Source organism: Zootoca vivipara, chromosome 2 (genome assembly GCF_963506605.1).
Source record: "Zootoca vivipara chromosome 2, rZooViv1.1, whole genome shotgun sequence".
NCBI classification, from domain to species: domain Eukaryota; kingdom Metazoa; phylum Chordata; class Lepidosauria; order Squamata; family Lacertidae; genus Zootoca; species Zootoca vivipara.
In genome coordinates, this window is record NC_083277.1 from 38882810 (window position 1) to 39171167 (window position 288358).

The following is a 288358-nucleotide window of genomic DNA, read 5'->3' on the forward strand; positions in this document are numbered from 1 at the left end:
AGAAAAAGGACCTTGAACCCCTTTTCTCAAGTACTGGTTGGCATTGCACCTGATGCCATGCTCCACCAACTCCTATTACCATGCTTCCTCTACCCAGATATTTTTTGGACAGGGAATGGTTTGTAATTTTTGATGCGGTAGACAATAACAGTCTCCATTAAAATAATGACAGCTTTTAAAAGAATAGGGCCCTCTGAAAAATTCAGTGAATGAAGCAGGGTGAATGCACAACAAAAGCCTCATCTGTCCCTGCTCCACACCCCTGGACTGCTTATCCAGGACTTTCCCTGGCTGCGGGTGGATTTTTCATTATCAGAGTCACCCTATAACAGGGGTCCCCAAACTTACCCGGCTTTGGGCCGGATGCCCGCCGCGCCGATTGCGTGGTGGGCCGGAGGGTGGGGGAGCGTGCGGCTGTGCATGCGCATGCACAAACGCTATTTCTGGCATACTCCCGACCTGGAAAGCGCCGGAAATAGCTTGTGCGAGTGTGCAGAAGCCTCCTCCGACCCGGAAGTACACCAGAAATGATGCTTGCGCATGCGCACAAGCGATTTCCGTTGCTTTTCGGAGCGGACAGGTGGACAAGGCTGTATAGTAGCACAATCCTTGAAGCATTTAATATTATAACTTTGCATTATGGGCTGGAGTTAAACTTCACCCCTTGGACTTTCCTTTGCTCTGCTTTTCAGTTTCACTTGTGTTTTCTACCTGACTAGCCATAAAGAAGCCTGTTTCTCTGCCTGCTACAAGAAGTAAGAGTTTGTTTCTTCTGCAGTTCTGATGATGTGTAGAGCAGGATTTGGTGCTTATTGCTACAAGATGAAACGAGGAGATCTTGGGGGGGGGGATCTACCCTTTAATATTTTAAAGCACTCACTATGTCATAGTAGCTATTTTTTCCTTCCTTTTCTTGAGAACTTTATGGCATACTAGAGGAACAGAAACACTGCAGAGCACATGATAGCTAGCCACCCAGGCTGCAAATCAGGAGAAATGCAGATCAGTCTCTCCCCCGACACTGTAGCATTAGCTGCCTTGAATTTCTTCTGAAAAGTAGGCAAATAAAAAAAATAAAAAAATAGTGCCTCATGCCGGTAAGCCAAGCATGGCACAAAATTTTGTAAAATGATACAAAATCACTCACTGACAAACAAACAAACACCTCTATTTGCCCAGCTATTTTCCCTGGGGGGAACCTGCTGTTCACCACTGAATCGGACCAAATGATTGTTTTCCATGGATTGCTGTTTGGTCCAATTCAGCAGCAAAGAGTGTGTTTTCTCAGGGAAACCTGCAGGGCAGATACAAAACCTCTCAGAGCCATGACTAGAAAGCATGGGGCAAGCAGAAAACCTCTCAGACCTATGCTTTCCAGGCATGGATGCACAAGCCCTCAGTTTGCAAAACACAGTATTTTAGGGCGAAGGTTAATGGTTTTACCCAACTCACTTTGGTGGGTGGTATTAGCTGTGGGCAAGGCCACATCAATACCTGCTGTGCACCTATTTGTGAAAAGTAGCCGAGACCCATCTGTTTCAGCTAACATTTTTTCCTTTTGAATTATGTGGATGTTTTGCAGGGAGGGAGCCACACCAAATTATGCCTCCTCTGAATATCCATTTGTGAAAGGAAAGGAATGGCGCTAGCTTTAGGTGGCATTCTCTGTGAAACACAAGTCTGAAACACCTGCTATAGTGCTAAGCTGTACGCCATCTTCACTTCTGTGCAACAAGGACAAACATCTAGGGCATACAGCAATGCCCCCCCTCATCCCATCCTCAAGAGAAATGGTGCAATAGGAGGAAATAAGTTTCAATAAAAGGGGATTTCAAAGGCACATATTTAAGGTTGTTTGTCTAGTAAACTTTTTTAAAAAAAATTCCTTCAGTAGCAACTAAGTTTTTATTTTGGTATGAGCTTTCGTGTGCATGCACACTTCTTCAGATACCACACGAAAGCTCATACCAAAATAAAAAACTTAGTTGGTCTTTAAGGTGCTACTGAAGGAATTTTTTTATTTTGCTTCAACTCGGACCAACACGGCTACCTACCTGTAACTAGAACTTTTTTAAAAAAATATTGCCGGGGGCCCACACATCACAATCTTTGTGTTCTCTAGTAGAGAGATGGGAACTATCTCATCACAAGGCAGATACAGTGGAACCTCGGTTTATGAACACCTCGGTTTACGAATTTTCGGTTTACGAACGCCGCGGACCCATCTGGAATGGATTAATTCACTTTCCATTATTTTCAATGGGAAAGTTCGCTTCAGTTTATGAACAGACTTCCAGAACCAATTACACCCATGCTTCGGGTTAAGTACGCTTCAGGTTGAGTACTCCGCGGACCCGTCTGGAACGGATTAATCCACTTTCCATTACTTTCAATGGGAAAGTTCGCTTCAGTTTATGAACGCTTCAGTTTAAGTACTTTGCGGACCGTCTGGAACAGATTAATCCACTTTCCATTACTTTCAATGGGAAAGTTCGCTTCAGTTTATGAACGCTTCAGTTCATGAACAGACTTCCGGAACCAATTGTGTTCATAAACCGAGGTACCACTGTACACAAAAGTCCCACAGAGAATTTCAGGGCCAAATCTCAGTGCCTTTTCTGTACATGGCAGGTTTCTGCAGATAAAACCCACCTGGCCCACTTGTGACATACGGTATTTCCAGGATCTTACTAGCTTTCATGTTCCTGCGGATCTCAGATGATCTCACATGTTCATGCTTCACGGATAAATTGCAAGGCAGCATACGACTAGCAGGACTGTGATCAAAGCATGATAGGGCTGAGGGGGGTCCTTTCTTAAAAATCACTATCTGTCTTCAGTCCATGATATTATCACTGTTGTCTCACATCCATCCTGAGAAACAAAGGAAGGTAGGAGTCCCATTATCCTTCATCTGCAATGTCTTATATACAAAGAACAGCACAAAACCTCTCACTGCCTCTGGCAAGAAAGGAAAGATTTCCCTCTCAACCAAACAACACAAGCTCTTTGCCTGTAAGTATCAAACACCCAGTTTATTAAAGAAAGCAATTCTTTCCACAATGACATTAGGTTGCAAAGAAAAATAACAGGGAAATCAATAGCTGGAACACCAAAATCATACAGTATAAATAACAATATGCAACACTTAAAGAATGTGTTAACTCGGCCTTATATCACCCATGAACAATCTTTCTCTCCATCCCAGAACAATTAGGCTCCGCCTCCCATTAGCTACCCTGCCCACTACCCTTCAAACATGGAAATGAAGTGAAGTGAGTAAAGACTATCGCTTTTTTAAGGGAGGGGGTTAGAATTGAAAGTCACCACCCCAAGCTGCTAACTCAGACTCTGTTCTGCCTCGCTCCCTGGAATTTGGAGTGGAGTCAGTACAAGATGGTAGGTAGTACTGGGTCTTCCATGACACTGTATTTGGTGCCGAGTCCATATTGGGCACAGAGACAGCAATTCCACAAAGGCACGAGCACTGTAGCAGACATGTTTAAGTAGGGTTTAAGGTTCCTCCCAGGTGGCGCTGTGGGTTAAACCACAGAGTCTAGGGCTTGCTGATCAGAAGTCGGTGGTTCGAATCCCTGCAACGGGGTGAGCTCCCATTGCTCAGTCCCAGCTCCTGCCCACCTAGCAGTTCGAAAGGACGTCAAAGTGCAAGTAGATAAATAGCGGGAAGGTAAATGGCGTTTCCGTGTGCTGCTCTGGTTCGCCAGAAGCAGCTTTGTCATGCTGGCCACATGACCTGGAAGCTGTCTGCGGACAAACGCCAGCTCCCTCGGCCTATAGAGCGAGATGAGCGCCGCAACCCCAGAGTCGGACACAACTGGACCTGATGGTCAGGGGCCCCTTTACCTTTACCTAAGGTTCCTCCTAGTAAACGTTCCATTAAGTTGACCACCAGAGGCCTCACACTTTGCTCTTTTTGACTGGATATTCCTCCCCACATTAAGAATCAATTGGCTGGGCAGGGGGTGTGGGTTGGGCCCATGTTTTTAAGGGCTGTTGTGCAGAGACTGGCCAATGGTGCCTTCTGCAATTCTCGCCAAAGTGTGAACATAGGGAGCTGTCTTATACTGAGTCAGATCATTGGTCCACCTACCTCAGTATTGTCTACACTGACTGGCAGCAGTTTTCTACGGGGCCGAGACAAGGAACCCTCCTAGCCCCACCTGGGGATTGAACATGGGACCTTCTGCATGTGAAGCAGATTCTCTATCACTGAGCTATGGGCCCTTGCAGGGAAGAGTTGTGGTTTGCTTGGGAAGTAGTGCAAACTGGAGCTGCCCCGCTCCCCTTGGCAATGACAGCAAGGCATGGCATTTTCTTTCTACATAGACTATTGCGAAAAGAGGGTTAGCTTGGACCTGCAGACTTTTCTCCATCTTGTAGCAATTGGGTCAGGGTTGGGTTGTTTTTTTAAATAAAAATCTTTGTGGGGGATAACGAAGATTTATTACTAAGTCAAAACCTTTGGCGCTATGTTGCAAAGAAATGATTAAAGCCCCTCTCCAAAAGCTCTTTGGAGGGCAGGCACACATCCTGCCACAGAGCAAGCGAGAGAAAAGTGTGGCAATTTGGTGGCAGCTTAATGATTAATGCAGCCGGGGAAGAGAGCAGATTTAAATCCGTTTTATGCAATGTTCTCTGATCTAATTGACAAAGATTGAATCCACATAAGATTATTCAGACTTTTCAGCAGACGAGGGGTGATAAATGGCCTCGCTGGTTCTGCACCAAATGCGAGAGTCAAAGAGGACGAGTGCCATCATTCAGCCCATGACGCAGAGCAAGGCGGGTGGGCGGAGAGGGTGTGGGATGAGTTCTGCACACTGCTCTGATGCACCAGGAGGGCAGCCATACCCAGGAAGAGCCAACGTGTAGAAGCAGATCTCTTAATTAACTTCAAAGACCCACATGAGGCTTAAGGTCACAGCAGCTGTGGAACTTCTGACAAAACCAAGTTTTTCTTCTTTGTAGATTGCAGGCTCTCGTAGGACAGCCAGCTGACTCCCCCGCCCCCCCGCCTGAAACAAACAATTTTTTTTTTCATTCAACAGATTCACACATGCTTCTCTTTAGAACCACAGCTGCAAGGCTCATCCATCAGCTCCTGTCACCACATCTCCATGCTGGGAAGGAAAGTTGCATCTGTTGGATTGCTGCCTGCTGCTCGCCTGTTAAAGGCACACGGATCCTTTCAGCAGTGGTGGGTGGCGCCCATTGGATCAGGGATGGGATGGGAGATCGACGGTAGGAAGAGCCGGTGGCAGGCAGAGTCCACTCATTGTTCATATTGAAACATTGGTTCAAAGTTCATACTGAAATATTTGCTAGCCAGTTCTCTCCTGCCCATTCTGTTGGCCAACCAAGTTCCTACAGAATCATGCAAGCAGGACGTGAGCAGAACAGCACTCTCCCCTCCTGCTGTTTTGGGGCTTCTTAACTTGAAATGGCATCAGAATTACCCATTTAAAAAAGCAGGAGAATGCGGAAGATAACAGACCTGCAATTGCTCCACAGAAACAGCAGCATGCATGTCAATGTACAAGAAGCGTATCACATTCAGTTTAAATGGTTGTAGTTCACCCAATCGGCCTTGACGTGTCCCCACAGCTCTATGTTGATTCTAAGTAGGTGCAACCAGTCTCAAGAGGCTTGCACTCTTGTATGGAAAGTTTGCCTACAGACAGAGAAGTCACAGGGGCATATATGACCCGGTTTTAATAATATGAAACACGCTTTTAGGGTATTGCATGACCCGATTCAGATTGTGGGGAGCAATTCCAAATGGCTACTCAACTCTCGTTTCCCCAAGCCCACTCAGAACAGTAAGGATAGCCCAGATGTTGGCAAATGGCAGCTCCCAGCTCTCCTGACCATTTGGCCATGCTGGCTGTGGCAGGCTGAAGCTGTCCACACCATCTCGAGAGCCCCAGATGGACCATCTCTTTGCCCAAGTCACCAGATCCAGGCCTGCAGCACAGCCATCCTCTTTATCAGCACAGTTAGTTAACAGAGGTGATGCATTATGTACAAAGACAAAGACAAGGGTAACGTGGTAGAGACAAAAATGCAGCTTTATTGAAGCAAAACTGTCCATTTGGACGGAACTGATTGTCTCTTCAAGTACAAATGCTCCAAAGCTAGGCAGACTGACCATGGCTTACAAGTCTCTCTCTCTCTCTCTCTCTCTCTCTCTCTCTCTCTCTCTCTCTCTCTCTCTCTCTCTCTCTCTCTCTCTCTCTCTCTCTCTCTCTCTCCATATCTAGGCAATATCTCTACCACTCCAAACATGTTCTTCCCCTCCAAAACCCAGGTCATCACTGAATAAGGTTTCCTACCTTCCCACTTCTAGAGTGCATTCAAGTTCTTTGGGATTTCAAAGTGCTTTGCACCAAAATAAAAATGGATATGCTGGAGGATTGGCTTGGCCCATGCAACCAAGGCAGCTTTTTGGGGGTTGGGGGTGGGAAGCAATTATCAATATGCAAACCAGTCTATGGCAAATGGTGCATTCAGTCTTAATATAATCCAATCTTAATGTAAGGCAAGTCTTCCTGGGTGTAGGATTTGTACAGAGCAGGGCACCCCTAATCAATGAACACTGTTCTCTGTCCAAACTCTTCCTGAACCAAAACCAGCTGATGAGAACACTTTTAAGGGCACCAGCTCTTTCCAAATCCACCACCCCTTCGCTCAGAATGGCACCTTGGCCCAGCTGAGGCACAACTTGCAAAAACACAACTGGGGGAGCCTCATATCCCCCAAGGCAGGGGAGGCTCCAAGTTTCAGCGTTTAGCCCTTTCATTTTCTCTGTACAAGAGTTTGGAGGTTTAAAAATGCTTTTGAATGTGTGGAGTGTGAATCAGAGGTAGGAGAATAAAGGAAGGAGCTGAGGAAAGTGCCAAGCAGAGATGGACCACTTGGGAGGAGAAATCCCCTCTTCCAATTAAAGGACACAGACATGGACACACACACACACACACACACACACACACACACACACACACTGTTACATTCTTGTCCTAGGCCATGCATGAAAACCTGTGATCCTTCAGATATTATTGGACTACAGTTCCCATTATTCCTGACTATTGGCTATGCTGGTTTAGGCTGATGGGAGTCCAACATCAACTGGAGGGACACAGGTTGCCCATGCCTATTCTATGGGGGGGGGGGGGAACAGTCAAGACATTACCCTAATAAGGCAATAAATAAATACTGTATTTTCCTGCATATAAGACTACTTTTTAACCCAGGAAAATCTTCTCAAAAGTCGGGGGTCGTCTTATACGCTGGGTCGTATTTCTTATACGGCGAGTATATCCCAAACTCTATATTTTAACTGGAAAAGTTGGGGGGGGTCGTCTTATACGCCCAGTCGTCTTATAGCTGGACTATACAGTATATGTAGTGAGGCTGGCATGAAGGGGAAGTGCCTTTTGTAAAAGTGTTTCCCTTAGGGAAAGTACTCCTCTTCTGTTTGAATGATTTCCCGGGAGGACTGGAAACAAAGGAGAAAGCAGTTGCCCTCTCAGGGTCAGCAAAAGAAGCACAGCTCCCACTCCAAGTACATTTCATGACTTCACCGTTTAGTAAAATCCAATTGGTTATATGGCATTGTGACCTCACAGGGGTCAATATGTGATCCCCATTTGGCTGGGAAAGCAGGAAAACCATGGCACTGAAGCAGCAAAAGAGAGGGCGGAACAAAAGAGTTATGAAGAACTATAAGCAACATTTTTAAAAGCATGGTTGAGGGTTTGGAAGAGAAGGGGCATTTTTATTTCCCACTTCCAAAAGTCCAGCTTTTGCTCTGAACATTCCAGACACCTCTAATTTACAGGGCACAGGGATTGCATTTATTCTGGAGCTGCAATTAGCAGCCCACAGCTCAGCAGCTAAATACAGAAGGCTGCCTGCCCCACCTCAGAGTTACATCCCTACATCCTCTCCTTTGTTTCAGGCTTGGAGAGTGGCTAGCTCTGAGGTGGAGGCCACTGCTAAAAATATACACTTCTTTCCCTCCTAAGAATAATGATTGGTAAAGAGGGTGCAGGCTTTCCTAGAGAGAAGATGGCAACCACCTTCCCAGGGACATTATCTCCCTCCTCTGGAAATCGCATGAGAGGACGATGGTTAACTGCAAGGGCAATCTCCCAGAAGGAGGAAACTGACTAGTCCTCCAAGGCATGTTCTACATTCTCCGCATGCCAGGAGAGGTCTATGGGGTGGGCAGGATCCCTTCTATGGAGCCAGACCTAGTGGGAAAGGCCTGGTTCACACAACATGAGAAACCAAAGGCCTGCTCTTGGTTACAACTCATAGTGAGACACAGGGCAGTATCAAGCAGGTCGGGCGCCCTGGTGCCCGACGCGCGGAGATCGCTCCTGCGCCCCTGCCCTAGTGGGCGGGCGTCACGCAGCTTCGCCGCACAGCGCCCTGGCGCCCCATGCCACCAGGACTACCCCTAGAGCCGGGCCTGGTGAGACATCACTTAGCTACAAGCTCTGGTCCAGACAGCACCTTGGCACAATGCAGGAGCAAAAATGGCTGAGGGTGGGAGAACAAAGCGGTGGCAAGCTCCTCTCTGGGAACCCAGATGCCCATATGGTCCCCCATAAGCCATATTTTGGCTTACTGGGTTGTGCGAACCAGATCAAAAAGCTCAATTATAATTCAAGGTAAGTTGCAGAGTACAGTTTCCCTCAGATTGGTAAAACAAAACATTGCTAGCCTTCTAATCCCAAGAGTGTTCCCAACTCTGTCTCCATCTCCACCCCTTTTTCACAGATTAAAGAACCTGGTTCTGGAGCTTAAATTGGTTAGGCCCATGGTGAGCTAGGCCAAGGGTAGCCTATCTTGTGCTTGTCAGATGCTTTGGACTACAACTCCCATCATCCTTGGCTGTTGGCTATGCTGGTCGGGGCTGATGGGAGTTGTCGTCCACAATATATAGAAGGTATCATGTTGGCTACTCCTGAGTTATGCACATAAAGAGAGAAAGCCGCAGCAATTCATTCATGCAATGACTGCATGTTGACTTGTATTTTTTTAAGGATTGAAGAAAGGCCTTCATTTCTGCTTTGGTTCAGGCCTTCATATGTGTGCATACCCCGCCCTACTCCAATGGACAATCTATTAAGCAGCACTGCCCCAGTGCAATGTCTAGTCATATGAATGGAATTTGCTTGGGAGTATAACTTGGTGGGCTTTGTGTGCAGAAAGTGCTCAGTCATATCCAACACTGGTTGAGAGAGAAAGAGCGAGGAGGGGGGCATGAAATAAGGCTTTGTCTCACAGAAAAATTCTAGTTCACACTAAGACATTGTTCACAATAAGACACTTTTGGCTCACGACCCCTGCTTCTTCAATCTACGAGGAGAGAGAGAGAGGCTTTGGGGGAATATTAAGCAACACATAAAATGCATATCATGTTTTATTGCTTCTCTGATTGTTCCAGGCTGATTCTCCAATCTCCTTACAAAAAAAAGGCCACAATTCCTGTGATCTCCTGGAAACAATTCTCTTTGGCTGAGAAAGGATAATCAAACAACAGCAGATTCCTTTAACTGAAATAAGGGAATGGAAGAGACAGGAACAGTGGCTGCAGTTTTGACAAACTGGAATCCCAATGGATTGACCATCAAAACAAGAGGGGAAGGGTTATCTCCTATCTTATGTTCACTGGCTGGCAGCAGAAATCAGAAAAGGCAAAGGGAGGCCCGGGTGCTTGGTCACCAACTCATCGGGTGCGCAAGTAAGTCGGGATGGAGTAGTTGAAGAGCAAGTAGTCCATTTTGTATAAATTAAATAACCTCCTTTGGTAAAAGGGGCTGATGTTCTGGAAGAACTTAGCCGTCATGTCATCGTTGGTCCTGGTGGTCTTGGAGGAGGAGGGGAACTTGACGCCTGCGTCAGCCCCAACCAGCCGCAGGATGTAATTGGAGTCCTTGGCCAATGTCTCGTACTTGCCTACCACGTCGTAGTGGATGATACAGGGGTGGCAGAGGGAGTGCACTCGCTCCCAGTGCTCATTGAAAGGCTCTTCGCGCTGAGTCTGCGGATCCAGCAAATAGTACACAAACTCCTCGAAGCGCACATCATGGCCGTGCTCCAGGGCCTCATCGCTGGGGTCCTGGCGATGCCGCCGGATTATCTTGGTCCCGTAGCGCTTGTGGAACGCCGTGTTATAGCTGCGGGTGAACTTGTTGCGGTAGGCAGAGACCAGCCGTTCCAGAGGCTCCCGCACAAAGATGAACTTGAGGTAGTTGCGCAGGCGGTAGTTGATTTCGGGGATGCTGTACTCTGAGAGGGTGTGCAGGTTGGAAGCCACATGCGCCTCGTTGGCTGGGATTTCCAGCGGGTCCTGGTACTTGCCCTGCCCGGTCAAGACCATCATGACCCGTTTCCAGTTAGTGCAAGCCACCTTGGGGACGTAGCAGTACAGCAGCCCGTGAACATCGTCAACCACCAGGTGGCGCAAGTCGTCAGGAGTGAGGAGGCGTCGCTTGCGCGTGTAACGGTTGCACACCTTGTTCAGCAGGTCCCGCCTGCGCTGGTGCGTCGCCTGCAGGGAGGACTGCTCAAACTGAGGAGACAGAAGGGGGTGGGGGGGTGTGGAAAGAGTCACTGCACACTTGGCTGGTAAAGTGCATTTGGCCAGATCCCAACCTTTTCTCCGCTCAGGGCCACAAACACCTACATGTCAAGCAGATAAAGAATTTGGAGGCCTTTCTAAGGCAGTTGTCAGAAGATCACCTGCTACTGGGACAACTTCCCTTCAAAAAAACACTGCACCTACCTCTTCACTGACTGGAACAGAGCTGGCAAAAGAGTAAGAGGAGGAAGGAGGGACAGTTTATTCCTGCATTGCAGGGCACTGGACTAGATGATCCTCAGGGTTTCTCCCAGGGGTGGGGTTCAACTATGGTGGCATTGTGGTCTAAACCACTGAGCCTCTTGGGATTGCTGATCTGAAGGTTGCCGATTCGAATCCCTGTGGCAGAGTGAGCTCCTGTTGCTCTGTCCCAACTTCTACCAACCTAGCAGTGTTCCACTGCCCTAGAAGCAGTTTAGTCGTGCTGGCCACATGACCCGGAAAGCTGTCTGTGGACAAACGCCAGCTCCTTCGGCCTGAAACGAGATGAGCACCGCAACCCCAGAGTCACCTTTGACTCGACTTAACCGTCCGGGGGGTCCTTTACCTCAACTATGTTGCTGTGATGAAAAAAGGCATTCACATTAGGCATATTTATACCCCAGAGAAGTCTGCAGCCACCAAGAAGGTGTAGCACCCTCACCTAACTGCAATTCCCTTTATTTTTTAAAGTCTGCATATTCTAACTCATTCTTATAAATCCTCACAGTTGTGCTGTTTTATCTATACACACTGTAATGTTTTTATTGTTATAGATATTTTTACTGTGTGTGTGTGTCTAAATACGTTTATAGAAACACACACTCAAACGCATGCGCGTGTACACACACACACACACATATGCTTTTTTTACATTTTTTACAGGTGGGGCATACATCCATTTTTTAAAAACAACAACAACACAACAACCCTGATATAGCTTTGTATTGTAGATGTGCCCACATGATACGAGGCTCCTTACGACCCCTTCAGAGCTTCAGGGGGGTGGGTCATTTGTGTGTATTCTCTCCCTGTACATCTGCTAATTTGTTTAGGTGATAAGTAAATGGCACAAGATTTAAAATGCCAGCCGGGTGCATTTGGAAAGGGGTGATCTAACCTGGCTGTGTGCACAAAGAATTGGAGGAGGAGGAGGAGGAGGAGGAGGAGGAGGAGGAGGAGGAGGAGGAGGAGGAGGAGGAGGAGGAGGAGGAAGGTGCTGTTAAAGCGTGTCAAGTCATCACTGTTTTGGGCACAGTCTGAAGGCAAAGGAAAAGGGAGCATCAAAGCATCCTTCATGAAAGGCCTGGCTGAGTGCTCTTGGCAGGGCAAAGTTAACTCTGGGACAGGATGACGTGAGCGGAGACTGCCTTGGGCTATTCAAACATCCCAGCCTCCCTGCTCCTTATTGCGGTTCTTTCCTGTGCAAGCCATCTGTTAGGAAGGGGCCAGGTCAGGCCACTCCAAGGTCATGGTGCTGCCCCAGGGCTTGCTACTCTCAACAAGTTCAAGAACTGGATTCTTGACTTGGAGGGCATGCATGTGTGTTCCTCTTGCTTTCTTCTACACTTATCCCCACCAGTGTCTCTCCCCCCCCCACACTTTTTTAAAAGGAAACACAAGGCAACACCAATTTATGGAAGGAGTCCCCCCCTGCTTCTCTCCTTCCTATTTCGTTAAAGATAGAAAGCTCTCGTTTCGGCACGTGAACTGAAGCTGTGGGTTCAGTTGCATTTATTCCTTCGGTTGCTCCTTCCAACGTCACACAAGTTTGTTGGAGAAGTGCGACGGAGGGGTGGGAAATGCAGAAGGAGGGGGGGACAGAGGCCTGGATTTGGAAATGGGAAAGATGTGGTGTGGGGTGAAATTTTAGGCAAGAGACACTCAGGATGGTTGAATAACGGACTCTGAAATCTTGGCTTGTTAAAGGAAATGTTGGTCCAATAGGGGGAAAGACACCAGGGGAGGGGAAGGAGAGTGCTTAAAAGTATAATGTTAAGATTTTGAATAGAGAAATGATTGCATATAATAATTGAATTTTCTGGAGGGAGGAAGAAGAATGGCTGGGGAAGGAAATTTTAGATTTGTATCAAATATATTTTTATGTTCAGATAGGTGTCTGGGCAGAGAGCCACCTTTCTTCCTCTCTTTGCTCAGAAGCACCTGGTGGCGGGGGGGGGGGGCTCTGAGGGGGGAGGAAGGGGTGGAGGGAAACCCAGACACAAAAATGGATCTCCTTTGGAAGGCCGCACCTCACGGGTGCCTCTTGTGGCAGGAGGGGACCCGTGTGTGTGGGGGGGTGGCACGAAGAAGGAAAAGGTCAAAGTGAATATTTTAAGGAAAAGATTTTGAATTAAGAACAGAAAATCCGCCATAATCATAGCAAGAAATTAAGAATACCAGGAAGAAGAGAATCGAGGAAGTCACGAGTACAATGTTATGATAATAAGAATTGGAGAATTTTTTAAATCCTTTGTTTGTTTGTATGTCTGTGTTGAAGGAGCAGCTGGGAGAAATCCAAACCTCAGTACTTCTCCACCCCTGGCCTCCTGGTGGCAGGGGGGGCGGGGGAGGGGGGAGGACAAACTCAGCCTTAAAATGGACCGCCTTCGACTCTCAATGCCTATGGGTCCTACTGGTGGCAGAAGTGGACTTGTGGGGGGAGGGAGAACAGAGGGACGGAGTATACATATTATGTTATGTTTTGTTTTGTTTATATTAAAATCAATAAAAATTATTATTAAAAAAAAAGTTCTGATGCCGTGCCAAAGGCCTGCTTCTGAAGATCCCCGTACGCGAAATATTCTCTGGGGGAGGGGGGAATCAGCTACACCATCCCACAGAGGGCTTAAGGCTCTGTTGGTGTGGTAAATCTTGGACATTTGTGCAGGGTGCATTCTGCATTTTGTTACACAATTAAGCAGATTCTTTGTCTTGCGCCCAGAAAAGCATTCCTAGCTTTCAGCACGGAGCTTCTACTAAAAAACATACGGCTCTGAAACCGCAATCTGGCCTACACAACAAGAAACCTTTTCAAGTACCGGTAAGGCTCCCACTACGTAGCAACAGCGTTTTCTTCCTAGGAGGGGCCGTGCAATGTGTAGGTAGACCTTTTGCTTCCTTCACTTTTGTCTTCTGAGGGTTCCTGACAGCTGTCAGGCACTGTTAGATCACAGCCCAGGAGCCTGCTTACTCAACCTAGCCTGCCTCAATCTCTCACTCACCCATTGTCAGCTGCCAGGCCAAATAAGACTTGTTCACTCTCTTCAAAAGGAAGAGGGCTAACATAAAAAAACCCCAACCCACAGACAGAGAGATGGGTGAAGCAGGCACATCACACCTTATTGTTTTGGCCATCCAGCAAAATTGGATCTGATTGTGGTCCCTTCCTAGGTGGGGAGTAAGACCAATGCTCAGACACAGTGACTTGAAAAGAAAGACAGCAGACTCACAGGGAATAAGACTACCAGTGGCTACTAGTGATTGATTATTCCCAATCCCAGTTTCTGGGAGAGGACTATTTATAGTGCTGCTCCTGGTCCTGCTAGAGGGCTTCCCAAGAGACCTCCCTGGCTAGCCTCTGCAGGAATCAGGATGCTGAACTAGAGAGAGGCCTTTGTCCTGGTTCAGCAGGGCTCCTATGTTCATAAGCTGACCCAGGATTTGAACTCACATCTCCCAGAGCTGGGGCACATTTAAGATAGGAAGCCATAGTTATTGACTACCTCAGGAGCCATTGACTCACCCCGTTTCACAAGGGCCCAGACGGCTTTTGTGTAACACAAGGGTTAGACGTTATAGAATGCTGTGCGCTTGCAATAGTTCCTCTTTAAAAACACAGTTGAGACATTAAGGCAGAAACGTTATAACACTGAAAAGCAGCCGTTCCATTTCCTATATGGGTTCGCTGGGGAGTCATCACCGCTGCTGTGGGAGCAGTTATCTGGCTTTCATTTTCTCCCGTTTCCATTAAATTAATTGACAAAAGGAAGGCAAGAGGAGGTGGTTACGAGGAGAAAATAAAATGTATTCTGGCAAGCTCCATTTCCAACAGCCACACACAGGGAGTATCGTGTGGTATCTGAACTGCGGAGAGTTTCCTACCTTCCTTGTTGCTAGGTCGCCCGTGCCAGGCATCAGTCCCCTAGCATAAATCACATTGCTAAATGTGTGGCCAAGCAGTCAGGGGCATCGGATAAGGTGGCAAAACCTTTACCTGGACTGCACCATTTCAAATTGCTGGTGGGGGTCGATGTCCATGAATGATCCTCCAAACATACAAAAAAAATCACCCCAAATAGGTAATTGCCTCATCAGCGGGAAAGGTTAAGGATTATTGCTACCAGCAATTAGGTTTTTAAAAAAGAAAAGTGTAGGGAATTGTTAAATCATGCATGCCTCCCCCTGCAACCTAAAATGGTACAATCCAGACATAGGATTGCTTAAGTCATCCACTGTTTGTAGGGTATAAACCTATGGGGATAAAGCTCATGCTAGACCAAATCTTTGAGCAACAGCAGGGACAGCTGTGGACCTTTGGGGAAAGCCATTGTGCAGCAGTAGAGCACATGCTTTTAACATGCGAAAGTTGGCAGGTTAGATCCCCAGGAGTGACAGCTGAGTCTAACCCCTAAGAGAGAAATAACTCCACCCAATTTTCTAGCTCTAGATATATTTGCCAGAAGCCTCCCAGAATACTTGCAGCTCAAGAGCCTGAGCTATGCAGCAGAAGCATTTGATGCCACTGATTCTAACTTCTGCAAACTATCTGGAGAGAGAAAAAGTCAACAGGGTCACAGAGGAGACTTGGGAAGACTTGCTCCTGATTTGCTTTGGGAAGACTTGCTCCTGATTTGCTTGCTGGGTGCTTTGAAAGCAAGGTGGCCAGGGCATGAGAGCGACTTAATGCCCTTTCCAGATACACAAAACCACCAAACTGGTAATTTACCTCCTCTGCCCACCACCTTTCTTTGATTATCAACCAAGGCAGAATAAAATGGGTCAAAAATTTGTGGCCTGGGTGCAAAGTTATCCTATAAAAAAAGAAGAAGAAATGCACATCTCCCTCTGCAGACAGTAACACTGAAGTTGCATCATAGCAGCCCTTGTGTGTTGCCTGGACTTTGACACACAATCAGCACTCCCCAACTCTTGCCAGTTCCCTCCACGCCCTTCCACTTTCCCTTTTCACGTTCACTCACCTGATCACCGTGGTAAAGAGCCTGAAGTGGACTTCGACCAGACTTTCCATGCCAACCGGACTTCAGAATCCTGTCCTCTGCAGCTGGAAAGGAAAGGGGGAAGTTTCAAAAAGTGCCACTAGCAGCTCTGTTTCATGAATGAATGAATGAATGAATGAATACACACACACACACACACACACACACACACACACACACACACACACACGTGTCAGCCTTTGCCAACCTGATGACCTCCAGCATCTGCTGGCAGGGACTGTAGTCCAAACAGCTGGACGGTACCAGATTGGTTGTAGTATCTGACTGAGATGCTTGGGTGGTAGGCATCAAAGAGAAGATTCTGCCTGGAAAATGGTTTTCACATGTGCTCTGTTATGCCTGGGTTGAGATGAACACCTAAGCCTGGCAAAAAAAACTTCCCAAGGGAGTTGGAAAGCACAGTCGGTCTGATATACAGGTCATCTCGCTTGCTCCTCTTCTCACTGTTTCCTCCCACTAAAAATTATTAGAATAAGATTCGAGAAGAATAAGATTAGAGAAGAATAACACTATTCTGTTTGACCAAACTGTGGGAGGCAGTGGAAGACAGGAGTGCCTGGCGTGCTATGGTCCATGGGGTCACGAAGAGTCGAAGAGTCAGACACAACTAAACGACTAAACAACAACAACAACACTCTTCTGTTAGAGACACCTTCAAAGTATCCATGTGGAATGCTCTCCCATCAGATGTCAGGGAAATAAAGAATTACACAACTTTTAGAAAACATTCAGGGAAGTTTTTAATGTCTGACATTTTTTATTATTTTTTATATTTTGCTGGAAGCCACCCAGAGTGGCTGGGGAAACCCAGCCAGATGGGCGGGGTATAAACAATAAAATTATTATTATTATTATTATTATTATTATTATTAAGGGTTGAAGCTATCAACACACTGAAACATTAAATGGTAAATAAAACAAGAAAGCAGTAGTAGCAAAAATACTAGTAGAAAGCAAAATAAAATATGACAAATGGGCACATGCTGTTTGTGCTGTGGCACCAGTTCTCTGAAATTCTCTTCCCTTAGAAGTGAAGGAATCCCCAACATTGTGATGTTCTCAGCCTTTATTACAAACTTTTCTTTTCTCCCAGTCCTTCCCAAATTAGCCTATTTTTATCTCTGTTGTTTTTTATTCTTGTTGGCTTTTATGTCTTAATTCTGCTTCTATGATTTGTATTTTACGTTTAGGGTGTTGTTCCACCAGCGCAAAGATATCCACTTGTGCAGCAGGACTTTGCCCCCTCTGTCTCCTCCCCACCTCCCTTGTCCCCTCCACACACCTGCTACAGAGGGTTGGGAGAACCCCTAGAACAGTCCAGGGGACTGTTCCATTTTGCAAGCAGAAATCCTTGCACTGATGACTGAATGTTCACATAGCGCTATATCACAATTGTTGTTCTCGTTTAGTCGTGTCCGACTCTTCGTGACCCCATGGACCAAAGCACACCACATACAACCCTATATTTCTGTGCTCCGCTTTTTATCCTGGTTTGTTGTTTAATTCTACTGCATTTCTTATTTTTGCATTTCATTGTCCAAGACAGGGAAACCAAAATTCTGTGGTTTGCCTTCTTTAGTACTTCTCATTTACAGTACCTAAACCCTTCACCCGTCACTTGCTAAATAATTAGAGCCCTGTGGGCACAAGGATAGACCACTTCCCGCTGGGCCAGACTCCCCAGGCAATTACCCAAGAAGTGGTGGCTGTCAGTAATAGTCGCTGGCTTGCTCAACCCAGTGAACCCTCAGCCTGCAGCAAGGGGAAGCCATTGTGGTGCTGGGATGAGGCCTGATCAAACGCATGCCAAGCTGCCACACTCTGCTGAGCTGCTCATGTGTGAGGTTCTGAGTCTGCATCACTGCCAGTGGCTTACCAATTAAAACGCAGAAACCTGTCAAGGCAGATTTTAAACATTCATTCATGGCAATGACTAAGAACCCTATTGAGGCAGGGGGCCAGGATTCTGGAAAAAAAGTAAGAAGGGCATGCTCATTAGTTTTGCTCCCCATAATAAGAACTTGAAGGTATTTGTTATTGTAGTAGGCTCAATGTAAGAACACAGGAAGAACTTGCCAGATCAGCCCAGTGGCCCATCTAGTCCAGTGTCCTGTTCTCACAGTGGCCAACCTGCCAGAAGTTTGCAAGCAGGACCTGAGTGCAATAGCAGTCTCCCCACTTGTGATTTTCAGCAACTGGTATTCAGAAGCGTCACTGCCTCTGTCTGTGGAAGCAAAGCATGCCCTTCATTATGATAGCATAATCCTTCATGAATTTGCCCCAAAGCCATCCACGGCTTATAGGACGATGACAAACCCTAGGCCTATGCTCTGTATTCTCATTACTGCTGGGATAACAACAAATCAGCACAGAACAGAACTGATTGGCCAAAACATCTCTTTGCAGCACTGCTGGTCCTGCGGTAGGTGCCACAGTAGGTGGGTTTCGAGGCGGCATGTTCGAAATAGCAAATCTAGATCCTTTGTGGTAGAAACATGAATATGAAGAATCAGGATGAGCATGCTAGGGGGAAGGGGAACAAGCTTTTGAACTCCAGGCTGTAAGTCATAAGTAACAGACCACTAATCTAAATGCCATTGCCCCTGGCTTGAGAAAGCAAGTATATGCATGTTCTTATACTGCTTTGTGTCAGGGACCCAGGGCTTCCTGATCAGAAGGTCGGCGGTTCGAATCCTTGTGACGGGGTGAGCTCCCGTTGCTTGGTCCCAGCTCCTGCCAACCTAGCAGTTCGAAAGCACGTCAAAATGCAAGTAGATAAATAGGAACCGCTACAGCGGGAAGGTAAACGGCGTTTCCATGTGCTGCTCTGGTTTGCCAGAAGCGGCTTTGTCATGCTGGCCACATGACCTGGAAGCTGTACGCCGGCTCCCTCGGCCAATAATGCGAGATGAGCGCGCAACCCCAGAGTCGGTCACGACTGGACCTAATGGTCAGGGGTCCCTTTACCTTTATACTGCTTTGTACTTGGGAAATCAAGTCAACATGCTAAGGGAAGTGGGGGGGGAGAGAAAGTAAGGTTGGTCACATTCCTACACAGTGAATAACCTGATAGCTTGCAGTGGTTGTGGAAATCAGCAGGGGAGGGGGGAGAATTTAATCATCCATAAAAATATCACCAGCCCTACCACATGCTTGTCACATGACAGAAGGGGAAGTTACTCAGTTTGGGCAAATGCAGTGCCTATATGCAAGGCTGGCAGTTGCTAAAGGGCAAGTGATCTGTGAGCTGATGCAAAAAGTCAGGAGAAAGCAGCAGGTTACTGAAGAAGTGCGATGTTGCAAGTAACCACAACCCATGCCCACAAAGGTACCGTTAACGGGGGTGATAGGAAGAGCTTGTCATGCGAGCTTTGCTAGATATGGGGAACCAAGTGCCATTCTGCATTTCAGTCTTCTCTCTGCCCTGTCCTAGATTGGAAATGTTCAAACCTAATCCAAACTGACTGGATTTTGGTACTGTTAGAACAAGTTCTCTTGCCTGGGAAGAGACATAACTCAAAGCACAAAGGGAATTTCCAATGTCGATCTCAGCTCCAAGACAATGCATGGAAAACACCCAGCCACAAAACGTGCACCAAACCACATACAAAAAAGGGGGGGGAGGGGAAGAACTGGCATTGAATTGGACTCAGCCCTGGATTGACAACACCTAACATGTTAGAACAGGCATCCCCAAACTTCGGCCCTCCAGATGTTTTGGACTACAATTCCCATCTTCCCCAACCACTAGTCCTGTTAGCTAGGGATCATGGGAGTTGTAGGCCAAAATATATGGAGGGCCGCAGTTTGGGGGTGCCTGTGTTAGAAACTTGCTAACTAACTAGCTTTCATACAGATACCTCCTGGCAAATGAGAACTGTAGATATGTGTAACTCAAAAACTAGTTTTAAAACTGCCTATACACCTCCCGTGGTGTTAAGACAACTTTGTGTTTTAGGCTTACCTTCACTAAGTAGTGGTAGCAATCTGCTCTGTGTGGTCAAGGGGAAATGCCCCCTTTCTGCTGTGTGGGCTTGATCAAGGGATTTCTCAATAGAAGGCAACAGGAGGCTAGCAGTGCTGTTCTCCTCAAGCCAAGATGATATTTACAATGTGTACAAGAGCATTTGTGTTGGGAAGAGAGGAGGGGAGCACTGGAGCATGCACAACAGATCCATGTACTGTATATTCCTGCGTATAAGACTATCAGCCCAGGAGACTCACTGCTTAATTTGTTCCCCTTGGAAGAGTTCTTGAGAACTCCAGAGTTTGCACACTATTTCGGCTGGCCTAATTGAAGACATGGTTCTAATATGGTTTTTGGAACCTCATTTTGGCATCTTTGCAACACCTGAAAACTAAAAAGCAACTGGGCGCAGTTAAGACTTTTTTTCTTCCTAAAACAACAGAGAGTCTTGTGATGCCTTAAACACTAACAGTTTTTCATTACGGCATAAGCTTTTGTGAACTTGGGGTCATTTTGTTAGATGCAAGGAGTGCAATCCTCCATTGTCAGATACACATTGCACATGGATATATAAATGACCCTTTGGCGCAGTTATTTATCAAGTTGTCAGAAGTCTCTAAATCTCTCCGCCAGGTGGCTAACCTTTGGCCCTGCAGAGGTTGTTGGGAGACCAGCTCGCATCAGCCAAAGCCAGCATAGGCAATGCTGAGGGCATGGAAACTGTCACTCAGCAGCATCCATAGGGCCACAGGTTAGCTCTGCTTACTCTGAGCTGATCATAAAGCGGAGATGAAAGCTTGCCTTATGAAAACACACTTAAAGAGTACACTTAAAGAAAGGGACAAGTAGCCTGAGGGCAGTTACATAATTCTTCATGCGGAGTGCAGCAGGGTGATATGTGGTGTAGGGCTTCCACTGTAAAGAGAATCTCAACAGCCAGTTTTGGGGAAACTAAACATGAAGAGTGGGAATGGGATAAATGTTCGTAGCCCGCAAAGTACAGGCAAAGTTAGGATTTGAGATCTTGTTTCGGAGAGTGTGCATATGAGCTATCAAGGGAACCACCAGTGCATTATATTTACTGATTGTGCTAGTAGCCATGGCAAGCCCCACTCAAGCATTGTAGTTTTGGACAATACAGTGACCTGAATAGGGAATTGCTTGGCTCTGTGACCCAGTTATCAAGCCACTCTATCACCTATCTATCTATCTTCACGTAAGTGCAGAATGCACCCATATATATGGCAGATAAGAGAAATGGAAGCAGCACAGTGGGCAGTACATGAGGCTCATTTGCTGTTCCTCACCACCACCTCTAGCGGAATAGCTGACAGCTATGATGCCCCTCTCCTCCCTCTGCATGCTGTTCTGGGGCTTCTCAGATTCCCAAGCTAATTTCAAGGAGGGACACGGGGGGGGGGGGGAGAGAGAGAGAATGGAGAGCTCCCTCACACAAGCAGAAGTCCTTTTGCAGGGCTTTGGCTGACAGGCTCACTAGGTGAATCCTGACCTTATCTTATCACAAAATCTATACTGAAATGTTTGTTCTGTCTCAATGTAAGCTTCTCTAGATGTATTGTAAAGGCTGTTTGATGTGGGTTTTAATGCCAAGAGCTCTACTGCAGAATTGTGAAATCTAATGAATAACTGCATCCTAATCTTCACATCAGTCTGGGAGGTGTGGATCAGGTCAGTTTACCTGGAAAGTCAAAAAGGGAGGGGATTGGTTGAGTAATAGGAATAGCTGTGCTCCGGGGGTAGGGCACCACAGGTCCAGGGTCAAATGCAGCTCTCCAAGCCTCTCTGTCTGGCTCTTGGGACCCTACCCAGGCCACATAACCCAACCATGCTCCTTACCACCCCTGCTTGGCACCCACCTACAGCGCTATTGGCTGGCTGCAATATGTCCCTGAACTCTGATCATGGCTTTTGCTTGTGTGGGTAGAGAATAAAAAGGAGTGCATGAGTTCCACACCCCTCTTGGAACTACTAGGCTGGGTTTCAACCAAGGACCAAAACGTTGCCTTTCAGGAGTCAGCAACCATAGATATGCAGGACCCATGCCTTAATCCATAATACTTCTGTTTGTTTATACTCAGCTATTCCCAATATTAAACTACTGCAGCCTATCTCAGTTAGAACTAGGGATGGGGGAACCTGTTAATTTTGGTTTCTCAGTTTTCCAACCTTAAGCTCAGTTTCCCACATTTCCACAGCAGCTTGCAATTAGTATTATTTTAAAAAGCCCTCATGAGTGCTAATTTCTTTTAATATACACCTTTCTGCAAAGTGGTTTTTCCCTAGTAAAATGCATTTTAATGTTATTTTCACTAATATATGCATCTTATGCACACTTTACCCTGGTGCCTGCATTCTGGTGCATGTTACTTGGCTGGAGAACTGCAATGCAAAATTCAAGGAAGCGCAAAATTTGAAGAATGGCTGCTTCGGTTCGTGCATTGTTTCAGGAACTCACCTTTAAATGTGAACTGAATCATATTTTCTATTCATAACAGGGAACAGTTTTAGCTGGAACTGAAGAACACCTTATAGTCAGAAATATTATTTTCTGAATGTTAGTGCGGTAGACAAAACAGGAGGCAGCCGTTGCAAAAATCAAATGTCCATTCCGCTCAGTGTAGCCTTTTCAATTTGCAGAATGTGGAAAAACCTAAAAACATGATTTAAGCATCACTTATAAAAATGGCCCCAAGGGAGCCACAAATGGATTGGCTACATCAGGGCAGCAGTCCAACTCTGAAGGAAGAATTCTCCCTTTGCCAATGCCATTGAAAGTAGCAGCAAAAGGAGGAGTGGAAGAGAAGATCCGCTACAGCCCTGCTTCTAAATATAAGCCACCACCTCCGAATGGTGGCCGATTCTGATGCACACCACCACACACACACAAATAGGAGAAAGTGTGCTGGGAAATTCGGCACAATTTCATTTCACTCTTAAGGTGAGAAGGCTGAATGTGGGAACTTCTGCATGCAGAGCATGTGATCTACCACTGACCTATAGTTGCTCCTGAAGGGTAAGATCTGATTCTTAGTCACCACTAGAAGTCAGGATTACAGCCATCAGCACAGCAGGATTCCCCATCACAGAAGCCTTTCCGATATTGCAATGTCTTGGAACGAAACCACCTGGCTTTACGATGCATCAGGTGCTATGTGTGACATCCTTCGTAGGCAAAGGCCCTTGAAAGGTTTAGCAGAGACACAACTGAGTAGCTCCAGGAGTGAGTGTGATATAGCCAAACATAGCCAGCCCCTGAAAGCCCCCCAATCCTGTTCTGTTTAAATCATTTTCTTCCAGATGTCAAACTCTGATCTAATAAAGGAGCTCTATGTAACAGAATATACTGGTGTGTATTTTTGGAAGAGTCTCCAAACCAGTTCAAAATTCAAACTCTTAGGGCAGAGGTGGACCTCCAGGTGTTGTTCAGGTCCTAATTCCCAGGTTATAAGGAACCACAAAGGTCATCTATAGTTCTGTCAGAGCAGGAAATCCACCGCTACAACATCCCTGATTAATTCTTTAAATTTCTAACTATGCTAACATGAGCATTACAAAATGAATCTAATGTGTGAAATGCCCCCGCCATCATCTCTGTAATCTGCAAAGTGGCCCTGGACAGAATATCCTCTGTTCCAAATACCCAACATGTATTAGAAAGTGCAGCAACATAATTAACTGATACTTAATAACACTGGTTGATCCAACTGCATTAAGGCCTTTCCATGTATGAAGAATGACTTCGTGGAGTTCACCACCACTGCCATCAATCTTGCCTGTAGGGCTGAGGAAAAGGAAAATACCACTCCAAATTGGAAGTAATATTCTACTAAACAGTGATGCTATTATTCTCCAGCAGTTTGTTGGCAATAATAGCTTTAAAGCCAGGGCCCTGTAATGACTTGCCAGCTGGTTCCCATCACTCTTTTTCAGAAACAGAAAGGAAATCAATCTGAAGCTAAGCCTGTTTGGTTTATTATACTAATTGAGTGGGCAGAGGATAAAGAGGGAATGTTCCTCGGAACCTTTTGAGAACATACAGCTTAGAGAACAGCCCTGCTGCTTTTGACGATCAGAAATCAGATATTTATCCAATGCTGACCTGGAAACGATCCCAATAGTGACCTTCGGCATTTCCATTTGAAATTATGGCAAGTGCATCCCTGCAGTTTCCAAAGTTGGCTTCCAAACTCTTTGCTTTTCCTGGATCAATTTGTACCCCTAGCCTAGAACCTAAAATCATTTCTGATATTTGGTGCCAAAAGGGCAAGATTTTAACACTCATGTATTTGTTCATTGTTTACCTTGTCTTTTTCTAAATCTAATAGCCCCATGAAGAGGAAAAGTGTCTACAAATCAAAGAATGGACCTTTTCTGAGGGCCGCACTATTTAGTAGGCAACAGTACCCAATTTAGTTTGTATTGACTCTCCCTCCATGTATATCTCTTAAAATTAGTCTCCAACTTTGTTAAAACTCCCCAGTTCCTGCTTTATTCTGGATCCTACTTAATAAGGAACCTGTGTGTTTCACCCAAGGATGGAGACAAATGGGGATTTTTTTTTTCATTTCAAAAATTGGGGTCTGTGTGAACTATTTTAAGCTTCTTGGAACCATCAACCCTTTAGGCAGCCCTAGATGCAACTTGAAACTTTCCTATAATCTAGTACAGCCCAATCTATGCAAGCCTGCTGCTCCCTCCCATATTCCATCATAAAACTGTGACTATATGCAGGCACCATAGCTTCAATGCCAGCCAGTTGTTTTCTACCCCACACCCTACTTTAACAACAAGCTCTGGAGAACTGAAAAGACTACACCCCCCCCCCCATTTTGTGACATTTTAGTTGGTCCTAATAAATATATTCCTTCACCATGGATTGACTGTACAGTGTGTGTGTGTGTGTGTGTGTGTGTGTGTGTGTGTGTGTGTGTTATGCACAACCCACAGTGAGGCAATGCATTTGTATACATATGACACACACCCCCTCAATACAATCATAATAAAAACCATTAACAATCCCTAAGACACCAACAAAATTAGTACATGGAAATTACACACAACCCTGGTTCACAACCTTCTAAGAATCAAAGTGTTCCTGTTCCTCTCTGGAAGCTTTGAACTGACTGAGCTGGGCAGGCCACATGTGTGTGAGGGAGTCCCACAAAGGTGCCTCTAGTCCACTTAACATTTACTGGATTTTAAACTGAATTGAAGGGAGATGAGTGTCTGTCTGTCTGGAACATACCTAGTTTCCACTGTACAAAGGCAAGAGTCAGTTTCTAACAGTGTCTTCACAGAGAAGGCAGAAGCAATTACAGGAACAGTATGAGACATGAGCTGTATTTTTAACCTGTTGTGTGTAAAGTACTTTTTCCATTCAAAGGCTTGTCCTTTCCATTCATTTTGTCCTACTTCCAGTTTACTACACAAGCAGCTAACAGATAGAAGCTATCAGTTGGATGAGCCTCAGCTCTTTACACGAAAAAGTACACCTGTCCATTGGGCTACTTGTGATCTTTGCTAAAACAAGCAATTAAAAAAAAATTACTAAGACAACCCGAGATTTGGGGGGGGGGGCTGTATACCAAGGCCTCTATTCATCAATTTATTTGCAAATTGCTTTACTTAACCTTTTCCTACTTGTAGTCAGAAAGTTATGTATGGCATTGAGGCTCCCAACATCTGGAATTCCTATTCAAACCCCTGACCTCTTCCTACACTCCCAAGATTTTGCCAGGCATCACCCAAATCTGTATTCACAGCCTCAAGAGCAAAAACCTAATTTTCTTAAAACAACAACAAACACCACATTTTCCAGAATGCTGCATTTTGCCCCCAAACCAATTTAGCATGTCAAGAACTGGAAAAGCACACACAGCGCCTTGCACATCTGGAACCTGATGCCAAAATGTGCCAGGTTTCCTCACAGATTCAGAGTAGGGCATTGGTTGGATTCCCATTTCTGCCCACTAACCCCCCAATTTCTGAGGTGGAAACTGCTGCCGTTCATCTTCGTTCTAAAGCAGGCATGTAAGAGGAGACAAAGGGGAAAAGGGCCAAGGGCACTGAACAATGTGGGTCTAACAAGCCTGAACCTGTGGTTTGGCAAAAGGATGTGAACAGGCCATAAAGCACTACTGTCTGGAACACAGCCACAAACACTCAAAGAGGGAAATGCTCATTTAAGCATCTAATCACGAGTGCTGAGTAATCCCGAGAACCGTCCATTGCTGTGGGCACCACAAAGACCTATTTGAACACAGTCTCTGTAATGAGAGAAATATTCACTACCTACAACCTTACTATTAATCAGAATGAGGCTGCGCTCCTGAAGGGTACCATTAATTGACTGGGAGACATTTAGAATGATATCCTCCGGATGAGGATTCAGGGACACGTTACGTGTTTGCTGTAGTTCCCTCTTGGCGTTAGACCTGCGTACTGATCGGACACGCACCAAATGACGAATCCAACTGGCTGGGAACCGAAGGGACAGCGCTCCAGATTTCAAGGCAGCAGACGGTGACATCATGCAGGCTGAAGCCAACAGGGTTTCCCAGTACAGCAATGATTAGGAACAGATCCCAAAATGCATAGCTCACAACCTTGGACGTAAACCACTAGCTGGGTCGCATGACAAACTGGGAATCCAGGGCACAACACAAGACGGCAGGAATGATTGCTCTCCCATTGAAATCAATTGTGAGATTTAAAGGTCCTTAGACACGAGTGAATCATGTCCTTGGAAAAGACACAGAAGCGGAATGTACTTGCATCTGTAGTCTGTAGAGTATGCTACTGCCCCGTCAGTTACTGAATTCAGCCACCCTTTCACTTCCTGTTGCATCTGCCCAAGATATAAAAAGAGGGGGAAATGAAAGAGCTGTCTTAAAGCCAGAAATTATAGCTTTGGGCAACAATTACAGCCACTGACCTTCCTGGAAGCAGCAATTCTAAAAAGTGATCCAGAAGATCTTTTTAAAAAAGGCAGTCTTTGTTGCTTTTGGGAAGAGTATTGATCTGAAGGGGGTAACTGCATTTAGATCCTGTTTACCTTTCCTCCTTGGTTAATGCTAACATTTTAAATGTTTGGCAATGACCACAAATGGGGGAAATGGGAAACGCACAAGAGCAGCATGCCTTTCTCTACTGGATTCCTGCAGATCCAAGAAACATCTGTCAAAACTGAAAGTGGTGGTTGTTGTCCTTTTTCCAGGCCATAATAAACATATATCGCCCACTGCTCTCCAGGACAGTCTAAAATTAAGAGTATTTTCACCTGTAATGCTAACATGCATACAACTTTTACACCACTCCCATTAATAGGGCCATATGTAATACTGTTAACAAAGAGCAGAGAAGGACCTAAAGTCTAGACTTCTTTTCCACACGGGGCATTTTCTTGTCACTTTGGTTGAAGAGTTGCTTCCCTAAACTATGGTGCTCCCAAACACCATCTTTTTTACTACAATAAAAGTAAGGTAGCTCAGAAAACCAATATTTTGGTCAACAGACCCATCTCCTTGCCCCCACCCCACCCAACTGTTGGCTCTGTAGGAGCTATACTAGGCCAACATGCCCTATGTGACACATGCCACAGAGAGTATGGGAAATGAAGTAGAAAGACAAAGCTTTTTTAAAAAAAGAGTATTAGCTTGAACATCTCTCTTTGTCTTAAAGGCTCTCTCAGGAGATGCAAGGAAGGAGGAGCCAGCCTTCACGACACTTTCTCACTGTCACCATTCCTTAGTCCACATATTATGCTATAAACTGACTCCATGGTTTTCTCATTTAAAGGTAAACTCCTCCAAAAATAAATATTGTTTAATGGCAGGGAAGCAATTTAGGCTACAATCCTAATGTTGTTTACTACTGAATTTGACAGGACTTACTTCTGAATAGACATGGGTAGATTGTGCTGTTAGACAGAATATGAAGGTGGGTGCATGCAAAATTCACGAAACAATTCTGTAAAACTGTCACACTCAAGTTGCCTATCCCTTTCCTAAAAGCAGTAGCGGGGAACTTCAGCCAAGGGCCTAAATAGGCCCAGAAAGGGTTATAATTTGGCCCACAAGGCTGTTTTTACACAAGCCACGGCCCCCATGCTTGATGTCACATATATGCAGAAAAGGCCCACTTCAGTGTTGTCTCTAGGTGGCAATCCACTAACCGTGGAGGGCCTCCTCCAATGATCATAAAGATCAACTGGGTCCGTACAGGCGAAATCTGTCCACCAACTTTGGCCGACACACTCTTCGTGCCTTTGGTTGTGTGCTACACTGCCCACCTGTGGAATGCAATGTGACAAGCTTTTTACTCTCAAATATACAATTGATGCACCCCTGTAAAACTGATGACTGGATCAGTTCTGTTCTCCACCCTTCGACCCCCTTCCCCAAACCAAGCTGTTCCAAGAAATCTTTTTCTGGATGGAGGAAATCTAGCCACTCCTGTGCCATCCAGGCCCTGACCTACATTGCCCTTGAATAGCACCTTTATTCCTAAGCACTAGGGTTCCCTTCCTCTAGATGCATCTCTGTCTCCTGACTAAGGTGGTTTCCTTTGCCAAGTGAGACCTGCATGCTTGTGGTCTGACAAAGCAGCACACAACAGGCAGGAGTCTGTTCCGAGCGGCTTGGACAACCTACCAAGCACGCATACAGACATAACATGTTGCCTGTGCAACGCAACAGGAGGCTGTTGACTGGCAAAGTCCTGTGTCTGGCACAGCTGCCTCAGGAGGTTTCTTGAGGGGAACTGGCAAAGGGTGGCAGTGGAGTAATAGGCCAGAATGACATTTTCTAGTGTCACTGAGGGGGAAAGCAGAGTCTTAAAACTAGGGTAAAGAAAACAAAAACACCTGAAACATCCCCAAGAGATTTGGGGATTTCAGGTTTCTGGCTGAAAGGACATGGAGCCAGCTCTCTCACACACACACCCAAGCTGATGTTCATTGGGCCTGGAAGCAGCACTGTGTGGCTCAAGCCCCCAGGAAACCATTTCCCACGGAACTGGGAACCTGGGATACTGTTCCTGAAGTGTTATAGGGCCTAATCGGACCTTCTTGCTGCCAGGGAAGTTTGGGAAGAAATGAAAGTGGGCAAGTAGGAGTGGCGATGAGGGGGTAGAAGAAAGGAAAGACCCAAGATCTAGTAATGTCCCCTAGCTGGGTGAGAAACTGCGGCAGGGAATGTTTGTGATCAGGGCAGTCATGTGACCTACACTATATGTAACAGTCCTGTGTTTGGTTGGCTGTCCAGCCCAAGTCTGGTTAAAGCTAAAGAACCATAAAAAGTGAGAGCAGGAGCTCCGAAGCTGCCGGTCAACTGCTAGCAGCACCTGGTCAGAAGACTGAACAAGCACACAAGTCCCCTGGTGACTGCCCCACCATAATGAGATGTGTTGTATTTCTACTTGAATTAGAGCAATCATTTCTAAATTTGCATATATATCAGGGACAGATTTTGCTAATATGGTGCCCTGAGCGATGACTAAATTTGGCACCCGCTCCTAAACATTTATTATTTCCACAATCATTCCTCCTCCTCCTCCTCCTCCTCCTCCTCCTCCTCCTCCTCCTCCTCCTCCTCCTCCTCCTCCTCCTCCTCCTCCTCCTTCGTGCCCCCTCGGCTCAGTACCCTGTGCAGGGGAATTGTCTGCATTGCCCTAAATCGGGTACTGCGTATCTCTCTCTCTCTCTCTCTCTCTCTCTCTCTCTCTCTCTCTCTCTCTCTCTCTCACACACACACACACACACACAGTCCCATTGTTATGCAATTGAAAGTTTATATGCTGTGAGCTGTCCCAAAAGCTGAATTTACACTGAAATAAATGCTCAAATAAATACGTGCATAAATATAAAATAAAAATAAAAATGTCAGAACGGCTGCCCCTCCATGCCTACCTGAGGCTGTCTCGCCATTCTGTCAAGATTTAATGTTTGGCCTTGAGGAATGCCAATGTTTGTGAAGCTGAGCTTGGCATTCAAAGTAGAGCAGCTCCATCAGTCATTCCACTGTTTGTCCTCAGCGTCAGAAGAAAAAGAAACCCTAGGAAGAATCACTCCCTTCAACTCCTCTATTCTTTCTTCCCCCTCAAATGTTCCCTTAAGTATGTTTTCCATGCACTCAGCTCTTTCAAATCAATTCCCCTTACCTGCCCTCAAACCCTTATCTACCCACCACAAAGGAGGGTTTTTACCAGAAGTTCTAGAAGGTTCCTCCCCACCCTCCATCTGCCCCCCACCCTCCCCACCACCACCTTTGAAGTGGCTACCACAACCAAAGTTCTATTGGAAGTTCATAAAGGTAGGTATGAGCCAATGACTCCAAGTGAGTAAATATAATGTGAATTTTAAGGAATTAGTGTGCCATCTTAAATGGGAAACAGCCCAATCACACAACAGAATATGATCTTTGGAGCTGTACAGGAAAGTGAAATGAGGACAGACTTATAACAGGAGCTGGGAGAAACTGAAGATTGCACCGGAGACTTATCGTGGACAAGCTCAAAAGCCACAACCGGCATTCTTATTTTAGTAATGCAAGTGGAAAATGTGATTAGCTGGAAATGTGGCAAGCCCTTCAGCTGGTTCTTCAAAGTAGCTGAGATGGCAAAGACTCTATTTTCCAGTATTCCTAGCTCAAATTGTTGGGAAATCATTATATTAGCACCAAAAGGGGGCATGCTGAGCTCTTCTTATTCGCCTTATGACAAGGAGGGAGAACCTGTGGGTGACCAAGGGTCTGGAAATCAAGTCTGATGAGGAATGGTTGAGGGAGTTAGGTATGTTTAGTAAGGAAAAGAGGAGACCGGGAGGATATAGGATAGCCATATTCCAATATCTAAAGGGTTGTAACATGGAAGATGGAGTAAGCTTGTTTTCTCCTGCTCCAGAGGGTAGGACACAATGCAAGGGCTTCAAGTTACCAAAAAGGAGATTCCACCTAAATCTCATGAAGTACTTTCTGATGGAAAGAGACATTTAACAGTGGAATGGACTCCCTCAGAAGTTGCTGGACTCTCCTGCTGTGGAGGTTTTTAAGCTGGATGGCCATCTGTCATGGATGCTTTAGCTGAAATTGCTTCATTATAGAGAGTTGGACCTTGGTCTCCCCTCCAACTCTACAATTCTATGATTCTATGAAGGGCCACAGGTTCCCAATTTCCCCACTGGCAGTTTCTCTCAGTGCCAGGGATACAGCAACATCCCTCATTGTGAAAAAAGTGTATTTTATTGTATTTTTCTCATGCAGCACTGTTTCCATTCCACTGCAGTTCATCTTCCACCCAACACTACATTATCTGTCTCACTGTCCAACGTGGCAAAATTTCGTAACTGATGTTATTATGTTGTCCTTACATTATTCCACCTTGTTCATTTCAAAGCAAGGGAAACATCATGCAAATTGGGGGTGGGGGGAGAGCACACAATTTAATCCAGTACCGTGTTTCTCATATTATAAGACATGTCTTATATTTATTTTTTCCTAAAAAAAACACACTATGGCTTATTTTCAAGGGATGTCTTATTTTTTTCCTCCTCCTCCTGCCGCGGCCGGCATTGCTGCTGTGCCTATCACTATGTCTTATTTTCGGGGTATGGCTTATATTCCTTGAATGCTTAAAATTCCTGCTATGGCTTATTTTATGGGTATGTCTTAAAATATGAGAAACAGGGTACATGTTGCTTTGTGGACTGAAAACAACAGTGGCAGCAAACACCAATTTTATTTGCTGGGTTGATTTCTGTTACGGAAACACAATGAGTAAGTGAACATGGCAATTTCTGCTCCCAACACAGCTCTCCAGCATCCCTAGACAAGAGCCCGAAATGGACAGAGCAGCCAAGCTTCAGCTGAGCGAACTATGGATATTGTGGCAGTCTGCATATTGGCTCAGGAGTAAAAACGGGGAGAACACTGACTGACTGTTTTGCAATTCGGAACAGGGACAGGCATGTTAAAGGACTGCTTTCCTGACTCAGAAGAAAAAAATTGCAGGGGGATGTGCAGCTGTAAAGTTTCACTTACCAGAGAAACCAGATATCTCCAGGAAATAATGAAGTGAAACAACTGTGGTTCTCTTTCTGCCTCTCCCCTCACCCTTTCCCTTGTTGAAGATTCATTCCCTGTGTTTGCAGTCATGGGATTATTGTCTTTCACATGACGGTGTATGTTTACATTCCACAGAGTGGGAAGTGACAGAGACAGGATGTTTGTGTTACTGTGTTCCGTGAAGTGGGACTATTGTCCTTTGTTCTTTCTCTTTGCTGTCTGATGCTAGAGAGAGAGAGGGAGCCATGTTGCAGTGCTCCGTGGGTGTTTATATGTGAATAAAGTAGATTAGCCAAATGCTGAGTTGCTGAGGTCTGTTATGCAACTGCGAGTTCCAGGGACAGGGCGCCACCACAGAGAAAGGCCTCTCCCATGCATGGCCACCAATGGCACCTCAGAACCTCTGGTTACACTTCATAGGAGGAAAAGTGCCGAGTTAGTGTCTGGCAAACATGATGCACTTGAGGAAGGTTGATAAACTGAGGCTGTTTCCTGACAAGATGGAGGTGTCACTGGTGAGAGTGGAGGAGGGGTTGCACTCCACCTCAAGAACCAGCACCACATTTCGTTTGGTGAGGATACTGACGGACCCAGTGCTGTGACAGGAGGTGCCAAGCCTCCAGGTTACAGAGCAGCCTCCACCATTTGAGATTGGTGCGCCTGCGCAAGGGTGCATCTTGGCCACAGTTATCCATGTGCTGGTAACCTCCGCCAGACAAGAGACCTTTCCTCAACTGTCTTTAGCTGGAGCTAAAGGCGAGTGGCAACTGTGGAGAGGGAGTGCTCTTCCAAGAGACAACCACAGGGCATCTACCCTTTCATCTGCCCAGCAGATTTAAAAACCCAGCTACGCCGTTTTAATTAGCACATTGTAGCGATGTGGTGTCTTGTTCCACTGCTATTTTTACCAGTGTTGTCATACAATGAATTTATTCCTTTATTGTTTTAATTTATTTGAGTGGGCTTTAATGGGAGTATTTCTCCCCTGAAGATGCCGATTACTAGTAATAAAACAAACAGGCAGAATTAATTCACCACAGAGCCCATTTACACATTCAGCTGTCAGTCATCCAGCCCTCAGTAATCAAGCAAGCGATGAGAAATCACAGGGGGGATTCAGCTAAATTTTACTCAGAACAGCCTCACTGAAATTGAAAAACCTAGCTTTTAACTTCAATGGGTCTGTGTAAAACTTAGTTGACTATTATCCCATATTAAGAAGCGCAAAGCAGCTGAGGGAAGAGACTCAAATGAAGTGAAAGATGTCACTATATCAAATCCTGGTTTCATTTGCCAACTGTAAACTAGCAAACTCCCAGCATTCCAACTGTTCTCAAGTCTTCTTCCACCAGAAGAGCTTCGTGACCTGAAACCTTCCAAGATCTTCCCGCCTTTGCACAACTGCCTTTTCAGAAGCAGCATGCAAAAAACGACAAGGTGAGCTCCAGCACAGCTTCAGACAAAACTCCTGCCAGGCCTGACTTGGAAATCACACTGACACCCTTCTCCCGCTTTTGAGACAAATGGCTTTTCGTAAAACAAAAAACCCAGAATCATGACCAATTGTCCCCCTTGCAAATTGTTTGCTGTTCGGGAGACATCACTTTCTCTTGCTTATTAGGAGTACTAATGCCTGTCTTGCATTAGTACTCCTCTGGGTATCCTTTTATGTGTGGTGCTAGCTTGAAGAGGGGCAAAATTCCCCAGCTCCAGCTGAGCCCTCTATAAAAAAAAAAAGTAGGCGAATAGAATCCTGCATCACGCCCTTTGTGGGTAATGCCATTCCACACCCTTCCCTTTCAGCCTGGCATTTACATTTTTCAGCTTTCAGCACACTCTAGGTGGTTCCAGCTCTCAGCAACGGCAGTGCCAGATGTGAAATGAGGGAAGAAATGGTGCAAAGGGTTTGCAGGACAGTTCCAGGAAAGAGATTCTGCAGAGCTGCTGCCAGTCTGTGTAGAGACTGTGTGGAGGCTGCCAGTTGAGCTAAACAGACTCTGGTTCAACTTGGTGTTACGATAACCTCCTATCTACCATTATTATTTTTAAAAATCCAATTTCTATACCACCCTTCATCAAAGGATCACAGGGTGGTTTACAACATAAAAACACATGCCATAGTAACAAACAAGAACTATACCTCCCACAGTTTAAGAGGCCATTGATTGTTTTATTAGCCAAAGGCCTGGGAGTAGAGGAATGTTTTCACCTGGTGCCTAAAAATATGCAATGAAGGTGCCAGGCAAGCTTCCCTGGAGAGAGCATTCCACAAGCAGGGAGCCACATCAGAAAAGGACACCCTCTGGACTTCTCACAGAGGAGGCACAGTAATGAGGTCCCTCTGTAAATAACCATCCATGTCAGACCAGATCCACTGCAAAGCAGTGCCACCTACCCCTAATTCAAACAGTCGCTCTAGAACAGGCATCCCCAACTTTGGCCCTCCAGATGTTTTGGACTACAATTCCCATCTTCCCCGACCACTGGTCCTGTTAGCTAGGGATCATGGGAGTTGTAGGCCAAAACATCTGGAGGGCCGCAGTTTGGGGATGCCTGCTCTAGAAGGAACCATGTCTCTCCCCCTCCCCCAATCATCCCTTAGCCCACTGTAAAGATGAATCTCAAGCCTATTGGATACTAGTTTCGAAACAGTTCTGTAGTTTGGCTGTCCATGGCACAAGCCATCCATATTGATTTGTGCCAACTCTACAGATTCAGAACAGCAGCAAGATAGAACTGCCTATTTTTGGAAGATAGAACAGAGCACAATCCGTCCATCCCTCCCTCCCTCTCTCTCTCACACACACACATAATGAACTGTATGAAGACAAAAGATAACAAAAGATAAGGAACTCTTCCTTTGTGCCTGTGTAGACAGAGGATTTTTTTTGTTTCATTGTTGTGTAAATACAAAATTCACTTCCAATTCAGGATTCACTACTGAAAGTGTAGACAGACTGATAAAGGGGCTGTGGAAGTCTTCTGAACAAACAACATGGAGTTTTGAGCTGCAGTAAAATTTAGTTTATATAGGTCTTTCTCAAAATCCATGTAAACAGTTTTTTTCTCTCTCTCCTCCCTCTTTCACACATGCACTCCCTCAACTGAGGAAACAGCAAAACTGCATTTGGGGGCAATTGGGAGTTCCTCCAGACATCTTGACCACTGAGCATTTAATCCTGATTTGCAAGCCCAAAGCTTGCATGGAGGCTATACTGTGCTTGCTCTTTATCAAGCATTTGTTCCAGTTTGATTGCACAGATGTTATAAGACTTCACATCAATTGACTGCCGTCCCACATTTTTTAGCACACCCCCTCGTCACTTTCCTTACCGCAGAAAAAGTTCAGAAGTTTTCGTTTTTCTCAAAGCAGATTTGTATTGACAGAGCACTTCAACATACTCTAACTGACTGCCAGTATGCCATTGAATCCCTCCTGGAAAATGGTGGCACAGTCTGGAGGCGACCATGGCACATGGCATATATAGTTTGCATGGAATAGCAAATTCCCCTTTCCCCATACAGTACAGACATTTCCAACATACTGTTGTCAGAGGGAAACAGCTCCATACACACTCCATTAAAGGCACAGTTTGCATGGATCCTTCCTTTCCCTCTCTTCACCCCACACCCCAAAATAAAACAGGCTGCGGCTCCTTCATATAAGAGAGCATGTGGACTGCTAGAAACTAATGAGAACTGCTTGCTCACCCACCTCATCCCCTGCCGATAAGGAAAGCAAGTTTCTGGCCAACACACATACACATACTTGGAAAGGTTTGATGAGTCACTGGTTCATATGCAGTCATCCAGCAAACAGCAGTAAAAAATTAGAACTCTCTTCCTACAATTCATTTAAAATGATTTCTTTTTGGGGTGGGGGGCAAAAAGAGAGCAGCAAGCCCAGTTGAAAGAGAGCAGAATGAGGAGGAAAAAGTAGCACCTAAAGGAAATTATTATACACAATAGGTTCCGGAAGTCTGTACTTAACCTGAAGCGAACTTTCTCATTGAAAGTAATGGAAAGTGGATTAATCCGTTCCAGACAGGTCCGCGGAGTACTTAAACTGAAAGTACTCAAACTGAAGCGTACTTAAACCGAGGTATGACTGTAACCACAATGGGTGCCAATGTGGTGCAGCCTCTGATGGAGGTGGAACAAAGCCATTGTGGCTAGTAGCCATTGATAAATAGCCTTATCTTCCATATTTTTTTCTAAATTCGTTTTAAAACCACCCAAATAGGTGGCCATCACTACTACCTCTGGTGGGAGCAAATTCCATAGTTTTGTGAAACTAGCTTCTTGTGAACTCTGGAGATGTAGGGCACAATAATCAGACATCTCTCTCTTTTCTTTTACTCTGTGGAGCAATGCCTATGGTCAATATAGGCACCCTCCCTACTCCAAAGAATATATGTATTTAAGAAAAAAGCCATTTAAAGTGGGGGTGGACAACACTGTCAGAATTCAAAATCCATATGGTTTTTGTATGAAAGATCCAGAAGCAAGAGACTGGGTTCCTGAAAATGAATTCTGCATTCCAATTTCATTTTCCCCCCATATGGATCACTCCAGAGAACTCCTTTCATAAAGCAAAAAAAAGTTTTCTGTCCCAGGGCCAATTCTGACGTACTGTTAGTTATTCCTGGCAGCATAATTTTTGGAGCCTGTAGTCAGCTATATGATGTGCTCCTACCAGGAGACGCATTCGCTGTTAACAAATTTAACAGGCATCGAGACAGAAGAAAAGTAAATGCCAGCAACCACAGCTAAGTCATCTCAAAGAGCTGGGTTCCAAATTTTTTAAAATGTGACTGCTAGGTTGAAAACTCTTCTTTTCCACTGCTCTCAGGGACAGGAAACAGACTGGATGAAGCTCATTAGAGCATCAAATAACTGTCCTTAGCTTTTAATTTCCTTGCCTCTGAATTTCAGTCTTGGCCACTTTCTAAAACTCACACTTTATTCTATTTTAAAATAAAATACAGCTATATGCAAATATTTGTGATTGAAGAAAAGCAATTAAACCAGTTCCAGATGTGTTAAAAGTAACATTTAGAAGGAAATAAAAACTTCAAGTCTGCCATTTCCAAATTTGTTTGCTTTGGGCAAGATGCAATAGCCCACGTCATCAGATAAAACTCCCATTACGTACAATGAATTGAGTGCTTTTCTTTTATACTTTTGACAGTAATCAATGCATATGCCATTTTACCTTTTCTTCAAATAAAGAGTCCATTTCCTTCTAAGCAAAAGGTAAATGAAAATCTTGCAGAAAAAAATTCCAAGTACCTGGAGTGCCAGTTTAGCTTGTGCCCGGCAAAAGACGCAGCACTGCCCACTTTTTGCTCTTTGTGGTATCTGCAGCTGTGCAAGGGTTCAAATTGGGGGTTTTTTTTGGGGGGGGGGGCAAAGTGTGAGACCCTGTGGCCATTAGCAACTTTGCACCTGAGCTTGACTACAGCTGAAACAGCAAAGGAACGTTCAGCTATTTTTCCCCCTGGTGTCCAGATGCCAGTAAGGAAATACTCCACATTTTGAGAATCATAAATGCATTTGTTTGGGGATTTGTGTTAGAGTTTCAGGATGTTCACAGACAGAAATTTATTGTGCAATTTGAGCTGCTCACACACACATCTTTTTTTGCAGCATCCACACAATGTTGTCGTCAACCCAATAGCCCATACTTTCTATTAAAAAAAATATCATTCGGATTTCTCCTTACCTTAGAATGCCACACTCCTAAGTGGGAGTCACTTAAGTGTTCTCCCAGCTGTTTCAAAACTGATCACGAATATGGGGTGCTTAATGTTGGCTGGGAGAATAAAAGACCCCTCAGAGACTGAATGGGACCCTGAGCAGGTGAACTGCCATCGCTAGTCTCAAGAAGGCTGGTTCGAGAGAACACATCATCTTATCTTTTATAGAAAGAAGCTGGAGCAACCATAGAAAACAGAAAATTTGAGCCCGGACTTGAAAATGTAAACCATATCACAAAAAGCTTCACAATAAATAAATGATAAATCCATCCTGTATTTTAAAAGCTTTGGTGTGCAAGCACACAAAATGGGTGAGCTTTCTGCCCAGAAATTATGCAGTGTTCACAGCTATTCATTTATACCCCAACTTGTTCACAGCACACCCGAGAGATTCTCTGAAGTTTTGAACATTTGCAATATCTAATCTCAGATCTATTTTAGAGTTCAGCAAAACAAACACACAGGAAAAGGGGGGAAATAAGAGTTCACTGCGATTGGTTTGCATGCGTCAAATCAGAAAGCCTCCTTTCAGCTAAGAGAATTTGTTTGGGGGTGGGACGCCTGGCTTTTCCGCTGAATAATGTTGTCATCGTTTTGCAGCCTGTTCCAGCCATGGCAGGCCAACACACCATAAGCCATATATTGTGACCTGCTCTGGATTGGACCTATTTGATTTTGCAGTTCTAGGCAGAATGCAAAACCAAAAGCTTAATTGAGCTAATGTTGGCTGGTGGTTGATGGGCTAATCCTTACTGGAGACCTACTAGTAGAGCACAGCTGGGGAAACTGTGGCCCTCCAGATGCCTTTGGACTCCAACCCCCATTAGCCCCACACATTCTTGGCCTAGTGGCCAGTGCTGATTGGGGTAGTAGTTCAGTAGAGGTTGGGCAGCCACCTGTTGGGACTGCTCCAGCTCTGGGGATATTCTGTTTGAAGTTGAGTGTTGGACTAGATAAGTCTACGAGACCCCCTTCCATCTAGCTCTATGATTTGACCCTTAGATGGCACCAACAACATGCTAGGTCAGCAAAGACCCTTGGTTGGCCTAATACTGGCATTGTCCAAATATGGATTCTGGAACATCTTATTATCGATACTAAGGAAAACTTGGCCATTCCGTACTTGGCTTCCATTTGCACTCCTGTGGTGTGGTTTTGCTGGAAAAGGATCCCTGAAAGATGGAATTAAGGGTTGGCAGCATAAAATGACTGGTGATGATTGTCACTGTGAACAGTGAAAAAAATGTGTATGCATCAGGATTAGTTGGGCTTTGATCACTTGCTCTGAACTTGACCTCTGGTTAATCCTAATTAAGCCAGACAGTTTCCTTACCTTAATCCGATTCAATTGGGTTAAAGAACAATGACATTAAAATCAGCTGGTATTACTCACTACAAAAAGTGTCTGTGACCTGAGGAAACCCAGCTGCCAGAATTTATTTTCTAATGGCTTGGAAATTCAGGGGAGGTAGACATCTCAGTAGGGGAGCTTTCCCTATTTTAATATAGAGGGGGAAAGGGAGGAGGAGGAGGAGGAGGAGAACTGCACCACTTCTGCCCACTTTGAATAAAGGCTTGCTGTGGCTGGCTACATATATACTGGTGAAGACCCAACAGAATCAGGCTCCCTTAATGAGCTCAAGTGCAGCTAAGGCTGAGTTGGATAGTTAACTTTGGAATGCATCCCCACATTCAAAAGAAAAGGTTCTAGACTTCATGGGCATTGAGATCAGTCAGAAGTAGTGATGGCAAAAGCGCCAAGATCAGAAATATGCAAATTATGGTGTTTTTCCATCCATTTTGTCTAACTACCTGATTCAACTTTCGTTTGAGCCAGAGTCTTGCCCCTGCTGCATTCAAGGAGTCCTCCATCTCCCACTCATTAACCCAGGCACCCCCAAACTTGGCCCTCCAGGTGTTTTGGGACTACAACTCCCATCATCCCTAGCTAACAGGACCAGTGGTCAGGGATGATGTGAATTGTAGTCCCAAAACATCTGGAGGGCCGAGTTTGGGGGTGCCTGCTTTAACCCATTATGATGGCTACTAACGTAAGCAATGAAGCAGCATGGGTCAAACTCACGGGAGGATCCCTCAAGCAACACAGTCAGGCTCAAACATTTCATAAGGCAATACAAGACATTGTGAGGTGTTTTCACCCTCCACATCTGGATTTGGACTTAAAAGACAAAGGGAAACTGTTGGCTTATGGAGAGCCAAGTTGTAAGCAAGCACAATCAATGACACTGCAGAACATCATTGATCATGTCTGTTAAGGCATCAGCCTTAGCTTCCCATTTCCTGGCTCAGAGCTTGATTCAACATGAGATAACCTTAAGTCTAATCATATACAGTATCACTGAATAATAGTACATGCAGGATATTATTATTATTACTTTATGGAGAGCACTCAAATGCATACAAGTCGCCACCTGCAGTATGAAGTAATTCAGCCTGAAAACAGGTTTACTACCTCACTGAGAATGAAGCATGTGTTGCTGTTGGTTAAAGGAGACTCCAGTTTCCAAGCCATCAGTACTAGTTACCTGGATGCCTGCACACCTGGCCTCCAAAAGGAAGTCCCAAAGCCAAGTCAGCACTTTTGCCAGTGTGCCTGCAAACCACTTTCACTGTTTCTCATTATGGGATACAAACATTCTAGCCAAATGGCCTGAAAGGGGAGATATATCAGAGTTGAAGGTTTAAACCTGTTATAAATCTTGTACTGAAAAATCCAGAGACATGTCAGAAAAGCCTGCCAGAATTCCAGAAGAAGAAGATGCAAGAAGCAGACCACCTGGACTCCACTCAGCCAAACCAAGACAAAGTCCACCTTTGTCCCCAGAGCAGCAAGGTGCCCTATCACCAGGTATGGATGCAAAAGGACTTCATTTTTATTTATGTTTTGCTTTCCTCATCCAGCACTTGACAGAGAACTAGGTGCATTGAACCAGCCCACAATAAGAAGCTATTTTGCATCTCTGGGTTTTTTTGAATGGTTGTATCAACATCTGTGATATTGAAAGATATCCTGCTTACCAAGCTACAGGGTGATCTCCAAAAACTGGCCTTCTGCATTAAATCCCCGAATAGCTGCTTGGCCATAGATGGAATCAGCAGCATATGGAAGAGAGTGGCACAGCATGTTCAACCCACAAATGGTTAAGTAAGTATGCTTCCTTTGTGACATGGCTTTTGGATGTGTTGGTGCCAAAAATACCAAGGCTGCCAGTGGAGGTATGGAGAGAAAGCAACAAACTTTGGTCTGGATACAACAGAGCAAAAGGTTTCCCACAAAGGCAACATCGGAGACCCACATGCGATTGTGCAGCAAGCTGTTTTCCCACAGACTCAGCACAGAAAGCTGGCCTCTGCCCAGAGGATCTAGTCTTGGACTATCTTGGATCTGAGAGCTTTCCACATTAATTCAAATTCTGCTCCATGTTTGTTCACTCTCTTATCCCAGCCTCAAACGCAGGTTGTGTCCAGGCCTTCAATCCTTTGATTCCTCCAGAGTAAAAAGTGACCCACCTGTCTCGCCTCTAAGAACTGCACAATTCATTCATGCTATTGCTCTCATACGTCACCAAATTAATTCAAGGAACTCCCAAGGTCACACGCACAAGTGGGAGAAACACATTTCCCCTGATGATGTATCGCTCGCAGCCTGGCGTTCCTCAGAGGTGCTGGGCAAGCCTGGTTGGCTTGTTTCTAGAGAGGCTGCCAGTTCCACATCTGGAACTGATGAATTCCAGCCCACGGTACAGCAACCAGATTATGGGAGTATGAAGATAGAGGCCTATCTTTTCCACATCTTCCCAGCGTATCTTCATTCCCTTTGGCTTGAGTGAATCACAAAGACTTCGCTGCATTTGAAGCGGAGATGAGACAGCTTGTTAAAATGACTAAGTGGTGTCGTGGTTCCTTCTTCTGCACAGGGAATCCCGGGAATTTGAATTGTGAGGAGGAGGAGGAGGAGGAGGAGGAGGAGGAGGAGGAGGAGGAGGAGGAGGAGGAGGAGAGTGATTGCTAACAAACTGCATTGCTGTTTGCTGTGCCTGCTAGTCTCTAGAATGGGATTTTATTTATGCTTTTTGTAGGTTTCTGTGAATAATACCAATAATTAAAAATTAAATAAGGAAAAATAACAGGAAGGGGGGTACTCAGCTGGGGACATGTAGAATATTCTCCTTGAGCTTCAGGGTGCAGACAGGGTGATCATGTGCCCTACTATGCAGAGGAGAGTCCGTTGTTTGGAGAGATGCTCTATCTTGAATGGATGTTCAGTCCGAACTCAGTTAAATAACCCTAAGAAGGGAGAGCAGGAGGGGCCTTGAAGTTGCCCAATGACACCTGGATCTCCATCTTTGCCTTAGAGCGGGGTGGCCACTGTGACACTTCCAGATGTCATTGAACTACAGCTCCCATCAGCCCTTACCAGAGGGCTAATGGTCAAGGATGATGGGAGTTGAAAGCCAACAACATCTGCAGGGTGGCACATTAGCTACCCTGACTTAGAACAATTGACCGCAAGAGGATGCTTCTCTCATAACAGAAGAATCCAGTGGCATCTTGAAGGAAGGCGAGGGAAGAGATGCTACAACCTCAAACCATCTTGTAGTCAGCCAGTGGCCATGCTAAGGGCCAGCCCTGTTTATCTAGCTAGGGTAGGTCAGCTGTTGCAGGAGTTAAGGAGCAGCTTATTCTTTTATTTTGTTATTTAAAACCTCTAATCTGTATACCTAAAATTTAAAATATACGTTCAAATTATTAGCAGAAGTCGAAACAAGTTTAAATTTTAAAAAAATCAAAATATAAATAAAACTAGCAATTTAAAATACACATTATGAAATGAAACTACCTATGGAAATACCTACCAGCTTTACATGTCTTTGCAGGCTTGCCTAAACACACACACACACACACACACACAGTGTGTTTTTAGCAGGTGCCAAAAACAGGCTCCTCTCAGGGAGTCCCAGAGTATAAGTGCAATCATGGTGAAATGTAGATTCCTTACAACTGCTACTTTTTTCAGAGTCAAATAGCATAGGCCAAAGAGTCAAAACAAGGGTCTAGTGAATGTGCAAAGCAAATTCATGGACCTCTCCAAGTGTTTTCCGAAGTCCCGCTGGCTGAGCAGCTTTCCAGGCTTTGTGAGGTGCAAAGAAGTCTTGCAAGGGGAAGTCTTGAAGCTTCAGTCCCACCCCAAACACTGCAACAAGACAGCACAGTTCTAGCTGCCACTGCAAACGGAACATGTGGAGAGAGAAATGCACACGGAAAAACAAACCCACTTGCTTGCTTCAATATTTGCAATGCTAAAATAGAAAGGCCGACAGACAGCTAGGACGTCAATGCCGAGCAATCCTCCAGCTATAACAGCTCCAAATGCAAAGTTGTTTCCAATAAAGGCTGCGGATCAGCAACAATTTAAAAAATAAAAATAAAAAATGTAATAAAATGCAAGGGGCCATATTTGGGAGTGAGCAAAAGTTGGAAGGCCAGCACTTTTAGCTCTGTCCAGCTTCACCCCAGATAAGCCAAGACACTAAGAAATCTGTAACCCTCTCCTCCCCAATGTGAGCAGAACTTTCCCCCCAGCTACTCACTCTCTTACAGAAGCCAAGACAAGAACCAATCGGAAGCAGCCAGCTGAGATGCATAAAGGGAAAAGCTCTGTTACTGCTGGGAGAGAAGGGCATCTAAAGAAATTGTTGCTCAAGTTGTACCTAAGAAAATAGTGGAAGCAAAAAATGGAAGACAGAAGTCCTTGGGATTCCAGGCTATGGAGGTGGGAAAGGGATGTGCTGTAGACTGGACAGGAGGCACCGGCATCAAGCTGTTCTAATCTGCCAGAGCCAAAAACTCGGAATCAAGCAAAAACTAATGATTAAAAAAAAGAAAGATATGCATGGGATTTTTAATTTTTTTAAAAAAGTTTTCAATCCCTACCTGCATTTCTTATTCATAACCCCTTCTACAGACATGGAAGGTAATTTGGGGGTGGGCAAGAGAATGCCCTTGTGAATGACTGAATCTGGGATCTTGCACATGCAACGGATGTGCTCTGCCACTAAGCCAGGGGTCAGCAAACTTTTTCAGCAGGGGGCCGGTCCACTGTCCCTCAGACCTTGTAGGGGGCCGGACTATATTGGGGAAGGGGGTGAACGAATTCCTATGCCCCACAAATAACCCAGAGATGCATTTTAAATAAAAGCACACATTCTACTCATGTAAAAACATGCTGATTCCCTGACTGTCCGCGGGCTGGATTTAGAAGGCGATTGGGCCGGATCCAGCCCCCGGGCCTTAGTTTGCCTACTCATGCACTAAGCTATGGCCCTTTCCTTGTGCCGCATGCAAAGCAGCCGTGGTCCAGGCCACATGCATGCAGGAATGGGATCGCCAAGCCTGTACTGCACCCCTATTGTTCAACGCTGAAGGAAGCCATGGTGTCTGCAGAAATGAAATTCCAACATGTGTTATCCAGCGTTGCTGTTTCTGCTGACACGAGGACCTTCATTCAGCACAGGCCTGCTCTCTTCCCCCTCTCTCTAGCAACAGCCTCTCACATTACACGCATATGGGAAGCTAAGCTGACAAAAGGTCTGCAGCTGAAACAATTGAGTTAGAAGAAGTAAAGAAAAAGAGGGCCTCTCAGAGTTTTGCACTTCTGCCTACTTTAAGGTTACCAGATTTTTTTCAATGAATCCAGGGTCACTTTTCAGCTTCCATGGATTTTGTATGGGGACTGATTTGTAAATCCAGGGACTGTCCCCGGGAAACTGGGACCAAGGCCTACTTGTCACAGGCAAAGTGAAATCTGTTCCATCCCAGTTGTTGAACCAGATATGCTTATATATCTGCCAGTTGCCCAAAGACCCAAGTCCTCCCGGCTGCCTGCCTTCATTCATTCAGTATCTCCTTGTGCTTCTACCCCACCTTTCCTCCCAATGAGAGCACAGAGCAGCAAGCTATATAACACAGCAATATTTTTTAAAACAACAACAACAAATGACAGCAACATTAAAGACTATCACAATCTTTAATCTCTTAATGGCAAACTTGGCTTGCACTATTCTAGTTGATTAAGAGGTCTTGCCCATGAAACCCACTTCCCCTAAAGATCAGACTTCTTGCAACAGGGGAAGTGAAAGGAAAACATGCTTTGACTCACCATCATCTAACCGCTCATGAAACAGCCAACTTCATCTAATCTCCCTGCAAACAAGTCTGCATGAATGCTCAACAAACAGGTCATCCAGAAGTGCCCTTATACAAAACAGCAGCATTGGCAAAAACGTGGATTGCATTCCAAAGGCCTGAGTAAACAGGGGGAAAAACTTTTCACCTGGCACCTAAATGAGAACAACCAAAAGTCATATGGGAGGCAGTTTTATAACTTGTGGGGAGCGACCCACTGAGAATTCCCTATCGTGCAGAAACTAAGATCAGAATAATAATCAAAATTATGTAATATGTGGGCTGCATTTCTGCAAGGAGATCTTGTTAGTTTGAGTATTTGTATAGAATGCCTGCAGGAGGAAAGGTAAGTAGTGGGCTTACCTTTCCAGCAAGAAACACTGGAATTTGTGCAGCCACTGGAGAAGGGTTAAGAAATCCTTTGCCCACCATTGCATCTCAGAATCAGGTATGCGGCAGTCACTGCAATGGCTTCCTGGGAAGCTCCCTCCCTCCCTCTCTCTCTTGTGTGTGTGCTTGTGTGTTTCACATGAACACATGTCATAAGAAGTTAGGCTGCTCATTTGGCTCTCAACCAATCAGAAGTTGAGGATATCATAAGCATAGAAATAATTTAGCAAATTTACATAGAATATTTTCTACACTCTTGCAATGACCTTAATCAATAAAAACTTTAACATTTTGTGTGTGTGTGTGTGTAAAAAACCTTACACTATAACAAAGGGTTAGTTGCTACTGGTGGATAAGTAATTATCCCACAATAACCTCTCTTTGTTTAGCCTCTTGCTCCTTATCTTAATAGGAAATTACATATTTAAAAAAATGGGCATGGGAATAAAAACGCACAGCTGAGTGCAAACAACAATGAATTTAGACAGAGGTCATTCTTTCATGGTGGGGCTGTACTTTCAATCATATTCTTGAGGAAAACAGAGGTCAGCTGAGCAGATATACAATTGCCCAGAGGGACAGAAACACCTGCAGAATCAGGGCCAGAGTCAATGTGGCATGGCCATGCTCCCTCCTTCTCCACACAGTTGTTCTAGGTGCAGAGAGCAAGTGACTAGGGTGAATGGGTTTGCTTGGTTTGGGCACAAGGTACATTGGCACCTGCAGGCAGAAAGCTGGATGAATTGAAGTAGATCAAAGTGTTGCTGACTTCCAATTGTTTATCAGCAGCAAGATAAAAAAGGCTCAAGTTGTGAGATTAGAATTATTATATTCCGTTTATCCCCGTGTCTGGTTCATGTGCTGTTACAGGTAACAGGCTCCACCCCATGAGCCACCATTTGGTATCTGGTTTCTTTCCCAAACCACTATTCTCCCACTGTGAACTTGCTCCAGCGGGTATGCCTCTCTAACAAAACTAGCAAACGAAAACAAAGTAGATCTTGCAAGCTTGAAATCCATGCACTCACGACCTAAATAGCCCATGCGCAACAGAAACCTATATACAAATATCCTGATTTTGAAGAAGTTCAGGGGCTGACCTCCGGAGGTTGCTGGACTACAATGGTCACACTTGCTGCGGCTGACAGGAATCTGCACTCTCAACATCTGCTAGCATTATCAGCCATGCACACCATGAAACAGATGCACAAACAACACATTTCAAAATGGCACCCAACCTCTGGGGCTGGTGGGATATCATTCTGCAGCCTATTGAATTTATCTAGCTTTGCAAACATTTTAACCACTTTTTAATCTTATCCATTTTGTATCAGAATAGAAAGGCAACAGTGTAAACTGCCCCCAATCACTCAATGGCACTTCACTGATGCTTTCAGCCTCTGTAGTGATACTGCAGGAGAGCCAGCCACATCCACCCTTCAGAAGGGTGAAACTGTGCAAACGGTGTGGAAAAACTGCTGTAGACATAATTAACTGATAAAGAAAGGGAGAAAGCCCTGCCTCTCAGTTCAGTTTTCATGTTTGGCATTTTAAAACAGACACAGCTGGGATTGAGCTCAGAGAGAGAGGAGACTCAAGCGCATTGTTTCCTCAGAGCATCTCACACCAGAAGGGCTTCCCTACCTCTTGGGTGTGACCCTCACTTGCCTTAGTTGTTGCCCCACTGCAAAATAACAAAAGCCAAGACTGCAGAATTTCATTAGCAGACTCACTCCATAGGATTGTGCACTCTTCAGATCAAAGAGTCAGGTTGCTAGTCAGGAGATTCTGGGCTTAAAGCCATCTGCATCAAGGCAGGGCAGAGCCCTGAACAGATCAGTGGGTGGAGCAGTTTCCTGCAATGCTCCCAGAAAAGCTGGGTCTGTCCAGGGCACAGAAATTGCTACTTAGCTTCTTCTCTACACATTAATAGCCCTGGCTGATGGTTAATGGTTTGTCTACAACTTTGGAATTGGTGTTTCATTTATTAACTGATCAAAGGGATGCGGGTGGCCTAAACCACTGAGTCTCTTGAGCTTGCTGATCAGAAGGTCGGCAGTTTGAATCCCTGCGACAGGGTGAGCTCCCGTTGCTCGGTCCCAGCTCCTGCACACCCAAAAAAGTACAAGTAGATAAATAGGTACCGCTCCAGGGGGGAAACAGTGTTTCCGTGCGCTGCTCTGGTTTCAGTGTTCCGTTGCGCCAGAAGCAGCTTAGTCATGCTGGCCACATGACCTGGAAAAACTGTCTGTGGACAAACGCTGGCTCCCTCGGCCTGTAAAGCAAGTTGAGCACCGCAACCCCAGAGTCGTCTGCAACTGGACTTAACTGTCAGGGGTCCTTTACCTTTTTCTTTTTCTTTTACCTTTTATTAACTGATCCAGGGAATGGAGCAACTCCCCCATGAGAAAAGGTTACAGCATTTGGGGCATTTTAATTTAGAGGAGCCCCTTCACGGATCACTAACACAACCACAACAACAACAACAACAACAACAACAAATTTAGAGGAGAGGCAAGTAAGATGTGACATGATAGAAGCAGAAAAAGTGTATGCATGGCGTTGGGAAAATGGATACAGAATAGTTTTTCTCACTCTCTCATGACACTAGGACTGGAGGGGGACATCTAATGAAGCTGAGCATCAGTAGATTCAGGACAGACAAAGTAAAGTACTTCTTCACACTGTTAAATTACGAAATTTGCTTCGACAAGAGATAATGGCAGCCACCAACAGGCATGGCCTTAAAAGGGGCTTAGACAAATTCATGAAGGTAGAGGCTACCAATGGCTGCTAGCCATGATAGCTACGGTATGTTCTACCTTCACTGCCACAAGCAGTGTGCTTTTGAATACCAGCTGCTACCGTGGAAACAGCAGGAAGGGAGAGTGCATCTGGTGGGCCACTATGAAGGCAGGATGCTGGCCTGGATGGGTTACTGGTCTGATCCAGTAGGCTCTTTACCTTTTATTAACTGATCCAGGGAATGGAGCAACTCCCCCATGAGAAAAGGTTACAGCATTTGGGGCATTTTAATTTAGAGGAGCCCCTTCACGGATCACTAACACAACAACAACAACAACAACAACAACAACAACAACAACAACAACAAATTTAGAGGAGAGGCAAGTAAGATGTGACATGATAGAAGCAGAAAAAGTGTATGCATGGCGTTGGGAAAATGGATACAGAATAGTTTTTCTCACTCTCTCATGACACTAGGACTGGAGGGGGACATCTAATGAAGCTGAGCATCAGTAGATTCAGGACAGACAAAGTAAAGTACTTCTTCACACTGTTAAATTACGAAATTTGCTTCCACAAGAGATAATGGCAACCACCAACATGCATGGCCTTAAAGGGGGCTTAGACAAATTCATGAAGGTAGAGGCTACCAATGGCTGCTAGCCATGATAGCTACGGTATGTTCTACCTTCACTGCCACAAGCAGTGCGCTTTTGAATACCAGCTGCTACCGTGGAAACAGCAGGAAGGGAGAGTGCATCTGGTGGGCCACTATGAAGGCAGGATGCTGACCTGGATGGGTTACTGGTCTGATCCAGTAGGCTCTTCTTAGGTTCTTAATATACAATAATATACAGTAAATGTCACCCACCCACTCGCCTTACTCAGTGGACAATTCTATGCTGCACACAGCTGAGTGAGGTTTTTTTAAGCTTGTAAATAATAGTTACTGGCCTACTAAAAACTTTGGTGGCCTGCCTGCCCACCCCCAGAAATAGCAATGCCCCATGAATTATGTTCACGCTTAACAGAAAACTCTACATTCAACTCTTCTGTCCAAATCAGGTTTACCCAAATAAACTTAACAATATTTTTTAAAAAGAAATTAATACAACTTTAAAAGGAAGCGAAAGCAAGAAGCTTGACAGGAAACGTGTGACAGGTTCACTTTGTTCTTTAAAATTCCCCCCCCCTTTGTGGTATTAAAGAAACCAAAAGCAACAAGAATTTCCTCAGCTCGAAAGTAAGTCACTTCTGCTATCTGAAATGACAAAGAGCCGTGTCGTTTTAAAAACTAGTTGAAATAAAAGCACCCAATTGTTTTTTCCCCCCAGGTGAAGACTTCCTCAAATTTTAACTGAAAATATGTCAAGTGGCAAACCACCGACTTTCAAAATGTGTGGACATTTCAGATAACTAGTTAGGTACTGTCTGGGTGTTTGCTCAGGAAAACCAGAGGAGTGTAGAGAATGGAAATATAGGCTACTGCAGGGATGTGGACACTTTTTCAGTCCGAGGCTGGCCCCACACAGCAACAGCAGCAGCAGCAGCAGCAGCAGCAGCAACAACAACAACAACAACATGGATCAGGGAAAGCAAGGTCAGAGGCAAGAGAACATATAAAGGAGGAAAGCTTAGAGCAGGCACCCCCAAACTTTGGCCCTCCAGATGTTTTGGACTACAATTCCCATCATCCCTGACCACTGGTCCTGCTAGCTAGGGATCATTGGAGTTGTAGGCCAAAACATCTGGAGGGCCGCAGTTTGGGGATGCCTGGCTTAGAGGGACTCCAGAGTCTGCCTCTCCAGAAATGCTGTAAGGCTCAGTTTCAGGCACAAACATGAAAATCAGGAGCAGGTGAAGCAGGCACAAGACAAGCCTACAGTCCAACACCAGCAGAAGATCAGCCTAGCTGACAAGGTGTCTCTTGGCATCTTATACAGATCACCTGGCCTACACTGCCACACCCAGACTGTCAGGATCCAAAGTTCCTCCAGTGTTGTCACATCCCTGCAGCCTGGTTTTGGAGCAAGCAAGGGCCTTGGTGGCACTAATATAACACAGCTGATCTACACCTGTGTCTGGGATCGGGACACGTCTTCTGTCCTCCAAAAGAAAAGACTCAGAAGCAAACATGAACCAACCTAGTCATTCATCCATTATGGCTGGGTGATATCTGGTTTTCAACATCGTGATATACCGATATATCATGATGTCTCAAATAAGGATGGCGCTATGTAGCAGCTTCACGGCTGGCTTCGCAGTTTTTCCTGCATCATGAATTTTGCCAGCCCCTGCTCTTGCGATTCACTGCCCCCTGCATGAGATAGGGGAGAGCTGAGCCGGCAGAGTTAACAGGGGCTGCAGCAATCAAGAGAAGCATTGGCTGGCTTCACAGTTTCCCCCCACATTGTGATTTTTGCATAGCATACAAGCACACACATCATGATTCACTATATATTGCCCCAATTACAAAACCGATATCCCAATATGGACTTCAAACCAGTTTTGGATGATATATCGATATACTGCTCAGCCCTACTATTCATTCCCCTTCCTCCACATACTCTGCACATCAACTGCACCATTTTATTTTATCACAGTAGCTTTCCTTTCCCTCAAATGGGTACTTCTCTGTTTATCTTTAAACCTAGTGGGAAGTGGGAACATTTAGGTCAACTTAATGTTGGCTGAGAGTGCCATGCAGGACCCTGGCATACTGTTGAATCATAAGCATTACACAAGCACGTTTCTCTGAAAATAATAAGCAACATACTTTCTAGTAAAGGTGCAGGAAACATGCAAGAAAATTATAACTCTTCTTGGCTTCGCATTGTTTGGCTGTTCAACTGAAAACATTAATTTGGAGATTAATCTATCAGTTCACTGCCCACAGAATTTGACTCAGTTTTTAATTCAAGTGGGCCCTCTGTCAGAGTTTATTCGCTGCTGACAGCCTCATCATCCGTCATCTGAATTCTTGGGCCGTGACTTTCCAGAAAAGAAAAGATCTATGCTTTCATTACACAAGAGAAATTGCTGCCTTCATAAAACAGCCAGAGAACATCTTGAGATAGCTCATTAAATATAGCAGGAGTCAAAGAAGTTAAACCCTAATTCACTGAAACGCCTGCTTCTAGTCATATAGCCTTTAGCCCTCCTTAAAAAAATAAAAAAATAGGGCTGCAATCTTATACTGTACACACTTACCGGGGAACAAGCACCATTGAACTCAATGGGACTTTCCCCTAAGTGCACACACAGAAGATGTGCTGTGCTTAAGCCCCATTGAGATCAATGTAACAGACAGTAGTAAGTGCTTCTGAACGTGTGCTTAAAGTTACCTGGACTGCACCCATCTGAAGGATGACTTTTGTCCCAGGCCTCAGGGTGTGAATTTACACTGGTTCCAAATTGTTCTGCTGAAGTCAGGTGCAGCTAAGGTCAAACATGTGTGAAATACATTTCTGTGCGCAGACTCCCAGCTCCAGAAGTGTGCTGTGTGCATGTTCCTGAAGGGGTAAAACCTCATCCAATAGGATGAATTGCAGTATGGCCAATGAGCTATTGTGAGATGGAGAAGATTCCTTCTCAGTGGGAAAAGGAATGGGGACCACTCTCCACATTGAACGGACTTCCCATGCATTTTCTCTCCCTATAGCCCTGCTGGAAGCTTCAGGATTCAATCCATCCACACTGCCCAAAGAGGCGGCTGATGCTATGGCTAATAATCTGCTTGGGGCTGCTAGATATAGCATTATCAGGTCACTATAAAAACGTGTTTTAGCCCACTGATGTATATATGCACAGAGAGCTCAGAAACTACCTCTGTTTTAGAACCATTCAACTTGAATGCATATGTGCGCTTTCTCACTTGCACTGTTTTGTCACTGTGTGCTGCTCCCCACCACTGAGAAGTAGTTCACTAATAAAGGGAAGCTAGTTGGCGAAAATAGTTATACAGTACATACCACTCTTTGTGAGGAGGAGCAACACACTGCTAGGATAGAAGCTCAAAAGCAGCAGGCACAAAGCCACTCTGATATCCTTTACCTGCTACCTGTGAGTAAGCACCACTGAATTCTGCGGGATACCTGAGGAAACACACAGTCAGTTCCATCTCCACTACAGATGCCCTGCATCACACTGGTACCCACGCCAAGACCAGCTTTAAAACGCAGTTTTGTTTGCATTAAGCATAGTCTGTGTTTCACAACCCACTGCAAAAATGTGCATTGATGGAGAACATGATCTTAGCTAGAAAATATGTAATATCTCAGAGTGAGTTGCCCTAGGCTGTTTCTTTGATTCGACTTAAGAAGGATTTTCCAGCAAGTTGGTATTTGCTTACTAAAGTATTTTACGTACCTGGCGTTAAGATGCACCCTTGCTGTGGTTCAGAAAACTCAGCACATAAAAGCTGACTGATTTTATCCACAAACAGAAGGCACGGCTAATCTCACAAATCTAGAGTTGCTTCATATTCATCTTTTTTCAGTGAAATCTGGACTTAGGACTCTGATCCCCCAAGGCTGTGATCCGCATAAATTTACTTGGAAGTACGTTCCAGCAAAAAACATTGCGACTTGCTTAAAGAAATATGTTGAAAATGATATGGAAGACCCACTTAAGTTAGGAGGAGTCGGCACATTTGCATTCCTCTGTGACCCTCTGTTTATCCAGGGAAGTTAAGTAGGACCTAGAATGAAGACTTTCCCCACAGCAACCTCTACTCTCTCAAACTCACTGCCCAGGAAGGCCTACCTAGAAACCACTTGAGGAAAGGCTGTGGCTCAGTGGTAGAGCATTTGCCTTGTAAGTAGAAGGTCACAGGTTCAATCCTCAGCATCTCCAGGCAGGGCTCTGGGAAATTCCTGTCTGTAAACCCTTGAGAGCTGCTGCCAGTCGGTGTAGACAATACTGAACTAGTTACAGGTAGGTAGCCGTGTTGGTCTGACGTAGTCGAAACAAAATTAAAAAAATCCTTCCAGCAGCACCTTAGAGACCAACTAAGTTTGTCATTGGTATGAGCTTTCGTTTGCATGCACGAAATCTATCTGAAGAAATGTATCTGAAGAAGTGTGCATGCACATGAAAGCTCATACCAGTGACAAACTTAGTTGGTCTCTAAGGTGCTGCTGGAAGGAATACTGAACTATATAGACCAATTGGTTGACTCAGTGTAAGGAAGCTTCTTTTCTATCTTCACACCATAAAAAGGCCTTCTCTGGGTATTGACTTCATGTTCTTCATTGACTCGGGTTGAAAATGAATCCCACACTTAAGTATTTTCCACTGAAATCAATGGGCTTAAATGTATCTAACTTACTGAAAATGTTTGGGGCATTGTTCAGCTACTCTATTTTTCAAAGCTACTGTGTAAATCCAATCCTATGTTTTCTCACTGAGTTCAATGGGACTTAACACACAAGTAGGCATGCAAGACTGAATTGCACCATTTTTATTGCCCTGCTGCTGTTTTAAACCCACCTTTAAGAGTATCATTTTAAAAACAAACCAGCAGCTGACTGATAGACTCATTAATAAAAAAAACAACTGACATTACAGCCAGTCATCTCCACACTTTTTAATGGGCAGCTTGCTTCTCTCATACAACTATAGGACAACAGTTTCCAGAAAGGAAGCTGTGTTCGGAGGCAATCCTACATTTAACCTAAATAAAGCCCTTAAAATGTTAATTGTTTATCATGGCCTTTGGAAGCTAATTAATATTAAATTATAACTTGGATCTTGTTTTCACGCTAGCTGGGTTATTTTTCTTTTATTTCATGGCATGCTAGTGTGAGCACCTTGGATGGAAATGGATTTTAAATGTTAATGATTTCATTCCGGAGATAGGTTTCCTTCTGTCAACCGCTTGGAGAAGCGGTCTAGAAAGTGGTCTCAAAAGTTAAACAAAATAAACACTGCCTCTTCACTACGACTTACTTCCGGGTAGACCCCGTTAGAAAGAGTCACCTTAAAAGATGAGCAGCTACCGAAGTTTGCTGGGAAGTCCAAACACCCAGCGAACCCCAAACTTGAGAGAGAGAGTGAGAGAGAAGGAAAGGCGCCTTGACACGGCGACGCGAGAAGGGGCAGCGTCGAGGACCTTTGCCTGCGGGGTGAATGTTTAACTCACCTGGGTTGGAGCTGCTCTGGAAGTAGAAGACGACGAGGAGCAGAGAGCCCAGGCAAGTGGCCAGGACCATCCGCTGTCCCCTGCTCTGCCTCATCCTCGCGCCTAGAGGGCATCCCCCGGGGCCGCGGCGGCGAGGGAGTCGCGCGGAGTCGCCAGAGAGTCACGGCGGCTCCTCATGGCCCGGGCTTCGCGCAGCTGCTGCTGGCGGCGTCGCTGCGGGCGCCTCCCGACGCCGAGCTCCTCCGGCCGCCGGCTCTGCCTCTCCGGCGCGAAGCGAGAGCAGCACAGCGCAGTCCCTCAGGGCAAAGGGAAACCTTGGCGCGGGGCAGGGCCGGACTAAGGCGGCGCGGTGGCGCGCGGGGGGGGGGGAGAGGGCGTCGAAGGGAGGCGCGCCGCCCTCCCACACCTTTCCTTTCCCTCCCGGCCCGGCCACTGACGCTTCTCGCCGAGGGGATCAGGCGGAGTAAAGCGAGCGGAAGCTCGTTGCGCGGCTCGTTCGGGACGTGCGGAAGGCGGCTCCCCCTCCCTTTCCTGCCCCGTGGATGCGTCCGGCTGAAAGAGAAGTCGCTAGGCGCGCGCCAAGCTGCAGCTTACCTGTGTCAGGTCCCGCCTGAGTTGGGGGCGAGTTTCTTCTATGCTCATAAAGAAAGGCGGGGCCGCCTCTGAGCATGTGAAGAGTTCTTCTTGGCGCGATTTAGTAGGCACAGTCGTCGGTCCCTACGCGTCGAGGTTTAGCCTTCAGGGCAAGGATAAGAAGAGTAGGACCTGGGGTGGATTAGGGGAGGGTGTGGGGGAACGTTCGGCCCTCCGGATGTTGCTGAACTACGGACTCCCATCAGCCCCAGGCAGCGCAGACCGTGGCCATGGAAGATGGGAGTTGTAGTTAAGCAGCACCTCGTGGGCCAAAGGTTCCCAGCACTTTGTCTTGCTCGGTAGAGCTGCACGCCATGTGAAAGGTTCCAGGTTGGATCCCTGGTGTCTCCTGGTAGTACTGGGAAACATTCGAGCCTGAAATCCTGGAGACCCATAGACAATGGTGAAGTAGATGGGTCTTTGGTCCAACGTGGTATAAAGTTGCTCCTTGGTGGATCGGTCTTCAGATTATGCTTAAGGACATCTGGTGGAGATGCTCTATCTGGACTTCCCACAGGGAATTGATCTAGAACAGTTCCTCAGGAGGTGGTGGACTTTCTTGGAGGTTTAAGCAGAGCTTGGATGGCTATCTGTCATGGATGCTTTAGCTGAGATTCCTGCATTACAGGGAGTTGGACTAGATCAGGCATGTCCAAAGTCTGTTTCGGGGGCCTAATCTGGCCCACAGGTCAGTTTAATCCGGCCCCTGTGGCAGTTTATTTCCCGGGGTAAAATCCTATAAAACCCTCAGCAACTTGAACCCTAAAAGAAACTCAACAACTTCAATCCTAAAAAAAAAGGTTAACAACTTGGGTCGGCCCTTTGGTTATCCCTTATGGCCCTTCACTTCATCAAATCTGGCCCTCTTTGAAAAAAGTTTGGACACCACTGGACTAGATGAACCTCAGGCTCCCCTCCAACTCTGCAATTCTGTGATTCTACCTCCAAATCTATGGCTTTTGAAAGTGCAGTCAAACCTCGGTTTTCGAACGTCTCAGCTGCCAAATGTTTTGGAAGCCGAACGCCAAAAACCCAGAAGTGAATGCTTCCGTTTTCGAACACGCCTTGGAAGTCAAAAACCAAGGTTCCACTGTACTGCTATTCACTATCCAGTGAGATGGGGAACCTGTGACCCTTCAGACATTGCTGGACTATAACTCCCACCCTCCATGACCCTGGTCTGTGTTGCTTGGGGCTGATGGGAGTTGGAGTTCAAGAACCCCTGGAGGGCCACAGGTCTCCAGGTCAGACACATGGTCTGCAGAGCAACAACTTGCTGGGAAGTGGAATCCGACTAGTCTCAAAGCCCTTTGCCCTTGGTCAAATACTTGGTCAAACCTTTAGTCCCTTAGTCTCTAACCCTTTGCCATTGCTTCATCTGAGAGGTGATTCCTGCTTAATTCTATAGGCCTGTTTTCAGACTTGGCATTGCAACTCCTCCAGACGATATGGCAAGCCTTTGACTAAACCATCTATGCAGGGTTTCCCATATTTGGGTCTCCAGCTGTTTTGGGACTACAACTCCCACCATCCCTAGCTAGCGGGACCAGTGGTCAGGGATGATGGGGATTTTAGGCCCCAAACAGCTGGATATCCAAGTTTGGGAAACACTGATCTATGGCATTTTAAACTCTGAGGGTATGGTGTGTATTTTTGTTTTTTTTTTATTTTGTAAACCGCCCTGTGATCTTCAGATGAAGGGTAGTATAGAAATTTAATAAATAACAATAATAACCTTGTTACTGAGCATTTTCTCTGATTTGCTTGTTATATGACAATTAAATTCATCCTGGTCTCATCTTGTTTTGCTTGTGTGGTGTTTACACATTGATCATTCATTCATCTACCCCACTTTTCACCACGTTATTTATTGGCAGGCAGATCACTATGGTGACCAACTTACCTCCACCTGTAGGGTAGAAGAGGAAATTCACGCTGCTTAGGTGCACAAAGACTTTAATATATTTTTGGAGGGAAATGTTTTGCTTTGCGCTTCCCAATCCTTTGCTCAGTAGCACCTTAGAGACCAACTAAGTTTGTTCTGGGTATAAGGTTTTTCAGTATCTGAAGAAGTGTGCATGCACATGAAAGCTTGCCGTATACCCAGAACAAACTTAGTTGGTCTCTAAGGTGCTACTGGACAATTTTTTAATAATTATTATTATTTATTTCGACTGTGTCAGACCATCACAGCTACCTACCTGAATCTACAATCCTTTGCTGTTTACCCAGATGTAACTCCTACTGAGTCTAATGGGACTTTCTTACATGTAAGTGTGCACTGAAGCCTTAGGGTTGCTGCTGTTCCTTTGAGGCTGTATCTAAGTCATACTCCCAAGTAGACTCACTGACAGAATGGGCTTGTTCATCATGACGACAAACTTAAACCCACTGATTTCAAAAGTGCTTGCTATGAATATGACTTCATTCCTGTGAATATGGCACTGCCTGCCTATGTGCTCTCGCTTCTGTGTTCCTACCCACAGTCTCTTTATTATCATGAGGAGAAAAGAGATTTTAACAGAGCCATAAGTCTCCAGTGTGTTTTCTCCTCTGAAAAAAAGTCTGCCCCAATTTTTCCACCGCTTGTGGAAGAGAGTGGGTGAAGCAATATCCTTTCTGATATCCTTGGCCAGGTCTAAAGTATCTATGGCATTGTATGGGGAGAGAGGAATTCTGCAAGAGCAAAAACAATGATTCAGCTGGCTGTTTGTGATGAGAAAAATCAAAGCAGGTTATGTAAACCTGACAGAAGAACCAGACTGTTTGCCTTCAATCTTTGTCCTATGGCCTTGGTAGCCTCAGGAAAGTTGCTCCCCCCCCCCAAACATTTCTAAAAGAAATGAACGTGATTTCCTCTCAATAATGCTGCAAACACAGATCTCTCTATTTTTGGGTAAAGGTGGCTTTCGTGGGGTCTGTGTGCAAGGGCTTCATCGGTATTATATTTATTACATTTGATTTACACCCCACTTTTCTTTCAATGACCTCAGTAGATTGCATAGTATTTGTTTAATCACTTGTGTTCACTTGCGGATTTGAATATTCATACCCTGATTCCCCAGGGACCCAGGTGGCGCTGTGGGTTAAACCACTGAGCCTAGGGCTTGCTGATCAGAAGGTCGGCGGTTCGAATCCCTGCAACGGGGTGAGCTCCCGTTGCTCGGTCCCAGCTGCTGCCAACCTAGCAGTTCGAAAGCATGTCAAAGTGCAAGTAGCTAAATAGGGACCGCTCCGGCGGGAAGGTAAACGGCGTTTCCGTGCGCTGCTCTGGTTCGCCAAAAGCAGCTTTGTCATGCTGGCCACATGACCCGGAAGCTGTCTGTGGACAAACGCCGGCTCCCTCGGCCTATAGAGCGAGATGAGCGCCGCAACCCCAGAGTCAGACACGACTGGACCTGATGGTCAGGGGCCCCTTTACCTTTACCCTGATTCCCCACCTTTCCCAGCCGAAAGGATGTACACAAGGCCTGATGTCATTAAAACTGAATGCACTTTTAAAGAAAAAATAGATAATTTTTTAAAAAGCAACCTATCAAAACACACAAGCAGATGATAAAAACTTTTTTTTACTTGCAGTAAAAAGAACAACCAACAAACATGAACATAGTCAGGATTTATGTTGGGGGGGCAGGCTTCATGGGGAGGCAGAACCTCAGTTAAGTATTTTTATTGATTTACTTGATCTAGGGGGGCTACGTCCATGACAAGAAAACAGCAGAAAGAAACCAGTACAACAGACAGGAAAGGTGCTACCTTCTTATTCAAAGAACCTCATTTCTTCCTGTAGCATTAAAAAATGAGCAGAGAGTGGGTAGAATTGCATTTTCCCCAGGAGGAAGTTCCAAAGTTTTGTGCCCACTGTTAAAAATGCCCTGCGTGGCACTACTGCCTCGCTCCCCAGGGCTGCTTCTCTGAAGATCTTAAAGCATGGAGTAACTCCTGTCACAGAAAGCATAATGTTATATATTTGTCCAATATATAATTTCCTTTCATCCTCATTGCCATCCGGTGAAGTAGGCTAAATGATGACTTCTGAAGACTCTCAAATGAGCCTTATTATCTGTATTAGAATCTGAAGCGAGCTCTTTTCAGTCCATCAAGAGCAGGTGCAGCATTCCTTAAAAAATCTGCATTGCACAAGAGACCGATTGCTCTCCCTGCTCAGATCCTGTTTACAGTGGCTGAGTCTTTCCAACACTGAACACGCACCTCTTAAACATAACCGCAGTTCATTAGATGCCGGGGACAGAACCCACCCTTCCATCCATTGTGAACAGAGGAGAGCTGGAAAGAGCTGCTATCTGTGATCAGATGTTGCCATGGCTGATTTAGGTGCTTTATTTGCATGATGGGGGGAGGGCTTGCCCAGACCATGTTGTGGCCCTGTCTTTTTTTCCCCTGTTGCCATTTTGTACTATGCTATACTTCAACAGCAGTGTAGCACTTGCTTGAAATTCAACATGTTCTTACATGGCACCTGGCACACTGCTAATTAAGAAGGTCCATCAGTAGCTTCCTCTAAAAAGATACAGTGGAACCTCGGTTTATGAACACCTCGGTTTACGAATTTTCGGTTTATGAACGCCGCGGACCCATCTGGAACGGATTAATTCACTTTCCATTACTTTCAATGGGAAAGTTCGCTTCAGTTTATGAACAGACTTCCGGAACCAATTACACCCATGCTTTGGGTTAAGTACGCTTCAGTTTAAGTACTCCGTGGACCGTCTGGAACAGATTAATCCACTTTCCATTACTTTCAATGGGAAAGTTCGCTTCAGTTTATGAACGCTTCAGTTTATGAACAGACTTCCGGAACCAATTACACCCATGCTTCGGGTTAAGTATGCTTCAGGTTGAGTACTCCGCGGACCCGTCTGGAACGGATTAATCCACTTTCCATTACTTTCAATGGGAAAGTTCACTTCAGTTTATGAACAGACTTCCAGAACCAATTGTGTTCATAACCCGAGGTACCACTGTAAAGGTAAAGCATCCCTGACAGTTAAGTCCAGTTGCAGATGACGCTCATCTCGCTTTATAGGCCGAGGGAGCCGGCGTTTGTCCGCAGACAGTTTTTCCGGGTCATGTGGCCAGCATGACTGAGCCGCTTCTGGCACAATGGAACACCAAAACCAGAGCAGTGCACGGAAATGCTGTTTACCTTCCCACCGGAGTGGTACCTATTTATTTACTTGCATTTTTTGGCATGCTTTCAAACTGCTAGGTTGGTAGGAGCTGGGACCGAGCAATGGGAGCTCACCCCGTCGCAGGGATTCAAACCACCAACCTTCTGATCGGCAAGCCCAAAAGGCTCAGTGGTTTAGACCACAGCCCCACCCACGTCGCTTTTAGCTTCCTCCAGTACTCATTCAAACAAAATATTTTGCTTTTCCTGCTCATGATCACAGTGGCCTGGTTCACACATCACAGTCAGCCAAACTATGGCTTATGCAGACCACATGAATGTGTGGACTGCTCTGAGGACCTTGCGGCCACTTTGCTTCTCCCAAGCTTAGCATGCATGGCAGAGAGATAGAGAAGAGAGAGAGAGAGAGAGAGAGAGAGAGAGAGAGAGAGAGAGAGAGAGAGAGAGAGAGCGAGAGCAGTAAGTTCCTCTCTTAGAGCCCACACATTCATGTCTCAGCAACCCAGAGGCTGGCTTACTGATGTGTGAATGCAGTCAAATACCAGACCTGTTTCAGAGGTGAGCAAGCTGGATGCATATTATTTCTCCCCTTTTTAGTGCTGCCAGAAAGAATTTTTTCCTGACAGTATTTTGATTTCACACCTACATGTCAGACCTTTTCGCCTGACTAAACAAATTGCCTTTCAAAAAATTTGCATTTTTATAAGAGTGCCATCTGCTGAAATCCAAGCAACAATGCAGTTTACAGGAATGTTGTCTGCGGTTACCCCCGGGAGAATCGTATTGATACAGTTAAAAGTTTTATTATCTGTGCAATGCCCGGTAAGTGCTTATGGGAATGAAGGAATGACACCTCATCTTTCAAAGCAATGCTTGGCATTTCAATCAGTAATTTGAACTGGATTGATTGAGCCCTATCACAATAGGCCTGGGCATAATTTCCCCCCTGCTGTTATGCAGTATTTTCAAGTGGAAAATACATGTGCTTTCACATCCAGTTCAATGGAGAGAGCAAGTCTATGTGTCTTGTGTTTACAGGAGCTTCACCTTACAATCCTCTTGGGTGTTCAAAGCTTAGAAACCTATAAAACAGGACCCCACATGTGCATTCTTGAGTCCATAAAGGGTCATGAGATGGAGACAACAGTATCTGCCATAAAAGGGATTCAGAATCAAAACAATCCCAGGTAGCCATGAGCATAAATCCCAGCAGCTTTAGGAATACAGTGGGATTTGCCATAAATGCAAGCAATATTGGTTTCTGCAGTATGTTCAGTGTTGCCAACTTTCCCCAGTTTCAGATTTTTATAGAACTACAGTATATGATTTGTTTGATACAGTGAAATAGTTCTATTTGCTATTATGGATTTTCTATTTTAAGAAAAAGATCCTAATCACATTCAAGTGAGACCTACTGAAATCATTGCTCTTGGCTGAATCACGTGGGAGTTTTTTTGTGGCAGTGTTAGTGCCTTTTAAGTATCCTTTCCTGCTTGGATAAGGGAGATTGTACATTTTTGAAAGTGGGCAGGGAGGGGAGAAACCTAAAGGCAAGCAATCTTTGAACATCTGCAGAATGCCTTTCACTTGCAAGATGAAGCACGTTCTGTTCTGTGAGAAATGAGTCTGAGGTCACAATGCTTCCGAGTACATGTATAGTGCACTTGATATCTGTAAAGTAAACAAAGATTGTCACTGAGGGCTTATCCACACATAGCTTTCCTCTGCACTTTCCAGGCACAATCCACGCTTGAAACCTCCATGTCCAAGAGTGGTTCCCCCCCCCCCGAAAACCCATTCTTTAATGCTCAGTTGAAGCAAATGGCAATCTGCAGAAAACCTGAACTGACATTTGCTCTGATTCAGCTGTAAAGAGCAGGTTTTGGGGGGGGGGGAATCTCATGGCAACCCCCCCCACACACAAGCCACTACTTGGACACGGAGCGTTAAAGCACAGACCTCTGCCTGGAGAGATCTGGGCCAGTGATGGGCAACCTTTTGAGCTTGGTGTGTCAAAATTCTCCAAAAAACCGAGCATAACTCGGGTGGTGTGTCACTTCAAGAAAAAACACCATAATTTCGCAATATTTATAGTTTAAATAACAAAAATGTATAATTGTAATATATAACTGTATTTAATAAACCAAAAACTAATTATTTAACCAAACCAAACCAAACCAAAAAACCCTTATTTATCACAAAGTGCCCAGAGTTGTTGAGCTTTTTTAGGGGGTGCAAAAGTTGCTTTGCATTTGGGGGGGTGCCCCAAAGCTACTGCACTTTTTTTGGGGGGGGAAGAGAACAGAAATAAATGACGAATAATACCTTCGCTGGAACTAACATGCAGCACTGACACAGTCTGCCAAAGCGCACAAAAGGCACAGAAAGGGTTAAAAAGTGCCAAATAAAAACAGCACAGAAAGGGTAAAAAAATGAGCCTGTTGCACCCAATCAGAAACAGCCACTGACTCAGCAAATTGAAAAACAGACCAATCGCTGAACACAATCTCTGGCTACTAGGAACAACCACCAAAAAAAAAAAAGGATCCGGTTTTAACAGCGGAGACGAGCTGTAGCATGAGGACGAGCGGGAGAACAAATGGGGGGGGGGCATAACAACAACAGCGCGACGCACGTGCCCGCAGTGAGGCCTCTGCGTGTCACGTCTGACACGCGTGTCATAGGTTCGCCATCACTGATCTGGGCAAAAGGTACTGTAAATGTGGATAAGCCCTGTGAATGGGCAGGAAACTATCTTAAAAACATACAGTACTTTATTCTAGGGGTATATGTTATAGAAGTAATGTATGCCTATAATATTGTTTTGGTTGTATATGTTTCACTTTTGGTAAATGACCAGGAGGAGGATGAAACTGGCAACCAATCACTTGCCAGCTTTAAACTTTTTTTTTGAAGGGGGAAGAAACAGTAAGTTTAGATTCAGTATGCTGATTCTAGGCCAGCGATATTGTAGAACTGTTGACACATCTGTTTAGGAATAGAAATTTAAAGCCACACGCTGTTTAGCAAAAAGCCTTCTGAAATCATGCTTCGGAAAATATCCCTGGAAAGTGTTTGACACAGGCTGGATGCTTAGGGTTATTCAATGACACGTTGGTCATTTCCAAAATAGATTTTGGGAAATCAATCATTTCTACCTCTTTTATCTTCTTTGGTAGTGCAATTACGGTAAAAATAAAAAGCAGATGCTTTATTTTTCAAAGCAAGGCTAGGGTGGGATGAAGCCAAATTACAGGCTGCAGAATTCCTCCCTGCTTGAGGTGCTCACATCTGCTTGAAACATACTTCTATTTTATAGCACAGAAACCATCTTAATAGAGCTGCTGGCAAGTGAAGGTTTTATTTGCCATTTACATTTTAAAATGTAACGCTGCAGATTTTAAAAATCAAGATGTCCACATCACAGAGAATTTAATCATGTTAAAAAGCCACTCCTGCTCAAGAATTTTTATTAGTTTCTGGATAGCATCAGACAAGTATATTGTTGCATGCTATCCCAATTCTCTGAGTGGTGTGAGATTTCCGGGGTTCCAGGTGCTTATTCAGGCTTTGGCTTCATCAGAATTAGGGACAGCAGAGAAGGTGATATCTTTAGGACATATGGTGCTCACAGCATTAAAGGCGCTCACAGCATTAATACCCCAATAAGGTCTTGATTTTCCCATAGCCGCAGCCTTGGATCCCAGCAGAAATCAGCAATGGCTCTGTCTCTTAGCTGCCCAGCATGCTTCTAGCTGCTAGCTCCCACACCTCAACTCTGGTCTTTGTCTTTCTCATTAACGGACAGTTGAGGGAAGCCACGCCCCCATCCATTTTACTTCTGGCACAGAGCCACTTCCTTTGTTACCTTAATGGCCATATTCCAGCCATTACCTCACCAGGAAATGGCCTGGCTATTCCAGCAATTGAATCCTTGTTGGATCCAAGAATTACAAGGAACACAGGTAAGCAGCCTCCGGGCTGCCCGTCCCCCACAGAAAAGCTCACAGCAATATAAAAATCCCTACGATTTCTATGAAGCCTGAGAGAGTTCAAAGTTTGTAGAAAATCAGCACCAAACTTCAGCTAAATGAAATGAAAGCATGACAAAAAAATAAATAAATTTCTACAATGGTGCTTATAACTTATTAGTATCTTACCTTAATAGCAAGAATATGTTTTTAGAGTAATGGAAATAGAGACTGAGCTGTCTTTTATTATACCAATAAACAGTGTTAGGGTACGAGTGCTGGCTATGCTTCTCCCAGATTTGCAATTGAGTAAAACAGATGTACTTTCCTCCAATTCAAACACTGCCAGTTTTGCTGAAACCCCCCAACTTTAAGCTGCCTTTGAACAAGAAAACCAGTGACTTGTATTGGAAGTTGCACACCTGCGACTTCATTTTTTTTATGGGTCACCGTAAAGTTTGAGTTTGCGGCAGTATGTACTCAGCAACTTTCTGGAGTGATCAAATAATCAAATTGCAATATTGCCGTGTCACTAGGAAGTTGCAGTCCATGGGAGGTAAAAAATCAGTACATAGTTGGATTCTAGATTTAGCAAGTGAAACCCGGGGGGGGGGGGGGAATCATCGGTGTTTATATTGTGTGAGAGATAGGAATGATCTCAGAAGAAATGTTTCCTCCAAAGCAAATTTCTGTCCTCTCAGCTCTTTGAATAGAGAAGGGACAGGCCCCATCACAGTTCAAAGGACCCAGTGTTTGAGTGTGCATCAGGCGTAGGGGAAAAAATATATACCTAAGATAGTTTAGTTTATGATACGTAGGAGTAGTTTAGTTTATAATGAAACTATCTGCTCATAATCCAGTGGACCGGGGGCATGAGCAGTGCTGGCCTTTGAGACAGTGTTTGAAACTCCCATTATTCTAGGCACATTTTGTGACAGGGAATTTCATTAGCTCGGGCAGTTTCTGAGCTCTGGGCGCAGTACTGCGCCTAAGATTTCAGATTTAAACTGCAGAGTGGAAGGAGAGGAGGACCATTTTCTGCCTCCCCATTTCCAACTACGCTCTGAAGACTGGAGAAGAGATCCTCTTAAGAATATTAGGGGGTGGGTGGGCAGGGGAAGGACTAGACCGTGTGAAAAAATGAACATAATATTTTAGTTGCAGTTCATTCATTTTCAGCTTTGTGTTCTTGTTATAAAAAAGTGTGCCTAGACATTCTGTCGTTGCGCCCATAACCTAGGTTTAAGGTGACATTTAGCTCCTAGCTTTCATATCTCTGTTTCTAAGTCACTGCTTTGAGAATGTCGATCTGAGGGTGCCCATGCTAGAGTCTTTATCTGCTGAAGGGCACCTCACACACACTTTACTTAGAAGCCATTTGGAGGACATGCATCTGAAGAGGCACATTTCCCAATTCGTCCCTCCCCTTTAGACTCCAGACTCTTCCTGCGTCCCTTTTCTCCGACTTTCAACCCGATCAGCATTTGTGTGCTGTTCTCGGTTACCAATGACCGAGAGCAGCATAAATACCAATATGCGGCTCTTTGGCCCAGCTGGCTCTCGAGACAGAGCGTGTCAGACTCACACTCCTTTACATGTTGTTGTTGTTTAGTCGTTTAGTCGTGTCCGACTCTTCGTGACCCCATGGACCAGAGCACACCAGGCACTCCTGTCTTGCACTGCCTCCCGCAGTTTGGTCAAACTCATGTTGGTAGCTTCGAGAACACTGTCCAACCATCTTGTCCTCTGTCGTCCCCTTCTCCTTGTGCCCTCCATCTTTCCCAGCATCAGGGTCTTTTCCAAGGATTCTTCTCTTCTCATGAGGTGGCCAAAGTATTGGAGCCTCAGCTTCACGATCTGTCCTTCCAGTGAGCACTCAGGGCCGATTTACATAGGCCTTCCTTTAGAATGTATTGGGGGGTTATATAACTGATATCGTGTTTCTCCGAAAATAAGCCATACCCCGAAAATAAGCCATAGTCATAGGCAGTTTAACCTTGTAGGTTAAACTGTACCATACTTAATAAAAAAAAAATAAGACATCCCCTGAAAATAAGCCACCGTGTTGTTGTTTTTTGAGGGAAAATAAATATAAGACGGTGTCTTATTTTTGGAGAAACACGGTAGGTGATGTATTTCATTGTAGGTTATTGTTAGGCTGCATGTTACATTGTTGTGACTAGCCCTTCAAACTTTTGAGATGAAGGGTGGGAGAGAAATCTCATAAATAAAAGAACTTTACTGGTGAAAGGAGTGATATATACACATATCAAAAAATGAAATGGTACTCTCTTTCAAAATATCTGACCATTTCACCCCCATCCTTCCATCCAGGTGCTTTGCCAGGCTTGATACAGGTAACATAATTTTTGGAAGGTTAGTTAGATCAAATAACCCTCCCCTTTAGGCTCCAGCCAGTGGTTTTGGTTAGGAGACTGTTAATAGAAGAAGAAAAATAAACCTATGTGGGAAATCTGTCCAACTGTAGCTCTTTAAAAATGTTTTAAATGACTTCTGTTTTGACTCAAAACGAGACACCAACCCACAGAAGAGCCATCTTCTTATTCATAACTACTACATCCCAGTCCTCTGTGATTACCAGCAGTTTCAAGGCTAGGTCAACGTAACTTGGGGCACACAGAATTAGTGATATGAGCAGACATAGTAATTCCAAGTGCCCTTTTCTCTATTTCCGTCTCCTAAACTACTGACCAAGCATGCAAACAAAGGGGGGGGGGGTAAATCTGTAGCAATGACTTCGGCACTTACTGACAAGACCACCATGCCAAATGTATTTTACACTTTGTTGGACAGTAGCATGTGACAGCGATGCAGCAGAAGTGCATGCAGTCGAGGCTACACCAGTGCAATTGACCCTGCAACTTGGTCAATTTCTCACCACACACATGCACTAGGGATGCAGCAAAGGAGTGCTGCTACCGAAGTGCATGTGTGTGGTGAGAACCCTGGCGGCAGTGAGAGGGAGAGACCTGCTGAGAAGGCGAGGGAATCATGTTTGCCAATATTTCTAAGGACACTTGCAGGCTGGAGAAGAAAAGGAAATAGGTTATAGATGGAAGAAAAGAGCCCCTAGGAGGGCTTCCCAAACTGGAGGTAAGTGGAGGGAATAATCTTGCTGGCATTCCAAGCTTTTGTAGTGGTACAGTATATCATTCCCCTGCTTTAGTCATGCAGGGAAAGTGCCCAGCATGTAGACGTCTAAGAACATTTAATGGGGAAGGCGAGGCTTTTTATTGCTCATATCTAACACCATCTGCATAATCAAGGCTTTCCGTGATGTAAACCTGCCCTCTGTATCTTGTTCTCCCATTTCCTTTAATGCAGAGAGGGGGAACTTCCAGCCCTCCAGATCTTGTTAGACTCCAGTTTCCATCAGCCCCAGTCTGCCGGGCCAAATGGTCAGGGATGGTGGAAATTGTAGTTAAACAGCTGGCAGGCCACAGGTTCCTGGTCCCTACTTTAAGGCAAGGAATGGCTCAGCACATGACTTGAGGAACCACTCGGCTTCCTTCCAGCATCTCTTCTCCAATATCCCCCTGCCTGGAATGCCCTACAACTCCCACCAGCCAAAGCCAGCACAGCCAATGGCCAGGAATGATGGGAGTTGTAGTTCAGGAACATCTAGAGGGTATCAGGCGGGGGGGGGGGTGCCACAGTCTCTTGCTCCTGGTTGCTTTGCCACTTGCCTTCACCTATGAAGACATTTTGGCTGTTTAAAGGTCTTCCCATTTAGAGTGAAATAAAAAAGAGGATTCAATACTGTCCAGGCTAGGCATCTCCAAACTTCGGCCCTCCAGATGTTTTGGACTACAATTCCCATCATCCCTGACCACTGGTCCTGTTAGCTAGGGATCATGGGAGTTGTAGTCCCAAAACATTTGGAGTGCCACAGTTTGGGGATGCCTGTTCCAGGCGAATTCAGCGCTGCCAAAGTTTTCCCTAGCAATATTGGACACTGCCCAGCTGCTTTTTTAAAAAAACACAAGGAATACATATGTGCTTTATTCAGAGCTTTAACTAAATGCCACCAGTGTCATGATAGAGGAGAGGGGTCTGTGTGTGTGTGTGTGTGTGTGTGTGTGTGTGTGTGTGTGCGCAAAGCAAATTATAACCTCTGTGCCTCAAGTTGTGCTTGAAATAGCACAGCATTTAAAGTTTGAATGTGCTGCTGTTTTGAGAACTGATGCAAGGTTTTGAAAAATGACCCGAGAAGAAAACGCAGCTCTGCAAAATAGGGGAATATAATGCTTAAGACTTAAGACCCTGATCTCTTGGGGGGCCCCCAAAAAATTAAAAGTATTTTACTATTAATATACTTCTTCTTAATTGTATTTCAGTTCAACAATTACTTTGATAAAACACATATTTTGTTATGTGAAATGGCTTTAGATAGGTACCTATTAGGTCCACAAATTACCATATAACATATATTCAACACAAGAAACAGTGACAATTTGTTGTTGAGAAAGGACAGCTGGACATATAAAGGGCCCCATTACCTTCAGTAGCTTAGGGCCTCTTCAAACCTAAATCTGGCCCTGAATCCAGCACCTCCTTTATGTGCCCCATAGATCATGCTGCACTCTCAGTGCATAGGGAGAATGCCAATAGTGAAGGGAGAATAGGGTTCAGCAGCTGGGGAAAAGATTGGCCCCTTAACCAAGTTATTACGTTCCAGCGGATAGGAAAATTCACAATAAATATAAATTGGTAGCAATTTTTTAAAAGTTATTTAAATGTTTTAAGATATGCAGCTCTCCTAAACCTAAGGCCAACTGGGAAGTTGCACTTAACATTCACTTTCCAAAAATGCAAACAGCAGATGGGAGGGGATCACATGAGATAGGGAGGGACTGCAATGGACCTCATGAAAATTGCTCATTTGAGGTTACTGTTTGCAGTGGGAAGGCATCTTACGTTGCCGCATGTTAAGTACAAAGATACATTTTCAGCCATGCCCAGTTTGGCCTTTAGAGTAAGTGATGATCCCATAAAAACTAAATGTTAGGAGGGGAAAAAATATCAAAACCATTAACATACTGTATATGTATGTGTATATATATATATATATAATTGCAAACATACTGCTGAATCCTGCTTAGAGATTCCAGGCTTAGGAAGAAATAAGAGTGTTTGTTGCTGAAGAGAAACCAAGGACAATGCTTTTCAGTGCATGCCTAAGCCATTTTAACACTTGAAGTGAGAAATAAAAACAACACAAAGTTCATTTTATTGAGGATACATAGGGGCAGAAAAGTGGTGCCCCTTCTGGACCCTGTGGCCTGAAGTAACCACTTCTTGCTACTTTAGGGTAACACCAGTCCTACCTAATGTTTCCGTGTGTGTGTGTGTGTGTGTGTGTGTGTGTGTGTGTGTGTATCTATGATATATAGCAGGAGTGGCCAACTCCCAAGAGACTGTGATCTACTCACAGAGTTAAAAACTGGCAGTGATCTACCCCCTTTTGGGGGTTCGGGTCAAAGTTGTGTGTTTTTTCAGGGAGGGGGTAAAATGTTGAGCTTTTTTTAGGGGGAGCCACAGTTGTTCAGCTTCTTTGGGGGAGCCAGTGATCTACCAGTGATCTACCACAGACGTCCAGTGATCTACCGGTAGATCACGATTTACCTGTTGGACGTGCCTGATATATAGCAACCAGACATATTGAACTGTATCTGGAAGAGAGCTCAAAGACTAGCCAAATGCTTAGAGTACAACTGAAAAACATGATCTTGCACACAGAAAAGACAAATACTGATCAAAGCTTTTAAACATACATCTCATTTTTTTATTTAGCAAAATTATACTGACTTTCTCTGGTGATTCTTTAGGCAACTTTGAGACAGCTGGGAATAAGGGCAACTGAATGAAGGCAACCAATAAAAGGAAGCAGGAAATAGCAAAGAAACTTGCTTAGGACAAACCATAGTTTCTAAGTCCTGTTACTGTTACCTATACTTTTATTCCTGCATCAGTTATTAGATATAGTAGCTTCAATAGCTAAACATTGGGTTAACTATATGAGTTCTGTGGTCTTTCTGAAACTTGCAAGCTACACCATCTTTGTACCACTTCAATGAGCATATATTAAGGTGTCTTAAGAGTCAGAACCCAGTGGTCTTAATGCTCCCTCAAAATCAGGATTGCAAAGGGAAGGAAATCCAATTAGGTAGACTTGAGTAGTGTGACAGCTGACGTTCCAAACTATTTTTGAGTCAGAAGAATCTTCATAAGGTAACTATCTCCATTAGTATCGACATGGATGAATCAATTCTGAATGATGTTACACATCATAATTTATCAGGAGAAACAAGGATTCTTCATGCAGTTACACCAATTTGTCTTCAAGAAGGAGAAACAGCATCTACTTGAAGGGATCACCAGGTTGCCAAGTGGATAGCCCAAAAAGATGTGGTGGTGACAGTGGTAGACATGTCAATAGTTGCTCAAAGTCTACTTGCAAATCAAAAACAACTCATTTGAACTTTGGGTGAGACTTACAGTGCTTCCTGTAATGCCCCTTGCAAGGAGCTAATTCTATTTCTTGCATGAAGATGAGTGGAAGAAAGAGAACAAGATTGTGTGTAGTTTTTAAGGAAGGACTGGAAGTTTCACCCAAAGCCCAAATGAGGCTGACATCAACGAAAGTGTAGTACTTCATTCTATCAGGGAAAAAAAAATTCTCACAACCGTAGGCTATGGACATTTGCACAAATCAGATCTCTGGCTTTTAACTCGATTAGTAATTCATATAAGCAGTTTTCCATTTGGCCATTAGTACTTATTTACTAAATAGTGCTTGGTGCTGAGGAAAATAATTTATGAACTATCCAAGTAAGACTCAATTAAGAGCAACAAACAGGCCATCATAAAAATAATTAATACTGCAAAATTAACTGAGGGTTGGAATATGGTGTTATTACTTGGCTAACCAACATTGGAGACCAGTTCAAACAATATGAAACGAGACAGCACTGTGCCCACAAGTTTGGGAGAAAAGAATGAAGAAAGCTATGCGCAATGGACCTATAGAAGGAGCAGATGATGAAGGCATCTCATTCACTAAGACAAAGCTGCTGAAAATAAAAGCAAAGCCTAGAATGGTTCCTATACATTTGTGCAGAGAGAATTCAGAATCTTTTCTTTCTGTTTAGGGAAACGAGCACTGAGTAACCTGCTCTCCAGTGGGCTCAAAGGAGGAGTAGAAGGTACTCCAACTGGGTCATTCACTAAGATGAATCTCCTGGAGAGAGAGAAGGAAAGAAAGAAAGAAGACAGATCACCAAGTGGTAAACAGTCATTTTTAACCCTAAGGAATGCTGACAATGGGACTTAAAAACAACTAGCAATCAAAAGCAGGGATGGGGAAAATACATGGTTTTCATACTGTACTATATCCAAAGGTTGTGTCTCATAATGCTGAGAACCGTTGTTAGCAATAGCGATGACATGTAAGTGCAGAATTATGGGGCTCATAATGGTAAACTGAAGAGTCGACACTCCCAGTTCATTACAAGCTGAGACAAAACTCCACTAAAGTTCAAGTCTGGCTCATAATGCGTTTGCCTGATGCCAATGTATCCCAGAACTGAAGCTGCTTCCTCTGTCCACCCCTTACCTTGTGATGCCCATGGTAACAGAGAGGCCTCTTTGTGGTTTTTCAGGGCTCCTAAATATTTACTGTGGAATGCCGGATTACCAGCTGTTTCCAGAGGCTTTTTGCACCAGGGATGATGGTGATTGTAACTGTAGCAAATGCTTAGATTATATAGCAGGGCAGTCCAACACGCAGCCCTTGAGGCCTTTTTGGGTAGCCCTCAGCAACATTTGATGCCCCACCCCACAGCCCTCATACTGCCTTCTCAAAGTTGGGTAAGCGAGGCACTGGGCTTTGGGAATGAGGTGGGAGGGCTCTAGGACCCTGCCAGAGCCTTGTGCCTCCTTCCCATAGCCCAGTGCCTTGCTTAGCCAGCTTTGAGAAGGGAGCTTGGGGATAGTTGGGAGGCGTCAAATTTGGGCCCTGCTTCCCCCACCCCATGACAAGGCAGTGTGTGGCCCATGGGGTCTGTGTTGAAGTACACTTGGCCCACCCTGATGTACAGTATATACACTATGTATTGTATGTATATGTACATTCCGTACTTTTTCGTGTATAAGGCTATGGTTTTTTTTACTCTAAAATAATGTTCAAAATCTGGGCTCGTCTTATACACAGATAGTACCCCCCCCATTTTCTTAAATCGGAGTCCCTCAAAATAGGGGGTGCCATATACATCGGGGCGTCTTATCGACAGAAAAATACGGTATATGTGCATGAATGTATAACAAATGTGAGGATGAAATCTCCACTGTCTCCCTTAAATAACTACTGGAGAGATAGGATTGTACCAGCGCTATCTCTGCAATTAGACACCTTCGCAAAGACTCCCATCTGGATTCTGGAATGCCCTGGGCTGGGTATACAGTATATCTTTAAAGCACATTTGAAGCAAATTTTTCATTGCAAAGAATCCTGGGCATTATAGTTTTTTTAATGGGTTATTGGTAACTCTGCAAGGGGTAAGCTACTGTGATCAGAATTCTTTAAAGGAAAGAATGTGCCTCCTCAGAAGTACAAGGTGTACACAGCCCTAGTGACATCACTGGAACATAATTTTGCACTAATGTTGCCCAAGATATGTCTCAGGACTCTGTGTCACCAGATATATTTTTAAATAAGTGTCCATAAAAATGTTCTGCTGAATTCTGCCTGCCTGTCCAGTTCAGATTCCACATTTGCACATTTTAGTGACAATGAAAAATAGTGTAATCCCTGTATGTAATATAATCTAGTTAACCAGCACCAATGTATTTTCTGTGACTGCATTTCTCTAAAGGAAGCAGAATTGTGAGTCTTCTTCCATAATCACACAGTCCATTTTTTTGCTTAAAAAGCCATCAAACCTTTGATGATTGGAAACAAAAACCATGGTGAAAATCAAGGTTCTTTCTTCCATGAAATGAAGATGTGATGCTGTCTTCTGTCATCAGTAAGACTGAGAAGAAGGGCACAAGGACCTAGTTGGCACAGGAACAAATATTATCTTCCAAACATACCCTCTGGCTGGGATTGATTGAGTTGGCTGCAAATTCTTCTCTACATGCAGGCTGTTTATTTTGTGTTCCTTATCGAACTTCACTTTGGGATGATACAATTTTATGTCTACATCTTGAGTGGTTGATGTTCCCCAGGCCAGCCTATGGATATACTGTAATAGGTTACACTGATCTCTAAAATAATGCAAGCCAGAATTCTTAAAATACATAGAAGCATAGTTTGTGAATATAAATGTTACTTTAAAAAAAAAAACCTCTAGGTGTTTTGATCTCAGACTGCAATCCAATGCTTACTTAACCTGGGAAGAAGCCCCAATGGACAATGGGACATACCTCCAGGAAAACATCAACAGGATCAGCCTCTGAGGTTTTTCACATGATAAGGGTGAAATGTGCACCAACTGCATGTAATCCTTTGTCTAATACTCCCTTGGGTCTCAGTGCCAGGATACTAGCACAATATCCTCTCTGCATATAATGGATGACCTGGACAAGATAGCCATCCTGTTGTCCCCATATGCTTCTTTAAACCTAGCTTAAATACAGAGCCTTGAAGAGAGATCTGGGAAAAAGCAAATTGAAGGGGGATGTCTAGCTCTGCTAGATTTGATGCTCTTTACTAACATTCCAGTAGAGTGGCTAGTGCACAATCACTTTAACTTCAGGGCAATAGAACTTTGATTTGTATGAAACACTGCAAGACATTTGCAAAACATTTTATGAGGAATTAAAAAATAATTCAAATAATAATAATAATAAATAACCCCACAGAAATGTTTTAATGTTTCCTCTACCTGTAAGGGAAATCTCTAGGGAGATTGATTGTTGTCTCTTCCATCACTGTGTATGGACGGCCAGGGTGTTGCCTGTAAGGCTTCATCCAGGTGTATAAACTTTCAGGGAAGTTATCAGATGATTGTAGATTTTGATCTAGGTAATTAAGATGAGAAGAAACTCTAAAAGGATGAATATGCTCCACATCATTTGTAAAATTTGCTCCAATGATTTTTCAATTGGACCTAAGCTCAGTATACTTTCTCTGGGTTGTACTCACTGAGTTAAATACTGCTATTTTATGCACATTTGCGTATACTCATGGAGAAAAATGCCGAACTGCTGATACCAAACCTTATAAACACACCCTTTCATGTATCACCTGCATTTCTTATCACACTGAAGCCCTTTTTGTTTGTGAGGCATTGCTGTCCTGGTATTTTTTCACAAAAGCAGCTGCCAGTCATGGTGCACACTGTATGGAACACAACACTGTATTTCACTTGTCTGTGGGCCTAATTTAAACAGGATGATGGGTGCACAAGAAAAACTTACCTGTGAAAGATTACATGTACCTAGAATCGCATTTAAGTCAGATCTTATTGCCAGCATGAAATGTTAGCATGCTATGAATCTGTAGCCAAGCAGGTTGGCATGTTAACAGTGTACCTGCATGCATGCAGTGCTTGCATGGTCAAATCCTTACTGCATACATTTAAAATAGCTTTGTTGTTGCAGAATATGAGATTCTGGATAAGAATGAATATGTCCTCAAGCACAAAAGAATGAGCTTGTCTTCAAGTAAAAAAAAATCATACCCGTGCTAAAATTTATGGCCAAAGGGAATGAAAGGGTTTGTTTTTTTAAATAAAAATTATGAATTGCTCTGGAATTTTGAGATATGTTATGAAGGCATGTATTAAAGGTGAGTAATCTACCACTTTGCCTATTTTAAAATACACCATTCTGTGTTTAAATTACATCGAGTTATCACTCAGCTAACCTGTGATGCCTTGTTCACGTTACCGAGTCTGCTCACATGTTCAAGGATTCAAGTAAAACTGCTATATTTCACCAGCAAAATAGCTCGGACATCTGTTTTGTGGTATAATATTGTATAACTAGAAAAATTCTAAAGGGAAGCTTTTGTTTTAATTATCAAATCTGTTTTGTTGATGTCATCTGTCTGCGGTGACATGGAAAGGGTGTGCACTTGACTTAAAATTGCCGGTGCCATAATTATATAGAATTGAAGGAAGGCCCTCGGACATGGTGGGATTTGTTCCCTCTCAAATGCATGCCTCAGATGTAAACCACAGGCTCAGCCTTCCTTGTCACTTAGAACAGAAGCCATCATCAAGTAAACCAAGGCTGGAAACATGCTGGCAATGAATGAATCATAACTTCTAAAACCGATTTGCTTTTTATGTCGTCTAGATTTAAGTACCAAAGAGAAGTAGAGGGTAGAAATAAACTTTCTCTTGTCCTTTACTTTGTTCTCCACTCATAGGGCAGCTCCGCTTAATCCAGGCATCCCCAAACTCCGGCCCTCCAGATGTTTTGGCCTACAACTCCCATGGTTCCCTAGCTAACAGGACCAGTGGTCAGGGATGGTGGGAATTGGAGTCCACAACATCTGGAGGGCCGAAGTTTGAGGATGCCTGGCTTAATCTCTTCGTTGTTGCAAAAATGTGACAGATGTGAAACTGCTCCACATGGTGCCAGCAGGACTCCCATTCTCCCACTAGGTCCCCATGGTGCTGCCAGGTATCTCAGCATTGTGGCTGGGTCTTTCTGCCCAAGGGAGGAGTCCCCAGTATGCAGGCTATTCCAAGAAAAAGCAAGAGTAGAGCTGGATGAAGAGTCATTGAGGAGAATGGGCATGTAGGGAGGGGGAAATGGCCTGAATGCAGTGCAATGCAGATGGAAGCATAGGGTCAGGGTGGTGGGCTGAGAGTTCTGCTGACACTTGTGAGGGGCTACACATGTTCCACAGTGGCATGCATGGTACCAGCAGGATGGTCCTCAAAAGTAAACTCATCCTCTTCTGTACCGGAAATATGGACAAAATAAACAACAAGCAGTTCTTTCAAATCAGAACCAGTGAAGGCGGTGAAGGTCCTGTGTGAGTGTCTGGAGGCGGTTGGAGGATGGATGGTGAGGTTGAATCCTGACAAGACAGAAGTAGTGTTTGTGGGGGACAGGAGGCGGGCAGGTGTGGAGGACTCCCTGGTCCTGAATGGGGTAACTGTGCCCCTGAAAGACCAGGTGTGCAGCCTGGGAGTCATTCTGGACTCACAGCTGTCCATGGAGGCGCAGGTCAATTCTGTGTCCAGGGCAGCTGTCTATCAGCTCCATCTGGTACGCAGGCTGAGACCCTACCTGCCTGCAGACTGTCTCTCCAGAGTAGTGCATGCTCTAGTTATCTCTCGCTTGGACTACTGCAATGCGCTCTATGTGGTGCTGCCTTTGAAGGTGACCCAGAAACTACAACTAATCCAGAATGCAGCAGCTAGACTGGTGAGTGGGAGCGGCTGCCGAGACCACATAACACCGGTCTTGAAAGATCTACATTGGCTCCCAGTACGTTTCCGAGCACAATTCAAAGTGTTGGTGCTGACCTTTAAAGCCCTAAGTGGCCTCAGTCCAGTATACCTGAAGGAGCGTCTCCACCCCCATCGTTCTGCCCGGACACTGAGGTCCAGCACCGAGGGCCTTCTGGTGGCTCCCTCGTTGTGAGAAGCCAAGTTGCAGGGAACCAGGCAGAGGGCCTTCTGGTGCCCACCCTGTGAAACGTCCTCCCATCAGATGTCAAAGAGAAAAACAGCTACCAGATTTTTAGAAGACATCTGAAGGCAGCCCTGTTTAGGGAGGCTTTTAATGTTTAATAAATTATTGTATTTTATTTTTCTTTTGGAAACCGCCCAGAGTGGCTGGGGAAACCCAGCCAGATGGGCGGGTTACAAATAATTTATTATTATTATTATTATTATTATTATTATTATTATTATTATTATTATTATTATTAGACTCTTCTCAGCAGTTTCTCTGGTTCAAATCCTGTCTCATAGGACATAAATTGCAGATCTTACTACATATCTGTGCAATTGCAGGGGATCTCAGTGTTAAAGATGGCTAAGACCTCAATCAATGGCCTCAAATGCCTGCCCAATGTAAAGAGCACATTTAAGAAAACAGCTCTGTTTAGTCATGGTTTCTGCTTTAGTCTGACACCTATTTCACGGAAGAACCATAGAATTGTAAAGTTGAAGGGACCCCTTCCAATGCTGTGAATAATAGATTCATGGCATTGGAAGGGATCTCGAGGATCATCTAGTAGTCCACCCCCTGCAGTGCAGGACTCATTTTTGCACAACATGGGGCTCAAACACCAAACCCTGAGATTAAGAGCCACGTGATCTACCAACTGAGCAAAGCCTTAGACCAGGCATAGGCAAACTCGGCCCTCCGGATATTTTGGGACTACAATTCCCATCATCCCTGACCACTGGTCCTGTTAGCTAGGGATCATGGGAGTTGTCCCAAAACATCTAGAGGGCCATGTTTGCCTAAGCCTGCTTTAGGCACAGGTCATTCCTAATGCCTCCCTCCCCCAAGTTCTACATTTAATAACAATGTGTTAATGAAATCAACCGCCTTACACTGCTGGGAGTTGCTAGGTGTGAAACAGTGGTTCCGGGAACACGACCTTTTCGCAAGTTCTTGTATCAGGCGCCGCTCCTCTGCTTGGCGAATTCGTTCATTTTGTTTCCTCCTCCAGGCCACCACCCTAAACAAAGTGCAAAGTTATATGCTACTGTGAGTTTAGTTTGAATTAGGGCTGGTGGAGGAATCCAATGAGCTGTGGTTCCCAAGTGGACACACATGGTCTTATCTGCCTGGACCAATGTGAGATCAGGGCAGGACTTCTCTCCAGCTTTCCATACCAGGTGATTTGAGGACTGCTTGTCTGTCTGACTAATGTGCCGTCACTTTCAGTCACACACACACACACTGTATAAAATTCAATTTCCACTCAGGGTGGATTTTATTTAAACTTCACACATTCTTAAGAGGAATTAAAATATGTAAAATGCACATAAAAGTCTCCCTAAGGCTACGGGGAAATTGAATGCAAATGATGCAAAACGTACATAAAAATCTGAGACTTGGAGGCATGCCAAAATCCATCGCCCTCAGCTACACTTGTCACCTTGATTTCTGCATGCAAGGCAGCAAGAACCCTGCATGCCAGTCAAGCTGTTCCTGGATGGCTGGAATTACTTTTGTTGGGCGGGTGGTGTGCTGATGGAAATGATTAAGGAGAGCATGGCGGATAAAACTAAGACAGTATCATTTGAATTCCTTCCCAAGGAGCTGTGCTATATACAATCAGTGCTAACTAAGTGATTAAAAGTTTTGAAGCATTTCATCAGGCATTTGGCTGTGGGTATTTATATGCTGCTGCATTAGTTTCCATTGAATTTGATTTTGTTGTTGTTTTAACAGAGCGATCTTAAGGTGGTGATGGTATATGAGATTCCACAACAGAGGAACCAGTACTTCCTAAGCCACTCCATTTCCCTCACTTTGACTGGCATTAATAAGAAGCCAGGCCTTGCACGTGGGAAGAAGGGATGTTGAGTCCAATGGATCTAAGACACCCCTGGCACATCCCTGAAGTGCCCCCTTTTTGTGTTCACTCTGCTGTCAGAGAGGGAGTTTGGCAGCATCCAATAGCTCCTTGGAGGCTTAGGGTCAGTCCCTAATTAGTATTTTTAGTGCTGTGTTCAATTTACTTTCCCTCAGAGTAGACCCTTTAATTTCAGTTGATTTACTCTGAGTAAAAGCCAGCTGAATACATCCCATAGTATTTGTTGGTGAAGCATCAGTCACACAGAGCATCCCTAGTGACAGACAGGCAGGTTATTAACATGTAAATACGAATTAATTTTAAAAACACTGTACCTTACAATATCTCTTTCATAAGAGCTCTCATAACCTTCATTTTCCGGTGGGACGGTCTTCTTTCTTGGATGGGGCCTATGAAATAAAAAGATTTATAACTCAAATTTAAGTTACGTTTTAATGCATCGATGCTTTAGGGCAGGGGTCCCCAGACTACGGCCCGGGGGCCAGATGTGGCCCAATTAGCCTGCCAATCTGGCCCGCGACGACCCCCGCCGCCCGCCGCCTGCTCTTACGGCGCGCAGCGCGGCAGCGCTCTTCCGGGTTGGGAAAAAAGCGCCGAAAATCCTTTGTGCGCATGCGTATGGGCCTCTCTCGACCCGGAAGAAGTCATTTCTGGTGCACTTCCGGGTCGGGGGAGGCCCACGCGCATGCGCACAACGGATTTCCGGCGCTTTTCCCACCCTGGAAGCGCGTCGCCGTGCCAGTAAGCGCCCATGCGCATGCGCACAGGCGCGCACTCCCCCGCCCGCCGGCCCGCACAGGCGCGCACTCCCCCGCCCTCCGGCCCGCCGTGCGATCGGCGCGGTGGGAACCGGCCCAAACGCCGGTAAGTCTGGGGACCCCTGCTTTAGGGTGTTTAACAAAATTCATTTTAAGCATATATTTTTTCAATTCATTGTATGTCATTTCCCAATATTTTTAATGCATTTGCACACCCTGAAGCCTTTTTGTTAGATATCTCAAATCAAGAGCTACCAAAAGAAAAATGGACATTATTTATGTATGTTACAACAACTGTAAGAATCTTGATTGCACAATACTGGAAGAATGAAAATGCTGACAATAGCCATCCTAGATACCAAGTATACTACGCATCTTCTTGATCCTATTTTAAATTTTTTATTTTCTAAAGCATCATTTTCTCGGTTGAAAATTTGTGCCCTACTGACCAGATGATGCAACCACCATCTTCTGGCTGTGAGGAAAAGCTCTGAGCCACATCACCCTCTTCTCAGCTTTGCAGAAGCTGAAGAATGCAAAATCAGACAATGAGTACAGGCAGCATTTTCCCTCTAGAACAGGCTTCCTCAACCTCGACTCTAGAACAGGCTTCCTCAACCTCGACTCTAGAACAGGCTTCCTCAACCTCGGCCCTCCAGATTTTTTTGGCCTACAACTCCCATGATCCATAGCTAGCAGGACAAGAAGAAGAAGAAGAAGAAGAAGAAGAAGAAGAAGAAGAAGAAGAAGAAGAAGAAGAAGAAGAAGAAGAAGAAGAAGAAGAAGAGTTTGGATTTGATATCCCACTTTATCACTATCCGAAGGAGTCTCAAAGCGGCTAACATTCTCCTTTCCCTTCCTCCCCCACAACAAACACTCTGAGTCTACCGCTCTTAACCACTACACCACACTGGTCAGGGATGATGGGAATTGTAGTCTCAAAACATCTGGAGGGCCGAGGTTGAGGAAGCCTGCTCTAGAAGGTGGGGCCTGCAGCAGAAGAGGTGTTGTCTGCCTCTCAGTTGGCTCTATGTTGCCTAAGGAGGGAAGGACACCCATACCGACAAGCATGGTCCAGTCTCTGGGAGCTATCCAAGGTGCTAAGCTGTTTAACCTGAACTTGAAAGTTCTGTCATTACCCCACCTGACTATTTCTGCTGAGACTCTACCAGATGTGGCAAGAACCTATGACTGAGCCTACTGTGATGATACTAACATGATGCTAACTGCTAAGCTTCCCCTGAAATAAGTCTTTCGTTCTTGAAAAACAGGATAGAAAGCAGGGGACAGGATCCATGCAGAACATCAATAACCTAAATGTAGAGTGCTGAATAGGTTTGAATTTGTGTGATTGTATTCAGAAGTAATAACAAAACGTTTAATTTTTACAAAATTTAAAAACAAGTGCCTCGGTGCTTGTCAGTTACACTGGCTAAAGAACTGATTGTAAAGCTTCCTTCTCACAAATAAAATGGCTGGAGATTTCTTTAATGACCGGTTTGGGACCAGTTTATCTACCAGCTCACCTTACTCCACAGCTGCCCACTCGACCACTTCAATCAGCAGAATCTGCACTACTCACCAGAGCTGCATAATACCTGTATCACATTTGTAAGAACTTGAACGTTAAGTGTGGCAGTACCTACACTTTGGAAGTTTCTGCCTATTGATATCCAGCAGGAACCTTCACTGAAAAAAAAATCTGCATCTGCTAAAACATTCTTGTTTCGACAAGCCTACCCAGATGTGTGGAACGCTGAGGTAATTTTAATCTGTTTTAGTATTTTGCCTTTGTATGTTTTTAAGTATAGTTGCAATTTTTTCTTGATTTTTAAAATCTGTAAATGGCTTTGAGGATTTTATTTTATTTAGATTCAAGTGGTGTATACATTTGAATGAATGAATGAATGAATGAATGAATGAATGAATGAATAAGGATGCTGAAAATTCAGGGAAGAGATATGGAGAAACCCCAGAGGCAGCCATGTCTCAACAGCGCTACCTCTCACCCTGTGGCCACAGCTATAACCCTAGCAGCAACAAATTCCAGTGCCCATTCTCCTTGGCATAGAGCCATGGCAGGTTTTTCCATTTAAGGGAGGAACATTTAAACTTTTGCAGATTATGCAATCTGTTTTATTTAAGCCCTGAACCGTGCCCTAAAGTAAGTGTTATAATATAGATACATGTCTATACACAAAGTCATTTTGCTTTTCATAGCTACCCGCTAAATTCATTCTTTATAGTCAGACTTCAACCCAAGTACCACGATGAGTTCTTTCTGAGTCACACAGTTTACTACTTACAGGCATGAAATCCTAACTGAATCTATGAATCTCAATTAAAAAATTGTAAAAGCAAAGATTGTAAATGTCTGTCATAAATAATAGTTGGTGCCCATGCAATGATCACGCTGGGAAAATAAAAATAGACGAGGCATAAATTCCCACATCATACTGATATACACAGCTGGCAACAAATTAGACTTCTAGAAATCTGTGTATTAGAGTTCACAGTACTCCATTATACATTTTTAAGTAGATGAAAAAGGAATGATAGCTTTAACTCTGCAAATGTGTGTGTGTGTGTGTGTGTGTGTGTGTGTGAGAGAGAGAGAGAGAGAGAGAGAGAGAGAGAGAGAGAGAGAGAGAGAGAGAGAGGGACTCACTCATGGAAAGAATTAATTCTGATCCCGCCCCCATACACCCCGAAGACTTTCTTTTCTTTATAATATTTTATCTAGAAAATGTAGATCAGGAGAAGCTGCGAAATTCACTTTGCATTTTGAACCTGTGTTCTAAGATACATATTGTCGCATGATGCCTGCACTTGAAAGTCCCAAATCCCTTTTTTCTATGAACTTTTAACAACAGCTTTGTCACTGGACAGGCTTCAAATTTAAAACAAAAACAAAAAACATCTCCGTCACATTTATTTTTTGTACCTTGGAACATTTAGTAAAGTTTAAACAGCTTCTATATTTTGGATACATTATGTGATAGATTTTTCTACTTTAGCTACTGAACTCTATTTTAGATGGGTCTCGGAGCATCCTGTTCACCTGAGCTGAACCACAAGGACCGAGGATGTGGTTCTATATAGTAAATCAGGGGTCCCCAAACTACGGCCCCCGGGCCGGATGCGGCCCAATCGGCCTTCCAATCCGGCCTGCGACGACCCCCGCCGCCCGCTGCCGCCGCCCGCTCTCATGGCACGCGGCACAGCGACGATCTAAAAAATCGGCAAAAAAACGCCGAAAATCCTTTGTGCGCATGCGTATGGGCCTCTCCCGACCCGGAAGAGGTCATTTCTGGTGCACTTCCGGGTCGGGGGAGGCCCATACGCATGCACACAAGCGATTTTCGGCGATTTTCCCCCCGCCCGTGTGCGTGTGCGCATGCGCACGGGCGCGCACTCCCCCGCCCTCCGGCCCGCTGCGCGCGCACTACCCTTCCCTCCGGCCCACTGCGCAGTCGGCGCGGCGGGCACCGGCCCGCCGCACGGTAAGTCTGGGGACCCCTGTAGTAAATGGTGGGATTCAAACAGAATCAATACAGTCATACCTCGGTTTAATTACGCTTTGGTTTGAGTACTTTCAGTTTAAGAACTCCACGGACCCGTCTGGAACGGATTAATCCACTTTCCATTACTTTCAATGGGAAAGTTCGCTTCAGGTTAAGTACGCTTCAGGTTAAGTACAGACTTCCGGAACCAATTGTGTACTTAAACCGAGGTACCACTGTATTCACATCCTCATCCTGCCCTGAACTTTAGAAACAGTTTCAAAACCTCACAGGATGAAAGCAAGGGCTACGGCAGCTGAGAAATGACCACAGAAAGCACCACTGCATGCATGATTAAAAAAATTCTCTGGATGTTCGTAGCAGAAATGCAAACCCCCAGGCCCTTATCATTCATTGTGCAAGCAAACTAGTTTGAAATTCACTGAAGGATCAAAAAAGAAGAAAAAAGCTTCAAGCAAATGATGAAAAATACATCCAGCTTTCCTCCACAATAGTTGTTGATTCATCAAACAAAATTTAAATAGCAGCACTGGCTTCTGATTGTTTTTACAATACTTTTTCAGCATGTACAATTCTCTGTAAAACATTCTACAGTATATCTATCTATCTATCTATCTATCTATCTATCTATCTATCTATCTATCTATCATCTATCTATCTAATGTATAATATATACAGTATATCTGGTTATAATTAGAGGAGAGGAATATTTCTGACATCTGGCTCAGGTTATGCTCTATAGTATAAGCTGCTCTAATTACATTTTTTTTCCTTCAACATTTATAAATATTTTAAATCCTAAAGAAATATTTTACTCTGGCTACACATCACCCAAAGAAATAAGGACCACATATGTGTTGGTGACAGCAGCCACAAAATTAAAAGACGCCTGCTTCTTGGGAGAAAAGCAATGAAAAACCTAGACAGCATCTTAAAAAGCAGAGACATCACCTTGCCTACAAAGGTCTGTATAGTTAAAGCTATGGTAGTGATGTATGGAAGTGAGAGCTGGACCATAAAGAAGGCTGATCGCCGAAGAATTGATGCTTTTGAATTATGGTGTTGGAGGAGACTCTTGAGAGTCCCATGGACTGCAAGAAGATCAAACCTATTCATTCTGAAGGAAATCAGCCCTGAGTGCTCACTGGAAGGACAGATCGTGAAGCTGAGGCTCCAATACTTTGGCCACCTCATGAGAAGAGAAGACTCCCTGGAAAAGACCCTGATGTTGGGAAAGATTGAGGGCACTAGGAGAAGGGGACGACAGAGGACAAGATGGTTGGACAGTGTTCTCGAAGCTACGAACATGAGTTTGACCAAAATGCGGGAGGCAGTGGAAGACAGGAGTGCCTGGCGTGTTCTGGTCCATGGGGTCACGAAGAGTTGGACACGACTAAACGACTAAACAACAACAACAACATGTGTTGGCTCCCCTCTCCCAACTTCCATTACCTGGTGGCGGACAGCTCATGTTTCTCCATCAACCCCCCACAAGGAAAGATTTGTTGTTTCCCAGGGAGATGGGAAGCTCCATCAGTAATTAACGCCTTGGTAGTCTTCTCTCTCAACTTTAAGCTCTCTTTCCTTAGTGCATGCCCATCCTGGGCTGGGCTTAGTGACCTGTAACTCAAAGCTACCTGGGCACAAAAGGCCACAAAAATGGCCTCTACAAAAATAGTCTCTACAGGATGGGTTACCTGTTGCTGGTGAGCTACACTACTGGTTTATTGCTGTAGCAGAGTGTGGCTGCCCGCCACAAGGCATGAGCAAGCCACCTTGAGCCAAGCGATGTAGAAAGGAAGTATACAAATGATAATGAAATGAGAAACAAATCTTGTTCCTTACATGTGAAAAAATACATGTTTTAATCATACTTTCATCACACATACCTTTTGTCAGCAAGTACCAAACCCTAAAACACACAAAAACAGAGGTTGTAAATTTTAAAATAATGATCCTATATACGCACTCATCAGGAAAGATTATGGAAATTCTCCCATTGCCCCATTTACGTAGATGCACACCACCACTAAAAATCCCCAACAATTTCTAACATAACTAAAAGCAAACCTGCTCTTTCAATCTTTACGTAACCACATGACACCAGCCATGCACAACTGAGAGGCTTGGGGAATCCAAACATTTGCAGTATGTGTTGACGCAAAGGTGGGCCTGTTCCAGAAGCTCTGCAAACCCTATCTTGGTAGTCAGGATAAGCCTGAAACTAATTGGTAGTTGCAGCAACAATGAGCTCCCCTGTGTTTATGCACTTGCTGTGATACATGGTAATTGGCTTGCTTTGATGTTATGCTTATCTGTGGGCCCTGGGATCTTGGCTCAGAGAAGGGAGCTAGCTATAAGCCTTGGATAGTTGCCACCTATGCCCTTATGGGTCAGGTGGGTTGATGGGAGGTTCTGACTAAAGTGATGTATGCTGCTTTGTGTATAAATAATGTACCTCTATACACATTTGCCTGGGTGAGGACAATTTGGTTATTGACAGGAGGCAAGGCTACCAATGACAAAGCTACCAAAACCAGAGCAAGTGTATTGTATAAGTGGAGGAGAGACCTTTTCGGTTTTGCTGTTTCAAGTAGTTTTCAAAATCCCAAAGCATAACAGCAATCAGTCAAAGCATAACATCCTGGTAATAAATTCTAAAACATACAATCAATCCCAGTATTCTGAATACAAATACAGTATGCCATACCTCAGTCCCAAGGGCAGGGGATTGTTTTTGTCCTGTTACAAAGAGAGAGAGAGAAAATCAGGAACCAAATCAAGTATATGTGGTTCATATTTACTTAGCCATTAATTAATATTACATAATTATCCTGCTCTGGAATAGGATGAGACAAGCAGTCTAATTTTTCTTGCCTGTTATGAAACCCTCTTTCCAGAAACATTATTTCCCATATGAAAGTAGGGCTTTTCATTGCTGCTGAAGGTCAGAAAACAAACAGTGACCAGTCTGCTAGGCTGGGTTCAGACATTCCTATATAAAACATACTTTAAACAACCATGGCTTAGCATTGTGTGTGAACCAAGCCTTGTTAATGCCATGGTGTGGCTTGGAATTGTGAGTCTGTCCCAAATCACTTCAGTTCACCTCATTACGAACGCACTCATGAATACTTCATGTTTTATTGATAGTCTAATGTATTGTCAATTCCCCCCCCCCAACAGCTAGAGGATCAGCTGAGCAGAATTTAACTCATAAGGCACTCCTACTGGCAAAGGAGAGGAAGCAACCTTAACTGGTAAAAGAGGTTCACCTACAAGTCACATGCTGACAGACAGCACTATATATTAGCTCATTCCAGAAAGAATTTTTTTTAATGAGTTTGATTAAAGTCATTGCCTTTATTCAACTGATGAGATCAACAGTTCATATTGTATAGTATTGTAATATTATATTATATTATATTATTATACAGCTATTCTACTGTCATATCTTTCAAGCAGAAAGAACAAAGCATTCTCCACGGTGCTTCCTTCAATTACAGAGTTTCATAACATTTAATATTGTGAAAACATTAGCCTGTCAGAATGCTGCACAAATACTCAGCCTTCAGAAAATGCTTGAGATAGCAACTACAATTTTAAAAATAGTATAGGAATTAAAAACCTTAGCTCAGTTTCTTTTGCCCTTCATTTGCTTTGCCTGAGTATGATGTTGTCAAACTGGTGGAGAGAAACCCTTTTTTATAATGAGCTTTATGTTACATCACAATAGCAGGAGCAGCGTCACTGGGGGAGGGGGGAGTGTACTGTGATGAAAAAGTCCATAGAGACAAAATTTGGATCAACAGCCCTCTGTAAGCCGGACCCCAAGATTGCTTTCAGAGGAAGCAGCCATCCCATGTAAACAGCTTTGTAACCTTAGAGGGCATGGGATGTGAATTTCAAGCCAATGACTAATCTTTTCTTTTTGCTAAAGTTATCCTTGTTATCTTCAATGAGATCAATGGGTGGTGTTTTCCATTTGTCAACAAACGTTTCTCACCAAATAATCACTCTCTGTTTAATGGCGCATCTGTGCCTTGGAAGTATTAAACACTTCTGGCCAGACTTTTAATCCTATAAGGCACGGGTGCCAAACACAAGGCCCGGGGGCCTAATCCGGCCCGCCAGACTTCGTCATGTGGCCCGCGTAGCCGCCGCCAATACCTGCTGACAGTAGTTCTGGAGCCTGCGATTGGCCGAGGGTCAAAACCAGGGGCGGGGCTGCAGGCGGAGGCCGGGGCGCTGGAGCCGCGCTGACGGCCTTGGCCAGGGAATTTCAATTTCGAATGAGGCTGAGGGAGGCAGTGGCACAGTGGCCAGACGGGGAAGTGAGATGCAGGAGGAGGAGGAGGAAGCCCGCCGAGGAGGTAGAAAAGCCCTACAGGCGCCGCCGGCAAAGTTGGTGCCGGGACGGAGCAGCGCTGGATTTTTTTTTGGCGGGCTTTGCTGTTGTCTCCGAGAGCGAGTGAGGCGGCACTGGGGAGCCACCGCCTGCCGCTTCCCTTCCTCTCCTCAGCTGCATCCGGGAGGTGGGCGAGCGAGCGGGCCAAAGGGACGCGGAGTGAGCCTGAGGGGGAAGTAGGCGAAGCACAACAGCCGCTCTCTTGATGGAGCCGGGTTTCTCTTCCCTCTTCCCCCGTTTTCTCCTCATAGACACTCGGGAGGGTGCCTGGATTTTGCTCTGCCCCCCAACCCCGAGTCGCCCTTTGGCTTCTCAGTTCCGGCGGAGCTGCTCCCCGGGGGGCGGCCGGGAAGGAGGCGGCGGCGGCACGGGTTCCTGCTCTTCCCGCTCTGCCGCCGCCTCCTCTCAGCCCCTCGTGATGTAGGGCTCCAGATGGAGTCGCCTCGCGGTTTGAGTAGGTGGGAGGGGAATTTTTTTGGGGGGGGAGTTTTCAAGCCTCCTCTGCCTGCAGTCCCGGTAGGGAGAGGCGGCGGCGAAGACGACAACAGCGCAGGTGGGGGGAAGAGCAGCTCTGAGGTGAAAATGCACGTCTGCTGGGGCTGCCGCCGCCTTCCTCCTCGGGAAATCCGCTGCCCTCCCTCAGCGCGAGGGGAAGGGACTCTGGCGCTGAGGAGGGAGGATGCAAAAGCAAAGCAGGGAGTTGGCACTGCTCCGCATGTTCCTGGCCCTCTCCAAAGCACGGAGTGGGTTGCAGCGTGTGGCATCCTGCCTAGCGGGGTTTGGGTGTGCGCAGGGCGGGAGAGGGAAGCCCTCTTTCCATCTGCAGGTTTTTAATCCCAGCAGTGGCTTTCTCCTTCCTGCCGAAGGTTTAGTTGAGCCCCCCCCCCGGAAGCCGTCGATCCCCACCTTTTGTTCAAATTTCCCTCGTTTACATCCCCTCCCACACACGCGCCACGACGCAGGAATGTGATCCGCGTGGGGGCGGGAATGAGCTTACATTATTACAAAAAACAGTAATAATTGAATGCAGTGACAATAATTTATGATAATAAAGAGTGGACACATAGTCCTACAGACACAACCGGCCCTTTGAGGGTGACCAAACTGCTGGTGTGGCCCCCGATGAATTTGAGTTTGACACCCCTGTAAGGAATCTAAGCTGGTGAATTTTGGACCCACTCTTAACATATGGAGTGAATTTTAATTCCAAAAGAAACAACAGTCAGTACCCATGCAATGGTGGGAATTTTGGTAAAATCATAGACTGACTTGCAGTGTTGAACTTGGCCCTGATGGGTGCTGATTGGACACTGATCCAAAGAGAAACTCCTGCCTTCCCTGCTGCCCCTTTTCAAAAGAGACATTTTTTCTACTTAAGGAAGTATCAGAGCTATTCCATCCAGGATAAGCAGTTAACCATTTTAATATTTTGGATTTCAGCTTAGTGGCTGCTTAAGAATGTAGGGCCAGCTTGCTGATTCTATTAACCATGGAAGCTAGAGTCTATGCTTTTTCTGTTTTTCTCATTCTGATTCCCTCACTGAGATGGTGGAGGAAGACTCATTGAGGATCCAACCCAATTAAAACATGGTGACTCAAAGGCATTCTCCAGTGGATCCAAGAATTTCTAGACAAGAGCGACAGTTCTTCTCCCTGGAGGAACCAGGAGGAACCAGGAGAAAGAATCTTGCCTGTTCTTTCTCTCATTCTTTCTGCTGCCTTTGACTGGATTAATATAGAGAAGCTGTGCCTGAAACTATGAAGCATAAATATTGATAGGCATTTGCTTACTTAATTAGAAAGCCTTTATATGGCTAAAACTTCAAGGTCTTAAGGTCAGCACTCAAGAGGCAACACTAACTACAAAACTACAGTCATTTCTTACCTGCTTTTGTATTTAATCCATATGTACATGATTATATACCCCTGATCATTTTTGGGGTATTGGCCCTCTAAACAAATTGTATCTGTTGTTACATGCAGATTACATATACTCTTTAATTTAATTTACCCTGCTCCAGAGTAATACTCCTACCCAAGTTGTCATACGTGGCAGAGATTTATAAATCTATAGCAAGTTCTGCTGGAAATTCCACAGAATCCATTTCAAGGCAGGAATCCTATACACTAGCTGTCTTCCCTAAATTGGTGCCCTCCAGATATTTTGGATTCCAACTCCCATCAGCCCTAGGCAGCATGGCTAATATTCCTTCCAGTAGCACCTTAGAGACCAACTAAGTTTGTTATAGGTACGAGCTTTCGTGTGATGCACGCTTCTTCAGATACACTGAAACAGAAGTCACCAGAGCCTTATATATAGTCAGAGGGTGGGGAGGGGTATTACTCAGAACGGTGGTGGAAATGGGTGATTGGCTGATAGGTGTGATAAACCTGTTGCAGTCGTCAACCTGTTGCAGTTGTGCATGCACACGAAAGCTCATACCAATAACAAACCTAGTTGGTCTGTAAGGTGCTACTGGAAGGATTTTTTTAATGATGAAAACATAGTACTGGGGGAATGCTTCTGTGTGCCAAGGAGCAACAAACCCCAAAACAGTTCAGGTTGCATCAATGGCTACAACTACAAGCACATGCAACTGCTCTCTCTTTGAAAATATAAATGCAAGCAGTTATCTTCTGGTTCTGCCTTTAGCACTAATTGGAACAGACAACTGCTGACAAAGGCTTTCATGCCACCACTAGGGAGAGAGAGAGAGAGAGAGAGAGAGAGAGAGAGAGAGAGAGAGAGAGAGAGAGAGAGAGAGAGAGAGATTGGAAAAATAGAATGTCTCCTCCATTCCATTTTTTAAAAAATACTACAAAAATACTGTATAGCAATCTATATACCCCACCTTTTCTCTTGACAGGGACTCAAGACGGCTTACAGAGAAAGTAAGACTAGTCTTTTCTGACCCCATGCCAATTGTTTCTTTAATATCCAGACTGATGAAACTGTTGATGGAACTGCAGCCCACGCACTTCAATTCATCATTAACTTTTTAGTTGGTTCTAATAGTAGTTGGACGTTCTACTGTTACTTTTGATTTTGGTTTTTTAATGGAACAACATGGCTACCTGCCATTTTTAAAATACTACATATCCTTCATATATCTCCTTCTTCGCATTTTTAAACATTAGATTACATACTAGTGTGAATTTAAGTATAGTGTTGAGGTTTTATGAATAGAATTACTCATGAATTCATACAGCTATGTAAGTTCTAAACTTGGCCTTCAGTAAGTTTAGGGTGATGGTGCTTACTATGTAAGAGAATACAGAGTCTTTATTTGTGCTGCTTTTAGCCACAATTCACCAGGCATATCACTATGCTTCTCTTTGGCAAGAGGATGACCATAACATTCTACAGCAGGAGTTACCAAACTGTGGTCCCTGGACCACCCATAGACTGTGAGCTTCATCCAGTTGGCCCATGGCATGTCTTGCATTAAATAGGCATATTGTTTTTTAGTTGTATTTTTATTGCTTCTTTTCTTTCTTATATTGCATGACAGTTTGAATTTTACGAAATGCAAATTGCAATATAATAAAATACAATATAAGAAATGAAAGAAGCAATAAGAGTTTAAAATCATACAGCATCTAGCACAACGCATTGCAGTTGGTATGACAAGTCAGAAAAGTCATTAAGTGGTCTGCTAAGAACCTCAGCAATTTTCAAGCCATCCATGGGGGAAATGGTTTGGGAACTACTGCTCTACAGTGTTCAACAAGTAACTGCGTTCACAAATTTCACATTTTCCAAACAGTGTAGCCTATGCTCCATCTTCTGGTTATTTATGGTAACTGTACAGCGTAAGGCTTTTTCCTAGGAACTCAAGCTATCACCAGTTGCTGCAACTGGTAGAATAACCAACAAAAGGAAGGCAATTGTAATTTTAATAAGATGGTGGTATCTCCCTCACTATTGCCATGTTAGGACTGCTCAGTTAGCCTGGATCCAACCCACTGAATCTGAAATGGAAATGTATGAGGCAGAGGAAAAGAATTAGTTTATACACGATTCCCAACAGAATATAGTATTCCCATAAACTCAACAGATAATTGCAATTTAAAAAAAACAAAACAAAAGGCATTAAAAAGTTCAGAAATAGACCTCCGGGTATAGGGCGGTATATAAATTCAATAAATAAATAAATAAATAAATAAAATATCAATTAAATACTGTCTTCATTCATCTCTAAAGATTAAAAGTACTATGGAACAAAACAAAACAAAAAGCGGTACTTTGGAACGGATTCAACTAACCCTTTGTACTAGCAGAAGCCAGGAGAGGACTCCAGTTAGTGCAATGGGGGGTTTTCCCTCCTCTCTCCCTCTCCAGCATGCCCCATATCTCCCCAAGTTCACTCTGGGGGTTGAGACAATACCCAGAAAAGCTCACAGGGTGGGGATAAGGGGGGCAAGCAAAAATGCTTGTGCTGACAGAACAATCAAATTAGTACGATGGTGAATTCCAACTTCTGTTTTTAAACCAATGTCTTCCCCAAATGTACTGTGAAATATTACTTCTTCATTTTTATTTTTATTCTTGTCTTCCCTACATATGATCTTACCAACAGAAATAGCTGATTGGGGACATGAGGCGTATGTGTGGTCTCTAGATCTCATAGCACTCTAGAGGGCAAAAGAGAAGGAAAGTCATTTTTCCGCAGCAAGCATTCTGCAGGACAAGCCATACAGACAATCATGGGTGCACCATGGTTGAGATGCTGGAAGAAGCTTGTTCTTGGGCACTCCCACCCCCACCCTCCTTCCCTCCCTCCCTTCCTCCCTTCCATGGTTTGCTTTCATTTTGACACCAACTACATTCAATTATAACCAGGACTTGCAAATCCACTTTGCTTAGAAAGAGAATTGTGGTTCCACTGCACTTGTAACTCCAGTACTTTGAACAAAAGCATGGGAATGGTCACTCACAGTCCACCTTTGTCAAGCAGTGGTATCGCTACTCCTGTGGCCAGAGGCTTGGATGCAGTGTGAAGGGTCATTTGCAGTTCTCAAGCATGCCCATAACTGCACAGTGAGAAGTACCAACACCACTGAAATTAAGTTCTTGGCTTGCATTTCCCCTTCCTCACTTCACCCAACGATGAACCAACCATGCCCCACGTTCTAGTAGCAAACTGTCTGATGCAGAAGTGCTGCATTTGGGGGCAGACTCTATGTACAGTGGTGCCTCGCTTAACAAACGCCCCGTAAGACAAAATTTTCGCTTAAAGAAAGGATTTTTCTAGCGGAGGTTGCCTCGCTAGACAAATTCGTTTTACGAAAAATTCGTCTAGCGAATCGCGGTTTCCCATAGGAATGCATTGAAATTCAATTAATGTGTTCCTATGGGAAAAAAAATTTTTTAAAAAAATTTCAATGCATTCCTATGGGATTCACTAGACAAATTTTTCGTTATAAGAATAGACCCGTGGAACGAATTAAATTCGTCTAGTGAGACACCACTGTATGCTCGTTTCTTGAAGAAAATTAGCTGGCTCTCATTTTTCCTTCATTCCCCAATAATATGGACCTTGTTATTTCTTTTTAAAATAATTATAATGCCCTGTGTTCAAATGTACAATTTAAAAGACAGGGTGAAAAAAGGGGGGTATGGAAAGAGAAATAAAAACAAGCCTTTGGAATTTGGGTTCCAAAGCTTTCTCCTTGCGCAATGACCAGTTGGAACAGTCGCCAGGAGACAATTCCAGAGAAGGAAGATCAAATAGCAGCTTATCCCAATTGACCCAATGGAGTGGGTGCGCTGCCTCACCTGTGTGTCTGCTGCAGCCAGGTGGAATGGCTGCCAGTATCCAAGAAAGAAATTAATATGTAAAAGGTATCTTAGTATACCCAAGCCATATTATTGGAAGTGTTCTCTTTTGGGAGGAAGAAAAAAAAAGTGTCTCTCATGCTGAAAACTCCCGGGGGATTGTTTAGTAATGTTCAATTCGATGTTCTTAAGGAATGAATCCTTAGACAAAGCTTTATAAGCAAACTGACAATCGATGGGAGGGAAATAATCATATTTAAAGAGGTGCCTACCAGACTGTTACGCAAAAGGGAAAAATTCTGGGAGTTCATCAAAGTATTGAGGAGAAATGATATTGGCTTTAGATGGGAAAACCCGGTTGGACTCACCTTCTACTACAAAGGTATAAGAACTACGGTTAAAAACCAGAATGATATAGGAAAATTTAGAAGGAAATACGGACAGGCCTTAGGAATGGAGAAGAGTAGTGAAGAGGGGGCAATAGTAGGGGAAGAGAATGATAATGAGAAAGACATGTTAGGGGAAAGAGAGGAGAAAAGCATTGATGAAGAAGAAAGAAATTCAGATATAGATATTGATAAGGAGGAACAGTCATAAAGGAACAAAATATATTGTATTTCCACAAAACTAAATAAAATTTAATTAAAGTACCACATGTGGTGGCTCTGTGAAAAGGTAAAGACATATTGGGATCAAATATATAATGAATTAAAAAGACTGTTACGATACACGTTCCCAAAAAGACCTGAAGAAATGTTATTAGGAATTTTAAGCAGAAGTATAAAGAAAGGAGATCACAAACTTTTCATGTACGCCACCACGGCCGCAAGAGTTATCTTAGCGCAAAAGTGGAGAACAATGGAAGTTCCAACGATAGAAGACTGGAGAGAGAAGCTGATAGAATATTCAGAGCTGGCGAGGTTAACGGGGAGAATCAGGGATCAAAAACAACAAAAGTTTCAAAAAGAATGGGAAAAATTTATAATTTATAGGAAAGAGTACTGTAAAATTTAAGTAAAGAAGACCAAAGAGAAAACAAAATGAAAAAAGGGAAAACTAGTAGATTACCATTATAAAATGCAACAAGAGGGTACGCAACCATGATGTAAGAGTATAGTTAAAAATTAAATGGAAAAGTATCTGGCAGAACATATAACGGGACGAAAATAATTGGATGGGAAATAAAACCAAAAGAGAGGAGGAAGTCGAGTTGGGGAAAATGAGGTTAAGAGGAAAACACAGGCCAGGAAGAAAAATGCAGCAACTTGAGATACAAAGCTAGGTTGACAATTTGTATAAAATGTTATTTTATTTGAGAAATGTAAGCTGCAAATGGATACCTGTGGTTCTTTTTTCTTTTTTGTATGGTACAGCTTTTTCTTCCTTTTCATTTGATTTGTTATTGTATATAATTGTAAAACTAATAAAAAATTATATATATATATATATATATATATATATATATATATATATATATATATATGTGTGTGTGTGTGTGTGTGTGTGTGTGTGTGTGTCTCATGCAAAGTTACTATGTAAATGACAACAAACTTTCTTTCATCTCCACCCCAACAACCGGCAATTGAGTTAAAATTATAAATATCCAGATAATGTTTTCGTTTGTTAGAATAACAAAAAGTACCTTTGCAAGCAAACTTTTTTTTGTATGTTTGGGTGTCCGCATCGTTTTGAGACTCAACCTTCCTATTTTCAGGAGCTTCTTGGGCATGAGCTTCTTGGGTTCCTAAGCATATCACACAGATTTTGAAAAATTATGCAGCATATTTCATAATATCACATAATTATAAGAAACATGATATAACTAGTTGTCCCAGTTAGAAACCCCATATATCAGTGGTGGCCAAACTTGGCCCTCCAGCTATTTTTGGACTACAACTCCCATCATTCCTAGCTAACAGGACCAGTGGTCAGGGATGATGGGAATTGTAGTCCCAAAACAGCTGGAGGGCCGAGTTTGGTCACCACTGCCTTATATTCAAACATTGCAAATGTAGTGTGCTGCTTCTTTCTGTTAAGCTCTTCCATGGCAACAGCAGCACAACCAGCATCTGGGAAATGAGCCCCACAGCAGAAAGCAGCACAGTCCCACCTTGAGGTAAACATTGATGGGACACACCTTGTATCCTCAGGGCAGGAACACAGCTCTGCGACAGAGAAGATGGCAGCATTCATGAGTCTTGCACCAATGCCAACTTTAGGACCAAGACCAATGCTTTAGAAGTCATCTGATACAGGCACAGAAGAGATGCTAATGCTGGAAGTGGATGCAATGTTCAACTGCCATGCCTGAACACTCGGGCCACATCTCTCTCTACCCAGGATTGAGCTGGATAGCTCAAAATATACCTCAGAGACCTACACTGTTTCCTTAACTTCAGTCGTCTCCAAAGGCAACTTCCATGTGTCAAACTAAGAACGGACATGAAAAACCAAAATCATACTGATTGTATGTTACAATCATGTGGTGGATGCAATGTTCATTAGATCGCTGTTCAGTACGCAATGAAGTGAGCGTGGAGGGGGAAATCTCTCCTCTCATTGTGCGTTGCACAGTGACCCATCCTTCCATATCTCTGAAACTACCATTTAATTGCATAAAGGTAAAGGTACCCCTGACTGTTAGGTCCAGTCATGGATGACTCTGGGGTTGTGCGCTCATCTCGCTCTATAGCCCGAGGGAGCCGGCGTTTGTCTGCAGACGGCTTCCGGGTCATGTGGCCAGCATGACTAAGCCGCTTCTGGTGAACCAGAGCAGCACACAGAAACGCTGTTTACCTTCCCGTCAGAGCGGTACCTATTTATCAACTTGCACTTTGGCGTGCTTTCAAGCTGCTAGGTGGGCAGGAGCTGGGACCGAACAACGGGAGCTCACCCCGTCGCGGGGATTCAAACCGCTGACCTTCTGATCAGGAAGCCCTAGGCTCAGTGGTTTAGACCACAGCGCCGCCCGCGTCCCATTATTTCATTGCACAGTAAGCTCTGATTTAAGTTTTGGCCTATGCTGTGGTTGTGTTACCGAGCTTAAGAATGATACAGCAGAGAGAGAAAGAAGAAAACTTTTAACATTTTGGAGATTACAGTAAATTGGGCAAGTAAAAAATTAAGAGAACTGTAATTTTCAATCAACCTCTGCTGTGAAGTACCAAAAACTCAATAAATTGGTGTTGCTGTATCTTTAAGAATCACCTCCTGGTTGTTCTGTCTAGGGGAGAGCGTGAAAGGAGAGTCTGAAGCTGGCAGAGAGCTGTAGGCATAGGCAAACTCGGCCCTCCAGATGTTTTGGGACTACAACTCCCATGATCCCTAGCTAACAGGACCAGTGGTCAAGGATGGTGAGAGTTGTAGTCCAAAAGCATCTGCAAGGCCAAGTTTGCCTATGCCTGTTTTAAGTGTTTGTCATGTTCTTGTCTTATACTTTTGATCTCCAGAGAAAGATAGCTGAGAACTCATGCTTCATTTGGTGTGAAACTTATACTTCACATCAACACTGGGATATTTATGTAGTAAGTTAGTAAGATAGCCTTTAGAAAGCACACACCCAAAATCATCCCTGTAAATTAGTGATATAGTTTGGCCAATATTAAGTATCTTTTTGCTTATTGTTTTCAACTGGAGTTAGTTATGACCAATGCTTCTGTTTAAATCAATGGAATTTAAACATCATTAACATGGAAGAAAATATTAAACATGATGATTAATACCTTTACATGGTCAAATAGTCTGTATTTGCTCAAATATCTTCCTTTGGTTGTTTCATATATTAAAGAATCTACAAAAAATTATGAAAAAGCCTCTCAGTTTTATGAGACTTCACACCAGTTACATGAAAATAAAGGGTTGGATCTAAAGGTGCCCTTCTGCATGCAGAAGACATTTTCTTGTGGAGCTCTGACATGAGAAGCATTCTTTCAACCTTGGATTAACATCTGGCAGAGATAGGCAGGGTCCAATTCTTCAGACGCTTTCCTGCTGTTTTTTGCGCATCCACGTCAAGGTAGAGGATCCTAGGGGACGATGACATATGACCCTATTTTATGCTATGACAAGTTTAGAGAACTATCTTCTACTTGCCTTGATTCTCTGGAGATGTTTGGTCTTTTTGCATGGAGGACACACGCTCATGGTCAGGCAGATGAAGGAAGCCACTTGGACAAAGGGCAGTCTGAGATCCCTGGATGGGAACTGTGGATTTTCTTAAGTTTATGTCTTGGTCTATCAATGCAGCAATTTTTGCTTTGTTCTCTTCTTCTTGTGTTTTTAAGGGGGTGAATGAGGCATGGAGCAGATACATAAGGAACTGGCTGCCTCTGATGGAAGGGCTCATGGAGCCACTAAGTCTTTGGCTCATTGTATGAACTCTGGGAGGTCTCTAAAGTGAGCTTGGGCTTGTGTTAAATTGAGTACTTATTCCCTGGCTTCCTCTGGCACCTGGCCTTGTTCCAGTTCACTGGACTTGCGGTGCTCCAACTTCTGCTGGGCCTCTTCAAAAGGCTGGTCATGCTATTGTCCTCTTCCTGCCCTATATGAAAGGGAAGAAGTTGGGGTGCTTCTGGATGAGCTACAGGTGGTGCCACTGATCCAGAACTGTCTATCATGGGTGCTTTCTGGGGGTAGTTATTCGTGCTGAAGAAGAGGATGCAATGCCATTGCGCTACCTGGCAAAGGGCTTTTCTTGATGCAAGTGGAGTGAGGGAAGGCTCCTAAACCCATTTGCTGGTTTGTGGTCCTCCATTTCAAGTCTGTGCTCAATGCATTGAGAGATGGGTTGAGAATGGGAAAGGGGCAGGGAGGGAAACAGGCTGTAAGGAAATGATTTTTAAAAAAGTTTAGGCCTGAAGAAGGAAAACAGCCAGCCTCTTGAAAGTTCCAGCAGGAACCAAGCATTCTGCGTGTGAGGCAGGATTGATCTGGAACTGAAGAAACAAAATTTTTAAAAATCCCTTCCAGTAGCACCTTAGAGACCAACTAAGTTTGTCATTGGTATGAGCTTTCGTGTGCATGCACACTTCTTCAGAACAGAAGGTTAGCCCTGCCTCTGGAGAAGCACCTGAAGAATTGGACTCTGTATCAGAGGGGACATATCATCCTCAGTTGAAGGAATGCCCTCCAATGCCCTCTTCTCGTAGAAAAGAATGAAACTAAAACAAAAGATGTTCTTAAACTCTTGTGCCAGTAATTAGGCTTACATTTTTTTCCTATGACTATAATAGAAGGCTTCTTTCAAGTCCAATTGTAGTGGGGCTGGTGGGGGAGAATTTCAATGTACAGGAGTGTGTATCTCTGCTGGATAGATAAGGCTAATCTTTTCCTCCCCAGCTGCAACTGGCCTGAAATTGCCCCTCTGTTGAAACTAGGTTTGAACAAAGCCTCCTTTTCTAGCCAAGGCAAGGCATCTTTCAAGCCTAATTGTGACACTGAGGCATGGGGGGGGGGAGTGGTCAAGAAAAGGGAAGGGGAACTTCACTGAAAGCAAATACAGTGGTGCCTTGCAAGACTAATTTAATTCGTCCCGCGAGTCAATTCGTTTTGCGAAAAAATTCCTCTTGTGAATTGCGGTTTCCCATAGGAATGCATTGAATTTTCTTTTTTTGCCCATAGGAACGCATTAATTAAATTTCAATGCATTCCTATGGGAAACCGCGATTCGCAAGATGAATTTTTCGCAAAACAAATTCGTCTTGCGAGTCACCATCAGATCACAAGACACATTCGTCTTGCAAAAAATTCATCTTGCAGGGCATTCGTCTTGTGAGGTACCACTGTAGTGGAAGTAGATGTCTTGAAATACCTATGTGTGGAATTAAATCTAAGCACTCTAGGCTCCTTTTTCCCTTCAAATTTTGGGTAGTCGCTTGCTTTGAATCTGGAGCTCCTGCAGCTCCCGAATCTTCTGGAGCTCCTGCAGCTCCCGAATCTTCTGGAGCTCCTGCAGCTCCCGAATCTTCTGGAGCTCCTGCAGCTCCCGAATCTTCTGGAGCTCCTGCAGCTCCCGAATCTTCTGGAGCTCCTGCAGCTCCCGAATCTTCTGGAGCTCCTGCAGCTCCCGAATCTTCTGGAGCTTCAGCAGCTCCCGAATCTTCTGGAGCTTCAGCAGCTCCCGAATCTTCTGGAGCTTCTGGGACTGTTTCTTCTATCGAATACAGCTGTTTACTTATAATCTCCTGTACTGGCTCCACAATGGGTAATTCACTCTCTGTTGAAGCAACCTTAACAAGCAATAAAGCAGCATTAATTTTCAGGAAGAAGAAGAAGAAGATTCAGTTCCAACACGCTTAAAAACACACATATTTTCTGAGATCTCCAAAGGTCTAGCAACATAAAATCTGGCAATTCTATAACTGTAATGTAGACCCCAGCTAAATCAAAAAATGTGGAAACATTCCATGTTTTATAAGTTCAGACAGCTAAGAAGGAAAGGGTGAGAGAGCAAAAGGAGATGTTTCCCTCTCAACAATATTAGCTTACAAGTGAAGCAGAATAGCTAATTGCTGAATCTGGACTTATGGGACCTGGTGAAGTTGATCACTTTTCAATCAAGGTCATAGGAAGCTGCCATTTAATAGACATGTGCCAAAGAAGGCAATCCTTAAGCCCCTCTTGTGAGCATAGTGTGTTCTGCAAGAGTGTTCTTTGCTATCTGGCCTTATAAATAATTTTCCCTGTGGCTTTTTGCCCTTGATGGGAAAACCTTGTCCACATATGGTATAAAGTAGTCATAACATCTCTGTTTTGGCCATCTGTCTACAAATTCAGGGAATCAATACATAAGAGGTCACCGCTATTAAAATTAAGTAGTAGAGCAAATGTTCTGAGGTGTTTGTTTGTTTGTTTACTTACTTAGAATTCTTCTATCCTGCTTTATAGTCCAAACCAGGTTGCCATAGCATCTTACAAAAGACTCCTAAAATAAAGCCACGCTCAAAATCTAGTACAGGATCATAAATTACATGGTGCACATATGGAATCGGGATTATTAAGGCAGAAATTTCTTGCCCTTGATCTTCCCCGGCATCATACCAGACAGAAGTTCCCCCTGAGGTCCTCTGAGCCAAGGAAGTGGGGCTGAAAACTCAGCCCATAATGAAAGCAGTCTTCTGATGTTTCGAAGAGACACCTGCTCTTTTAGCAACTCTAGGAGTACTGGGGGAAAGTGCCCCCTTAGCCACAGATGAGAGGTTGTGGTGTCCCTTGGCCCTCTGTCTCTTAAAGGGGTCCGAGTCTATCTGAGTCATGTATCACATGATATATGGAGTATTGCTGTATGCTTCAGTTCAAATCAGCAGGAACATTTCTTTTAAAATTGTATAGTAAGCCAATGATATAATAAACTTGGCTCCAATGAAAATTTTAAAAGGGGATGCATGCCCAGGATATTAAGACAAAGAAACCTATAGCTTCTGTTTTTCCACTCTCCGAGTGAAGCCTGCTACTCTATCAGTATGGTTAAGTCAGCCACAAAGGAGGTAATACAAACCTGCTCCTTAGGTTGTGTTTCTGTCTTGGGCTCTTCAAAGACAAGAGATGAACATGGAGAAACTCCAAAGAAAGGTATTTCTAAACGAGTTTGTGCTGGAAATTTTGGCCCAGGCACATACTTCTTATCATCTGTCACAACCATTCTTTCGGACACTGAGGAAAGAAAACAGTGAGAACTTCAATCAGGTCCATTGCTTCTGCTCCCTGTAATCTTACACAAAGAGTCAATGAAACTTTTGACTAGGGAGATAGACTTTACTAGACCAAAGTGGGGAGGGTGGGGTATCTTCAACCTTTCCAGACCCAGGACCCTTTTAAAATCCAAACATGCATGTGGGGACCCATTTCTTAATCTTATACCACATATTTGCATGGTAGCAGTGCTCCTGCTATGACCCACCTCAAATCAGGCTTTGGGTCCTGACCTACCAGCCGAAGACCAGTGTGATAGAGCCCATGCTTCGCTCAGATGTGCTTTTGACTGTGAACAGAATAACATGCCCTAACGGGCAGCCAATCAATTAATCAGTTCACACCGTTCCTCAGCTATGGTTAGAAGCACTGTAGATGCAACCGAGGGAACAAAAGGGGAATGGAAGCGAAATGGAAACGGGGCCATGGAATGGACAGGAGCAATCAAGATGCAAGGTAGAAAAGGGCAAAACCAGTTCCCAGCTTCTCTCAGTCACAAAGGACTTCTAGTGTTGTGTGCTGAAGCAAGCGGATAAGGAACAGGCTCTGCCATGCCAGGGAAAAAAAACACTTGCACTGCTTTGGGATAGGTCAGTGTTTCTCAACCTTTTTTGGGCCACGGCACACTTGTTCCGTCAAAAAAATCACGCGGCACACCACCATTAAAAGACAGGGCAAATCCTGGGGGTTGGGAATGGGTGGGGGACTGAGGAATAGGGAGGATGAGGTTGGTGTACTTGCTGAGAGAGCCCTTGAGCACCACCTCCGTCGTCCTGCCTGCCGCCAGCCCCCCGCTCCCTCCTGGGCTGGCCGCGGCTGAGCTGGGGCTGCTGCTGCTGCCGCCGCCGCCGCCTCCCTCCGGCCTCCCCGCTGGTGTAGCCGCCGCTGCTGCTCCTTGGCGGCCCGAGAGCCCTCCCCGGCTGGCGGAGGAGGACGGCGAGAAGCCCGCCGAGGTGGGGCGGCTGCTGCTGTTACTGCCGCCGGACGGGGCTGCTGCTGCTCCAGAGTCCCCGCCGCCCTGCGCTGCTGCCTTCTCCATTGAGCGCGCGGGGAGAGCGCGGGGAGGCGGCCTCGGCCATGAAGCGCTGCCTCGCTCAGGGAGCGAGCGCGAGGAGATCACAGAGGAACACCCTTCGCGCCCTCGCACCCTCCAGACTGACCCAGCCGGCTTCCTTTCCGGCGGGTCAGCGCTGCCTATTGGCGGCCGCAAATCACCCTTCTCGTTGCCTCACGTTGCGGCACAGCAGCCACCGTCTCGCGGCACAGTAGTGTGCCGCGGAACAGTGGTTGAGAAATGCTGGGATAGGTTTCCAAGATGGAAGGGAGAGCAAACCCAAGGATCATTAAAAGGACAGCCCCCATGATTATATTTATATTTAAACCATTACTTTCAGCTTTATCACGTTCTTCTAAGTCGGGAGTTCCAGGTTGGAGCAGGCAATCAAATATATTCAGAGAAACATCTGAGGTACAGGGAGAGCAGTAGATTGCTGAGGGAGCCACTGGTAATCTGCAGACTGGCTAATAGGGAAGAAAAAATAGCAAATGCATGTAATCTGCTTATTATTATTATTTTTATAAAATTGTTTATAATTGAACATCTAAAATTACTTGCTTACACCTAATTATATGCCTTTTAATGGATTAATTCATTATTTGCCAATTAAATTTAAATAGCTGTTGATATAACTTAAAACTTGATATAGGTGTCTTTTTGTGATACTGAAGGATCTGTGTCATAACTGTGCAAAATATGCTTCATTACACTATAACCCAACCTTTCCTTTCTTCTTTGGTAAAACCAACAAGTCTGATGTGAAGTCTTCAGTGAAGGCATATCCCTTGTAAGGTACCTAGAGAAATAGTAAAGATATTCATGATAAAAGTCTATTTTTTATAATATTGCTATTAATGAACAGGAATATGTGTTACAGATGTTCAGTGTGTTCAAGTCATAGTTCAGTACTATATATAAATACATTCAGAAGTAAGTCCCATTGAGTTAAATTATGGACTCAGCTACACAGCAGCAAATAAAATGTTTTAAATGAGTTGTAAAGTGCAATATACAAATGTGACACTAGATGGAAACAGTGAGCTCTGCAAAATTCAATGTATTTGTCAAAACTTTTTAGAAAGCATTTTCAGAGTGGTTTTTATATGTGTGTAGATTCCACCTAGGTTTACTGCCAAGTATATGGGTATCATATTTTAGCCTTAAGGACTTAAGAGGGCAATACTATGAATTTATAGCAAGTTTGTGAAATCTGATCCTATACAGAAATTGATCTGCACCAAAGTAAAGCAGCTCCTAAAAAATTATCTACTATAAATTAAATCTAGAAACATTACATAATGTTGAATTTACTAAAATAAACTGTGGCAATCTAGTTTTCAACATATCATACAGAAAAAAATAATATATTTTGCTAATGACAGATTCCAAATCCAAGTTTTAAAACAGATATTAGTTTTGCAGTTATTGCAATGCAGTGCATCTAACAGCGGATGGCAGACTTTGCACATGATTTTAGATGCAATTCAGTTTAGTGAATAATGTCTTCAAGAGCACAGTATTTAAGCAACCTCTGTTTCTTCATGTTGCTAAAAATGCTGTGTCAGTTACAACATACCAGATATGATGCCATCTCAATCGGCTTGGACATGTACGTTTTCTCTCTTTCTAGCTCTTCTGGAGGTTGACTTTCAAAAATATAGGATTCTGGAGAAGAGATCATGATAGCAGCATTTATATTGCAGCATTCACATTGCAACATGAAACCGTAATGTTAAACCACTTTCATTTTATTTACAATTTTTACTTAGCACTATACCCCTGAAAGCAATAAAAAGAATATTGCATATTGGTTATCAATAACTAATTTTTTGTGTTCTTCGCTCAAATGAACACTGCCAAATAAGATACCACAATGAGCCAGGGTAGGCATAACACAATTTCCCTGAAAACCATGGTTTCCTGAGTCTGGTTCCCAATTTGCAAAGTACACTTCCTCTTCCAGAATGGATCCTTTTCATCTTTAATAATAGGTTCGAACCCAAAATTGTTGAGCAAACCCCCATGTACAAAACAGGATTTCTCGATTGACTTGCCCAAGACAATTCAGAACAAAGTGCCACCTGTCAGAAATTCCAGGACGTATGTCAGCCCTAGGTTACTGTTACATCCGTACTTACCATGATTGACACAGACCAAGAGTTCAAACCCCATTTCAAAACATGGTTATGACAGAAACCTTGGTTTATGTTAATACCAATTAGTGTTGGTGTACAGATGAATACTAAATGCTGGTTAGACGTAAGTTTGCTAATTGTATCATGCAAAATTATCCTATACACCAGGGGTGGCCAACTCCCAAGAGACTGCGATCTACTCACAGAGTTAAACACTGGCAGTGATCTACCCCCTTTTTTGGGCTTCAGGTCAAAGTTGTTGAGTTTTTTCAGGGAGGAGGTAAAATGTTGAGCTTTTTTAAGGGGAGCCACAGTTGTTCAGCTTCTTTGAGGAGGGTGCCAATGATCTCCCAGTGATCTACTGCAGACGACCACAGATCTACTGGTAGATCACGATCTACCTGTTGGACATGCCTGCTATACACCAATTAGCAGAAAAGGCTGCAGTCCTATACTGTACACACTTACACAGGAATAGGCCACAGTGAATATAGTAGGACTTGTTTCTGAGTAAAAATGGATGGGATCAGACTGCCTGAGTACGAAATATTATTTAAAAATTAAGAAATTCTGTTAATATAATGATAAAGGTTACCTGTTGCTGAGATGCTAGAGGCATCAATATTTGCATTCAATAAGCCCAGTGTCTTACTGTGAGACAAGACGTAAATATCATTTTTGAAAGACAGTAAAATATCACCCGAACTATTCAGGAAACAGGCTGTGCTTAAAGTGTTATCAAGAGTGATATCTGCCACCAAATTCTTCTGTGTATCCCATAGCTTTATCGTGGAATCTGAACTAGAAAATAAAGGGAACATCATGGGAAATAGTCTTAAGACAGAATATAACTCATTCTTCTCAGAAGCTTACTTTCAAGATCCACACAGCACTAAAGCAAATTGGAATTAAGTCATACACATTTCATGTGAAGTTCAGTTTAGCACTGAGTATACCAGGTTCCAGATTACAGGATGATGGTTTTTCTAACCTTTTCATTGTTTGTGTTAAATGAATGAAATCCTATGTTTGAGAAATAAAACAAAATTATAAAAGACACACAAGCTAGTATCCAACAGTGGTGCTCAGCTGATGGTACGACTTCCAGGAGCAGAATGGGGAGCGAAGTACAGTGGTGCCTCGCTAGACGAAATTAATTCGTTCCACGGGTCTTTTCTTATAGCGAAAAATTCGTCTAGCGAATCCCATAGGAATGCATTGAATTTTTTTTTTGCCCATAGGAATGCATTAATTGAATTTCAATGCATTCCTATGGGAAACCACGATTCGCTAGATAAATTTTTCGTAAAACGCATTCGTCTAGCGACGCAAGCTCCACTCGAAAAATCCTTTCGTTAAGCGGAAATTTAGTTAAGCAGGGCATTCGTTAAGCGAGGCACCACTGTAGTTTTAAGTCATTCCCCCTCCACCCTGCAGCCCCCCATGTCTGTTTAAATCTTATCCAGAGGGGGTAAGAGACTCTGCAGAACAGATTGAGAAGGGACATGGGAGGCTGAAGGAAAATGGTTGTCCTCCCCACGTTATTCATTTCCTGCTTAAATTCCTATTTAAAAATTGTTTTCAAATACTTTGGCCACACTCTTTGATTTCAGTGGGCTAAAAGCACACACCCCAAAACTAATTCTACCTGTTAGCACCACAACCTCTCTATTTCTAGATATAATACCCCTCTCTCTCTTAGCTTGTTGCCGAAGAGACACTTTGAAGCTGAAGCTCGTACTATCAGCTAGACATCAGCTAATTCTAGGTGCTTGAAAAGAGCCCTCCACAGGTGTCAATCAGCTGATTGCCAGTGCTTCAAAACGCAGTCCCCAAAATCAGCTGGTATTGGGAACTCCCTAGTATAGCCAAGGGGTCAGGTAGAAGTGGTTTAGAGTCAAATATCTTCCTCCAGTGCTTTGAATCCATTCCACTCCCCCTGGAGAGAGAAAATGCTCCATTTTCTTTTCCCCCCTAGAGGTTGCAATTTGAAGGAGGTGCTTTGAATCCAAATATCTTTCTCTGCAGAGGCAGGGCGGGGGTGGGTGGATGAGGAAATTGCCTGCTCTTGTTGTGATTGACTGGTGAACGTTATCAACCACCTGACAAAGTCGACCCACAGGGGCTGGGGTAAATGAAGATCTGACCTGCCAGCTAAATCTAATCCCCCATGCCTCTGGTATGAGATGCTTCAAGAAACACAAGCAGGTCGTTCAGATTTGTTTTTCTGCATGGGGGATTGGATTCTACACACTCATTTTAAAACCCAAATAGATATTGACTGTATTGCTATTCTGCAGCTGTTGCCCACACCAGTGGGTGGGGCTTAATGGAATGTGTCTAGGCTGTATTATTTTGCCCCTCCCCTAAATCACTCCCCCCACCCCACCCCACTCTGCAACCTTCTTCCATGCACACAGGCATTTCTCTATCTCCAGGTGCATGCTTAATAAATAAATAAAAATTCACTGGATACCTGCAAGTTATCATATTTCACAATGGGCAAAATGGAGACTTGTACTCTTTTTGAGGCAGGTGATAATATTCATTTCCACTTAGTCCCCGTCCCCCCCCCAAATACTAAGGTATTTAACAAGAGTGATACCCCACCTGAAAAACAACAACAGCAACAAACCGCAGCAGCAACAAAATACTGAAATTATGATAAAGCATGCCAGCTTTGCCTGAAGCCATCTCCCTCCTACCCAGTACTTCTCTTTTTAGGGTGGAGATTTTTTAAAGAAAAGTTTATTAAAAAGAAAAGGTTAAAATAATGCTGGTGTCAGCAGTGGTGGGTGCTGGCATTTGCCCCACTATGCTGGATGCTGGTCTGGGGGCATGCAGCCATAATATAGATTTATGGATTTCATAGCACATGTCCTGTCTTCCTTTTCCCATGTTACAAAAGGTAACATTAAACTATTCACCTACCCGCAACTTAAAAAGAGAGAATAATTCTTGCAGGAATCCACTGCCAGTACAGGGCCGTTGTGGTACTTGTCTGAGAAAGCTTCTTCTTCTTCTTCATTCTCTCCTTAAAGAAAGGGAATACTCTGATATAATTTGTGAATTTGAGGATCCGATTTCAGATTCTGAATGCACCCTTGTCAGGAAATGATAATATCATGTGCCAGAACAGTGGTGGATTTAAGGTCTGCATGGCTCTGTGAGCAGCCTTGGCAGGGGCCAGGGGTGGGCTATTCATTCACCTTACCCACTCCCAAACAATGTGGGCACAATCAGGAAAAGGTTATAATGATGATGTGTCTGCACTGGGTCCCCCCTCCCCCCTTGGTCTTCCCTTACCCTACTTCTCTCTCCAGTGGGTAAAGTAACACTGGAGGATAAGCTGCTCAGGGTGGGTGGGAATCCTGCACTCCTCATTTGGGTGCTTCTTTTACTCTTAAAATTGGAACTTTACCAATCCACTTTTACTTTCTTCACAACTGAGGCAGAGTTAGGTTTGCCTCTATCATGTACAGATTGGCCCTAAATCGGCACTTATCAGTTGATCAAGTGAGCAAGTGATTTGACTCTTGCCACTGTTTTAAAAAATGTTTTTTTTAAAAAAACAAAAAACAAAAACACAATTGGTTCGATCCTATCTAAACTATAAAATAGGCCCATGTTTAGCCAAAGGAAAAGAATTGTGTTCTAACCAGATCCCCCCCCCCCCCAGGCCATTGAAACTCAAATACAGAATGTTCCAACCTTCATTCATCTCAAAAAAACAGAAGTTTACGGATAAGATATATTACTTCTTTGTAACTTTCTGAACTCTTCATTGTTTTTATAAGTTCTATCAATATAAAAGAGTGCAAATTTTTTTGAAATGAACTGAGAGAACCCATTACTAGTAACAACTAGTTAAAAATAGGTTACTAGCAAGTCAGCACCTACAGAATGAAAGTGTGAATCATTTTTGAAATGTATTACAGAACTTCAGTAAAACTTGAAAGATCTACTATGGACTAAGTGGGTGGAATTAAATGGCAAGCTAATTCTGTACACAAGGTTAGGCATGGGAAAGGTCAGTGCTACTGTTGATCACGAAATAGCTGCTCAGGTCATGCATTCATGGCCAGAAAGCTGTATTAACAGCTGAATGTGAAACTGCATCAATAATTTTCTGAAGTAATCGATATTCTCATTGGATACCATGCATATCCAAATATAGAATGAGGATGACCATGCAATCTTATGCATGCTTATTCAGCTATTTAGTGTGGCTGACTCTCAGGTAAGGATTGCAGGCTTGTTCACAGGACGCCCAATAAGAAGTTGTGCCCTTGAAGAAACAATTATGTCATGAAAAGATCTATTGAGATAATTTAATGGATTGGAACAGGCATCCCCAAACTTCAGCCCTCCAGATGTTTTGGACTACAATTCCCATCATTCCTAATCACTTGTCCTCTTAGCTAGGGATCATGCGAATTGTAGGCCAAAACATCTGGAGGGCCGCAGTTTGGGGATGCCTGGATTAGAACTACACACATTCATTTACTTATAGTGTTCTCACAGAATGATGTCCGCTCAATAATTATGTTAGCACAACATCAACACCTGAGCAGAATATGTTGTGCTAGAGGACCAAAAAAGCTTTATTCTGTTTCCATTTCTTTCTGCAACCTAACAACAACTTTATTACTAAAATATTCTGGCTTCGCTTTGCTTACTTCCATATGTCATGGCCACTGTTTGTCTGTTCTCTCACTTGGTCCACTGGCCTGCTATGCCTCCTGCTGCATGTGAGAGGAGAGGCTGGAGGATGCTAAAGCTCAGCCATCTGCTGAGAGGAGCACACTGCCCAATGTCCATGCCTAGTGTGATCTGAAGTGATATGGTTGTGCAGCGGGCCTTTTCTTAGCACAGAGAGGTGAAATGCAAGTGAAGTGGGGGGGGGGGTGAGAGAGCAAGAGAAACCAGACAAAATGGCAGGTGTTTGCATGATAATTCGATGCCCGTGTGAGAATGATGTGTGTTTTGGCCCCACTCTGGTCATGTTGGCCCTAGGAAACTTGACTGGAGAGAGGAAGCTTCCCCACACCTTCTGCAGATATTCAGCCACTGTGTCCAATTTGTGCAACTTGAAGATGTTTATTCAAGACACTTTGAGCAGTGAGGATTGCCGCCACATTTGCTGCACTCATGTCCACCATGACTGCTTAGATCTACTGGACCAGGAGAAAGGATCATTGTGATTAAAAATGCCATGAGAAAAGTTGATGTCCTGACTCCTTTCAAGGAAGCAATTGTGAAACTCTTTATCAAGGAGCCATTGCTTGTCCCATTGGATCTAAATAACTATCTTTTTTTCTTTCAGGCAAAAAAAGTCCTTGAATGTGTAATGGTTGACCAACTCCACATTTTCTTGGATGACGGTGATTATTTGCATCTATTCCAATCTGATTTCCAGCTTGGATGTGAGACTGAAACTTCATTGCTCACACTGGTGGATAACTGGCACCAGAAGAGTGTGACCCTGTTGATTCTCTTGGACTTGTCAGAGACTTTTGATACAACTATGTTTTCTTTGTTGTTCCTGGCTTGATGCTCATTGTTTGCTTAGAGAGAAACAACCAGGGGCACTGGTTCACATGTAATATGAAGCCAACACTGTGATTTGTTTTGTTGCAGCAATGGGAAGAGTAAGGTGGGAATGGTTTGAGCACGCTGCTTATTTTCTGTAAGCCATAGCCTTATTTCAGGCTATGGCTTACCAGAGTGTACAAACCAGGCCACCAAAACATTATGAGGCCAACACAGTTTAGTTTAAGGATTTCTCTGACAAAAGAATTAGTTTGGAATCCTATGCACACAGACTTATAAATCCTATGGAAATCAAAGGGACTTATTTCAAGTGAAAGTAGAAGCAGGCTGCACTATCTGAGGTTCTGGGGGGGGGGCGACAAATGTCTGATTATTTATTTATTTATTTTTGACCACTTATATACTGCTTAATTGCAATAGTCTCTAAGCAGTATACAAGTTCCTTAGGACAAAAAAGATCAGTTAAAATGATAGGATTAGAATTCAGTTAAAATGCCTGCTGGACATTCAACAAGGACAGGGCCTGCCTGACCTGAAATCATGTCACCAACATTTAGCTGCTCTGCCAAAACTAGCCTCTATGTAATCCCACTGTCTTCAGTGGGAAAGATTTAAAGGTGTGTTGAACAATTTCTTCACTTAAAAGTCCTTACTTTGGCTAAGTCATGCCCTTTATACCAGCATAATTTCCTGAGTAAAACTCAGGAACAATGTTTTAACTTTTATTTTTTGATGCTGATTTATTGTGCAATCCTGTCATCACTTCTCAGACATACGTGTAGGAATGCAGCACCAATGTGTTCAAATCATCTCCATAAAATACATTAACAATTTTACTATAAAAAGGCTATGGTTTCATTCTTCCTATTTGTATGTACATTAAATTATTTTAAAAGGATCTCACCATGATATTTCACACCTTTTCCATACAAAGTTGTTTTGTTGTCTTGTTTTATATTTATATTTAAAACATCCACACTTCCAGATGTCAGACCAATGAAGAGTGAATTGCTCTGAAAGAGGTATATCATTTTAGTTTGGTATATACAAACTCACTGTTCTTTCTGTCTATAGGTCTAGTAACTTATGCCTAGTAACTTATAGTCAAGAAAAGAATGGCGTTCAGATTGCCACCCCTTTATGTAGAACATTCCTTCATGACAATCTTATCAAGCCATTCATCTTCCTTCACCCCGATTCTTCCTTTTACACAGCTTCTGCAATGACTATAAGAAAAGGGTTTATTTGTTTGAAAAAGGCCTAGTCTCGCCCTTGCACAAAGCAGCTTACTATCTCCAACAAAAACCAACTCCACCTGATAAGATGGAAATATACAGAATATAGTATAGATAAGCAATAAAAAAGTAAAGGACCCATGACAGTTAAGTCCAGTTGCAGACAACTCTGTGGTTGCAATCCTCATCTTGCTTTACTGGCCGAGGGAGCCGGCGTTTGTCTGCACACAGTTTTTCCAGGTGATGTGGCCAGCATGACTAAGCCGCTTCTGGCGAACCAGAGCAGCGCATGGAAACGCCGTTTACCTTCCCGCTGGAGCGGTACCTATTTATCTACTTGCAGTTTTTGGCATGCCATCGAACTGCTAGGTTGGCAGGCGCTGGGACCGAACAACGGGAGCTCACCCTGTCATGGGGATTCGAACTGCCGACCTTCCGATCTGCAAGCCCAAGAGGCTCAGTGGTTTAGACCACAGCGCCACCCGTGTCCCTTAGATAAGCAATAAACCAGCATAAAAAGTGACCACAGAAGTAGAATAAAACAAAACGAGTCACAAAACAGTATTAAAACATAAAATTCAACAAGGATTAAAAAACTGGAAAGATAAAATAGGCTACCTTGGGAAGGCAAGGGAGAAAAGAAGTTTTCAACAGAAGTCAAAAACATAACCAAGTTGGGGCTTGTTTCATTTCTAAGGGATTTCAGACAACTGGTGCCACAATGCTTAAAGCAAGTGCTCAAGTTACAACAGTTTTTTAGCTTGTGTGGGGGCACATCAGCAACAGATTTTCAACCACAGACCTAAGTGACTGGGGTGGGCTGTAGGAGGAGAGGTATGGGGCTACAGACACTAGTACCTAGTAAAACATTGAATCTAGGTAGGTAGCAAATTGGCAGGCACTGAAATCCATTCAAAAAAGGTTTCACATTTGTTGATAGGTTGCCCCAGAGAGCAACCATGCAGCAGTGTTTTTGCAGCAACTGCAGCTTGACACAGCACAATAGCTCTAGCATTTCCATGAATGTGACACGCAGACATATTCTCACACTAGCACCCAGTTGTTCTCATTACTCACAAGCCTTGTAAAAACAATGGTATCGTTTCCTGTGTTCACTTGCGAAACGAGCTCCAGACCAGGTAAGCTTCTGAAGTGTATCAGTTTGCATCTTGGGCTCTGGCACATAATTATTAGCTGCTGATGGGCCACATCGTGTCTTAAATGGACCACCTAAACCAATTGATGTTTATATTTTAAAATAGCAGTTCCTGAATGGATAAAATTAAAAATTAAAAAAAAGAAACCGAATCAGCGGGCCACTTAGAGCACATTTTAATATACTCTTTGGAAAGGTGCTGGTATGTTTAGGTTTCGCAATAATGTTTCGTATTAACCTTTAACATTTTAATGAGATATGTTGCTCTCGATGATCTCTTAAGAACCCTGCTCCCTAAGACTGCGGCTCTATAATGATTCAAACTGGTCGGACAAGCTGAGCCTGCCAGAATTCCCTTTTGCTGAGAGGGCTAGCACTTATGGGCCTCAATGGCTAGTCTTTGCATAACTAAGGAATTAGTTGGATAATTTGTGTGGAAAGGGGCATGCCTTTCTACTCCCAGCTTTGCCCTGCCTAGAGGAAATTTTGTGCAAACATGGAACAACTAGATTATGGCAATTAAGTGCACTTGATGTACCTCACCCTCTAAAATATATGCTATGCGGAGGACAATTAGCAATTCAAGATAATACACGTAGAGCACTTCTTGTAGCAGTCTTTTTGGACTAATTAATGTAACGTGATGATCTTATCACAATCCCGACAGTTCTCAAAAATAAGCAGTATTTTTTAAAAGGTTATATTTAAACTAAAACAAACATTTTTTTTACATATTGTTGATAAAAAGTAAGATTAGAAAAAAGCGTACTTACTGGATCTGTATAAGCAGTCATTTCATAATAAACCAAATTCTGTACTGATGTATGGAGAAATAGAATTCGTCCATCCTTTAATAATAATAGTAATTTATTATTTGTACCCAGCCCATCTGACTGGGTTGCCCCAGCTACTCTGGGCGGCTTCTAACATATATAAAAAAGTAACAAAATATTAAACCTTAAAAATTTCCCTTTCCTTCAGATGTCTTCTAAAGGTTATATAGTTACTCATCTCCTTGACATCTGATGGGAAGGTGTTCCACAGGGCAGGCACCACTACTGAGAAGGCCCTGTGCCTGGTTCCCTATAGCTTCGCTTCTCGCAGTGAGGGAACCGCCAGAAGACCCTCGGTGCTGGATGAGATGCAAAATCTGACACACATACATACATTATCCATCAACACCCACACCTACCAACACTCACAGCTTTCCCCCAGAATGCCATAATATTAGAGTGCACCTATAAAGTCAAAGACATGGAGACCCCAGGACATTATTTATTGCTCTGTTCTAATAAATAAATAAAGACTAGACAGCTTCCATGAGACTTGAATATTTTGCAGGGTGGTACAATGGGAAGGAGGAAGATGGGTGAATTACTGGCCTCCTATTCTCATTGATGACTGATGCATGGAAATCTATGTACACTTAAATTTATAAAGTAAAAGAGAGATGGAAAATAATCCCATTGAGACCTATGCTGATCCCCTCCCCCAGGTGCAGCTTCACATGCAGGGGGTGGGGAGGGCACTGTGTGAATTATGCTCTAAAATGTTTTTCCCCATAATCTGTCCACTATCAACTTTCTAAATTTCTTAACTATCAGGCAGTTTTTTAGAGCACAGTGACAGTTGATCAGTAAGATAATTGCAATTACTGTACTTTCTGTACTCAACCTGTTTCCTTTTAACTATTAGATCTACAAACAAAGTTTCAGGTGCCAAATCACTCCATAATGAAAGAAGTTACACAAGGTTTTTTAATGCTTTCTTGCAAACTGCTGTAGCATTCATGTTTCAGATTTCAGGGTCAGCAATCTGTGAAATTGTTCTTGAACATATGTGTTATGTAGCCAAACAGCTAGAGATGCATTTGTGTGGAAGTCTGGCTTTTATGTGAGAGTATAACAGAAGCATACCTACAAGTAATCTTACTTTTCAAAATGCTGACTATAACTGACTGTTTCTTACTGGGTTTTACACAACATCTCTTGACTGTTTTCTGTGGTCGTGCTTCTTTTTTAATGTTCTCATAATTTACCATGACAAATTATTATTATTATTATTATTATTATTATTATTATTATTATTATTATTGCTGATAAAACAATAACAAAACTACACATATCATTATTAATGCTTATTTGGCTTGAAAGGATCAACCCACAAGCTGTGAAATACATCCTAATTTTTATAAATATATAAAATGAATACAAACTCATCGCTATCCATTGGAAACGCAGACTTGAGTAACTAAATGAAAAGCTTACCTTAGCTATATCCTAGTGTCAGAACCAGCCATGAAGGATGGACTCAAATCCTGGACTTCCTAAAAGCTAACCTGGAATCCTTAAAAGCTAACCTGGAATTGTTGCTCCCCTGCTGAGTTTAGTGAATGTCCAGAGCCCAGATAACTTTATTGGCTGCTTTTCTCTCTTCATTTCCCCTCACCGTGATTGGTTCTCTCCCACCCCCACCCCCTTGCCACTACATCCACTTCCCATTCAAAGCACACCAAGTCAGACCTTTGCTCTTCCTTCATGCTCATTCCTCTTCTTGATCCTGCAAACTTCTGCTGAGGTTCCCTAATCCCCTAATCTCCCTTCCTATCCTGCTGGATCAGACCAAAGGACTATGTAGCCCAATATCCTGTTCCTCATAGGGACTAATCACATTAAATTCTGGCCTTGTTCAGCTTCCTGGTGTCCTTGTTTTGTCTTCTTGACTTAGAAACCATAGCTCACCTCCTTACAGCGGAAAGGGCTATTTGTACACTGATTCCCACTAAACATGTGGGAAAAGCTTTCTGAGAGTTGGAGCTGTTCAACAGTGCAACAGTCTCCCTTGGGAGGTTGTGGACTCTCCTTCCTTGGAGGTTTTCAAGCAGAAGTTGGATGGCCATCTGTCATGGATGCTTTTGCTGAGATTCCTGGATTACAGGGGGTTGGACTAGATGACCCTTGGATCCCATCCAACTCTAAGATTATACGATTGTGTCAAACCATTGATCAGCTAACCCAATACAGTGGTACATTGGTTCCCGAACTTAATCCATTCTGGAAGTCCCTTCGACTTCAAGAACATTTGCAAACCATGGCATGACTTCTGACTGGCTGATTGGCCCCAGAAACAATGCCGACAGCTGAAATGGACGTTTGGCTTCCAAAAAACATTTGCAAACTGGAACACTTCCTTCCAGGTTTGCGGTGTTCGGGAGCTGATTTGTTCGGGAGCCAAGCCGTTTGGGAACCAAGGTACCACTGTATCTATTGTAATTGGCAGCAGTTGGCCAAGTCTCAAGCAGACATCTTTCCCAATCTGTTATCAAGGGAGGGTCTATAAAGCTCAGGGAGCAGAACACACACCTCAGACCCTGGCATCTAAAATGTAAGGGATCCTGAAAAGGACCTCTGGAGACCAATCAGGAAAAGACCTCTGGCTATGACAGTGGAAAGACACTGCCTGCCAGAGTAGGAAAAAGTGGGATGAATGACCAACAATAATGTAATGATGCTTTGTATCATATGCATAATCTGTTGTTTTGAGGATTTTAAATTTCATATGACTACATTTGAATGTTATCTTAATAAGCTTTTCTGGGTGTCTTTGTAACCACTTTGCATTTCTAAAAGCATGCCCTATTTCCCCTGCCCATGCACACCTCTGTCCTCAGGCAGTTCCTCAAGGAAGAAGATGAAAAATCCCCCATAGCAGAACACTGCATAAAGCAGATTAAAATGGTTAACATATTCTGGAGGGTGCTAGTTTCTTTTAACACTAGTCCATGAGAAGCTAACTTAGCCTATGGACATACCTTCAGCAACAAATTTGTAAACATTTGTCAATTCAGCATTTGCATTTCCAACCCCTGTGAAGCATGCATATGTATACACACAAACCCTCGTACAAATCTAGTTGATTAAATTAATTTTACGCATACTGGTATATCATCTGGTTTTTTACCTGCATGCCGAGAACCAGAAATTCCTGATTATCTGCAAACACCACTCCTTCATCTATCAAGTAGCACAATGGCGAAGACAAGCTGCAGAGGCATTCGCATTTCAGTGAAGTCCTGAAATTTCTTTTTCGAGTATGTTGAAAAATTTCATTCTTCTGAATACAGCTAGGAAGACATATTGAAGCAACTTCAAAGGTGGGAGCACATACTGGATGCAATATGAGCGACATGAGACCAGAATTTCATGAAAAAAATTTGGCCGGTAAAGTTGCAGATTGGCTGGCTGGAACTTTGACATGGCTGGGACCTCCAGTGCTGCTTGCTGCCATGGCGCCCACCATGTTGCCTCTCCGGAAGTCCACAGGCATAAATACGGGAACATTAATTAAAATACGGGGACACTCCAGGGACAGATTTTGTCCGGGGACAGATTGGTGAATCTGGGGACTGTCCCTGGGAACCGGGGATGTCTAGTAACCCTATTCCAGCACCCAAGAAGCACACAAAGTGTGAGCAAGCGGGGTTAGTGCCAACAATTTGCTACTGGCAAAGCCTGTCGAAACAGCAATTTTGTGGTGTTGCCCACATCTCCCCCCCTCTCTCTCTCAAAATCCCATGTGTGGCCATGGGTCTCAAAAAGCTGGGGCCCATGGAATGTCACAGAAAACTATATATGCCGAAAGAACCCTTTTTCATATAATTTTTGCTTTTTAATAATTAAAATATTTATTTATTTACCGGTGTTTGTTTATTTATTTATTTTTACATTTGCACCCCACCCTTCCTCCCAAAGAATCCCAGGACAGTAAACATCAACATGTTAAAACAATAATAATATTGTTATGTGTTTTTTCTTTCTCCTTATGGGTGTGTGTGTGATACGTGCATTATAGCCTTATCAACACACCATTCTAAGACAGTGACTTGTTCAAAACAATTTTTTCCCTGTTGCTCATCTGAAATTTCATCAAAATGCTAATGTCATTTCTCCCATAGGCAGAGTTTATGACTCAGTCAGACCTCTGTAGGTCTGCTTGAAGTCCAAACCCACCAATGAAGTGAATAATTCATTCTGACACCCCAGGCTGTCAGGACAGGGGATTCTGTTGCCATGTAAGAAATATTCAGCATGTAAAATCTCTTGAATATAAGCATCATCTTATCTGTAAACCCTTTTTATAATTCTGTTCACATTCATTATTCCCTGCTGACTAGGGATCACATATGGTGCTCTAGACATGTGGAATGAAATTACTTCAAAACTATTCCTGAAGAAATTAACTGGCTTAATACACTCTACCAATGCAACCAAAGAGGGCTTGAACAGACAAAAATGTTTAATGAACTGAAGCCTACGCCAGATGAAAAAGCAGTTCAACAACAATTAGAAAGACTACTGAACAGATTAAGGAAATTTACGAGGCAAGGGGATGTTTCCTATGCAAGTGTTGTTGTAGCTCTCCTATAGTCCATACTGCTGCTCTACATGCCGGATTAGTCCTAGAATCAAAGCACATTTCAGGTGTTAAACAACATTCTGAACTTTCATAAATTACTGTTCTAACGTTGAAGTGAGATCATGCAAGAGTCTTTCTGGCCTTCAAGAAATCCTCCTCAATTTTATCATAGAGATGAAGGCACCTGAACAAGGAGTAGGAAGCTTTGGGGGCTCCAGGCATCCCCCACACTAACAAAAAGTTAAAGTTCTCTGGAAAAGGAAACCTCATTGTGAGGGACTTGCATTTGGGGGGTGCTATCCCCTCCCCACAGAAGTGATCCGCAAAGGTAAGGCCTTCTTCAACAATGACTTGAAGTCCCTTGCAGAGAACAGGTGGGAAGAGCTGAACCCCTCCTCCACCTCTTCATTGCCTGAAAGGAGGGCAGGGGGGAAACCAAGACAGCCACGCTGCCCTCATGCCTACAGGGTGAAAACTCACGGTCAACTTCCCTCTTGGAGGTTCTCTTGCAAGAAGCCAGTGAAAATGAACGCATCCTAGATGTAGCCGCAGCACAGTCACATGACCACTGCATCTCAGGAGAGGTTGGCCAAACCTCTGAGAAGGAAGCCAAGCAAAAGTTCCACTCAAATTCCACTGGAAACTACCAAAATTTATTTATTGCGGTTCAAATGGGCACATCCTAGGATTGCTGGATTTTTCCTTTATGGCTTCTGGTATGCATATGCACAAACTGCACTCTCCCAGAATAAACAGCACATCCTCTATTAAAAATGACAGTGACATTTACAATATTAGATTAGAAACAGTTTAGGAACTAGTTAGTCAAACCTCAAAGCAATATAACCTCTCAAATCCTTGCATATTACACCACAAATCACAGTTACATAAGGTAACTGAAAATCAATAGGGTTAATAGAACAGAATTTCATTATTAAATACCCTGTAGCATAAGATGCTAAAAATTCACTTTTAGGGCAGTTTGGACAACTTTTATGGTAGTTTATATAAGCAGGGAGCCATTAGATTTAGCTCATTGCTACTTATTAAGGAAGAAACATTTGAACATTAGCTACAAAAGGGAAGAGTGCCTCCGTCTCAACAAACCATAATATTTTACTATCTATACCCACCCATCTGACTGGGCTGTCCCAGGCTGCTTTCAACATACATAAAAACATAATAAAACATTAAACATTTAAAAAACTTCCCTATACAGTGCTGCCTTGTCAAATGTTTTCTAAAGGTTGTATAGTGGTTTGGGGGTTGCATAACTCCATACCCTCCAACATTTCTCTGATGAAAATAGGGACATCCTAAGGAAAAGGGACGCAGGTGGCGCTGTGGGTTAAACCACAGAGCCTAGGGCTTGCCAATCAGAAGGTCGGCGGTTCGAATCCCCGCTCCCGTTGCTCAGTCCCAGCTCCTGCCAACCTAGCAGTTCGAAAGCACATCAAAGTGCAAGTAGATAAACGCTCTGGCGGGAAGGTAAACGGCGTTTCCATGTGCTGCTCTGGTTCGCCAGAAGTGGCTTTGTCATGCTGGCCACATGACCTGGAAGCTGTACGCCGGCTCCCTCGGCCAATAATGTGAGATGAGTGCTGCAACCCCAGAGTCGGTCACAACTGGACCTAATGGTCAGGGGTCCCTTTACCCTTTACCTAAGGAAAAGCAGGACCTTCCGGGATCAAATAAGAAATCGGGATGACTTCTTTAAATCCAGGGTTCCTCCTGGAATATAGGGACTCTTGGAGGGTCTGGTATTCTGTACTACAAGCTCCTCAGTACTTTGCTTAGTGCTTTGTACACAGCCTAAGGCAATGAGGGCCAAATTCAATGAGATTGTTGCATTAGTGGAAGGCAACACAAAGATTTCTTGATAGTGCAATGAGAACTTCCTCCTCTCCTCGGCCCACACCATTCCCAGATCTGCTCAGGAGGGTTTGGGGATCCCCACAGCGGATTTAAGGAGGGGGGGGGGGGAGAATGTTCTGTTTTGCAAGGAAAATCCTTGCACCAATGGAACCTTTGCCATAGCGCTACATCAAATACAACTCTGAGTTCATTAAGTTTCCATCTGCTTAATTTCACCATGCAGCCTCTCCCTTTGAGCCAGATTACCCACTTAAAAAATAATAATTGTATTCGGTGTTAATGTTTTCGGCAGATTTGTTCCTTAGTATGTACAAAGTTCCTGATAGTAATCTTCAATGCATCAATAACAATGGGTGTAACTTAATTAGGCAACAATCCCATTTTCTCAAGGCGTTAAGGGATGTGACTATTAGAATGGCTCATCATGAGTTCAAGCATTATGTTTGTCACGTGTTAATTTGCAATTATGCATTATCCCACTGAATGTGTAAAATGAATCACTGTTAGCTCTATTACCAAACAATAGGAACAAACTGGGACATAATAAGTCTGTCATTCTTGCTATATTTAAAACAAATGGTATTAACTCACTTTCATAATACAGAAGTCATATCATCTACTTTTGTACAAAAATCATCTGAGTGATATTTTCAGTATTTTAAAAACCAAATTCAAAGTACCTAAACACTTTGCTGTGTCTGGGTAATTTAGACCTGTGCTGCGTTTAGGTAATTTAGAACCCACTGCTCATTAAATTCATTCCCACAGCAAGGCACAAAATAAAAACATAATGAAATAAAACAATAAAAAATAAATCAAGCCACAACAGCAATAAATCAAACTTACTTTACAGCACCAGGAGAGTGACAAAACATCTCCAATCAACTAACCAAATGCCTGAGTAGAGAAAAATATCTCTACAAGGGTTTTAAATGTCCACCCAATCTCAAATACCAGGCTGGTGTTTACAAGGGTAGGCAGTCGAGCAAACACCTAGGTCCAATGTCGTGTAGGACTTTACATGTCAATGCAACACACTGAGCTTGGTAGCTAACTGACAGTCAGTGCAGTTCCTACAGAACTGGTGTTATGTTTGTGGATAGCCACCAAGTCTACCTTTGCTTTCTGTACCTGCTGCAACTCACAATCCAAGCCCACAGGCAGACCTACCTGTATATAAAACACATTGCAGAAATCCAACTGTGAAGCTACCAGTGCATGGACCACTGTGACTAAACTAGACTGGCAGCTAGACTGGTAACTGGGAGTGGCCGCCAAAACCATATAGCACCAGTCCCGAAAGACCTACATTGGTTCCCAGTATGTTTCCGAGCACAGTTTAAAGTGCTGGTGCTGACCTTTAAAGCCCTAAATGGCCTTGGCTCAGTATACCCAAAGGAGCGTCTCCATCCCCATCTTTCAGCCTGGACACTGAGGTCCAGCACCGAGGGCCTTCTGGCGGTTCCCTCACTGCGAGAAATGAGGTTACAGGGAACCAGGCAGAAGGCCTTCTTGGTAGTGGTGCCCACCCTGTGGAACACCCTCCCATCAGATGTCAAGGAAATAAACAACTATCTGACTTTTAGAAGACATCTGAAGGCAGCCCTGTTTAGGGAAGTTTTTAATGTTTGATGTTTTATAATGTTTTTAATATTCTGTTGGGAGCCACCCAGCCAGATGGGCGAGGTATAAATAATTTACTACTACTACTACTACTACTACTACTACTACTACTACCTCTGGCCCAGGAATAAATGCAGCTGGTGTTGGTAAAAGGCACTCTTTGCCATGGAGCTAACTTGTGTCTTGGATGAAAAAGGTCCTTCTGATTCAGCAGGAGGAGCTTGCTGGCAGAGGAAATGAGAAGGTGGTTTCTTCTGTTTTCTCCAGTAGCCCCCATCACCATCTCCCACAATATTCTGGAGGGTTCCCCAACTCCCAGGACCAGAGTCAGTGGATGGTGGTGCTGGGGGCTTCAAGGTAAGACAGAATTGGCAAAATTCACCTTCCCATCCAAACTATTGTTAGTCCTTGATTGTTATCATTTGTACAGGATTTTACAAAATGTTGCAGAAGACAAGCAATTCATAAATCAGGTATACTGAGTGCTACATATATTTATAATTTTGTGTTTTATGAGGATCATAATTAATGTATTTTACATTTTCTTTAGTTTTTTCTATTTGATATATTGGATTTTGTTTAAATTCTCTTTAGTTTAGTTTGATTGTTATCATACATTAGGTTGAAAACCTTTAATAAACTTGATTTTTAAAAGGAAAGAAATCAGGTATGCTGGAAATCCAGAAGATGAAAATTAAGATACTCTCTAGATTCTGTGGGTCCTCTGTGCATACCATAAGCAATCAACCATCAAGACCAGGCATCCCCAAACTGCGGCCCTCTGAATGTTTTGGCCTACAATTCCCATGATCCCTAGCTAACAGGACCACAGTGGTTGGGGAAGATGGGAATTGTAGTCCAAAACATCTGGAGGGCCGAAGTTTGGGGATACCTGATCAAGACAGTGAAACTATTGTAGCTATTTTAGTATGTCCATTCATTCAGATCTTATTCCTAAATATGCTGAAAGGAAAAAGTATGCACAGGCCTTCTTCATACTGCCAAGCAGTGCTGAAAAACATTATTCTTCTGTTTGTATGTTCATACACACACACACACACACACACACACACCCTTGCTGAGTAGAAAGGATTAAAAAAAAATGCTGCCAAGCCTCAGCAGCTAGATAGCTGCTTGAAAGATTTTTCATCTGCTAGATAGTTCTGATGTAATCGAGAGAAACTCTCTTAATTAAAACAAGCTGAAAAGGTTCACAACTCCCAAGAAGACTCGTTATAAAACTTCCTGGCTTCACCCAGCCCTTTCCACATTGACTTGTCACATGAGAAATCCTTGCACATCAGCAGAGGGACATTATCTTCTAAGGTGTGCGGTCCATTGAGCATTTCCAGTGACCCATTTAAACTGTTTCACAGAACACAAACAACTTTCTCCTCCAGCTGCTCATTACAGAACATGAATACTAGCGCGCAAGCTTGTACACGTTTGTCTGCTGTTATCAGTCTGTTCATTGAGGAATCCCTTATGAGTTTCCACGTTTCAAAACCACTAACCTAGCAAGTTCAGCTCAGTACTTGATAGCTTTATCCAGTTTACTTTACTTATGAAGCTGCGGAGAAGCTGAAACTGACCAGAACAAAGGCAAAAAGGAGATGTTGCTTTTCAAGGCTTCAAGGAAGAGGGGTGATTAATTTTAAAGACAAGCCTGTCTGTCTTCTGCTCAGAAGGGGTAAGCTGGCAGGTTCATCATTCTTGGATTAGAAATGAACACACCCCATTATGGCTGGTTAGGGAACATATTAATATGCTCTAAGTGTCCCACTTCTTTATCAGGATCAATCATGATTTTATCTCTGTTAAATAACTCTTGCCCTGCCTTAGTGTATTTTGCCCTTTGGAGAGATTTTGGGGCAGCCTATATACGAAAAATGTTAGTGTGCACAGTGGTGCACTGGTTTCCATTTCACACCCACAAGAAACGTTGCTGAATGTGAAATGCAACTATTCTAAAAATAGAAATGTGAGTTTGAACATTCCAAAGTTTTTTAAAAACTGAAACCACAAAAGTCTGAAAAGTGGGGTATAGATGTAAAAAAAAAAAGTAATAAAAATATTGAAAACCACTATGGTCAGATTCTAACTAACCCTGCTTCAAAAGTTAACACCAGATAGGCTATTGCAGAGGAAATGCATTCATCATATTTCAGGCTTTCATGTTGTTTTCATTCTGGGGTTTTCTCCCCACATCATGTTCCATTTTGGAAATTGCTCAGCCTTTCTTTTCCCATAAGCCACTTCAGGAATGGTCCCCACACCTTTGGCCAGGAAAATCTGAGTAGGAGGTGATACCCACCGTTAAAAATGTGCCTCAAATAGGTCAATATGGACACGTTATGTAGTATTTTTATGTAATGTTCACTTAACTGCCTCTTTGTCTTAGAATGAACATTAAAAATATAATTTCATTTTTCTATACCTTTTAACTTGCAGTAACACATACCAACTGACCAATCAACTGTTTTCAATATTATACTGAGAATGCAAGTTTATCTTACTCATCAGCAAATTTATTTTTTGCTTCTATTAAAAACCTTCAGCACCTAATAACAGTAAAATTTTCAGGTGCTTCAAAAATCCCCAATGTCACTTGCTAACATTACCCAATAGAGGGGGAAAAAATCTCTCGAGAGTTAATCCAAACTAATTCTTTGGAATTAAGGATGGATGATTACTATCAATCACCAGGGCTCATGTTTAAGCCAAAAATGCTACAATTCACTGAGCACATTGTGTGAGACAATGCCATTTTGGCAAGAGCTGAAAGGGCACAACAAAAGGTTTTACAGAGGGAACTGGAGTCAACTTCAATGGCTGGATGAGTGTGATTGAGAAGCACAAGCTAGAAGTGCCTAGTAAACTGGAACAGTAAATTCAGCCTACACCTTTTGCAATAGGCTTCACCAAGTTCTTTCTGTTTCTGCAGTTGAAGTAAAGAATGGGCCTATAAACACATATTCTTTGCCTCAAATTATAAATGCCCTGTTCTTTAACCTACTCTACTTTTTATTTAAAATATTTAAATACTTTAAATACTTTTTATTTAAAATATTTAAATATTTAAATATTGCATTTCCTTGGCTCAAAGCAGTTTCTGTAAAAGTACCACAACACAACATAAAACCACAATAAAATGAGACTAGCATACTTTTTACAGCAAACAAGACATTTAAAATAATTTGGCAGCCAGCAAAACAATAATTTTGCCAATCCCTGCATTCAGTCAGCCTCCAGGACTCCAGCCTCACCTCCAGGAGAAGTTTAATGTTGAATTTTTGGCATTTGTTCATCAGCTGGGTTTTTTTAGTTTGTTTTTTTTTAGGCTGTTAGGAATGTTCTATGTACATGTTAATATTGTAATATTGTACATATGATATTGTTAAGTTACTGCTTTATTGCTATATGTAGCTCACCCTGGGACCATTTGGTGACAGGTGCATAACAAATATGCTAAATAAATAAGTAAATAAATAACCACATGGAAAAAGCAGGATTCACAGCTGCTTTGAAAGTTCATAAAGAGCAGTGGCTAGTGAAATGATTCTCTGTGCAAAGCCACCCATGATGGATGTGAGTCAATCAAAGAGGGAGATGAAAGCTGGTCCTATCTTGTAACAGATAAGAAGTGGCACTGAAGCTATGCCACTGTTACCCTGCCTGCAACCACATGGTTGTATGGTGCTGACTGAATTGCCCTCTGCTACTGTACCCCAATAGGGACCCAGGTGGCGCTGTGGTTAAACCACTGAGCCTAGGGCTTGCTGATCAGAAGGTCGGCGGTTCGAATCCCTGTGACGGGGTGAGCTCCCGTTGCTTGGTCCCAGCTCCTGCCAACCTAGCAGTTCGAAAGCACGTCAAAATGCAAGTAGATAAATAGGAACCGCTACAGCGGGAAGGTAAACGGCGTTTCCATGTGCTGCTCTGGTTTGCCAGAAGCGGCTTTGTCATGATGACCACATGACCTGGAAGCTATACGCCGGCTCCCTCGGCCAATAATGCGAGATGAGCGTGCAACCCCAGAGTCGGTCACGACTGGACCTAATGGTCAGGGGTCCCTTTACCTTTACCTTTACTGTACCCCAATAGTAACCTGCAAGTGGAAGCTTCTCCTACCCCGTGACCCCAATCTTCACCCAGTGACAGATAGACAGTTCCAGCTAGCAAACTGCCAAGAAGAGCAATCTACATCCCAGATCCGCCATGCTGGAGGCAGTTTGGATAGAGCGGAGGTGTCCAGTCCTGCCTGGCTCTATCAGAAGAGAAGCCCCCACCAGGAAGGAACACCCCAATGCATCCACCCAAATGGAAGGCAGAAGCTACCATTGGCGATATCCCTGCCAATGGAAAGTCCTGAAATGGAGCATTTGGGGAGTGGGGCTTGGCTGCTATAGGATCTGCTGAGTACTGCTATCACATGGTAGCAATTAGACTCAATCTAAGCCTCTCCACTATGCCTGCCTAGAAGTTGGGACAGCGAAGGGGCATTTTCCTTTCCTATCCACCCCTTTTTGCCCTGGCCAGTCAAATTGGTAGGGCTGAGGAGCATACAATGCTGGCTGTGTTACCCCATCAATCCCCACCCCAGCCAGTGAAGGGTTAGGACTGTAGTGTGCCTCACAGGTCTTGACTTCCAAGGGAGATAATTCCACACCCTTAGGGACAATAACATAATGCCATACAAATCTATGGTGAGACCGCATTTGAAAAACTGCACGTGTATCTGAAGAAGTGTGCATGCACACGAAAGCTCATACCTATGACAAACTTAGTTGGTCTCTAAGGTGCTGCTGGAAGGAATTTATTTTATTTTATTTTTTAAAATTATTTTGTTTTGACTATGTCAGACCAACACGGCTACCTAACCTGCACAGTTCTAGTCACCATACCTCAAAAAAAAAAAAAAAAGATGTTGTAGGGTTGTAAAAGGTTCAGAAGAGGGCAACCAAAATTATCAAGGTTGATATAGCAACTGCCCAATGAGGTAAGATTGCAGCAATTAGGATTTCTTCATTTAGAAAAAAAAGGCAAGTGAAGGCTACAGGATAGAAGCTTATAATACTATGCATGGCATGGAGAAAGTAGACAGAGAACAGTTTTTCTCCCATGTTCTCATGGATATCCAAGGAAGCTGAACGCTGGGCAATTCAGGGCAGATGAAAGGAAGCACTTCTTCACACAGCACATTGTGAAACTATGGAACTCACTCAAACAGGAGGCAGTGACAGCCACCAACTTAGATGGCTTTAAAAGAGGATCAGACAAATTCATGGAAGATACGTCCATCAGTAGTTACTAGCTTCTGAATACCAGTAGCTGGAAACTGCCAGAGGGGAGAGTGTTCTGGTGCTCAGGTGCTGCTTCTTGGTTTCCTACAGGCACGTGGTTGACCACTGTAAACAGGGGCGTAGGAAGATGGGGGTGGTGGGAGCGTGCCGCCCCCGGCAGCGCGATCCCGGCAGGGTGCCATCGCAGCTGTCTCCGCCCCCAGAACGTGCCCCACGCCCCTGCAGGCAGTGCGCCACACCCCCAGAACGTGCACCACGCTCCCAGAACGCACACCACACCCATGCGGGCGGCACGCTACGCCCCCGGGACTGCTCTCTGCCACTGACTGTAAGAACAGGATGCTGGCCTGGATGGGCCACTGACCAGATCCAGCAGGTTCTTCTTGTGTTCTTAATTGCTGTAAAGTTTCTTGCTGCTGCTGATTTCATCTATTCTAAGGCAAAGAACGTAAACAGTGTAGTTCTTAGCCAGGCATCCCCAAACTTCGGCCCTCCAGATGTTTTGGACTACAATTCCCATCTTCCCCTACCACTGTTCCTGTTAGCTAGGGGTCATGGGAGTTGTAGGCCAAAACATCTGGAGGGCCACAGTTTGGGGATGCCTGCTCTTAGCCATAGTATCTTAATTAGAAAGGAGTTAATATGGAAAGAGGTGATCAGGTAAGATATATGGATTTGATGCCATGATGGGCTGTAAGCACTACGGTAACACCTTGAATTTGGTGCAAATGATCACAGGCAGCCGGTGCAGTTGCTGCAGAAGTGATAAAAGATGTTATTTTCTCTCTGTATTCATCAGGGCTTCCTCACCCGCTGAACAAATTGTGAACGACACTTGTGTAAGAGTTGGATTGATGCAGTAATTGGAACGGCAAGCGAAATGGTTAACATGATTACCTTACTGTGTAGACCCATATTTCTGAAGGTGTCAGGAGGAAGAAAACAGTTCCACTGGCTCTGTTGTAGGTAAAACTTAGAACTGGCTGGATCAGAGGCGGATAAGGAGGTGGCAGAACTGTGCATAACTTTTCCCCATCTTGAAGTGAGAATATTCTTAAACTTTGGAAAGAAAACAGAGAGCAAACAGTATTTTTTAAAAAACAAAAACAATAAACTATAGGTCAACTGTGTTTCCCAAACTTGGGTCTTCAGCTGTTTTGGGACTACAATTCCCATCATCCTTACCATTGGTCTTGCTAGCTAGGGATGATGGGAGTTGTAGTCCAAAAATAGCTAGAGACCCAAGTTTGGGAAACACTGGTATACACTTTAAAATGAACTCTTTTACATTCCCATAATAGGGCCCCATATATGCAGTTGTCTTTATTTAGGAAACTGCTTTCAGTTTTAGATACTAGCATAAGGATAGTATGTCCAATACAGTCCAATACACACTTACCAGGAAATAAGTCCTCCTGAACTCAGTGGGACTTACTTCTGAGTAGATATGCATGGAATGACTCTGAACCATTTGCTTCAGAGTTATATCGTCCAGATAGTAATATAAATATATTTATTTTGGGAAGGATCACAATGTGTCCACACTGGAAACAATAATAATTTGCTTTTTAATAAACCTTTTTTTACAGAAATCCCAACATTTCAGCATACCTGTTGTCAGCACCCATAGCAACCACCCTGCTGGACTTCTCATGTGCACTACAGACGTAGAGTTTAGTTATCGGACTGTTGAAACGAGTCCAAAAGGTAGTAAATGAATTCAGATCATATATATGAAGATTGCGGGGAGAACAGCAGTACAGAAAATTATCATCCACTGTGCCAATCCAACGTATTCCTTCTTTGAATGGTGATATGCTGGATATAAAAGAATGGTATTATAGGCCAGATGTGAGCTGAAGAAAAGTGCTGGGAGCTGGAGTTAGGAGTAGATCAGCCATAAAACACATGGTGTCAGTGAAGTTAACTCTTCATTCAAAGAAACCAAAACAGGGCAGGCCTAGTGATCACAGCAACTCTTCCCACTATGTCTTGCTCCAGTGAGGCAGTTGTGAGGACTGAAGGTACCCGCCTTCCCATTGCTCTCTAAGGATCCTCCCCAGGGTCCTTCCCCAGCAGCCTAAGGCTCTGTTGTCTTGTCTCTCTTTGCTCCACCCTCTTCATTTCTCTGCATGTTCTGGGGGACCAGGGGGAGGGAAGCTGGTTGAAGCAGGAGTGGGGAGATTCCCTGGCTTCTTCAGCAGCCTGCCTCCGCTCTGCCTCTGCTTCTGTCTCTAATTCTGGACTGCTCTCTGACCCAGCCTCTTCCTGCTCACTAAACCCTGTTGCCTCTTTAGCTTCCAATACCTCTTCCTCCCTGTCTGCTCCTCCTGACCACTCATTGTCTTTCCACCACCAACCCCCTGTCTCTGAGCCTCCTTCCCTTGGGGGTTCCCCAGCTAGTGCCTCCCACCACTCACTCCTCTGCACCCAGCCCACTCCATGGTTGAAATTCATAACACGGCACTCTTGGAAGCACATCAAATTCATTAAAATTGTCCTCATCATCCACCTTATGTGCAAAAACTGATGCTAAGTCGATGAGGACAACATCATTGGTCAGTTTGGCACATTTGTCAAACAGCCAGCAAAAAGAAGGAACTTTGTAACAATAGGTAATTACTGTTTGTATCATATGATCTCCTGCAATGATTTTGCAAAGTTTTTTGCAGATAAAGTCGCTCAGATTCGGGAAGAGGTAGACTCCACCGTGGGAGCAGGGCCGGGGCGGGGGAGTGCTAGAGTCCTGTCTAGTCAAGTTTTGTGGGATCAATTTCAATCTGTTACCTCCGAGGATGTGGACAGGCTGCTTCGACGAGTGAAACCAACCACCTGTCTCCTTGATCCTTGCCCATCCTGGCTTATAAAAGCTAGCCAGGAAGGGCTGGGCGATGGGCTTCGCGGGTTGGTAAATGCTTCTCTCCATGAAGGAGCCTTCCCAGACCCGCTGAAAGAGGCGGTTATTAAACCGCTTCTTAAAAAACCATCTTTAGATCCGGCCAATATGGCCAACTATCGCCCAGTCTCAAATCTTCCATTCTTGGGCAAGGTGATTGAGCGAGTGGTTGCTGAACAACTTCAGGCACGCCTGGAAGAAGCGGACCATTTGGATCCCTTCCAGTCAGGATTCAGGCCTCATCATGGGACTGAAACTGCCTTGGTCGCACTGGTCGATGATCTCCGGCGGGCTAGGGACAAAGGTAACAGCTGTTTCCTTGTTCTGCTGGATCTCTCAGCGGCTTTTGACACCATCGACCATAACATCCTTCTGGATCGTCTAGAGGGTTTGGGAGCTGGGGGCACCGTCATGCAGTGGTTCCGCTCCTTCCTCCTGGGCCGTGTTCAGAAAGTGGTGGTGGGGGATGAGTGTTCAGACCCCTGGGCTCTCACTTGTGGGGTGCCTCAGGGTTCTGTCCTCTCCCCCATGCTTTTTAACATCTATATGCAGCCGCTGGGAGAGATCATCAGGGGGTTTGGGCTGGGTGTCCATCAGTATGCTGATGATACCCAGCTCTACCTCTCTTTTAAATCAGAACCAGTGAAGGCGGTGAAGGTCCTGTGTGAGTGCTTGGAGGCGGTTGGAGGATGGATGGCGGCTAACAGATTGAGATTGAATCCTGACAAGACAGAAGTACTGTTTGTGGGGGACAGGAGGCGGGCGGGTGTGGAGGACTCCCTGGTCCTGAATGGGGTAACTGTGCCCCTGAAAGACCAGGTGCGCAGCCTGGGAGTCATCTTAGACTCACAGCTGTCCATGGAGGCACAGGTCAACTCTGTGTCCAAGACAGCTGTTTATCAGCTCCATCTGGTACGCAGGCTGAGTCCCTACCTGCCCACTGACTGTCTCTCCAGAGTGGTGCATGCTCTAGTTATCTCTCGCTTGGACTACTGCAATGCGCTCTACGTGGGGCTACCTTTGAAGGTGACCCGGAAACTACAACTAATCCAGAATGCAGCAGCTAGACTGGTGACTGGGAGCGGCCGCCGAGACCACATAACACCGGTCCTGAAAGACCTACATTGGCTCCCAGTACGTTTCCGAGCACAATTCAAAGTGTTGGTGTTGACCTTTAAAGCCCTAAACGGCCTCGGTCCGGTATACCTGAAGGAGCGTCTCCACCCCCATCGGTCTGCCCGGACACTGAGGTCCAGCTCCGAGGGCCTTCTGGCGGTTCCCTCACTACGAGAAGCCAAGTTACAGGGAACCAGGCAGAGGGCCTTCTCGGTAGTGGCACCCACCCTGTGGAATGCCCTCCCACTAGAGGTCAAAGAGAACAACAATTACCAGACCTTTAGAAGGCATCTCAAGGCAGCCCTGTTTAGGGAAGCTTTTAATGTTTGATGGATTTCTGTATTTTAATGTTTGATGGATCTCTGTATTTTAGAATTTCTGTTTTGTTGGAAGCCGCCCAGAGTGGCTGGGGGAACCCGGCCAGATGGGCGGGGTATAAATAATAAATTATTATTATTAAATTATTATAACAGAAAAATGCTACTATAAGCAATATATAACACCAGCTCCTGCAAAAGCCATTTAAAAGTCATTATAATTATAGAATTTGTTGAACGATTTACAGTGAATTGTACAAAGTAAGGGATGCATTATCTTTAACAATCAATATATTCGGGGGGGGGGGGTTTCAAAACAAATTCATAGCATAATCCTATACATGTTTACTCAGACATCAATTCCAGTGAGTTCAACGGAGCTTATTCCCAAGTAAGTATACAAAGGATTACAACATTTGTATTTTAGAAGCTGTATGAAATGCTAGTCAATATTCTGGTGTGTAAAATGTATGAACTGGATGCACCTCCAGATATAAGCCCATGTATCTATAATTTAGGGAATACTACCTTGTTTAAACTACCTGTAAAAAAGTTCCATTGTATCAAATGACCAGAGTTTGACTGATCCATCTAGAGATCCAGAGATAAATAAAGAGGTAGAGTTTGGGTGCAGCAGAAGCTTTGTGACAGTTTTGGAATGACCTTGAAATGTGTGCAGCAAGCAGCCTTGGTCACTCCAAGATTTTACTGGGTAAAAAAAATAAAATAACAACAGGAAAACACAAAATTAGTAAAACTGTAACAATTCAGTTATGAATACAGAGCTGGATCCACAGGTTTTGTTATTGAAATCAGTGTTTGAAATTGGGTATGTCAATGCCTTCCTTTTATGATGGCTTCTTTAGTTGCAGTTTTAGGATGTTAGAGAGGGTGTGATATGCCTTCCACTTCTGTGCAAGGAAACTCACTATTTGCTTGGCTAAGGAGGACAGTCCAGTCTCCAGCTTTGCACTGTTCTGTCAAGATCTATCCTATGTTTAGTGCTTGAATTACAAGGGGAAAGAGGGGATCTGACTTGTTACCTTACCATTTATGATAGCTCCTGTCACAGTGGCTACTTTTTGGTTTGGCTGAAAGCGTGAGGAGTTAGGAGTGGGATTTTGGGATTTCAGTAGCTTGGGTTTTGAGAAGTGCAGAGAAAGAGATTTGGTAGAAACTCCTTCTGCACATTGTACAAAGACTTGGATCCAACTCTATATCTGCAAATTACTCTCCAGTAATGTAAGGTCATCAAATTCTAAAGCTGAAAGAGACCTGAGTGACATCTAGTCTGGCTTTATCATTGCAATATCTTTATTGGATCTAAGCCATAGCCCTAAATAATTCTATCTGCAAAAACCCAGCTTTAAATTCTACTGATAACACTCTCCAAATCTGAAGTCCCAATTAGTCGATGCTGCAGGAGGTCTATATCTCATAAAAGTAGTAGATAGTTCTAAAATCCAACAGACAAATCTGGCCTGCTTATAAATCCATTTGGTACTAAGTATTCCTCTAAAGAGTTAACAGTTAGCTTGTGACTCGTGAACTCCAAAATTCTTGTCTTAATTTTTTTTTGTGGGGGGACGGGAACCAAACTTCCACAACTGATCTCTTCATGTCTGTGTCAAAACTGAGAACTTTGACTACAGAGAAATGTTTTATCCCACCAAATTATAAAATAAAATAGTCACAGCAGCAAGAAAGCAGTTTTCCTGGACTGGCAAGTGTGGCCATAGTGATCCATGATGAGCAATAGAATCAGAGCCAATTCAGGGCCTATTTACCTCTCTAAGAGTGCATCTAGTTATTTTTGTACGGTCTGCCATTGGTAATTCCATGCGGAGATAGTGCAGGCTACATTGTACCTTGTGATCTGTCACCCACTGTCCCCATTAAGTTTCTGTGTGAAAGCTTGTATCTCATTAAACACTTCCTTATTTCTTGCTGCTGCTTTAGCACTTAACAAACTTTTCATTGGTAGCTTGCGGTTTTATATTTATTGGCAGCCATCCTGAGCACTTTGAAGGAAAGGCAGGATATGGGTGGTTTAAATGATGTATAAAATACCTACATGAAATGTGTTAATTTGGTTGAAGAAGTGCCTCCTGTACTAAAGCATGCATTGCGATTGTCAGAGGCCCTTTTGAGGTCTCGTCTGACAAAAAGTTCATTATGCAGTGATGTGATAAGCAGCCTGCGCAGCCCATCTGCCAAGGTTGGTGCCAACTGAAAGCTTATGGACTTGCCCAGGGTTCTGCTGGTTATAAGTTTCATAGCTTCAGACTGGAAGGATGAAGTCTGCCCTGCTGCTATAAAGAATATTTTTGAACCATGGCATTTTAGTTGCTGTCATTAAAGAATTGTATTTCACTGCTGAGGTTTAATTTTATGAATTTACCCCTCCAGAAATCAGTGATGATAAAGGGCAAGATACAAATATTTTAAATAAGTACTCCTACAAATTTCACATTTAAATTAACAGTAATGGGAGACTGTTGGTTTCAACCCTTGTATTATTATTATTTACTTAACAGCAATAAAATGTGCTATAGAATAAGGAGATAAGTATGAATATAACAGTGGATTATTTGCAGCTTCCCTGGGACAACTTACTTTCATTGCCTTTGCAGGAAGTAACCAAAACGTTAACGTCAGATGAGTAGACACAAGAGGTAATTTCGGTTGTATGTGCATTTGGGATCTCGAATAGCATTTTCCCTTTGATGTTGTAGCAGGTGAAATGGCATTCAGAAAAGCAGTAGTATCTTTGCATAAGGACATCAAAATCCATATTTGTGCACCACCTTTTCCCCATGTGTGGATATTCTCTACTGCATTAAATATATATGTATATATAAATAAAACATAGCAATGTGAAAATACTGTGGGAATTATTTGAATCTGATAAAAACAGAAAATCTGCTAGAGCCAGATGTTTTATATGAACTGTCACTACTGAGCAAGAAATATAGGGTTGGATCCAATGTGTTGCTTCTACAAATGGAAGGGCTGCTTCTGTTTGTGGAAAGGACACCGAGATCCAATGGTGGAAGGAAAGAAGCAATTCACACAAATTCTCCTTTTTAGCTGCAGGAGCCAGGGTCACTTCCTCAACCCTCCAGCACAGTTTTTCAAGCATCACCAGGGGCTACAGAGGGAAGAAGGAATCAGCAAAAATCACCTCCTTCCTTCCTCCATCCAGTTGGAGCATCCCATGAACCAAGATCTGCTCATGAAAACTCTGGACTCAAGTCATGGAAGCAGCCACACACTGCTAAATGTATTGCATACTATTATTTATTTATCAATAGGCCCAGAAAGGTTCACATCAATAAAAATATAAAACAATATTCTATAATTGAAATCAAATATGATACAAACAATACCTTCAACAAAAACAATTAAAAAATCAGCATTAAATTGTTCATCATTCTATAAAAGTCTGGCAGCAACATGTCACCTAACACTTCACTCCACATCTCTGCCCAAAGCCTGCCAAGAGATCTGCTCAATGGAGCTCATCCTTGGCAAGCATATAGGATTTCAGCCTAAGTAAACATTTTCATTCCATTTGCAAAGCTGTGAGCTAAAATAGAATTTGTGCAAACTTTTTTTTGGGGGGGGGGTGTAGACACACACCTGTCAGATCCTAGCTGAATTAAAATCTTTGGTTTCTCCATTAATGTCTACTGGCTTCTCAGTATTAGCCAGGAGCCAGGAGCTGATATATTGAGACAATATGATATTCTCTCTCTCTCTCTCTCTCTCTCTCTCTCTCTCTCTCTCTCTCTCTCTCTCTCTCTCTCTCTCTCTCTCTCTCATCTATGTGTCTCTTCCTCTCTTAATCTGTTGCCCATTTCCCCTGCTCTAAGTCCCTCAACATTATTATGGTTATGATGAGGCTATTAGGGCAGGGGTGTTGGTCCACCATGTATATTCTGAACAATGTTTGCATATATGCAAACCTAAGGTTACTCTGAGTCTGCTTGTGTGTGAGTGATATTTTGGCTACAACTCCATGAGCACCAGAAAGCTTGAATCATAAATGGAAAGGGATACTTTTCTCATAGTTATACTTCCACATATTTGTATATTCAAACTCACATACATAAATTGTGATGGGTTGCATCAAAGAAATAAGGTGCACATATACAGGCATCTGGTCTGGGCTGTTCAGTCTAAATGCTCATTCCAAAATTCAAACAAACTCATGTACCTGGGGAAAAGGCCATAATTGCACATTGGAAAGATGTTAGATTCTTCTGAGATCCTCTTTTCTTTAAACTTCCAAATCTAAAAGAGAAAATATTATAAACTTAGTTGAAAAGCTTAAATAGCATCAGCTGGAAATTTAGAAGTTTAAGACTGCAGTCCTATGGACACTTACTTGGAACACTGTGAGATGTATCTCCAAGTAAATATGCATATGATTGAACTGTGTCAAAATCCTTTTGGCAAGGGATTTACAGTTCAGAAAGTGTGCTGTTTTATTTTTTTATTATGAAGGACACTGCTAGAACCAGACGGAAGAAATCCTCATGTTCTTTTAAAATAGAAATATGTATTATATAATTAATGAACCCCCCCCCCAAATTAATCTATTCTCAAAAAATCTTTTATTAGCAGGCAAACTATTCATCAGGGAGCTGCAATGATAGTTTTACAGGTTTCTGTACCAAACAAGCATTAAAAGATTTTTCTTCTTCTTCAACTTAATCCACCTAATTCAGTAGAAAAAGAATAATAAATATTTATGTGGATCAGAAATCAATATTAATGTTCAATAGTTCATTACCAAGTGACATAATCAGACGTTTCCATGGAATAATAATGCATATACAAATAAGTGATAAAATCTGGATTCCGGTGAGTGGTTCACAAAATTAAGAGGCCTCATTTATCCTGATTTTCCTGATCAGTACCCCTAAACATGCAGCTTCCCAGTTACATTAATTTGGTGTCATGCCTTCAAACGTAATGCAGGAAAACATAATTCTAGTGTTCATGCACCTTTAGAATGTCCCCTCTGCTGAAGACTGACTGGCAACAATGCTTTCAGCACACCTCTTTACGGAATTGATGTGATTAACCACCTTCCAAGGTGCCTTCTGTCTAAAATGTTACAAGGATTGTTTTGTATATGCCTGAAAGTATCTAGTGTTGTAAGCTGCCATGGAATCATGAAGTTGACTATTCAAATAATAAACAAACAAACAAACAAACAAACAAAAGCAGGGTTTGCCAAACTTCTTGGGCCTGCGGGTAGATTTGGAAAACACCATGGGGACCCACCACAAAATGACATTTCTATGGCTGAGTCTGGCTAGTTACAAAACAGATACCATGCAGGGAGCAGGCTAGCCTTTCTCTCCTCTTTTGCACAGGTCATTTTTGAATTTTGCTACCCACTTGCCCAGGCCTCTGTATTGTTTTTACATCCCTTCAGAAGGGAGCTGTTTCCAGATTCCTGTTTCCGATGGTGAGAAATGGCTGGCTCCCACACGATTGGACCTCAGCCGTGCCAGTAATTCAGGGTTGATATGGGGATAATTAGCCCTGGCAGACTCCCCAGGGTGGGGGAGGACTGTCTTGTAGACCCGCATATTGTCCGAGATTGTCAGCTTGCATCAAGGTGCAAGTGGCAGGACGCTGGGTCCCAGAGCACGACACGGCTGGCAGTCCGAAGTCACTCTCATAGCCAAAAATATGTTTGATAAAATAATTAGATTTGGACAATAAACAGACATAGTCTGGACTGAAGAAGACTGAGAAAAAACCTGCAATACAGTCTCTGGTGTTTAAGCTCGGACTTCAAAGAGATTCTCATCCTGGTGTTTGGATTGTAGAGGTGATTGATGAACTTCTATTTATAATTAAGTATTCAACTGCACAGCTTTACTTAGACTTGAAAGACTTGAAAGGTTGATGATAAAATAATAGATGACCCAAAAGAAATAAGGAAAAACTTTTGTAATTTTTTAAAAGAACTTTATAAGGCACCTAAGGAAAATAAAGAGAAAATATATTTTTAAAAAAATATAAATTAAATGAGATTTCACAAGAAAATAGGTCACAACTAGAAACACCGATCTCAACAGAGGAAATTAGAGAGGTAATTAAACAAGGAGAGAACAAAAGACACCAGGAGATATACTTCAGAGGTCCAGACTATGGGAAGCCCAGAAAAATTAATAATTAATAATTTGGATTGTAATTTGGTTTTTTAATTTATTTTAGTTTATTGTTTTTAATTGGATTATTATTATGATTTGATGAATATGTTAATTGGCTGTTTTTATTGGATAATCAATAAAAAATGATTTGTTAAAAAAGAAAAGAAGGGAGCTGTTTCCAGAGGAGTAACTGATTATGTTTGACATCAGAGGATGGCTATCTCTACTTGTCTTGCCCCTCCATCCAGCCCTAAAAAGCCTTCAGAAGGGAACAGCTGCCAAAAGAGCAACTGTTGCTTAATATATATTTTGACTTGATCTATTAGTAATGTGTATGTTTATTTAAATGTTTAGGTCAAATGAACTGTTAATTGCTGGCGATTTGTTTGTGTGTGTTATGTTGCATTGTTATTATATGGCTTACTATGTATTCTTGTTGTATTTTGATTTTTTTCTGTGAACTCACTGTGTGCATAGATTTATTTGTGGGAAATGTGGCTTATAAATAAAATGACAATGGCAATACCTTTACTCCCCTGATTCCTCCACCGATGAGTTCATCTCTCACTGGGTTGAATGATATAAAGGTTAACCGTCCAAAACCTGGATTTTCTGCTGAACAAGTCTCAGTATAATTCCTGTTGTAAACCTTAAAAAAACAAATACCGATGTCAAAGATCTTGTATTTTACAACATTCCAAATAACATCTAACGTTAACTCTTTTTAATGTGCACATACTTTCTTTCCTTGTCAGTAAAAATAAAGTGGGTTCTAATTTATTATTATTATTACTATTTCTGCATTATAATTTAGTATTATTACTATTTCTGCATTATTATTTCCATGGCCTGTTTAATTTGTATCCAAAATATCTTTGCATTCTCATGCTTTCACTATAAATGAGGGGGGAAACCCCTTTCAGTATTAGATTCACGTTTTAAGCACTGCATTCATTTTATGGAACTTTTTTGTTGTCATGTATCATCTGGTTATTACTATAAAAGAATTTTCTTCTATACTAGTGTACAATGAAAAAAATATGACTCACTGTCCAGATATACTCCAAAATATCAAACATTACCAACAATCCTAAATCTTCCCCTCAGTTTATAATATATACTTTTAACCTGTTTCTTCTTGCAACCCCAAAGAAAGCAACATCCTGCATAGTTTTGAGACAATACGTCTCCTGATACATTTATACCGTATTTTTCTGTCTATAAGACGCCCCCATGTATTTTTGAGGACTCCAGTTTAAGAAAATGGGGGAAGATCTATCTGTGTATAAGGCACCCCCATATTTTGGAGATCATTTTTTAGGGAAAAAAACCTAGTCTTATATACGGAAAAATACGGTATTTTCAAACTCTGAATTTTGAACAACATCCACCAACACTATAGTTTTGCTTGCTGTGACAAGCAAACCAGATTGATGAGCTCAGATATGGGAGAGTAGACAAAAAATGCTGTCTGGATTACCAAAGCAATAAGCAGTGTTGAAAATTCTAGCATCCTGCAAGTGGAAATAGGGACCTGTCTCATTCCTATCCTCACAGATGCATCAATGTCAGAACCTCTTTAAATGCTATTTTGTGACTGCTGTAGGCTTGTATTCATTACCTTTGCAACAGTCTCTCTGAACTGAATGAAAAAGCAAATGGGATGCCTGTGCTTTTGGTTACAGAGCAAAACTGTCACTGCAATCCTAAGCATGCTTACTCAAGCGTAGTGCCACTGATTCAGTAAAGCTTAAAGGTAAAGGTACCCCTGACAGTTAGGTGCAGTCGCAGGTGACTCTGGGGTTGCGGCACTCATCTCACTCTAAAAGCTGAGGGAGCCGGCGTTTGTCCACAGACAGTTTCCGGGTAATGTGGCCAGCATGACTAAACCTTACCTACTAGTAATGTGCTAAGGCAGGTGTGGGAAACCTTTGGTCTGCCAGATGCTGCTGAACTAAAAGGGACATTCCAGAGGAGGAGCAGGCGCAGGTTGGGGCAAAGAGAGACTTATACCTATTCCAAACCCTGTTCAGCTTAGTCATGTGACTCAGGGCCCACACCTCAAAGCTTGGTCCCCTACACTTGGCATTAGCCCTTGCCGAAAGCTCCTGAATTGAATTTGGAATGGGATAGTTTATGTGGATGTGAGTTATGCTAGCCTGAATTACACTGGCTTCCTATAATTAGTAAAGCTTAATAATTAGGATTGCTCTGTAAATGTTTAGAAGGCACCCACAAAATCTCCCCAAACAGTCAAAGGGAAAAAAGGGGAGGGGGATGGTTGTACAAGCAGGGACAGTAGATTACCAGGGACAGCTACCAAAAACCTGGAGTTTCAGGTAAACAGGGGCAGCTCAAGCAGACAACAGTTTTCACATGTCACATGCAAAGGCATGCAACTGAGCTTCAACACTGCTTTTAAAAGTGAAATGTGGCTTTGAAAGTGAGTAATTTAAAGCAGAGGTGTTGCACATGGAAGTGGAGCACTTAACCCTTTCCGCAGCCAGTTTCTCCACTCAGAACTCCCTTTTCCTCAAGCTGCTTTGAACTTTAAAATAAAATGCTTGGGCTCGGTTACACTTCTCTGAAAGTGACATATAGCTAGTTCCATATGCTCACATGCTGCGCAAATCTTCCCTAACAGGGAGATGCTGGAGTCCTATTACTTTGCTGCCAGAATCTGCACATCGTTTCTCTTCTCGTGAGAAAAAAACAACACTTGTATCAAGAACGACAAAACACAATTTTACCTTAATTGAGAAATCTTTTTGCAGAACAAAGTAGACATTATACTTTTCAGAGTAAGTGATGATTCTTGCCGAGCTGAGCTGAGACTTTGGAAACTCCAACTCTCTTCTAACTGAAAAGTTGAACACAAACAAGGTTTTTTAAAATAATAATAATAATAATTTGGTAATCTAATCTAGCCTTGTAAATAAATCCACAAACATTAATAGATAGGGAGGGGGTAAGGGAAACAAAATGCAAAGGTGCTACTGTACTATCACGTGTTTCCATGCTGGCTACAGAGAAAGGGAAGTGTTCTCCTCTGGCAGCCAGCAAAGGTGCTACCACTTAGAAGGCAGGTTTTTCTAACTAGCCTTCCACCAAATAGATCTGCAGAGGAGAGGTGGCGAGATCTGTCTTCTTCCACCAGTCCATTCAATCATCAGCATAGAATTTCTCGTTTCCTATGTCTTCCTGGCAAGTAGTTGAATACAAGCTCAGCTAATCCAACTGCTTTATACTATTGGCTCCATCTTCAATGGAACTACTCAGGAGACAGTCATTAAAATCAGTAGAAAATCCACATTCTACAATTCAATAGAAGAAATATTTAAAATTATATTCAACATGACTAACTTGAGTTGGTATAGGATTGTGAACAATTTCATGCTTTGTATCTAGCAGAACAGAAAGAGGAAAAAGGTTTTGGGCACTGAATAGAGCAGATTTATCAATATGAATGGCTCCTCACCTAGGAGACCTCAAAGAATAGATTAAGATAAATGCTAGTCCAGTTTGCTGAACACAATGTTTTCCCTGGAAATCGTTCATTAGACAAGCACTAGCATAATGAGTCCATAATTACCATTGTTTCCTATGGGAACATTTCTGATCTGGGAGTTGCCCAATCTCTCTCCATGGTTTGTTCCTGGTTTGGCTGCAGCCAACCATCAAAAGAGAGACAAAGGAGAAATTGATCTGTCAGATCTCTCCTGATCTCCTTTGCTTTAGCTTAGATTCCTGCATTGCAGGGCATTGGACCAGATGACCCTCAGGGTCCCTTCGTAAACTACAATTCCATGATTCTATAATTGTATGTGAACTTGCTCCTTCCCTGCATGGTTTCTTCCCAAAAATTGCTGCCACTGCCCAGTAACCACAAACAAGCAAGGAAGTAAGGAAGAGGGCTAAATCTGCAGCGTGTTTGGGCACAATTATTTACATTTGGATAGCTGAATTAGTGGGCAGATTGTGGGACCTGCATGTACACACACACAGGGCTGTGACTTCCAGCTGAAATCCTATAACTTTTCATACTAAAAAATGTTCCAATTATTTATTTATTTAGCTCCACTTTTGTTGTGCTGCCCTTCCAGACAGCAGCTATGTGATATTAAACATCGCAGAACAAGTAATGAAGTGGAATGATGTCTGGGCAGTCTAGTATAAATCCACCACTAATTTGCTATAAGGGATGCGGGTGGCGCTGTGGTCTAAACCACAGAGCCTAGGGCTTGCCGATTGGAAGGTCGGTGGTTCAAATCCCCGCAACGGAGTGAGCTCCCGTTGCTCGGTCCCTACTCCTGCCAACCTAGCAGTTCAAAAGCAGGGCCGGCTCTAGGTAGACTCCCGGTGGCACGGTGCGCCATGGCGCTGGGCCGGTAGGCAGGGCGCTGCGTGGCAAAGCCACGCGGAAACCATGCTGCGCTCTGCGAGGGCGGGGGCGCCGGAGCGATCTCCACCACTCAGCACCAGGGCGCCCGACCTGCTCGAGACTGCCCTGTTCAAAAGCATGTCAAAGTGCAAGTAGATAAATAGGTACCACTCCGACGGGAAGGTAAACGGCGTTTCCGTGCGCTGCTCTGGTTTGCCAGAAGCGGCAAGGTCAGAGCCATGTGGCTGCACTCTCCAGTGATCCCATTGGTTCAGCTGTGGAGCCCTGACCTTGGCAACACCCCAGCCTGGTAAAGATAAGGAGCAGTGACGTAGGTGTCAGGAGGGCGGAAAAACTTAAAACACTTTGCAGAGTTCCCAAAAATAGACCAGAGGCAATTGTATTTCCTCCAGCAGAGCTTTACTGCTACTGAAGGCAAATGAGTATAATGGTCACAAATTCAATACATTCAGGATTGGCACTGTCCTTAAGAAATCCAGTTGCAGCAGATCAATCTCAAACTAACAAGAACTTATAATAAGACTAAACCTTAACACTATATACAGAACAGAATCACACCAAAACAAAAAGATAGTCCAATATGAAGTGGCAGAGGCTGGTATAAAGCTCTTAGTTGGCACACTATTTGGTACTTTGTTTAATTCTTCCTTCTGAAAGTAACACACAAATGTGAATTGAAACTGAAAGCAGACTATAGATTTACCTTACCCAAACGATTAGTAGGAAGCAAATCCAGACTGAAAAATCCTTTCCCATCTAACAACACCAGTCGTTTGCTCCTGTTACTATAGGTTGCTAAAAGGAATTGTGAAGAAGATGGTTTTAGGCCATGACTTCAAACAACATTTCTAGATTTATATGACTGGAAGGATACAGAGATACACAAAAGAAAGGGGAGGTGGATCCTAATGTTTCTACAGGTGTTTTATCTTTAACTGGGTAGAATTTACATCTTCTTACCTCCAATGATATCTAAACCTTGCTGGGTGTAGCTCTTAATTAATCTGAAGCCAAAAGAAAGAAAGGCAGTGCCCTTTCCTATAAATCTGCAACAGGAAGAATAATTTAACTTTTTAGAGACATACGGTACATAAACAGCACTGGGGAAATGGTACTGACTAAAGCATACCCTATTTCCACTGGCCACATTGCACTCAAAGTTCTAAAATTCAAGTGGGGAGGGAATGAAATAAAGCAAGTTTTTATATAGTATGTGAACCCAAACAAATAAACAACCAAAGTACCCTTTTTTTGGAGTGGAAAAATTGTTTCCGGGCACAAAAATGCTAGCAAAACAGAATTAAAACATTTTTAAGGAAAGTGACAAGGGTGCTCATATGCTACAAATTTTAGATTTTTAGATTCTATTCGAGACAGATCTCCAGAGATAATATGTATGTATGTATGTATGTATGTATGTATGTATGTATGTATGTATAAATATACTTACACTTGAGGTGGTATCGCCTTTGGTTTTAGATGCTTTTCAATTCTAGGCACCTCATCTTCAAAAGTTAATCTTCACAATAATGAAATAGAAATTTGGATTAGGTAAGAAATACGGTATACTGTACTACAATGCAGTTTGTGAAAACGGAAGAGAAACCACATTTAACATGATGAAACAATAGCATCTCCACGTTGGCTTTATTTCTGTTAAATAAATCATGACACAGTGTAATATGTCATGTGTTGTTGTTGCTCATGTGAGGTTGCATTCACCTAATTTTAAGACTTACTAAGGAAAAAAAGATTTGTGTCCTCATATAAAACCACAGAATTCAATACTTTTGTTTTCCCATGACTCTAAATTTTAATATAGCTTTCAGCCATGATTGCTTATAGGGCAAAGCATGCCTAAAAACAGGATTCCTCAAACTCGGCCCTCCAGATGCTTTGAGACTACAATTCCCACCATCCCTAACCACTTGCCCTGCTAGCTAGGGTTCATGGGAGTTGTGGGCCAAAAACATATGGAGGGCCAAGTTTGAGGAAGCCTGCCTAAAAATGTTCTGAAAAAGAAAAAGAAACTACATGAAAATGATTAATAGATGGTATCTAACCTCGAGTAGACTAGCTAAGATGTATAAAGTGGAATTGGATTTGTGCTGGAAATGTAAAGAAATGGAAGGGACCTTTTTTCAAATGTGGTAGGCATGCAAAAAAAGTTAAAGAATATTGGGAAATGATATATAATGAGATGAAAAAAATGTTTAAAACACCCACCCACCCAAAAAGAACCCCAAGAGGCATTCCTGTTAGGAATGGTTCAGATAGAGGTACCCAGTTGTCAGAAAAACTTATTTATGTATGTAACAATGGTGGCTTGGGTCTTGTTAGCCCAAAAATGGAAGGTGAGGGAGGTCCCTATCAAGGAGGATTGGCAATGTAAGATGATAGAATATGCAGGGTTAATAGGTCTAACAAGTAGAAGAGTGCAAGAAGAACAGGTATTTAAAGAGGAGTGGAAAATTTTTGCTGAGTATGTAGAAAATAATTGCGTACAGTTGAAAACGCAATGTAAAATGTGTATCTGAAGAAGTGTGCATGCACACGAAAGCTCATACCAAAATAAAAACTTAGTTGGTCTTTAAGGTGCTACTGAAGGAATATTTTTATATTTAAAAGGGATGTAAGATGGGAGAATGGGATGCGGGTAGCACTGCAGGTTAAACCACAGAGCCTAGGGCTTGCTGATCAGAAGGTCGGCAGTTCGAATCCCCACGATGGGGTGAGCTCCCGTTGCTCGGTCCCAGCTCCTGCCAACCTAGCAGTTCGAAAGCACGTCAAAGTGCAAGTAGATAAATAGGTACCACTACAGCGGGAAGGTAAACGGTGTTTCTGTGTGCTGCTCTGGTTCGCCAGAAGCGGCTTTGTCATGCTGGCCACATGACCTGGAAGCTGTACGCCGGCTCCCTCGGCCAATTGTTGGATTTTTTGAATAGTCAAGTTACTTTAGAGCCGGTCTAATGTAAATACTGTCTGTTTAAGAGAAACAGGTGCAGGTGATTTCTGTTAATTGCCCACAGGCGTGGGCTCTGCTTCTTGTATATAAGGCTCTGCCAGAAAGCCTTCTGCATCTCTTTGTTAAATTCTTTCAGTTTGATTCATCTCTAAGTAGATCACTCTCTCAGTTGTTCTTAGTTTAAGAGATTCCTTAGTTGAATCTTAGTATGATTGCTTAGTTATAATGCTAGAATGCTGTTAATTCTTGGGTAGTTTAATGGGAGTTATGTGGGAGTTTGTGGGAACGTGGGAGAAAGCATTTATCTTTAGTTTAAAGTCTCTTTAGAGTCAGTTTGCTTTTTCAGTTAAAGAAACCCAACCGTTTGTATTTTCATCTGCATACTTTTACAAGTGTGCAGTTAGTAAGGGGTTTCATATAAGGGAGATAATTCCCTACGCTCTTGGTGGTGTTTTCTTAGCCAGGTCAACTTCTGACTGTGTATACTCTGCGTGAAGCGTACTTTAAAGGGCCACTGAAAACTGGGATATATTATTTAGGTTAAGCAAGTTTCAATATCCAGTTTTCTCCAATATTATTCTTATCATATATATATCTATTATATTCCAATACCAATAACGTGAGATGAGCGCCGCAACCCCAGAGTCGGTAACGACTGGACTTAATGGTCAGGGGTCCCTTTACCTTTTAAGATAGGAGAACTGAATTAGATGAATATATTAAAATATGCAGGAATGGTGGTCAAATTAAAAGAACCTTGGAAGGGGAGGGAGGGAAGTTGTTGGCTGTAATGCAAGATGTTCTTTTTGAGATGTAAAATTTGAAAATTTAATTTTTTTAAAAAAATTTAATGTTCTGAAAAAGAAGTAATGTTTTGCGTAATAAATGCAGGAGTTTCTCCCCTGTATATTATTTTGTATGCACGCACTTAATCTAGAAGTGCAAACCATACAAATGCCTGGTTTTGACAGCTTTTGTTCCTTGCTAGATCACGGAATATTCCCCCTCCCCCTCTATCACGTGTTTAGTCTGACATACTAAAATATACATGAAATTTAGAAAAGTTGGTAGGATAATTACTTCCTTTTTTTACAGAGAAGTGTAAAGACCAACAGAAAGATATACCAGCAATTCTACCACAGGGCAAAATATCCCAAATAAAATTAATATAGTACCAGTTTAACTATACATTTAATTCAAAATGGCTTCACAGCTGAAGGACCATGCAGCTAATCACAAATAACATGATTGTCATGTTTTATTATGAGTTATGGGCCACATTATGGTTCCTCAGAAACTAGGTCATCTTATATCTTGCATCTGTTATGAGTTTGTGGGCGTCAGACTTCTAATCCGTATTATCCTAACAAGTGTTAAAATATAAACCAGGCTAGCTTCCTCATGAGGTCATTGCCTGGGGGATGGGCCATTAAGGGGATAGAGGACAAATAATGGTCCACAGGTGGTTAAATGGGGGGAAAGCCTGAGTGCAAGTAGATAAATAGGTACCGCTACAGCGGGAAGGTAAACAGCATTTCCGTGTGCTGCTCTGGTTCACCAGAAGTGGCTTTGTCATGCTGGCCACATGACCTGGAAGCTGTACACTAGCTCCCTTGGCCAATAACGTGAGATGAGTGCCGCAGCCCCAGAGTCGGTCACGACTGGACCGATGGAATCTCAAAAAATAAAATAAAAAATGCTGGGTTTACTTTGCTGGCAGTTAGCAATCAGAAAATAGAAGTAAAAGGTGAACACATCAAACATAATATAACTGCAAAATCAGCAACGTAGCTTTGGCTTCCAGTAGCCAGCTCTAACAATCGCAAGAACAAATATGTTCCCTCCTGAGGGGAACTAAAATGTACAACTTGGAACAAAAGGCACGCAGGCACACCAACAAAACACAGCAAACAGTCTGCAGGATCCCAAGCACACAAGAAACACACGCCTGACTGCAGGAATGCTGGAAAGACTGCCAAGCTATTGCCTTGAGCAGAAGGCAGGAACTGTACCGGTAACTGAGGTCTCTTCTGGATACAGGCTAGTTAAAAGTTCCTGAAAGCTAAGTACATTCCTGCCTTAAGCATTAGGATGCATTAATCCCAGTGAGTCTAGCATGCCAGAAAGTACACCCCCACCCACCCACAAACTTCTACAAAACAAATTTCTAAAGTGCCTAGGAAAAATGCATTTTCCTAGTTAAGAGGTTTTTCAAAAAGAAAGCCTTAATCTGATTTTACTAGGACTTAACATTTTAACTAATTTTTGTTTGCAGGAGCCTACATTTGACATTACGTGACACTTTCAGCATTGGTCTTTCAGCTCTGGGGCGGGCGTATATTTATTGTGCTTTTCAGGATTGTTTTAGGGCTCAGTATATGGACATATGAAATAATAAGAAAGGGGGTGCCTTTTATAACGTGCTGAGAGGAGTGCAACTTATTGCTGAATACCCACCATCAGCTTTCACAAATCTACAAATAGCAGAAAGGGGTTAAAGACTTAGAAAATTGAACCCAACTTGAATCCAACCCATTTTTTTTAAGAAATGTGACAATGAGGCATATAAGGGTGCATAACTCAAAAAGTGAGAGCTGGACCATAAAGAAGGCTGATCGCCGAAGAATCGATGCTTTTGAATTATGGTGCTGGAGGGGACTCTTGAGAGTCCCATGGACTGCAAGAAGATCAAACCTATCCATTCTGAAGGAAATCAGCCCCAAGTGCTCACTGGAAGGGCAGATCCTGAAGCTGAGGCTACAATACTTTGGCCACCTCATGAGAAGAGAAGACTCCCTGGAAAAGACCCTGATGTTGGGAAAGATTGAGGGCACAAGGAGAAGGGGACGACAGAGGACAAGATGGTTGGACAGTGTTCTCGAAGCTACCAACATGTATCTGACCAGAGCCGTCTTAAGCGCCCCTGGCGCCATGGTGCGCCGGATCTCTCCGGTGCCCTCCCGCCCTGTTTCCCAGCGCGGTGGGCGGGCGGGCAGGCACAGCGCGATCTCTCCGGTGCCCTCCCACCCCATTTCCCAGCGCGGTGGGCGGATGGGCGCAGCTGCGCAGCGGACCGGCCGGCCAGCGGACCGGCGTAGCTCGCGGCGCCCTCCTGGCAGGCCGGCGCCATGGTGCCCTGCGCCACCCAGCCTACATGTAGGGCCGGCCCTGTATCTGACCAAACTGCGGGAGGCAGTGGAAGACAGGAGTGCCTGGCGTGCTATGGTCCATGGGGTCACGAAGAGTCAGGCACGACTAAACGACTAAACAACAACAACAACAACAACTCAAAAAGGTTTTCAAAGCTACATGCAGATAAACCCAAAAGGATAATTTAAAAGTTAATATGTTGAATCTTAATATAGTACCATATTCACCTTTTTTTCTTGGAACCTCTTCGTTTTTGCTTTTTTATAGCACTGGTAATCCCTTGGCCTATATCCATTACCAAAAGCTATTGGCTAGTAGGTGCAGAACAAATAAGACCCTATGCTGATTTCTGGTTGGTGCAGAAGATTCACCATACTAGTAATCAATAAAACATTTACCTGAAATTCAAAAACCAAAAACATGAATTTACATAAAGAAGTGGAAAATCCCATTTGTAAAAACAGCTTGGATTTTGTGCACGCATCATGTTTCTCCAGGAACCCAGTTCAATACTAAAAAACAAACAAACAAAAACCCAGGGCTTTGAAGGATGCACAACTTACCTCCTTGTTTATGGAGGTTGCACTGTAGTCTATAGATAATCAACATTTTATAAGAATGGTTGCTGGTGGAAGTCATAAATTGTTAGCAATTATCACAGGCTGTTGTTAAGATAAAATAGAATAGTTCCAAGTTTGCTTTCCTGCCCTGTTATTTTTGCAGTAGTACCAAGCCCTCACTCCTTCCAATATGGTAACTGCTAACTGTTAATGTAAAGACTGTTAAGGTGGAACACAACAAGGATTAAAGCAATAAAACATAACAAGAAAATAAACTCTTTTTTTGAAGGCAGGTAGTCAATATAAGTAACATTAAAAACAAACAGCAGGATCTGAAACTGGAGGAAATTATGGCACCTGAAGATGGGGCTTTATTCTCTAAGGACACTTTACCCCCCAGTTTGGCTTGTACTGACTTTTTAAAACCCAAATTTATCTCCATTTTCCCTAATATAATAACTGCCTAGTTTGTCTTTGTTGCTGATATCCACTTACCATGGAATCTGCATTTTTTTCATCAAATGATGGAGATAGAGAAGAGCTGGAATGTACTACGTTATTAATTGTGTTGAGAAGAAGACAGAAGCTCCCCCCCCCTTCATTCTAGAACTATGGATCATTTGGTAGAACAGACTGGAGGTACATTCAAGACAAAAATAAAGGTAGCCCATCTTTCCACAATACATAGTTAACTAATAGGCTTTGCTGCTACAAGATGTGTTGATGGCTACTAGATCTCTGATTATATTTAAAAGGCTTTATGTAGCCAGGTCCTGAAAAGATAGGTGTACCAACCGCTATTAGCTATCTTTGCTAAATGGAAGCTCCATGTCAAAGGCAGTGCACTGCCTGAGTAACAATTGCTGGGGTCTCAATTGATGAGGGAAGGGTGGATGCCTTCGTTCCCTGCTTGAAGAATTCCTAGAAGCATTTGGCTGGCTCTGCTGCGGTCTCAAGATACTGGACTAGAGGAGCCTTTAGTCAGCTCCAGAACAGCTCTTCAGAAGAACAAAAGGCAACTTCTTCCAGAAACAGTGGTCATGTACACACTCCCATTTACTCTGCATCCACTGTGTCCCCCCACCACTGGTTTGGGATGCGGTATACCCACAACAATGTTAGTCACAGTAATATCTATCCTGCCATTTCTTAGGAAATACTGTGTTCTGATGTGTTCTTCCCCAAATCAGTTCTGATCTGAACTGAGAAATAAATAAACAAACCTGGCTACATTTTAGGCCAGTTGTGTGTGTGTGTGTGTGTAGCCAATGCTACATTTACTGTAACGAATACAAAGTATGTGCAATGGAAATAATCCTCTATTTAACCCTGCCTGGTTTTCCCTCCCCTTCCTCCACCATTTCCCTACTTCTGCTGCTGTTGGCTTCCTTCTTAGCCCCATGGGACAGGGAACCTCTCACACCTGACCTTTGCAAAGCACCATGTGCACAGATGATGCTACAGAAAGAACAAGAAGCAGCCAGTGCCCTTGCTGGGCCAAAGGCAGCACAATAAGATATATTAGGTGATGCCACAGTTCCCAGTCCAGCAGTTGTACTGCTGCTTACTATTAGTAAATTTGGGGCAGAAGGTGGGTAGGGGCAGTTCCAGGCACCAGGTGCGTCGCTCACCATTCCTCCATCCTGGAATTCAGGGCAGGGCAGGATTAACCATTAAGCAAAATAAGCATGTGCTTAGGGCATCAAAGGAAGGGGGCACCACGGCAGTATTCCATTGCTAGATTTTTAACATTAACGGCCACAAATTGCTGAGCATTCATTTTCTCAGTTGAAGTGTATTGAAAATCTCAACAGAACAACTACAAACAAGGCAGGCTGCATAGGAGCCAAGTCCTAGGGGCCAAGGGGTCTTCAGCCCCACCCCCAATAAAATATTTGAGGGCACTGTGCTCCACCAAAACTGAGGGGCATTGCCATTTAAATGGCATAATGTGCACTGCATTATGTGGTCGATTATGCAGGGAAGGGCTTACTTGCGCCCCCATATTTTATTCAAGTTGGCACCCCTACCAGGCTGGATGCCTTATCTCTACTAAGTATGGAATGGAATGTAACATTAGTTTTGAAGATCTTATCGAGGACTTTGCAATTAGAAAAGTGGGGAGGATCCCACCCCCCACCCCAAATACAAGTAAAGTGGAAGTACACAAAAATAGGGACACGGGTGGTGCTGTGGGTTAAAACACTGAGCCTAGGGCTTGCTGATCAGAAGGTCGGCGGTTCGAATCCCCGCAATGGGGTGAGCTCCCGTTGCTCGGTCCCAGCTCCTGCCCACCTAGCAGTTCAAAAGCACGTCAAAGTGCAAGTAGATAAATAGGTATCGCTCTGGTGGGAAGGTAAACGGCATTTCCGTGTGCTGCTCTGGTTCGCCAAAAGCGAGCGCCGCAACCCCAGAGTCATCCACGACTGGACCTAATGGTCAGGGGTCCCTTTACCTTTACATTTACACAAAAATAAGCCTTATTTTCCATTTTACTGTAGGTTTCACTTCACTTCATTTCGTTTCATTTTATGGTTTATTGTTGTTTATATTTTGAACTAGATGCATATATAATATGGGAACACCCCAACCTCCCAAGTGCTTGGGTTCTCTCAAGGTCTTAATCCTGCTCTGCTTTGGGGGGGGGGGCGGATTGCGGAATGAGCAGAAGGGAAGGCTGTGTGGAAGAGAAGGGTCCCAGGATGCTGAGGGGCACCTTGCCTTGTCTCCTGCTGGCCGAAAGGCTGCCGCAGCCTCTCCCGCTCCCGCTCCCGCTTCGGTGTGAAGAGCCCCTCGCCGCCTGGCGCCGCCCTTCCAGAGGAAAAACCTCTCACACCGCGGCCCTGGGGATGGCAAGGTGGGAATGGCAACCGCCCGCGCGCCCCCTCCACCTCCGGAACCCGCCCGAACCTTCCAGGAGCGTGGGCGGCCAAGGAGGGCGCGCGCACTTCCCCCACCGACGGCTTTCTTGTTGCGCGCCGCCGGGCGGGCAGCGTAGCTTTGCCTAGAAGCAGCCAGGGCCTGACGGGGCCCAAGGCAGTCCACGCCGGGATGCTTATGCTCTCCCCTTCCCACCCAAGGCCGAGGTGAAGCCGCTGGAAAGGGCGGCGCGGCGGGGCTTCGCTTCTCTGGAAGCTGCCTGGAGCCCGAGGCGCATCTCCTGCTGCAGGCACGCGAAGGGTCCTCCCGTGAAAGGCCTCCTGGTCCTCCCGTGAAAGGCCTCAGAGTGGGTCTTTGCCTGCATCCCTCTGTTGCAATCCTTCCCACAGGGCAGATTTGTGTGTGTGTGCGCGCGCGCATGTATGTACGTGTAAAGTGTGTGCCACACTATAAAATTTGCTTTGCCTTAGTGTGCAGGAAGGAGCACGAGACACAGCAAGGAAATCCCATCTCCTCTCTAGGGCAAAGCCTGATCACCGGAGGGACTTGTCTTAACCAGAACATGAGACTAGCCCGCTGGATCAGGCCAATGGGCCGGCCATCCCGTTTCCACAGTGGCCATAGAATTGTAAGGGGCCCTGTGAGTCATCTAGTGCAACCCCTGGTCTGCTATTGATACGGTAACAGTGCTTCCGGCTTTACTAATGCTAATGCTTCATGTTCCCAGAGGGCAACCTGGTACCCTTGTTTTGGACTACAACTCCCATCAACCCTGTGTGTCAGCTGTGCTGGTCTGGGATGGCGGGAATTATCCCAAAGACCTAGAGGGCAACAGGTTGGCTTCCTCACCCATTCCACTGGAAGTTCAGCCAACGCAGACGTGGTTTTCTACACTGGACCATTCTCTCGCCCACATTGCTCAGCTTACCATCGAGTCCAATGAAGCGTTTTAGGTGTTGAGAAAATGTGTGCACTATTTTGTCATTTTGGTTGGCTGAAGTAAGCTATTGCCTTAATATGGACTACAGAATTTCCCATGGGCCAACACAGCTTCATTTACAATATTATGTTAACGTGGCAATAGAATCATATGCTTACCCAAACATGGCCTGTTATGCTAAGGGACTAACATAATTTACAGAGGTATGGTTATATAACTAAATCATTGTAGAGCACAAAGGAACTTTCCCTTTCTCCCCCACCCTACACTGCCCCAGAGTTGGGGGGAAACCCAGAACAGATTGGGAGGGGCAGATAGGGTAGAAGGGCAAGTTCTTTTGTAGTAGTGGAAGTTATTCTGCATGTGCAATGCTTTAGTTGATACACCAAATTTAGCTGGCATCAAATCACAAAGTTGGAAGGGACCAACACCCCTGCAGTGCAGGAATCTTGCCCAACATGGGGTTCAAACCCACAACCTGAGATTAAGAGTCTCATGGTCTACCAACTGAGCTGTCCTGAAATTACATATTACCAAAAGTTTTAAATACTTTGACAAATACTATTGGTGTGAGCTTATGTATTTAATCTAAAATTTGATCATGCCTTCCCGTAACGGTGTTATCAGGAACAAAATCCTTGGGAGTTTCACAACTCTGTTCAAGATAGAACTAATTGCCCAACACTGTCAACAGAGCTGGCCCAATAAAAATAGACAAGAGCCTTGGGCAAAGATCTGTAATGCTCCACACCTTCAGAAAGTCAATCTTGTGTTTTCCTGAAGCATTTAAACTACAGCTGAAAATGTAGAGCACTTTTCAGCTATCAAAACTTAGCTAAAACATAAACCAAAATCATGTAAGGTCTCAGCCTTTCTTTTACTGATTTTCTCAGAGATAGAAACTGAAAAAAAACTAGCTAAAATGTAATTATTAACATGGTCCTGTACTCTACTTCTTCTTATTGACCTGAACTACTGTAGAATGCATAAAGTAAGAGGCATGGTCTATAAAGGCTTCTTTAGTGTTTTGAAGCTGAGGACTTCTGAAGCTGAGGACTCCCCCCCCCCCAAAAAAAATTAGTCAATTTGTTTCTTTTTAACCCGTGTGAAGAGAGGATTGTTGCTCAACCAAAGAACGGGAACAAGAAATATGAAGGAAACACACACCCAGTGTTCACTCGTCAGGTCACATATTACACAAGTGTTTATATTGATGAATTGAATATTGTGTTTGGAAAGCAGCGACTGACAGGTTTCCTACAAGTTCATATGTGATGGGAGTCCTGTCACGTGGAGAGCATGGCTACTGTACCCTTCAGCAACTGCTTCAATTTTATTTATTTTTTTACAATTTTTTATATTATACCTTTCAGGATACAAATCCCTCCAAGATGGCATACAAATTAACATTACAATTTTATAAGCACACACAAAATATGAACATACAAGAAGGTCACAAGGCTCGTTCCCACAGGGCAGTTGGTAGTAGAAAGACTCTGCAGCACCGGACAGTCCAGCTGGCACAGGCTCAGAGTGGGTCTTTGCCTGCATCCCCCTGTTGCAATCCTTCCCACAGGGCAGATTTGTGTGTGTGTGTGTGTGTGTGTGCGCGCGCATAGTGTGTGCCACACTACAAAATTTGCTTTGCCTTAGTGTGCAGTTTTTGCCTTTGTGCGTATACGCTTGTGAAGAAGCCCCAAGGAGAACTAGCGTAATGAATAACATGGAAGGTTATGGAATCAGAAGAGCATATTAGCAGTCAACTTACAGAAAAAGTTTGCCCATGTTTATCCCTGCTTATGAAAAAAAAAGGTTTAAAATCACTGGTAAAAGCAGGGAGAAAGGCGGAAATTTAAATTGCATTGATACTTTGATTTTAATTTGGAATTATTCACATGCTGCTAATACTTTCAGTGTAATGACATCGTCTTCTTCCTGCTAAATCTGTTTTGAATCACATCTGCTATCTAGCAGTTGCCTCCAGTAAGGCATGTACAATTTCTGATGTCTGATGTTGCTATTAATATTCCTTTTGTGAACAACAGATTTTTGTTTTAAAATATTTTTACATCTTGGTAAAACAGTTGTAGCTCACTGACTCAGTAGGCACCTCCTCCTCCTCTTAGATTAGCAGTCAGCTCTGCTGCAGCATCCTTAAGAGGGACAGCAACAGCAAATTTTACACTTAGAATTTCTGTGCATTTGAAAACTGAGGGCTTCAAGTTTCTGTATTTAAAATATTTCCAACACCACTATTAAAACACCCTTTTAAAACATTAGGTTTTGTGCCATTTCCCCCACCCACCATACTCAGTGCCCCAGTAAGAGAAAAGACGATGATTGCCATTAAGGCTAGACTGCTCATACTGTTGGACGATGCTTTTTTATGATTGATGGGGCATGGGGAAGTAACATGCCCATCCCATAAGCTTTTCTGGGTCTCCAAATGTTGAGTCGTAAGAGATATTTCTGTTTGAAAAGAGGTAAGTTTTTCCTCAGGACAGTGCACAACTAATTACATTGCTCATTTACTGAACTTTAAATTCATGATACACCATAAATAGATTAAAAAAAACCTGTTCATATGATAATGGACAGATAATGAAATAATGCATTTCAGAAGATACTTTTTAATCACAGAATAAACTAAACTCAAGCATACATTCCTCAAAGTAAGTAGGGAATGCCAATGGGGCTTCATGTTTTCACTGTACTGGAATTTTTTATAAAGCACAATAAACCAGTGTTTATTGCTATGACACAGTTCAAGCTAATCACCTGCATACAATTAATCTAGACCAAATGCATTCCATTTTATGGCTGAAACAATGTACTTATTGCATAAAAAGGGAACATATTAATATTACCATAAAACAATTTAGACTCTACTTGGGTTTTTTTTTCTGAGTAGTCAAATCTGGGGTAAAGTTATTAAGGAAAAACTAGAGAAACGCCAAAAAAATGGTAAGAGTGATAATTTTGTGACTTAGGATGTCTGCTTTCTCTGGTGACCATGTACCTATTGATAAAAAAAAAATCAAGTCATCCCATTATGTGTCCTGTGAGCTATGATACATATAGGGACATAACACATTAATTTCGTAAACTCACTCTCCAACTTACGACCGTGTAAACGGGGATATTTATAGACATTGCAAACATATCTCACAATTCAGGTTAACAATTAACAAAATGCACTACTGACTCATCAAGGTCAATAGCTGTTGCTAGCCAATGTTATTAACTATACATTCACTGTGCCTGTTGCATTTGTACAAAAGCCCTGAAATTAATAGAATTAAACTTCACTTGGATGATTCAGAAGTTCCTCTGGAAGGAATCTCTACTGACTGGACAAATAGGTTCTCCCAACTTTGCATAGAAGTCATCAGCCATGACTCGCCTCCAGATGGGGTTCAGAGCCAAAGCTTCAAAAATACACAAAAGTGCAATTTCTAAGCAAGTCAGGATTAAGTTTACCCCCTGCTGTTTTGCCATTTCCTGCAGACACCACCACCTGCCATTGAAGTTTTATAAAATCAATGTTTGTGGTAGCAAAATACAACATTCAGATATTCATTTACCTGTGTATATCTGAATGCTTCCTAAAATCTTCAACATAGGTAAGTGGGACCAACAGGAAACAGTTTAAAACAGCAGGGTTTAACCTCAGCAGCCACTCTGAGTGATATCTTGCCCCGAAGCCTTTGTAATATCCATTGTAGTAAACACCTGCGAGGGAGAGGAAAAAATCCACAAATTATTTTTATTAATACGATTCAGAAATCCAGATTCCATTCAACACCATTCTGGCTGCGACTGTGTAACTGGACTAAAAACCTAACACAGAATTATCTTACTGTGAGCGTCAATCCCCAATGTGTAAAAAAAAGGGTAGCAGTGATTCTTTAAGCACAAAAAATTATAAATATGTTTTCAAAGACTTGTTTTAAAGAGTAATGTTCAGTGTCATGCCTCCTAGGCAGTGTTTATCCCAGGACCCCAGAGAGAGAGAGAGAGAGAGAGAGAGAGAGAGAGAGAGAAGAATCACAAGGGAGTGGGGAGAAAAAAAGAACACACGTGTTGCAACAAAGAGATGTAACAGAACAAGGAGTGGCTGTTTGTTTAAAGATAGGAGATCCTTAAGTTATCGTAGAGAAGAAAATCAGTTCAAAATGCCACAAATGTATGTTATAAGATGAGAGTGGTACTGAAACGCTTACCTCTGCACAAGTTGGATGTATACCAATTGTATCATTAAGTAATTCCTTTGTGAGACCACATTTTATTGCTGCTCCAAAGCCTTGTGTAATTTCCCCTGCATTAGGTCCAAGAACATGAAATCCTATCACACGGTTCTTCAAATAAAAGGGGAGGGGGAGGGAGAAGAGAGAGGTAAGTTGTCCCAGTTAGTATTTTCCCTTAAATTGTAGGCAGCTGCTTATTTGCTAGATGTTCTGCCTACTTCTGGTATATCATTTGCAAAAAAAAAACCCTGCAATCTGAATATTGAATTAGTTTCCAATATTCCAACACGAATACAGATGGCAATCAACTTTACCATACCAGACACTACCTTAGTATGTTACACCAATCTCCCCCCCCAACTTTCATACATTATCGTTTTTCCCAAATCTTGCGCCCATTTGATCATTACATTTTTTGTTAATTCTTCTTTGGTCTCCCATTCCAATATCAAATCGTATATATATTTTATATATTTATTTTTACCCTCCAATATTATTTCCCCAAATTTAGACATTTCTTTTTCAAATCCAATTGTATTGTCTTTTTTAAATCTTTCATTAATTTGAAAATATTGCAACCAAACATTACAATAATCAATAATTCCGAACTTCATTATATTCTCTTAACCTCAGGGTCCCATTTATCTCTCTTAACAAATCTTTATACACTGGCCAATTATTTTCCATATTTGTTTTTTTTTAACTGTTATTATTTCTTTAGGCGATATCCACCAAGGTGTTTTCGGCTCCAATGTTGCTTTATATTTTTTTCCACACTTTATATATTGATTTTCGTATGATATTGTTCCAAAAGCTGTTAAATACTTTCATTTTGTCTCTCAACATATACCAGTGCCATCCAAACCCCAACCTGGAACTTTCCAAATCTAATATTTCATTATTTTTTTAATTCAACTCAATCTTTTAACCAATATAATGCAGCTGCGTCATGATACAACTTTAAGTCTGGAAGACTTAACCCTCCTCTCTCTCTTTTATCTATTAACACTTTGTATTTAATCCTTGGTTTTTTTCCTTCCCAAATAAATTTACTGATGTCCTTTTTCCAATTGTCAAAGCATTTTGAGCCCCCCAGAATTGGTAGATTCTGAAACAGAAACATCATCTTGGGCAAGACACTCATCTTAATTATCGAAATTCTACCTAACAAGGAGATCTTCAATTTGGACCACATTTCCATTTTTTGCCTTATCTCTCTCCAAGTTCTCTCATAATTCTCTTGAAATAAATTTATATTATTGACCGTCATATAGATCCCTAGATATTTTATTTTTTCCCTAATTTCAGTTCCTGTTAATTCTTGTAATTTTTTTCGATCCAATTCCTCTACATTTTTTTGTAAGAATGCCACTTTTTTTACAATTTATTTTGAGCCCCGCCAATTCTCCAAATTCATTTATCTTTTCAAGTGCCTTGGGGATACTTTCCAGTGGATTCTCAGTGGTGATGATTATGTCGTCCGTGAACGCTCTTACCTTATATCTCCTGTATCCTATTTTAATTCCTTCTATTCCTTTCTCCTCTCTTATATTCTTCAATACAATTTCTGATACTATGATAAACAGCAAGGGGGATAGCGGACATCCTTGTCTTGTACCTTTATTAATTCGAATCTCTTTAGATGTAATTCCGTTTACAACAATTCTCGCTTTCTGTTCTTCATAAATTGCTCCAATTCCCCTTCTCATTCCCCCCCGATTCCTAGCTCTTCTAGAGTTTTCCTTAGAAAGGCCCACGACACCTTGTCGAAGGCCTTTTCCGCATCTATTGTCAGAATTGCCGCTTCCTTTCCTCTATCGTTTTCTAAAGGTTCAATTATATTAACTATATTTCTAATATTATCTTTAATTTGCCTTCCTTTAACAAATCCCGCCTGATTTTCATGAATAATTTCATTTAATACTAAATTTATCCTATTGGTCAATACTCCTGAATATATTTTATAATCGCAATTTAGCAGGGATATAGGTCTATAATTTACTGGGGAATCCAAATCGCTATCTTGTTTTGGTAATAAAGTTATAATTGCTTCTTTCCAAGAATCCGGTATTATGCTTTTATTCAAAATTTCATTCATTACTTTACTCAAATCCACTATTAATATGTCATCTAATTTTTTATAATATTCTATCTGGATTCCATCAGGCCCCGGGGACTTACCAATTTTCATTTTTTGTATTACTTTCCTAATTTCTATTTCTGTTATATTTTCATTAATTTTAGCTACTTTTTCTTTTGCTATTTTAGATAATTTAGCTTTACTTATATATTCTCCCATTTCTTTTTCTTCTTCTTTTCGACAAAGGTTAGAATAGAATTTCTCAAATACTTCCCTAATTTCTTTGGGCTTTTCAATCCCCGTCCCTTCCACTTTTAATCTGTTTATTAACCTTTCCATTTTCCTTTTCTTTAATTGCCACGCAAGTAGCCTCCCTGGTCTATTGGCTGTCACGGTCCGGTCGGCGGACGTCAGGACCAGAGGCAAGATGGTGGTGAAGAAGCAGGAACAGGTGCAGGCAGTTGCAGAGTCAAGGAGCAAGGCAGAGACGAAGGTCCATGGGGCAAGAAGCAAGGCGAAGGCTCAAGGAACAAGAAGCAAGGCGAAGGCTCAAGGAACAAGAAGCAAGGCAAAGGTCCAAGGGTAGAGGAGCAAGGCGAAGGCAAAGCAAGGGTCCCAGGAGCAAGGCGAAGGATCAAGGAACAAGAAGCAAGGCGAAGGTCCAAGGAACAAGAAGCAAGGCGAAGGTCCAAGGGTCGAGGAGCAAGGCGTCGACAAGGCGAGGGTCCAAGGAGCAGGAGGCCAGATGCAACCAGGCAGGGATAGCATTGCTGTGGCAAAGAGCTGAAGGGAAATGCTGGGCTTTTATCCCTCCCAGCTCCTGCCACCAGGTGCAGTGAGATCTCAAGTGGCCTCACCTGGGGGACTACTCCTTGCCTCTCCAGCACAAGCTGAGGACTTCACCTGTGTGGCCACGCCTTGCTTCTCCAGCACAAGTTGAGGCATGCCCCAGTCCTGCAAATCACTACAGGCCCCAGAGCCTGACTCCTTCCCATACTTCTGACAATTGGCCCACTCAAAATGCTTGTATTTCCAAAATTGTATTTGTCTCTCCAATTCTTGTTCTATTATATTTTCATATTCTGTTCTTAAAATCTTTAGTTCTTGCTCTATTTCTTTGTCTTATATAATATCTTCTCCTTCTTCTTTATTTCCTCCATTAATTTTCTTTTCTTTTCTTCCTTCAAATTTCTTTCAATTTTATTTTGTTGGACGAGATAACCCCTCACCACTGCTTTCCCCGCATCCCAAACCGTTTTCAGATCTACTTCCCCATTACAATTTAGCTCAAAATACTCTTTCATCAACTCACGCGCTCCCTGCACAATTTTTTCATTGTTTAAAAGAAAAACATTCATTCTCCATCTTCTATTCTTTTCCTGTTCTTTCCTTTCCAAACATAACGTTATCGGGTTGTGGTCTGTTAGCGTCTTGGGGAGTATTTCTACTCTCCCAATTTCCCTTATTATGTCTTTAGAGACCCATATTCCGTCAATCCTACTTGCTACTTGGTGCCATGAGGAGCAATATGTAAATTCTTTCCGGATTGGATATTTGTACCTCCATGAGTCTACAAGATCTAAGTTTTCAACCATTCTACAAAAGTTCTTTGGGAGGTTTGTTTCTTTCTTTTTCCCCTTATTTGCTGATTTATCCAACTCCGGATTCATAACTCCGTTCAAATCGCCCATTATAATCATATTTTCCTCCGCATAGCCAATTAATTCCCCCTCTAATTCTTAAAAAAAAATTAACTTTACCCCCATTGGGTACATATATCCCCACTATTATCAACTTTTTCCCTTTTCTTTTCCTAATTTTCCATTTTCCAGAATTTTCTCATGTTTTTTATTAATGTGTGTCTCTTGGAGACAGATAATATCCCAATTTGATTTTTTTAACACATGCCCCAATTTATTTCTCTTCTTTTTATTATTCAAACCGTTCACGTTCCATGAGATTATTTTTAAATTCATTTTTATTTTATTAATTTATTATCAATATATATATATATATATATACTTACTGCTCAATCAAGAGAAAATCACTCTCTATGCCTTTTCCTCACTGCTAAGCCACAATCTCTGTATTGCTGAATTGATAGTAGATATAATAATAGCTTTTTTCAGGGGAGCTTTCCCTTCCTATTTTCAATCGAAATGTTTTACAATTTTATCCCTCCCCTCCCCTGTGGTTCCTTTTAAACAATTCATTACAATTAAGTTTCTTGAATCAATCCTTCTTCTTCTTCTTCTTCACTCGCTCCAATTTCATTTTCTTCCTCCGCATTGCTGTCTTGTTGTTCTTCCACCGGTCTTATTTTCTCTCCCCCAAGCTCCTGCCAATATTTTCGCCAAAATATGTCCGCTTCTCCTACTATCTCGAATTTCCTCTGCTTCCCTTTATAGAAAAAAGATGGATACTCCCAGCGAAATACAATTTTTTTCTTTTTTAATGGTTTCGTCAAAAAGTCATATTTCTTTCTCTTCTGAATCAATCGGGGGGGACCTCCTTCAATATCACAATCTCAACTCCTTCTATCTTCAATTTCTTTTCCCCCTTCGTTTTCAAGATCTTTTCCACCAGCCATCCAGTGGTGAACGATACTAAAACGTCCCCTGGCCAATTATTGGCTTTGGCTTTCTTTGAGTTTACTCTAAAAGTCTTTCCCACTCTTTCTTCAATTCCTTCTATCTCCACCTCCAACCATTTCGCAACCTCTTCCACAATTATTCTCTCAATGTCCTCACCCTCTTTCTCTGGTACATTTTGAAACCTCAATGTTTTTTCTCTAATTTTTAATTGCATCATTGCCAAGGCATCAAGAGCAGCCTCCTGCAGTGCTCTCTGCTCATCTAGTTCCTTCCTCATTTTTTCCGTTTCTTTCTTACTTTCATTCTTTTCATTGTTGGCTTTTTTGATGTTGTTTTCCAGTGCTTGGATTTTATTTTTCATTTCCTCTATCTCTGTTTCCGTCGCTTTACTTCTCTCGTACTTCAGTCAGTTCACTTCCTATTTCCTTTCTCTCTTTCACACCCTTGTCTACTTTTTCCTCCATTTTGTCCACTTTGTCTTCCAAAAATTTCATCCTGTCACTCATCTTTTTTCAGTCAAATCTTTCTTTACTTCTCCTATGTCTCCTTTTAAACTTAGAATGAGTTCTTTCAAGTCCATTTCTGCTTCCATTGTGGAGTTCCTTCTTTGTTGTTGATTTCCTACTCCTATTAATTTGGGTGGCATTTTCCTTTTTTTCCTTCTCTGCTTGTAATATCCTCTTTCTCCACCAGGTGGCACTTTGCTTGGTATTGCCTGTCTTTTTAGTTTCCTCCTCTGGTGTCGCTGTTTGGAGGCACAGTCGATTTACAGTCTCTCTTTATACACTTCTCCTTGTCTCCAACTCTCCCCCTACTTCCTGCTTCTTCTTTCAGCTTTTTTGCTTAATCATTTCTGTAGTGAGGCATCCGCCATTTTAATAATTCCCTTTTAAAAATTCAGTCTCTCTCTTCTCCACACACACACGCTACAGCCCGTTAGTCTCCCGCTTTCCTCAATAAACTAATTTCTTTTATTTTCCAATTGCTCAGTCTCAAGCAGTTATCTTTATACTAATCCTTGCTTCCCAGGCAAAGTTCATTTGCATGCATGTACTGTATCTCAATATACGGAAGACTTCTTTTAAAATACTTCTTAAATTCACTGTCTTTAACTCAAACCACTTTTGCTCCGGCAGCGTCTTTAACTTCTTTAAAAAAGCACTGTTTCCTTACGTTTCTCTGCCCCCTCACTCCCCCTTTTCAGCGGTTTTTTGCTGAGTTGATAAGGCACAGTTCTTGGGGGGGGGGTTTCTACATACGTTCTTCTCTTTTCAAACCCACGCTCCGGTATATGGCAAATTGAAGGCAAAAGAAATTTTACCGTCTTGGCCGCGTCGCTCTTGCAGGCTTTAAAGCAGGGACGTTGATCTCAGCGCCTCCGTGCCCAGGACTCCCCCTCTCCTCAGCCTTTTGGCGAGGGATGCCAGGAGTTCCTCAGGGGCACCACCGGCAACTTCAGGTAAGGATCGCCTCCTTAACCTTTTTTGGGGTGCGGGTAGCCGTCTGCCCCCCCTTTTCCCCCTGAATTAATTTACCGAGACTCAGAGCTCTCGGCAAGAGCGTGCTCCGCGTTCCGCGGCAAAACCGGAAGTCCTTATGGCAAAGAGATATCCAAATTATATCAAGTTACGACCTAAAGGAAAATATATATAAGATGCAATTTAGGTGGTATCTGACCTCGGTGCGATTGGCTAAGATATATAAAGGAAGTAAAAACATCTGCTGGAGGTGCAACAAAGAAGTCGGAACGTTTATGCACATTTGGTGGAGGTGTAAAAAAATAGACTTTTTGGGATGGAATCTATAGATAGTTAAAAAAGATAGTTAGAATATCATTTAGGAAAGAACCGGAAATTTTTCTCCCAAGTATGCTAAATGAAGAAATCAAGGAAAAAGACAATCAAGGAAATCAAGGAAAAACCTAATAAAGTTTAATTTTATAATAATAATAATAAAGTATGTTACACCAATCGAGAATAGGAAAAAATACAAAAGTGAGATGCTTAGACCCGCTATTAAAAGTACTTAAACTGAATTATTAGTATCTATTCATTTCTAAGCCACAAGCTCATATAAAAATGTATTCACTCACTGTGCAAATAAATGAGAATAAAGGTAACCACTGATACATCACATTAATGAGAAGTTGGGCAGAAACCAATGAAAAGGGTTAGTTCTATTGTCCACCACATGAAAGGAAGATGGAACAGGTCTAACCCCAACAAGCTGGTTGGAATTATAGGAAGGATGGTTTTCATCCTTCCTATAATTAGTTTGATGACTTAGCTCCACTAATGAAGGTTATGCATGGTAAAAACAGAAGACAAGAATACATTTTCTCATACTACTTTAAGAAAACCATTTCAGAAGAGCAGTAGCATATTTCATAAAGCTTTGCCTAGATTCCTGCTTCCAGTGTGATAGTGAGTTTTGACCTCATGCATGAATGCAGTTTTGCTTACAGACCCAAACTTAAATACATATAGAACTATGCAACCTTACCTTTCAAATACACTATGAATTTATGTTAATTGAAAGTGTGTCACTACACCAGTGATAGCCAATGTGCTGCCCTCCATATACTCTGGATTACCTGTAAGTCCCATCAACCCCATCCATTCAGGGACTGAATGTTTAGGGAATGTTGTGGAGTCTAGACAACAGGGTTGGTTACAATCCAGTTAGGGTGAGACAACTTCATTAGCTGTGCCAAGTTGTGCACCACTAGGGTATTTTCAGCTGGACGCTTCCAAGAAGCTGAGCTGCTTTGTGGCTTCAATAAAGAAATAAAGCCAGGGAATTAGAAGCTGCAAGTTGCTTTTAGTACAGTTTTAAAATAGAACAGATAAATTAAGTTACTGTACACTTGGAGGACGGCTGTAGGTCAGTGTGGTACAGCATTTGCTTACAGCAGGTCCCAAATTCAATTCCTGGGATCTTCAGGTACGGCTACGGCAGTCTCTCGCTTGAAAATCTGGATGGCCACTCAGTGTAGATAATACTGAACTGGATGGATTTATGGTCTGACTCGCTATAGGGCAACTCTCTGTTCCTACATTTTAGCACCCTGGGCAGAACAATCCACACAACTTTGAAGAGGATGTCCCCTGGCTTTCTTTATATTTTGGAAAATAGGAAAATGCAAGAAAACAAATGTTTTTAGAGCAGAATACGTACATTGTCAAGCTTATTGCAGATTACTTTTCCATAGCAAGTGTTGTTATCTCTGTTGGGTATTGTCCATTCAAGTGGCCAGAACATCGCGTGATACACCTGGAAAAGAAAGTTAGGCTTTTAAAGTTTGTTTTCCCTTTAATGACTTTGTGCTTCACTTTTAATAATATCCCTTGCACTTTTTTACAATACTGTATCTCTAAAGTGGTGCGTGCAAGCATCTCAGGAACCTACACCCTCGGGATGAAAAAGAAAGGGAAGCTGCTATTCCTATCCTTGCAAAAAGGAAAAGGAAAAAAGCATGTGGGAGAATGTCCCCACCCCTACATTTATGCTGTCAAGGAAAAAGCCTGTGTGTAAGAGTGAACCTCAACAGAGAGCTAGGGACTACCTTTCCACCAGTAAAAACACTGGGCTAGGGAAACAGGGCTGTGAGGACAGCTCAGCTAATGTTCCTACAAAAATAAACTAGATTATGAGGCACAATATGATTGCACATATATTAATACCCTGAAGAGAACCCATATTTAATTGCAAAGTTTTAAGACTTCAATCTCACATCTAAATTTTCTTGTCCAAGTTGTTCAATGGCTCGTTCTTCCGATAATCCACAACAGCCATATTCCAGAGGTGTAAACACAGTAGTTGGTACATTGATGTAGTCACACTAAAATTGAAAGCAATTGGGGTGAAAATGCAACAACCATCCTATAAAACTTGCACTGGCCACAGTACAAACAATAGCATATACTCTTGCAGCAAAAGCAGCAGCCCAAGCTTAACACTTAAAGCAGGGCACAGATACTGGTCTGTACAGTCGTACCTTGGTTTTTTAACAGCTTAGTTCATGAACAACTCAGAACTCAAACGTTGCAAACTTTGCCTCAGAAGCCAAACATCTGGCACAGCTTCCGAATGTTTCAGAAGTCGTTTCATTCTGTTTGAAAACCAAGGTACGACTGTATATGTTTCCAAGCTCACCCCACCCCACTAACTCTCAGGATGCTTCAATATGTCTCTCTCCTTGGCAATCACTCTATCCTTTTCATTATTTGCTTTGATTATTTAACTTCTATACCACTTAATATATTATAAATATCTCTAAGCGGTGTACAGAAAACTGAAGCAACAACAGACAACTTAAACAAAATATTAGAAAAATACAGTGTTACATATACGTACAAATGTTACAGTAATACAAAGTTACCAATATATAAAAATCAGTATCAACTCATTTTCCTTCTGACACACCATCTCAGTCTCCGGGTTCTCACACAGGGTCCAACAAACTCTCAGCTCACCCACAAAAGTCTCATAATGAGAAGAGTTCCTTGGAAACTTTTCCAAAATTCAATTCATGTAAAAGCCCATGTAGTACTTTCCAAATTTTGTTAGCAACATAATATAGTCACCATACAATCACAACTCAACTTAGAGACTACTGTAATCAAGTGGCATATAAATAAATACAAAAAATGGCTGTGGCTATACCAGAAGTTGGACAGGGATCAGTGCCTTCCACTGAGATTCGTAAGTCCAATGCTAGCGTGTATCTCCGAAAATAAGCCATACCCCGAAAATAAGCCATAGTGATAGGCAGTTTAACCTTGTAGGTTAAACTGTACCATACTTAATAAAAAAATAAGACATCCCCTGAAAATAAGCCACCGTGGTTTTTTTTTTTGAGGAAAAATATCGTGTTTCTCACATTTTAAGACATGTCTTATATTTATTTTTACTCTCGGGAGGGTGTCTTATTTTTTTTTTTTAACTAACCGCTAAGTTGATGCTGCTGCTCAAGCGCCGACAAAGCGCCCAGCAGCGCGCGCCGCATGGAGCCCCGAGCCAGCGGGACCCGCTGAAGCGCTGACAAAGCTCCCGGCAGCGCTGCGCAGAGCGCCCTGAGCCACAGGAGCACCGTGGCTCTCGGCCTCTCCGCCGTCCCGTTCTTGTCTCCGCCGCAGGCGCCGCCGCCTCCTGCTCCCTCCCGGGGCGTCCCAGGCTTCGCCCGCTCGGCAGCGCTCCATGCAAAGCCAGGGGCGAGCGCAATTCCACCAGGAGGTTCCCTCCGCAGCACCCGTAGAGACCATAGAGGAAAGGCGTGCGGCAGACACACCACTTCCGACTTCTGTTACCCCCACCCACTCCTGCTGCGGCTCGGGGCGCTCTGCGCAGCGCTGCCAGGAGCTTTGTCGGCGCTTCAGCGGGTCCCGTGCCAAGGGGAAAGGAAGGGAGGAGGGGAGAGAGAGAGGGCAGAAAGGGAGGAGGGGAATAATCGCTGGCGCTACATGGTGAAAGAGAAAGGCAAGTTATGGCTCCACGTGGAGCGACTGTCCCGAGATAATTGGAAAACAATCCTGCACTGTGTGAGCGTTTCTGCAGACCACGAGGCACTGCTTGGTCCTTCCAGTTTGCTGCTGTTGCACGCCACGAACAGCGGAGGGTGAAAGGAGCAGTGCCGGGTAGCCAGAGTAACCTCCACCACCCCACAGCCACAACGTTTCCCAGCACAGGACGATTGAGGCTTTGTCGGCGCTTCAGCTGGGTCCCGCTGGCTTGGGGCTCCACATGGCGCGCGCTGCGGACATTGCTGGGTCCCGCTGGCTCGGGGCTCCATGCGGCGCGCGCTGCTGGGTATTTTGGCGAGGCCCTCCAGAACTGCACTTACGGTAGCACTATGGCTTATTTTCGGGGTATGTCTTATATTTTTTCAAAGCATGAAAATCGTGCCATGGCTTATTTTATAGGCACATCTTAAAATGTGAGAAACACGGTAAATATAAGACGGTGTCTTATTTTTGGAGAAACACGGTATTAGCAACTGATATGGTGCATAGGCTTGACCAGAAATTACTTAAAAGTGGTGACACTAACATGGAATAGCTTTAAGTATAAACCAATTCCAAGCATCTTAACCATACCAGAAGATTATTTCAAAAAACTATTTGTCTGAACATGCAATTAGTAATAACCATAAGAAATCGCACGTTTACCTTTATATTACTCCCTCCAAAAAGTCTGCGAGCTAACAGCTTGCCTGCCTGTATGGCAACTGGTGTAAGTTCTGGCTTTCCTTCCAAAACATCTCCAATAGCATAGACATAAGGCACACTGGTTTGTTCTTCGTCGTTTGCAGGTATTTTGCCATTCCTTGTTACATGGAAGGGGGGGAAAGTTAACACTGACATAGTGCTACGATTTGATTACACTTGATAACACTTAATAATGAGAGACATCCAACTAAGTCAATCCACTCAGGGAACAACTTCCTCTTCTCTCTCCTGCGGCAACACCCCCCCCCCAAAACCAATCTGCTCCAGAGCGCTTGGGGACCCTCTGGAGCAGATTTAGGATGACACGGGAAAGAGAGCAAAGGGAAATCTGCTCATGCGGCCTTGGACATTACTATATGTAAAGACAGACATCAGAATACTAGTTGGTTAGCACTATATTGAAGAAAATTAACATCTAGTACCACACAACTTTTCATACTTGTCAGGCCAGATCAATCTCTACAATGAGCAGATTCCAACAGCCATACTCATTGGGCTATATGACGTTTAATCCTTAATATAATAATATCAGATGCTTCTCTAGGTGTTAAGCTATAAAACAAATTAAACTAATTTAATGGGAAGTGGACTCTCTTGCTTGGCTTCATACTAATTTAAAATAAATAAAGACTGCTGTAGTTAAGTTTCAAAACTGAAAAATTAAGCAGGTTTTCCTAGAATTGTAGAGTTGGAAGGGACAATGATGATCATATAGTTCAACCCTCTACAATGCAGGAATCTTTTTGCTTAATGTGGGGTTTGAACCCACGACCCCGAGATTAAGATTCTCATGCTCTACAGATGGATTTGCAACTTAACAACTGGTAATAGTAAAATGCAGGAATTTATAAGCATAAAGTGCTAGTTTTAAACTAATTTTGTCAGCATGCTTAAGATACCTAGTTTCACCCTTAAGAGCTCATGGGTTCTAGTTGATAATTTAGAATAGACTTCTGAAAGTAGATGTTCTAGGAAGTCTGTTAAAAGACCAAAGCTGATTTCTAAACAAATGTCAGTATGTACCAAGATTAATTAAAGAGTTGGAATACTTACTTTGCATTAACTGCCACACCAATTTTGTCCAAGCCAATATTTTTAGTACAAGCATCACGGCCCACAGCTATCAAAACCTGCACAAAAAAGAATCATGTATGTTGTTTTGGTGGTCCTGTACTGAAAAGTCTCTCATGTAATCCAAGCAGCACTATTTGGTTTAAACCAGGGGTGGGGGGTTGTTGTTTTTCCAGTTCAAGGGTGGCACTGCCTTCTAGGCAATTACAGGTGGCTACATGCCAGTGGAGTGTGGGGCCAGAGGCAAAAGTCGACAGAGCAATTGGACAGAGCTACTTTACACACTGACACCCCTCTCCATCCTTCATTGGGGCAAACAAGAGCAGTTATCGAGTTCAAGGACATATTCGAACCAGGCATAAACACACACAAGGAGGGGGTGACACAAGGGTGGTGAGGGGTGTGGCATGGAAATAGTACCCAATGGCCACACTGATAAGGCCTTGAGGGCCACATTTGGCTCCTAGGCCCAAGGTTCCCCACATGTGGTTTAAAAAGGAGTTCAAAAACTATTCAGGGTATAAAACTAGATTCCAACATGCTCATGACATGCTACCATCTGGCCAACTCTATGACTGAACCTAGACAGACAGCAAAAGGGAGCAATCCAGTAATGAACTTTGTTGCAAAAGTGCTAGGGTTAGAGTGCTGCACCAGGCTGTGCAGCAGCAGTTACTGCTAAATTCTGGCCTAAGTATGTCAGCAGTGCCAAGTTAAGAACAACTAACTTACCAACCTCCCCACCACAATAATAAATTTAAACAAAACAAAACAAAAATCACAAGCGCAGAGCACTTACAGTGTTGTATTCTCCTTCAATCATTTGTATTCCTTCAGTGGATTTTGCAATCACTTTCAGTTTTCCAGGCATGCCTTCCTCCAACTTTACAACCTGCATGGAACAGTCATAAACTTAGGAATTTTATCTCAACCCACATAATACTGTTTTATTACAATGTTCACTTCATTAGCCTTTGCAGGGCAAACCCCCCTCAACAGTGTTTACACATATGCCATATTGCTCAAAGCTGCACAAAAGGATTTCAAACCTCAGCGTTTTCCTATCTGATGTAACCAGGGGAGATACTTGCCTCAACAGGAACAAACTTCTTGATGAATTTTACACCATGGGTTTCCATATAGGCTCCTGCTCTCTCTGCCATTTCTTGATCAAAGCCACGAAGAAGGATAGAGCGTACCATAACTGTGACATCCAAACCAAGTCCAGCAAGAAATCCGGCACATTCCAATGCTACGTAAGAAGCTCCCACAACCAAAGTCTTTCCAGGGCAGTAGGGCAGAGAGAAGAGATCATCGCTGAAAATGAAACAGTATTAGCACTAATGTTTAAATACTGAGAAGCCCTTTTAATCTACCGAAAAGCAATCATTTAATTCAAGCTCACCTTGTAATACAGTACTCTTTGTCTCCTGGGATACCTAGATATCGAGGTCTTTCTCCTGTGGCTATAACATATGTCTGAGCTGTGCAGTAAGTTTCTTGACCTTTTCTGTTGGTTGCCTAGTCAACAGAAATAAAGTTTTAGAACTGGTATTCTTCCACACAGCAGTGCATTTCCCCCAAGATATTTCCAGCAAATTACTTTACCAAGAATTACTTACAAGGCAGTAAGACACACTGATCTGAATAATCTATCAACCAATACAGTATTACATCATGCAGATTTTTATGTTGTTTTACTTGTGAATAATTAACACTAAAATTAAAATAATCTTCATGTAGTTACAGTATTGAATTAAATTTGCAATTACAACTTAGTACAAACTGAAGTTATTGTTTCTCAACTGCCTCTTTTCACAGAGCAAAATATCTGCCCTAGTTTAATTAATTCAGTATTTAGGAAAAAACTTATTCAGCAGAGCAACTTCATTTGTGGCTAATCATCTATCCATTATGTCATTTGTGTAATACCTTTTGAGGTGTTCGATGTTGTACAAGACCAGGCATCCCCAAACTTCGGCCCTCCAGATGTTTTGGACTACAACTCCCATCTTCCCCGACCACTGGTCCTGTTAGCTAGGGATCATGGGAGTTGTAGGCCAAAACATCTGGAGGGCCGCAGTTTGGGGATGCCTGTACAAGACCATACAGTTGCAACTGAAACAAAATAGGTTAAACAGCATTGCTTTTCCTAATCTATCACTTTAACTTGTTCATACACAGTTACTGGTAGGTAGCCGTGTTGGTCTGACGTAGTCAAAACAAAATAAAAAAAATCCTTCCAGTAGCACCTTAGAGACCAATGAAGTTTGTCATTGGTTTGAGCTTTCGTGTGCGTATTGGTATCTGAAGAAGTGTGCATGCACACGAAAGCTCATACCAATGACAAACTTCATTGGTCTCTAAGGTGCTACTGGAAGGAATTTTTTTATTTTGTTCACACACAGTAATGATTATATAAGCAACACTTCTGAATAGATCAAATGTCAACAATGACAATGTTCTGCAGGTACCTTAATCTTGTGTGGTCCAACAAATTCTCCATAGGCATTGAGGTATGTCACAGACTTATCACGCAAGGCGACCCGATATCCCCAGTTCAATGATCCTATATAATTTTGAATTGCTTCTACCATGGTCTCCCAGTTGTGTTTAACTAAAATGTTCATACAAAAATTAATTTATCAGATCCCATCAATGAAATCAATACATGCATATGCTGCTTAATGAACACAATGCCTTCCCATGAAATCATTAGTCACACATTTGCATAATGAGTCCACAATTTCCATTATTTCTTATGAGAACACTTCCAATGTGAGATTTGCTCACTCTCCTCCCCCCCTCCATTCCATGGTTTCTTCCTGAAATCGCTGCAGCCAATCAACAAGAAAGAGAGAAAGTAAACAAACAAACAAACAAATTTGGCTGACTGTTCCTACTCTGATTAGTCTGATCTTGCTCCCCCTACCCCATGGTTTCTGCCTGAAAATGGCTGCCACCAACCAGCACAGCACAAAAAACAAGGAAATAAGGAAGCCAGATGTTCATATATGTGACTCTGTGGAGCATATAGTGAGGCTTGGGCAGAAGTCTTTAAATGCAGATAAGTGAATTTTCATATAGCGAGCAGATAGCAGGATTGGGCTGCATTACCCCACTGAAACAAATGCAGGTACTGTACTCACAATGATCTCATAGGTCTCGCGTTTCAATATTTGCAGATAAATACACAGACAGTAGTTGCAATAAAATTTGCGTACACCAACAACTTTTGAAAACAGGTAGGTAGCCGTGTTGGTCTGGCGTAGTAGAAACAAAAATTCCGTCCAGTAGCACCTTAGAGACCAATAAGTTTGTTATTGGTATGAGCTTTCTTGTGCATGCACACTTCTTAATCTGAAGAAGTATGCATGCACACGAAAGCTCATACCAATGACAAACTTAGTTGGTCTCTAAGGTGCTACTGGAACAATTTTTTTATATATTTTTTCAACTTTTGAAAAGATAGTGACAAGTGACTCTCTAGGATTCCAAATACTGATGTATAAAGAAGACAAGCACATGTTTATGTTAAACAATCACTTGTTGCCATTAAATAGCCTACTGAAAGGGGGGGGGAGAAAGCAGCACCCTAAATTCCTTACATTCCTTCACTAGCACATGCTAGTAGCCTAGTTAACATTACAGTACACCAGTTTCAGGGCTTTGGTCCCAAAGATAAAAATGCACCTGTTGCTCTCCCCCCCCCCCCCCGCAAAAAAATACATTATTTGCTTTCTTACAAACCTTGCTGATCATACTCCCAGCCAAACTTCCTTGAATCTCGCAGTGCCTGACCCAACAGGGCTGCCTGATGCATCAGCTTCTTAGGAATGCAGCCAACATTTACACAAGTGCCGCCAAGTCCTGAAATGCAAAGTGTATATTTAATTAAGAAACTTCTCATTAACTGTACTGTATTAAGTAAGACCTACTATTATGATGCACAGAACTGCTGCCGTATCTTAAATACCTTACATACATGGTCAACAACACAAACCCTTACTGCATGCCGAGCAACATTTATTATTGATCAAGTTTATTTATTTATATGCCTACTTTCAAATGGAGCTATGCCCAAAGCTGCTTGCAACAAATGTCTTCCAGTTTACAAAATGTGTCAAATAGGACAAAATAAACCGGTGTTTCTCAACCTTTTTTGGGCCACGGCACACTTGTTCCGTGAAAAAAATCACGAGGCACACCACCATTAAAAAAGTTAAAAATTTTAACTCTGTGCCGCCCTATATTATAATTATGACTGTAAGAAACACTTGCCAAATATTGCTTTCCGGCGGGTAAGTGCTGTGTATTGGCGGCCGCCAGGCTCGTTTGCACTGAGCTTTGGGAAAGAGGAGGAGAAATATTGCTTTCTGGCGGGTCATTGTTGTTTATTGGCGGCCGCCAGGCACATGACAATGCAAATCGCCCTTCTCGTTGCCGCACGTCGCGGCACACCAGCCAGCGTCTCGCGGCACACTAGTGTGCCGCGGAACAGTGGTTGAGAAACACTGAAATAAACAACCCATCAAACATTGATTCAATTCATTATTGCAAAACTAATAATCTAGGCTTAAATATGTAAGAACAAAGGGGGGGGAAGGTAACACACAATAAATAAAGCTCTAGCTGCTGGTTTTGACTGCACTCCAAACCTCGGCAGTCTGGCTTAAATTAAGTTCAGAGGGAGTGACTCTTCTCACCAGGCTTGATTATTCACAGCCAGCTTCCTCTTATATCCTACACAAGAGGCTGGCAGCAATGAAAGGGCAATGTTGGTGAGCCCTCTTCCCCAACCTCACCAAAGTTCCAGCTGCAGTATTAAAGGTGGTTAAGACTTGACAACTGACACAGCTTCACATATTTAGGCTTCCTGCCTTTGCCCTGTTCTGCGTATCCTTTCACAGACAGAAGAGAAACAGGAGGCACTTGATATTGATTACTGAATATGAAATTATTTGATATAAGTAGTTACATTTTAAAGTTATGTTTTATTGTGACTTTCTGAATTGGATCAGATTACTATAATGTGTTGAGTTCTTTGTTGTATGTTCTGTTGCTGCAAACCTTGTGTATAGTAACATAGAAAGGCAGTATACAAATTGAAAGTGAAATGCAATGGAATGTTTTACTAACAAGCCTCACACTAGCAGAAATGGCTTTAGCAAACTAAAAAAGACTAAATTTTCCGATTCCATATACAGCATGTGTACATGGTGGGGAGCAACACATGCCTGTGGGAAAGGAAGAAGCTACGAAATACACATCCAAAGATCTTAGATGGTGCATAACCATGCAGGTTATACACCAGGAAGATTTAAATATGAATTGCAAACTTACATGGACACTCATCACTAGGAGTCCATAAAATCCAGTGGTTGAATGGCTGTTGAAAGGTTTAATTCTATCCCAATAATATCAGAAACAAAGAGTGTACATTAAGCATATCTCAGATACAATCAACTTTGGCAAGGAATCCTGTCATGCCACCAGGGGATTGCACAAGCCCTCTGAGCTATTTGTGAAACTGCCAGTAGTAGTGAACTTCCAGGGCTTACAGTGAAGCTTCAGATAACCTTACAGAATAAGAACTAGTCAACATTTCTACAACAAACCTTCAACATCTCTGCTACTAGTTGTTGGGCTGGATCAGACCAACCACGACTGGAGCAGAAATTAGCCCCCCATTCCTTCTCCCACCTACAGCTGCTCTGGAGGATTGGGAGTTCATTTGGAACACTGTGGAAGACTGTGAGCTGCAGGTAAGGAAAGAGGGATTGGCAAAAGTTACTTCCCTCCAGCAGCAACCTCCATTGGATTAGAGGCCCTCCCATTTGCATGTCTGGAACCAACTGACTGACTGGCAATACAGTGGTACCTCTACTTACGAATGCGTTCCGAACACACATTTGTAAGTAAAAAAAAAATGTAGGTTGAATCCCATAGGAATGCATTGGGAGAAAAAATTCGTAAGTCGAAGCAACCCTATCTAAAAATTCGTAAGTAGGAAAAATCCTATCTAAACTGCATCCAAGATGGCGGACGGAGCTCCGTTCGTAAGTAGAGGTACCACTGTATACTCATGGAGTTAATCATATCAAGTCTTTTAAACACATGATGTCATTAGAATACACTGAAGGAGAATCAAAGTTGGAGAAACAGGTTTATAGGCCAGACATTTTGTTCTATGCTATACTGCACTCTGACTCTGTTAAAGTCATTATTCTGCCGCCGTAACCTTAAACGAGGAAGCCAATGCCACAGTCACAAGATCAGTATGTGCTTATGTAACAGGAACATCATGGCCATGGTTCCAATTTTGTGTTGCATATGTTTAAGAGTTTCTTTGATGAGAAATATTCAAGTCCTCCCATACTAACAAAAACGTTAGCCAAATAATACTTTTTGTAGGACACAGATCTAAAGAGAGGTTTGCTGAGGATTTGAAGAAAGCTGAAATGAGAAAGCCATCACATTGACTATATGTTATGCTCAAGAGCACACAGCAAAACAGACACTAATGAATGAACAACCCCCAGCATGTTAGGCGGCTGACCAAGTAGCATCACTGAAATCTATTCAAATCACTACTTACCCCATGTTGTACCCAGAGGTGTTGGTACAACGTAGTCTAGAACCATGACCTTCTTTCCTAAGGAGGCAGCTTCCTGTAAATAACAAACAAATGAACATCAGACCTATGCAGATATAGAAGACTGTCCCTTTTTAGGTGCAGTTTAACAGTTCACATTCGTGAAAACAGTTATGCCCTAAGGAACAGAAAAGTTACCATTTGTGACAAGGAAGAGAACAGCCACTGGTTGAAATGCAGTGTTATTCATGTTTCTTCAACACAGCAATTTAGCACATAATTCACACTAGCATTCTTAGCTATATGTCCTTACTTCTCCCACACATAGACACACCCTACATGAAACACTTCTTTTTTCACCTCTCACAGTTGATTTAAATCTTGGTTTGTTCTACCACATTAGGGTTATTTTCTAAGCAGTTTTATTCCTAGGACTCTCACCTATGCCCCCCGGCACTCTCTGTAGAATGCAAAGATTTCCCATACATTCCATGTTCAAACTGAGGATAATGCAAAATGTGAAAGAGAAGTTGCCACTGGCTAAATATGTACAATAGGTGTGTTGTGCCCTCTTTCCCTGAAAATAAGCCATGCCCATAAAATAAGCCATAGTGACAGGCGCAGTTCTGGAGGGCGCCAAGAAGAGGTGAGGCTGGACACGTGATTAAAAAATAAGACATCCCCTGAAAATAAGCCATAGTGTGTCTTCTTGAGGAAAAATAAATATAAGACAGTGTCTTATTTTCGGGGAAACATGGTAGTATCATGATATACAGGTGAAAGAGACTTCTGTCACTTATTATCCTTTTCCTTCTCCAAGAGAAGAAGGGGTGTTAAACTTAAACATATGGCATGCGTTATGAATGGTTTAATTCTCAAACCAGTTTACTACTGAACAACCATCAGTGATCCACAAGCTTCATCTAGGTGGTCTGTGGCACACTAAATACGTATTTTGATTGTTAATTGTATTTTTATTACCTCTTTTATTTCCTGTATTATATTTTATTGTTTAACAATTTAAATTCTATGGAATTTAAATTATAATACAGTAATACCTCGGGTTACGAACGCGATCTGTTCCGGATCGCAGTTCGTAACCCGAATAGTTCGCAAACCGAGCGCGATGGGCGCCGCCATTTTGCGCATGCGCAAAGCGCGATTTTCGCGCTTTGCGCATGCGCAAATTGCACGATCGCGCGCGCGCGGCGAAAACACTTCCGGGGTTGCGCAGTTCGTAACCCGAACTGTTCGCAAACCGAGGTGGTCGTAACCCGAGGTACGACTGTACAATAAATTACAATATAAGAAATAAAAGAAGCAATAAAAACACAATTAAAACTCACATGGTATCTTGTACAGTGCATTTTACTTTATTTATTTATTTATTTATTTATTAAATTATCACAATAGCAATATCTCTCCCCAAGGCAGAAAATCATTAAGTGGTATGCCAAGAGAATCAGCCATTTTCAAGTCATCCACAAGGAGAAATGTTTGGGAACAACTGTTCTCGAACACAAAACAAAACCTAGCAATCCATTTCTTAAGAAGCAGGTGACAAGATCCTCAAGAGCTATTTCGTAGTAATTAGACCCAGGGTCTATTTAAAGCTAACGTGGATGTAAAGCTAACTTGGATGTAAAGCTAACTTAGATCCTGTGGCCCTCCAGATGCTGTTGCCCTGCCACTTCCATCATCCTTGACTCACTGACCACACTGGTGGCAGCTGATGAAAGTTGGGATTCTAAGAACATCTGGAAGGTCACAGGTTTTCTATTGCTGTTATATACAAACACCCCCTTTTTCTTGGCTGCTCTGAGATAACATAATAGTCTTGATAGCACAATCCTATGCATGCTTGCTCAGAAGTAAAGTCCACTTAATTCAATGAAACTTAATCCGCTTTGTTTTGAAGAATGCAACTTCAGAGAAACATCACCACCCACATCCACACATCCAGCCAGGTTTCTTTAGCCCTTTTGCTGCAGGGTCAAAAGATTTAGGCAAGCTGTTTGAACTGTGGTTCCACTCAGATACCTATGGAATGCTGCTGAGGTAACTATATTGTGAATGAGATTTTTAAAAATGTAAGGAGTAGGTTGGAAAATATGAAATCACATTATATGCTTGGAACCTGTTTGTAGAGTTCATACCTTAGAACATGAAAGCCCACCGGAACCACCACCAATAACAATTAGGTCATAATCGTAGGTTTCCATCTCTTCACCTTTCCCATCCCCTAAAAGCTTCTGCAATAAGCCACTATGGTAAGCCTGTAAAAAGGACACAAGATACAGAAATCAGAATACAGAATACTTTGTTAATATTACAACAAAGTTATATCCAATGCTCTCTTCCTAGAAATGGACAGCTCTTTAATCTAGCAGGAGCAGGAGGCAACTTTCCACAAATTCTACCTTTTCCTGTAGTGCCCTGCACCACCTTCCATTCTACTCCAGAGGGTTACCTTGCCATGGGGTGTCTCAGAAGTAAGGGGAACTCAGCCAAAAACACATCCCTCCCCATTCCATTCACTGAATCCTCCACTAAATCCAAGAGCCTTCTGTGAGCAGTACAACTGTTGGATACAAACCCATAGAAGTACAGATGTTTTAAGATCAGGGGCTGTTTTACTCATTTACTCATCAGCTGTCCTGATAAGGAAACCCTTCTGCATCCCAGCACTTGCCTGACCTTTAAGAAAACTTAAAGCTAGTACCACAATTCTATACACTCTTTATTGGGAAAGAGCATAGAAGGCAAAAGAAAACATACATAGTTTCTGGCTGCACATCTAAAAAACCAACAACAACAACAATGAAAGAGCACTACTAGGAAATGTAGATATCAATAATGTAACCTGAAGTCCTCCTGATAAAAAGAACCCATATAAAACAGGGTGGCTGCTTGCTTCTTACTTCTGCATCTAGTTCCCAAGCCTGATACAAAGGATAGTTGCAACTTTATGAATTCCAAACTTTATGTATTGTATAACAAGATAGCACAAGTGACAGTTTGGAGACGCTGACTACAAAAGCATAATCATTATCTCATAACAATTCATTTTCATGCCAAGAGGAGGAAGAGCGAGATTACCTGGAAAGTTTGATCACATCCACCCACATGAGTTCCATTTACAAATACATTAGGAACAGTCCTCTGACCTGTCAATTCTAGCAACACCTCTTGAATGCTGGGTCCCTCATCTAAGAGAGAAGAGGGAGGGAAGAATTTAAACCTACAACTCTGCAAAGATCTATGCATTGCAAGACACTATTCCTCCAGCTATGATAAAAGTGGCACTTCATAAATTATGCTTTGCAGTTTACCGGTCTTTGCTAACTATATAAGATTGATCAGTGTGCCTCAGTTCCAGCAATGCAGCAGATTGCAGATACAATTATTCATTCATTCATTCATTCATTCATTCATTCATTCATTCATTCATTCATTCTGGGCAGTTTACATGAAAGAAGTGATTTAACATCATGAATCTAATAGGAACCTGGAAATTCTCTAAATCCAAAATCTAATATTCCAGTACAGTATGAAATGCTGAGAAATAAATAAACTGATCAATCTACAAAGCACTGTGCAGAGGGCAAGACCTATTAAACTGAGGTAGCAATCTATGGCCCCTGGGAGGATGCCCACCTTTTGGCCTTAGCCAATGGTTTGGCCCAACATTGGCTGCAACATGGCTATGGAAGATGCTGTAGTGGTAGAGAAGGGGATCTGTCATCAGATCTTCCTCCCTGACATCAGATTGTGAGCTCCGATGTCAAATTTTCCCCTCCCCCTTTTTCGTGGCTGTGGCTTAACCGAAGACAGAGTGCCTTGGATCCAAAACTATCCCAGTGCTCCAGTATGTCCCCCAAATGCAGAGAGATTTAGACCAGCTCACAAACTGGTCTAAATCTCTTCCTATTCTTCCACTCACACTGTTTCCAATGGAGGGGGAAGTTGTTGTTTTTTAATCTCCATAAAGTAGATGGAGAGGCACAAGAGCACTCCTCCAACCTGCCAGCACAAGCCCAGCAGTGTGCTAGATGGGTGGTGAAACCACCTTTAGATCCTCACAACCTCAAAGCCTTAACGTTGCATCATTAAGGCCTGGTTCACATGTAACATAACACCACATTTAATATAAACCAGGATTTATCACAAATGAGTAGTGTTGATGCACACTGCTGAAATGACACCCCCTTGCTTCTCTCTTTCCAAAGCTAGGAAGAAATATACTGCAGACTTGCTTAACGATACACGCAAAAGAGCACTCAGTTGGGTTGGTGGCAGGGGCATAAAACCAGCCTCCAATATGTTTTCTAAAGCAGGGTGGGTACAATTTAATAAGTGAGCTCCAAGCATGTTGCTCATTCATGTTAGACCATGGCTTTTTTTTAGCTATGATGCAATTTTAGAGCAAACTGGGCCTAAGTAGAATCCTTTTTGTACTTCAAGTCGTAATTCAAACACAAGATCAGTCTCAATTATAAACTCATAAAATTATGTCTCTGTAGAATTGTAAGCCTTAGGATACAGTGATATAGTTCAAAAGGATTTAACTAAACCTCGTGTTCAATTATTGTATGAGGGTTTCATATAAGAGACAAGAACTCACTTGTTTCCTCAGCCTGCCTTTTCAACTTCAATGCATATTAAAACTGAATACATATTCAAAACAACACCAGCCCTTTCTTCCAAATGTACCCGTTTTTAATGTTCTAGTCTAGTCTGCCTTTTGACCTAGATTGAGGCTCCAATGAAGCTGACAAATGAGATATCAACAAAACAAATGAATGTTCAAAACAAAAACAAACAAAAACAAACCTATGAAGGCAGCAGTTACTTTGTTAATTGGTTGTATCTAAAAAAGTTTTGTATTTTACTATTACTATAGCTTTCTTTTAACTTGCTGACAATATATACCGTGTTTCCCCCTTTTTAATACGTAGTCAAAAAGTAAGGCATGGCAGGGTTTTTAATCGTTTGAGAAATGTAAGTCATACCCCGAAAATAAGCCATACTTCCGCGACGTGCAGAGCAAGACCACCGAGCGCCCCAGCCAACTAGCGGGACCCAGCACGGCGGCCGCAACAGGAGGAGGAAGCCTGCCAGGTTGGGTCGGTGCCCGGAAGCGGCGGCGGCTGCTGCAGCGCCAATAAAGCGCGCAGCAGTGCCGCACAGAGCACCAAGGGCACAAGCCAGCAGGACCGAGCTCCTGCAATGCCGGCCGTGGCAGGAGGAGGAAGCCTGCCAGGTCGGGTTGGCGCTCGGAAGCGGCGGCGGCTGCAGCGCTGACAAAGCGCGAAGCAGCACCGCTCTCTCTCTCTGTGTGGGTGTCAGTCTCTTTCTCTCTGTGCGCGTCTCTCTCTCTCTCTCTCTCTCTCTCTCTCTCTCTCTCCTCGTGCGTCTTTCTCTCTCCCCCCCCCTGTGTGCGTGTCTGTCTCTCTCTGTTTGTGATCGTGTCTAACCCCCCCCCCCACAGAGAAAAGGTGCCGCGCAGGTTCCTCTTCGGCTCGTCATTCAGCTGACGCCGCTCCTTTCCCCCCTCCCTTCCCTTCCTTCCGTCGGTCCGTCAGTTGGGGTTGCGCACGCCCAAGCCTCGTCCCCCTCGCGCTTCCCTCACTAGCTTCTCGGAGCGGGACAGGTCCCAGCCTCCCTCCTCATTCCCCGGCCAGCGAGAGAGAGCCCGGGGAGCAGCCTCTATTCCTCTGCGTGCACACACACACACGGCCGCCGCTGCCTTTGAAGCCATGGTGGCGAGCGCGAAGCCGAAGCAGGAGGAGAAGCACCTAAAGCTGCTGAGGGAGATGAGCAGCCTCCCAGTGCTCCCACCCAACCGCGAGTGCTTCGACTGCGACCAGTGCAGTCCCACCTACACCGACATGACGGTGGGGAGGAGGGGAAACGGAGAGAATAGAAGAGGCAGAAAATGCACACGGAAGAGAGCGCCAAGCGTCCTGAGCCAGTGGGACCCAGTTGTACCGGCACTTTAAAAAAAAAAAAAAGACATCCCCTGAAAATAAGCCACCGTGTGTTTTTTTGAGGGAAAAAAGTTGTAAGACGGTGTCTTAAAAAAGGGGAAACACGGTATGCAGAGAAAAGTGAAGCAGAATGTGCATCAAACCAAACTATTCATTTAATGTTTTGGCACCTGACACACTGATTAAACTAAAAGAATCCAAAATTAGCATCATGTTGCTGTATTGGTCCAGATCATGCAGCACACAAAAGAGGTGATGGGAAAACATTTACAGTGGTATCTCGGTTTACAAACACAATTGGTTCCGGAAGTCTGTACTTAACCTGAAGCGTACTTAACCTGAAGCAAACTTTCCCATTGAAAGTAATGGAAAATGGATTAATCTGTTCCAGACAGGTCCACGGAGTACTTAAATTGAAAATACTCAAACCGAGGTGTACTTAAACCGAGGTATGACTGTAATTTGGTCATCTTATACAGTAATACCTCGGGTTACGAACGCGATCCGTTCCGGATCGCAGTTCGCAACCCGAATAGTTCGCAAACCGAGCGCGATGGGCGCCGCCATTTTGCGCATGCGCAAAGCGCGATTTTCGCGCATGCGCGGCGAAAACACTTCCGGGTTTGCGCAGTTCGTAACCCGAACTGTTCGCAAACCGAGGTGGTCGTAACCCGAGGTACGACTGTATTGGTAAAAAGAATTAAGCAAGTTCTCATCTTACCTGTGGGTTACCTTTGAATCTGCCTGAGAGCTCTGTGCAATCAATTTTACAAAGATAACATTATCTAGGTGAAAGCCCCAATGAACGGTGGATTTTACTGAGTAAGCAAGCATACAACCATGCTTTAAAAAGCCAAAACATTCACTCCAAACTAAGCCAATGCAGTACAAAATAGATGAAAGAAATAAGAAAGAGCAGGAACTTCTGAAACAATTCCCCAGGATGGATCAGAATTAGCACTATCAATCTCAGAATGCCTGGGCTCAACAATAAACTCAGATTATAACTGGTACTAGAATTCTTGCCAATGATTCAGTAACTTTATTTCTGAAGGTTAGATATGTCAATCATTAATATGTCAGTAACCAATACAACAGACAATATTTGAAATAAAGGAGTGTACATTTACATTTGCAACAGAAACAGCTTCATAAGAACAGAGCAGACACAGTCCTTCAAAATTCCAAAAAAAGACAAAATTTTACTTCCCAACACAAAACTAATTTACTTAAAATTCAAAATTAAGTAACTTGCCAAAAAAATACATTTTGGGAGTTGTTTTCTTTCATACAGACTGAAAGGACGCCTTTATTCAGTAAAATGGTGTGTAATGTATCTATGGTTATCAACAATGAAATAGCAAGTCAATTTTACTTACCAATCTTGTCAAGTTCCAGAACACTGTATTCTATTGCCAAAGATTGAAAGAGATCTTTCACCTGCAAAAAAATATTTTGTTTTTAAGTGAGACCAGGGAAAGGCATAAAAATTGAACCTTTATTTCTCTTTGAATAATAGTGCTTTTTTCTCTTATGAAATTATAGAGTGCATCTGTAGGTAATCAACAAGTGTTGGCTATAACCGTTTATGATACATTATACGGAAGATTGCTAGTTTTATTTTATATAATTTAAAAGCACACAAAGCCACTGGCATCCTGTCCTGAAAGAACCGCCAAGAGCAGTTTTCCTTTGGTGAGGGCATAGCCTTCCCACCAGAAATGCTCCTCTCCACTAGCAGAGCGATCACTATGTGCTATCCTAACCCATTTCCCACCACCTCTGTGGGGCTGGATAGCATTGCAATCCCATACCCACCTGCTTCATAGAAAGCACCACTGAACTGAATGGGAATTTCTTATGTGTAGGCCTTTATAAGATTGGGAAGTTAAATGTCACAAACCTCTTACAAAGCTGGTTGTAAGACAGACCTTTTGTGGGAATATTTTTAATATATTATTAAAAATATATACATATTCTCCAAGAGAAAAAATACTATTTTGTAGCAGATATTTTTCCCCCATTAATGCCACTCATCAAGTGAAAGCAATTTATGGAGGCAGAAAGCTAGATAATTTAAATCTACTGGTTATCTCTTTGTAAGATATTTTATTAAGAATACAGTGGTACCTCGGATTATGAACTGAATTAGTTCCAGAGGTCCATTCTTAACCTGAAACCGTTCTTAACTGGAGGTGCGCTTTCGCTAGTGAGGCCTCCCGCTGCCACCGCGCCGCCGGTGTGCAATCTGTGTTCTCATCCTGGGGCAAAGTTTGCAACCCGAGGTACTACTTCCGGGTTAGCGGAGTTTGTAACCCGAAGCGTTTGTAACCTGAGGTACCACTGTACATCTGTGTTATACCAAGTGCTTTATTCTCATCAACCTGCTTTATTCTCATCAACCCACTAGGCTGATGAAACTGTGCAATGTAAAATGGAACTGGTTAGGTGCCTAAATGACTAGTGCTACACTTAGTGGCATAACCTGATCAACATTATGAGGCAATTGCAAATGCTGGAGTGATGGTGAAGGTATTATCAAGGCTTAGCCTTAGTAATAAGCAATTCCTGCTTCTTATTTCTTCTTAACCATTTTAAGGATGTTAACAAGGGTGAAATAAGGCACCAAGCGGATGGAAACAAGTCCTCCCTTCAACAAAGCCATAATTTCTGGGCCACAAGCTGCAGGCCCAATATTAAGGAAAAACTGCATAGGAACATTTGCCAAGTGCTTATTTTACCCTTGAATTATTTCCTCTGTCATAAAATGATAATTTAATATAAATATTGCTAGTGTAATATTCAACAGAAGCAGCTACTGTGGTAGTTTAAATGAACAGTACTACTGTATTTAAGAGAGTCTGGTGTGATACTCTACTTTCCAGAACAATTCTTGGCATCTGATCTGCTTTTTGTTTTTCTAAACCAGTTCACCTACATTAAAAACTGCTGTGAAGCTAATTAGCAGGCTCCCATGACTGCTACTTTATAAGCCAATTATGATTTTGTAACATAAATCATGCTGACTTGGATACTAATTATATGCATTCTTGCGCACATATTTATATTCATGCACTATTATTTTTATTTTATTCATTAAATTTGTATACAACTCTTTATCCAAATACCGCAGGGCAGTTTACAACATAAAAATACAAAATGAGAACACAAAATAACATAAAATAAACATAAAATAAACCAAAGCAAACCAATAACTCCCCTCCCACAAACACATTTAAAAGGCCACAGAATGTCAAATCAGCCAAAGGCCTGGTTATGGAGATACCGGTACATTTTTGCCTGTTGCCTAAAGATATGCAACGAAGGTGCCAGGCAGGCATCCTACAGGCATGCTAAAAAATTGCTGTTGAATGTGATGGGCATATGCGACAATCCTTTCACAAAACTCAAGTTTCCAGACTATTTGTGATTGTGTATTTGCCTGTTTATTACAACCTCAGAAAACAAGAACGTGCTACAGTGATTAGAATAAGCGGTTTGTGCATTAAAGATAAAATTCTAGCACTAGTCCATTGATTTCAATGTGCCTACTTCAAGTATGACCCATACTGGGCTTCACCCAGTATATGTGTATGTTTTCTGTAGAGAAACTCTGTCATAATTCATATACGTTTATTGCAATAATTCTATCTGACCTTTTGGCTTCACAGATGTAGTAGAGGAAGCTGTCTTAACTGATTAGGTCAATATTGTCTACACCAGGAGTGGAGAAGCTTTATGGCCTAGGAGGCTAGATCCCCACCTCCCACGGCTCAACTTTGACAGGTGTGTGTGTGTTCAGCTGATAGGCAAGGAGTTCAATCCTGCTTTCTGCAGGGATAGGTTGCACAAGTAAGTTCACTTGTGCACCCAAACAAAGCAGGATTCAACTCTCTGAGCATCAGCTTACGGGTGGGGACTTCAATCTCATTTTCTGCGAAGATCAGCTGTGCCAATGAGTTCCTTGTGGGGAACTCGCTGCACAGCAAAACTAAGCAGAATTGAACTCCACACCCATCAGCTGATGGGCAGGGAGTTCAAACCTGCTTTCTGCAGGAATATGCCATGTAAGCAGTCAATCCAGCCATGTATCTACCTGTCTCACTCCGACATCAGTTTTGGGGCGGGGGGAATGTTCCACCCCTAACATTCAAAGGTATTTTATATCTTTACCTATAACAGAACTTAAAAAGTGGCAGAAGCCGTAACCAACAGCAGAAGTTAAAACTAACAAGCACCCATAATTAGAACCAGCAGCCAGCAATGACCTCTAAGCCACATCCAATTCACCAGTACTTATCATCCAAGATGACTAGCCTATGAGGGAATCTGCCAAATGGTTACGACATGAAGCTCTGCAGGTCTGGGCTATACTACTACAGAGAATGTAAAAAAGGGATAGAAAGGCCAACTCCCTGGATTCAAAGCAGCCAGCCACACACTAGAGGAAACCACCTTATAATGAATCAGACCACTAGGTCCATCTAGCTCAGTATTGTCTACATCAGGCATACCCAAACTTCGGCCCTCCAGATGTTTTGGACTATAATTTCCATCATCCCTGACCACTGGTCCTGTTAGCTAGGGATCATGGGAGTTGTAGGCGAAAACATCTGAAGGGCCGCAGTTTGGGGGTGCCTGGTCTACACCAACTGGCAGCATGTCTCCAAGGATCTTTCCCAGCTGGTGATGCTGACATTTGAACCCATGACCCTGTGTATGCAAAGCTGTGGCTTCTATACCTAGGAAATAACTATCTCTAGAGCTCTTTGTTCCTGCTAAAATTGTGCCATTTTTCTGCGACTTTGTTTTTTCTTAAAATTGTAACAAGTGCATGCTATTGAATTATGTTTTAAAACATAAGTATTTCAACAAAACATATTTTAAAATGAATGCATAAACTCCCAATGACATTAGCCCGCAATCCTATACACTTTTAGATGGCAGTAACTTTTGAGCAGAGATTCATAGGACTGCACTGTAATTTTGGCCACTAAAAATTCTGACAGATTTTAAACAGCATATAAAAATAATAACATGCTTAAATTGCATTTGGTTTTGCTTATCATAAGCCAATCAATTTAGGGTAATGGGGAAAGTTTTTAATTTAATGTTTTCCAGAAAACCTGTATCACTGCATTGATAAAAACCTTGCAAAAATATTCGGAACTGTCCCCTGAAGACTTCTCTTCACTTTTTTTTTCCAAATGGAAAAATGCTTTGAGGAACACTGAAAACAACTCCTCTGGATAGCTCAGGTGGTTAGAGTGTGGAATATTTATTATCATTTGGGATGAGTGAAATGAAAGGCCAAGGATTTACTCAAAATGTTTTACATGTGAATATTTTTGTGTATGACAGTCTATATCATTAGAGAATGATAATTCCTGTGAATACTATTACATACAACACTCAAATCCAAGATGCACTTCTGCACCTTGCTGCTGTCTATATGCAAGCAAGAAAACAGGGTCTTGGTGGCTTCTGAATGGCTCCTTGCTTTTTTCAGGTGATCTATGTGCTACCTGGAAACACTAGAACCAAGCATACCGCATGTAGCAATCTACAGTTATCTCTAGTATTACAGACGTACCTTGGAAGTCGAATGGAATCCATTCCGGAAGTCCGCTCGACTTCCAAAACGTCCAGGAACCAAGGTGCGGTTTCTGATTGACTGCAGGAAGCTCTTGCAGCCAATTGGAAGCTGCGGAAGCTGCATTGGACATTTGGATTCCAACGAACGTTCAAAAACCAGAACAATCACTTCCAGTTTTTGATCGTTCAGGAGCCAAAACGTTCGACTCCCAAGGCGTTTGAAAACTAAAGTACGACTGTACATATATTCACAAATGTAAAGAACTAAGGCATTTCTACTTCTGAGACTGTGATCTAATGCACACTCATCTGAGTGTAAGCTCCACTAAAAAGATACATCAGAGAAAAATTTGAAATAATTGCTCTGTGGCAGGCATCCCCAAACTTCGGCCCTCCAGATGTTTTGGACTACAATTCCCATCATCCCTGACCACTGGTCCTGTTAGCTAGGGGTCATGGGAGTTAGAGGCCAAAACATCTGGAGGGCCGCAGTTTGGGGATGCCTGCTCTGTGACTTTCAAGTTGCATCCAACACCACAAGAGTGGAAAGGACCTTATGCAACCAATCTTTTCCTCCCCGCCCATACCCCCTCCCCAGCAGGATCAGGGGGAAAAACTTGCCCAACACTGTGGGCTGTGTCTTAACAAGGTTACAACGGGAGGTGAAATCACCCCAAATCAGGCAAAGGAATACTGCAACACTCGCCCAAAGATCTCAGCAGTAGGCTATTTCCCCCTTGCACTACAGCATCATAAGACACAGCCCATAATGTTTGGTAGGTTCCCCCAAACCCCACAGAGAAGCTTCTCATGAATGCTCAGGAATAGGAGGGGATGGGAGAGAACTGTTGCTCATGATGCCTTCTTATTGTGATGTTAAATACAACCTTTCATAAATATACCAAGCAGTACAATGCATTATACGCTAATTATAAATGACACATTTTACATTGTTAAACCCTAACAAGGGAGGGATTGAAATTCTCTCCTTTGAACTAACCAACCAAGTAATTGTCTGTTGGGTTCAATACTTTTTATTTTTGTGTCTTTTCCTTACACATTGAAAAACAGCTTACTGTAACTTACAACTGACAGTGGGGGAAAACATAATATTTAATTCTATTATATGGTTAGCCAAATAATGCTGCATGAAGAAACAATCACCATCTTTTTAAAAAAGTACTATGTATCTAAAGAGCAACATAGTCTCCTAATCTCAACAAGTCAGACATCTTTATTTACCTTCTCACTCTATTGTTCGCTTGCGCCTTTAATGTACTATTATTTAGACAACTATTACCTGGTTTTACTTGTGTTAATTCACTATCAACATTTCAATTCAGTTCCCTAATTGCTTACTACGTTATTTGATTGTTTTCTGGTAATGGAAGGGGATTTCAACACACAGCAGCCTATACTCATACTCGGTCTTTACAACTAGTTCAAGAAGAACATATGATCTTTTACCCACATAATTTTTTAGCTCTGCTATGACTCATTTTTGGTATTAGATTGCTTCCTGATTTGGACCAGTTACGACTTTCCATACAGAGGGTAAGAGCTGTACAGGGCCAGGAAAAAAGCACTTGCTCAACACAGAGTTCTGTTTCCTCTTTTCCTCAGCCTTTCCTTTACATGTCAATGTTACATGCAAAAACTAACCACACTTAAAAACATTATGGTGGTCCATAAGCAATATTTTGACTAGTAAACCAATTAAATCATACAAATCTCTTAATACAAAACTTCCATTTCCAGTGACATGACAGTAAGTGCACAAGTAATCAGAGATGAACATGTCATCTAACTGATTTGTTGTTCCTCATGAAAATTTTATATGAGAAGCTTTAATCATCAGATTATCTGCTTAAAGCATACATATTAGCCGCAGCCACAAACATAAGATAAAGTTAGAGACTGTCTCTTGCGGTTCAACTTGTTGCCCATCCCTAGTTCCATCAGGGAAGCCTTTATTTCAAAAACTCTGATGTGGGCGCCTGAGAGTGACACACCAAAGGGAGAGAAAAATACACAACTTAATTAATCTTATTTATTTATTTATTTATTTACCACCTACAATTACTTCAGGCTCTTCACCCCCACTGAAAAGTTTTACCGGTAACAGGCTTCTGATGATCACAACGTATTTCCCCTGAATGACAGATTTAGCCAGTTAAATGCCTAACACAGCTGAGCTATCTTCAAGTCAGCTGAAGTGAGCTTATTTTGAGATACAGGTCCCAAATATGTCTTTAAAAAACACCACATTTAATTTGTATTTAATAGATACTGTTTTTAGTGCCTTTTCTATTTCCAATCTTATGCTCTATACCTCTAACACATAAAGTAAGTCAGGAATCACACTAGATTCCACAAACCAATCAAAGACATATATGAGCTACAAACATATCTGAAGGGTGATCCTGGACACAGTTGTCTCAATTATTTCAATGAGGTTTCATTCCAAAACAGCACTTTTAAAATTTTAGTCCATTTGGTAATTAATTAGGAAACCCTGGCATTGATTATTTTTTAAACAGAAGCAGGAGGGCAGTGGGTTATGAAGACTCAGACTTCTAGTTCAGGCCCACCTTGAACCGTGTCCTTTCCCTCAATAAAGCAATACCAGGTCAACATCGAGAGACAGTATGGTGTAGTGGTTAGTGTGTCAGAGGCAAGTGTGAATGAATCCCTACTCAGCCATGCAGCTCACTGGGTGACCTTTGGCCCAGACACTGCTTTTCAGGCTAACCTACCTCATAGGGTTGGCGAGGGGGATTAAACCTATTGGTTTATTTCCTAAAATCTATACACAGCTTGCTTGCAAGCAAAACTCAGAGCGGTTTACAAAAAGCTAAAACTATAAAACCAGGGGGTGGGGCGGAAATTGCTACACATTATTATTTTTATCATTAATTTAATTTATATACAATACTGCCCTATACCCGGAGGTCTCGTTAACGCATAGAATAAGTTAAAACACTGAGGCAGATTCGAATTCGCACTAGCCTTTCCAAGCATCTGGGTAGTCTTGCAAGAACGAGCAGGGCAAGGAAAAGGTGAATGTCATATGACTGTCATTAGATAAACCAATAAAATCCACCTAGGCAGAGGGCGGTCGAGGCCCCTCGCCATTCCTGCTAGGCTCTTGTCACTTGACGCTCACAGAGCCGACGCTGGCAGAGCCACTCCGGCAACACTCACCCCGCAACCGTAGCCAAGCCTCAAGGAAGCGGGCTGTCCGGTGATGAGGATGCGCGGCCGCCTTCGCGGATACTGAAGGCAGGGCCCCGTTTGCGCGCCCCTTCCCCGACCCTCCACCCCTCACTTCCACCGCCGCGCGGTGTGAGCCTGCGCTGGCGCTCCCCCCAGTGAGGTGGGGGGGGGCCTAGTTCCCTCTCTCTCCCGGCGGCGGGCAGCGCGGCCTCCTCGGGCCTCCGGCGCCCCCGCTGCCCTTCCAGGGGTCGTTGCCAAGGCGACGCCCGCTTCCTCCCTCCGCGCCTCACCTTCCTGCAGAAGGGGCAGTAGCTCTTGCTGAAGATCATGACCCGGTGGGAGCTGATCAGGCTCCGCACGCGGAGCTTCAGAGCGTCCCAGTCCGGCATCCGGACCTGCTGACCCGGAGGCGGCATGGCTGGCTTCTCTGGCCTGATGAGGAGCAGAAGAGACGGCGGCGGTGTCGGCGGCGAAGAGCCGCTATGGCTAAATGCAGCAGCGGCTGCTGCTGAGGCGGTAAACTCACTCGCCTTGCTTGCGCATGGGCAGTGGGGGAGGCCCTCGACTCCGCCCCTCTCCGCCTTCGCCCTCAGGGGAGCGGGCGGGCCCGCGAAGGGGACTGGAGAGGAGGAGGGAGACGGACGATTGAACCCCTCGGTCTTCCTCGGGGCGGGCGAGTAGGATAAGCGCCCGCCAGGGATGGGCCCTTGAGCATAGCTGCCAAGTTTTCCCTTTTCTCGCGAGGAAGCCTATTCAGCATAAGGGAAAATCCCTTAAAAAAAGGGATAACTTGGCAGCTATGCCCTTGAGCAAAACGGGAGGCAAAGGGTGGTCAGGATTCTGGCGCCGCGCGAAGGTATCCCTGCCTCTCCCTGCCCCGTGTTGTAAAACTAAAGGTTACTCTCGAGGAGACCTCAAAGGACCTTCCCCGGCTCGCTCTCTCTTCCCTCCGCAAACCCAAATGTGGAAACTCTCTCTTAAAAATAATGATAATAATAATGATTCAGAAAATGGCAACTCAAATGATCAAGGGGATGTGGCAAGTTTCCCTGTGATGCATAGCTGTCAAGTTCTCCCTTTTTAAAAGCGAAATTCCATTATGCTGAATAGGCTTCCTCGCGAGAAAAGGGAAAACTTGACAGCTATGCTGATGAAAGGTTGCATTATATAGGACTTTTTCGTGTCAGGAAAAAAGGCATGGGGAAAGTAGACAAAAGTTTTATTTGCTCTGTCGCATCGCCTTTAAGACTGACGAAGCTAAATGCTGGAGGTTTGCATACAAAGAATACTGTTGTGTAAAGCACCCTGGCTTCAAGTTACAAGAAAGAAGATTCCAACTCAACATCAGGAAAAACTTTCTGACATAGCTGTTCAGCAGTGGAACAGACTCCCTCTGGAGGTGGTGGGCTCTCCTTCCTTGGAGGTTTCTAAGCAGAGGTTGGATGGCATAGCTGTCAACCCTCCCTTTTTTGCGGAAAATTCCCTTATTCCAAGCCACAGCTGTCAGCCTTCCCTTTTTTGCTGGAAATTCCCTTATTCCAGCTCCATTTCCAGCTGCTATCCTGGATTGTTAGATATACCGTAGGCTGTCCCTGGGACAGGTGAGGCTGCTGCTGATCCCTTATTTTCAAATCCGAAAGTTGACAGCTATGTTGGATGGCCATCTGCCAGGGGTGCTTTAGCTGAGATTCCTGCATTGGACTAGAAGACCCATGGGTCCCTTCCAACTCTAAGATTCTATGAACCTCTTTTTCACACAATGCATGAGCTGTGGAACTCTCTCCCAGAAGAGGCGGTGACAGCCGCCAACCTGGAGGGCTATATCAGCAGCTGCTAGCCACAGGGTCCATGCTCTGCCTCCACTGTCAGAGGCATTCCGCCTGAGGATAGCAGTTCCTGGGAATCGCAAGTAGACAGAGTGCTGTTGTGCTCAGGTCCTGCTTGTGTGCTTCCCGCAAGCTTTTGGTTGGCTGCTGGGTGAGGACAGGATGCTGGACTAGATGGGTCATTGGCCTAATCCAGCAATAGTCTTGCTGTTGTATCCCAGCAACTGACATTGAGAAGCATGGCTCCTCTGATGCAGGAGGTTGCATATAGCAAGCAATAACAATTGCAGAGCCCCTCCCTCCCATGTGTCCCTGTTTTCCAGGGACAGTCCCAGATTTACAAAAGCCATTCCAGTTTCTGATTTGATACCAGAATGTCCCACTTTTCCTTAGGACGTTCCTATTTTCATCAGAGAAATGTTGGAGGATATGGAGTTATGTGACCCCCAAAACCAAAGAGATAAGTAATCATACAACCTACAGAAGACAGAAGTTTTTTTTTAATTTTTAATGTTTTATTATGTTGGAGGCCACCCAGAGTGGCTGGGGAACCCAGTCAGAGGGCTAGAGTATAAATAATAAATTTATTATTATTATGGAATAGGACATCCCTGTTTTCATTGGAGAAATGTTGGAGCGTATGCAATAGCTGTTGATGGACTCCAAAAAGTAAATCCAGAGTATGTTTTTTTTATACAAAATGAGGGAACCCTTTTGTCTCATTGCCTGTTCCTTCATTGCAGGTGCATCTCAGTGTTTTCTCGTGAACTCAGTACTTGGGTGTTCTGCTGCTGCCAACAGTGATGAATCTCTGTGCTCTGTGTTAATTTTTATTTTTTCTTTATTGTATAGTTGCAATGAAGACAACATTTATATACAAATTTCACTATCCACTAATCAAACACAATGATTCATAATATAAAGAATACTGTTGTGTACAGCATCCTGACATTTGTTGTTCCAAAACTCTTTAATAAATAAATACCACTTTCTTATGAAAAAAAATCAGAATTTGCTTTCATTTCCCCATATTTTTTAAAATATGCCATGTTTTCCAAAACAGTCTGAAACAGGAGCAATATCTCTTCCAGTAACTTGCAAGGCATATCTTGCAGCCATCAATTCATTATCCATCTCTTTCAAGTGCAAAATTTTTCAAATGATGTAATAATAATAATAATAATAATAATAATAATTTAATATTTATACCCCACCCATCTGGCTGGGTTTCTCCAGCCACTCTGGGCGGCTTACAATAGAAAAATGAAATAAAATAATCTATTAAACATTAAAAGCCTCCCTAAACAGTGCTGCCTTCAGATGTCTTCTAAAAATCTGGTAGCTGTTTTTCTCTTTGACATCTGATGGGAGGGCGTTCCACAGGGCGGGCGCCAGCACTGAGAAGGCCCTCTGCCTGGTTCCCAGCAACTTGGCTTCTCGCAATGACGGAACCGCCAGAAGGCCCTCAGTGCTGGACCTCAGTGTCCGGGCAGAATGATGGGGGTGGAGACGCTCCTTCAGGTGTACTGGACCGAGGCCATTTAGGGCTTTAAAGGTCAGCACCTTTAAACTGTGCTTGAACACTTTGAACTGTGCTTGGAAACGTACTGGGAGCCAATGTAGATCTTTCAAGACCGGTGTTATGTGGCCTCGGCGGCCGCTCCCATTCACCAGTCTAGCTGCCGCATTCTGGATTAGTTGTAGTTTCCGGGTCACCTTCAAAGGTAGCCCCACGTAGAGCGCATTGCAGTAGTCCAAGCGGGAGATAACCAGAGCATGCACCACTCTGGCGAGACAGTCTGCAGGCAGGTAGGGTCTCAGTCTGTGTACCAGATGGAGCTGATAGACAGCTGCCCTGGACACAGAATTGACCTGCGCCTCCATGGACAGCTGTGAGTCCAGAATGACTCCCAGGCTGCGCACCTGGTCCTTCAGGGGCACAGTTACCCCATTCAGGACCAGGGAGTCCTCCACACTTGCCCACCTCCTGTCCCCCACAAACAGTACTTCTGTCTTGTCAGGATTCAACCTCAATCTGTTAGCCGCCATCCATCCTCCAACCGCCTCCAGGCACTCACACAGGACCTTCACCGCCTTCACTGGCTCTGATTTGAAAGAGAGGTAGAGCTGGGTATCATCCGCATACTGATGAACACCCAGCCCAAACCCCCTGATGATCTCTCCCAGCGGCTGCATGTAGATGTTAAAAAGCATGGGGGAGAGGACAGAGCCCTGAGGGATCCCACAAGTGAGAGCCCAGGGGTTCGAACACTCATCGCCGCCCACCACCACTTTCTGAACACGGCCCAGGAGGAAGGAACGGAACTACTATATTACAGTGTCCCCAGCTCCCAACCCCTCTAGATGGTCCAGAAGGATGTTATGGTCGATGGTGTCAAAAGCCGCTGAGAGATCCAGCAGAACCAGGAAACAGCTCTCACCTTTGTCCCTAGCCCGCCAAAGATCATCAACCAGTGCGACCAAGGCAGTTTCAGTTCCATGATGAGGAATGAATCCCGACTGGAAGGGATCCAAATGGTCCGCTTCTTCCAAGCGTGTCTGGAGTTGTTCAGCAACCACATGTAGGACCACATGAGACTCCATTGAAAAATAATAACCTGTAATTTCATTTTGTTAACTTAGACATTTTCCCCCACAAAAGGCTAATTACTGGGCATGCCTAAAACCTGGGGGGGGGGAATCGGAAGGTGTGTATATTGCAAAAAATTGCATATGAAAATGGATACTAGGAAAAAATCACACTGAAATGCTGGTGAATTCTCATGAAGACTTTTTTTAAAAATGCAAACTTATATGCAAATATGGAGAACTGAACTTAAGACTAGCCCAAGGTTACCCAGCAACTGCATGTGGAGGAGCAGGGAATCAAACCCGGTTCACCAGATTATAATTGGTGGAGTGTCAAGCCTTATAAGCACAGCAGCTCATCCCCGGTAGGTCATGCCCCATGGATTAGTTGCTGAGACTGAAAGTCCCCACCTCCCCACAGCTGTCTAAGTCCCCTCCTCTCTGGGGCTTTTTTCAAGCAAGTGGAGACTGTTCCTGTGTGAAGACAACCTCTTTTCTGCCCTTTTCATGCCTCTTCTGATTCTGGGAAACAAGGTGGAAGGTGAGCTCGTCACAGCAGGATCATCTCTGCCTCCTGCTCTCCCTTATCCCATTCTCCTGCTTCAGCTTCTGACTCTGATTCTGGACTTCTCTCTGACATAGACACTCCTAGCTCACCAAGCCCTGTTACCTCTTCAGCTTCTGACACCTCCTCCCAGTCTTCTTGCTCTGGCTACTCATTGTTGCCCCACCACCAATCCCCAGTATCCGAGTCTTCTTCCCTTGGAGGTTCCCCATCTGGTTCCCCCATTATTCCTCTGTGTCCAACCACTGTATGACAGTAATACTTGAATAGGGACCACACAAACTGTAAGTATCTAAGTACATTGATAGTTATATTTGAAATCTACTACCTTCTTCAAAATCAAATTCATTCAATGCCATTCACCTCACTGCAGAACTGATAAAACAAGTTTACGTGATTATAGCATATGCACAAAACGAGCACACACTGCTGAGCATCTTCAACTGGTTGAATCAGAATTTGGTTTCTATCGGCATGTTACTGAGGCATCCAGGAAACGCTGCAAATAATTTGGAGTTGTATTAATTATAATCTTATCCTCAGTCTTGTTTGCTTAATGGGCTGCAACACTACCTTCCATTGATTAGACTGAATGGCCTTTTTTCAACTCCTTACCCGAAGCTTCCATGTGCTTCTGAAATATTACGCATCATAAATTGCCACAACTGGGTGAGGTGGTTCTGGTGTGTTTTGTAATAGTTCTATTGCTGATGGAGTCTCTGAAATTGCACAAGCATCTCGCACTGGGTTTTGTTGTCAAATAGATGTATAAGCTGCAAATGAAGTAATGTCATTTATGTGGGATGGTAAAGAACATCTGTTTTGCCATGGTACAAAACTTGGCAGAACACCATTATTAATGGTAACATTCTCAAAGGTTTGTAAGTCTCTCTCCTCCCCCCAGTAGAGACTTTACTTCCCATGATCCATATTGGATTGTGCCATACCAAACCTAAGGACCCAAAGTACACAATCCTTTATTCACAGTCTGCCAGCTGCAGAGCTTTAGGAATCAGTAGAAGCCTCACTCTGCTGGCACAAGCCCATGCTACCATTAAATGAGTGTAGGATACAGAGTCCATGCTATGCATCCATGCAATGACTCCCCCAGTTAACTGTCCCAATGACACACCTTTGCTGGATTGCTCAATGGGTGTATCAAGGCTGTTCTTCTGGTACATCTGTCATGGTGGCCATGTGTCTGGTATTCTAGGAACATAAGAAATTGCTGCATATTGATTTAGACAATGAGTCCATCTAGCTCAGTGTTGTCTACACTAATAGGTGGCAGGTCTCCAGGGTTTTAGGTGGGGGACATTCCCAGCCCTACCAGGAAAGGCAGCAGGGATAGAACCTGGGACCTTCTGCTCCCAAAGCCAGTCTCTAGGTGCTTCTGCCAAATCCTATAGCTACTTAGCCAACAGAATGGGACCTGCTGTATTACTTTCCTCCAGTTAATTTTGCAATCTTGACATTTCACTGAAGCTGTTAGTAAGTTCCAAAAACCATTCAATATGTGAAAGTGTGAAAGGCTTGCCACCTACATTTAAAAGTATTTTGGTCTGCCTCCATTGTATCTCAATCTCTAGTTACACTGTCAGAGGCAGTATTTCTCTGAATACCAGTTGCTGGGAATCACAAGTGGGCAGAATGTTGTGGTGCTCATGTGCTGCTTGCAGGCTTCCCATGAGTATCTGGTTGGGCACAATGAGAAGAGGATGTTGGACTGGATGTTGCCCCATTGCCCTGATCCAGCAGGCTCTTATCCTACTGAACTGCACAAGTTACTCTAGTGCAAGATTAACCAAAACAGAGATGAGGGCAAATGCTGTTTTGTATCTCTGTATTTGCAAAGCAAATAATGTTAAGCAGCAGCCATGGATTATTATTGTAGTAGATGCTGGACTGTTGTTGATGTTGTTAAATTAAATTTATATACCGCCTTATACCCGCAGGTCTCAGGGTGGTTCACAAGATAAAATCACAATGTTAAAACACAAAATACATAATCAAAATAAAAACCGGAACAACCCAATAACTCCCCGCAAACAACCAGAGAGGAAATATAGAATTTAAAACACACATACACAATATTTGCAACAAAACATATAAAAATAAGCACCCATCAGGTATCATCAAGGAGTTAGCATGGGGGAAAATAATAACGATATGGCTGTCTTTCAATAGTGAATAAATAGGGAGTTAGCAAAAAACTAACACAGACAAAATATTTTTCAGCATCTGATGACAAGATTCCTAATGCATGAGGATTCTTTGTTTATTTGCTGTAATTATATTCAGTAATATTCTTCCTTTTTCCGACCCATGAATATATTTAGCAAAGCCTGCTTGATCTTGCTAGAAAACAGCAGATTTAGTGAAGACTTTGGATATAATTTCTGTATTAAAAGTAATTAGTGATCAGTTAACCTGGGAACATGCATAACAAATTTCTTGGGCAAATAGATTTAAGACACAAAGATAGCTGTGTCTTACATCATATTGAGATTTATAGCCTGCTCTGGATCTGCCCACGAAGTTACTGTACATGCAACTCTAACCCAGAAATGTTTATGGAGAAGGAAGTTCTACATAATGCAATGTCATGTATTACTAAACACAAGTTTCAGTGACACCATTGGATCTTACTTCTGAACAGAGACTATCAAGGATGTAAGCTCAGGAGGACCAGGTTGTCAATCATTTGACCTGTTACTGCTTTAGAAACACACTCAAATATGTCAAATGAATCATGGACGTAGCTAAGAGCAGTGAAATCAGGACAAGTGCTGCTCACATACCTAATGAAAGTCCAGAAGTTCACTTTAAACCTCAAGTTCAAGTGTGCAGCCAGTCTGCCCAATATCAGAGATGTCATTGCAACAGCATGGCTTCAGATGAATATAGCATTTTTTCAGTAAGATCTGCATCTTTCCTGTCGAACACGAAGAGGGATCCTGCATGAACGTGTCTAGCTCCAAGCTCACCATATTCTTAGAAAGCTGCAAATCTGTCTTGTAGAAGGTCTGTGCAAATGCCCCATGGATATTGCCTCCTATTTTTGCATGAGACCTCGCACTGGGTTCCTTTCATAGGACCACATGTAGAATTGATGATTTTGTGAAAGCCTGGAAAGGAAATACCGGTAGTGTCATATCTAGCGATCAGAGGAAGGAGGCAGGAGCTGTGATTATTCAAAGCACTTTCATAGGAACATAAGGAGAGCCTGCTGGATCAGGCCAATGGCACATCTAATCCAGCATCCTGCTCTCAGAGCATGCAATATGAACACAATGGAACTTCTCCCTCTCCTCCCCCACCTGCCCCCAAAATCTGCTCTTGGAACTCTATGAATCTCAGGGGAGCAGAGAGAGAGAGGGGACATTATGCTGCTCTTGTACAAGTTACACCACACACACACACACACACACACACACACACACACACACTGCTTTAGTTGGATGCAACTCAGAATAAATGCTCAGCTTATAGTGGATGTTGCATTACTTCTGCACGAACTTTGTAGAAACAAATAAAACAAATCAAATCAAACAAATACTTGAAGGAGCATTATTATTATTATTATTATTATTATTATTATTATTATTATTATTATCAATCGACTGGAAGAACTGATGAATAAGCAACCACAAGGCTACAATCTGTATACAATGGTACCTCTACTTATGAATAACTCTACTTACAAATGTTTCTACTTACGAATGGAGCTCCTTCCGCCATCTTGGATGCGGTTTAGATAGGATTTTTTCTACTTACGAATTTTTAGATAGGGTTGCTTCTACTTACGATTTTTTTCTCCCAATGCATTCCTATGGGATTCAACTTACAATTTTTTTCAACTTACGAATGTTTGGAACGCATAAAATTCGTAAGTAGAGGTACCACTGTACAGCCGGTGTTACTTGCCTTGAAATGCCTTTGCCGTGCCCACTTGCCTTGTATTGCGCTATATAGTGTTGCGTTGTATGGAGAAAAATACATTTGCTGCTTGGCTGGGCTTCCATTACCTACAGTATTTTCAAAATAAAGACTGCATATTGTAGATCTGGGGTACCTGAGTCTGTTAGTGAATGGTAGAAACCAATAGACGGTAGTATTTAGATAATATTTGGGATATGAAGGGAAAATGCAAGCTGCAGAACTGTGCCAGACAAGAAATTCCTTGGTTAGCTTATGCATACCATCCTAGCCGGGTTAGCTGAGTGCAGAGCTATTGAGAAACTATGGGAAGCCAGGTACTGTGTCACTGAGGCCATTGGCAATGCAAAAAGCTATCCTTCCCCACCTACTCTGAAGCACAGACAGAGACAGGAGATTTGGGAGGTTGCCAAGGTGTCAGAGGGCATGATGTCACAGAAAAAATGTGTCCTTTTTGAAGTCTAAAGGTGTTCTGGGAACAAGAAGGAGGAAGCAGGCAGAACTCCATGCAGTGCTGGCTGGAGGAGAGACCAAGGCTGCTGCCTTTGACCCAAGCTTGCTGAAGCCATGAAAGGGGCAATGAGAGATGCTCTTGGGGTATAATGTTCTGCACCCCCCCTCCATTGAATACTTTAGGTGTAAATCTGTGTAAAACAAACCATCTTTTTTAAAGACACCAGCCTCCACTGTGCCTCGATTTCCCCAGCAGAAACACTACCCTGGAACCCCCTGTAATCTTGCTACTGCTCAGCAGAGATTTTGGGTGGTGAGCAACCTTCGTAACAATATGTTCAATTTCAAAATACCGTATGTTTTGCTTGTTTGAAGCAAATATGGGAAACCAAAGTGATCGAGGGGGTGGAGCAACTCCCTTATGAAGGAAGGTTGAAGCGTTCGGGACTTTTAAGCTTAGAGAAAGGGTGGGTAAGTGAGAGGTGACACGACAGAAGTTAATACAATTATGCATGGCATGAAGAAAGTGGCGAGGGGAACATTTTCCTCACTCTCTTGTACTACTAGAGCTGTAGTTGGACATCCAATAAAGCTGAATGTAGGAAAATTCAGGGCAGATAAAGTACACATAACCTATGGAACTTGCTCCCATGAGAGTGATGGCCCCCTCCCAAGATGGCTGTAAAGGGGGATTGGGCAAATTCAAGGAGGAGGGCTTTCAGCGGCTATTAACTATGATGGCTATGCTTTGCCTCCGCAGTTGGGAGGCAACGATGTGCTGGAAACCACAGGAGGGAAGATTGTTCTTGTGCTTGAATCCTGCTTAAAGGTTTCCCACAGGCATCTGGTTGGCCACTGTGAGAACAGTGGTGTTGAGCAACGGAACTGATCCAGTAGCCTGTTCTTATTTCCACAAATGTTAAAGCTGAAGGAGTATCCCTGATTAAATCCCTAATTGCCATTCTCCAAGCAAAAATGAAAATGAAATTTCTGAACTTACGAAGAAGTTTGATTGTATCCTTTTGGGCTTGAACCCATATAATGGTTTCCTGTCCTACTACAGGTCTTAATTAACATAGCAAAACTGGTGTGCTTTATGTTATCACCATGTAGTGCTGTTGCAAATAGTAACTGTTTATCTTAAAGCTTCACGTGGAGCTGTCACATATATCTGATGAAGCAGACTCTAACCCATGGGAACTTATGCTACAGTACATACGTGTCACAAGACTATGGTGTGAACTCTCCTAGATGTATGCGATACTTTAAAACATCTGCCTGCAAACTTTTACATGCATGTCCTTTTTATATTGTGCTTTTGGAGCTCAGGGTTGCAAAAACCTGGCAAAATCTGCCACCTGGAGGACTGTGTCGAGAAATGCCGTTTCTCTTTTAAGCTGAATTTCTGTTCTGGGGAATATATAAAAAAAGAATATAGAATGCAGATCAGTGCTTGGGAGAAAGTATTTGGGAGTTTATATACACGCATAAAAATTGCACAGATGGCATATTGCATGTCTAAACTTCTGTCCAGTTGTAGCCATAATATTTTGATCAAATAAGAGAAAATGCAAAAAAGGGGAAAGGGGAAAGTTGGCAGTTAGGATCACTTCAAACAGTACAGATTTCCTATGCTGAAACAAACAAAAGTAAGAAAACCAGGTGCAGACCACTCCTGAATAAGTTTTTTTCTGTTGCTCTTTAAAGTTATGTTTTCCTAATTATTTTATGAGCTTTTGCAAACTTTGTGGTTTCATGTTTTTTATTGTTTTGTACTTCCATAGCTCAGTGATATAACACAGGTTTTGCATGCAGAAGGTTCCAGGTCCAATCTCTGGCCTCTTCTTGTAAGGCTAGGAAAGATTCCTTGAAACCTTGGAATGGCCAATCATTGTAAGCAATGTCAGAGCTGAAATGGATAAAGCAGCTTTGTACATTTTTGCGTACCCTGAGCAAATTGCATTGGAAAGTCAGTGTAAGTATTTTGAAAATAAATGCAAAAATGCATCTGAGGTGCTGAAGGCACCCATTGGAGAAAACCAGGAACTGGTACCTCTGTTGAAATAGATGGTAATGGGTTGACCTTACGTAGGTAACCACATGAATCAATCATATGCTGGAAGGCAGCCCTAGATATTTATCCTAAGGGCTTTTGATCTACTTTGCAGGCGTAATGATGAAATGAGGCAGCCATTCCAGAGAAGACTGTCGCAAGCTTCATTGGTATCCGGTCATTTGGGTGACATGGAAACAGCTGTCATCTTGGATTTACTAACGTCGGTAGCAAATTATGGTAAAAGATCTTTGAAGCAGTTTCGCATATGTTAGCACCATTAAGTAAATTATAACTTGCAACTGTGTGTGATTCACACAGCAAATTTGCCTTCGAAACTGGGAGGGGTATGAGATCAGGATACCCACAGACAGCCTGTGCAAATTGAAAAGAGATAAACTTATCCACTGAAGAGCAGGAAAATACAGCAAAAACAACCAGGAGTCCATAGCTGCCAAGTTATCCCTTATTTTAAGGGATTTTCTCTTATGCTGAATAGGCTTCCTCGCGAGAAAAGAGAAAACTTGGCAGCTATGCTTGTGGCACCTGAAAAACTAGCCAGTTTATTATAGTGGAAGCTTTTGTGGATGACAGCCCACTTCATCAGATGCATGATGTGCTATCCTGAGTTACAGGTATATGTACACATGGCTGGAGGGGATTCTTCAGTATGGGAAGAATTTGACGGCATACTATGATGATTGTTCTGTCAGTGCAAGTGTTTCTGCTTAGCAGATGGAACAAGCCCCCTCTTCCCCCAGTGTTCTGTAGGATTTCCCGACCCTCCAGAGTGGATTTGGGGAAGATATGGGGGACACATGGGAGGAAGAGGGGGAAGCCCTACTGTGCTAGCAGGAGCCCTTGTACTGGCTTCTGCAAGCATATCAGGTTAATGGACTCTGAGCCTATTTCTCAGTGTTAATTCCTTCCCCCCCCCAAATGGTGAAAATAGTACTACTTTGCAAAGTATTCTGAATCGTTTTTTATTATGTAAAACACACATACAGTGGTGCCTCGCTTAACGAATGCCCTGCTTAACATAATATCCACTTAACGAAAGGATTTTTCGAGCGGAGGTTGCCTCGCTAGAAGAATTCGTTTTATGAAAAATTCGTCTAGCGAATCGCGGTTTCCCATAGGAATGCATTGAAATTCAATTAATGCGTTCCTATGGGCAAAAAATAAATCAATCAATGCATTCCTATGGGATTCACTAGACGAATTTTTCGTTATAAGAAAAGACCCGGGGAACGAATTAAATTCGTCTAGCGAAGCATCACTGTACAATGAGAAGGAATTCAGCCCAGCATTTTGGTGCAGAGGACATCACCTGGACTCTTAAGAGAATCTTGCATGCATTAGGAACAGCGATCCCACCGGGAACACCTATTTGGTGTTGGTGACTTGTGGAAGTCAGTTGGCAGTTCACCACACCTCAGCCCCAGCGGTGTCTTCAGAGATTTCCCACTTCCAGCAGAACAGCTTCTTCCAGAGTCTCTGGTTTAGAAAAGCTCCTCTCCCACACAGTTCAAAGTACAGTGGTGCCTCGACTTACAAATTTAATCCGTTCCGAAGGCACCTTTGTAAGTCGAAAAATTCATAAGTCGGAAAACGCCATTGGAAATGCGATTTCCCATACGAATGCATTGAAAACGGAAAAAATTGTAAGTCGAAGCAACCCTATCTAAAACCGCTGCTGTTTTCCCCCGGATGTCAAGACATTCATAAGCGCGTGGCCATTACCCCCATTCGTAAGTCGAGGTACCACTGTAACAAAGTGTTGTCTCCAGACGCAAAACAAAGCTAAATAATGCTATCTAATATATACAGTTCTTCTGGACTTTGAAATACAGATACATATGTACAGAGTGAGTTATTAACACGATCACCATACTTGCCAATGCTGCTGTGTAAAACCCACAGCCTCTTCCCCCGACTCTTGGAGATTCAGAGTCAGACCCTGACAGCAAACAGGACAGGACACAAACATGCAACAGGACAAAATGAAAGCAATGCCCTAGAGCAGGGGTCAGCAAACTTTTTCAGCAGGGGGCTGGTCCACTGTCCCTCAGATCTTGTGCGGGGCCGGACTATATTTTGGGAAAAAATATGAACGAATTCCTATGCCCCACAAATAATCCAGAGATGCATTTTAAATAAAAGGACACATTCTACTCATGTAAAAACATGCTGATTCCCGGACCACCCGGGGGCAGGATTTAGAAGACGATTGGGCCGAATCTGGCCCCCGGGCCTTAGTTTGGGGACCCCTGCCCTAGAGACTGTTATACCCACATGCAGATGTGAATGACTCAGCAAGTCCTACCCTCCACCTTGCTGGTGTTGCTATGGTAACCCAGTGTATCTGCTCTCTTATCTCTGAACATCCAGATGTGGGGGATATGCTAACTCTAGACAAGAGACCAAGTGCTGTGTGATTTAACCCATTGTTCGTATTACACCAACATCTGGAAGAAGCTCTAGACTGGGAACTTAGTTCTAGCTAAGGAGGTCTGAGATTCTGGTTCTAGATTTAAGGGATGTGCAGCAATTCACCATGTATCTGTATCTGAATGGATTGACAGTATTTTTCTGACTTTGAGTGTTTTGTATGCACTGCTTTGATTTTCAATAAATGAAATTTTTAAAAGGGGGAGGAAGTAGGATTTTTCACATACCAAGGATTTTGGGGAGGCTTTTTGTCTTCTGTGACAAAAAAAATGTTGTTTCAGAGGTGAGGAGCGAAGGGAATATTTTGCTCATGGCTTAAAACATTTTTGAATTCTCCACTTCAATGTACTCTTTGGTGACGACGAAGGAACAGGAATAAGCTATTTTAAGCAAAGCAAGAGAAGCCAAATAAGCAGTATAACTTTAAAAAAAAATTATTGAAAGTTCCAAAAGTACATAATTATACAGGCACTAAACATGGTGAGACGTAAATAAGAGAGTAAAAGAGAAACGGAAACAGTGTAAAGGGGAAAAAACCCCAAGCTGTATACAGTGGTGCCTTGACTTACGAATTTAATCCGTTCCGAAGGCACCTTTGTAGGTCGAAAAATTCGTAAGTCATTGGTATGAGCTTTCGTGCGCATGCACACTTCTTCAGATACACATGCACATGAAAGCTCATACCAATGACAAACTTAGTTGGTCTCTAAGGTGCTACTGTTGTTGTTGTTTAGTCGTTTAGTCGTGTCCGACTCTTAAAGGAATTATTATTATTATTATTATTATTATTATTATTATTATTATTATTATTTTGTAATGGGATTATAATTTTTCCTGATTTTCTCTTAATGTCCAGATTTTTCAAAAAAAAATCAATTTATTTTTTTGCTGCCCTTCAGCAAAAAAAAAATCCCTCTGGGACTAGCCAGAGGAAACAGGCAGCCTGGGATATCCTAGTAGTCCTTGGCTTCTTCCTTTTTCCCAGATCCAAAGGATTTTGGGATTTATAGTCTGTTCCTCTGTGAGGTAAAAAACGTGCCTTTGGGCTAGGGGGAAGGGTGCTCATTTATTTTTATTTTTCCTTTCTGTTTACTCACTTACTGGCACACCAGGAAAGCATTGGTGCCCAGCAAAAAGAATGAGAAGATGAAACAAACTTGCACGTCAACATGGTTGGATTCTAGAGTTGGAAAGGAACCCGAGGGTCATCCAGTCCAACCCCCGGCAACGCAGGACTCTTTTGCCTCACGTGGGGCTCGAACCCGTGACCCCGAGATTAAGAGTCTTATGCCCCCATCTAAACCAAAAGTACCGATCAGGGAGCGACTGATTTATGTGGCTTTTCTCCTGTGGGGCTTTGCCCCTTCTCGTTCCGCTGTGCTACCCTGAAATTGTCTTGCAGGGCAGGAGAACCCCAAGAACAGTGTACGAGGAGAGGAGAGGAGAGGAGAGGGGGGTGATTCCATCTCACAAGCTGCAATGCTTGCAAAGACAGAATGCTTGGAAGAGCACGATATTGAATTCTACCTATTGATTACAGTAACAATTATTATTTATTAGCAAGCACAGTAGAAGCCTCGGATTCCCAGTGAACTGAGATTTGTGAATATCTTGCCTTCTAAGTCTTTCTTTTCTTTGTTTTGCTTTTTGTTCTACTTAGAGTTGATTGTTGATATACTGTAGATTCTTTCTGTTTTATTAGCAATTCTGTTTTTAAAGGTTTATGTATATTTGGCAAGTTACTGAACAAATATATTGTAACAAACAACACAATAGTCAGGAGCTCTGTTTTACCCATATTGACTTTAATGGAGAATGTAAAAATGGCTGTAACTTCCCCCCCCTTTTCACATAAGTGGAAGGAATTTGTAGGCAGAAGAACCCTTCTAGAGTGGATTGAGCCTGCCAACTGTAAGAAAGAACAATCAAGGGGTTTGTGTGTGTGTGTGTGTGTGTGCGCGCACACAGGGAACCTTTAGTATATATTTATTTTTAAAAAATCAAACTCTAACTTTTTTATTTTCTGCCAGAATTGGATACAAATTTCAGCCTTGGCCCTCCATTCTGAGAGGCTGAAGCTTATTACGGTAAATTTCAGAAAGATAGGTGCAGTGATTCTCTTGCAAGTGCAGACTTTACCATTTTGATGTGGCAAAATAGAAATCCACTTTCCTCTTCTAGTTTCTGGGGGGACAGTCCCGAAAAGAAAAAGGGGAAAACTGAGGCAACATGGTTAATCAGAAAGCTAAGCACCTTACAGATCCTCCTCAACAAGCCTTGTCAATGGCATGACTCAACTTGGTAACATTAAATACTACCCTGGATCACCCAGATTCGCCTCATTATTTGGGGGTACACAAGGCACATCCCTACCAGATTTAGTTCCATTTTTGTTTTAGCTCCAGATTCTTTCCTTGCTAAAGGCATAGCCTTAGCTTTGACAGGAAGGCCAGCTACAACAAAAGGTTAACATTTCTGGGTAAGGAATATTCAAACATTTCCTGCCGTTCTATTCGAGCAGCCAATTTATTTTATCCTGCAGCAGCTGAAGTATACACAGCAGGGAGGTCAGATAATAATTCAAAAACACAGATTTTTACATTGTCTTTTGTCGCAGATGTATTAGCAGTTGGTCTCTTAAATTCTATTTACATGGTTTTTCTCTTTGCTACCGGAGTGCTCTTCCCATAGAATGCAGTGCCCCAGAAACCATTTTGCCCTTTCATTTGTTCTTTGAAGAGTGATCTCAGAAACTACCACAATCACTCATTTTCCTAATCAACATTTGCAGTTTGGGTGAAGCAAAATTGAAGCAGATATAATTCCATGACTGGAGGACTAATGTGCAAATGCAAACTGCAACGGGGCAATTCAACCAAAATTATGCATGGTTAAGTCTCATTGATTTCAATGGAAGAGTTAAGCACATACTTAAGGACGTCATCCTATTCATACTGAACTCTGTCGGGCTTAACTTCCTCTGAGTTACCACAAACAGTTTTGGGATGTAATTCTTATGCTTATTTTTCGCTAGACTGAAAATAGATTTAGTGAATTTGTCGTTGAAAGGATGACATGCAAATGGTCATTTCACCATTACAGAAATGTAAAAAGGGAAATTAGCCAAGGTGTCATTACATGAACTTAAAGGTAAAGGGACCCCTGACCATTAGATCCAGTCGTGACCGACTCTGGGGTTGCGGTGCTCATCTCGCGTTATTGGCCGAGGGAGCCGGTGTACAGCTTCCAGGTCATGTGGCCAGCATGACAAAGCCGCTTCTGGCAAACCACAGCAGCACATGGAAATGCCGTTTACCTTCCCGCTGGAGCAGTACCTATTTATCCACTTGCACTTTGACGTGCTTTCAAACTGCTAGGTTGGCAGGAGCTGGGACCGAGCAACGGGAGCTCACCCCATCGCGGGGATTCGAACCACCTACCTTCTGATCAGCATAGCTGTCAACTTTCGGATTTGACAGTAAGGGATCAGCAGCCTCACCTGTCCCGGGGACAGTCTACGGTATATCTAACAATCCAGGATAGCAGTGGGAAACGGTGCTGGAATAAGGGAATTTCCAGCAAAAAAGGGAAAGTTGACAGCTGTGGCTTGGAATAAGGGAGTTTCCCGCAAAAAAGGGAGGGTGGACAGCTATGCTGATCAGCAAGCCCTAGGCTGAGTGGTTTAACCCACAGCGCCACCTGCGTCCCACTACAGGAACTTACATGAACACAAAACTTATTTCAAATACTGTTAATAGAATGCATTCTCCATCACAGACAGTGTTTCATCTTTGTTTAATGTGTATCCAACATTCCCCCAGACCCAGAGCTGGCTCACCCATGACGAGGGCTGAGACAGCTGCCTCAGGCGGTGGAAACAGAAGAGGTGGCGCCCCCCGCAAGTGCCCTGCCTGCTTCAGTGCCACCACAGAAGTAACCCAAGTAAGGGACGCTTTGGTAGCAGCAGAGTGTTCTGCTGTCCAGCTTTGCTGCCAATCTCCTTTTCAGAAGCTCCACCCACCCAGCAGGCTTGTGAGGCTTGGTGAGGGCTTCTTGAGGAGATGCCCTTGTGGAGTTTGCCACCCCGCTGTGCTTGGCCACCCGCTTTTGCCTCAGACACCAAAATGTCTTGAGCTGCCTCTGCCCAGACCAGGTGACTTGGGGAAATGCACTCTCCAAAATGCAGGAAAGATGATGCAGGAAAAAAATCCAATCCCATCTTGAACTAAACTAAAAGTTTAGAAGTATTATAATACCTTCCTGTTCCCAGTTACGAGATCAGCCATTGCCTTTTGCTTCTGGTAAGTACTTCTGCAGTAAAGAACTTGGTATGGGACTGTTAATATTGTCCATAGTTAAATTTAATGCGTTCGATCCATCCATAAAATGTTGAAGGGAATGTACGTTCTGTACCAAAGAGGTCAAATATCCAGCTCTAAATCAAAGCAAAATTTGCATCTGTCTGTCTTGGGAGACAATGGAGGAGTGTACCTTTGGGGGTGAGGTCAAGCTGTTGGCAGGTTGCAGCTCCTGCTGTAGCTGACGCAGGACAGACATGTTTTGTTGCAGCTAGGGCAGATGAAGTCATTTGGTTGTGCTGCTGCAGATGCACCATGACATTTCTTCTCTCTGTGCTTCTCCCAGCATTCATTTCTCCTCTGGTCACTGCTGTGAATACATGACTTGACTGCCTGAGTTTATCAAATGAGCCCAGGAACACTCACCTAGACTACTATCCCTTCTTATATGGAGGCATGCCCTGGCATTTCATGAATCTTTTTGTATACAAGCAGGACATGAAACAAAATTGGAGGAGGATTCATGAGTCTATAAAACCAAATGGCTAAGCTGCAGTTGCTACATGTGTTTACTGATTACCCAGATATGCTCTTATGTTTCCCAAACCATTTCTCCAAAACATTAGTCGTGGTTATTGAAATCTACTCAGTTTTATCTGTCTTAGTTATCACTTTTGGTCTCCTAGGAAAATGCTGGATCAGTGTGGAATCTGGAGTTTGAGGAACGGGGTGTGAAATGGAAAAATGAGAGAAAATCTCCTTTAATATCTTGTCAGTTTCTCAACAGATACAATGGCTTTTAGAGAAAACTTGTGAGCTGCCAGCAGCATGAACGTCCTCTCCTGTCTTGGATTCTGTAATCCTGATACTCTTGCACAGACGTTTTGGGTTTTAGCCTTTGATAAATCCAAACAACCCATCTGCTGGTATCCATTTATGCCAAAGGATGGGTGCAGTCAAGCAGACAGGCTCTTCCTTTTTATATTTTAACATGCCAGTTGCGGGAAAAATACAGTAGAGGGCAGTGTGTTGTCAGGTTTCAGTGTAAAATTCACAGAATTATGTTGCATGGATGGGAACCGGGCCATTCTAGTGCCCGAAGAACTAAATAACGGAAAATTAAAAGTACTTCCGACAAATGTGAAGGTTTCTGAGGTTTTCTTTTTTTAAAAAAGACAATCTTTTTTATGCGGTAATGATTTGACTGCTTTAATTTTTATAGTAATAGGAAACTGCTAGCATCAGTATCTTTTCCGATTATGTATGGTTCTCAACGGCAGCCTCATTAAGGGGAGGAATCATGAACTACAGATGGCAATAATGCAGGCTGGCTACCCATCATAATGTAATGTTTTATCAATGGCTGAATGTGGGGTTTTGGAATTGGAAGGATCCCGAAGCCCTTCATAAAGCAGCTGCCCTTAGCACCTTGCTACGCTCTGCCTGCGGCAAGACAGGAAGGAGGCAGCTGGGGAAGAAATGGATAGCCATGAGATGGGAGAGAGGAGTGGGGTGGAAGTGGGGCAAGGGTGCTGAGACAAATCCTTGAATTATTATATCTGCCCTTGCCTTAACTTGTTGGGGAAGGACAATAGCTCAGTCGCTGAGCACCTGCTGTATGTAGAAGGCCTCGGTTCAATGCCTAGCATTTCCAGGTAGGGCGGAGAGAGACCTTGATCTGAATGCCTGGAGAACTGCTGCCAGTCAGTGCAGACAATGAGACAGGCCAGTGTTCTGACTTAGTAGAAGACAGCTTCCTGTATTTTATCTCTTGTGTCTGTTTATAAATCTAAGGATGTAGAAGGCGGTCAAAGGCAGTCAAAGCAACAAAGAGTCTTGGGCCATCTTAAGGACTTACAGGTTTTATTGTGGCATTCTGGAAGCCTTTGGGTAGAGTGGATGTGTGAGAAAGGGTGTGTGCATTTATACATGTGTCTGTAAAAATGCATGCGTGTGTATAGGACACACAGAGAGAGAAGTGGTTGCACCCACTTTTTTGTTTGGTCACATCCACCATGGCACAAAATCCCCAGAAGGATGGCTGCAAGGGGTATGTTTCCGAGCACAATTCAAAGTGTTGGTGCTGACCTTTAAAGCCCTAAATGGCCTCAGCCCAGTATACCTGAAGGAGCGTCTCCACCCCCATCGTTCAGCCTGGACACTGAGGTCCAGCACCAAGGGCCTTCTGGAGGTTCCCTCACTGCAAGAAGTGAGGTTACAGGGAACCAGGCAGAGGGTGTTTTTGGTAGTGGCGCCCACCCTGTGGAACGCCCTCCCATCAGATGTCAAGGAAATAAACAACTATCTGACTTTTAGAAGACATCTGAAGGCAACCCTGTTTAGGGAAGTTTTTAATTTTGATGTTTTACCGTGTTTTTAATATTCTGTTGGGAGCTGCCCAGAGTGGCTGAGGAAACCCAGCCAGATGGGCAGGGTATATAAAAAAATTATAATACATCATCATCATCATCATCATTATTATTATTATTATTATGGCCCTTGGGGTGAAAAGGGTTCCCCTTCCCTAAGACAGCTTCCCCCTTACTTCCCCCTTACATCATCAGCAACAGGGACACTGGAGCAACTGTCCTTGTTGCTGATGATGTAAACATGGCCACCATTATGTTTTAAGACAAAGGTATGAATTATTTTGCTGCCACAACTTTTGTGGACGCGTATAGGGCTCCGTTGAGTTGTTTATGACTCAATTAGGAGCCTCTGATTATCGCCCGGCGCGCTTCCTCTCCGCTTCTCTGCTTCCGTAGAACCGGGCTGGCAGTAAAACACACACACAGCAGAGATCTTCTTCTCACACAGCGAAAGCTTGTATAGCCGTTGGATAAAAAGCCTCTTAAGAACACACAGAGTCCAAAGTGTTCTTAATAACTACTTAAGTTTATTCTAGAGAGAAAATAACAAACAACCTGGTGAGAGCGCAGACATCTTGCGACCGTCTGTCTCCCAGGCAGAAACGAAACCAACTGCAACATACAGAAACACTTCTGGTACATTCTGTAACATGATCTTCCTCAGTGGTCAGGTGCTACAGTACACAGTTAACTCTTTAGTTACTTGTTACTCATCACACCCCCTCTCACCTGAACACTGGGGATAGCGGGTATCCAAACTTACCCCAAAACCAACCCTTCACAGAATTCCCCATGCCGTTGGAAACTCAAGGGTTTTGTGAACCCATCTGCTAGGTTCTCTTGGCTTGGACAATACCTCAACTTCACCAAGCCTACCTGTATGCTCTGACATACGTTTCGGAAGCGGATGTCTAAGTGTTTGGTTCTGGCTTTGAACTGTCCAGACTCCGCCAGTCTCAAAGATGGTTGATTGTCGCCCCAAACAGTGATGGGCTGGCTACAATCACCCCAGATTTCCTGGACCAAACATCTGTAGTACTCCAATTCAGTGCATGTCGCAGACAACGCACAGAATTCGGCTTCCGTGGAAGACATTGCTATTAGGCTTTGCCTGCGCGACCGCCAACCAATCAGGGCATTTCCAAACTTGACTACCAAACCAGTCACTGACTTCCTGTCTTCCTGATTGGCCCAATCAGCATCTGCAAAACAAGTGAGTTGTGGCTCACCTTGTGCTGACATCTCCAAACAATACTCTTTGGTTTCCTGCAAATACCTAAGCACTCTCTTAATGCCATTCCAAGCATGCACGCTAGGATTCGATGCTTCTCTACTGAGCAAATTGACTGCAAAAGCAATATCTGGTCTGCTCCATTGTGACAAATACAACAGACTCCCTAGCGCTGACTGAAACACTTCAGGACTCTCAAACGCTACTTTGTCCTTCACTTGTGAATCTTTCACAAAGTTTGTCTCCATGGGTGTTCTGACCCCTTTACAATCAGACATTCTGAACTTCTCAAGCAAATGTTCAATCTTGCCTTTCTGACTGAGCAAAAAACTTCCATCCTCAGTTCTGTCTATCTGCACACCTAGATAAACATTCACTGCACCTAGATTCTTGAGTTTGAACCTCTTGCCTAGCTCTTTTGCAAACTTCTGCACTTGCATCTGGCTCTTTGCTAAGCAGATCAAGTCATCAACATAGACAAGCAACAGTTCTTGCTGTTCTCCTTCACCTCTGAGATACAGACAACTGTCAGCTAGACTCTTCCTGAAACCTAGGCTCTTCAAAACAGAATCAAGACATGAATTCCAATTTTTAGCGGATTGCTTCAGACCGTAGATCGACTTGTGCAGCTTCCACACCTGACCTGGCACGTCACTCTCAAACCCTGGAGGAGGTAACATGTACAACTCCTCCTGGAGGTCAGAGTTCAAATAAGCGGTGTCCACATCAAAGTGGTTGACCACTAGGCCTCTCTGCGCTGCAGTCGCTAAAAGCATCCTGAAAGATTCCGCTCTCGAAGTCGGACTAAAGACATCTGTGTAGTGGATTCCTTTCTTCTGAGTAAAACCTCTAGCCACTAATCTAGCCTTGTACTGAGGCTCTCCAGTCACTGTGGGTTTCAGCCTGTAAACCCACCTACAACTGACTGCTTTCTTGCCTTCTGGCAACTGTGTTAGGCTATACACACCAAGAGATTGCATGGAGTTCAACTCTTTCTCCATTGCAACTTTCCACTTCCTAGCTTCCTCTACTGACAACTGTTGCACCTCTTCAAAGCTTTCAGGCTCACACACTGCTAGGTTCGCCCATACACTGACAGCTGTAAACCTTTCAGGTGGTTTACCTTTCGTGGTGTGTTTTGAACGCCTTGGTCCCACATCTTCCCCCTCTAAATCCGAACTGCTTGTCTCTGACTGTGGCTCTCTCGGACTAGCAGCACTGTCAAGAGACCTACTACGCTTTGCAGCCCCCTCTGGGCTTGCTTTGGGTGAAGTGGGTGACCTACCACGTTTGCTGTACTTCCCAGGCTTGACCTGGGGTGAAGTCGGTGCGCTTCTGACTACTCGCTTCACTTCCCTAGGAGCTACACCACTTGGACCAGCTACCTGACCTGGATCTGGTCCTGCAGCACCTGGAACTCCAGCATCAGCTACCTGAGTTTCCTCTTCCTGGTCAAAACCTGAAGACCAGTCAAGAAGAACTTCGGGGTTAGCATGAATGCGTCTCCAGCCCTCTTGTTCACAGAACGTAGCACTCCTGCTAATGTGAACCCGGGTTTGGTCCCCCTCTGCTGGTACAAACCTCCAAGCCTTTGAGTTTGGTTCGTAACCACAGAAGATAATTTTTCTGGATCTTGATCCTCCCTTTCTGCGCTTCTGCTTTGGAATTAGAACCCAAGCCTCACACCCAAAAGTTCTGAAATAGTGCACCTTCGGAACTTTGCCATACAACATGTAGTAGGGTGTGTTGTCCACAACTGAATTAAAAGCGCGGTTTGAACAATAATTCACAAATTTATAGCATTCCCCCCAAAACTTCTGGGGTAGTCCTGCATCAAACAACGTTGCCTCCACCAGTTCAGACAGCGTTCTAAATTTCCTTTCAGCTAAACCATTCTCCTGTGGGCTAAAAGGAGCGGTTTTTTCTGTGCCTAATTCCCTTGCTTCGGAAAAACCCTTGTAGTTCTGCACTCAAAAACTCTCCCGCCCTGTCACTCTGAAAACACTGGACAGTGACGGAGAACTGTAGTTTTACTTCGGCTACCCACTCCTGTATCACTCTGGCAGCCTCCCCCTTCTCTTTCAGTGTTATGACCCAGGAAAAATGGCTGAAATCATCCAGAAGACACAAAACATATTTTGAACCACCTAAACTTAACGTTGACATAGGCCCAGAAATATCCAAGTGCACTAACTGAAATGGCTTTGTGCTCTTCCTCTCAGACCTAGGATAAGAGCATCTCTTCGTCTTCGCTTTCGCACATGCGCGGCATTGCAGGTGTTTTCGACATGGCTTGAACCTGCAACCTTTGACAAAATCAGGGGCTTTTTGCACATAAGGAAAAGACATATGACAATATTTCCTGTGCCAAGCATGAATACAATCCTTATGTATAGCGCCCTCTGTGCCCTTTGGGGTATTGGCACTTCTAGCCTGAGCATCACCAGTGTTACTTGCACCTGCTTGCCCCCTCCCATCTAGGACAAACAGACCATCAGACCCAACAGTAACGCTTACCAGCTCAGCCCCATCTCTGGCAATTTTGCAAACACTGTGTACTGTAGCACCTGACCACTGAGGAAGATCATGTTACAGAATGTACCAGAAGTGTTTCTGTATGTTGCAGTTGGTTTCGTTTCTGCCTGGGAGACGGTCGCAAGATGTCTGCGCTCTCACCAGGTTGTTTGTTATTTTCTCTCTAGAATAAACTTAAGTAGTTATTAAGAACACTTTGGACTCTGTGTGTTCTTAAGAGGCTTTTTATCCAACGGCTATACAAGCTTTCGCTGTGTGAGAAGAAGATCTCTGCTGTGTGTGTGTTTTACTGCCAGCCCGGTTCTACGGAAGCAGAGAAGCGGAGAGGAAGCGCGCCGGGCGATAATCAGAGGCTCCTAATTGAGTCATAAACAACTCAACGGAGCCCTATACGCGTCACAGGTTATGGGTCATAGAACCTAATCAATCACCAAAGCAATAAAAGGTGATTGCAGCTGTAAAAGCCGTGGAGAAAGCCGGTGTAAAGAGCTAGCTGGGAGAAACCTGTTGTTTTGCAGTCGGCAATCAATAGATGCACTCGCTAGCAGAAAGACCCTGTACCAGAAGGCTGGGATCCGCAGTCTACCCGGAGGAGCAACGTGAGCTATTCTGAGTGAGTACCTGGACACGGAGCCCGGGGGTGGACAAGATGGCGGAGCAGCTACAGGAGTCATTTGTCGTGCCGTTCCAGAGGTTGAATGGCGACAACTATGCAGAGTGGAGAGAAAGGGCCAGAATGTGGTTGCTGGGAAAGGATTTGTGGACTTGTGTGTTAAATCCTCCAACCCCTGTCGCTGATAATTCAGCAGCTGAAGCACAGAGGTTTGCAGCAGAAACCAGGAAAGACAATAAGGCTCTATGTGCCATTGTCATGAGCTGCGATGCTACACAACTGCCCTATGTGCAAAATGCTGAAAATGCCAAGGAAGCCTGGGACAGTTTGGAAAGGGTCCATCAGAGAAAAACAGCTGGAGCTAAGCTGCATGCTATGAGGCATCTCTTTGAGTTGAGACTGAGACCAGGGCAACCCATTAAGGAGCACATTGCCAATGTGATTGATGCATTCCATAAGCTGCAGCGGCATGAGCTTGTGTTCAAAGAGAAGGAAAAAGTTTATATTTTGCTGTCTAGTTTGGGAAACGCCTATGAACATTTGTGTTTAACATTTGAGTCAATGCCTGAATCTGAACTCACGATTGCTTACGTTTCTGGGCGTTTGGCGGATGAGGAACTGAGACGCCAGAAAGAATCGGCTGAGAAGGGGGGCCATGGGCACAGAGAAGCCAGTGGGGGTGCAGTAAAAAGCACTGAGGAATCCACTGTGAGTGCGTGCGCAACAAGGCTTTGCTATCGGTGCCAGCAGCCTGGGCACGTAGCGAGATTCTGCCCAGCTCCGGAAGCAGCCAAGGTCACTCAGCCAGGTGCCAGGCAACCCAGCGGACGTGGTCGTGGGACCAGCCAGCAGCGCCGAGGCAGAGGACGTGGGAAAACTCCAGATAAGCCTGTCAGCCGTCTTTCTGCTGCCTTAGCAACGATCCGAAACAAAGGACAGGACAGTTTCACTTTTATTATCGACTCAGGCAGCACCCATCATCTTGCGACCGTCTCCCAGGCAGAAACGAAACCAACTGCAACATACAGAAACACTTCTGGTACATTCTGTAACATGATCTTCCTCAGTGGTCAGGTGCTACAGTACACAGTTAACTCTTTAGTTACTTGTTACTCATCACAGAGGAAACCCAGCCAGATGGGCAGGGTATATAAAAAAATTATAATACATTATTATTATTATTATTATTATTATTATTATTATTATGGCCCTTGGGGTGAAAAGGGTTCCCCTTCCCTAAGACAGCATCCCCCTTACTTCCCCCTTACATCATCAGCAACAGGGACACTGGAGCAACTGTCCTTGTTGCTGATGATGTAAACATGGCCACCATTATGTTTTAAGACAAAGGTATGAATTATTTTGCCGCCCTTCTGAAGCTCATTGCCAGCAATCATGCCATTTTCTTTCAGGACACAGATAACTGAGTTGGAACGAGGAGTCTGCACAGTGGTGAAGGTACGCATTGATTCCATTTTCCCCAGGTTCATCAATGAGCTTAATTTCAGTGATGACAAACCTTTATGGGAATTCGTGGAAAAAACTTGTCTCTTGTGATTATCATTAGCCTACAGTGCAACATGTCTTTGTTCTTTGCTAATCCTTGGGTTGTTCAGGGAGAAGGAGAAAATGCATGTGCACCCTATCTGCAGGTAGAATCTACGAACATTCTTCTATTCATAGATTTAAGGAAGATGGAAGAAAGTGGGGGGTGTCAAAATAAGCTCTTACTGCTTCCAGGCCCATAGGCTTCCCTTTCTTCCTCTCCAACTCCCCCACCTCAATGCTAGAAATAGACCTACTTTCAGCATTTGAGCCCTCACAGAATTGCAATTCCTGGCTACTCTTAACAGACTCCAGTGCCCATAATTCTTTGAGGGAAAGAATGCACTTAGAATGTGCTTTTGAGGTATAGTGTCTACATAGCCCTAGTCTAGCTAGACTCAAACCTGGTTATCATAGCATTTTCCCCCCACCACACGGCAAACTTGATGGTCACATCCACACCGTACATTTAAAGCACATGACTTTCCCCAAAGAATCCTGAGAAGTGTAGTTTACCTGTTACAGAGCTACAATTCCCAGCATCCTTAAACTACAGTTAGCAGGATTCTTTGGAGGAAGAAGATGTATACTTGATGGAAGATAATAGCAAAGACGGCCACTGGTTCCATCACCTCCTGGCAAACAGAAGGGGAAGAAATGGAGGCAGTGAGAGATTTTACTTTCTTGGGCTCCTTGATCACTGCAGATGGTGACGGCAGTCACGAAATTAAAAGACGCCTGCTTCTTGGGAGAAAAGCAATGACAAACCTAGACAGCATCTTAAAAAGCAGAGACATCACCTTGCCAACAAAGGTCCGTATAGTTAAAGCTATGGTTTTCCCAGTAGTGATGTATGGAAGTGAGAGCTGGACCATAAAGAAGGCTGATCGCCGAAGAATTGATGCTTTTGAATTATGGTGCTGGAGGAGACTCTTGAGAGTCCCATGGACTGCAAGAAGATCAAACCTATCCATTCTTAAGGAAATCAGCCCTGAGTGCTCACTGGAAGGACAGATCGTGAAGCTGAGGCTCCAATACTTTGGCCACCTCATGAGAAGAGAAGAATCCTTGGAAAAGACCCTGATGTTGGGAAAGATGGAGGGCACTACCGTGTTTCTCATATTTTAAGTCATCCCTACAAAATAAGCCATGGCAGGATTTTCCTGAGTTGAAGAAATATAAGACATACCCCAAAAATAAGCCGTAGTGGTGGGAGCAGGTCTGGATGGCGCCATGGAAGAGGAAGATGCCTGTAAGCGCCCGGAATCGGCTGCTGCTGCCCCTCCAAAATGTCCAGCAGCATGCACCGCACCAAGCGCTGACCCGGCGGCGGGACGCAGCAAGAGCCGCAGCGCGCGCTGCTCCGAGCCCCGACCCGGCGGCGAGACCCGGCAAGAGCCTCAGCGCGCGCCGCGTGGAGCCCCGACCCGGCGGGACCCAGCAGCGTGCCCTGCTGAAGCGCCGACAACGCGCGCAGCAGCCGCCAGTTCCGGGCGCCGAGCCGCGACAGGAAGAGGAGGGACGCAGCGGGACGCAGCTACAACGACAAAAAACACCCGGCCGAGCCTTCATTGGCCGCCGCGGCTGCCACTCGCTGGTCCCTCCTCTTCCTGTCGCGCGCGCTGCAGGTCCCGCCGGTCCCGCTGCTGGGTTGGCGCTTGGCGCTGGCGCTGCGGGACGCAGCAAGAGCCGCAGCGCGCGCTGCTCCGAGCCGGGATCCGGCAAGAGCCTCAGCGCGCGCCGCGTGAAGCCCCGACCCGGCGGGACCCAGCAGCGTGCCCTGCTGAAGCGCCGACAACGCGCCCAGCAGCGCAGCAGCAGCCAGTTCCGGGCGCCGGACAGGGGAGGTACCATACTGTAATTTTTTTAAAAAATAATAAAACACCCCCCCCAAAATAAGCCATAGGCTTATTTTCTTGAGAAAAAAAGATTATAAGACATGACTTATAATATGAGAAACACGGTAGGAGAAGGGGATGACAGAGGACGAGATGGTTGGACAGTGTTCTCGAAGCTACGAACATGAGTTTGACCAAACTGCGGGAGGCAGTGGAAGACAGGAGTGCCTGGCGTGCTATGGTCCATGGGGTCACGAAGAGTCGGACACGACTAAACGACTAAACAACAACAACAATAGCAAAGACTGGTTAGTTGTTTCTTTGGACCCCAACGTAGAAAAGCACTTAAGCAGACATACAGCCCAACCCTATGCGCATTTACTCAGAAATAAGTCCTACTGAATTCAGCGGGGCTGTCAAGTTAAGGCTTCAAACCTAGGCACATTGAAGTGTTTATATTCCCATTTTAGGCGATTATAGCTGCACACTTTCAGCTGTGACTGGCTTCCTCATGCATACCTTTTGCAACAGGAGAACAAGTACAACAGAAACAATTTTGTTGATTCATACAGGCAGTGAAGAGACTGCTTCTGTTCCATTCACACCTCAGCTTTCCTTTATAATTTTACTAATGTAGCCAGGTACTCCTGGGTTTTTGCTCTGATGTTTCCCCGCTTCTCATCTGACTGGAGAGTTAATTTAGACCACCTCATAATCCTTTGCTTGGAATGTTCCCACCTTGCTTTATACCTTGTAAGGAAGCAATTGGGGGGGGGGGAACACACACACTCTCTAGGCAGAAAAGGGCTGGGGGTGGGGAGAAGGAAGATGGTTATCCTGCTGCCTTCTACACTGCAAGGTATGTTGTTTTCATTTAGGAGCGAGTATAATTGGTGCTCAGCGTTCCTTCATTAGCTACATTTCAACTGGAGCATAATTGCTACTGAGGAAGTGTGAGCGCTGCAGGGGCAGGGGCAATCCCAGTGGTTAATTACATTGTGTGAAACAGGAATAAAGTTTTTGTGCAGAAGGAGCCTGTAAAAGAGAGAGACAACCCAACAGGAAGTTTCTGTCTTTCTCTGGCTCTCAGCTTCACACCAGAGCTTTGGCTCAACTGTGGGAACTCTGATGCTTTCAAAATATCACCCGCTTCCCCACAAATGTTGCCTTGCCCTAGCTTTTAGGCCGTCCAGAAATCAATTCTTTTTAGGCCGTCCAGAAATCAATTCTTGGTATCTAATTCTGAACATGCTTCCTTGGAAATAGATCCCACCGAAAGAAATGAGACAGAGCAGCCACGTAACATGGTGAGGACTGAGCTACCACCAATGCTCACATTCCTCCAGTTCATTATTTTCACAAAATCTTTCTGAGGTGGGCCACTTAATCCCATTGGGCAGATAAGGAACAACTGGGAGATAGAGATTTGGGATTTTAAGTGTGTAGTATGACACAGTGCTATGTACGGTAAGTAGCTGCCTTGTTATAGAGCTCTGAGGTGGGACTGCAGAATATAAAGTGTTGAATTGTATTGCACAATTTCAACCATATTGTATTGCTTTTTAAAAAAAGATTATTGTAACTTGCCCTGAAATAAATTTTGATGAATGGTGGTATATAAATATACACCGGCTCCCTCGGCCAATAATGCGAGATGAGCGTGCAACCCCAGAGTCGGTCACGACTGGATCTAATGGTCAGGGGTTCCTTTACCTTTACCTTTTTATAGTGGGTGGAACATACTTCTGCCATTGGAAAAATAATTGGGACATTTTGTTCCTTCTGGTTTTGGCAAACTGGAACCCTGTTACTTGGTTTGATGAACTGACTATTTAAAACATGCTGATTCTAAACTGGTTATGTCCATACTGTGTCTCAGCTAGTCCTGGGCTGAAATTTTTTCCTGCTTCTGCACTGCTCTCCAAATATATGAGAAAAGAAACTACATTAAAAAATTTCCAAAAGAGAGAGAAAGTATGTAAGAGCTGTTCGGCAGTGGAATTTGCTACCAAGGAGTGTGGTGGAGTCTCCTTCTTTGGAGGTCTTTAAGCAGAGGCTTGACAGGCATAGGTCAAGAATGCTTTGATGGTGTTTCCTGCTCGGCAGGGGGTTGGACTGGATGGCCCTTGTGGTCTCTTCCAACTCTACGATTTTATGATTCTATGATTCTATGTAAGAAATTCTCATGTGCTGGGGCTTTGTTGCACTTAATGGCCACTTAGTGGTCTTTGAGAGTATCCAGTTTATAAATCATCTCTCTGGTGCTCTGCATTCTGCAGCCTACCTGGGAGCCCACATTTCCTGAAAACTTCATGACACCCTCACCTGGGCTTTCCAGCATTATCTTTTATTATTATTTATTAAATTTGTATACTACCCTTCATCCATAGATCCCAGAGTGGTTCACAGCATAAAAAATACAAGATAAAAACATGAAAGACACAATAAAAACAAAAAACAAACAAACCAATAACCCCACTCCCTACATCTGGTCCCACAAGCACACCCCAAAAGTCATAGGATGTTATCAGTAGGCATGAGACTGCAGGAAGGCTGTTTATTGTGGATCTGGCACCTGTTGTTGTTGTTGTTTGTTAAAGTGAATGGTGTTTTTTTAAAAAACAAACTTTTAAAGAAGTTGGTGTGACATGATTACTTATTCATTTTTAAAGGTAAAACAAAGAACTTCACTTGAAAGCAGTACCAGTGCTCTCTAGGGACGCCAAAGAACTCCATCAGAAAAAAAGTGGAAATTGCCAGACATTTACTTATTTGCCCCATGTCTGGAATGGAAATCAATCCAGTGAAAGTGATTGGTATTCAATGTTGTTGTTCTCAAACAATATGTGATTGATAACTCCACACCCCCCCCCAATTTGCATTGTGTTTCTTTTGCATTGAAATGAACGGTGTGGAAAAACACAATCATCATGTAATTGGTTACGTAAAATTTTACCACAGCAGACAGCAAGACAAATAGCATAGTTTTTGTAAGAAGTCGAACTGCAGCGGAAGTGGAATGGCGCTGCATGTGACAAACATGGGTCAGAATGGAAAGCAATGCCTTCTTACATCCTGAATTATCTATCCAAGGTAAGTTGCTCAGTAGCCAACTTCCCCAGCTTCAACTAAAGCTCAGGGGGAGTTGCCATATTTCTTAGATCTGGATCGCAGGCAACCTTGGAAGGCCATAGAGCACTGGTGAAATAATTAATTGTCAGAAAAGGCCATTTAACAATGATATGATAAGCTCTACACCAGGCATCCCCAAACTGCGGCCCTCCAGATATTTTGGCCTACAACTCCCATGATCCCTAGCTAACAGGACCAGTGGTCAGGGAAGATGGGAATTGTAGTCCAAAACATCTGGAGGGCCGAAGTTTGGGGATGCCTGCTCTACACTCACCCAAATTCTACAGTGCTCCGAGAAAGAGGGAGAGAAATGTAAGCCTCTTTCAAAGGGGAAGAAAACTTAAAAGAAACTGGAAGACATGTTATAGCACAGTTCTCATTTCAACAAGTTCAATGCACTCCACCAGCTGTGAATTGAGGCCTGGTAAGCACTTGAAAAGCTGTCGTTTTGGAAACTTGGACAAGCATAGTAATGAAGATTATCCAACCCTTGGTGAGCCACCTTACATGTCTGTTGGTCAGTGCTAGGCTGCGGAGATCACTCCCTGAATAGGCTGCTTGAAAAGTTGAATTAAATCAGGGGTCGGCAACCTAAGGCCCATGGGCCACAAGTGGCCCATGGGGGTCATTTAATCAGCCCACAAGCTGCCCCCGAACCAAGCCACCCGCTTGGTGAGTCCCTGCGTGTTGTGCTAGAAATCGTGTCTGCACAGACGCCAGAAATCGTGTGTGTGATCCAGCCCATGGAGTGAACCGGCCCAGGTGAGGTAAACCTTGCCAACCCCTGAATTAAATCTTCTGTTCTGGGTTTTATTTCTAGCCAAAACTGGGAGCTCTGAAAAGATCCTGGCTTTTGTGCGAGATGTTTAGTTTGAGTGGTTCTCAGAAAATGGTATGTAGAGGGAAAGGAAAGGAGAAGACAATTTCAAGTAAGTGATGAATTTCTCCTAGTAATAGTGACAGAGCTAGTTGGATGGCATTATTTAGCTGAATGGCTTGGGTCTCTGTTCCATGCCTGTATGCTCCGACAAAGTTCAAAATGACCTTTAAAAAAATCTATTCTAAAGATTATCTTGACTTCAGAAAAGGTCTGACTTTAGCAGTTTAAATTTAATTTTGCTCTTGAGGGAGATGGCTGCAAGGGGGAGCAGGGGGAGCGCTGAAGATGCTCACAGTAAACTAATGGCAGAGAAAATGTCATTTAAAAAAAAGCAAGTAGAAAAAAGCATGTGTCAGTTACAGAAAAGTAATTAATGATTTCCTTCCTCTCTGGCGCTCCCTGGTTTGATATTCAAACTCATGACTTATGTGATGACTGACAGCCCTGCTGCTTATGTTAATTTGAAATTATTAATCTAATGAAAAGGAATCTGTAGGCAAAGGTGTGAAGATTCAACAGCGAACAAGTGCAGACTTAAGCCACGTGAATGGTGTCTGTTACTTTTGAATATACTACAACTTTGGTTAATCCTATCTGCACAGAGAAGAGGGCAAAGGCTTGGGCCACATTGACACCATACATTTGAAGCACTGTGATAATATTTTAAGCAGTTATGGCTTCCCCCAAAGAATTATGGGAGGTGTCGTTTGTTAAGGGTGCTGAGAGTAGTTAAAGGTAAAGGGACCCCTGACCCTTAGGTCCAGTCGTGACCGACTCTGGGGTTGCGCGCTCATCTCGCATTATTGGCCGAGGGAGCCGGCGTATAGCTTCCAGGTCATGTGGCCAGCATGACAAAGCCGCTTCTGGCGAACCAGAGCAGCACATGGAAACGCCGTTTACCTTCCCGCTTTACCTATTTATCTACTTGCACTTTGACGTGCTTTCGAACTGCTAGGTTGGCAGGAGCTGGGACCGAGCAATGGGAGCTCACCCCATCACAGGGATTCGAACCGCCAACCTTCTGATCAGCAAGCCCTAGGCTCTGCGGTTTAACCCACAGTGCCACTTGGGTCCCTTCTGAGAGTAGTTAGGAGACCTCGGGTTCCGGTTTCCGCCGGCAGGAATGGCGGACCTGTTTTCCATCCCTCTGACCTTCGTAAGGAATTTGGCGGTTGCTAGGGGAGTAAATGGCAACCCCCTACCCTCTCCGGGGGTTACGGAGAGGGGCCGCTGGCCCGCGATGCCCCCAGACCCACTCCGACTGTTTATGGAGTGGGGGGAGCTTGGGCTGAAAAGCACTTACGAGGGCCAGGACTCCCGGACGCTAATCTGCATGGCGGGGATTTCCATGGTTAAAGAAGATAATTAGGCTTAAAACTATGGACATACTTCAGAAGGAGGGGAAGAAGCGCTGTTTACTGCTGAGAAATTTATGCTGCTGAGGGAGAGGAGTCAAAGGCTGTATATCATCTGGAAGAAGGATTGATGGGGACGGAGCGATAAGGGAATTGAGTTTTTTTTTTTTTTTCTTCATATGAGTTACTTCGTACCTTCCCAGACGCGATGTCCTGGCTTGTTTGGAGTGAAAGAGAAGCAAAAGACTGTGTGAGTTGAACTTTATAAACTGTTGTTACTGAGCATATTTTTTAAAGATGTGGAGTTGCCGATGAGAAAAGCCCCCCCCCCTAGTCGGACGGAAGGAGTCCTGGACGCGTTCGGAGGATTTATGAGCTGTGACGCACTTTGAATTGGAGCAGCGACCTGAAGCTAAGCTCAGCTATAGGGCAAGGAGATCCATTAATTTACCAAGAGTTTATGGTTTGATGTTTGGGTCTTCTGCCTGGAAAAGCTGTAAATTCTATAAAGATCGTTAATCTTCATGGCTATGAGAGAAAACGAAAGTGATTTGAGTTTTTTTAAGATGGCGCTGCTTCGTGTTGAGAGTCGACGCAACAGGGAGCTCCAGACCAAGAAGATTTATGGGGAGGCTGGACTGATTAACCCACACAGGAGAAAGAACATCTGTGAAACCTTGTTTGATATTTATCTCAGCAGCTGGGAAACAATCGGTTGAAAGTGGAAAACATCTATGTGACTGTAAGGGGAAGATCTGGATTATTATGAACTTGGAGGACGATTTGAACTTTAGAAAAAAGACGGCAGTGGACGGTTGCGAGGAATCCCCAATTTCTTGAAGCATGGGAACCCAAATAAAAAACTCTCTAGACGATTTGGCATAACATTCGGTTTGATTGATATATATATATGTGTATAATTTGAAATAATGAATGTGATATAATTGGTTTTAATTGGAAAATTAATAAAAATATATTAAAAAAAAAAAGAGAGTAGTTAGGAGACCTCTATTTCCTCTCACAGAGCTACAATTCTCAGAGTGGTTTAACAATTCCTCATCACAGGGAGCTCTGTAAGGGGATTAGGGATATCCTATCAACTCTTAGCACCCTTAGCAAATTACAGCTCCCAAATTCTTTAGGTGAAGCCATGACTGTTTAAAGTGGTATAACAGTGCTTTTGAATGTATGGTGTGGACATGGCCTTGTTTTCTGCTGCCTTCAGCAGGCAGGAGGACTACACGAGATGGGCTCAAATTAAAGGAGGGTAGATTTTGTTCTGTCCACTTTTGTGTCTGGCGCCGCCCATCACTGGCATGAGACCCCCGGAGAGATTTTTCCCCAGAAGGAAACGCAGCCCTCAGACCGAAAACAATTCCCCATCCCTGTCATATGCCTCATCTATACATACTAGCCAAACTACAAAGCCCATTTTCAGTTTTACCTCAGCCACGCAAACCCACTAAGTGTCATTAGGAAAACAGCTCTTCTCAGTCTCAACACCCACTCCTGCAATATGGATAATGTTGCGGAACATTTCTAAGAATTACTGAGGTATTATAAGTGAGGCACTTTGAAACACTTGAAATGCGCCCTATAAATACCTAAGTGTTATTTTTATTATTTTTATTTTTATTATTTAATTATTTACTTTCCTAACCTTTGTCAAATCAATGCCACCTTCTGAATATACTGCTGGTAATTGCGGTGCATTTTCAACAGAAACCCTCATCTCCATTTGTAATGAGCAGAGATAGCCACACTGAAGCAATTCAACACGCAGTAGAAGAACATAGGCAACTAGAAGCAGTTCAGAGGAAAAGACCTTTTTACTGCCAAGATAGGGAAAGCACATACCCTATAGCTTCAAAAAGGAAGGAGCTATTACCTTCTTGTCCTTTGGAAAGGCACAGCAAAAATAGAACATAATCAACAACGCTTTCAGGTGGGCTGGAAAGTAATTCTGTGACAGGAGAGCTTTCTGTTCAGGTTCTCTCCGCTCTCCCCCAGTATAATATAAACTGTAAGGCACACACAGGAAACCTCAGGTTCAAGGACTGAGTGTGGCCCTCCAGCTTTCCCTCTCTGTCCATTTGGCCACTCTTCAGGCCACACCCCCTCTCCAGCCGCAGTCTCATTGCACATAACTGGCACAGTGGCCTGCCATTTACTATGAGTAAGAGGTGGTTGTCTTAGACAGCAGGTGTTAGGAGGCAATGGTAGCAAGCCTTTGTCCTCAGCCTCCAGGGCGGAGCTGGGGTTCCCTGGTCCTCCAGGCCTTCACATCTGGCTTGCAAGGTCATCTCAGGCAGCTTACAAACACCTGCCCTACAAATGGCATCATGTATCAGGTGTGGGGAACAACAACTTCCAAAATCCCTGGCCATTGGCCATGCTTGCTCGAGCTTCTGGGAGTTGTAGTTCAGCAACATCTGGAGGGCCAACGATTCCCCACACTTCATGTATGCACGTGAAACTCTTTCGCAACACTTCTGAAGCTGGTGGTTTGGGAAGCACTGCGCAAGGAGCTTTGACAGGTGTCAGTCACCTGATGTGGTTGGTTGGGACATCAGATGATTGACAGGTGTGTTGGCCCATAGGGATGGGGGTAGGGTGGGGAGTAAAGGGTCTGGGTCAAAAAGGTTCCCTATGCCTGCCCTAGGCCATTCCCCTCTGTTGGAAATCACTGCTATGTGTTTGTAGAATGTGGAGGCTTTTGGGAAAACCTTTCCCTGCCTTGAGAGGCACTTGGAGGGAGGTGGAGTTTGCAAGGAAAAGGAAGAGGTTCATGATTCATTCCAACTGACATGCATGTGATTATTTGAGGAACTAAGATACTTGTGAGGGAGCTGAAGTTTCCGTATCTTTCCCAGAAAGTCTGAGTTTTCCCTGAGCTCCCTGGATGGTAGACCTGGTAAAAGAACCTATGTGTAAGAACAGCTGCTAAAGTTGATTCATAGAATATTGGCTACTTGCGTGCATTTCTTACCTCCCTGGAACAGAAGGCTTATTGGTAGCAGATGAACACACTGCCATTTGGATGAGTTTCTGCATTTAGATGTCTCTGTCTGGATCAACATAGCAGGAAAGGTGACTGACACTTTGGCTAGCCTGAATGTGGCGACAGCCTGCCCTTTCCTCTCAGCCCCAAATGTGTTTCGGAGATAATGTCCACTGGGGAAGCCAATCCTGAACATGGTTGGCTAACCAGAAACAATTACGAGGGGCTGACAGTGACATACCTGGAACTGGATAGCACAAAGCAAACCAGGGTTTGGAAAGTAGCAAAAAAGCTCATTGTTAAAGTGGGGAGGGTGTGTTTGGAGAAAGGGCTGTGGTGTGTTGCATTGCCCTGCAGAATCGCAGCCTGTGGAGCTCAGGCCAGCCACTATTAAAAGTAGGGCAGGTTTTGCTCTACAGCAGGCATCCCCAAACTCCATATGTTTTGGCCTACAACTCCCATGATCCCTAGCTAACAGGACCAGTGGTCAGGGATGATGGGAATTGTAGTCCAAAACATCTGGAGGGCCAAAGTTTGGGGATACCTGCTCTACAGTGTCTCTGATTGCAGTGGGAGCATAGCTCAGTGACAGAGTACTCATAGGTTTAATCCAGTTTAAATGGCAGCAGATGAGTTAAAAAAGGCCTCTCAGGTGATGTGAAAAACCTCTGTCTGAGACCCCGGAGGGTTGTGGCCAATCAGAGTAGACAGTACTAAACTAGATGGACAAACAGCCCCAGTGCTCTCCCTCCCTATAGGAAAAGGAATGAATGGCAACCACAATTTTTATATGGGGGAAAGTAAATGAGTGTGCTCGTGGACTTTATAGGATGCTTGCGGACACCATAGAGCAGGAGTTGAGAACCACTTTTGTCCGGCATGGCCAAATCAAAAATTAGCCACCCTTCTGCAGGTCCATCTACCTGTCAATCGCCTGATACCATATAGCACCAGGTGGATCTGAGCCTGCTAGAAAGCAGCAGGGCTTGCATTCATTGCTGGGTTGGAACAATATCCAATCAAAGACCCATTGCAAAGGAATAATTAGCATCACACCCTAACCTGTGCATTGCCATTTGCTCCTGGGCAGCTGCAGCTGTCCTACATCTGGTGTCAAGTCAGTGACATCAGGGGTGATGCAACCAGAAAGCTGGGTGATGCAGGCTGGATTGGTTGGGCTGGCAGACCTGATTTGGCCTGTGGGATGGAAGTTCCCCACCCCTGGCTAAAGATAGAGGGGCTGAACTTGTTATTTGGGCTTTGCTAAGCCCATCAGATTCCAGCTTGTTCCTATTCTGCACCAGCCCATCTTTTCATCTGCATAGCATTGCTCTAGGTTCAGAAGCAAATGAGGGCCTCTCACATCACACAAGGAAAGAATATGTGTTTGTAGATCACAGGGCCACGTGGACCTAAACCCCAGTCATCAATGACCTCTGGAGACCATGCCCCTTGCCTTTGGCATGTTCGAAGCACATCACAGGAAGATCCCGGTGAGTACCAATGTTTGTCTGTAGAGCTCCTCCACACAAGAGGGCAATTCTGATTGGGCTAGAGCAGAATTTGCCCTTTCTGCAAATGCAGTACTTAATTTTTCTCCATAGGAGTGAATGGCAACCATTACCCTATATGGCAGAAAGGAAATCCTATGTACTTGTGATGACACCACTGGAGTGGAAGCTAAATTTGTTCCCTGTCCCTGTTGACCCCGGCTATTGAAAAGCAAGCCTATTCCTTTCTGCATTGCCTCGTCTCTTTTCTTCATAGCACCATTTCTTTCAGCCAATTCTGACAATATCAATTTGGCCTGTTGCAGGGAGCAATGCGATGTCCCAGCCAACACTGTTCCTGCATCTCCATGGCAGTGCATCCAAATCACAGCATAGCTTACCGGTTCTCTAACATGTGATAAAAGCATATTGCGGCTCTTGGCACAATCACAGCTTCCCAGTAAATGTTCTCCTGCTCTGAGCTAGCTTTCTCCTCCAGCCACTAAACAGCAGGTGTTCCAGCAATTGCCTATCCTAAGGATGACTTATCAGGCAACATGGGGGAGCGGGCAGAGATATTTTAATGTTAGTTTATCTGCCCTAGATCTCTGGGCTGGATAAAATTCGGGGTGTCTGCATTTCTCCTTCAGAAATACATCTTGCAAGCTCAGCTTTTGCCACTGTGCAGCTGGGAGCAGGGCCCTTTTTCTAAAAACTGCCCAAGGCGGAAAGTCAAAGACAGCTTTTAAGGCAGGATAAAGTATTTCATGACTGTATAATCCCACAGTAGCCTGGAGGTTTAGAGTTGTTTTGTACTGCTTTTGATGTAGAGCTTATAAAGAGATGCTGCCTTCTCAATGAATGCTCCAGTAGCTTATGAGCTGTTTCTACAGAAAACTCTTATGCTTTAACGCCTCGATGCAAGCAAACATGTAGTGATCTGCAGTGCTGCTGTTGCTGCTTCCTCCAGTGAAGAGTGTGCATTGACAATGGGCACTGTCTTGTGTGGTTCTGGGCACAGAATGTCATGTGTGAATGACGTGAAGGCGAACTCATGTAGAATCACAGACACACCTGCTTAAGGGTGTCCAGAAAATTCTTGCCCAGTGACTTGTAAATCTTCAGACACGTAAGCGATGCAAGGGTGTTTCTACATCATAGATCCAAACTGGTTTAGAGAGTTATCTCTTCTGCTTGGAATTGTAGTTCTGTGAAGGGGTGCAGAGATCTTTAACATGTAATTTTTATAAATTACAATTTGCAGTTTTGAGTTGAACTGGTACACAACCAATGCTTGTAATAGAGATATAACCACACTTACAGAGAGGTGGTCTGTTACACACACACACAGGTGAGAAGCAGCCTTCCATTTTTTCACACGCTTTAATCAAATTTTTAAAAGATGCTGGAAGTCTTTGTGATCTCGACTTCTAATGAATCGAGCCCGGGTAAATGCTCCCTTTTCTTGGAGATGTTTGTGTTGCCGAAGTGCAAAAATGCTGGAACTCAGTAGAGAGCCATTTTAACAAATGGCTTTTCTAGTTTTCCTCCTTGCATAATAATGGATCAAGCCCCATTTACTTAGTTGTAGAGGGCACACTCATTTGTGAAGAGGCAGAACTAGACTGGTTGACTTTTTCCCAAACCTCATGGCTCATTTTAATTCCCCATGAACCCCTTCCCTAATTCCACTGCCTTTTTCCCTTTTCCTATTCCGCTACAGTCATCTGAGGATGCCTTAGTAAACACAGGGCGCACTCTCTCACATAATCAGTTACTGCTTCTGCTGATGTTGATTGGAGTTTGTGTCTAATCCATCAAATGTGATTCATTTATTAGATGAAACAACATTTGCATTATTCATTCAGCCGGCAATGAATTTGCAGGATTTGACACAGAATCTGTTATTGCCCCTATTTCTAAAACCATTAGCACAAAGGTTAATCTAGTTGCGCCTTGTCTTTGGCATATGTTAAGGGGGCATCAATGAAACAACCAGCCATTGAGAATCTGGCACTCCAGACTCCAATTCATTAGGTTTCAGTGGTATTTAAAGTCACATGCCTACTTTCCTTCTCATATTCCTCCATTTGTATTTGTCATATTTTTGTATTTTCGAATGATCTGTTAATAGATCATTCAAAACCTGCTGGTTTTCCATTTACATGTGCATGTAAACACAAATGTTACATGCGAATCCACAGATTTGTAACTTTGGAGATCTTTAATATGGAGACATTGTTACAGTGGTTATTGTACCATGTCAGTGCTAGTTTAGTAAAGCCAATACATGCTTGCTTAACTGGGGGAATTAGTCAAAACCAACAAATATTGAGCTACATAGACAAAAAATGCTGCCATAGACGAAAAACCAGTGGTATATTTGGATAAAGAAATACAGAAGAAATAAGATCAATGGTACAAATTGTTGTAAGAAATGTATTAGGGAAGATATAAAGAATAGATTAATAATGGTAGGTACATTCACTATTGGAATAAAAGCATACAACAGGAATTGACAGGAAGTCCAAAGTTTTTATGATATTTTTTGTTAATAATTTTTGTTAATAATCTTTGTTTATGCTACTTTTTATGCGGTTACTAACACAGCTGAAGCTTAAGGTTTATAACTATGTAAGAAAAGACAAGTACAGTGTGTGTGTGTGTGTGTGTGTGTGTGTGTGTGTGTAATTGACATCTCAATTTACTCTACGAGATGTGCTATATACAGTAGCAAGTCGGGTTACAGATGCTTCAGGGTACAGATGCTTCAGCTTACAGACTCCGCTAACCCAGAAATAGTACCTCAGGTTAAGAACTTTGCTTCAGGATGAGAACAGAAATTGCGCGGCAGCAGGAGGCTCCATTAGCTAAAGTGGTACCTCAGGTTAAGAACAGTTTTAGGTTAAGAACGGACCTCCAGAACGAATTAAGTTCTTAACCTGAGGTACCACTGTATATGTAATGTATTGTAAGACTATTAATAAAGCTGGTTACATTGCACAAAATTTCACAAGGGTAGTTGTAAAAATGGAGCAAAACAATTTTTGATTTGTAAAGCTCCAAATGAATAAAGAAAAGTCTTTGAATGTGAAGATGATTTAAAAGGCAACATCATTAGCAAACAACAATAACAACAACCACAAATATTGAGCTACATACAGACAAAATGTTTATACAAAATGGCAGACAATGGGCAAAATGGCTCTAAGGTTTGAAGTGCCTGAAGAGAAAAATTGTTAGTTGCTACAGAGTTGTTACACGGGTGACCCAAATTCACATCGTCTGACTAAGAGCTTTTGTACCTTGAATGGTTGCTAATGCAAAGATTAGTTACTATGGAGAGAGTTACTATGGAGTAACCAGACTGTGTTCAGTTACTCTTTACAGGGCATTAGCATGCCATCATGAACAAAGATCCCCTCTCATGTTTTTCTTGTTCAGCGCCCTTCTTACCCCAACTCAGATGTTTTTTTAATTGAATTAAATAGCCGTGCAATTTCCCTAGGCATAGATGACCTATCAAACTGTTGTTCTGGCGTATATAGATTGCTCTGCATATTTCCTTTTCCTGTATTCTCTCTTTCCTCTTTAGGGACTGACTCTATCACTTTAACCCTTCCATTTCTAAATAGCTTTGTCCTCACCCCCTTCACCCCACCTCCAAATTGTAGTGGGGTGGGGTGAAGGACCTTGATCAGGAGTGCAGCAAGGGAGGGAGGAAGGATTTTACAATCCCTCACTCATGCAATGGTGCCAATGAATATCTCCCTCTGCTTTTGGGGGTAGGGGAGGAGTATCTGCCCATTTGGCTACAGAGTGTTCAAAGTTTATGAACAGAACAGCAACAGCAGTAATCTGCATCCCTTGCAGATGCGTGAAAGTAGCTTTGCTTATACTTTTCTTGCCACTTCATGGCACCTTTGTTTTTTGCTGCTTCTCCATGTCCATGCTGATTGGTTAGTATATTGTCAATATGGAATAAGTCCTGCCCATTTTTGGTGGCAAGCCATTTTTTATTGTGTTAGATGAGCAAAGCTTTCTTTCTGCTGGAGCAAACCCACCATAATTGCCAAAACTACTAAAGGGTAAAACAGGAACTCCTTTGAATCACATCAAATGCAATTAGAGCACCATCCACCCTAACCACAAAAAGGAAGCTTAGACCCAAGGGCAGCTTTTGGAGGCCCCTGTGAGGGCCACCAGTGTCACAAAACTAATTTTGCCATCTGTGACACATCCTACATATGTGTAAACATACAGTGCTACCTCACTCCTGGAGCAGAAGATTCCTCTTCCATATGCGTGATTTGCTTGCAGCCTGAACAACAAACACACACACATACACCTCTTTGCATCAATTAGAAAATGTCATATTTGTTCAAAAACTACAGCATTGGCACTCAGTGGGTTAACAAGGCTAGGGAGGCAGCTGGTGCTTTCATACTGCAGCACTGAATCAAGCAGCACAATTTCCAGGAAGATGAATATCCATCACCAAGTAGCGCAGCAGAGCCCAAAGCCTGTTCAAAAGGTTTTTATTATTTTGTATTATTTTTGATGATGTGGTTTTATTGCTTTCAATGAACTGGAGTCTCAAAGGTGCCAGCGAATAAGGGATGCTGTAAAGCTGCACCTACCTTGTAGGTTTGTTTCAAGATGCATCTGCCAGCGCTAAAAGAGATGAAAGGGGAAACTGCTTAGCAATGACCCCAGAGCCCAAACCCGGCTCAAGTGTTCCATGGGGCCTTGGCTGAAACAAAAGGAAGATCTGAACAGCTTGCACTGGGACAGGATGGCAAGGATGAAAATTACACAATTCATACTCTCCACTGGGAATAGAAATCCATTTCCCAGATACAGCATGTGACATGTATTATGCACTTTTAAAAATGCATTGCAAATGTGCACAGACCTACAGACCCATGTGGTCCAAAAGGGGGGGGGGGTTGTGGGAACATATTTCTATCCATGGGTACCCAGAGACTTTTATCATCAGCCACAAGAGAAACAAAAGTAGTCAGAGCTCAGTGAAAGGGCTGTTGGTTTTACACATTTTTTTTATCATGCAGGCTATGGCTCTCAGAGCTGTTCATGCTAAAATTAAGCAATAAAACCAATGCAAAAATTTAAATCGGGATAGGGGACTGGTGGCCTTGCAGATGAAATTGGACTACAGTTCCTCCAGTAATCAGGGACGATGGGAGTTATAGTCCAGCAATACAGTACCGGTAGTACCTCTGGTTATGAACGCTTCTGGTTACGCATGCTTCGGGTTACGAGCTCTGCTAACCCAGAAGTAGTTGCTCCCGGTTGCGAACTTTGCCCTGGGATGCGAGCAGAAGTCGCGTGCCAGAGCCGCGCTTTCACTAATAGCAACTCAGGATAAGAATGGTTTCAACTTAAGAATGGACCTCCAGAATGAATGGTACCACTGTATCTGGAGGGCCACATCCTAGCAAGCAAACAAGCAAACAAAAAACAAAACAAAAAAAAACCAGCAGGAGCTATTCACAACTGAAGACATCCAGGTTACCTTCTGAATGAAATTGGGCTTCTGATGTAGAAAGTGAGGCCAGAGCAGGGGTGCCAAATTGAACAATTTATTGGGGAGAGAGCAGATAAGCCCTGCCTTGCAATGCCCATCAACTTTTTTGGGGGGACTGGCCCCCTCAAATATTTCATTGGGGGGTGAAGGAACCGCATCCCCTACGAGTTAGCTCCTATGGGCCACAGATAACTTGGTTTCCTTACACACATGGTACACACACATTTTTTCACACACAACCTTGTTTGCTGAAGTGATGCAATCTTAGAAGCAGAGGACAACATACTATTTTTCTTTAATGTGGAGATAAGCCCTTCATCATCAAAGTGGTTGAGGAAAATAAAAGGAATTATGAGTGGTTGCCTGGAAACTGTGCAAGCATTCCCCCATTCTGTAATAACCTGGAAGAAATAAACAGGAAATGGATTAGCTAGCAGCTACCTGTGCAATTCTTCAAATCCTCATCTTGCCCCCTGCCAACTCCCAATTATTAAGCTTCCTGGAAGCACCAAGGCAGGTGTAAAGCTCCCGTGACAACGACTGCTGCTATTCTTGTCTGAAGAGACTGAAGATAACCTGGGATAGGGGTTTCTTTGGTGAGCCAGCTGGCAATCCTTCTTGGAAGAGTTGAAACCGGGGTCTGCCAGTTGCTAACCACTGTGTAAATAATAGCATGCATTCTGATATGGTTAGAGTTCATAATTCATAGCAAACAAGCCATGATCTGAGATAGTAAAGAAAGATGTGTGGCTTACATGCACTGAGATTACTTGCCTGGGTAAGCAAGAATTGTTGATTCAGGATAATATGACTGAATCAATAATCTTCATTAACTCTGATCACGCCAACCTGCAGAACTAAGGCTGAAGTGTTGCTTTTGTTACAGCGAGGTAAGAGTTCCCTTAAACATACCTGTTAAGTTCCCATCTTATCTACTATTGTTTTCTGGGTTTTGGAATAGATGAAAACAGGAGAAACAGCAAAGAATAATCTCAAGACACATGCTTTAGAGCTGTCAGTCCAAGTTACCTTTGTGAGATCGATGTCGATAAGGTTCCCTCTCAGATAGGAAGCTTGAGATGAAATTCCCAAAGTCAGGCAGCGCATTAGTTGCAGAGCTCAAAACACACTCCATGTCTTCTGACCCTCTGTGATGTATTTCAACCACCAAAACAGTCATTTTCTTCCATTTCAAAACAGGGCTCAACCTGCTGGGGCAAGTTGACTCAAATTCATATCTCTGGAATTAAATTAAGACTCGGTATCCTTCCTTTTTTATAATATTTTTATTAAGTTTTTCAGAGTAAAAGAAACAAAGTATACATAACATATTTCCACCCTCTTCCAACTCTCCCTCCACAGGCCCCCTCCTGCCACGAGTGAGTCCCATGAAGGTAGGCAGTCGAGGGTGGTCCATTTTAGAATTGAGTTTGTCCTCCCCCCCTCCTCCCCGCCCCAAAGAACCCCCCCTGAAGACTCAGTATCCTTCCTAGCTCTGGAGCTTGGTGTGAATTCCCCAACCACAAGATTCAACTTGTATCAGAGGGTGCTTCCAGACAGTCACTCTTTAGGGATGGGATTCAGCCGCATGGCAGGGAATTCTGGCTGCACAATTAAAGCTGAGGTGGAGCTCTTGTGAAACCAACTCACTTCCCCAAACTTGCTTTACTTTCTCGGGTAGTAAGGGCAATCTTGATTACAGTCGTACCTCGGTTTACCAACACAATTGGTTCCGGAAGTCTGTACTTAACCTGAAGCGTACTTAACCTGAAGCGAACTTTCCCGTTGAAAGTAATGGAAAGTGGATTAATCCGTTCCAGATGGTCCATGGGGTACTTAACCTGAAGTGTACTTAACCCGAAGTGAAGTTTCCCATTGAAAGTAATGGAAAGTGGATTAATCTGTTCCAGACAGGTCCGTGGAGTACATAAACTGAAAGTACTCAAACCGAGGCGTACTTAAACCGAGGTATGACTGTACCTGAATATGTGACTGTAACACCCTGTAGTTTTCTGGTATGCAGCTTAGAACTCCCTTACTGTGAATATCCCTTAACTATAACATGGGTGTGCCCTTCCAGGTTCCATGGGCTGCTTTTGCGTGAGCCGGGTCCAGATTTTAGGTTTTAAAGTACTTCTGTTGCTGCTGTAATAACATTAGCTCTGGGACTGCTGCCGAGTTCTTTCAAGTTGGAATTCAAATCATGTGTGTGTTTTCTAAGACAATCTCTACCGTGAACCTTGGAGATGCATACACATTCTGGCTGTGCATATTTCCTCCTTCCTGCCTGGTGAACAAATTACTCATTGCAACTTGATAAATGAAGGAATTGTGTAAACCCTCTTTATAGTTTACAGTTTTTCCGACTGCTTCGGTGCCATGTGCTATAAATTCATGAAGCCAGTGTAGCGTGTAACAGGTTTTTTTGTTTGTTTGTAAATGTTATTTATATAGTAATCCCTGCATCTGTATGCGCCTGGGTATGATATATGTATGCCCATGTATATATGGCTGTGTTTCAAAGGCATTCTCAGCAGATTCTTTCAGTGCCGTGCATCAAAGCCTAACAGGGTTGGATGGGAAGCATTTTTGCTCAACATCAGAGCCACTTAACACTGTAAGAGAACTAAAGAATTTTAATCACCAGTGACCAGAATGGTAAAGAATTAAGTATTGCAACTTCTGGATCCTCATTCATAACAAATAGCCAAATATATCACAGAGAGAGAGAGAGAGGAGTGAGAGTGTGTGTGTGTTAGTTTACATGCCAGGATTGAATAATCTAAACTGGGAAAAGCTATAGTTAATTTCAGCAAGATGAGATGAACTTACATAACAACAACAACAACAACAACAACAATTTATTATTTATATCCCGCCCATCTGGCTGAGTTTCCCCAGCCACTCTGGGTGGCTCCCAATTGAGTGTTAAGAAACATGCCATGTTTAAGTTGATCAGGTCCAACATGGTTTCTTTAAACTAAAAAATTGAAGCAAGCTTGCAGTTTTAAACTATGCACACTTAAGAAAGGCAGTCTGTGGATGTTGTGGCCAATTTTAAACACAAACCCCTTAAACATTTCTAAACCTTGAGTACATCTCGCAGTGGCAAAGCTGCATGCTCCACTACTGGGGGCGGAGAGCAGGCAGGGTGTGGCTGGTGCCCCTGGGGGCGTGGCACGCATCCCAGGGGCATGGTATGCCACTTGCGAGGGCATGACGCGCCACCTGCAGGGGCGTGGTGCACGTTCTGGCTGCGTGACATGCCGCCTGTGGGGGCATGGTGATTGGTCCGTGCACGGCGCGTGTCCAGGAAGGCCTCCATGATGGCACCTTACCAGAATAGTGGTGCTGGGGGTGGTCCGCTTCCTTCGCACTCCCGTTCCTCTGCCAGTGCTGGGAAGGCAGCTTTTTAAAATGAAGCTATGAAGAGGAGCTGGAACCGTCTGCACCTGGATTTAGAGGAAGCTGGTGTGCTCAAGAGAAGAGAACTGGATTTGGACTTTGCAGTTCTGGTTTCTTACCATTGGCTCTCTGGGTAATGTCACACAGATTTGGTTTCTCATCTGCAAAATGGGGGAGGGGAAAAATCAAAATTATGTTCTGGTATATGTAATATATTAAAATAGTGATTATGCAGCCAATCATTTCGGGTTATACTGTTTGTTTTTGCACAAACTGTGGGATGCCCAAAGCATCGCAACCCAAATTTGCTTACAGCATTGGTATCTCACCTTGCTTCTTCTCCAGGTAGGGAGTTCCACAGGACAGGGGCTGCCACACTTAAGGCTCTGCCCCTAGTGAGGGCCAACGAAACTTCAGGGGTGTGGATAACCACTGGAACTGCTCCACCAGAGAATCTCAGTGATCAAGGTGGAGTATAAGGAATCAGATAGCCCTCTTGGGCTCAGGTTGTTTAGGGCTTTGCGAATTAAGTACCTCGAACCTGGCCCAGCAGCGGAGCATATGCCCATGCTGCCCAGGGCGGGGCGTGCTCCCGAGGGGGGTGGGGTGCGGAGGGTGCCCTCCCAGGTGCAAGATAGCCACTCGGGTGCATGGAGTGGCGCGTGCAGCCAGGGGCAGAGCGAGCCCCGATGGCGGAGTTTCGGTGCGCCACCTACCCGCAACTGCCAAATGTCACCCCCTCAGTGAAGACACCCGGGGCGGCCACCCCCACCGCACCCCCTTCCTCCGCCCCTGACCTGGCCTAGGAACAACTTAGCAGCCAGTGCAGCTCTCTCATAAGCGGTATAACATGTTGCCAGTGTTCTGCTCCTTTGAGCAGTCTGGCTGCTGCGTTCTGGACCAGTTGAAGCTTCAGGAACAGATATTAGGACAGCCCCACATAAAGTGCATGACAGTAATCAGACCAATACATGGTCCAATGTGGTCAGGCTGCCGTGGTCTATGAATGACTGTAGCTGGTGTTCTGACGAGAGCTAGTAAAAAGCATTCCTGGTCACAGGGGTGATCCTGTTGCTGCCTCCCCTACTCCTTCCCAGTCAACAGCAATGAGTCAGCCTTCTGCTACTGGGACCACCAGAAGGCATTTTGGGAAAGTCTCTACTTTCCCCCAGAAGCCCACCAGCCTTGTTAGTACTGCTGTAAGTTCAACATACACACAACACAGATTTTTAAAATTGCTTTATTGAACTTTAAAAAGAAAAACAATAATAACATAAACTCAAAGTTATCCATAACAAATAAACATCAAAAAATTGACAATATCTATTACACTTTATCACAGTCTTCTTCTAGTTCTGTTGACTTCCCGCCAATTCCATCTAGCTTTGAATGTTTATTTATCTTGCACACTATTTTTATCTATTTTAAATAATTGCTTAGCTAAGATATTGTACTTTCTTAGTCTTGTTCATTCAATGTATAACAGAAGTTATTCAAAAGCTGCCACAGATTTTATGTTGTTGCCATCTTTTATATAATTTTTAAATAAACTCCATTTATTTAAAAAATGCTTGATCTGCATGGTCTTTTATTCTTCCTGATATTTTGGCCAGTTCTGCGTACTCCATTAGTTTTTTGTTGCCACTCCAATTTTGTCGGTACCTTTTCTCCTTCCCAATTTGATGCTATTGAAATCCTTGCAGCCACTGTTGCATACAAAAAATTATGATTGGGAAAACTGGAGAAAGACGATGTGAAAGCCACAGTCTGCTTCGTGACGCCTCTTATGGCACCCTACTGCTCAATTCAACAAACCATTTTACATTTATTTACTGTCTCCCTAGTTCATAAATGCCAGCTTTCCTTTATCAACTGTGCTTCATTGCTGATCTCTCTAGCAATAGATAACTGTGGTGAAGCCAGGCACATATTATGGAGACAAGAATGGTCCAGATGTTGTTGGTCATGAGATCGGATCACGTAAAACAGGAAGCATGTGCAAGATAATTACAAATTGACTGATTTTCAACACACACACACACACACACACACACACACACACACACACACACTGTTTCCAGATGCAGTTGCTATCCTGTGCTGCTCTGAAAATGGAAAAAAGAATTTGCTGCATCCTCTTATTTTGAACAAAAGCAGAATATGCAAAAATAAGTACAGAAACTATACAAATAAATATAAAAATACAAAATATGAATATGCTCATATATAGAAAAGTATATAAATGCTCCCAAACTGCAAATGTTAGGCATGGTCCTGTGGTGGTTTTCCAGACACAGAGCAATACTAGGTTAAAACTGATATTATGGACATGACCCTTCCTTGCATGAGCACATAATATGCTGGCACTGAGAGATCCCCACAGTGTTGGGATGAGAAACTTGTAGCTCTCCAGATGTCATTGGACACCAGTGCCCATCTTCCCTGACCAATGGTTGGGGTTGATGGGAGTTGGAGTCTGACAACATCTGGAGTGGCACAGATTTCACGCCTGTCCAACAGACATAGGAGCCAACTCCTTGGCCCCTACAATAAAATATTTGAGGGGGCCACCCCCCCCAAGTTGATGGACATTGCCATTGAAATGGTGTGTGTGCACCACATCATGTGGTCGGTTATGCGGGGCAGGGCTTACCTGCCCCCCCCCCGCGCAATATTTTATTCAAGTTGGCACCCCGTCCCCAAACAAATGAAAGCAACAATAATCACTATGCTCAGTGTTGTGTCTGGGAAGTAAAAGCAATTTTGTTTTTAAAAATCACTTGCTGTTTAGTTTAGATTTTAACTAACCTCTAACTTTGGGATATTGTTATCACTGCTCTTGGGTTATTTGTGTGTTGGGGTGGGGAGGGTGTTACATGACTTTAATGTGATTTTTCATATTGATGTTGTGTGATTTTTGTATTTAAACATTTGGCTGTTCATTGCCTCGAGCATTTTTATGGGAAAGTTAATAGACTTGGCGGGGAATAAATAAATCAGTTTGTTTCTCTGGCTCCTCTTCTTCTGTAGGAATATTTAACACTATTTCTTTTTTCTCTGTATAGGAAACTACACTTGTAGCATCATTGCAAGACACTTATTACAGCCGATAATTTATATGGCAATTTAAAAATTATGACTTTTACTCATGTGTCTTCAGAATAACCATGGTGCAAGATCAAGCATTGCAATTTCTGTTTTACATACTGGAAAATGATGCAATGTTATGTTTCATGCACAATTATTTTTTGAGACCACAGTTGAGAAAGACGACAACCCCTTTGATCTAAGCCTGTTTGTTCGCTTCCTGGACCATCCTGCTTCTCAGTGAGTACAAATGCTCCACAGGCAACTGAAGTGAAAACATAACACCATTTATGTTGTGTACATATTACATGAATCAAAGGATTAATCTATGTCTTATACAGAGTTCTGTGATCCTTTCCTCTACATTTTGTTTCCTTTTACTGCATCATGCTGAGCCATGGGCAGTATGTATGGGATGGATGCTTGCAATACATTACCTGAACCAGTTGGGGGCGATAGAAAGGCAACCCATTCTTCCCTCACTGATTCCTCTTTAATTAACCACTTGCTGCTGAAGCAGATCACTTCTGTTTAGACTTTACTTCCTGCTTCTTCCCCAAGTTAGTTGGTCCAAGCCAGTATGAGTATGACGTAGCACAGGCATAGGTAAACTCGGCCCTCCAGATGTTTTGAGACTACAATTCCCACCATCCCTGACCACTGGTCCTGTTCGCTAGGGACGATGAGAGTTGTAGTCCCAAAACATCTGGAGGGCTGAGTTTGCCTATGCCTGATGTAGCATGTGCTGGTGCTAACTTCTTGGCTCCATCCTGGCCACATGTCAGCCTACACAGTACTTAGAATAACTTTGTTTACCGTGCGTAGTAAACCTTAAGTTTTAATTTCCCCTTAACCCAGCAGTCTTACCAGACTGTGCACACCACTGCAATATATTAACCAGCCACCTCCGATGGAGAGCAGTGTCTGGAGCGGAAGCAGCGAGGAAAGTAGGACAGAGCAAGTTGAAATGGTCAGTGGGTCAAATTGCAAGGCAAGTCGCAAAAGTAATACAATCACCAAGCAGGAACATATGTCAGGGTTGGGTCAAGAGTCAAACCAGTAGGTCAGAGGCAAAGTCCAGTCTTGTACACAAATTTGTACATGGTCAAAGAACGACCCAGGGGTCAGGCTCAGAGAAGGAGAGCCAATCTGAATGCTGGGAACAACTATGGGATGTGAAACACAGAGCAGTCAAATACAACATCTCTAGAGTGGACATAAAAAGGGGGTGTCTGGACCAGCCAGTCACAACTTCCTGTTTTCTTCTGGGCTGGGACAAACTTCCTCTGCATGTGATGAGATGGGCGTGGCCTCACCTGTGCAGGTAACAAAATACCTCAGCAGAGGCCGCCATATCTCTCTCTGACTCCACTCTTCAAAGAAGCAACATCTGCTTAGCCTGAGATGCTCTCTTGGCTTCCAGGCAAGAGAGGACAAAGGACATATCTCGTTATGGGATAGATTCCAGGTGTATATATTTTGTAACTTAAGTCTGCCTTCTGGGATCCATTTGTGAACAGAATGTGAGTAAACTATTTTTTATACTTTTATGCAAGACTGTGTCGTGTCTATTCTTTTTATGAGGGACTAAAGGGGAAATTACCAGGAAACTTATTTTAGAGGCTTATACAAGGCTTCCTGTGTTTCTTTACAGGAAAGTAGATTGGGGGGACTGTCTTGGGCATGAATCTGGCAGTAAGAGAAAGGGTTAAACAGTTCTCTCCCCAATGCTTTTCTGCTCCCCAGTCCTCTTCCACTTCTGACTACAGCCTCCAAGGCATTCCCACCCCCACCCCCAGTAAGCGACAACCACAAACCATTGGGAGAAAGCCATCCCGATTCCTTGCTGTGTCTAGTTTGGACCTCATAAGAATGGATTTCTGGCATATACTATTTAAAGCATCTTATCAGGGTCTCGTGTCATCATTGCATAATTTGATGAGCCAAAAGTAAGTCACACACAGGTACTCTGCGTGAAATGCTAAAAGGTTACAGAATTGTGCTCTGTTCAAGTCACGTGGGGCTGGCAAATTAGCAGTGTCTTTCTTAAGAAGAAAAGCTGGCTGCCTAAGAAAGATCAAGAGAAAACATCTGCAGGGATATACAAATCATGCTTCTTTTCTGGTTAGGTTGGCCTACCACTGTTTTCATTTTTGAAATGTGCCCTGCAAGAAAAAGCTTCACATTTATTGAAACAACGTAGGGCCATTGCCAATTCATGCTTGATTCATCTCTCGCTCTCTCGCTCTCCCTCCTCCTCCCACCTCTCTCTTTCGAAAAAGGTTGGGGACAAAAATGTGTCACTTTGGAATATTTTCCCATTATTCGGCGGTGTCAGATAAGTGCGAAGCACAACTCCTTGGCACACCATCCCTCCTGACATTTGATCAAAACAGCTGACCTAACATTTGAGTACTGACACTTAAATTATGGGGGCAGCTTCTGAAAAGCTAAATGCTCCCCTTTTACTCTTGTACCTCTCTGTCCTCATCTCTGGCTAATGCTGCGACTGATGGTTCCTTGTCATGTCACCATCCTGTTAAAGTGTCAGCATGCAGAAAATTGTGCTTCCCTTGAGTGGTGGCCAATTGCCTGATGCCAGTGCAGAGACAGTTTCTGTTTCTTCACAAAGCACTGGGGGCGGTGCGGCAGAGAGGCCCCCAGGGTCCCTGTCTTTTCTTCTCTATAAGATCATGTTGGGACCGTCAAAAGGATGGTGTGAGTGGGAGAGGAACGAGGGCTACAGCCGTGCTTCCCACAGCTTTGGGGACATGCAATCCTTTGCAAATACAGAGTCTCCCTTCTGCAAACAGAAAGGGTTCTTTCTGTTCATGGAAAGGTGCTGGGATCCAGCAGAGGATCCTATGGAGGGGAGAGGTGATTTCGCTTTCACACTGCAGACTTCCCCACTCCCAACACTCACTCCTACGCTGTGCTGGGGGTCTCCAGAACCTAATTGAGTATGCTTTCTGTGGACAGAAGTGGCTGGAAGGGAAGAAGGATTCTGTGAAAAATGCCCCTCTCCCTTCCTCTGCCTCTCAGTCATTTCCACACACACAGCCTCTAGATCTATGCTCCCTACTTCTTCAACCCCCCCCCCCCTGGTTTATCTTAGCAGCTCTGCAGTCTCAATTTCACTTTCTGTAACTGGTGAAATTCAGTGCAAGGACTACTAGACAGGAAAAGAGAGAGAGAGAGAGAGAGAGAGAGAGAGAGAGAGAGAGAGAGAGAGAGAGAGAGAGAGAGAGAGAGAGAGAGAATTGTTATGAAATGAGGGGGGGGGGAGAGAGAGACAGGGCAGATTCTAGCTACTTTACAGGGGGTGGGGGTGGGATGGATCGCCAAGATCATATTCTGTTGATACTTAATGTGGAACAGTAACCCATGATATCTTCTTTCTATTGGTGAGTAGGTTCAATTGCCAAACGCCCAAGTGGTACCTAAAACCTCAGTGTTCGTTTGTTGAAACTCTGCCTGAGAAATCTTGCAAGACTGACAGCTATGTTTTTAATTTTCATTACTTTTTATGTATTGAATTTGTATACCGCCCTCCACCCATAGATCTCAGGGTGGTTCACAACACAAAAAGACAGTATATTAAACACACACACACCACTAAAAACAAGAACAAAAGCAAGCCAATAATCCCCTCCTCCCATCCTCTCTTCCAATTATCATGTGTTCTAGTTCAGTTACACAGAAGCCTTTGAGATTAAGAGATGATTTGGTAACTGATGACCTCATTTTGATTAATTTTTTTAAACACAAGAGTGTGGAGGAGAAGCATGGATAGTTTCATTACATACCTTAGTCACTAGGTGGCTTTAAACTTAACTTGCTTCTTGATGTTTGGAATATAGGAACATTGGAAACTGACTTGTAGTGAGCCAGACCATTGGCTCATTGAGTTCAGAATGGTCTACACTGACTGTCAGGAGCTCTGGGGAATCTTTCTCAGCCTGCCTGGAGATGCTGGGGATCCATCCTGGGACCTTTTGCATGAGAAGCTGATGCTCTACCACTGAGCAATGGCCCTTCTTCATACCCATAGCTCATAACTGGCCAAAATCCTAAACCAGGAGCTTCCCCTTATTGTTCCCATTATTCTTGTGTAAGAAGGCAATATTGTACCTTTCTCATCTAACTTCCTAAATGACAGGCCCTCTAACCCTTTCATTATGTTTTGTAGAGTTCTGTTCTGGGTCCATTTCTAGTTATTTACTTCATTTGGGCTCCCTTGTCTGTTCCTTTATCATTTCTGCATTTATGATCTACAGCTGTCATCTTTCCACTCCTGATATACTCTTCTTCTTATCCCTGTCTGACAGCTCTCATCAAAGATATCTATTATTATTATTGAAAAAACACAAATTTATCTAAGAAAACAAATGACAGGGCATTGGCTCAATCTGGAACTCAGTAATAGTCTTGTCATTTTTCCAAGCCCAGTTCCAAATTCAGAGACTGCATTCTGGATAAGATTTAGAAGATGTACAACAGGGCTTGATCCAGGGCCGTCTTAAGGTCATCGGGCGCCCTGGTGCAGGGATCCCTCAGGCGCCCCCCCACTCTTTAAAAAAAGGAAAACTCTTACCTGGCGTGCCGGGTGGCGGGAGCCTCACGGCGGTCCCCGCACCTCAGAGCAGGGCTGCACTGTGCCTGAGGCCGCCTGCCTGTCTGATGCCGCCGGATTGAGTGGGGGGTGGGGCGCCGCTGCTCCACGCGGCCTTCCTCCTTTCTCCCAGCGGAGTGGGGTGCCTGGGCAGGCCGGGCCACGGCGGGTTCCTTCCCACCAACAGGGCACTGCGTTTCATTGGTAGAGGTGCTGCCATGTGGCGTCACCTCTACCAATGAAACGCAGCGCCGGGGTGAGGGATGACCCTGGCGCTGCAGAGCGGAACAGGGTCCTAGTGCCCTTGTTCTGCTCGCTTCCCTCCCTGCTCTCGTGGCGCGGCTGGTGGAGGGAAAAGGGAGGCCGCCGCGAAGCTCCCCCACTTGCTGGGGCGCCCCCTGATCGCCCAGGCGCCGTGGTGCATTGCGCCACTGGAGTCAATGGGCAAGCTGAGCCTGGCTTGACCTTCTCCTGACCCCGTGCTGTGGGCCTTGCAGCCTCTCACCTGAGCCATGCTCTCTACTCACAAGCACATCAGCTTTGCTGCACCATAACAAGCAGCCTTATTATTGTCCACACCAGGGTCAGTCAGTGTTGTGCCTTCCAGAGGTTATTGGACTCCAACTCCCATCAGCCCCAGCCAATGGCCAGGGATAGTGAAATATACTCGGAGTCGAGAGTGAACTTCATGCTCTTTATTCAGCTCATATTCATCAAGGAGAAGAAGAGAAGACGAATGGCTCTTTTCCCAAAACCATCTGCTTATATACATTATTTACACAATGGGCCTTGCGTGATTGGCTACTTCAGGGCTACACCTGTGGGCCAATTATATTGTGGATTGACTTCTGCCTGCAGCCTGATTGGCTGCTCCTACAGGCCAATCAGGTAGCAGATTCACTTCTGCCAGCCGCCTGATTGGCTGCTCCAGCAGGCCAATCAGGTTGCGGATTCACTTCCACCTGGAGTTGGATTGAGTAGCTCCCGCTGATTCTGAATCCTATTGTTCTAGGATTCAGCTCAGTACATAACACCCCTCCCCTCTAAGTTCCAGTCCTGCCCGGGAAGTTGCATTCGTAGTCCCCAAGGTCTGCTGGCCGCCTCCGTGTGCGTTGTGGCCTGGGGTGTTCCTTGGTCAGGGGTTCTGGTTCTGGCTCGTGTTCCGAGGCTGCTGGCTGTGCCGGGGCTGTCTGGTCTGGCGCCACTGAACCACTAGGTTGTGACTCTGGTTCCGGTGTCCTTCCAGCCTCGGGGCGCCCCTCTGTGCCTACTGCTTCTGCTTCCCCTGCCCACCCCTCTCGCTCTACAGGCCTCACTGCCCTGCTGTCCCCTTGGGACCCCTCTGTCCCGCTCTCCTCCCGGGTTCCTCCTGGGAATCGTCGCCGTAGCTGGTCGCAGTGGCGGCGCCAACATTGCCCCCCTTCCGTTAGTACCTCGTACGACACGGGACCGGTCACCTTGGTGACTGTGGCGGGTACCCATGCTGGGCCTGCCCCAAAATTCTTTGCATACACTGGGTCCTGGGCCACAAATGTCCGGGGGTTCCTGCCTTTCCCCACCACTACCTCATCCTGAGCTCTGTCGGGGTGAAGTCGGTCCAGTCTAGTTGCAAGGCGCCGGCCCATGAGTAGTTCAGCTGGGCTCCGGCCCGTCGTTGTGCTTGGGGTGCTGTGCTGTGCTAGAAGAAATGCGGCAAGGCGGTATTCCCAGTCCCCTTGTGTTATGCGGCGGAGGCTGTCCTTGGTGGTCCGCACCATGCGCTCCGCTTGGCCATTGGTGGCGGGGTGGAATGGTGCTGAGCGGATGTGGCGGATGGCGTTCTGCGCTGTGAAGGTCTGGAACTCCTCTGACGTGAATGCGGTTCCATTGTCCGAGACGAGGGTGTCAGGGAGCCCGTGGGTTGCAAACAGCTTACGTAGTACCCGGATGGCTGCCGCCGTAGAAGTGGACGGTACCAGTGCGACCTCCAGCCATTTGGTGTAGGAATCCACCACTATGAAGAATGTTTTTCCCTGGAAGGGGCCAGCGAAGTCCACGTGCAAGCGTGACCATGGATGTTGGGCGGACTCCCAGGGCTGGACTGGGGCCCTTGGGGGATCCGGGCGGGATTCTTGGCAGGTCTGGCAGTGTTGGACCCAGGCCTCTATCTCTCTGTCAATCCCCGGCCACCACACATAACTCCTGGCAAGGGCCTTCATCCTCACTACCCCTGGGTGTGTCTCGTGTAGGGCTGTGAGGACCCTTTTGCGGAGGGGCTGGGGAACAACAACCCTGCTTCCCCATAACAGGCACCCCTTGTGGGCCGACAGTTCATGTTTGCGGTTTGTGTAGCCAGCGAATTCTGGCCCGGGGCTGCTGCTGGGCCATCCTCGCCACACCCAGTCCAGGACCCGGGAGATGACCCTATCTTTTGTGGAATGGTGCGCAACTTCTTGTGCCTGAATGGGTCGGTCGGGAAGCAGCTCCAGGGTCATAACCTCTTGCGCAGGCGCTGGGTCGGGGCCTGTTTCTGGTAGTGGTAGCCTGCTGAGTGCGTCTGCGTGGCCCATCGCCTTCCCAGGGCGGTGGATTAGTGCATACTGGTAGCCGGCAAGGAAAATTGACCACCTGAGGACACGTGGAGACAACACTTGGGGGGTCTGCTTCTCGGGGGCAAACAGGCCAAGCAACGGCTTGTGGTCAGTCACTATGGTAAAGGGCCGCCCGTACAAGAAATCATGGAATTTTTTTACGCCCTTCACGATTGCCAGACCCTCCTTGTCACTCTGTGAGTAGTTTCGTTCGGCTGCAGCAAGCGTCTGGGAGAAGTATGCCACCGGCACCTCTCTTCCATCCGGGAGTTGGTGTCCCAGGACAGCGCCGATGCCATAGGGAGAGGCGTCGCATGCCAGCACCACTGGCAGCCTCTCGTCGAAGTGTGCCAAGACCGAGTTTGAGACGAGCAAGTCCTTGACTGCCTGGAATGCGGCCCTTTGTCGCTGGCCCCACACCCAAGGGGCCCTTTTATCTAGGAGTCTGTGTAGGGGCTCCGCTACCGCTGCCTTATGGGGAAGGAAGGCATGGTAAAAGTTCAATAGTCCCAAGAATGACTGAAGTTCGGGCTTGCTCTTGGGCGCTGGGGCCTCACAAATGGCCCGTACCTTGTCACCGGTTGGATGGACCCCTTCTGCGTCCACCTTAAATCCCAGAAAGTCCACCTGCGGCACTCCCAGTAAACACTTTTCCGCTTCACCTTGAGGCCCGCCGTCTGGAAACGGTGCAGGACAGAGCGGAGGCGGTCCTCAAATTCCTCTGGTGTGGGCCCGGCGATCAGTACATCATCGAAGAAGGGGGTGACGCCAGGAATCCCTTTAAGGAGAGAGTCCATTAGATTCTGGAATATGCCTGGTGCCACGCTAACGCCAAATTGCAGCCGCTTTACTCTGAATGCCCCTCTGTGCGTCACAATCGTCTGAGCCTCTGCTGTGGCTTCGTCCACAGGCAACTGTTGATATGCTTGGGCCAAGTCCAGTTTGCCAAAGATTTTTGACCCAGCCAGGGTGGCGAGGACATGGCTGACCACTGGCACTGGGTATGCATGGGCCGTGAGAGCCTTGTTTATGGTGCATTTGTAGTCTGCACAGATGCGGACCGAACCGTTAGGCTTGACGGGTGTGACAATTGGAGTTTCCCAGGGGGCGTTGGGCACCGGCTCCAGCACTCCTTGCTCCACGAGCCGGTCCAATTCCTCGTCTATGCGGGGTTTCAGGGCGAACGGGACCCGGCGGGCCTTGTGCCTGATGGGTCGTACAGCGGGGTCTAGCTGTAGGGCAATGGGGGGTCCTGTATATCGTCCCAATGCCCCATCGAAAACCCCTGGAAACTCTTTGCATATGGTGTCCACGTCCACTTGTAAGCTAGTGCGGTTCACCCCGGTAACGGCTAGCCCCAGAGGTCCAAACCATGCCAGTCCCAGTAAGCTAACGTAGGGGCCCTTAACTACCAGCAAGTCCAATTGTTGCTTTCGCCCTCGATATTGCACCCTGAAGGTCCCCACCCCCATTGTAGGGACCTTACGTTTCTGGAAGTCCCGGAGGGTGAATGGGGCCGGCCTTAGTTTGGGACCCCCATTAGGGCACAGTTCCCTTAATGTTCGGGCCGAGATTATGGATAGAGTTGAACCCGTGTCCAGCTCCATGCGGCATGGGGCTCCCTCTATCTGTACCTCTATATAAATTTTCTCTGTGCTGGGATGGGGCAACTGGAATACCTGGTAGTCCGTGATCTCCGTCGAGTTGCCTTGGTGCATGGTGCCGTGTGACCTGGGGCTCCTGGGTCGGTCATCTGATGCTTGTCGACGGGTGAGTCGAGCCCGACACACCCGGGCGATGTGTCCCAATTTTCTGCACTGCCTGCACTCTGCGTTGCGGAAACGACAGGTCCTCCTCTCGTGGTTCTCCCCGCAGCTTGCACAGTTCCCTCCTTCTCGTCGAGGCTGCTGTGGTGTGTGTGCTGCTTGAGTGCGCCGCTGTACTCGGTGTACTTCCTCCCTGTCAGATTCGGATTCGTCGGTGAGGTCTTCGTGGTAGACCCTCGGTTGGGATGGCGGGGCCGGTCGTGCCTCTTGCGTTGACCTCTCGGCGGCTTCGGTTGCCAGGGCTTCCTCCAGAGCAATCTGGAACGTGAGGTCTTTTTTGGCGTAGAGGCGTCGTTGCAACATCTCGTCCCTCAGGCCACCGACGAGGCGGTCACGAAGCATGTTCTCCAACTCTGCGAAGTTGCATAACCGGGCGGCTTGGCGGAGGGAGGTCACAAACCCAGTTATGGTTTCCCCCGGGGCTTGCCGCTTTGCGTAGAAGGCATTTCGGCAAGCTACCACCGAGGGCTGTGGTGAAAAGTGCTCCTTCAGCCGTTCCATTATTGTTTTGTAAGAGACGGTAGCGACATCTCTAGGTGCAAGGAGAGCCCGGGCGATTTCAAACGTCTCCTCTCCACAGACGCTGAAGAATGTCGCCCTCTTCATGGCATCGTTGGTGACTTCTTTCGCTTGCAGGAGGAAGTTGAAACGGGCGGCGTACCCTTCCCAGTCTCCTGATGCTGGTTTGAATGGCAAGAAGCTGCTGTCGGTTGCCATTCTGGGTTCCTTGGGTCCTGGAGCTGAAGCCTGGATGCACGGTGCGATGCAGCGGTGCAGCAGGTGGCGGTGCTGCGGTGCAGTGCGTGGTGGCGGTCAGCTCATCAGGATCCCACCTTCGTCGCCAGTGAAATATACTCGGAGTCGAGAGTGAACTTCATGCTCTTTATTCAGCTCATATTCATCAAGGAGAAGAAGAGAAGACGAATGGCTCTTTTCCCAAAACCATCTGCTTATATACATTATTTACACAATGGGCCTTGCGTGATTGGCTACTTCAGGGCTACACCTGTGGGCCAATTATATTGTGGATTGACTTCTGCCTGCAGCCTGATTGGCTGCTCCTACAGGCCAATCAGGTAGCAGATTCACTTCTGCCAGCCGCCTGATTGGCTGCTCCAGCAGGCCAATCAGGTTGCGGATTCACTTCCACCTGGAGTTGGATTGGGTAGCTCCCGCTGATTCTGAATCCTATTGTTCTAGGATTCAGCTCAGTACATAACAGATAGTGAGAGTTGTAGTCCAATGACATCTGGGTGGTGCAATGTTGGCTGCCTCTGGTCCACGCTGAATGGCAGTAGCTCTCCAGAGTTTCAGCTGGGTGATGTTTTCCTGGAGATGCCGGGAATTGAACCAGGGACCTTCTGCATGCAAAGCAGATCCTCTACCGTTAAGCTACAGAACTTCATTTACTAAACAGCACCAGGAGTGTGATGTCTATACATCCTGAGACATTTACTTTTCAGGGCACCTGAAATCCTTGCTGCATACCCAGGCGCCGGGAAAACTACATGTCACAAAGCTCTGTGAGGAACTGTGCGTACTCAGAAATAGTGGCATTGTGTGTGTGTGAGGGGTTAGAGTCTAAACTGACTCATAAAAAAGACTGTACTTTAACATACTACTATCATTATTATTGACTGCTCCTCACAATTTCATCTATTTTTGTTGTAGTTGTGGAGGCTAATCACAGGCTCTGGAGCTTCCCTGGGATTTCCCACAATTCCTGGAGCCTTAAAAATCACCCTCTGGGGGTGTTTTCACAGCTCTGTCTGAGCTGTGATTACTGTCTATGACTTGAACAAAAAATAGACTCAAGCTGAAAAGGAAAGCAACACTTTACTGTGATTTGCTTAGCTGGTCAATGAAAGGTTGTCCCTCGTGCTCCATAATTTTGCATATGAGCCTACAAAAATGTCTGAAGGTTGCTTAGCAAATGCACCTGCAAATTCTTAGTTTACGTTGTGGGAGGGGGCAGATGAATTATGCTCATGAGTTGGTCAGATTCATATTCACTACCAGATAAGGACAAACCTTGGTGACATCACCACTGAGGAACTTGGTTCTGCCTTAAGAACATAAGAAGAGTTGTGCTGGATCAGGCCAAAGGCCCATCTAGCCCAGTATCATTTTCTCACAGTGGCCAACCAGATGCCTATGGGAAGCCCAGAAGCTGGACCTGAGTGCGGGTTCTTCCAAGTGTTTTGGAGAAAGGCTGCTTGATTTTGTAATGCAACTGAGCATTATTCATATTCTAGGAAAATGTTTCCTTTGGGAATATTGCTATTTATGACTGAAGTTTTCATTTGTCTTCCTAGTTCTGCTTCTCTTCCTTCAATGTTTTCCCTTGCTTTTAGATCTAAATGCACTTTCCTTTCCTTATCAGTTCACAATTGTTCTGAGTCTAACACTGTATTCTACCCAGGGACCCTATGGGGAAGGGCCAGTAAGAAATCTAGTCATCATAATCATCATCATAACTAAAACCACCACCCTAAGATGATGATGATAATAATAATAATACAAAAAACCAACAATAATTATTTCAGGGTTCTTTTTTGGGTCTCCTATCTCTCCCCCCCTTTCTGCTACAGCTAAATCTCACAATTTTCAACTTTTTCAATATCTCTCATCCACCTTGTTCTTTGCTTTCAATTGATACTAGAAAGATTCTACTTAATTCTCCTATAGTGTCTAGACTGGTAACGATTATCGTAATGATCTTTCTATCTGGCCTTTCCCTTTTTCTTACCTTCAGCTGTTTTCCTCCATTTTAATTTCTGCAGCTCATTTGTTTTTGTTCCTACACACCCGTCCCTATCCCCCGCTCTTCAGCCCTCCCAACTCCTCATTTTATTCAAGTTTTTCTTCTCTCTGCCCTGCATTGAATTCCATTTCTCTAGGATTCAATTTAAACTTCTTTTGTTAACTTATAAATGTCTTCATACTCCGAGTCCTTCTTATCTTTCTGCTTTCTTATTTCTTTATCCTCCCTCTTGCTCTATCCACACAGAGCTCTTCACACACAGAGCTTCTTGTCAAAACTGGCATCTCTCCTGTTATTTGGGTTGGCGCCCTTTCCCCTCCTCTCATTCCTTCTCTCCGGGATGCCCTGCCTCTTGATTAGAACATCTCCATCAGGTTTGGTTTTTTTAAAACAGCGGCAGAAGAAGACACACACACACCCCGCCCTGGCCTCCGTCAATTAGCTTCTTCTTCTACTCCATCCTTCGCTTCCCTTTGTGTTCCTTCTAGATCCTTCATTTTCTTTCCCCATCAGATTGTAAGCTTGCTCACAGGCCTGGTCCTTTGTTTAATTTACCATTCTGTGCTCCTGAAAACATCTCACAACCGCTAGCTGTTATTGTATTATTTCTTTTGCTTCATCCCTCTGTGTAGCCATGTTTAAACACTGCGCCTTTATTGTTATTATTCAGGAACGCAGGTCACATTGAGGAGCTATAGGTAAGTGGCTTCCTATGAGGTTCAGGCAATGTGAGCTTCCCCATCCCCTGCACTCTGATCCTTTTAACTGGAAATGCCAGAGATTGGAGCTGGGGGCCTTTCTGACATGCAATGCACATGCTCTCTCGCTGAGCTGTGGCCCTTGCCCTCGGCGCTCTGCTAAGCCAACGTTTGGCTTTCTCACCATCCTGTGTCAAAACGGCCCCTGTTGGCTGGCCGAGTGCAGTGACAGCCCAGCCCAGGGGTCTGCCTTCTTGCCTGTCTGTTAAACGTGGGCAAAGGAAGCCTCGCCAAATTATGTACGAGATCGTAACCTGAGAGAAGCATGGTGGCATTCCTCTAGGGAGGGTCCTGCTGTTATTAAATCTTGCCATCCAGCCAGAGACACTGTGAGGCTCTCCTGAAGAACTGAAGAGATAAGTGTTGCTGTTGCCCTCATGCCACCCCTGACAGTAACAGCTGCTGTTACCAAGCCAACGGTTAAAAGCAGAGGGGGGGGGGAGAGAAAACCTTCCTGGAACACTAACAATAAAAGTGCAGAGCTTTACAGTATTCTAATGGATTTTACTACAAGCTCTAGAAGAGAGTTTGTGTATATTTTGGGCCTCTTGGCTTTTTATTAGCTACTAGTCCAGGCACCCCCAAACTGCGGCCCCCCAGATGTTTTGGCCTACAACTCCCATGATCCCTAGCTAACAGGACCAGTGGTCGGGGAAGATGGCCGCAGTTTGGGGATGCCTGGTATAGACCATTTTGTGCACTTCCAATTCCTTTTGTACCCAGAAGAGGGCAAAACAGGGGCAGAATGGGGCAATACAGGGCATAACGGGATGGGCTTGTACGTGCTCCGCTGATGCATGTAGGATCCAGGAACAGAAACAACAAATGACGGCTAACAACAAATAATATCAACACAAGTATAAAAGAAACAATTCAGTTAAAATGCAGATTAATACAATGTTAAAATTCAATTTTAAAATTAAAAATCTACGAATAAGATAAAAACCATTATGAAATAAAACCTTAGGGGAGGGTAACCGTGGGGTCAGACTGCGTCAGTCCGAAGGCCAAACGGAACAGCTCTGTCTTGCAGGCCCCACGAAAAGATGACAAATCCCGCAGGGCCCTAGTCTCCTGGGACAGAGCGTTCCACCAGGTCGGGGCCAGTACTGAGAAGGCCCTGGTCCTGGTCAAGGCCAGCCTAACCACCTTGTGACTCGGGATCTCCAATATGTTATTCTTTGTGGACCTTAATGTCCTCTGTGGGTCATACCGGGAGAGGCGGTCCCGTAGGTACGAGGGTCCTAAGAAGAGGAGAAATGTTTTCTTTCCGAGCGTGTGTGCTGTGTTTTTAAAATATAATGCAAGAAGCAGGCCCATATCTCTCTGTTTAATCATCTCAGGGTTGAATTTTATGTGTCACTTGCCTGTCTACTTCAGATGACATCAGTTTCCATTTGGCCCCAGCCTCTATAGGGAGGGCACCCTGGCTCCTCGTGCCTATGGTAACTCATGCAAGTATTGAGATGAAGCCCTTCAAGCATGAATAATAAACTAAAACACACTCTGGAAGATAGATTAAAGCACCCCAGCACTTTGAGATAGTGTTTGTAATGCAGATAAAGCACTTGTACTTTAATTTTCCAGCCACCAACAACAAAATAAGCAAGTGCGCAGGAAAAGCATTTTTCTTTTAAAACCAGCTCCCGAAATTATTCATATTGAAAGAAAACAAGTGGAAATAGGTTTTCGAGCAACACGGGCGGCGCACGCAGAAAGATTATGCTCCCTTATCAGCATCGCAACTGTAACCTGTCCGTTTGAAACACGAAGCATGAAGAAGACACAAAGCTGTTTTGTAAAGGATCAGAGTGTGCTTTAAGTCCAATTAAACAATGGATTAATGGGGTTTGTGGAGGACTTGGAGACTATTGGAAGGAGAGCCAAATATGATCACAGCAGACATAAAATAATAATTTCTGGTGGGCGCTGCTGCGGTTTATATATATTACCTTTCTCTACCAGCATTTCTCCAAGACTCTTGCAGTGGCTTATGTGGGCCTCTCCCTTCCTTCCTTTTATCTTCACAACAACCTCATAAAATAGGGGAGAGGGAGAGAGGGAGAGGGGGGGAAGGGAGGGAGGGGGGGAAGGGAGGGAGGGAGGGAGACTGTTCCAAGGTCACTTGGTGAGTTCCCTGTCAATGCAGAGGCGGTATTTGCTGCTAGCCCTACTCAGAGTAATGGGCTTATCTAACTTAGGTGCAATAATATCAATGGGTCTACTCTGAGTAGGATTTAGTTGACCCCCCTAACATTAGAATCAAGTTGTCTTGCTGGTCCTAGCCCAACACTCTAACCTCTCAAATTTTCTATCTCCAGGGCTCACTTGAGAGGACTGAAAATTACTAAGGCCCACCTGTCACAAAGGTTGGTGCAGGGGCAGAGCCAATCAGAAACTGGTGGCAGTGTTTGGCATTATCAGCTGGCAGTTACTGACTTTCTTTTCTATAGATACCTGATCCCTCTGTAGAAACTGCTGGGAGGGTTTGGCATAGCCTTCAAGTTCCACAGTTTAGCTGTGAGCTATTTGCATTGACATCACCACACACCACCACTTGACCAGACTAGTTCTTTTTAGGTTAAATAACTAAGAGGTGCTTTGCTTGTGCCTCAGACCAGCTGGGAACTGGGTCATAACAAGAAGAGGGTGAGAGGAAACTCATGTCGGTTTGGAAGCAGAAGAGGTAACTAGAGCTCCCAATGAATGCAGCAACACTGATACACTGCAACATTTTATAGATGCAAACGAGAATACTGTTGCAAAAAAAAGCCTGCTTTTACAGCAAGGATCACTGCTCCCCTCTCCCTATTACAGTGGTACCTTGGTTCTCGAACTTAATCTGTTCCAAGAGTCCGTTCGACTCCCAAAACCGTTCAAAAACCAAGGTGCAGCTTCTGGTTGGCTGCAGGAGCTTCCTGCACTCAAGCAGAAGCCGCGTCAGACGTTTGGCTTCCAGAAAACGTTCGCAAACCGGAACACTTACTTCCAGGTTTGTGGCATCCGGGAGCCGATTTGTTCGACAACTAAGCCTTTCGGGAACCAAGGTACCACTGTATATTACACCAGCTTTCACCAACCTGGGGCTCTCTCTGGATGTTTTCAACGGCATGGAAACTGTGGTCCAAAACATCTGGCGGGTGCCAGTTGCATTACACATTCCTGAACACTCTGCTTTGTCCACAGCAGATTCTTCTGCACGGATTTAAATGCAAATAAGGACCTGTTTCTCTGAGTTAAAGATACACTAGAAAAGCATGGTTCTTCTGCACTCTGTATCAACCCTGCTATGAAATGTCAGGCTCTGCACTACCTACAGCCTTGCGCTTTATGCGCATGCATCAAGATTTGTGTGCATTAGAGTCTTGGAGTCAGTAGTGCCCACCCAACACTGGCATTGCTGTTGCTTACCTGGGCAGCACTGAGGTGGGCCAGGGAGGCAACATTCATGTAAGCTGTCAGGGGGGCCCTGCTATCCAATGGTTGCATGGGTTGATCTTTCTTGGTTAATTTTCCTGAGGAAAGTACTTTACTACTTCACATCGTAATGTGGAAATGTGGGGGACAGAACCTAAGACTAGAAAAACAGAGAAAAACCAAAATTAATCGAAACATCTATCTCAACTTCTGAAGAATGATTTCTACAGCAACCCACATGAACAACATTTGAAGAAGCCACCCCCCAATGCAAAAACAGAGCCAAAATGAAGACAGTGATTTACCCCCAGACAAGGACTAGAAAATATGGGCTTTTAACCTGATCCAAGTGAGCAGTTTGTGTACATGTGCATATTTGCCAATAAAGTAAGACTGTGATTATTTGAATTAACAACTCTGATCATGCAGAGCTTCGTAAAGGCACAAGAGATGATCTTAGTGGAAGAAGAAAGCATTTGGCAGCAATGCTCAGGAAGAAGAAGAGGAGGAGGAGGAGGAGGAGGAACTGGAGGAGGAACTGGAGGCAAAGCTGAAAGTAATAGTTGCTATTGGACTAGTACAGGCATCCCCAGACTTCAGCCCTCCAGATGTTTTGGACTGCAATTCCCATGATCCCTAGCTAACAGAACCAGTGGTCAGGGATGATGGGAATTGTAGTCCAAAACATCTGGAGGGCCGCAGTTTGGGGATGCCTGGTCTATACAAAGTTATGGAAGTTACATAGGCCTACCCAGCTCAACCATCATGACTTCTCCCAAAGAAATGTAGCTTGGTGAGCTCTCTCAGGGCAAAATTCTATCTCACATTAGCTACATAGCTAATCTTTGCAAACTGCCCAGTGGGTATTGTAGTTAATTGTTTAAATAATAATGGAAATAAGAAGAAGAGGAAGAAGAAGAAATCTTATATTGGAAGGAAAACCAAGTCAGGCAACATCAATCACCCGTACAATTACCAGGGACATCTCCCACTGCTATTGCCTCTTTGCTGTCACAAGAAACAAGAGAAAAAGCTGTGGCACAGTGTTACAGATGAGCACCCTATGATATTTCTTCTTCCTCACTTATGCAAATATACTGTTCTAGCCATCCAATCAGGAAGCATGCTGTACTGCTATCTAACCTTCTTATTGGCACCCAGTTCAAAGCTACAACATTTCATGGTTCCTTCAAGGCAAATTGCACAGCTGATTTGCAACAGCCACTGCCCCAAATGGGCACCGTGGGGAGACACTTGCGTTCAACACAAACACAGCTAATTCCTACATTGATGTGGCTGCCTAGAGACATTGATTGAGAAGTCAGTTCCAGTGTGACTTATTTCCTGTAGATATGCTCAACAACCCTGTAATACTCAGGCCTCTTGTGTTTTACTCTTCCAAAATAAATTCTATGGAAAGGGTAAATGCTGACCAAACTGAGTGCTGAATCATGGCCAAGAGGCAATCTGAAAGAAGCTATGGGGATTGTTGCCTGGAAGCATGAACTGCCCATAGGTACATAATCACAAAGCTCCACCACGCAGATATGGCAGAGGTTAAGAACTGGGCAGGCAGATGAGGAAGCGGGAGCCAAATGCCAAGAAGATGAAGGTGGTGGCCATCTGGCTGCTCAAAGCAGACCTTGGTAGTTCTACAGCAAGATATATGAATGGGAAAGGAGGTGATTGATTCAGCAGACTGATTCTGTTTGACTCAGAGAAAGGGCATAGCTGCCAAGTACCCCATTTTCCCCGGGAAACCCCCGTTTTTACTTACCTTTTCCCGGTGCTCCCCCGTATCACTTCGTCTCCCGTTTTTCTCCGTTATTTTCTCCTGCTGGCGGCCATTTTTTTCTTTCCGATTTGCCCTTCTATGGGCACCAAAAATGGCTGCCGCCGGCCTCAAAAGTCACATCTACGCATGTCCGGAAGTGCATAGATGCAACTTCCGGTGTCGACGGCGGCCATTTTTGGTGCCCATAGATGGGCGGAGCAACACCGGAAGTTGCGTCGACGCACTTCCTGACATGCGTACAAGCGACTTTCAAAGCTGGCAGCGGCCGTTTTGGGTGCCCATAGAAGGGCAAAGTGACACCGGAAGTTACGTCGACGCAACTTCCGGTGTCACACGGCTGCCGGTCCCGGATTCTGCAGTCCGGGACTTGGAAGGTAAGGAGAAAGGGGGGGAGGGAAAGTAGAGAAAGGCAAGGGAAGAAGTTCAAGAAGGAAAATAAAAGTGGGATAGTGTATAGCAGGCATCCCCAAACTGCGGACCTCCAGATGTTTTGGCCTACATCTGGAGCGCTCTTTTCCCTCTCCGCGGCTCTCCCTCCATCTGAAAGGCACTGTGAAGTAAATGAACAGTGCCCACCTGCCTCTCCTGCCTCCCCCACCCCACTCTCTCCCTCCCCCGTCTCCCTCTCTGCCAGCCGCTCTCTTTGCTCAGCGGATCTACTAGAAGGTCTTGTGGCGCAGGAAGCGGGACTGACAGCTGGCAGCGCGAGCCGAGCGTGAGCAAAAGCTCCTCAGGAAAGCCTTCTCTCCCGCGTCTGCTCCCCGCCTCCCCTCCCTGCTCCTTGGCCGCCCTCCGCTGATTGGCCAGCGGGACAAAAGTTTCTCAGGAGACGGTGGAGCAGCAACGTGATGTACAGAGCTGTCCCATTTAGGGATGTTGTGCTGTTTGCATGCTGCGGGCAGGCAGCAGCAGGTTGGAGAGTGCCGCGCAGGCAGGCGGGGATGGCCCGAGCAGCGGGCGGCAAGGTTGCCCATACGGAAGCTGCACACACCCTCAGCCACTCTACAGCTGGGGGGAAGGCAGCGGGCCATCTTGTCACCCCCCCAGGCTGGCACCCGGGGCGAACCGTCCCCCTGCACCCCTTCATACGCCACTGCTTTCCACCTGCCATTTTCTAACAGGATTAATGGTAACACAGTGGAGTATTGAAATTCTCTTAAGTTCATTTTGTTTTTATATGGCCAAAGTCAGCATGTACAACCAGTGCCATTAAAAATTGATAATTCCACATAGTAGAAAAAAGATATCAAAAAGCATAATTTAATACATCCTCATTGGAAATGTTATGAATTGCTCATGTCCCCCTGCTATATGCCCAATAAACCTAATTATCACAGCTGTCTACTTTTAGAAAGTTATCTTTGACCAAAAGTATTCTCCCTCCTTCCCCAATTCTCTCTTCTTCCTTTCTTTAAAGAAAATGAAAATTGAGAGGTAGATTGTTGTTGTTGTTTAGTCGTGTCCGACTCTTCATGACCCCATGGACCAGAGCACGCCAGGCACCCCTGTCTTCTACTGCCTCCTGCAGTTTGGTCAAACTCATGTTCGTAGCTTCGAGAACACTGTCCAACCATCTCGTCCTCTGTCGTCCCCTTCTCCTTGTGCCCTCCATCTTTCCCAACATCAGGGTCTTTTCCAGGGAGTCTTCTCTTCTCATGAGGTGGGCTCAGCTTCAGGATCTGTCCTTCTAGTGAGCCCCTGGTAGATAGATGCAAAGCACACATAATTCAACAAAAGAGCTGTTTGAAAGTTTGTGAGACTAAAGGCTTTGTCTCACATACACATACATTGTTTGATAATGCACCACTCTTCACTAAGGATGATCAAATATGCCAGTTTTGGTTTCTCTGAACTTATCTCTCTCTCCCCCCCCCCCCCGGTCTTAAGTCCAGTTATCCTCATTTCCACATCAGTTTGTGAATTCTTCTTTAAAAATAATACTCATGAAAATTTCTCAGCATTTTAATGTAAATTTAACCTTATATGTACATTTGTATGCAATTTTGCCTAGTATGCACATTGTAGGGAAGATATCACACCAGACATGGACTTTGGCGTGCAGCTCTGCTACTGAGAACAAATTCCAGGGCACAGGATGTGCTCAGAATCCCCTTGTTAATTAATTCTGTCTTTCTGCGTGTGACTCTGGTTATTAGATTCAGGGGTTCTAGTAAAAAACCAAAGGAAATCCCAGGTAGAAGCCTGTTCTAGAGGATGAGGCAGAAGCTTCCTCCCAGGCCAATTGGGATTGATGGGACCTATAGGACATCTCCATCAGGCAAAACATAGGGTTTTAGTACTTGTCCATTTCACCTGTTTCGTTACTGTGACTGCAAATGAGACACGAGGCACCCACCTGCAAGTTTCTATAGACTTTGTTGAATAGGAATGGCATAGCTCAAGTTTATCCCATAGCGACACTGTTCAGCCCCCTGTGCAAATAACAAGTGACTAATCATAATCGTAGACCTCTGGAGGTTGCTGTCTGTTTGCCTCCTCCTCTTCTGCATCATCAGGCATATGGTTTCTCCAGAGTGGTGGTGAGACTGAGCATTGTTCCCCAACACACACATACCAAGTGGCATGGCATTTCCTTTTCGCAAGGGTGCTTAAGGTGTAAGCAAATACTAATGCACTAAACAAATGATGCACTAACCACCCTATATAAGAGGATATAAGATGTAAGCAAATAGTAGCTTACTTGCCACCAGACTCAAGTTGCTCCCCTGAATAAGGGAACATAAGATAAAGGGTCCAGCAAGGTGTTAATTTTGGGATGGGTGTATGCACCCCCCCAGCATACCCAAAATGTGAAATACTCTCCCGGTATGCCCCGCGGAGGACCTTTAGGTCCATAAGCAGTAATACCTTAGAGGTCCCGGGCCTGAAGGAATTCAGATTAGCCTCTACTAGAACCAGGGCCTTCTCAACACTGGCCCCAACCTGGTGGAATGCTCTGTCTCCTGAGACCAGCGCCCTGCGGGACCTGATTTCTTTCTGCAGGGCCTGTAAGACGGAGTTGTTCTGCCTGGCATTTGGCCCGGAGCCAACCTGATTCTCTCCCCTATTTTCCCTTTCTTTTTCCTTTTTGTATGAGGCTGCATTTTTAATTTTTAATTTAATTTTGATGTATTTAGTCTTGTTGTTGAGTTGTATTTTGACCAGTTGTTTTGTGTTTTGTGTTGGCCGCTCTGAGCCTGGCTTTGGCTGGGGAGGGCGGGGTATAAACAATTTTTAAAAAAATTATTATTATTATTATTATTATTATTATTATTATTATTATTATTAAAATGCCATCCTGTGTTCTCCTTTCTCCTTTAACCCCAATTTACCCTTTCTGGAGGGAATCCAATAGGTTAAATAATAATAATAAAAGGTTGCCAAAGAACTGTTTGCAACATCTGAACGACCTTTTTGCAATATTAAGCCCCCATCTGGAAGCATTCACAATCCTTTTTGTTTGCATTTTTTGAAGGGAGAGGGGTAGCTAGGTCTGACATTCCAAAACATTGGAGCAGTGCAGTTCCAGCCATTATCAGCTCTCACAATGAGCAAACAGGAACTATACATGTGGGCACTGTATGGATTGTAGGGCTCTGAGCAATGCTCCTTGCTCATCAAACTTGTTGCATCGTCGCACTGAGGCAAGATGCATTGGGCAATGTGGGGAATTAATCAATGAGAAAATTAAAAACTCTCTTTCTCTAACACACACACACACACACACACACACACACACACACACACACACCAAACACCTCCCACATATCTAATTGGACTGTGGGCAGCAAATTAATAGGAAAGCTGCTGGCTGCTTCTGAAATCACAGGAGCTGGCAATCCTACAATGGAGCTGGTTGGACTTGTTCCCCCGCCCCCATCTCATTTGGAAATTTAGTGACAGAAGGATGATTTCGGGCTAATTCCTCTCTGGAATGCTAACATACAAGCACCCAGAAACTGACATTTTACACAAAGCAACGCTTGATCCAGACAAACAATATAGCTGGGACGTGATTGCAGAGCGAGCTTCCTTCTTTCTCTCCCCGGCCGCCTCCACCCGCCAGGCATTTTTCTGCCGCCACCTGCGATAGCAAATCAAAATGTCCAACATATTGCATCCTCGAAATTAAGCAATATTGGATTGAATGAGTACGTCCAGCGCTTTTAATAACTCCATATTAATGTACAAAGGATGTGAAACCATTATGCTAAGAGAATCTCGGTCAAGGATACCCGACCCAAAGTTTGACCTACTGAATAAAGCGGCAGACCCCTTAATGGGAAGAGAGTCCTTGGGAGACTAAAGAGCCTCCTGTTGAGTAAAAGAGCTCACCTCCTGTCACACAGAAAATTAAAATTTTAAAACAAACATGCGATAATCACTGAGGGGAGATGCCCTTCAGAGGCTTGGAGGTCAGATCAGAAACTGCTGCAAAGCAGCAATGTAAGAACCACAGAACCCTAAATCTGTAGCAGACTGGTGGAGCCTTTTCTGACATAAGAGTTCTTTGTTGTGTTGTTTAGTCATTTAGTCGTGTCCGACTCTTCGTGGCCCCATGGACCATAGCACGCCAGGCACTCCTGTCTTCCACTGCCTCCCGCAGTTTGGTCAAACTCATGTTCGTAGCTTCGAGAACACTGTCCAACCATCTCATTCTCTGTTGTCCCCTTCTCAGGTCTTTTCCAGGGAGTCTTCTTTTCCCATGAGGTGGCCAAAGTATTGGAGCCTCAGCTTCACGATCTGTCCTTCCAGTGAGCACTCAGGGCTGATTTCCTTCAGAATGGATAGGTTTGATCTTCTTGCAGTCCATGGGACTCTCAAGAGTCTCCTCCAGCACCATAATTCAAAAAGCATCAATTCTTCGGCGATCAGCCTTCTTGATGGTCCAGCTCTCACTTCCATACATCTCTACTGGGAAAACCATAGCTTTAACTATACGGACCTTTGTAGGCAATGTGATGTCTCTGCTTTTTAAGATGTTGTCTAGGTTTGTCATTGCTTTTCTCCCAAGAAGCAGGCGTCTTTTAATTTCGTGACTGCTGTCACCATCTGCAGTGATCAAGGAGCCCAAGAAGGTGAAATCTCTCACTGCCTCCATTTCTTCCCCTTCTATTTGCCAGGAGGTGATGGGACCAGTGGCCATGATCTTGGTTTTTTTGATGTTGAGCTTCAGACCACATTTTGCGCTCTCCTCTTTCACCCTCATTAAAAGGTTCTTTAATTCCTCCTCACTTTCTGCCATCAAGGTTGTGTCATCTGCATATCTGAGGTTGTTGATATTTCTTCCGGCAATCTTCATTCTGGCTTGGGATTCATCTAGTCCAGCCTTTCACATGATGAATTCTGCATATAAGTTAAATAAGCAGGGGTTGTCTTTGTTCATGGAGTTTTCTTGGCAGGGATACTGGAGTGGCTCGCCAGTTCCTTCTCCAGGTGGATCACATTTAGTCAAAACTCTCCACTATGACCTTTCCATCTTGGGTGGCCCTGCATGGCATAGCTCATAGCTTCTCTGAGTTATTCAAGCCCCTTCGCCACGACAAGGCATTGATCCATGAAGGGGATAAGAGTTCTAATCTGTAGCAAATCCAAATTGTTAAAAGAACCTAGGATAATCATAAGAGCAACAGCAATTTTTAAGTTTTGGGATATTTCAGAGAGAATTGGTCGATATTTTTTTGGGCAGGGAAATTCTCAAAATGCTCAAATTCACTTCCTTTTAAGATCTACAGATGGAACCAGAATGGTCTGTGTGGACAAGCATTTGGGATCCTGAATTGCACTTTGGGCTTGCTGAAAGACTGCTTTCTATTAATCCAGGCATGAGAGTACCCTGGCTGCACCAAATAACATCATATCGACGAATGGCATGCAAAATCACAGCCTTTGTTTCTGACATACTGTTAACATGGCTGATTCATGTAAACCATGTTTTGAACCAGTTTCAAAACCAAGGAGGCTCACCACAACTGAAGAGGGGTTTGGGAAACTAGTTTTCCCTGCAAAACCGCAAAACCCACAAGACATTTTGTTGCTTGGTGAAGAGTACAAGATGGCAGCTCCCCATAATCTATGTAAAAAAGTCAACCAGACTGGCAGTGGAATCTTTCTGGTGATGGGCCAGTGTCCTCCACTCCACCCGAGGGCATGTCATGGACTGGTTGGATGCAGAGGAATGGTGGGAAGAACCAGTTGGGCAACTACCAAAGGAAGAAGGCTCAGAGGCCAGGAAGTGGTGGTGGGATGACAATGAGTGGTCAGGGGGAGAAGTGGGAGAGGACTGGGAAGAGGAGGTGTTGGAAGCTTAAGAGGTAACAGGGTTTAGTGATCTGGGAGATTTTGTGGCAGAGAGAAGTCCAGAATCAGAGGCAGAAGCTGAAGCAGACGAGTGAGAGTAGGGAGGCCAAGAGCCAGAGATGGGTCAGGCTGGTGAAGAATAATAGAATCAAATAATCATAGAGTTGGGTCATCAGTCCAACCCTCTGCAATGCAGGAATCTCAACTAAAGCATCCAGCGCAGATGGCCATCCAACCTCTGCTTAAAAACCTCCATTGAAGGAGAGTCCACAACCTCCCAAGGGAGTCTGTTTCACTGTTGAACAGCTCTTACTGTCCGAAAGTTCTTCCTGATGTTTAGTCACAATCTTTGTTCTTGTAACTTGAAGCCATTCTCCAGAGCAGGAGGAAACAAGCTTGCTCCATCTTCCATGTGACAGCCCTCTCAGTCTCCTCTTTTCCAGGATAAACATACCCAGATCCTTCAAACGTTCTTCATAAAGCTTGGTTTCCAGACCCTTGATCACCTTGGTTGGCCTCCTCTTCACACATTCCAGCTTGTCAACATCCTTAAATTTTGGTGTCCAGAACTGGACAGAATATTCCAGGTGTGAATACAGTGCTACTATTACGTCCATTGACCTGGACACTACACTTCTGTTGATGCAGCCTTGAATAGCACTAGCTTTTTTTTGCTGCTGCATTGCACTGTTGACTCATGTTAAGCTTGTGGTCCACTAAGACTCCTAGATCCTTTTCACATGTACTATGTACTAGTAAGCCAAGTGCCCCCATCTTATATTTGTGCATCTGGTTCTTCCTGCCTAAATGCAGAACCTTACATTTGTCCCTATCAAAACTCATTTTGTTAGTTTGGGTCCAGTTCTCCAATCTGTTGTCATCTTGTATCTTGGTTCTGATGGCGTTAGCTACCTCTCCAAGTTTGGTGTCATCTGCAAATCTGATGAGCGTTCCTTCAATTCCTTTGTCCAAGTCATTTATAAAGACGTTGAACAACAACAGGCCCAGGACAGAACCCTGCTGCAATACACTCCCCACACACCCCTGTCTCCCAGAAGCAGAAGAGGGCTGAAACGGGCAGAGCAGTGACAGACTTCACACAGGCACAGTCTCTTATTGCTTGGGAAAAGCCCTGGAGACAACAGAACCTACAGAAATGTAGGCTTGTGTGATTAAAGCGGATTGCAGGGCTGTCACCCTGATGTAACAAATTAATGTAAAATCCCACAAACCATTGCCTTTTTTTCCACTTAGGAAAGTGACGGGGAAATGAACTAGAAAGTGTAGGATAAACAAGTGATTGACAGGAAGACTTTGACGTCTGCACAAGCAATTCAGGATGAAGGATCATTGCCATATAACCTCACCACAAACAAATCTGAACAGATGCTCGGTAAATAGCAGGCACTGTATAACCTCCACATAAGCTTTGTGCAAGCAAATCAGGATGAATTTTCAATAAAGCAGCCAAGTGACACATTCACTGTCATGTCTGATTTTGCCCTATGTGTGAGTGCAAATCTGCCTTCTCTGTTGAAAACATGCGTCAAAACTCCCACACTTCCAACATTCCATTGGCTCACGGCATATGAGAAGTATGACAATATCCCCATTTTACAGGTGGCAGACTGGATCTGGGGAAGTGTGGCTTGTCCAAATCTATCCAGCCAATTCACTGTAAACTTGTTTAAACTCATGTCTTACAGGTCCAATATGCCAGTCATTGGCAGCCAAACCTGTTGGTATATTTAGGAGACAGCGAGGCTTTCCTCTTTCTCTTCAGACTTGCTTTGTTACAGGAACAAGCTGTTTCGAGACATTTTGTCCAGACTTAAGAACCCTTAACATTAAAAGCAGGGAAGGGAGGAGGAGGGGGCATGGCTTAGTAGTAAAGCGGGTGGTTAGCCTTATGAAACCCCAGCATTTCTAGCAAAAGCAGAATTAGGGCAGCAGCGTGACTCTATAAGATCGCTGACTGAGTCTTTGGACAGTTGAGACAATCAGGCTGCAGTCCTATATACGCCCAACTTTCTCTGCAGATTCTGAGCACCTAAGCCATTTAATAATGGAAATACGAATGAGAGAAAACTCCAGCCACTGGGTGTCACTAACGTTCCATTGTAGAACCACCATCACACACCTAAGTGCCACTTTTTATACAGAGCAGGGCAAGACATAGTTGGCATCTCCACTGGATATGATTCTTCAATACAATTCCTTCTGTCCCCCTTTCATTAGCTTTATCCAGGATGGTCCATATGTTATAAGGGTCTGCTTTCCCCCCTATCCATCCCTAACAGATATTGTGGAGGCCTCCAAAGCAGATTGATTACCACACTTCATTGCAGACCTAGAAAACACTGTGAATGGTGGTGTGTGTTTTGCCATGTGAGGTTTGTATCCACTTCCACCATGAATATTTGCTAGACATTTCAAGCTGCCTACTGAGATTAATTTCAGAAGGCCCCTTGTGGGAATTGGATTTTTATGGGGTTATCGGTTTGCAGGTTCATTTGTGTAGTGGTTTGGGGAAATACCTGGTTTTAAGTTAGATCTACTTTACAAAAGATAAAATATTCTCTCTATATTTCCTATCTCCATTATGGATTTATAAATGCAGACCCCCCACCTTACATTAATGGAAGATTGTACCTGCTTGATATCTGTAGCTTTCCCAACTCTTAGAATTTTAATTTGACTGTTGTGCCCTGTGAACAATCCTAGCCCATCATATCTCAAACATCAGCAACAAGCAGTTGTGTGTGGGGGGGAACAACTGAGAGGTACAAGACAGATACAGTTAGGGAGGGTCAATAATTTCATTTGATCCACATTTTAAAGCAAATCGGCCTGATTTGCACTTTCCAGAGTAATATGCAAATCAGAGTGCAAATTATTTGTTTAGCACGTCCCTGAATTCTGCATTTCAGATTTTGGCTTTTAAAAAGTGTATTAAAATATTTATTTTAGGTTAAAAAGCTTTTTGAAACTATATGATGCCACTGGGAGATGTTAGGGGATTTGGAGGAAGAGAACAGTATTCTGTTGACACCCAGGTCTACCTCTCTGTTCTATCTGAATCAGGAGAGGCAATAATTAGCTGGATGAGGACCAATACGCTAAAACTGAGTTCAGACAAAATGGAAGTCATGTGTGTATCAGGTTCCTGAATCCAGAAAGTAGAGAGACAGTGAGTTCTATACTTCCCTGGAAGGAACAGGTGAATTGCTTGGGGTTCTCCTGGATCCATCTACGCTGCTTGATGACTAGGTAGTCTTGCTGGTGAAGAGTGCCTATGTACAGCTTTAACTGGTTCACCAGCCACTTCCCTTCTTCCTGGATAGAGACTGCTTGGTCACAGTGATCCATGCACAAGTAACTTTAGGCAATGGCCCTTGATTATGGCCCACATGCTGCAACTAGTGCAGAATGAAGCAGTGAGTTGGCTGGTGGGTGTCTCTGGACAGGCACATATTTCACAAGTCTTGAAAGATGTGCATTGTTTCTCAGTACAGCACCAAGCCCAATTTAAGGTGGGTCAAAGAGCGGTGGCCACTGCTGGTCAGTGTAGGCTGCATCAGGCTAGATGGACCAAGCAACTTCCTGTGTTTCCATTGGGAATTACAGCCCAAACCTATGCATCCTGTTTACTCAGAAGTAAGTTGGGGGTCACTTGTTCTGACTGATACATATGATGGTGCTGTGCACCTGCCGTGACCGTGACATTGGAAGTAAATCTCACTGAACTCAATGGAACATAGGTCTGAGCAAACTTGCATAGCAGTATTGCACGGTTGCCCCTAAAGACAGGACTGCAGCCGTATGGTATGATCCAATGGAGTTTGCATGCACACAGAATAAATGAATGAATCCCATTCAATTCTATGGGGCTTGCTCTGAGGGAGCTCATATAAGACTGCAGCCATAGCTGTTTGCATTGGTAACTGATCCCTACTGTATCTGGGATTTCCAGGATGCCTCTGTGTGTGTGTGTGTGTGTGTGTGTGTGTGTGTGTGTGTGTGTATGGGCAAGGAGGGTGGAAATGCCATAATTACTTCCCGGGTTGCATTCCATCGAGGTTTATTGTATCAACATTTGGTCTAATTATCTTCTTCCCTCTTTGCTCCTGGGAGTTCACTAAGTGTAAAGAGATGATAGCTTGTCGTCTTTTCATCTAGGAAGGCTCAGCGTGATCCACTGGAGAAAGAGAGAGAGAGAGAGAGAGAGAGAGAGAGAGAGAGAGAGAGAGAGAGAGAGAGAGAGATATCACGCTTCTAATATCTTGGCTGACTCATCAGGAACCTGTAGTGCTCCCCCAGCCCTCCGCCTTCCCCTGATGGTGTGTAAACCCCCAGTGGATAAAAGATGCATTTTCAAAAAATGGAAAATGTTGGTTATTTAATAGTAATAATTTCCCGGCAAAATGCACTGATATCATCCTTTGCAGTAATGACACTGTAGTGCTTCTAGGTTCTTTCCAAGCAAGACCCAGCATGGAGTTACTGTGTCAATACAGAATGTAGAAAGCAGGAAAGAGGCGGTGCCTTGGCTGCTGCTAATCATACTGTGCTTTTCTCAGCCCATTATCAGGCTCAGAGGGTCAGGAGAGAGAAACCAATAAATGGCCAGCCAAGTTGCAAAGCTCAATTCCCCGCCTCCACAGGTATGTTTTCAAACTGCACCGTATTATATACAGCAAACCTTTCCCTGCGTTACAGAAGGAAGAGTCTGGCCTCACTAAAGCAAGGGAAGAGATGGGCATTTCACCATGAAGTATGAGCGCAAGGAGATGAGAGGGACTGGGTAGAAGCAGGGCCGCAGGGGCCCACAGAAAGCAACCCAAGGGACCACTTCAAAGAGGATTCTGCTTCAAAGAGGATTCTGCTTCAGTTATCAGGCTCCAGCAGTGACGGATGGTAAACAGAACACCCCTGGGTGGGCAAGCGGCCTCCTGCTTTGTTCTGACTGGCGGAGGCAAGGAAGCAGGTTAGGGCTTTGCCTTCTTGCCCAATCTGCCTTTTCCCTAAAGAGAGGCTTGTCACGCACTGCGGCGGACTGTTAACCCCTTTAATGGAAGTCTCTGGACAACAGCGATACATATTTATCGTTTGATATTTCAGTGTATCAACACACTTCCTTTCGCCTTCAGAGGCCTCCTGTGGAATAGTATCAGCAGCATGCACTACAGATGGCAGCCTGCTTGTTAGCTTCATTGGAGTGTTTGCGTGGACAGGCGGAGCCCCCAGCCCCAAGCGACCCCCCTGAGCGGAATAATGACTCAAGACAACGTGCTATGGGATTAAAATTGGCCACAACTTTATTAAGGTTCAGATGTAGGGAGACCTTGGCTCAGGCATTCAGCGTTTATCCTTCCCAGTCCCCAGCCGGGGATCTGGGAGATTTCAGGGTAATCCAGAATGTGTGAGGATTGGGCTAGCTCTGGAGAACATATGTTCAAGCAGAGAGCCCCCCCCCCCCCGTTTTGCCACCGTTGGAAGGGAGAGCAATGATAACCTCTTGGCGTATGGCCAATGCCTCCACCAAGACCCCTTTAACGGGGAACCCTGGTATCACCGTCGCAAAGGAGGCATGGGTCACCACTTCACCCCCCCCCCCCATTTAGGAAGATAGACTAAAGGATTCCGCCCAAGGCCTGTAACCGCCAAAGTTGTGACGTATTGCTATGGGAAAGGCGGAACCTGCCAATGCAGGAAAATTACTTTCTGGCACTTCAACAACGGCCCTGATGTAGCCATGCCTGTGTACCTGTGGAAAAGAGGTTAACCTGCAAAAGAGGACTTAACTAAGGGAAGGGAGGGTGGGTGAAGCTCTGGAGCCGACTGCTGCTCCACAGGTAAGCTTCACCTTCAGTTGTGTGGGCTGGACGGTACCCCCCCTTACCTGGTCAATCCCCTTGCAACGCCCCCCCCAGGCGGAATTGGGCGGGTGACTGAGGTAGGTGGAGACCACAGGTATCCAGCCTGGGGAGGATGAAGCCAGCCCGAACTACCGGGAACCGCACTGGGGTCCAGGGGGCTGTGCGCGGCCATGCAAAAATTGCCCCCCATTTGATGTGGGGAGTGGTCATTGCCTGCAGATGCGAAGCACCTTCAGAGGCTAAGAGCTTCCAGGGAGCGAGTGATTATCAGCAGGGAATTGGTGTTGCGCCCCAATCTGAGTTGAAATCACATTTCGTATCGGGTATTCTTGGCAGCTGCTTCTTCTCCAGAACAAGTATGGTCAAGCTAAGCTTGCCTGTTGAAATGCATGGCTGATGTAGCACATAGTTTGGTCCTACGTCTTAGCTAGTTCCCAATCTCTGATATCCGGGAACAATACAGAGTTTATATTGCCTCTTGAGAATCTCATAAAAACAAGAGATAAACACAGGAAGCTGTCATCGACTGAATCAGACCACTGGTTCATCTAGCTCAGTATTAGCTCTCCAGAGTTTCAGCAGGGGTCTCTCCCAGGCCCAATACTCCCTGGAGATGTTGAGGATTGGACTTGGGACCTCCTGCATGAAAAGGAGATCCTCCACTACTGAGCTATGGCCCTTCTTCTAGAGATGGATGTCATCCGCCGCTACACAACTGCTCAAGGATCTCATGACAACGAGACAGAGGGAATCATTTGTGTGCTTCAGACCTCTGATGCACTATTTGGAAAAACAATCAGTGTTTTATGTAGATAACGGCAATCAAATTGTGCCATTTTTGTTCTGTCACTCACTCAGAGATCCTTGTTTTTGCAGTTGGGATATGGAAGATACCAGGTAATTTCCTTTAGCCACGGAGAACTCTAATTAAGCCAGAACTCTTGTGAATCATCTCCACGGGAAGGGCGAGGATGTCGCCAAATATGATTCTACAGCTTTCTAAAAATTAATTTGACACCCAACATCTGCTTTGGTTTTTGAGTCTGAGAGAAAGCGGAATCCTTCGGCTTATTTGACTTTGCAGGATATTATATTTGGAAACCAACACTTGCAGGCGTGATTTTCAGGGAAGGAGGCTGTAGGTTTGTTTGGAAAATTAAATTCAGATGATCACTGGTCTGATTCTGAGAGGCGTAATGCAGAGACAGTGGCTTGCTGGATTCAAAACAAGGATTGAAGCAGGCATGGATACCATTTCACTTCAGTGTGGATGGCAATTTCCTCCTGTGTAACTCTGCTGGTTCTCCACACTATCAGTCCTGAGCATCAAGGCTCTGTCATGTGCTTCTGCTCAGTGTGAGGCAATGGTTGAGCGCCAGAGCATGCATAATGTTCCAGGCTCAGTCTCTAGTGAGTGCTGCCAGAGGCAAAAACAGGCAGAACAACAGACCTTCACACAATAAGCTACACCCCTGCTGTGCAAAAAACAGAGTTTTCTACATGCACAGTTCTCTTCTTCCTCATCCAGACAAGAAAGGGGCATTGTTTTATGTTTTATCGTGTTTTTAATATTCTGCTGGGAGATGCCCAGAGTGGCTGGGGAAACCCAGCCAGATGGGCGGGGTATCAATCAATCAATCAATCAATCAATCATCACCACCACCATCATCATATTCAAGGATACATTCTGCGGAGGCAGAAGCACTTGAGGAGGGTAATGAGCAGGAACAGTGAGAGATGTGGCCTGGGGTGAGTCCCGAGGGCCAAATAGAGATGCCTGGAGGGCCACATTTGGCTTGCAGGCTGGAGATGCCCACCTTGGAACTAAACATTCTGAAACCAGCCAGGTGCAGTTTTCACAGAGTTAAACAAAGGCCCATAACTTTTCATTGGCGGAAGCTTGTATACTTCATAATGAAGTGTTGCCTGATCAGAAGTAAGTCATCAGTTTAGCCAAGGCTTATGTATTATAGAAGTTATGAAGCCAATCCATCACAGAGAGACCAGAGACCAGGTTTCCCTCCTTGATCCTTCAAATGTTGGATTGCAACAACAATCCTGACCACTGACTATGCGCTGTGCAGAGTTAAACAACGGAGGCAGTGATGGACACCAGCTTGGGTGGCTTTTAAAGAGGACTAGACAACTTCATGGAGGATAAGGCCATCAAGTGCTATTAGCCATGATGGCTTTGCTCTGCTTCTACGGTCAGAGGCAGTATGTTTCTGAATACCAGTTGCTAGAAACCGCAGTAGGTGAAAGTGCTCTCGTGCTTGGGTCCTGCTTGTGGGCTTCTCATCAGCATCTGGCTGGCCAAAGTGAGAACAGGATGCTAGACTAGATGGGCCATTGGCCTGGTCAAGCAGAGCTCTTCTTATGCTGGTTGGGCCTGGAGTCCAACAACATCTGCAGGGTACCAGGTTATGGGAGACTGCCATAGACAAAAGCAGAAAGGGTTCTTGTATCTTCAACAGAGGAAATCATGACAGCCTGTTATGTAGGGATGGGGAGAACTGCACATTCTGAAACCTTTTATTTTATACATCTGTTAAAAGGTGCAGATTCCCTGCTCTTCTTTGCTTCTGATCACCCCTATTCCCCTTTCATCTCAAAATATATTTTCTGGACACTAGTACCGATGATAATAATAATAATAATAATAATAATAATAATAATAATAATAATAATATCCTGCCCTCTCCGGCCAAAGCCAGGCTCAGACCTGCTAACAACAAGTAAAAATAGCACAGTGTACATAAAATCACACAGTCAATTGATTAAAATACATTCTAAAATCAATTCGGAATCAAATTAATGGCAACCATTGGGCTAGATTTCTATGAGGATTATAGAAGGAGAGAGAGGGTCAGGCTGTGCCTTGGCCAAAGGCCTGGTGGGACAGCTCCATCTTGCAGGCCCTGCGGAAAGATGTCACGTTCCACAGGGCCCTAGTCTCTTGTTACAGAGCATTCCAACAGATCGGGGCCACGGCTGAAAAAGCCCTGGCTCTGGCTGAGGCCAGCCTAACCTCCCTGTGGCCAGGGATCTCCAATATGTTTTTTATTTGAATATAACAACAACAACAACAACAACAACAACAACAACAACTTATTTGTACCCCACCCATCTGGCTGAGTCTCCCCAGCCACTCTGGGTGGCTACCAATCAAATATTGAAACAATACAGCTGCTTATTTCCTTGACATCTGTTGGAAGAGCGTTCCACAGGGCGGGTGCCACTACTGAGAAGGTCCTCTGTCTGGTTCGCTGTAACCTCACTTCTCGTAATGAAGGAGCCACCAGAAGGCCCTCAACACTGGATCTCAGTGTCCAGGCTGAATGATGGGGGTGGAGACGCTCCTTCAGGTATACAGGACCGAGGCCGTTTAGGGTCAACACCAACATTTTGAATTGTGCTCAGAAATGTACTGGGAGCCAATGTAGATCTCTCAGGACAGGTATTATGTGGTCCCGGCGGACACTCCCAGTCACCAGTCTAGCTGCCGCATTCTGGATTAATTGCAGTTTCCGGGTCACCTTCCAAGGTAGCCCCACATAGAGCGCATTGCAGTAATCCAAGCGGGAGATAACCAGAGCATGCACCACTCTGGCGAGACAGTCTGCGGGCAGGTAGGGTCTCAGTCTGCGTACCAAATGGAGCTGGTAGACAGCCACCCTGGACCATAAGGTCCTCTGTGGGACATACCAGGAGAGGCAGTCCTGTAGGTACGAGGGTCCTAGGCCATATAGGGCTTTAAAGGTTAAAACCAGCACCTTAAACCTGATCCTGTACTCCACCGGGAGCCAGTGCAGCTGGTATAGCACTGGGTGAATGTGATCCTGTGGCGGGGACCCCAAAAGGAGTCTCACCACGGCATTCTGCACCTGCTGGAGTTTCTGGGACTGTCTCAAGGGCAGCCCCATGTAGAGTGAGTTACAATAATCAAGCCTGGAGGTGACCGTCGCGTGGATCACTGTGGCTAGGTCAGGGCGAGGCAAGTGGGGAGCCAAGGAGAAGTCTTCTCTCAGTATAATAATTATGGGTACATCTAGCTATCTGTAGATATTGGGAATGCCTGTCAACTCCTGTCCTTACTCTGTGTTTGTGTGTGCACGTCTGCGTGTGTCTGCATGTTCTGTGTCAAATGTGCTCTGCCTATTGTGACCTCTGACTCTGCCTATGCCTAGGATGACCTGCTGGCAGCTGCCCTGCCCCTATGCTTCTCCTTCAAACCCCCCCCCTCCAGTGTGCAGCAGCCACCACTACCATCCATCCATCCATCCATCCATCCATCTACCCATCCATCTGAAGCTTGTAGATATTTTGACTATTTCTCTTCCCAGTCTTGTGCCTCCAAAGGTGGCGGCTTCCAAAAAGATTCTGCACTCCTCTGGAGCTCATAAATACTCTACCTGCTGAGCCAACAGCAAAGAAGTGAAACAGGAACAAGGGAAAATATGACACCCTGTGCTAATAGATGCAAAGCAATGGAATACAATTTTGAGTCATCTCTCGGAGGAATATTGCCGATTTGTAGCTCTTATTACAGCGTAATACTCCTTCCCTAAAAGTTTGTGTGTGCATTTTAATGAATTCATAAAGCCCGGACTGTAAAAACCCCATGGGTGAAACCTGGCAGCTCTTTAATTCAGCATTAAAGCTCAACTGATGTCAATTGAATTGATTTCTGCACATCGAAATTGCATTCATTGAATGAAAACTTTGGTCCTCACCATTCCCCGTTTTAGAGCTTGCTGTAATACAATTGGCTCCTTGAGTCAGGTTCAATTACATGTTGAAAGTTTATAATCTGGTGCGGCGAATGGAAGCTGTGAAATCAAGAGAGAAAACCCGGCTAACTTGATTAAACTTTATATAGCAGCCATTCAGGTAACACAGAATCCTCTCTCTAGTGTCAAGGGAGCGTCTCTTCTGAAATGTGCAGCATGGCCTGATTACAGCTTCAGAATTTATTCTGGCGACCCAAAGGCCTCTAATACGAGGTAAGTCCTCATTTTGAAGTGTGCCATTTGTATTGGGAGAAGATCAAAAACACAACAGGGGGGTGGAGGTATTTCCACTCCTGGGCATAGCAAGGACAAAACAAATCAAGTTTAATGAACTGGAATCTCTGGATCAAATCTCAGCTCAGCTATGAACTCAGTGAATGACCTTAGGCCAGCCTTCCACCACCTGGTGGCCTCCACGTGTTTTGAACTGTGGAGTAGGAATAAATAAGCTAGTAGAAAATAGAAGATTGTTTTTCACCATACAATGGTACCTCTGGTCACGCACCGGATCCGTTCCGGAGCTCTGGTCGGATCCTGAGGAATTTGCAACCGGAGGTGCCTGTTCTGCGCATGTGCGTGCTGCATAGAGCGCTTCTGCGCATGCACGCATGGCGAAACCTGGAAAAATATTTCCGGGTTTGCCATGTGTGTAACCCGAAGGATACGCAACCAAAGGTGTGTGTATCCAGAGGTACCACTGTATATGTATCAGTTTATAAGTAGGCTGAGGCACGACAGTGGTATTTCAGGCAGGTTCTAGAGCTGATCCAGGTATTGGAATAATCTCTTGCACCTGAAATTGTATCCCATCCTTTAGTTACTTCTCTTTTCAAAACCCGCCTTTTCCTTTAAACCTTTGGCACAACCGCCTAATCCCCATGCCCTACTGTGACTAAACCTAAGTATATGAAAATTGTTGTGACGTGGGGTTCGTGATTTCAGCTCTCTTGACATAATATGCTGGAGACAGTTCTCTAGTAACACTTCTTTATTAAAGCAAACAAGACTAAGTTCTGAGGAGAGGAAAGCTACATTTATAGGGACAGGGGACTAGCTAAGGTAGAAAGGATACATTTTGGAGGAACATTATCAGGCAATCACAGTGCTGCCTTTTGGAGGAAAGCAATAAGACAGAGGATCCAAATACAGCAGCTTAAATGAACCAATAGTAGCTGTACCTTCTGGAACCAAAAGGCACTTACTTTACCCTAATGCAAATACAGACAATAGTAATACAGATATAAAATCCTTTGACTCAATACACAACAAAAATAAATGCAAAGCCTTTTCCTTTTTCTCACTGGCCCCTCTGCCTTGTGTCCATTTTTTGATTGGAAGCCAATCCGGTTAAAAGCTTGATCTCTCATACTCCGCAAAGCACCCATGTGCCTTGGTGACAAAATTGCTGCAGTTGTCATCAAGGTTGTGGAACAGGCCTGAGCAGAAAGTACAGCAAAGAGCATCAGAATGAGATCCGGGGAATGGGCTAACTGCTCAGAAGCATATTTTCTCATTGGTGGTTTTCCATGGAGAACCTTTCTCAAAGATGATGGTGATGATTGCCTTTATATTCCAGCTTTCCTCCAAGGAGCTCAAGGAAGTGTACATGGTTCTTTCCCTCTTTGTGTTATCCTCACAACAACCCTGTGAGGTAGGTTAGGCTGAGGGACAGTGACTGGCCCACCGTCCTGCAGTGAGCTTCAGACAGCTGAATGGGGAATTGAACCCTGTTCTCCCTGCTCCTAGTCTGACACTCTAACCATGACACAACACTTACCCATCCATAATCAATATTTCTAACCCCTTCTGCACTGCTGCACTCTTTTTGCCTACTAAAAGTTAGAGCCATAAGACAAAGACAAAACTGAAAATAGCAAAGGGTTGAATTGCAGGTTCAAGAGACTCCACTGCAAATTAGCTCCTATTTCCCTTACCTTAATGCAAACAAGAGAGCCCCTTAGAGTGTCTAATCTCTGTCAATTTACAGGCATAACCCATTTTGCTTTGTCGGGCTTGCTGAGCGATACGCTTGGGATGTAAATTGTTAGGAAGAAAGGAACAGCAAAGGGGTTTTTCATTATTTCCTCCCTCTCCCTCCCCCTTTCATTCAGATCTCTCTCTCTCTTTCTTTTTCCTTCTTCTTTCTGCTGTATCATCAACTTTAGGCACCAGACAAAAATAGCTGTGAAATATGGAAATGTCTCGTTCATAGCACAGTGATTTTTAAAGGCTTCTGCTGTGCAAATGCTGCTGAGCTTACCTTCTATCGCCTCCTGCCATCTTCCACGGTAAAGTCGCTTCCTCGCTATTTTGGTGAATAAGCAGATACAATGACAAACTGTTCACAAAGCTCGCACAATATCAGAAGCCCATTAAAGTTTTGATTTAAAGCCTCCTCCTCCAAGAAATGGAAATTCACAGTTGTACTGTTAACAGGGAACCAGAAACTGTGGGCTGGACATCCCACTTCCCTCGGCATGACACCATCCTGCCTCGAGCAGCCTTGATATTAGGAGTCTGGTATTTGGCTCTGAATAATATCCAGGCAGGCACTGCTATGTTTTTAAAACAATCAATTGAGGCTCTTTCCATTTGCATTTCAACTAGTTTTATTTATTTTTCAAAAAAATGAAGACAATCCGTTCAGCCCTGAGGAAGCAGGCCTCAAGGTGAAAATTACCTAGCAATAGTAACTCACAAAATAGGCCTTTCTGGAGAACAGAAGAAAAATATTTCTGTTCTAAAGATAAAGGTAAAGGACCCCTGGAAGGTTAAGTCCAGTCAAAGGCAACTATGGGTTGCAGTGCTCATCTTGCTTTCAGGCCGAGGAAGCCGCTGTTTGTCCACAGACAGCTTTCCATGTCATGTGGCCAGCATGACTAAACAGCTTCTGTTGCACAGGGGACTGTGATGGGTTCCAGAGTGCATGGAAACACCATTTACCTTCCCGCCAGAGCAGTACCTATTTATCTACCTGCGCTGGTGTGCTTCGAACTGCTAGGTTGGCAGGAGCTGGGACAGGGCAATGGGAGCTCACCCCGTCACAGGGGTTCAAACTGCCAACCTTCTGATCGGCAAGCCCAAGAGGCTCAGTGGTTTAGACCACAGCGCCACCCGTGTCCCCTGAATCTGTTCTAGGCAGGTTTGGTTCAGGCAGGAGATGGCGGGGCACACCAGGCACACTGTGGATAACTTTTAAGGTCCCAATGCCACCCCCCCCCATTTTTCTGGTGTTGGGCTGCCATTTTAATATCCGAAAACATGGTGCTCTAGGCCACTGTGAAAAATTGATATGGCCCCCAGTAAAAGATAAGCTAACTCATGTGCCTTGTGGTAAATTAAAATACCAGCCTCTTGATCCCCTGCGGGGGCTGTTCAGCATGGATTAGAGTACTATTGTTATGTGTTGCCACCTCCTGGTCAGCCTGCTAATGCAAGATGGGAACCAGCTTGCAGAAAGTTCCCTCAGATCCGGAGTTGCCCCTGATTGTAAAAAACACTCTTGTATAAAGATTATGGTGGGTGAAAGCAGAGGCAGATGAAGGTTTTTGAGATCCCCTTTGTGAAATATCCTAGGACTTTCCCTCAGATAATTTTAGAGAACTACATTGTTAGGCCTTTGTGTGACCTTGCCAGGATTATTTCATTTCTAGTCAATGGTACTTCCCTACCTCATCTGCCCTATGCTATTGCCTCCTCACTATGATTGTTATTTAATGAGTTTTAGCCAGGAACATGCAAAAGTGGATAGAGCAATAAGCATGAATCTTCCCTTTGTACAACTGGCTAGTTTCTGCACACATCCAAGCAAACAAGAGGCACTATCAGAGTTCAAGAGCACTTTCCAGATAGGCAAAAACACACAAGGAGGATGTGGAGCAGGGCTGGTAAGGGATATGATTCGAGGAGGGTTCTGAGAACCAGATGCTTGGAGAGCTGCATTTGACTGCCGGACCTGAGGTTTCCCACCTCTGCTCTAGGCCCAAGATCTTGGGAACCATGCTTCCATTGGTGATACTCATGTCACCATGGATGTATGCTCAGGGACATGTGTCAGCAATGGATAAACTGTGGTGACCCTGGAGCAATAACCCCGGCAGAACTTCCCCTCTTGGTAGATAATGCCACTGGTCTGGATTAAGAACAAAATACATTCCCCCCTCTGCAGTATGGAGAGTAAGCTCCAGTAAGCTCAACTCAGAAGGGGCACAGATTGTTGAAAGCAGACCTGCCAGCTAATACACAAAACAGGCCACTTTCCCCCTGGCTTCACCAGAAGATGCTCTTATCGTGCTTCTTTTAGCTGGCATTTGCTCCTGGCATCCCTTTCTGTAAATGCATCTCCTGCAATGGAAGATAAAATGGGCCAACTATAATTAGGGACATTTTCTTGGCCGGCATCACAGAAGATAAGTCTTAATTCAGGGCTTGGTTTTGGTCCAGCTTCGCTGACTTCTCCTAAAGCATCTACATGAGTTAAGATCCCATGGATATTGGCTATAAGATGGACTTGTTGGATTCTGAGAAAAGAAAGAAAGGCTTCATGAATGAATCACTAAACTCAAAAAAAGGTGAAGTCATTGAACTTTTTAGGCAATAATCTGAAGGCAAAGGGGCTCTGACAGATTTATTTTTAAAATAGCAAATCCTAGTTCTGCTGATCTAGTCTGCTATTGCTTTGGGGCTAAACAGAGTTGTCAGGTTGCTGGCCCATTTCCATCTAGCCTTCTGGAGTGAGGAGGGCTCTTATTTTGAACAGGATTTGTGTTCCAACACTATCTAATGAATTTCTTTCCATAAAACAATGAATGTAGACATAGTGGGTGGACAAGCTATGTGAGATTTGTATCCATAGTCCAGGGGGAGGCAATGTGGTACCCTGCAGTTGTTGTTGAACCCCAATCTATCCCAGCCAGTATGCTCAATGATCAGGGATGATAGGAGTTGAAGTCCAACAATATCTGAATGGTACCATTTTGGCTACCCCTACCATAGTCTGAAGCACTGCAACTCAGTGTTTCAGCACCTGCTTTGCATGTAGTTCAATACCTGGAATGCCCAGGTAGGGTTGGAAAAGGCTTCTTTCTGAAATCTTGGAGATCTACTACTGCCAATCAGTGTAGACAATACTAGAAATACAAACAACCTGAACTGATATAAGGCAGCTTTTCTATATTTCTATGTTATCACCAATGCACTCCAACTGCAAATGCAATTTGTTCAAATGGTTCTTCTAGAAAACCTCTGATGCATAGGAAGGTGTTGGACTGATGATCCACGAGTTCCCTTCAGGCAATGTGCATGCAGCATAATCTACGTTAGCAAGTTTATGATATAGCCAAATGATGATGTACAGATGTGGATAAGGCCTTAGTTCTAACTAGAGTGACTTTGTTCATTTGATTAACTGGCTGAATTAATGCAAGTTCCAGAACGGAAGAAAAGTCACGTACGCTAAAACTCAAGGGTTTATAGATTCTGCAAAAGAATCTTTAGTTCTAAGAAGGGTTGCCACCTTTAGCGGAAATGCTGCTTTATTGAAGGAGCTAAGCTCTCTGTAGATATACACTTTTAATTGCACAGCTAAAAGACAGCAAAATACATAAAGGTGGAATTTAAGATAAACCTTGGGCAGAGAATGCAATAAATCAGTAGGTGATGCTGCCGAGGGCACTATTAGACTGTTCCAATTTGTCACCCGGTGGGTTGCCTTGTATGTTACTTTTGAGAGACACAGGTGTGCTATCAGGAGTCATAGAGTGAAGATGTAAGTCAGGTAAAACCTTAGAAGCGGTTCCAGAGGTCTTGTATTTTCTTTCAAGGGCTAATGGATATTCTGATTAACAGGTGTATCCCCGAAACATTAGCTGCATACACACAATACATTAAGAGCACATTATTTTCCTCAAGGAATCCCGGGAACTATAGTTTACCCTTCACAGAGGTATCATTCCCAGTGCACTTAACAAAAGTACAGCTCCCAGGATTCACTGAGGGAAATAATGCGCTTCAAATGTATGCCGTGTGGATGTGACCAATGCTAAAAAAACCATGGGGGGAAAATAGCCTCAGGAAGCCTGAGGAAATAAGAAAGATGGCTTTTCCTGAGGGGAGAGGTGTACAAATAGAAGACTCTTGACTGAGAAGACTCTTTCTATAGTCACTGCATTGCTCTGGAAGGCACCCAGAGAATGGTCTCCAAACATGATCACAGGGCTGTTGCAAGGTACCTGGGTCTCAAACCATCCAAATGCTGTTGGACTTTTAAGTCCCATCAGTACCAGTCAGTGTGGCCAATGATGAGAGATGATGGGAACTGGAGTTCCATGGAATCTGGAGGGGCCACAGACTCCTCTTTTTTTAGGGCTTTAAAGGCACCTACACCCCAAATCGTGCCTGGAAATGGTCTTCTTGCTGAAATCTACCGGTATTAAAGCTTATTCAACATATCGAAGCTGCAGGAGCTGTCTTCTTTGGCATCTGGCCTCCCTATCCCCTACTTTTAATCTAGCTTTGTCATAGCTTGAATTTTTCATAGGCTAATGTAGTGTGTGTGTCTGTCTGTCTGTCTGCTTGCCTGTCTGTCTGTCTGTCTGTCTGTCTGTGTCTGTGGGGGGGGGGAATAATTCACAATTCATCCACTCTCTCCCCCTTAACTCACATAATCAAGCATCTTGCAGCTGAAACTACTTGTCAGGGGGAAACAGAAATCACATACTTCACTTATGCATGTTTAAGCAGAATTCTTAAATGTAAAGAAGGAGAGCGAGCAAGAGAGAGAGAAGACTTGAATGAGAGTAGGAGGCTGTTGAAAGCAACTTTTGAGCGCTAGTGAAGTCTTTTGTCTAAACATGTACAGATGGAGCCCAGTTTCCGAATGCGTGATGAGGGGAGGGAAGACATGAAGCAACAGCAAACAGAGGGAAGTCAGGGAAAGCAGAAAATGCCTTTTAGGGGTTGAAATTCCTTTAGAGGAAACTTCCCAGTCTCCAAGAGTTATGCTAGGGCTACCAACAAAAAATCATTATGGCCAAAGCTGAAACTGGAACCTTGGCTCATCCATCTATCTGCCACCTCCCTGTGTTCTCCTCTCACCGTCAAGTTTTATACTTCAAGACCTTTGGGGGCAGGAACCTTTTTTGTTGCAAAGTACCTGACATGGTTTAAATATACTGCAGTGGGGTGGTTTTGCCTTGCTGTCATAACAGACTAGTTTCATCTAGTACTGTGGGAAAAAATTATTTAATATTTATCTATTGAATGTATATCCCGGAGCTACCACCTGAAGAAGTCTAGGGCAGCAAAACCTAAAGCAAAAACAAAACATTATGTGTATGTTTTTAATAGCTCTTATATTTTTAAAATTCCATTAATGTTTAATTGTTTTTAATGACTTTAAAAATATTTTATCTGTAAGCTCCCCGGAGTCCCTGTCAGGGGAAAAAGGTGGGATATAGATAAATAAGATGATGATGATGATGATGATGATGAAGATGAATATAAAACAGTTAAAACATTTTTTGAAAAAAATAGTCAAAAACTTTCTAAAAACAGACACAGATGAAAACATTATTCTACCCTGTGATCCAGGGCAAACAGCTATGGGTGGTGGAGTGGGTGGTTAAGGTGCAGAAATTCTGCTATGGTGACTCCCACCCACCAGAGTCATGCACAAACCACAGAGAAGAACTGCTTGAGTTCTGGGTTCCCTTTGCTAATTAGGTCTCTCTCTCTCTCTCTCTCTCTCTCTCTGTCTCTCTCTCTCTCTCTCTCTCTCTCTCTCTCTCTCTCTCTCTCTCTCTCTCTCTCTCTCTCTGTCTCTCTCTCTCTCTCTCTCCCCAAATAAAAGAGTTCAACCAAACAATCTAGGCAGGCTCTTGCACAACATTCCTGTGCTAACTTGAAACCTTTTCGAAAAAACTCATATATTTTGTTGAAGAGCAGCAGAAGAAAAATGTAGCAAAACCTAAGGTTTATACTTAGGTGTTTCGTTACCGGAGAGATGCTATTTAGAAAGCTACATCCAGTCCATCCTCATGTTTTCTGCCAGAACAATTCAAACCCATCATCCATTCTTTGGAAGGCTTTTCCTTTTCCTTAACCGTATCAAAGACCTATGCATGCAGAAAGGAGTTTCAATTCCCACGTTAAGACCTGATGCAGTTGTTAAGCAACGAAAGCAATTCCTTCCTGGTCCAATTGTTGCTTACTTAAACTCCCCAAAGCAGGGGGATTGATAGCACTTGTGATTTTATTTAATAGCAATCAATTTAAATGGCCTGTCTTAAAAACAAAAAGGAGGGTTAATGAAGGTAGAGACTTTACATTAAGCAGATCAGAGCATCTCCGGGTTTCATGCTAACGGCAAACAGATCGATGGCGACTGTGAGGTGTAATTGGAAATGTAGGAAAACTGAAAAACAGCCCTACAGAGTAAAGAGTAATAATACTCACTGCTGACTCGCAGCACAACCCAGGTACATCGAAGGACCCAAATTCAAGCTGACATATTCCTATTGACTTCATGAGACTAATGATTGGTTCACATGATCATCTTGGTTCGTATCAGCTTGGCCTAAGTAGGAAGGCTTTAGCAATGTGGGTTATATTTTGTGGATATATCAGAAGAGCCGCATGACTTCTGTGTGTGGTGTCCAAAGCATGCCCCTTTCTCATCTACTTCTCTGATAGTAGAAGTGATCACAATTAATCTCCCACATTATCCCAGCCTGTATGATATTGGAACGGCTGCAGGTTGTGAAGATAGCAAGAATGATGCAGAGAGAGAGAGAACTTGCACCCTCTAGATCTAAGGCCAACCATCCCAGTCAACCTCATGCTGTGTTGTGAGCAGGGATGTGGAAAGATGTAGCCCTTAATATGGCCTTGGGTTCCACAATCCCCAGCTGTCATGGTCATGGATAATATGGGGGTTGTAGACCAGCAATATCTGGAGGCCTTATGGTCCCCGTCCATCATATATATTCTGCAGTCTGCATGGTCAATTGCTGGAGATTAGCAATAAGGAAAGACTACCACCTTCATGACTCTTGTCATGAGATGTTGGGCAACCATTGTCTAGAATGCTGTAGTCTGAATCAGCACTTCTTATGCTCTAAGAATCCAGTTGTGCTTTGTGCAGCCTTGGCTAAATTTGTGCTCTCCAGATGTTTTGAACTACAACTCCTATCATCCCAGTCAGCACATTGTGTTATGGGAGCTGTAGTCCAAAACATCTGGAGAGCCCTGGCATGGCAAAGGCTGCCATAGTGGATCTCACTGCAGCATTATTAAAATAACACACACACACTTCATAATGAAAGATAAATTGTTCTGGTGAACCCTGCTTTAACCGACAAATACCTAGACTAGATTCCCATTATAGATACACAGGCAAGTATATTTTGTTTGCCGGCTTCCCCTGCCACAGAAGTCTGTTCTGTTTATTGATTGCCCCTGAGATTGTGTGACACACAGAGAACACTGGGTTGTAATATCTCCACACACAGGCTAGCCTTTGAATATTAACCATCTGTAACATCTATATGCGAGGAGCCAAAATGCAACATAAAATTAAATGTGCACAAGTGACAGCGCACTATGGCAGCTGCAGGAAAATTGGTTGTGTCACGTCTTCACTGGTTATTGCCACTTATAAGGAATGCTGGGTTATTTCCGAAGCTCTGCGATAAGCTCAAAACATAGACATTGCACCAATTCAGTATCTGGATATCATTTTCTCTTCAGAGGCTCCCCAGAGATCAATCTGAGGGAAATGTACAAGCTTCCCATCCTGCTAATACATAAAATAGCCAGATGGAACACAAAGCTAGAAAAGATATGGGGGGCTTCTTCTGTCTCCGTGAATCAGTTTCAAAGGTTTGGTCCAGTCTTATTTTCTTTGACTCAAGTATTATTATTATTATTATTATTATTATTATTATTATTAAGGTGGTAACAAAGCACTTTCCCTCTTCTTCTTTTTGCTTACTGAAGCTGAGTGCTACCCATTCAGATAGTCCTAGGGACACTTCACACTAATTCTTTCCCCCCCAGGAATTTTCTCATTCAGATTCCGACTCTCAGGTGTACAGCACAATATGGAAATCACAGAAACATGGCCTCACTTATGATGAAAAGTGGAGACAGCCAGATGGAATTTTCTGCCAAAGGTGAGGGAGAGATAGGAACACAGACACTAGCATCACACTGAGTCAGACCCTTGGCCCATCTAGCTCCCTATTGTTGACACTGACTGGCAGCAGCAGTCACGCTTACCTCAGGATCCTGGCTGGGGAGCAAAGGAAGCCCAACTGCCCTTACTCCGTCTACTAGCGATCTGCATTAAACCGCCAGTGATGTGTAAATGAGAGCAACAGCCCCCCCCCCCAGACTGTCTTTCCAGGTACCCATTAACAGAGAGCCTGTGAGCGGAGAATTTGTTGCCCATTGTCTACGGGCCCCATCCTCTGCCTGGTTTGTTTCATTTGTACTGGCAAGTCACCAGTTGATGCTACTCTTACAGGAGTCCTAACTCTGGGGGTGTTTTTGAAACATCTACAGCAGGGATGAGGAAGCTCAGGTCCAGGGGCTGAATGTGGCCCCCCAGGACTCTGCCTGGCCCTTGAGACTATCCTCCAGCTGCCCCCCTCCCCAGCCACCACCACTCCATTTTCCAGGCCAGACCCATCATTAGCCCTGTTCCACACCTTCCTTGACTATTTTTGCCTGACTGGAAAGAGCCATTGAACTTTGATCAAGCCAGACTGGAGCACAGAGAAGGCTAAAACTAGCCTGTTGTGGCCTGAGAATGTGTGAATGTGACCCCCAAGGTTAAAAATGTTCCTCCACTCTGACTATTGATTCTAGTGAGACTCACTAGATGCAGTCCAGGATAACAAGCTTCAGGTGGAGGGCCTGCAATGCTCACCTGAGGTAAGCATGAAAAATCTCCACTCAGATTAAAAATCCAGCCCCGTCTTATCCTACTCCTAGCTATTCAGCTCCCAAGCTCCCTCCCAAATCTCCCCCCCCCCACATCGTTTTAAATCACACTTCCCTGGGTGGTATTTTATAACTCTGGTCTCACCACAGGGGAAAATGTGTTTTGTTTAGGGAAGTTTACCTCAGGATATTTCCCAAGCTAATAAGACATGAAACCAGGACTGGCTCAAGATGTTTTGCTGCCCGAGGCAAAGGGCAAGATGGCGCCCTCACCCATTCTGCATATGAAATACAACCGCCCTGTCAGTTGAATCTTCAGCCCTGGTAATGGGATTGCATTCTCCACTGGTCCTGAGGGCAGCAGGCTTGTTTAGGTTTTGCATGGCACACACAGCTCCTTCTGCCAACCCCTTGCTGCAGCTCCTCTGCACCTGCTGCGCCAAATGGACCCAGAGGAAGTCCCCTAATTCTCTCCACAATCTCTTCCTTCATGGCCCCTTAAACCACTTAGCATAGCCGACAGAAGATAATTAAGTGCCTCGGAATCTGCCCCGCTCTTATAAAGTGCTTCCAAATATGCTTTCTATGGGCTTCTGCTGTTGATCTTACCCCATTTCTTCGAGTTCTGCTGCTTTCTGAAGATCCAAAATAGCTCCTATTTATCTCCTCATGGTGTTTATTCCCTTCCAACCATCTGCCAGATGGTTACATTCTACTTCCACCACTCAAATGTGAATATTTCCCATTTTTTTGGCAGACTTACCCAACAACATGTCTTTGAAAAATGGATTATTCTGTTCCCTTATTGTGTCACCTGGTTTTACTTTTGTGTGTGTGAAAACCATAAAAAGGAAATTATTACTTAGAGGTTAGTCTCACACCTGACCTTTTATCAAGAACCCGAGAAAGAATGAAAATCTCTCCTTCTGGAAGAGGAAGTAAACTGCTTTTCAATAACTTGTCATGCCAGGAAATGAAATGAAGCAAATGGGCGTTTTATCTGATTATCCATGCAAACATGCTCTTAACATTTAATTTTTAAAGAAAGAGAGGAAAGAAGGATAAGTTGAATTGCACTGTTCTAGAGAGATCCTATTCTTCAAGGAATGAGGCTCTTGATGCTGAAAGCTTCTTATTTTGTTCGTTTGCAAAAGTGCAAAATTTTGGTTCCCAAACTCTTTGGCATCTCCTGAGAACAAGGTGTTGAAAGTTTCTGGGTTCAGCGTGAGATATGGGAAAATGTAATTTGAGGCTCAAATGTTTTACAATAATATTGAGATTTCGCTACTGTTTCTCCCTTGCACCAATGCTCTATATTGGGGTGATATACCAGAATGTCATGTTTCACAACAAAATCATATCACCATATGTGTTCCAGACAAATTAAGTCATTTTGAAAACACACCATAAATAACATGCATAAAATCAAGGCGCCAGAAATATTTGGGATGAATTGTTCTGTACAGGAGGTGCTGTGCATAGCGTTGGTAGCAGAAATTCTCTGGGGTTCAGTGACCAGGTCAGAAGAATAATCCATTAGAAAGACTCTGTGGCACAAAGACAAACAAGCCCTTCAAATTAACCAGACAGTTTAGATCCCTCTCTAATCAATATTGCCTTGCCAGAACCTGCAAATATTTGATTATCTAACAAATTTACTTTAAAACTCCCTCGTGGGACATGGGGCTTCATTTTGCTTCACCTCAGTAAATAAAGGAGGATTGGTTATTGTTTGCAATACGATGACGAGTGCCTATTCTGGACAAACACAGCTTGTGGAGAATTTCTTTGTCAGGCTTCCTGGTGGCCTTGTTGCTAGGCAACAGGAAAAGCCACTGTAATATTGCCTGAGCTTAGTGGAATATGCTGTTAATTGCCAGTGTCAACTGCCCTGGGTGATAGCCTGAAGTCTTACAATTTGCAATGAATCGGGCTATGCTGTGTCCATATTAGTACTGAGGGCTCTTGAGCTGAAGATGTTGTTGTTGAAACAGTTTCTAAGACTGGTGTGGATTTAAGACTGGAAGAGGAAGATCTGGTTCACCATGTACTTTAAACCATTATTGCACCAATGAAAGGGTATATCTATAGTTACAGTAAACGCCAACAAGATGAACAGCAATTTCCCCCCTTAAGGAGACAAAACTCTGGGAATTGTAGTACTGTGATGGAATCTAGGATTCATTAACAGAAATCCCAACAGCCTCACCAAACTACATGTGTTGGACTTTTGGGGGTGGTGGTGAGGAGCCATGTTGATTAAGCTGGTAGGAAACCATCTTTGAAAGTTCTGGTCTTAAAAGGTGATAGAGAAATTGTCTACTGGCAGCCACTCATCTATTTGTCATAACTGGAAGAAGATAAGGGTCCTGACACCTGACACAGTCCAGCCTTTCGCATGATGAATTCTGCGTATTAGTTAAATAAGCAGGGAGACAATATACAGCCTTGCCGTACTCCTTTCCCAATTTTGAACCGACCAGTTATTCCCTATCCAGTTCTAACTGTAGCTTCTTGTCCCACATAGAGATTTCTCAGGAGACAGAAGAGGTGATTAGGCACTCCCATTTCTTTAAGAACTTGCCATAGTTTGCTGTGGTCATATGAGGTGCCTGGAGATTTTTCTTTCTTTCCCTTGTGTTTTATTAACATTTTGAAAATGTTTTATAAAAACCAAGCTGCCAAGCTGAAGACATTCACTTCTTTAAGAGAATGCCCAATGGGAAGGGCGACACTAATAACAAGGATAAGAAAGAAAGGAGCCCTCAGAACCTTGTGCTGTATTTTATTTTCAGTTACAGTAAGGACACCTCTCCCACACACACAAAAAAACCCACCCCACACAGAAGTCTTTACAATTTGCCTCCTCAAAGTCTCACTTTTATGGGGAGCAAAGAGCCCTGTGCAGTGATGGTGGGGATTTCTGGCACAGCCTAAGAAGAGTTTGCTGGATCAAGCCAAAGGCTCATCTAGCCCATCCCCACAGTGCCTCTGGGAAGTCTGCAAGCAGGATTTAAATGTAATGACACTCTTCTACTCGTATTCTGCAGCAACTGGTCTTCAGGGGTGTATTGCGTCAGACAGTGGAAGCAGTACATAACCATGGGGGTTAGTAGCCATTAAGCTCTGTCCTCCATGAATGTATCTAAATGCCCCTGTAAAGCCATCCAAGTTGGTGGTCATCAGTGGCATAGCATGGTTTGCCGGTGCCCAGGGCACATGTGTGTGTGGGCCAGGGGGGGTGGGGCTCAGAGGGCGAATGGAGCCTGCTGCACCAGGCCAGCCCTCACTACTACTGGCACTGGAACAACCCCACCTCCCCTGAGTCAAGTGGGGCTTCACTGTGCCACCTACCCACCTAAGCAGTTGGGATCCCAGCCGGCTGACCTGGCCTTTGGCGGGCGAATCCCCCCCTTGTTTCCTCCTCATCCAGCCCCCAGGCAACAGCCATGGACCCTTCAATCCCAGCTTCGCAAAGCAAGTAGGAGGAGCCAA

At 43.9% G+C, this 288358-nt stretch overlaps 5 protein-coding genes across 6 annotated transcripts; all 5 read right to left on the reverse strand.

Moving 5' to 3' along the window:
• Window positions 1-3797: 3797 nt before the first annotated feature.
• CHST13 (carbohydrate sulfotransferase 13) lies at window positions 3798-54640 on the reverse strand. Its single transcript, XM_035106483.2, has 3 exons — window positions 54181-54640; window positions 15853-15935; window positions 3798-10603 (listed from the first exon to the last, which is right to left on the reverse strand). The coding sequence occupies exons 1-3, from the start codon at window positions 54272-54274 to the stop codon at window positions 9758-9760; spliced, it is 1023 nt and encodes a 340-aa protein (XP_034962374.2). The 5' UTR covers window positions 54275-54640; the 3' UTR covers window positions 3798-9757.
• Window positions 54641-69579: 14939 nt separating this feature from the next.
• Window positions 69580-150745, reverse strand: LOC118080053 (uncharacterized). Its single transcript, XM_060271025.1, has 33 exons — window positions 147238-150745; window positions 142346-142414; window positions 141856-141941; window positions 141604-141690; window positions 139244-139353; window positions 137020-137142; window positions 134537-134613; window positions 132934-133151; window positions 130860-131025; window positions 127600-127806; window positions 126886-127047; window positions 117150-117230; window positions 115733-115895; window positions 112546-112620; window positions 111694-111846; window positions 110286-110394; window positions 106760-106862; window positions 104424-104629; window positions 103270-103358; window positions 102415-102489; window positions 102025-102157; window positions 100443-100597; window positions 98757-99174; window positions 96670-96737; window positions 94590-94691; window positions 91571-91803; window positions 85471-85528; window positions 84650-84672; window positions 78793-78867; window positions 77487-77614; window positions 73845-73980; window positions 73051-73191; window positions 69580-71197 (listed from the first exon to the last, which is right to left on the reverse strand). The coding sequence occupies exons 1-33, from the start codon at window positions 147303-147305 to the stop codon at window positions 71062-71064; spliced, it is 4233 nt and encodes a 1410-aa protein (XP_060127008.1). The 5' UTR covers window positions 147306-150745; the 3' UTR covers window positions 69580-71061.
• A 1965-nt stretch (window positions 150746-152710) lies between these two features.
• On the reverse strand, window positions 152711-189529 carry TXNRD3 (thioredoxin reductase 3). 2 transcript variants are annotated; one of them, XM_035106482.2, is made up of 16 exons: window positions 189296-189529; window positions 181574-181634; window positions 177304-177413; window positions 176361-176480; window positions 174208-174280; window positions 171360-171479; window positions 170084-170226; window positions 169015-169130; window positions 168701-168926; window positions 168409-168501; window positions 167592-167668; window positions 166479-166635; window positions 164045-164152; window positions 163489-163584; window positions 155614-155748; window positions 152711-155122 (listed from the first exon to the last, which is right to left on the reverse strand). In XM_035106482.2, exons 1-16 carry the CDS (start codon window positions 189419-189421, stop codon window positions 155060-155062), a joined length of 1824 nt encoding a protein of 607 aa, XP_034962373.1. In that variant the 5' UTR covers window positions 189422-189529; the 3' UTR covers window positions 152711-155059. The 2 variants fall into 2 exon arrangements, with proteins under 2 accessions (XP_034962373.1, XP_060127383.1); XM_060271400.1 differs by lacking the exon at window positions 189296-189529 and adding an exon at window positions 188994-189079.
• A 55310-nt stretch (window positions 189530-244839) lies between these two features.
• Window positions 244840-249095, reverse strand: LOC132591703 (uncharacterized protein K02A2.6-like). Its single transcript, XM_060271401.1, has one exon. The coding sequence runs from the start codon at window positions 248931-248933 to the stop codon at window positions 246891-246893; it is 2043 nt and encodes a 680-aa protein (XP_060127384.1). The 5' UTR covers window positions 248934-249095; the 3' UTR covers window positions 244840-246890.
• LOC132591704 (uncharacterized protein K02A2.6-like) lies at window positions 244864-246887 on the reverse strand. Its single transcript, XM_060271403.1, has one exon. The coding sequence runs from the start codon at window positions 246367-246369 to the stop codon at window positions 244864-244866; it is 1506 nt and encodes a 501-aa protein (XP_060127386.1). The 5' UTR covers window positions 246370-246887.
• Window positions 249096-288358: the final 39263 nt, after the last annotated feature.

Excerpts from the sequence above, each read along its gene's own strand:
- CHST13 (XM_035106483.2), bottom strand. The coding sequence starts at position 54,274 with ATGAGGCAGAGCAGGGGACAGCGGATGGTCCTGGCCACTTGCCTGGGC. Across the intron at positions 15,936-54,180 it reads CCAGAGCAGCTCCAACCCAG|CTGCAGAGGACAGGATTCTG; the intron begins GTGAGTTAAACA and ends TTTCCTTTCCAG. Across the intron at positions 10,604-15,852 it reads CTCTTTACCACGGTGATCAG|TTTGAGCAGTCCTCCCTGCA; the intron begins GTGAGTGAACGT and ends CTGTCTCCTCAG.
- LOC118080053 (XM_060271025.1), bottom strand. The coding sequence starts at position 147,305 with ATGGATATAGGCCAAGGGATTACCAGTGCTATAAAAAAGCAAAAACGA. Across the intron at positions 141,691-141,855 it reads AGGTTTAGATATCATTGGAG|CAACCTATAGTAACAGGAGC; the intron begins GTAAGAAGATGT and ends AATTCCTTTTAG. Across the intron at positions 137,143-139,243 it reads AAAAAGATTTCTCAATTAAG|GTTTACAACAGGAATTATAC; the intron begins GTAAAATTGTGT and ends TGTTTTTTTAAG.
- TXNRD3 (XM_035106482.2), bottom strand. The coding sequence starts at position 189,421 with ATGCCGCCTCCGGGTCAGCAGGTCCGGATGCCGGACTGGGACGCTCTG. Across the intron at positions 176,481-177,303 it reads GATGTGATCAAACTTTCCAG|GCTTACCATAGTGGCTTATT; the intron begins GTAATCTCGCTC and ends TCCTTTTTACAG. Across the intron at positions 155,123-155,613 it reads TACATCCAACTTGTGCAGAG|GTGTTTACTACAATGGATAT; the intron begins GTAAGCGTTTCA and ends TCTCCCTCGCAG.
- LOC132591704 (XM_060271403.1), bottom strand. The coding sequence starts at position 246,369 with ATGGGCCACGCAGACGCACTCAGCAGGCTACCACTACCAGAAACAGGC.
- LOC132591703 (XM_060271401.1), bottom strand. The coding sequence starts at position 248,933 with ATGGCAACCGACAGCAGCTTCTTGCCATTCAAACCAGCATCAGGAGAC.